A 256,042-nucleotide genomic window follows, 5' to 3' on the forward strand; every position below is an offset into this window, starting at 1 on the left:
AACAACAATTCTCTATGGTTACAACTGTATTATTTACAAAATAACTGTATAAAATCATAAAATATGAAATAATAAAACATATGATAATAATTGTACCCATTTTAAATGTAAAAAAAAATAGTTACCTAAGAAAGAGAGAGACAGGGGGATGGAGAGAGAGAGAGACACAGAGAATAAGTAGGCCTCAAAGAGCCTGGGACTAGTAAAGCCAGAGAAGAGCAGGAGAGAAGCACACCAAGAAAAGAGCCAGAGTAAAGTTTACCACCTATTTTGTCTCTTTCTTGACCATGTGACCAAAGCACAGATACTAACACATTCAAACTGAAGTTCACACACCAGGGGCCTCATGTACGAAGACTTGCGTTGAATTCCTACTAAAACATTGAGCTTTAGTAGGCACAGCACAAAGTGTAAATGTGCGTATGCAGTAAAAAATTCAGATGTATAAAACACATCGTATGCAGAATCCTACGCATATTCTCATTGCACATCCAACTTAACCTGAAACTGAGCGCACGAGTACGAGCGCAAAACCTCTCCCTGCCTCCTCCCCCCAATAAATACGGTAATGAATAAATCTGGCAAAACCAAACGAAAAAGCAATGGCAAAAGAAAGCAAAAAAAGAATCTTTGAACAGAATGTGAATTGGAAGTGCTCCTTTCGAAGGTAGACTGGAGAAAAATGCTGTTATTTGCAAGTTTGTCCTTTCGGATTTAATAACAAAAGAAAAAAAATAGTGGGAGAGCTGACGTGGTGGACAACCGACAACCGTGACGTGGACAACCGAAACAAACAAATGACACGTTACTGTACAGCAGTACATCATATGTCTATACGCACAGACCAATGTATTTACATTCATTACATTTGTTTACTCGCCGACCGACTATTGGCATTGTGCATCGAGCGCTCTCGCCACTAAGGAAGGGACCCATCACAGTGAGCGCACACATCCATAATATAAAGCCACAGAAATTCTCCTTTATATCTCAATATGGCATGTATTTTCAAGCTTTTTTCAAGCTTTTCATTTAAAGTTTCATTTATAAATTCAACCACATCATATAAAAACATAAACACTTGTTTGAGGATATAGAACATATTTTGTGTTTGGACTTTCCCCCAATGCGTTTAAAGCTGCGCTGCGCAGGACTGGGTGACAGAAAAAAGGTAGGCAAGATTCTGCTTTCACTCACCCAAATAATTCTCTGTTTGCGCGATTTGATTAATATCATCGCATCCAAATACTTTATAAATAATATTTCAAACCTTTTCCGGTTTTTATTGTTTTTAGAAAATATCTAAAATCTTTTTTTTTCAGAGAGGTCTTTGTAAAATGAAAGTTAGGCTATATGTGGCTTTAAAACGATTTGATTTATGTATTGTATATAGGCTACCTACATTTTTATAGCTAGCTTTTATTTTATATTGGTTTATTTATTTAATGCTATTTTATATATATCCGATATTTTTAATTCTTTAAATTATATTTCAATATAGCTTAGGCTATTTTATCAAGATATGACACTATATTGTTTAAAGTCTACGAAAGTGGGCACGTAATTTGAAAAAAGTTTTATGTCTTCCTGTTGTATTTATATTGTGTATTAGCTCCAAAATAAATAAAGAAAAAAGCCGCTCGCTGCATCAACAGAGCTGTGAAGGAGCGCTCTTGCCCGGTCTCACACACACATACAGGCATTTAAACGCGCACAAACACCTTTTAAACTTGACAATAACTCTCGAAAACCTTTATTGTCTGCTGTGTCTTTAATATGGTGTAAAGATTATTATGCGTTATTGAAACATAAAGGAGGACGCAGCAAAGAACGCCACTATAAATTAAATCTACTTTATTATTTTATGCAGCAGCCTTACATTTAAAAGGGAAACATAAGGGCGATCATACGCAAAAAGACCCCAGACTATAAAGCTAGATGATTTTTTTTCCCTTATTTATTTATTTATTTGTTTGGTGCATGTACTCATGTGCGATCAGAAAACTGCCCGCCTCTCCTTTCACTCCGCCCCGAAGCCCCAGCTTGGCTGAATTAGGTGACAGTGGAAATGCCACTGGCCTTGGCTCGCCCTGGCTCGCTTGCTTTAGGCGCGATAGTGGAAACGCGGCTATTGATATAATCAGGGCCAAGGAATTTGTGTGAGCCTTCTTTGGTGAAAAAGACATATAAACAAATGCATATGATAATTTTTATTCCTACACAGCTGTGTTTTATTTTCATTATATTATATTATATTATATTATATTATATTATATTATATTATATTATATTATATTATATTATATTATTCATTCATTTTCTTGTCGGCTTAGTCCCTTTATTAATCCGGGGTCGTCACAGCAGAATAAACCGCCAACTTATCCAGCAAGTTTTTACGCAGCAGATGCTCTTCAAGCCGCAACCAATCTCTGGGAAACATTCACACACACACTCAATTTAGCCAACCCAATTCACCTGTACCACATGTCTTTGGACTGTGGAGGAAACCAGAGCACCCGGAGGAAACCCACGCGAAGGCAGGGAGAACACTCCACATAGAAACACCAACTGAGCCGAGGTTCAAACCAGCGACCTTCTTGCTGTGAGGCGACAGCACTACTACTGTGCCACTGCCTCGCCCTATATTATATTGTATTATATTATATTATATTAAATTATATTATATTGTATTATATTATATTATATTATATTATATTATATTATATTTTACATTTTAAAATATAATATAATATAATTTTACTCACCACTGAACCAAAATTGCATGTGTATGCATGCTTGTAATTATTTGTTTATATATTATGTAGATTTTTTTCAATTACCTTTCATTCATCACTGGCCTTTTTTTTTTTTTTTTTTTTTTTTTGATCAAGCATAATTATTCTCACGCCTGGGTGTCATAATTAGATTTTGGTGCCCAATAATTATGTAAATGCTGTTTACATAACTGAGATCATTCATGCATTTCTTTAGTCTCTCTCTATCTCACATTATGATTCTTAATATGAATGATTGCATTTTAATTTGCGAAAAAAATAATCCAAGCATACTCTGTGAAACTCAGGGTCTCCTGGAATATAAATAAATTAACCAGGTCCCATAACATTTCATGAGAAACACATACATGCAGTATTTAGCTGAAAATGTCTTAATTTGATTAATCTGCATTGTTTTCTTTTATAATTGTTATTGACTTTATAATATTGCACTTTTGCATTTATGTAAGTGTTTTCCTGACTAATGGATTATCGGGAGTCTTCTGTTCGACAAGTTGCATTCTGGTAGCTGTGAGTGTCAATGAGTATTGATTAAGGAGAGCAGCATGAAATGACATCTTATTTTGTTGTCCGTATCAAATAAAATTTTTGAAATGTTGATTTATAATGTCTCTGAGTAATTAACAAATGATAATAAAAATGTAAAATAAATATGAGTGAAATAACGTTCATCATTCAGTGAAACAAATACATTTAAGAAAAAAGTAAACACACGTACAAAATATACTGGCCTGTGTCAGGGTTCTGCCACTTTGGTCTTGTAAATTCTTGTTTTGGTGGCAGAGCTCTGACACTACTCCACGTCTGGTCCTGTTTCTGTCTCTGTGTGCGCGCGCGCGCCGTCGTGGGTGTACGCAGAGTGTGCGCGCTGCCACTTGATGTGGCCGCGCACGCTCTGCGTCCCTCAGACGCGCGCGCTCTTGTACTAGTGTTTGTGTTTGTTCTGTCAGCAGCGCGCTGCTTTATTCTCGGCGCCTCCGTCTAGTTGGTTTCAGTTTTGGTTGGCGCTGAGATGAAGCATGCGCGTTGCTTATGTGTGAGCGCACGGTAAGGTATTTATCTATCGTGTGCTCGTGTCTTGCGTCTCTTGTCAAAGCACGTGGCTTGGTGTTTACATTGTGGTCACGTGCTTTTGTCGTGTGCTTCAGTGTTGCGTTATGTGAGCGCATGGCTTGTATTGTCTCTCTGTGTCATGCGCTCTCCCGTCTATTGTCTAGTCCCACCCTCCTTGTTAACCCATATTTAGTTAATTGTGTTCACCTGTGTTTCAATTTACTTTTTGGCTTTATAATCCCCCTCATGTTTTCAGTCCTTTTTCAGTTCGTCGTCAATATTACCCTGTCGTGTTGTCTCTAGTCCTGTTTTGTCCTGCCAGCCCTGTCAAGTTTGTTTTTGCCTTTTTATTAATGTTTTCCCCTTCGGGGTAGTTTTGTTTTGCCTTTTATTTTTATTTGTAGTTTATAATAAATATTCCTTCATTTTTCTGCAATTGGGTCTGCACTCCTTTTTTTCCCTCATCGACCGTGACAGGCCTGTGCCTAATTTAATATTAAAAGAATAAATTTCTTTGCAAGATTTGATTATATTTGAAATTATTAAAAACTAGTGGCAGATAGTGAAGTGATAGTGGCATAGTATAAGGAAGATTTGAAATGACAATTAATTTTTATTTTAGGTCTGCATCATGATCCTTAATTATTATTATTATTATTATTATTATTATTATTATTATTATTAATATTATTATTTATATTATTATTATTATTATTATTATTATTATTATTTTACCTAATATTAGATTGTTGCTATAATTTAATCTCCTTTCATGACTTATTTATTTAATTTATTATTATTATTATTATTATTATTTGCAATTGTGACTATACTGTATGTCTCAAGTTGATTTTATGTATCAGAAACTTCACTGTGGCTTTTATTTTGTGTTAATTTCTCAGAATAACTTCACATTTCAGAATGCGAATACATATCACATAACTTAACTCAAAGTGCATTATTCATCAATATATTAATATTAATATAAATATATACTACCTGAAAAAATTTTTTGATGTTGATCCTAGTTGTAAGAGCAACAAGTGATAATGACTTCTAGTTGATCATTTGGAAAAGTGGCAAAAGGTTGATTTTTCTGATGAATCATCTGTTGAACTGCATCCCAATCATCACAAATACTGTAGAATACCTATTGGAACTGGCATGAACCCAAGATTCTTACTGAAATCAGTCAAGCTTGTTGAAGGAAAAATCATGGTATGGGGTTACATTTAGTATGGGTGCATGCGAGAGTTCTGCAAAGTGGATGGCAACATCAACAACCTAAGATATCAAGACATTTGTGCTGCCCATTACATTACAAACCAGAGGAGGGAAAATTCTTCAGCAGGATAGCACTCCTTCTCATTCTTTAGCCTCCACATCAAAGTCAAAATGCTCCAGGATTGGCCAGCCTAGTCGACAGACATGAACATTATTGAGCATGTCTGGGATAAGATGGAGGCATTGAAGATGAATCCAAAGATTCTTGATGAACTCTAGACGTTTTGCAATAACGCTTTCTTTGCCATTCCAGATGACTTTATTAATGATTTATTTGAGTCATTGCTGAGATGTATGGATGCAGTTGTCTAAGCTTATGAGAGTCATATACAATATTAATTATTTTTCCACTGCACTATGACTTTATATTCCATACTGTACATTATTTCTGCTAGGTGACAAGACTTTTATCTGAGCAAAGTCACATGCTGATGAAATCACTGTCCTAATTAAATAATTAAAAATCAAGGCACGATCATGTTTTATTTTGGTAGGCGTAATCGAGAGGCATTTGCCTTTCATTTAAGCCACTTCTGATACCAAATTCTCCTCTAGAAGTCAAGTTATTATTAGTTATTCCAGTATAGACGACAAGACTTTTGTCAAGTACAATTCTAATTCTTATTATAATTTTCTTAATATATAATTTGGTCTACTTAAAATGCAATGTAAAAAATTCAACACTTATTCTGGCCTGTGGTTTTTAAAATATTTTAATGCAAGTATGCAGATATACATTTACAACCTCACATATCAGAATGTGACTTTATCTGTATTTTATCTCACAATGAATGCACCAACAAATGCCTCACAATTCAACAAATATAGTGACATTTGGCATAAACTCATTTAGTTGATTGAATTGAAATGTAATTGAATCAAACTGCATTGGATTGTCAGTTTTTATTATTGCTATTGACATTTTACTGTAGTGTTGCCCTTCCACATTTAAGCAAGTGTTTTGATCCCTAATGAATTGCTGGCACTCTTCCGTTCAGCGAGCTGCGTCCTGGTAGGTGTTAGTATCACTGAGCGCTGCATATTGATGAAAGCGAGCGACCTGAAATGACAGTCTCTCCATGGCGTCCCCGGCAGGACTCAGAGAGAAGCTAATGGCCATGCAATGCCTGTCATAGTTTCAAAAGCACTGCCTTTGTTCCAGCACCGCTTGGCTCTGCACCTCCCCATAGGATCGGCTCCTTGCTAAAAATGTCAGCGAATATTGATTTGGTGGGAAGCAACAAAGACTTCACTAAATGATAGCTCCCTTTGTGCTGCGGCGATGAAAGGGCTAGACCTTTCTCCAGTGCTTCCATCATGCTTAGCGCATCAATATTTCATATCCGTCTTTCACTACAAAGCGAAAACAAATTGACAGAAAAAGGCTTTAATAAATATAAGAAAATTTTTATTTTGGGATGACATTATACTTTCAATAAATTTGATGAGTGGTTGTTGATATTGTTTTGTTTGTTTTGTTGTTGTTTCATATTTTTAGCTTACTTGCTAAGTGCATTAACACCTACATGGTAAACCACAATAAATCTTAGCTAATGTTAAAAGCAGGTGTATAGAGGCTTCCACATGCTCTATAGGTTTTTTTTTTCCAGACTTCAAAGGCACAGATGCAGGGTTATTGGGGGTTGGGTTGGGTTGGGTTGGATTGTGTGGGGGGATCCATCTGTAAAAATGCTAATGAAATATCTTCAATTCCCACCCGCGGGTTCTATATGTTTGTAGATTTGACTTTAGTGTTTGAGGTTTGATTTTAAAGTTTGAGGTTTAAATTTAATTATATTAAACAACATTGAAATTAATCTTATTATATCATATAGTAATTATGTCTTGTTGCATGAGGTGCTAATTTATTATGCAACAAGAGGAAACAAAGTGTTTGGATGTAATTAGATCAGTAACATAATAATAATAATAATAATAATAATAATAATAATAATAATAATAATAATAATAATAATAATAATAATAATAATAATAATATCTAATAAAATACTTGACAAAATAGCAATATCTGATATATATATATATATATATATATATATATATATATATATATATATATATATATATATATATATATATATATATATATATATATATATATATATATATATTGTAAGGTGAAGTATTAAATAAAGCTGAAACTTTTTTTAAATAAATAAATAAAACAAACAAAGAAATGCTAATATTCAAACCCTGTATTTTAAACATTTCCCTACCTCTATTTACATCTAAAGTAATGCTTGAATTTTTGCAGTGTATGTGTACCTACAAACTGTTGTGTAGTTGGTAAAAAGAACCAGTAAAAAGAAAGGTTCAAGTGACCTTCAGTGACTTGGCATTAAAACAATAAAGCAGTGATTGTCTTGAAGCTTGAAGTAACATGTCAGAAATCTTCCTTTGCGATGTCCTGCATGAGCAGCTTTCAATTACACATCTGTTTGAGAATGGCATAAAAGCCATTAGAGATCAACTGGGTGAAAAAGATGCTATCATATTAATGGAACAATCCAGAAAGAGCTTGTCCTATTCACAAGCTTTAAATCTAAAATAAAATGTTACTTTTAATAACTTGGTTTCTTTATCGGGCAACACTTTATTTCTCTGAAGGTCAGCCAAAAGATTATAATAAATGGACATGTCATAAAAGACTTTAAATGCAAGTGCTTACTTTCTTAAATACTAGTATTAATCAATTACTTAATACATATATTTGAAAGACCAGACGTTTATTTCATCCTAAAAGAAATCATCGTCAATTAAAGCAAAGCAGTCAATGGTCTTACCCACACAAAAATTTATTTCTCTTTAAATATGGGTACATTAATTATATATATATATATATATATATATATATATATATATATATATATATATATATATATATATATATATATATATATATATATATATATATATATATATATTTTTTTTTTTTTTTTTTTTTCAATGGGTTATTTTCACTATTTATGATGGCATAGCAGTCAAAATAGGGCAAATGAGCTCATGTTTGGGATAAATTCAGGACCTTTTTACCGGGTAGAAAGCTAAAAAGAGGGAACACTTCTGGGAGTCAGGATTCAGGTAATGAACTGAGACAAGTCAAACAGCAGCAATCTGTTTTGGTTTAACAAGATGCATTGTGGAGGCTGCATCAATGAGCAAACTGCCTCACGTAAAGAGCTCGACATGCAAACCGAAGCAACAAAGCACTTAAATTGTGGTTTGAAGAAACTATCTAGAGTGCTTTTGTGGGATTTAGTGACTTTTCCATCATATATCAGGTTCTAAAATAAAGAGGATGGATGGATATATCAAACAAATAACCACAACCTCACTGATCCTTTCTTCCACTTCAGATCCTAAAACCTGATTTATTTTGATAGCTAGCAAATGCACCAGATAACAGCTTCCTTCAGCTCCAGTTACGGTGGCCTTTAACCCATTGTTTAGATGTATTGGTAACACTTTGCAAAGACCACTATTATTTGTTAATTCCTGCTTTTACTAATGCTTTACACACAAACACACATAAGGTTTCCATGCGACAAATAAATGTTGCTAGAGCAGCTGACTATAGTATTGGTACTGTAAAAAAACATTCTAGAGGCTTATAATTTTACAAAAAAAAAAAATGATGTGGTCATTAAAAATAATGTGCATATTTTCTTTAAAAAAAAAAAAAAAAAAGAATATTCTGAATTTATTATAAAATATTGCAAAGATTTTGCTCATAAAATCAAGAGATAAATTTTACTTATTTTTAAGCAAACCAGTGCAATAATTAAGCTTAAATTGAAAAACCAATTAAGCCATTAAAATTGAGGAAAGATGGATTCACCTTTATTTTAAGAAAATTGACTCAATTATGTGGATTTGATTGAGATGTTTGCATTTGAACCTCAACAACGGCAGTGATTAGACAACATTTTGAAGGAGCAGATCAACTGTGAGCAAGTTAAGATGTAAGCATTAACAGTTTATCATTTTTATTGTCCTAAATATGCTCTTTCAGGAAAGACACATGCTGTTCAAGCTTGTTTGGAAGTGTTTGCCATATGATGTATATAGGGATACACAATTTTTTTTAACTACCCATTCCTATTTGAAATTGTTTTGCTTCAATGTTCTTTCTGAATTATATATTAAAATTAAACAAATTATGTGCATTGTAATATTTAAAAGCAGTGATCAGGCAACATTTAAGCAGGGTGGATTTTACAGAAAATATCCTTAAATTTTTTACAGTAATTTTTTGTCATTTCACATTATATTCAAAACTTAGTAAAATGACAACCAGTCTCTCTAAATTAACTGTTTGACTTTCATTTTAGGTACTTTATTATTAAAGACAAATTACCGACATGTATTTTTTCTGTTATTTTAAATTATATTCAAAAGTTCGTAAAAATTACAAACATTATCTGTAAATTAACGGCTTGACTGTTATTTTATGTACTATATAAGTATTGACAAATTACAGCAATTTGTCTGTTTTTTACAAAAAAAAAATGTATATTATTTAAATATTATTTACAGTGTTTTTTCCTGTTTTTTTAAGTACATTTAAAATTACGTAAAATTAAAGTAATAAATAGTAATTACTTGCTCTGTAAAAAAAAAAAAATGTAAAAAAAGGTCAAATAACTGGAAGCTACGGCTGCCAAACAAAAACCATAAAGTTAAGGTAAAATGTCTTTGTTGAAAAAAAGTGCAAAAATAAAAATAATACTACAGATATTTTCATTAAAATGTTTACAGAGAAACACTGTTTTTTTACAGACTTTTCCTAGATTATTACTATCACACTAAGAGTGCTCACATAGACCTTTTTCAGATTCCGCTGATTGCACACACACAGTCGGAGGATCGTTATGAACTGATTACATGCACTTTAAAAGCAGCACAGCCGCACACACCAATTGCTTAGTCTTGTTATACTGTTACTGTAAACATGACACGGTTCTCTTCTTTTGCCTTGCTTTGTTTGTTAATTGTTTACATTGTTTGCTGCCGGGACTGACCATTTGCCTGTTATTTGACCATGACTCTGGATTCCATGCAAAATGTTACATCTGTTTGCCCCTGTGTTGACTGTTGCTTGCCTTTGGAACTGCACTCATTTGTCAGCGTCCCCTTCATGTTACAGTTCCATTTCATTTAAGATCTGTAACTGAATCATTCCATATAACTTAAACCTCTACATGTTTTACATAAACACTATTCAGTAAAATGTAACAACTGTAATTTTAATCAGTTGTATCTCGTTTGTTGTTTTTTCCAAAAATTTTTGATCCAAAATAAAACTTTTAAATTACGATCATGAGCATGTCTTGGCATGTTATTAAAGGTGTTTAATCGTAATGATTTAGAGAAAATTCTTTTAAATAACATTGTTTTCTCTTGAACTTTTAGTGCAGTCACTTTATTGATGATGTTTGATCATAATATTCTAGGAAAAGTCTGTATAATAACAGTGTTTCTTTGTAAACATTTTTATGAAAATATCTGTAGATTTGTTAATTTTTGCACTTTATTTCAACAAAGACATTTTACCGTAATTTTATGGTTTTTGTTTGGCAGCCGTAGCTGCCAGTCAATTGATCTTTTTTTTGCGATTTTTTTTCTTACAGTGTATCACTCAAAAAAAAGTTATTTTCACATAATTCATTCAAGTGGTTTTTGCTAAAAAATAAATATGAGTAAATGGTGGTGGATTTGCTTAAATTATAAAAGCACATTCCACTAATAACGTCAAAATCCTCATCTATCACTCAAAAAATGTATTATTTTCACATGATTCATTTAAGTGGTTTTTGCTTAAAAAATCAAGTCTTGAAAACTACTTAAAAATAGTATGTGCAATTTAATTTGGCAAAAGCGTTTCCATCACTTATTGTACACAGGGTGCGGATTGTAAATTGGCAATCGGGGTGGAGAGGGGGGTTGGTGTGGTCTGGTCAAGTCTTTTGATCATGTTTAGTAATACTCCTCAGTGAACCACTTTTATATATTTAATTCAATTACATCTAATTTATTATTTAATTGTGTTATGTTTTCAGTGTTTTGAGGGATATTAAGTGGTTCTCAGTGACATTTGTGATATTAAATAAACCTATTAATGGAGGACCATGAAATACTGCTAATACTTTTTTTTTTACTGTTTAACTTCTATGTGTGTGCATGTGCGCATAATAAAATACAAGCTATGCATCTATATGAACACCTATAGTACAAACGCCTATTTTACAAGAAACATGTTTTGTAAACACTTACGCTGTCTGTTGTTGGTGCTCTAGATTTGCTGGTTTCAAACTGCTGAATTAATATTTTTTTTGGTGCAAACATGCAATCAGAATGGTATGGAGCATTACAGGGGTGGTCACATGTATATATAAGTTTGTTTTTGATTTTTTTTTTCCAGTGATGGGTTGCAGCTGGAAGGGCATCCGCTTCGTAAAAACATGAATTGGTGGTTCATTCCGCTGTGGCGATCCCTGATTAATAAAGGGACTGAGCTGAAAAGAAAATGAATGAATTTTTTTTCCATTATTTTAATTACTAATATTCTTTAAGAGTGATAAACTAGTCATAAATAAACATACTGTTAGTATATTTCCTCTATATTGGGGGAGATACATTACATTTTAAGAACTTTCTGTCTATATTTTATTGCAGTGTTCAGATCCACTTGCAGAAGCAAAAATCACTGAATTATCTTGACTAACAATCAATTAGGGAAAATCCTGTAAAGGTCAAAATAAACAGCCTCAACAAAAATCAAAACACAATTCAATATGCAAATAGATTCAGGCTAAAAGATCAATCACAATTCAGTATGCAGATAGGTGTGATGTTGTTAATGCTGTTGATTAGATTTGAATAGCAAAAGTAAATTTAAATAGAAAATGCAGATGTATTAAATGCTTTCTTAAATTACTCAAAAAAATAAAATAAATAATAATAATTAGTAAATAGCAAGAAGGTCGCTGTGAGTTTGCATGTTTTCCCCTTGCATGGGTTTCTTATGGGTGCTCCAGTTTCCCCCACAGTCCAAAGACGTGCTATAGGTGAATTGAACAGACTAAATTGATTGTATGAGTGCATGTGTGAATGAGTTTGTATGTGTGTTTCCCAGCAATGGGTTGCTGCTGGAAGGGAATCTGCTGTGTAAAACATAAGCTGGAATAGTTGGTAGTAATTCAGTTGTGGCGACCTCTGAAATAGAGAATAAGCCACCAGAAAATGAATGAATGAATTGAAATAACATAAAATTGATCTTTTGTGGAACTGCTGAATTGAACCGATAACTGTTATTGATATTTAATATACTATTTTGCCTGATTATCCATGTAAAGCTATATAACTTGTATAAAAATCTGTATAAATAAAGAAATACAAATGTCTTAATGTATTTGTTTTTTTTTTTTTTTTTGTTGATTATTATTGGGAAACACATCTTTAAGATGTAGTAAGAATTATAAATGTAAGACCTTAGTTTTCAAAGAGCAAAAAAAAAAGTCACAATATCTCCAGCTTAAACATAATGTTTGTTCTAGTGAAGTGGAATCATCTGTATCAATTTCCTCTTTTCTGACGGTTCACCATTTTTTCTCCCCTCAAAATGAGCAAAGCTTATTGTTATTCACAATATCAGGTTTCATCCAAACATATCCAATCAAACTCAATTTGACGGTAGATGTTTTCCCCCTCACAAGTTGATTGTTAATCTAATTTTCTTGCATTATGCAGCAAAGTGTCTCCAGGGTATTCACACACACACACACACACACACACACACACACACACACACACACACACACACACACACACACACACATAGATATATAGACATTTATAGACATTCGGTAGCATTATCGAGCATTTGGGGATGAACTAAATAATAACATCAAATCAAATTCAAATTTTCAAAATTTTAAACCATGGTTTGTTAATGAAAACTATTTTTATTCAGTGTCCCCTTACACAGTGTAGCTAGTAAGTAAGTAATTTTCTTTTTATAAAGCACATTTAACTTCAGGTTGCCGCTGACCAAAGTGCTGAACAAAACCAAAAGGCACATTCTAATGCCGAGTTCAGACTGCATCATTTTCAAAGTAGTCGTGTCACAGATGTTTTCACACTGCATGGCAATCTGGGGTAGCATTCGGTTGCTGCTGTGCTTTCACTGTAGGATGGGTCGGTGACAGGGGGTTTCACACTGCATGACTTTAAATTAGGAAAAATACCAGACATTTTTGTCCATACTACGTCTCACAACCAAACACACGCAGGAAGTGACATGGAAACAATGGTCAAGTAATATATCTTTCGTTATTATAATGAAAAAAGGAAGGCTTTAGTAAGGTAGAAAATTGACTTATTTTGCTCACCTGGCTTTGAAGGGAATTAGCAATTTCTCCTCAACTTTTTTTTAATTTTTCGACCAGGCTGTGGTATTGCTCAGATGAATGTCAAACAGACACAGGTGCTCCTGCCAAATTTACACTAGTTTTTCCTCCAAATCTTGGGTCCAAATAAACTAGAAATGAGCTCTTTAACTTCTCCTCCAACCTCCCACTGGCCTGCAGATATCCACACTAGTGGATGCTGCTCTCTCATTGGCTGTAGGAAATCGCAGAAGTTATTTTCAATCAGAACACATTTCACACAGCATGATTTGAATCGCCGACAGGCCCAGATATTTAGCACACTAAATATGTCACGGGCTTAAGCGACTCATCTACAATTCTCCCAGATCATATCCTTGATAGTTCATACTGTGTGATTGTCACTCAAGTGAATGAGCACCGATTTGCCTGTGGTTTCAGGCATTTGTAATGTAATGTAATGTGTATTTATATAGCGCATTTATTGTGTATGGCCATACACCCAAAGCGCTTCACAATCATGAGGGGGGTCTCTCCACACCACCACCAGTGTGCAGCATCCACTTGGATGATGCGACGGCAGCCACAGGACAACGGCGCCAATGCGCTCACCACACACCAGCTATTGGTGGAGTGGAGAGACAGTGTTAGAGCCAATTCGGTGGAAGGGGATGATTGGGAAGCCATGATCTTAAGGGCCGATAGAGGGACTTTGGCCAGGACACCGGGGTTACACCCCTGCTCTTTCACGAGAAGTGCCATGGGATTTTTAATGACCACAGAGAGTCAGGAAAGACGGCGCCCAGTGACAGTATAGTGTCCCCTTCACTTTTACTGGGGCATTAGGACTCACGCAGACCACAGGTTGAGCGCCCCCTGCTGGCCTCACTAACACCACTTCCAACAGCAACCTAGTGTTCCCATGTGGTCTCCCATCCAGGTACTGACCAGGCTCAGCCCTGCTTAGCATCAGTGAGTAACCGGTCTTGGGCTGCAGGGTGACATGGCTGTGGCGATTTGTCTGTGATTTCTTAAAACTTGTTGGCGAGTCAAAATCTGGCTAAATCAATCAGTCTGAACTCAGCATAAAACAGAGTAAAATAACAATGAAAGTAACAAAAGAATAATAGTATGACAACAACAACAATGCAAAGCCTGGGAAGGTAATAGAATAAACATGTGTCTTAAGTCTGAACTCAGAAGAAGCACTCATAATGTCTGGTGGCAACTGGTTTCACAAACATGGAGCAGTGGCTGCAAAAGTTTTATCCAAGTGGCAACCTTCATCGAAATTCCGCTAGTCCTAGCTGGCTAAATAATAGAGCAATTTTCTATTTCTGAATTTCTAAAATGGCCAACTTTACAGCAGAAAAAAAAGGTGTTTACAGCTTGATACAAAGAACCCTTTGGTACCCTTCATGACAACTGTAAGGAGGGTGAATTTTTTTTTTTATTACTCATCCGTTTCATTTATATGAAGTTATGTTAAGTCTGCATAATTAAGGCCATGACCACTTGAGTGACAGTTAGGTCTCGCTGGTTGCCATCATTTCACCTCAGCTGAATCCGGCCGATTAGCCGCCGAACTTGACATATAATTTTCTTTTTTCTTTTTTCTTTTCTGTTTTTTATGTGGCTTTACACAGTCAGTTGCTTTTTGAAATTATTTCTTACAATTATCAGATGATATGGCATTCTGAGCACTTAACTGTGTTCACAAACTATTCGTGTGGCCTCCATTCCACAGGTGAGTGAAATTATATACTTCTATACCATCTCTATAAATGTATTTGTTTTATTTAAGACCATTTATCATTTATATTTTTCTTTAGAACTTAAATGCACTCCAGAATCTGAAACTTTGATTAGCTGTAGGTTATAGAACAGTCATCTGAACCGTCATTATGCCTGAATTTCATAAATAGCTTTGCATTTACTAACACAGATTATATTTGAAGTGTTTTGAAGTTATTTGCGTCACCACAGCAGAATAAACTGCCAACTACACCAGCATAAGTTTTCATATCACAGCGGATGCCCTTCCAGCTGTAACCCAGTTCTGAGAAACACCAATACACACAAATTTTCACACACACTCATACACTTCGGCCAATTTAGTTTATTCAGTTTAATTATAGTGCATGTCTGTAGACTGTGGGGGAAACCGGAGCACCCACGCGAACACAGGGAGAACATGCAAACTCCACCAGAAATGCCAACTGGCCCAGTCTGAACTCAACCCAGTAACCTTCTTGCTGTGAGGCGACATTGTTAACCACTAAGCCACTGTGCCACCAGTAAAATAAATGATTAAATAGTTAGTTCCCACAAAAGTATTCTACAGCAATGATTTTAAAAGGGTGGTCCACTATGATATCATATTTTAAGCTTTAGTTGATGTGTAATGTAGCTGTGTGAACATAACTTATCTGAATGTAAAAAGCAAAAAGTTCAATTCAAAGGGAGACCTTGGTTTTTACAGAGTTAGCTTAGCAAAGCCTACAATGAAAGAGTTTTGGGGACAACAAAAAATACTTCCGGCCCTTGTGTGATTACAAACGCACTTTTACCGAGCACACATACTGCGCAGCTAAGGGCCGTGGCCAGAGGCGCTGTAACGTTATAGCAGAGAGAGCTAAAGTGCGTCTAAACGCTGCTATTTCCACAGAGTTTCGTCTGTTTCTGTATTTGGGCGTCCAAAGGACATGACACAAAGACAGAAGTGCTCACAGTTCAATATTAATTATGTTCCAGAGAATTATAAAACACATAGCAAGCATGATTTGACAAAACAGCTTCCAGAATATCTTCCAGTTCAGTGCTTGATTCGGCTAAAATCTCCTCTAAGCAGAAGCTGTGAACTACAACCTGTAAGTGTTTTTATTCGTTAAAATCGATCATGACATGTACAGTGTCTAGCGTTAACAGTATGCTGTAGCAACGATGTAAACAATGGGAAATGCTGTTTTGCACCGCAAACGATTTAGCTACAAATTCAAATTTTTATCAGTAAAACTGCTGTAAACACACACACACTCTTCACCAGCACGTTTGTGTCTCTCTATGTGTGTGCGCAACGTTGCATTGATTCTCTTTAGGCAGCTTTTCCATGCGTTTTACATCCCAGATAATAGTCACAAAAGATATGTGGATGATTTGTATTACTTACACCTGCATATTCAGATATACGTGAAAGATGTCATGTAACGCATTGAGCTAAAAAAAAAAAAAATACAGGATAGCTCATCTCACTAGTGTAGCAGCAGAAAAATAAATCAAGGCTCACACATGTTGCATCCCACATCTTGTGCTTTATTCTTCTGTCACGATATATTACAGAAAAATAACTTAATCTGAGCATCAGAGAAAAACAAAAAGAAAGTCTGGCGCACGTGAGCTTGTTACAGAAAGCTCACACATTCACACACACACACAAAAGTGATGTCTCTTAAAGGAGCCGCACCCCATTTTCACTCGTTACAGACACTTGTCAGATTTTATTTTAGAGAGCAGGCAGGAGGTTGACTGACTGTTTACACAGCAGAAAAGTGTGTGCTTGAACGGGTGTGAAGTGAAGCCGATCTGCGAATCACAGCACATTATGATGATGACCTATCAGTGTCACTTTAGGGTGGGCCTTTCAGAGGAACTAGGAAATATGTCAGTTGTTTTCATATTAGCTAGGTAGCTGTGTTTAATCAAAGTGAGATTTATGAAAAAATAACATGATTTCCTTCAAGTGAAACATGGGCACACATTGCTTTGCATCTTATAAACACAACCAAGCCTTAAAATTACTTTCTGGACCAACACCATTAAACTGTGCACCAAATCCGAGCACCTGAATGAGACTCTAAAGTATCCACTTGCAAATGTACCACTGGAGACTAAAGTAATTATGCTGAAAATTCTGCTGTGCCATAACATGATTAAATTATATTTTTAAAACATATTTAGATGGAAAACAGTTCATTGTAATGTAACTGTCAAGCTGGGTTGCAGTATAAAGCACATGACGAAAAAGTAGAAAATAAAACAGTCTTTTAATGAAAAAGGCACAAGGAAAATCATACACACACACACACACACACACACACAAAATAGAAGCAGGAGATCTCAAACAAAAACCTAGCGCAACCACTTAACATAAGACAAAAGAAATGAATAATTACTGTAACTAAAGAGTAACCAAAGAATTTAACTAAGAAATTAAACAGGCAAAAGGTAACTAGAAAAATAGAGCAAAAAGCTAAAACAAAACCGAATATACATATAAAAATTTAATTCAATTAAATAATTATTCCAAACTTCTGACTGCCATTGTTTGTGCTCTACTGTATGTATTTGGTTGAAGTTGGAGAGCTCTCAGGGACGGGTATGCAAAAAGGACATGTGAATCCTGTGTCAGATTAAGAATTGGGTTGATCACCAGGGTGTCGTTCCACTAGAGAGACATGCCAGAACTGATTGCATCTCATTACAGAGTTCAGTAGAAGCCTTTCCATCATTAATCTATTATTTATTTAGGTTTTATATAATGCATAATAAGCTCTTTCATTGAATCACAATGTGGAAGTAATTTTTGACAATTGTTGGGTTTTTTGATTCATAGTTAATGATTTTACATGTTAACTATTAGTTTTTTGCTCCTTAATGTATGGAAACATTTAACTATTTGAAATTTCAATCTAACCTATTGATTTTAAAGCATAGTTAAAACAAAATGAAAACGTTCTTACCATTTACTCACCCTCCGGTGGTCCCAAATATTTATAAATACCCTCCTTATTACAAATGTAGATGTTTTTAAGAATGTTGATATCAAGTAGCCAGTGGTGTGAATAGAAGGCAATGGCTACTTGCTTCCAGCATTATTCAAAACATCTACGTTTGTGACAAATGGATGGCTTGGAACAATTAGATGGTAAATAAATTATGATAATTTTCTTTTTCTGGTGAACAGTCCCTAACCCCAAAGCACTTGACAAGGGAGGACTTTATGTGTCTCCTTAAGTTAGACATACAATTAAACAAAATTAGATATAAAATCAAAGGGTCTACAAGGACTTTTTTAAAACACATTTGGCAAACTTTCTAGCAGCAGATACCATAGCAATGTAAAGGAAAGAATTTGCTCACTTTTTCTTCATGCTATCTATTTTTTTATGTTCTGGCATTTGGGTATGCATAAAATAGCTGGGCCCTATTATACACCTGGCACAATCTGACACCAGGTGCCAGTGTTTTTTTTTTTTTTTTTGTTGTTGTTGTTTTTTTTTTTTGCTAGTTTCCTTAAAGAATTTTTCATGTCCAGCAGTAAATTGTTTAAATAGCAAATGCACTTGTGCCCATCTGTTTGCCCATGGGCTCCTGGTTTGAAAACAAGGTATATTCAGGCACGTGGCTTTTATTTTTTTATTTTTATTTTTTTTTTATATGACTAGAAACAGTTGTGGCATTGACCAACTGAAACCTGGACTACAGTCAATGGAGCAGTTTTTTTGTTATAATTTTTATTTTACTTATTTTTTTTTTTGTAAGATTCACCTATAGGTAAGTGAGTACACAATGCACATAAAGTCTACTTATTACACACATAGGACACACATCAGCACACAAACTTGACAGTTTACAATGTAAATGATTATTGTGTGTATACAGATAAAAATGTCTTATCATAAAACTCATTGCATGTATCAGAATTACTGGTATAAACTGGCTAAATAATAAACCAATTGTGGCAATATACATGTATGTAAATCAGTTTACTCTCAGGAGAAGCGAGTAATTAGTTTCTTTACTAATTTGTTATTATATTATATATTGTCATAAAGCGATAAGTGCATAAAAAGTACTTAAAATTTTCAAGTTACAGCATGTTTTATCACTTTTTAAGTTCACAACTCAACTTTTATAAATATAATTGATTTAATAATTTAAGTAGTGCTAGGAAAGAAACTACAGTAATTGCGATTGATCACATCCAGAAGTTTGTTTTGACATAATTTACGTGTGTACTGTGTATATTTATTATGTATATATGAATGCACACATGCATGCACATACTTAAGAATTTTATTTGTTTAAATATAAAAGTTTAGATATAAAATATGTATGTATAACAATTATATGATAATAATTATATATCAATTTTAATGTAACAACATTTTTGGTATAGTTTTTTTATAGTTGTAGGTGTCAGTATATATATTATGTCAAAACAAACTTTCATTATAGATCTAAAATAATCTTAAGTCAACAGATTGTCTATCTTCTTTTAAAAAAAGTCAACTAATCATGATTAAAGCAAAGGTTTTACCAGTCTGATCTCATGAGGAAACCTAACTGTTATACATATTGTCAAAGATGTGGCTAATTCTTACAAATACAATTTAATTCATATCAAAACAAAACGTATGATTTTACAAAGAGGCTTGTTCTTAAATCTCAACACTAATCCGACCACACACATCAGGCGATTAGCAAATCATATTGAACTGTACAAAAAACATAATAAAAAGTTATAGTGTTTAACCAAAAAATTTAAAAGCTACAAATTTCCATATTGCCATGATATTGCATTTGGGTTACTCTCTTTTTAGCCAACTAATTATTTTTTTAAGTGCATTCTGTTTTTGAGCATGCAATCCTTGCCAAGTGAATTGAAAATACCATGATTTGTGCACAATTGCCTTTAATAGGGAATGTTGATGAGATTCTAAGTGGTTTATTTCACCTTACCCCCAAAACACAACCATGACTCATTAAGATAATCGGTACAACCATTTTGGACTATGTACCGACCACTTCTTCCAACGATGTACTAGCAAAAGTGGATTTGAACATGCATTGAGTGCACCTGGGCCATGCACTTTAAACTAAGCACTGTCTAATATTGCAAAAATAGGATCCTTTTGTGTCTGGTGTTTGGAAGATGTCAATTTAATTACCAGAGTTTCTATGTTCTGTGTAATGTGACTTTTTTTTTAATTGAACAAAACATAAAAAGACACCTGCCCCTCTGTCTATTTTAACACATTTTTTTCTGTTCTTCGATAGAGCTGTGAAGACTGAGAGTGAGATCCCTTGCTGTCAGAGCAAACAGTTTGAGAGAAGCACACAGCAGAAAGTCTATTGCCAGCATTAGGTTTCAGTCGTCGATGTGCCAGAGACTGTTTTCAGAGCCAGGTGGTACTGAGGGCCTGTGTAGAGGTATATCAGTCGAACACGAGCCTAATGAATCCTTCACTGAGCTGCTAAAATCAATGGTGCACTAAATAAATGGTGTTGTAGCACATTATGTTGCCATTAGTTTTAATTTAATGAGATGGAACAGTTCTGTACCGGTGGAATTGATCTTTTTAATTGCCCTTGAGAAATATGTTGAAAGCGGAGCCTTTGTTGACACCACAAACTTTCGGTATAGATCTGTGAAAACTTTCATTTGATTAAGGAAGACTTTCAAGACATGACCGGGTTGGATTTTTGATCAGGCGGCACTGATAGATAATCCATCTCTATATACTACTCCAAACTGAGCCATTAACTTCCTGTCGCATAACTATCTGACCTTCCCGAGGTTTAATCTTGTACTGTTTTGCATATTAAGACATTTTTAGATGTCTTAATATGTCAGGAGTTTTAATGCTGTCGGTTCATTAGAAATAATGCATAATTGCTGCTGTAAACTTTGATGTAACTTTAACTATCTTTTATGAAGAGTAATGAGGTTAAAAGAGATGAGGTTTTTTCATATATCTATTACAGAAGCTATTTAATTATACACTATGCTGTCATTGCAATGGTACCTTTTCAAAATGTATTTAAAGGTGTCATTTAGGTACTAATATTTTATATTCATTTATTCATTCATTCATTTTCTTTTCGACTTAATCCCTTTATTACTCTGGGGTCGCCACAGCGGAATGAACCACCAAATGATCCAGCATATGTTTTTATGCAGAAGATGCCCTTCCAGCTGCAACCAATCCCTGGGAATAACACATACACCCTTGCACACACTCACATGCAGTATGGCCAATTTAGCTTATTCAATTCACCTTTACCGCATGTCTTTGAACTGTGGGGGAAACCAGAGTACCCGGAGGAAACCCACGGAAACACAGGGAGAACATGTAAACTCCACAAAGAAATGCCAACTGATCCAGCTGAGGCTCAAACCAGCAACCCTCTTGTTGTGAAGCGATCGTGCTACCCGTTGCGCCCCGTGCTTCCCATATTTCATATTATTTACATATATTAAATAATATTTAGGCAATATGTACATCTAAGGTACTGATAATAAACACTAGTATGTGTGCATGCATGTGTGTTTTTTGTGTGTGCATGTGTTCTAAATAATACAAGTATTTTTTTTTAGGTGATAACTGTAGCTATATTAATACATTTATTTTGTTATTTTTATATTTATTTACTTGATGTATATTTCATTAACACTTGGCTGTCTATTATTACTATATTAATATACTGTACAAATACAATTAAAACAAAACAAACAAAAATATATGCTCTTCTATCATCAACACACATACATACATACAGTTGAAGTCAGAATTATTAGCCCCCCTGAATTATTAGACTCGCTGTTTAATTTTCCCCAATTTTTTTTCAACACATTTCTAAACTTAAAAGTTTTAATAACTCATTGTATACAGCTTAAAGTGACATTTAAAGGTTTAACTTGTTTTTATTAGGTTAACTAGGCAGGTTAGGGTAATTAGGCAAGTTATTGTATAATGATGATTTGTTCTGTAGACAGTCTGGGAAAAAATAGCTTAAAGGGGCTAATAATTTTGTCCTTAAAATTGTGTTTTAAAAATTAATAACTGCTTTTATTCTAGCCAAAATAAAACAAATAAGACTTTCAACTGTACATACATACATACATAACCTGACAAAAGTCTTGTCACCTATCACCTATCCAGGTTTTAGGGACAACAAATAATAACTTGACTTCTAGTTGATAATTTGGTACCAGAAGTGGCTTATCTGAAAGGCAAAGGCCTCTAGATTATGCCTATTTTACTAGGATAAAATATGACCATGCCTTGATTTTTAATGATTTAATTAAGACAGTAAGGTCTGACTTTGCTGAGACAAAAGTCTTGTCACTTAAAAAAATAATGTGCAGTGAAGATAAAGTCATGGTGCAGAGGAAAAATAATTAATATTGTGTAATATTGTGCATCCATACATTTCTGCAATTACTTATTAATAAAGTCATCTGGAATGGCAAAGAAAGCATTCTTGCAGTACTCCCAGAGTTCATCAAGATTTTTTGGATTCATCTTCAATGCCTCCTCATCTGACCCTAGACATGCTCAATAATGTTTGTGTCTGGTGACTGGGATGGCCAGTCCTGGAGCACATTGACTTTCTTTGCTTTTAGGAACTTTGATGTGGAGGCTGAAGTATGAGAAGGAGGGCTCTCTTTCTGAAGAATTTGCCCTCTCCTGTGTTTGTAATGTAATGGGCAGCACACATGACTTGATACCTCAGGCTGTTGATGTTGCCATCCACTCTGGAGATCTCTTGCTTGCCCCTATACTGAATGTTACCCCAAATCATGATTTTTCCTTGAGTAAATATTTGTTGCTCTTATAACTGGGCTCGACGACAAGACTTTTTTTTAGGTAGTGTATATACATATGCAAATATACATACATAAACTCTCAGAAGAGCTGTCACTGGGGTGGTACCTTTCCAAAGGATCCACATTGGTACCTTAAAAGTATATATTAGTACCTAAAAATTTTAAGAGGAACACTTTTAGGTACTAATATGTACCCTTGAGGTATTAATATGGACCTTTATGGTACAAAATTGTACCTTTTGAAAAGGTACCACCCCAGTAACAGGTCATGTACCTTTATTTCTAAGAGTGTGCAGACACATTTTGTTTATTTATTTTAGGGAAACATGAGCTACTCCACTGAAATGAGACTTGTTTTGCTTAGTTGTGAGAAATTTAAATCCTTAGCAGATTCTGTTCACACACCGAATGACTAATCAGACCACAGAGATCTATCAATAAATATATAAATAACTATATTTTGATAGACCTCTTGGGTCTGATTATTCATTCTGTGAGCAAACAGCATCTGCTATGGATTTTGAACATTATTTATTATGTGTGTGAGGGTCACAAATTAAACTGTTATCACTTTATAACCCTTTGCTTCCTACAATATTTTCACCCTTTCCTTGAAACTGATCATTTATCAACTGCTGATGCATCATTTCCATTAAATATGCAATAATCAGAAAATTCTGTTGTAGGCTATATTTATCCTTACACACACAAAATTATCACCCTAGATCACCTTCAAGGAAATATGTTGAATTTACATGGCCTTTTGTCCAACCAATCATAATTACTCATGCCAATTACATGCAGCTCCATAATCCTTTTACAAAGACACGTGAGAAGCTCATATTGGCAGATTACTGTCTGACAGTAATGTTGTCTGACAGCCGATCAGACTGCTTTTACTGTAGCCTACCCTGTGTAATTACAGGCCTTTCTCTCAGAGGAATACAAAAGGTGTGCTGACATTGAGGGCTGTGTGTATTTGTGTGGATATGTGAAAACAGTTGATGTGCTTTTCTATCTAGACATGTCAACAGATCACCCTGTGGGATGTGTGTGTGGTGGCAAGCACATGGATCTGCGTTTCTCGTGGGCACCTGGAGATCCAGAGTAAAGCGACATCAGAAGCCTGTGATTTGCTCAGTTTCAGTCTTTTTGAGCCACTTTGAGATTTACAAGGCAGCTCGTGGAGCACAGCGACTGCTTTTGACAGGATTTTTTTTTTTTTATGCTGGTATGTGAAGCTTTCACTGTCAGGACTAAAGTGATGCATTAAAATTGTTATATTCAAATTCAACAGAGCAGCTTCAAACTTGTACTATGATCATTTTTATCATGATTATTTGAATATTTATTTAATTTGTTTTTAAGAGAGGATGCAGAAAGAACTCTGTGCTTTGTTTTATTCTCTTTTGTTGTTCTAATCATGAATAAATGTATCAGTGATCATGCAAATCCTCGTCTACTACTATAGCTGATGCAATGAAGAAACTCAACACTTTTTCATTTCTAGTCCTAAAATAAGATTTTCAGATTTCTAATTTGTCTTTTACTACTGATATCTGAATCTGTGGTGAAAGAAAACAGTTTCTCCCATTAAGATGCAATAGAATCGAAATCTAAACATACCAAGGTACTGTATAGCCGAATAAAATAAAATATGCAGTAAATACCACTGTTTCCTTCTTCTCATGTAAATTTTGTGAGTGTGAAATACTGGTTAAAAAAAAACAGGCCAATCTGAACAAAACACAGACTTTGACCATCCACACAGGATTAATTATGCATGCCACATGCAGCATTTGATTGGCCACAACATTTCATAGTGAGATTACAACAAGCTAAGCTAACATTATACTAACAGTGTATGTGGGATCTTTACTCTGAAACGCAAGCAGCCATGCATGACTATGGAGTGTATCATCTAATCACAACTTGTCAAAATGCAGGATAAGAAATATAAATTAAATGCCACCCCAAAGAGGCAATTTCTAGTTTTGCTAGTTCAATGTGTATTATGAAAAGTGTTGCATATATTTGTAATGATGCAAAAGATATGTATATGTTTGTAATGAGGCAACAAACACATGTACAAAAATTATATTTTAATTGAACACATCACATCACATACAGTAAGCTATGCCTAAAGAACAGTCTGTTTAGCATTGTGAAAAGGCAAAGCTGAATATCTGTGGTTAAAGTGCCACCCAGCGGTCAAATGCTGCTGGCGCATCAAGTACCGCCGTCGTCGCGGTATGAATGGCGGCATAAGGAACACATTGAAGTAGTAACATCTGTAGACTGCTGAGTATAACTTTTTAATGCACCTTTATGCATCATGTCATAACATTCAGCTCTTACTGTTTTTGGAATGTAAGGACAGCAATAAACTTCAAAAACTCATCTGTTTATGCAGAGGTGGATATTAATTCCTGCCTATGTTTTCATTTATATTAAAGGCAGTTATATAAATGAACAGCCAACCATTCCAGCATATGTTTTATGTAGCTGATGCCCTTCCAGCAGCAAACCAGTTATGAAAAACATCCATACACACTCATTCACACACACACTCATACACTACGGCCAATTTAGTTTATTCAATTTACCTATCGAGCAAGTCTTTGGACCGTGGGGAAACTGGAGCTCCCGAAGGAAACTCACACCAACACGAAGAGAACACAAACTCCACACAGAAATGCCAACTGGCTCAGCCAGGACTCGAACCAGTGATCTTCCTGCTGTGAGATGACAGTGCTAACCTATATTTATCTATATTTCATCCACGACACAACTCACAGATTAGGATACTTCGGTGGCATGAAGATCACTCACCCACCTCTAGCTAAAATAAACCTCTCTATCACTTCAGTTGAAAAAGATTGTCATTTAACAATCTATTGAATTCGTCAAAATATTTTCTGACAACTGAAGCATGATTATTTAGCATGTGTGTATTTTAGTAGTCAGGCACTGGAAGTCAGCTACTGGACCATTAGAGCAGCAGTCATTAATATTCATAATCCCTCCAAATATGGTCAAAACCAAGCATATCATATTAGGACCAATTCCTAGGGTGAGGAAATAACCTTTAAAACCATTTCTGTAGATTTTTGGCAATTACTTAAGCCACATACCTTGGGCTCTATTTTGACGGTCCATGCGCAGAGCGCAAAACGCAGGGCGCTAACGCTTTCAGGGCGTGTCTGAACGCGTTTTTGCTAATTTAAGGACGGGAAAACCTGCTTTGCGCCGTGGCGCATGGTCTAAAAGGGTTGAGTTTATTTTCTTAATGAGTTATAGGTGTGTTTTGAGAATAAACCAATTAGAGTCTCATCTCCCATTCCCTTTAAGAGCCAGCTGCGTCGCGCCAAGAGCGCATATGCTATTTACAGGACGTAAAGTAAGTCTAAGTGGAAAAAATGAGCATTTCACAAGCAAACAGTTAACAGTTTTTTTAACAGAAAACTGTTAAACAGAGCATCTACTGCGTGAGAATGAGAGATAATGGAACTACTTTCACATTCACTCTTCGGTAGGGAAACCTTTACGCACAGACATCAATTAGTCAATAAATAAATAATTTTGTTTGTTAAGTGCAAATATTGGTTTCAAAACTATTTCTAAATTCAGTTATAATTTCCAGCAAACGAATAAATGAACAATATTAACAAAATGTGCTCAAAAACCTGAGTTATATCCTAAAACACATGCTGTGCCCCATATGGTCTAAAACCTGACAGGTGGGCAAATCTAAGCTTGTTTTTAATAAAACAAATATAAATATGGATATAATAAATAATACTGCTAATAATAATAACATTATACAAAAGCAAATTGTTATGAATGAAGTGAAAAAGCCTCCCGAGATGAAGAAGACATAAAAGTAGTGATTTTTCATATTTATATAGGCTAGAAAATAATATGTTTTGTAATATTTTAATCCTTTATATTTATATCCAATATCTATTCTTATTATATCCTCTATATCCTTAATATTTACATTTTTTCATATGTAAAGATATTTGCCTATTGCTCTCTTGTGTGTATTAAGCAGTGCGTAAGCGAGGCGCAACCGTAATCATATTTAGATATACGAAAAAAAAAAAAATCTCTGCACGACATATTGCTTTATTGCATTTTATGATATCTTTAAAACATACAATGGTTGTTTCTTTTGTATTTATGTACTTATATCTAACATGTCTATATGCTTGCTATATGAGCACATATTAGCACAGGTGTGAATATAGCTTTTTTTTACCATATATATGAATATGGTGTCATGCTTCAGAATCCATTGAGGGTGGTAATTATCACTGTCTGGGTCTTTTTGAAATCAGAACAAACGTACTGAGGGGCTTGATAATTGCTCTGATTTATCATCAGTCTCTGATGGAGTGAGGAGTCAGTTGGTCAGCAGTCGCACTCCTCCCTCCAACAACTCCAATTACTCGCTTTTCCCAGCCCTTATTGTCTCGCTCGTCTTTACATTTCTGTGCTTTATCTTCTTTCTGTCAAGCCTGTACTTTGTTCACGGAAAAGAAAAGGGATTCTTTTACATCTTTGTATCTCTTTTGTTCTTAGTGTCTCTTGTATGTGAGCTTACCCTCACTGCTCTTGCATTACAATTGCAACACTACAAAAACCACAAGAAACTTTTTTTATTTATTTTTTTTTCTTTCTCGGTAATGAGTTCAATTATGGTGTCTATGGTGTTTATTTGCGAGTTCTAAAAACCAAAAGTTTTTCAACTCTGAATAATTCATTACTGATTATTCACAGTTTAAACGTCTCAAAAGTAATTTAAGTTTTTACCAAGAATTATTTTTAATATTAATATTTTAATAGATCAACCATAGTTTATTTTTCTTTTTTTTTCAAGCTCATTTGTCTGGCTTCTTTAGGAGCCCTGTATGAGTTCAACCTGTCAAATTGGTCCCAGTGTACAGTACGTGGAAAGTTCATTGTGTCTAATGTAGTAACTCTGGGACATGTGATTCCATTCACAGGAGCAAAGATAGACAATGCTCTTATGTTTGCTTCTAACTTAAAGATGCACTATGTTCGGTTAATTAACGTTTTGCTTAAAAAGTGGAAAGAGGTTTTAACAGACACTAAACAGTATATTTTTGCACTCTTATTGTAATGGTGTCAGTCAACCTAGTGCTGATGATATGTTTCCCTTAGTGAAGGTTTTCCCAGATTTAAAGGACTGCAGTGGATTTTTTTTTTTTTTTTTAATGAGGATCCAAATGTGTTTGTGCATGATGCTGACAGAAAATTTGTATACAGACTGCTTGTTAAGATTTTGAATAAAGAGAAACTAAATAAGAAAACTGATACTCCTTGGAGAGCCCACTTAGGTTCAGCTGATGATGTTGGACCTGAAATGGAGAGCACGATACAAACCTCCATTTCTGAAGAAAGTTGCTGATTTAGAGTAGAGGGTTTTTCATTCAGCTGTGGCTGTCAATGCTTTTGTTACTATGTTGAACTCTGATTTAATTCATGATAGTCCTTTTTGTATCCTTCGTGAAACTCTCTTTAATTGTTTCATGGATTTGTCATCTTTTGTCAATGTTTTCATGGTTAGAATGTTTTTTTTTTCTGTTTATTTGGTGTTTTTTTCTAAACATTTGTTCATTTTGTGGTATAGGTATTCACAAAAAAAAGTGAGAACAATGTCAATTGTTCAATTTTATTTTGGGAAGAGCAAAGATACGATACTTTTTATACGAGTAGACAAAACAAGATAAAAGGTTCCTCATATGTTGATATTGTTTGTATTTTTATAAAAATGTTAAAAGCTAGTTTAAAAATAGATTGTAACTATTACAGTTTAGTGCGTGATCTTGAGAAATGTTCCAATATATGGTGCTATAAATGGCCCATTTTCACTGACTGGTACAGTGTGGGTCAGTACGTGCGTTTCCACTGCCTAAGGAGTACCAAGGGTACCCTTTTAGTGGGCCTGGTGTATGACAGAAAGTTTCAGTCAACGTCATTCTTGCTTGAGGAAATTAAAGCTGTACTGGTCATTCACATCTCATATGAGAAGCACTTGAACATGAACATGATTTGATTATAACTGCAGATCAATGACAGTGCGAAATGGCCTACTGTAATGGCTGCAATTATATAAATAAATAAATAAATAAATAAATAAATAAATGCAATATATATATATATATATATATATATATATATATATATATATATATATATATATGCAAAAGATGCTTACAGTCTTGATATGTTACCATTGACGGAGAAACTACACACAGCATACATTTAGTCCTTATTTGGGTTCAAAAACACGCACCACATAGCCCACAGTCAGTGCAAACCTCTCATTTGCATCTTTAATCCTTACCAGCACTTGTAAGCTAATGTTAGAAAATAATTCCGTCATTCTGAGTTCATAATAGTCCAAAAGGTGATGATAAACATGGCAGTTTGTGCAAGGTTTAGGTTGGTGAAAGAATCATTTGCTCCTTTGTTTTTTCGGCTTTCTCCTTTGTTTTTGCTTTTTTCACTTTACTCTTGCATTTGTCCATTTCTGACAGGATCTGATGTCAGAAGCACTTCAATAATCTCATGCACATTACTATCATCAGATGAAGAAGTTTGCTATTTTAAATATAGATGCACACATAAGTGATCGCAAGCTCACTGGAGAAAGTGAAACTGCTCGCCTCTACCCTTTGCAAAGGGAACCCAAAAAGTAATATGGTACAGTTTGCTTTTTGGTACCTTTTGACAGTGGAAACAGCCGTAAAAGCGTACCGTACCATACTTTACCACTCAATAGAAATGGGCCAAAAGATGTGCTTTATTCTGTTAAAAAATATATTTTAATTTTCAACAATTTGTTGTTTTAAGATGGGATTTTTATTTTTTATTTTTTAGTTAAATATGTAATTGCATCATTGTAAAAATGTATGCTAAAAATCTCTTCTTTCTTTCTTTCTTTCTTTCTTTCTTTCTTTCTTTCTTTCTTTCTTTCTTTCTTTCTTTCTTTCAATCTTTCTTTCTTTCTTTTTCATGTTAAGCTTTTTAAGTGCTTAAAAATCCCCTATGTCTGTGCCTAACAGTGTTTTGCTCCCTTTTTGTGTGGCTTTTGTTTGTCTGTGAAAAGAGGCTGCTTACGAAGAAGTAATTAGGTGTATTATGTCCACAGACCTGGGCATTTGCAATCGTCCTCGAGTAGAGTTCCCACCATTATTGTTGAATCTTTGTTGAACGTAGTGCTTTAATAGTAAATCACATTAGAAGCTCAGCATTACACATCTGTGTTTGCAGTAAATGGAAGAACACGATTGTTAATAGAAACCAACATAGTTTGTAAAGTATTAGTCTCATGTAACATTGCTGTGTTCTGCCGTGTCTAGACAAGACATGATCTGCCAGCGGTGGCAGACTAGGTTATTAGACTCAAAGCTTCCCAAATGCTCCTGAAATTGTCTTGTCAGAGTAACAAATTACTCTGGTCAAAATACTGAATAGCCTTTCCTAATATCCGAGGCCTTCTTGATTCTTTTAAGTTACTTTTAAGTCTATTTAAATGTCTTCCTTTCCCATTGAGGAACAGTGTCATGAAAAAGCACCCTCCAATTTGATGAGGGATTAGAGAAACTGTGTGTATGTTTGTTTGGCTCATCAGACCTCACAGACACTGGCTTTCAGAGATTCCACAAGTCTTCTATGTCACTCTTTGATGATTACATCACATGAAATCTGACATGACAGCAGAGTAATCATGCATAATATTGAAGACAGAATACTGTGAAAGCATTGTTTTTTGCTGGTTTTATGTATTTATTAGTGCTGTCAATCGATTAAATAAAATTAATTAATCAATCACACTTTTATGATAATTAATCACATTTAAAAGACTGTAAGTTGTAATTTTGGCTATTCAAATGTAAAATTATTGTAAACACGAGACAAAAACTATTTAAATTCAAAATAGAATTATTTATTAGAATTTTTGTTCAACTTGTAACACAAATTTATTTATGTAAACAACACACCCACAGTAAACCAATAAGATTCTGGCTTTACAGCCATATTTATTACAGAAATAAAAAACACAGGCATGTTGGTGCCATTTGAATTTCAAAACAATCAATGCCAATAAAAAAAAAAATTAAAAAGTTATTTCCAAGTTGGATTCTAAGTGGGCTGCAAAAAGTGCGAAAATACAGGCATTGCAAAATTGGAAAAATGGAAAATTATAATAACAATAAAGTATTAAATACAAACAATTGTACTCATTTTAAAGTTGTATTGCTGTGAGTTGAGAACATTAATTATAAAGTAGAAACAATTTTGCTTAGTCCTCCTTTACATTTAGCCAGTTGCTAAAACAGTCCAGTCTGTTGAAATTATCGGGGGACAATGTGAACCTTTTCTTATGAATGATGTGAGCTCAGAATGCAATGCAATCTTATGACAATTCATAACTTTTTGATTTAGTGGCTACGGACAACGATGTTTAGGCAGGTTTAGGCTCAAGGATTCTGAAACACCAACGCAAAGCAGACGATTAACAAAAGTTGCATTTAATGGGGAAACAGTTCAAACTTACTGAAACATTGGAGGACTCATGCTGAAAGGCAGAGTAATGCACTGTCTCTGACAGCTTGTGATTTCATGTATTCATTTACATGGACACCAATACTCCGATTTTAATATGATTAAGATAATACTCTTATTAAGACTCTACCACGTAAGCAGCGATTTTTGATTACCTTAAAGGACCACTGAGTCATAAAATGCTTTAAAATGTTTTTCTTTCCGTTCGCCATGCAATATCAAATTTTATTAAAACAAGTGAAAAGTTAAAAATGAAACTGCATGAAAAACTGCCAAAATTGCATGAAACTCTAGAGGAAAGTCTGTATAGACTGGTAATGTGCCATTAAATTGTTTTATACTGAAACTTGCCTTTAAAAAGTGCTTCCTTGCTCTTATCCATTTTCTTTGCATGGGAAACACACGTCGGCCATGACAGGAAATAAAAAAAAAAAAAAAACCTGCAACTGCGTAATTGCGTAAATTTTTTAACACGGTAAATATTTCTTAGTAATCGCATGCGTTAACGCACTAAGTTTGCATTAAATAAGCATTAGTATTTATAAGTTGTATCTATTATATATATTTAAATTTATTTTTAATTGTATCTTTTTTAAATCAACATTACCATTAATTATAATCGCACATCCAGCTGTTACCAGTTTGTCCAGTTAGCTCACCATGTACGTCGGTGGACTTGAGACGCAGAGGAGTTGACCATGATAAAAGGGTTTGAGTATGGAGAGAAACAGTTTTAGAAAGCAGGTAAGACAGAAAGAGAAGCCAATAATAATAATAATAATAAAATAAAAAAGTAAATAACAGGGTAAAATCTAAAAATGTGGTAAAAAAAATAATAAGTTGAGGGCTTTTCTTTTTCTGGATTGCTTTTCAAAACACTGAGGTTGGGTTTAGGGAAGGGGGTGGATAGAATGGGTTGATCACTGCTTTTGAAAATATTATTGATTGGGTTTAAGGAAGGAGGAATCGACAGGGACCTCTGGTGGAGGCCCGATGGCACTTGTGAGAAAAATTTGAGATCTCAAAAAAAACATACACAGTGGCCTCTGATGGATTCGCAAAAACAAAAACTGCAAAAAAGTTGCTCCTGGGATGTATTTGGCACACTGCAGAAACATACAAAGAGGTACGTTTTCAGAATGAGCCTGGGTTGGCAGTAATAGACAAACCAGTGGGCCTAATATATTGTAAAACATCTGAAATGTCATTCAAAATATCTTATCAGTATTATTATTATTATTATTATTATTATTACCTCAACTGTCTTAAGTGTCTGTGCTTCAAGACTCACATCTCCAAATGCCACCACCCATGTCAGTATTGTCTTCTGAGGCACAAGTAATTTATTAAATAAGGAAAAAACTCACACAGCTTCTAATTCCACAGTGAATTGGGTTTTTCTATTTGATATTTGCCTCCAGATTATCAGGAAGTGGCAATTTTGTTCACTTTTACTCATTGGATTGAAATGCTGCTTTATCCGCAAATGTTTTATGCAATATTCCGGTTTTGTGTAAAAAAATTATCTGCACCTTTGGAGGGAATCATAGGTAACATCTGTTGGTTTGTTTTTGTATATGTTATTAATGGGAGCATCACTGTGGCACAGTGGGTAGCACAATCACCTCACTGCAAGAAGGTTGCTGGTTCGAGCCTCAGCTGGGTCAGTTGGTATTTCTGTGTGGAGTATGCATGTTCTCCCCATATTCGCGTGGGTTTCCTTCGGGTGCTCCGGTTTCCGGTATTGACCCCTGATTAATTATAAAGGGACTAATCCGAAAAGAAAATGAATGAATGACTGTTATTAATGATAATGTTGACAAAAAAGCTGCAATAAAAAAAAGTATATATATATATATATATATATATATATATATATATATATATATATATATATATATATATATAGGCCTACAGGGCCGGTGCTTCCATAGAGGTGACCAAGGCGGCAGAATAGAGAGGGCGGCGTCCCCGAAACTACCCTCGCCATCCGCGTCTAGGGTGGCAGAATAGAGAGAGCGGCGTCCCCGAAACTATTCTCGCCACCCGCGCCCACAATTATATCCGCGTCAAGGGTGGCAAAATATAGAGAGCGGCGTCCCCGAAACTACCCTCGCCACCCGCGCCTCAGTTATATCCGCGTGTAGCGCGGCAGAATAGAGAGGGTGGCGTCCCCTAAACTACCCTCGCCACCCGCACCTCAGTTATATCCACGTCTATGGTGGCAGAATAGAGAGGGCGGCGTCCACCGAAGTACCCTCGCCACCCGCACCTCAGTTATAGCCGCGTCTAGGGCGGCAGAATAGACCCCCCCGGTTTCACTTTAGGTTTGAGGGCGGCGTGACCGTCCTTTGCCTAGAGCGGCAGTTCAGCTTGTCTAATCTAGCTGTGTGTCTTTTGAAAGTAACCACTTTTTTAATAACAATAAATTAATCTTTTGGAGGCACTGTGGCTCAGTGGTTAGAACTGTTGCCTCACAGCAAGAGGGTCGTGGTTTGAGTCCAGGCTGGGTCAGTTGGCATTTCTGTGTGAAGTTTGCATGTTCTTCCTATGCTTGTGTGGGTTTCCCCTGAGTGCTCCGGTTTCACCCACAGTCCAAAGACATGCGCAATAAGTGAACTGAATAAACTAAATTGTCTGTAGTGTATGAGTGCATGTGTTAACGAGAGTGTATGGGTGTTTCACAGTACTAAGTTGCGGCTAGAAGGGTATCCACAGCGTATAACATATGCTGGTTAATAGTTGGTGGTTCATTCTGCTGTGGAAAATTAAAGCTGATGGAAAATGGGTAAATAAATCAATTAGATTAATCTTTTTCATGAATCATCAGTCAATATTTTCATTCGTTCAAATATTTAAGACCAGATTTTTTATTTTTGTTTTTTAGTTCATTGTTTGGTTGGTACATTTTTTTCATGTTTATGATATTAATGTTTTATTTTTGTGTTGACATTAAATTGATTAAAATTATTTTATAATAATTTAATAAATTTTTAAATGAATGACAACTGGAATTGTCAATGCAATCTCTCTGCAATTTGTTACTTTTTGATTTAGTGGCTAGTTCGTATAAATCAGTACAATCTAATTTGTACAATTCAGTACGATTTGCTCATCACCACATGGTGGTTGGGTTTACGCCTCCTTTTTAAAATTGTACATTTTCGTTCAACTGAACTTGTACGAATTCATAAGAATTAGCCACTAAACTGGCAAAACATAAAATACTTACGTTTCCTAGTGTGATCAGGCTGGAATTGTGGATGATTTTGCAATGTTGTTGTTTCATAGTTTTTCTGTTTGTTTGTTTGTTTGTTTGTTTGTTTGTTTGTTTGTTTGTTTGTCTGTTTGTTTGTTTTTTGTTGGCAGAAAAAGTAAAGAAAAAAAACTACAATGATAACAAGAACACATTTAAAATAAATAAATAAAAAACAGAGTCCATAGCACAACTATGCAACAAGGAATTTAGCTTTTTTTGTAATTACAATAAAAACACTCATAAAAAGCACAACCTAGGGACTTTTAAGAGCTTGCAAATTTCGAGATTCAGACAGTAATACGGTCCATTGGTTTGGACACTAATATATTTATTGTTTTAACTAGTGGTGTGGGTGTTTACAGCATGAAGCTTTCAACCACACAGCTCTGATCATGCATGATTTAGACCGTCTTGCATGGATCTCTCTAAAACACAGTAGTCTTTAACAGTCCCAGTGGGCTGCTATCATAACATGTCTGTTATTGGTTATTGTTGAGCCGTGGTGCCCTTCACTGGGGCCTCTTCACTCTGGAAATAAAAGACAGTGAGAGTGACCCTGTGTGCCTGTTTGTTCCCCAATTTGTTTTGCAGGATATCTGGCTCCTGCAAGGTGCCTTTGACCAGAGCCAGCATGGCGGCGACCTACGCCTGCTTAACTGACTGAAAAATGAAGATTTATCTGCACATCTGCGAAGCGCTCCAAAGACTCAACCAAGAGTGTGTCTTAATTGACGGTGGGAGGATAAGGGATTGGAAAGACTGAGACTGTGCAGTGCACACCACTAACATTGACACTCTTAGTAAACATGAGCAAAATATATTTTTTTAAATCTTTCTTTTTGTTGAAAATATTAACAAAAGTACTCATTTGTCACTGAAAACAATTACACTTCTTTACACATACCTGATGTCAAAATTATTAACACTGATGTGAATTTCTTTTTCTTTTTCGAATATTTCTCAAATGATTTTTAATAGAGCAATTAATTTTCACAGTATTTCCTATAATATTTTTTCTTCTGTAGAAAGTCTTATTTGTTTTATTTCGGCTAGAATAAAAGCAGTTTTATTTTTTTTATTTAAAAAATGCAATGTTGTTCTTTGATCGTCTACAAAACAAAGCATCATTAGTTCAATGATTTGCCTAATTACCCTAATTGCCGCTTGCAGTAATTAACCTATTTAAACTAGTTAAGCCTTTAAATTACACTTGAAGCTGAATACTAGCATCTTAAAAAAATATAGAGTAAAATATTAATTACTGTCATTATGGCAAAAAATAAAATAAATCAGTTATTAAAACTTAGTTATTAAAACTATTATATTTAGAAATGCATTGAAAAATCTTCTTTCTGTTAAACAGAAATTTAGGAAAAAATATACAGAGGGCTAATAATTATGGAGGGCTAATTATTCTGACTTCAATTGTATTCACACACTGTAAACATGTGCAACAATTAGCAACCCTTTATGAATTCAAAAAACATTTTAATTGAGTTTACTTCCATTGATATTTCACATATGTGGCACACCTGGCTCCCTTTTCACAGGATTGTATAAAATGAGATTTAAAAAGGCGTCAAACTCTCTTATTAATTCGTCATAATGGGTATAACCTAAGAATTAAGCTGTGAGTTCTTGAGCTCTAAAACAGGAGAAGTTGCTGTAAAAAAAAACAATAAAAACATTGAACATTGCAGTTTCCACCATCAGGCCAAAAATTAGGAAATTATTTTCAACTGTAAGTGTTATTATTAATCAGCCTGAAAGAGGACATGTGTCTGTCTTTCTCATTGCAGGAATGGTTCAAATAATTGAAAAAAATTCCAAGAAATACAGCTGAAGAATTGCCGACATCTTTGGATGAGAAAGTCTTCAGAACTATAATCCAACATCACTGACAGCACTGCAAGTTGCTTGGAAAGGTATCAAGTTTTTTTTTTTAAAGCATCTACTGTCATCCAAAAACAAACATCTATTTTTATGCAAAAATTTCAAAAGTTTAAACAGCAAAGACATTTTTCACAACTTTTTAGAGTTTCCTTCACTAAGAAGTGGAGATGACTGTGACTCTTTTGGCTACAATGACAGAATATATACAACAAACAATACTGTGAGCCTCATTTGCCTGTTTATTCTGTTGGCGGCAGCATTCATTAGTCAACGAGGCCAAACCACCTCCATTTCCGTCCTATTTTGCCCCGTCTTGCCCTACTGTGACCCCTCACACACTGAACCCTATGAATGGACAATGCAAGCCTTCAGGACATGGGACTGCAGCTGGGACACTTGCCCTGCCTTGAGGGCACAGTTAAAGGGGATCTCCTACATTCTGCTGGACCACACAGATGTGGAAGCTTTCTAAAAGCAAACCTCTCATCTTTCTCATGTAAAGTCCTGGGGCATACGAATGTAATATGTAAGCAGGCATCGCAAAGAGTTTAGATGTACACAGTAAGACTAATGATTTGTCTTAATGATAAGTCAATGTTAGCATTGTAGATTATAGTCACAGAACATTCAAACTGGCTTTAATTTAATATTTACCTATATATATCTGTTTGATTATATTTTATAATATAATGTAATATTAGAGTAAACAAATTTTGCTAATATAATACAATTATTATTGTTGTTGTTACAGTTGTTATTAATCATAGTGTTATTGTTGTTGCTATTAATATTGTTGTTGTCGTCGTCGTGTTGCGTCGTCGTCGTTGTTGTTATAGTTGTTATTATTTTTTTTATATTATTATTTTTTATTATTTCATAATAATAATAATAATAATAATAATAATAATGTTGTTAATGTTGTTGTTATTACCAATATTATTATTATTATTATTAGTAGTAGTAGTAGTAGTAGTATTATTATTGTTGTTGTTGTACTATAACAATTTGGTTTATTTTTTGTACAAGTGATTACTCATCTTTACAAACAACAACAACTTAAAAAATGTGTTTAATAAATAAATAAATAAATAAATAGATCAATAAATAAATAAATAAATAAATAGGTAGTAGTAGTTCATTCGTTAATTTTCTTTTTGGCTTATTCCCATTATTATTCTGGGATCACCACAGCGAAATGAAACGCCAATTTATCCAGCATATGTTTAATGCAGTGGATGCCCTTCCAGCTGCAACCCCTCACTGGGAAACACCCATACACTGTCATTCAGACACATACACCAAGGACAATTTGGCTTACCTAATTCACTTACAGCACATGACTTTGGAAACCCACGCGAAACACGGGGAGAACATGCAAACTCCTCACAGAATGCCAACTGACCCAGCCGAGGCTCAAACCAGCAACCTTCTTGCCGTGAGGCAACAGTGCCAAATAAAACACTAATTAAAATCCTTATCACCCATAGGCTGTTTTTATCAGACAATTATATTTTTAAAATATCATCTAAATTAGCACTGGCCATAAAAGCAATCTCCAGACCACATAGGAACTATTTGCTATTCTCCCTCTGTCCTCTAAAGCAACTTGATGGATTGCATACGCAAACAAGATAATGGATTTCCTAATTGAGTGATACTCTGCTTTATGTTGGTATCAGAGGGTAATATTTTGTCATTCTTCTTCTGTATGCACAGAGTCTGACTCAGTGTGTAAAGAAGCCATCAGTGTTTGAGAAATCCCCTCCACAGCTCTCTTTGTTGCACTGTGTGTGCAGTTTGAGTCCCCGGAAGGTAAACTGTTCCAGACTTGTAGAAAAAGTAAATATAAAAAAAAGAGATATGCGTGTCAAATTGTACGGCACACAATCTGCAAGATACACTAAAAATAACTAAAATATTCAAGGACATTTTATCGAATTTACTTTTTTTTTATGTAAGTGGTTGAAAACAATTTATTTGGGCTGAATTTAAACAAACAAATTAAGCTGAACATTATTAATATTTTTAATATTATTTTTATTCAGCCTATTTTTGCAGAAGTCTTTATTCTGTGGACAGTGCTCCACTACTATTGGCACCTTTGATAAATATGAGCAAATAATTATGTGATTAAAAATCAAAAATAAGAGCTAACTATGGTGTCCCGGTAGCACACAACACAACACATTTTAAAAAGCAAACAAGAGTTCACAACACAACATGATCCAGATCACTAGGACGCTGGGAAGCTGCACTGCATAAAATGCTGGGTCCCATCGAATCTCTTCATCTGGTCTTAATGCAAATCAAGTTAATTTAATGGTTTTTAAAATTTGGAGTTGATGGAGCAGAAACCAATTCAGTTGTCCCTTAAAACATTACAGATGAAGTCAGAATTATTAGCAGCCCTTTGATTTTTTTATTTTTTTTATATTTCCCAAATTATGTTTAACAGAGCAACAAAATTACATAGTATGTCTGATTATATTTTTTTCTTCTGGAGAAAATCTTATATGTTTATTTCAGCTAGAATAAAAGCAGTTTTTTTTTTTTTAAAGCATTTTAAGGTCAAAATTATTATCCCCTTTAAGCTGTGTTTTTTTTCCAATAGTCTACAGAACAAACCATCGTTGTAAAATAATTGCTTAATTAACCTAACCTGCCTAGTTAACCTAATTAACTTAGTTAAGCCTTTAAATGTCACTTTAAACTTTATAGAAGTGTCTTGAATATATATAGTCAAATATTATTCACTGTCATCATGGCAAACATAAAATAAATCAGTTATTTGAAATGAGTTATTAAAACTATTATGTTTAGAAATGTGCTGAAAAAAATTTTCTTTGTTAGAAATTGGGGCATAAAATAAACAGGGGGCTAATAATTCAGGAGGGCTAATATTTCTGAATTCAACTGTATTTACTAAGAAACAGTAAAGGTGTCAGACATCCCAGTAAAACACATGAAAGAAATGACTTGTTTTTGCAGACCAACAACAAATTTGTTGTGTTTGGCTTGATTTTGTTGTGCTGTGAAACCTACATTTATATTTTAAAATGCATTGTGTTTCAATTGTTTTGGTTGTGTTCAAGCTTACTGTACTTCCCATGTGTTGAGTACTACATGTGCCACATAATTAACATATCGAGGATTGAGTTCAATTCAGTCAAGCTTGTTTCAGCTAAAGGTCTGCAGTTTATGACATATACCAATCCAGTTCTGACAACTATTACTTCATCTATTTGAATCAATGCATCTGGTCTCTCTTCAGTGCTTGGCTGAACACCAATTATAAACTCTCGACCTTTCCTAACTCCTCCTAGCTCATATCTGATATTGGTTCAAGGTATTAAGCACAAGTAAATTATAGTCCTCCTCATGTTGCTATTGATTGCTATTTCTGCATGATCTCTGGATCTGTTCTGTTAGCCCTGTGGGGGGGTTGACTAGATGCTGCTCTCCATGCTCTGTGTATGTGGACAGGCATATGGAGTGTTGCCCAGAACCGAACAATCCCATCAACACTAACTGTATGCTTAATATATCAATATATATTTATTGAAACTGATCCTGACTGAAACAAGGTAACACAAAGAAACGATCTGTTATTTGTGGCAAAAGGTTGTTGAGTTTGGGTACTAATATACAGTATTAGGAGACTGATGTGGCTGCTTTTAGTTAGATACTGCCCGAATGACTGGCCTTATTTCTGAGAATGTAGAGTATATATGTCATAACATGTAGTATAATATAACCACTTTTGGATTGCTTTAAAGATTTGGGGATTTATTTTTTTATTTATTTATTTATTTAATTTTTTTTGGATACTGACATATCAGTAGTGACTACTACATGTTAATCAATTGATGGAAACAATCAGACTTGGGTGTAATGCGTTCCACAGTAACATGTTACTGTATTCTAATTACATTTTAGAGGAACCTAGTAATGTAACGAATTACATTTTAAATTTGTGTAAAATGATTACAGTTACTAATGTCACTGTAATTGCGTTACTTACAAACGAAAAGAAAAAAATGCTTTCTTTTAAATCATGTTTTCCACTGCAACGTCAGTTATTAAGCATGCGCTTTTAAAAAGCTGGAGAATGCAAGTTGAAATAACTCCTGTCAAGAGTGATTGCTTCTTCAAATGGAAATACAGGCATTACTTTGATTACTCTGAGAATAAAAACAAAATATTGCTGTGAAATGCATTCTAAGGAACTTTTGACTGCTTTTAACTCGACCAGCAACTTGTTCAAGCCCTTGAATAGAAAGCATTCAACGACAATACTCATCACCAATGAAAACACTGGCACCCAAAAACACAGCAACCCCAAAAAGGCTAAATTTAAAAAAATGTGCAGGATCCTGAGGGTAGGTATCTTCTGAATGTGAAAAGAAACGTAGCTGCTGATGTGGCCGTTTACATATTGCGTCTTTTGCGTGCGCACATACTGTACATTGGAATCACATTTTGCACTCGCATATATTGGGAGCACATTTTGCACACGCTCACATTTCCCAGGTCCTCTCAGTTAAAAACCGCCAGTCACGTGACAAGAACTAACCAATCAGCTCCATACTTTGGAATAATTACCTTAGACAAACACAGAACACCAAAATGGTTACTGGTATGCAGTTGTTTTTTCCTATGTATTAAAAAAAACTGCATTATTTTTTTTTATTTTATGTTATACATGTTTTAAAAGTAACATTAAAAGTAAAGTAATTGGTAATCTGATAACTTTTTACATAAAGTAATTAGTAATGAAATCAGATTACAGTTTTCCAGTAGTTGTCAGTATTTTGTAATCTATTACTTTTTTAAAGTAACTTACCCAACACTAGAAACAATCTATGAAAATTCATCACAATATCTTACTTTATATTCTAAAACGAAATAAAGCTATGAAGATAAGCAAACAGAACAAATTGAGCTTCTTCTTTACTGGCGAGCTGCTTTTTAAGGCACAGATGGCCAATGGTCCTAACATTACAGATGATCTTTGAAGTTAATGATCCTATAACGCTCTGACTGCCTATATACTCTTTTCACAAACATTCCTTCCCTTATGTCAATGTAAACTTCAGGCACTGAGCCAGACACACACCCTAACCTCTGGCTGTCCTTGGGACAGCAAGTGCTGCAAAGTGCATTCATCATTCTCTCATCCAATGAATTTTAACAACATTTTTCTTTTCTTATTTTTTTTTCTTTTTTTCCATTTCCATCCCCCCTGCCTGTGGTCTCTTTTGCTGCGGTTTGACGGTGCTGGATTCATCTCGTTATTATCTTTCAGAACTCCAATTACTGTATGTCCTGTGGAGAAACAAAGCTTCAGCACACTGAAAGAAGAGCTGAAAAGTACAATGCATGACAATATCCCCCGGATTGCTCAGAGCACATAGACGACTGGCGGCTCGGCAGAATTAGTTCTCTGACAAATGAGCATAAGACGCCTAAGCTTCAGGGCTGCTTCTAGCTCAGAGGGACAGGAGACTGAACATTGTACTAAAGACACTTAAAGGGACAGTTCACCTAAACATGATAAATGTGGTCAAAAATAACAAAAGTGGCCCGCAAGTGGTGTTTTCTAGAGTCAAACATTTTCGATAAATTAAGCAATCATATGATTGATCAGTGATTAATCACAAATAAAAGCATGTATATTTTATAAATATACTGTATATAAAAGAAATCAATTTAGTGGTTCAGTTGGTTTAATGGGCTATATGCACAGCTAGTGTTTTTCAGCCAATGATCAACCAATGATAAACTTCCAGTGAAGGTTATTTTTTAAATAACAAGATTGCTTTTACAGCATCAATGTTGTAATTACAATACATTCAGGCCCAGTTTACACTAATAAGCTACAGTTTTAAAACACATAAGTCTTGCTATGCTTATGCCATCCATCCATCTACACTATGCCGGAGTTTTTCGACCACCAAAAACTGAACTTTTTTAAAACACTGAAGAAGCTATTTTCATTTTAAAATGCTGCTGCTCCATGTTAGGGATTGGGAAAAACGGAGACATCTGAAAACGGAGGCGTGGCTGCAGACATTCGCCTCTCTGGCTGGGGCTTTTTCCTCAAAATTAAGTAGCTTACACAAAGTTCAGTCTTGCATCTTCTCCTTGTAAGTTCAGACTTTGCAAGTTTGATATGGAAAACAAACTCCCTAGGATACATCAGGTAAATCTTCAAAGGGAACATTGTACTTTATAACCTCATTCACATCATCCTGGCTACCATTTCAGTTTCTTAATGATAAAAAGAAAACATGATATATGGAACTGCCTATATTCATTTTGATATTAACAACAGTTAAATTGAGGCATCCTGCAGCTACATATTTATGTGACCGTCATCTTCACTGTATGCATATTTATAACAAAACAGAGCCCATAACATTGCTGCCTCCTTTCATTTTCATTGAAAATATGAAACATACCCTCTCTTTTGCTGAATATCAGTTTTAATAATCAATAATGGCTATTATAAAAGAAAAACGTACAATAATTGTATACATTATAGGAAATAAGGGCTAGCAATCTTTAAAAACAGCCAAAACACGTTACCTGAGAACAGGTGATAGATTCAAAAGACCAAAGTCAGGAAATATGATGTTAGACAGACAACAAGATAAATTAAATATAACGTTTAACAAATATAGTGAGATTAGATTCAGCGGTGGATCCTTGATAAACAGTCCGACATGCACAGCTCTCATCTGGTTAAATTTACTCAAAGCACTGCTGACTGCCTGGAGCTGCAGGCTCACGGATATGCTGCAGTGCATGCCAGAATGTGTGTGGTCACATGATGTGCGTTTTCAGTGGTACAGTGTGGACAGAGTTGTTTAGAAATGCTAGATAAAATGCCATTGTGGAAGAAATGCCATTCTTAACCACTGTTTAAAACAAAAACAGATTAGTTCTAATGGGGTCTCAGTTAAACAGACTTTACCGTTCATTTAGTTGTTCAAAATTAAAACGAGATGAAAGACCGTGTAACTGCTAGCACCGTCAGGATCAGCAGGCAAGCATAGAAATTGAAAATACTGGGTTAAAATTAACTGTCATATTTTAAAGATATTGCAGGGAAAATTGAATTTAATGCACCACTAATGCAAATGGCAGTTTATTTTACCCCAGTATTTTCAGTTCCTATGCTCGCCTACTAATCCTGACGGCGCTAGCCCACTTCATATCGTATATATCTATCAGGCTATGAATATCACAGATTTTTAAAGAAATCAGATCTTAAACGTGGCAATTTTGTCATGGAAAGACACTTTCACAGCTTTCACTGAAAGCCCTGGCAATGGCTGGCTGAAAACTTCAAGTCTGTGTGCATATACCCCATTCACACAACAAATATGAATGATTTTTTGTGTTTTGTTATTTGTGTTTGCTCTATAATAATCATATTTCAAATCAGGAAAGTAGTTGAAAGTAGACAAGACTAAGGATTAAATCTCCAGTTATAAACAAAACTGTGTTTCATTCGTCTGCTTGTGATCAGATAGAGCAAAACACATTTGAATGTCAAGTAAACAGGCTTTTTAGGTACCAATATGCATGCTTTAAGGGTGAAAAGTCACCAAAAGTGACTCATTTTCTATCATTTTTAAAAACAAATGCATTATCTCTCCCATGTTCCACATGAAAATCTGAAATCGATGTATAACAGCCACATTGTCTGACCCATTGACAAGGCATCATAATCACCCTTTAATAGCATACAACAAGCAGGGGCGGTTATTGCCAACACTAGAAAGTAAAAGAGCGCTGTAGAACAGGCCGATGGACAAATGAGATTGAAAAATTCCATTAGCTCAGGTCAAAAGTGTGACCAGTCCTGGAATTAAAGGTTGTATGCAAATCAGCATTCAGGCAGAAAGATAATATGACAGCCTACATTGCACGTTTGAGGAATGTCAGAATCTATTAGAAGCAGGGAAGCTAATTACCACAGACTCTGGGGTTGATTAAAAGAAATCACTAAGCAGCAGCATAGCGCATTATGCTAATGATCACTCATTTAGAGGTGTCATGGTCTGCAGCTCCTAAGAGGATTTGAGTAAGTGTGCTCCAGTCTAACGTCATGTGAATTCTGTTTAGAGGCTTATCATTATGGCCAAATGTTCAAGATGATCATTGTGTATTATTGAGTTGATCCTCTTCATACACTGATACTAGCAGCAATAATGAGAAAGATTGCCTTATTCTTCAGTACTATGTAATAATACACACATAAATATGTTATTACTAGTTGCATATTTATACTACAGGCTGTTGGTTGCTTGGTCCTGATTAGCTGACATATGGTCTAAGGTGTGAACAGTTTAACTTACTTAGTTTTATTTTAAAATGATCTTGCATAGTTGCAAGTTACGAATCACATTGGGTTATTTGGAAAGATGGGCCTTCACAGACTGGTTCTGAACTTCGATCTTTATTTCAGTAGACAAGGAAAGACAACCACAAAAAGAAAGGAGACCAAGATGGGGAAGACAGTCACCCAGTTTTCCAAAAATACACAGTTTTATGCAAACATTTGGGCATAATTATGTGCTCTTTCTTTATAAAAGATCACAGTGAAATGCCATTGGGTTTCTAGAGAAGCTGGATAATGTCATGTTTTTCAGACAGAAATATAGTGTAGCAGTATTGAGAAGCGTAAAATTAAACTCAAACTGAAAAATAGGTTATGCAAAAGTTTGGGCACCCTCTCTTTTGTGTGGATATTAAAATTTGTAGTCGCTTAATACTTTTTTGCAGCCTGTCCAGTAAGCAAAAGCAAACTAAACACAAGCGATTCACATGTTAAGTAAATGCAAAGATGCGATTAGACATCCTGTGGCACGAATTGGATGTTTGGTGCGTTTGACGCATTTTAGACTGCAAAAAACATTAGCATTGCATTATGCAACCTTCCTTTGGCTTATATAATTTTATATTTATTTTTAAAATCTCAAAATTGTCCACACATTTCTGAAAACTACTACCACCACGTCATTTTTATCACCAAAAAAAAAATGTTAAAAACTAGCGAGTCTGAATATATCAGCTTGACCCGACTGAGTGTTTAAAAGCAAACTACAATAGAAAAGCCATCAGGCTGCGTACTTCAACTACGATCTTACACTGCTTTTATGAGTTTCATTTTATTTGGTTTTCAGAATTGTCCTTTGCTGGACTCTGCATGTCCCAAGTCTGATGCTGTTTGTGCTGATCTACCAAGCAAATCATTCACGCCAGAAAAGTCATACCACCCCATAGCATTTTTTTTACATACAAAATGCAGCCATATATACCAGCGAGCACATTTTTATCGGTTCTCAAAAACGTAACCCTGGGCACATTTTCCCAATGAGCCTGTGTTTTCCTGTGTTCATTGTTTATCAGAACAAACCCCACCAGTTGACCTTCACTTAGAAAACATGGTCCTACTTAGTTGAGTAGAATATCATGTTCAGATTGCGTTTGTAATATTCATCTGTTATGAAGGCAATAAATCATCCCTGCAATAAAAACAACAATCTTTTCATCAGAGTACACTTGCTTATTTTAGGATCATGCATCACCACGTGCGCCATGAATGCCTGGAAAGGATCTTTCAGAGTCATAGAAACATTCTGACATGATCTTACTAGATGAACTGCCAGAATGTTCGGCATTAAAGAAGCTAAATTAGCCTTGAAATATTCCAACTCAAATAAAGCCAATCACCTACGACTTTGACATTTACACAAAAAGAAAGACAGAAAGAAATCAGCACCATTCAAGTTTTGCCCTAAAGGCATCGCAAATCACACAATGGGGGAAAAGTAAAAGACTGGCCAGTTTACAATCCATTGGGTTTTCAAACAGAAGTGAACAAGTAAACTTTAAATAGTGCTACTTATATGGTGTGTGTGTGTGTGTGTGTGTGTGTGTGTGTGTGTGTGTGTGTGTGTGTGTGTGTGTGTGTGTGTGTGTGTGTGTGTGTGTGTGTGTGTACATACACAGTACATCATCCAGTAAGCGAGAATTGTTCTAATTAGCTTACATTTGAAATTACAATCTGCCTTAAAGATACAGCTCTATAATGAGTCAAACAATTATTATTAAAGCAAAGTGGAGTGTTTCAAAATCATACAAAAGGCATGTAAATTGACGTTCAAAAATTAGCAGTCAGTCATTTTAAGAATAATCAATTTAAAAAATATTTAGAATTTTTAATTGGCCTTTCAAATAGGATTTAAGTACTTTTTAAGTACATCAAATAATTTTATATCATATTATTAATTTATTTTAATAGATTTTTATAATTTATTTTTATTATTTATATTTGTATCTTTTATCTTTTAAAAAGTTGTTAATATTTGCTTGAATTGTTTTTATTTTATTTTATTTTAGCAGCCAAGGTGAACTTAATGTTTAAAAAAATCATGCTGGTTCCTAACTTTTAATTGAAATAAAATATCTTAATATCTAACAATGGTCAGTCAGTATATTCAGCTATTGCTATTCAGCTACATTTGGGGCTTTTTCAGCATTTTTACATAGTAATGTAAATGGGATGTAAAACATGCAATCTCGCATTTAATATAAGGTCTAAGTCTTCACACATAATAATAAAGATGCTAAATAGTGTTTTAAATAGTTTTAAATTTAAGGTGACGTATGCATATTTGACAGCCAGTGGTTGAACTAGGTATTACATTCCTGCATCAAAACAAACGCAAGTGTATGTTGCCAGATTGAGGAGCGAGTCTGACGATCAAGCCTAAAGGCTGATTTACTGTAAGTCGTGTTCTAAACAAAAGCATCGACATGCGAGTGGAAATATTTTTCATATTAAAACGAGTTTTTGTTTAACCAACACCTCAAATTGATATATTAGAAGTGGCAACTATTGGACCTGAACAACACAATAAATTGTGATCACCTCAGCTACACCTCATGTGCGTTATTCAGTGTTAAATGCTAACAATATGAGTTTGAATGCGATTTTACATGACATTTATTGCCATACTACTGAAAGCAGCAGCAGATAGTTCATCTCTGATCTTGAAAATAAAATAAATCGTTTGAAATTGAACTTCAGAACTGTGAAATAATGCAAACCAACACATATTAGAGATTCAGCATGTACATTTAATAATGTTAAAGAGGTTTAATATGTATTAAATAAACCTTACCATTTTGTGATTGAGCGCCTATTCTGTGCTTCTGAATGGCTGTATTTAAATTTCTGTCACTTTTCATCTGGTGCAAACAGCCAAATTGCTTATCACTGCAAATCTCGTCATGTAGCATAATTTTTATGCTTGTAAGATTTATGTATTCGCTAATTAATAACCACCTCATGTGGAACTCTGAATCTGTGTCTCATTTTGGAGTCCACTGAAGGCCACATTTCCTGGGCACGAACGCATGCTTTGAGAGCCATTCTGAATGAATGAAGGAAATCCATGATGTGCTAATTGGCTAATTGGCTAAACTGGCAGTGGGCAAGTTAAATAAAACCAAAACGGAGACAGCGTTCCAGCACATGAAAACATGAAAACACATTTTAAAGCAAAATACCTGACTTCAGCATTGTTTTTCAGATAAACAAGAACGTTCATTTGGCATGTTTCTAAAATATCTACAAACGTATTATGGTATTTTTATGCTTTAGAAGATCTTACATACAGCACCTTCAAATAAACCGCTTGATCTACATTAAAAATATTTTATTTCTTCATCTCAACATTAAAAAATACCTCATACATTAGGAATATAATTATTTAAACGTTAAAGCAACGCATCATGGTGTATAAGATTGTAATGTAACATAACACTTATAGAGCCCCGAAGAAAGTAAACAGTGAGTAATTCAGAGGAAGTCATGAACTGAGAGCCTCTCAAACACACACACACACACACACACACACACACACACACACACACACACACACACACACACACACACACGGATACAATCAGCCAGCTATCAGCAATCCGGAACACACATTGTATGCACTTCACACCCATTGTGTTTACTCTGGTTGGTCAATAACGAATGAAAAATAGCCGAGCTTTCCCCTTCATTTGATAATCCAAATAAATACGACTATTCCAGTTCCATATAAAAAAATTAAAAAAACTGCACACATGTTTTCACATGGCAAAGCAGCACAAACATTTATACTGTATGCAAAGCGCAATACAATGATCGAGAACAAACATGCACTTGAATAAATAAAACAGAAATAATTTGTGTGTATTTGAAGCACGTTGAACGTTTGGATGTGGACTTCCTCTGTATAGAGTTCTGACTTTGGGAACTTTGTTTAGGTTTTTCATCCCTGTAGAGGTTAATCCACTGACTGAAAAGAATCACTTACCACTCGCCTGCTTCCTTGGCCTTTCGGGATGCCCTTGCGGTAATCCCATAATACCCTGCTTTTCATCACCAGTCCTGTAGTGTGTGTTATCTCAAAGAAAGGGATGAGAAAGAGGAAGAGAAAGCAAAATATATCTTCAAGAGGTAGTGCGTTGGGAAATTTGACATGCATACCCCCTTCTTTTTTATAGATATCTGCTTATTCCACAAGGCTGGAACCTTTTTGCCTCAAGGTGGTGTGGGCTGCGTTTTTACTAGTGTGTTTTTTTGTTTTGAAACAGCAATCTTTAAATTGAAAACACTCCTCATTCATATTGACAAATTTACTGCGTTTCAGAAAAAAACTATTTTCGTCCATACTAAAGCACATAAAAAAAAATTTGAAGACACTGAGTTGGATGAGTTTGGATGAAAGTAGAGCCTTTTTTATTTTTTAAACCCTATTAATTTGTGATGTACAGTAGGTGTTGTTGGATTGTAGTTTTGGAAACGTTCTGATTCTCAAGACCCAATAAATTTCCTTCGTTCTCCAGCTGGGATTCTTCGAAATTTTTTGGCCACTCAGACCATCCTTCTAATAGTGAAATGAGACAGTATAAACACACGTCCTCTTTCAGACTGATTCATAACTTTTCCATTCGACTGGAGTTTCTTAATCATTGCCTTCAAAGTGGAAATTGGCATTTTCAGGGTTTTTGCTATTTTCTTATGCAGTATATTAGCAATAAAACACTATTGTGAAGAAAGGACCACCCATGCACAGTGGAGTGCATTCAAATCATTTAATACACAGCTAGCTATTGGTTATCACATTTATACCACAACAATTTGCCTGTATTGACAAGTGAAAGCTTCTAATATGCTTACAAACCAATACTTTACCGTGAAAGCATAAAATGATGCTTTTTTAGCATTTGTGGCCCATTAGATCTAGCAATCTTTACATGAGATTCTTTATGTAAGCATTTATTTTAATTTGTTACTGTATCGAGATGAAAGTTGCATGATTTATGTTCCTCTCTTCTTCTGTCTCAGCAAACAGTGCAGTGAAGCTGTGAGTTTATTTACTTTAAACAGTTATTTTACCACTTCATTGCTGATAACTATGAGGTAATGATTTAGCATTGAAAATTTTATTTTTAATGTCACAGGGGAGCATTGACAAGTTTTTCTTATCCTGAATTAATAGGTGCGTTGGACTTCATGCAGCGTGACTGTCACATGTGGATCCGAGATCAGACGACTGATTCAGACCGTCCAGCAGTACACCGCATGATAACAACCACGTGTGTTTTGTTTTATATCTATAGATGTGAATGAATGTAAACCCCTTTTTAGCATATTCAAACATGAAGTATTAGCCTACAGTGATGTTTAAACTCCTAGGATTAGTGCTTACTGCTTTGTATTTAATAGGCCTGTTCGTTTTTATGAGTATTACCCTCTCGTTTCTCCTTATTTCTCTCATGTGTTTGTTATATTTCATTCACAATTCTTTTGTTTAAAAATTAACTCGTTTGTAGAGACTGTATTCAGTTTTGTTTGTAAATCTTTTGTTGTTATAAATAAATAAATAAAATTATTTAAAAAATGATGATGCCATGTGATTGGTGATCATGACTGCATAACTTTGCATTTGGTTTTCAACTTCTCATTAACAGTGTTTTGATGCTCTGATGCATTACGGAACATGTATAATTTTCTTTTCGCTATTATTCAAATTGAACTGCAATGACATTACAAATTGCTGCTGCAGACATGTAAGATTATTGGCAACCCTAGTGCATTTACATTAATGCATTTAACAGATACTTTTTATCCAATGGAAATGTGCAACGTTAAGTAACAATACTCACCATCAGTGGCTTATTTCCTGTATATTATTAAGCTATTAGGACTTAAAGTATTTTAAGTATTATGCATGATCTTAATCCTTAAACCTGCCTAATACTTACCTAACTATACCTTAGCAACTATTTATAAGCAGGAAATTACGAATTTGAGGCAAAAATAAAAAAATTGTGACAAATGTGTAAACATTTTTATTCATTTAAGAATATGAACGTTTGATGGCAATCAAATCCACAATTTTAAAGGGGTAGTTAGTTGCTGGTAATTTAAGCACCCTCAGGCAATCCAAGATGTACAGTAGATGACTGTTTGTTTTCAGAAGAACATTAAATAAGATTTTTCTCTGAGAAGATTATTTTTGGTGATAAAGAAAAATCAACTTAACTGCTACCAGTACCGACCAATGACACTACTTGACAGAAATGAATATCAGATGCGAGTTAGTTTAAAAGAGAGGAATGCCTAATATGTTTTATTGTAGATAAAAATTTGACCTGTGCTCATCCTAAATGCTACAACGTGTGTCATCTTATACGTTAGGCTACATCTACACTAACCTGAAAGAATTTGAAAATGGTGTTTTTGCCAAAACCACTTCATGTCCACAGTATCATTTTCATTTCTTTCTGTTAAGCCATGGTCAGATCACACGATTTTTATTGTAGGTCATGAAAGTCACCATGTCAGATTATGCGATTTATTTTATTTTTTGTTCTTAATAAAATCTTGACTTGTCGTGGGTAACAAATGTGCCAGACTAAATGTTCCTTTATGATCTGTCATCCCATGACGTCTATGATAAGCGGTATTCCCACAGCAGACACAAGCTTTGCTACAAAGATATTTCATATCTTAATTTAATCTTTTTTTTTTTTTTTTTTTTATTTCAATCTCAAACACTGATGCTTGGCAAAAATTAGCTATAGTATTTAAGGGCATTTGTTACGACAATCAAACTATCCTGAATCAAACTAATTAGTTATTTTCCTGCCATGGCTTTATTAAAACACACCCTCACCTGAACTTGCCACGAGTAATACAGAGAAAATGAAAGCACATTAGCAGCAGCAAGGAGAAATCCGATGCTTAGGACATAATTTTTAAAATAATGACATTTAAAAAAAAAAAAAAAAAAAAAAGTAGCAAATATGAAAGATTTGTAATGCAACAAATCACAATGAAATATTCATTACATACTTATTTCCTCGGAGCAAAAACAAATCATACAGCCATATAGTTAAGTGGACAGGCACAAACAAAAATATAATTCATATATTTTTCTTGGGAAAAAAAATGTTTGAAACAAATTTCATTTGTAATAATTTTATCTTAAATTTTAATATATTTAATATATTTTATTATATATTTTTTTGGTCAGTTATCTATAAACAAGAATAACATTAGAGGTGATGCACTATAAAACATGTCTGGTACATGTACCAAAACACAAATTGCCATGAGATTGTGTTGCTTTGTTTAAAAAAATAATAATAATCTAGCCTAAATAAAATTGTCAAATATTTAGTTTCAGAAAAGCTTATATTAGACTGTTTTCACTATTAAGGACAAATTTGAATAAGCAGAAAATGCCTTTGCAATGTTTTCACAGTACTAAACATGTTTCCAGGTTACCTCGGAAGAACAAACTCTGATGGAATGAAACTCAGTCTGTCAGAAATCATGCTACATAAAAACACTGGATGTCATGTGACTTAACCAAAGCACATCATTGGCTACTCTAGGGTCTTCTCTTTTTGACAAAAAAAATAATATGTTGGTCTTAAAGAAACAGTGGCAGGGAAATGAACATGAGTATCATGCTACCTCATGTTACCATATGGTTACGCTGTGCAGTAGAGGGTTAAAAATTAATTATAGTTTGTTGAGACTGTATTCTGTTTTATGTGTACAGTAAATCTTTTATTTCTTTTAAATGTAAAAAAAAAATTATGATGACGCAGTGTGATCGGTCATCATGACTGCCGCAACTTTAAGCCCTGAAGTATCCGGCTGTCCGGCATGATGGCTCCGTTTTCAACTCCGCCCCCGCATGTGTTCGGCTAATCTCGTTGATTGCTGACTGCAGCCGTGCTTCATGTCAAACGCACCGAAACACACATGGAAGACAGGACAGCCACATTGCACAAGAAAAAAAAGATCTTGTGTGATGACGCCTATTTGTCATTTACGAATACCTATGGCACCCTGCATCAAGGAAATCGTGCCAAAATCGTGTGATCATACTGGGGCTTTATCCACACTAACAACTGAAAATGCTTTCATTCAGTATTGCGCATGTGCACAGATTTAAGATGCTTTTACCAATGTCATACCCACCTGGCATTTATTTATTTTCCTGCTGCGTCTGAAATCGCAAACTTCTATACTATATTGTAATTTAAAAAACAGTATGCAAGCTGAGTAGTATGTCCAAATTTATACAGTAGTATTTGAAAAAGAGTATCCAAAGAGTACCCAGATGACCTACTACTTTCAGCAGGATTTTAAAGTGCAAATCCGATAAATGCAACAATTCACTACATATCCCATGAAGCAATGCAAGGAAATTCATGAAAGTGAGTAAAGCGATGCAACTGACAGGGATATGTCACATGTTAATGATAAATGGTGGATGTAGTACGTCCGAGTCCAAGTTCTATTCATATTACTCACATTCTGCTGTATAGAACATACTTTTCTAACAGTCATAATATAGGCGGTTTCTGACACAGCCTTCATCTCTTCCAAAAATGTAAAAAATGACTTCTGCTTCTGTTGCTGAACAATAGCTTCCAGTTAATATTCTGTGGATTTTGAAAAGAGTCTATATAGAGCATGTAAAAACACATTCATATTTAAAGTTGTCAAAACAAATAGCATCAAAACATCTGCTTCACAATATCATCCACCATATTGGTTAAATTGGTCACAAGACTGCATCACATACTGTAACTAAAACCCATAATCGTTACAAAAGCCTCTGTTTTCAGTGTTTTTTCAGTGAAAAACAGTGTTTTCGAATGCATTGACTTTGGACAGCATTTTTTTTCTTTTTAAATACAATTTTGCTTCTTTAAAATGCAGTCTTAGTGTAGAAGGAAGGCCAAATTGAAGAGAAAAATAATGCGTTTTTACATGAAAAATGAATTAGTATGGACATTAGTGGATCCATTAGTCGATCCATAGTTTATCCATATAAGTCAGGAAGCTTATCCTTTATGTTAAATACAATTAAAGTGTAGAGTAAATAGTGGAACTATTCCTTTAAATCTCTATCTATCATGTGTGAAAGTGAGTGCAGTTCTGACCTTTGCTGCTGGCGCATTGTTTTACAGCAACTGGAAGGTCGTGAGTGTTTATCAACGAGAGCGCTTGTTTAATCCTAACCTATCCCAAATTATGATGGATGAGGCCGGTGTTGTGAGAAAAACAGCAAGGCTTGGCATTTGCTCTGGGCTTCCGATAAAACAGATGAGCGGCCAGTTTGCAAATCACTTGCAGTTTAATTATGAAGTGACCGGAGCAGTGCTGTGAAAAGGTCAAATATTCACTCCAGACAAATACAAATGTTTTCGTCTCACATTGCTGTTCTCCGAGCCTTCACACACTCATACACACCGAAATGGTCTATTCTTAAGACACGTTCACATCAACAATATAGGTTTAAATATAATTGTAATGATTTACATCCACACAGTGCATATTATTGTCATTATTATTATTATTATTATTATTATTATTATTATTATTATTATTATTATTATTATTATGGTGGCGTTCAAGCAGGATGGATTCTATTGAATTATCTTTAAAATATAGACAGATTTCCTGAGTAAAATGCCTACAGGTAGTTTGAATGAAATGTGAATAAAATTTAATCTGTTATGATCTGAATACATTCAAAACTGTAATATTTACATTTATTTATTTATATATTTTTTGACAATTTGTTCAAGAACATATACTAGGGTTTCCGCTACATTCATTCTTCCATGGTGGAGCGCCACTCCAACATGCATTCCCGCCACGGCTACATCACAGCTTGTCATTTAAAACCTTAAGTTGTTGCTGAGTTTTTTTCATATAGCAGGTTATAATCACACCAAAACTTATTAAAATGTAAATTAATTATTACAGACCAAACTTTTATGTAATCATAGTGCTGTGCGTTATTTGTTTAACCCTTTAAGGTAGTCACAAACTCAATTTCTGTAGGGCCACAGCTTATAGTTTATGTCCAACCACCTCCAACTCACACCTGCTTAATAGTGTCTAGTAGTCTTGGACACCTTGATTAGTTAGATCAGCGGTGTTTGATTAGGGTTGGAGCAAAACAATGCAGAGTTGGAAACCCACGTGAACAAGGGGTATATCATTAATTTATTCATTCATTCATTTTCTTTTCAGCTTAGTCCCTTTATTAATCCGGGGTCACCACAGCAGAATGAACCCCCAATTTATCCAGCACATTTTTTTATGCAGCGGATGCCCTTCCAGCTGTAACCCATCACTGGGAAACATTCATACACCAACAATTTTAGCTAACCCAATTCACCAATACCACATGTTTTTGGACTATCGGGAACGGGGAAAACATGCAAACTCCACACAGAGATGCCAACTGACCCAGCTCTAATCAGCGCCCTTCTTGCTGTGATGTGAGCATGGTACCCACTGTGCAACAATGCGGACCCCGGGCTATGACAAATTAGATTAATTTATTAATTATTAGTAGTGCATGCACAGCCACCTAACCACCCACACACACATGCACACTGATACATGCTTGCATAAACACACTTCCCCCGAGGATATGTGACTTGTGGTGCGTGTGCGTGCGTGTGTGTGTGTGTGTGTGTGTGTGTGTGTGTGTGTGTGTGTGTGTGTGTGTGTGTCAGCAATGCCTCTCCCTGCAGCTGTGCACCTGGAGAAGCTTCCATTCCTACACACAAGTGAACCCAGACACCTGTTCACACCTCCACACACTCCTCAGAACACAAACACACAACCACGGTAACAGACATATTACCTCCACACACTCTTTACCACAAAGATAGCAACAGGCAAATTTAAACAACAGGTTCAAACAGCGCAACACTTTAAGCTTCACTTGCATTTTTAAGGAACAAGAAAGTCAGTTAATGGATTTAGATTACACACAGTGGCCATATGGTAAATGTCTGATAACACACACATGCACAACAGGCAGATTTTTATTCAGTGTCATGCAGTACAAATATACAAACTGATTTAAAATGTGATACTTGATAGCTGAGAGGGCAAAATTAAATAAAAAACTTTAGTCAGAACAAAACTTTTTTCAACCTGAGTGTATATTCAGTTTTTTATTTTGATTATGTTGCCTATAGGCGAGGCAGTGGCGCAGTAGGTAGTGCTGTCGCCTCACAGCAAGAAGGTCTCTGGGTCACTGGTTTGAATCTCGGCTCAGTTGGCGTTTCTGAGTGGACTTTGCATGTTCTTCCTGCCTTCGTGTGGGTTTCCTCCGGGTGCTCCGGTTTCCCCCACAGTCCAAAGACATGCGGTACAGGTGAATTGGGTAGGCTAAATTGTCAATAGTGTATGAGTGTGTGTGTGTGTGAATGTGTGTGTGTGGATGTTTCCCAGAGATGGGTCGCAGCTGGAAGGGCATCCGCTGTGTAAAAACTTGCTGGATAAGTTGGCGGTTCATTCCACTGTGGCGACCCCGGATTAATAAAGGGACTAAGCCGACAAGAAAATGAATGAATGAAAGAATGTTGCCTACAACAAATGAAAAACACCAATACAGTCTTTGCAAGCGCAATAGGTGTTTCAGATCATTTTAATCTTTTTATATGATAAACATGACAATACAAGTGATTTAATTTCTTTTATTACCATATATATATGTATACATATATATGGTAATATTTAATTTATTAATTATATATATATATATATATATATATATATATATATATATATATATATATATATATATATATATATATATATATATATATATATATATGTGTGTGTGTGTGATAAGATACTCCTTGAGACAAGACACGAGACTGGGTTCACGAAAACGAGATGAGATTTTTACCCTATTTTAAATAAATCTTTAATGATGAATATATGAATGAAAAATTATATTTTATTTAACTAAGTAATAATAATAAATAAATAAATAAATAAATAAATTATTAAAGTTATTTAATAATTTTTATTAAATAATTAAAGTTATTTTTACTTTTATGTTAATGAATTATATGTAGTAAAGGACATGCAAACACTGCAAAATATTTTGCTAATATATAAGTAAAAAATAATGTTTATATATAATTTTAAATATTATTGAAAAAAAAATTATTCAACTAGGGGGAAAGTGAAAAAAATCACAAAATGCAAAACAATTTAGGTTTGTTTTGTGTTCACCTCATAGTTAAAGTTGCTGCACGTCCGCCAGTTCCTGCCTCAAAATGAGTAAGTTTGAGCCACTTGTACATTCAGGAAGTGTTCAGGAAAAGCAAAACACCAGCGAAGAAACTCGACACAGAGGAACATCTACACCTCACTGCCAACTAGTGTTTCGGAAGTGTTAATGCAGACCAACAGAGACAGAGAAGTATAAATGCACAGCTACGTGCGCGTGCATGCGCCGTTGGTTACGCCGGTTACTTGACGCAGAAGTATAAACCAGGCTTAAAGCTATATATTTTTTCACTTGTCCACAGAACAAACCATCGTTACACAATGACTAGCCTAATTACCCTAACCTAACCTAATTAACCTTGTTAAGCCTTTAAATGTCACTTTAAGCTGTATAGAAGTGCTGGATTTTTTTTTTTTAACTTACACTTAAATGTATGTAATTAGTTTTATTATTTATTTTAAAGTTTTTTACTAATGTTTACTTTTTTGTATGACAATTTTGTTAAATAAGTATTATATTTAATAATATACATTAAACCTTACTTGGCATACAGTGTGGTGTGCAAAGCAAAGTAAGAATGTCATTGTACAGGGAACCTCTGTCTTACTGTGCATAAGACAATAAAAATTTGAATCCCTTGAATCCTTGAATGTATGCAATTGTTACAAAATTCACTCGTTTTTGTGCTATTTGGAAACTATTGTTAATCTCATGCACAGTCAGTCTACATAAACTTTCCATAAGATCAGTATAAATATACTGAAAAGTGTTTTCACAGACTAATTCTCCCTTGAGAAGCGCATCTGTCTCACAGATGCACATTGCCAGCTCACACTCATTTGGCCTCAATGTTTTTTTAACAGCAGTTGCCACATAGTAAAGCCCATCACCTGCCATGCAATGCCTTTTGTGTGACAACGGTTTACCACATACCACATACTGGTCATATGTAGTCAGACAACAGGCTGTTGTATCTCACAACAGGACGCAGTAGTACATTTATTTACATTGCTGACTTTATTAAAGGCTTTTAGATACCTTTTACATATTTTTTCATTACTGGTCATTTTGAGATTTTGATGGATGGAAGGCTTTTTTCATCCAAATTTACATTTAAGAATTTATTTTGTCGAACTTAATCTGGGTCTATAGATTTCAATTAAAGTACATCTTTATATATGAGTTATAGATAGTTGAGAGAAGTTACTTTAGAAAGTAATGCATTATATTGAGTTGCTCCCCCAAAAAAGTAACTGTGTTACTTTTTATGTTAAGTAAAGTGTTACAATTACTTTGAGTTACTTTTGCATTACTTTTCTTTGTTGACTGAGGATCTGCAATTACCAATGCGTATAATCTAAATTTACTGTACCTTTGAAGAAAAAAAAAAAAAAACACCTGAAATATAATAATTTATAGGATAATGTTATCTTCTGAAAACTTCCTAATACCAGGTATGCATGGATGGCATATATACAGATCATTTTATTTTTAATTTTTTTGTCATATTAGTCCATTGAGACAATCCCCCTTTCCTTCTTTGATGCATTCAAAATAATGTATGCATTCTCTCATTGAGTGCATTATTTAATGTGACTACTTTAATTTCATTCATTCATTCTTTTTCTTTCGGCTTAGTACCTTTATTCATATGGGGTCACCAGAGTGGAATGAACCAAACAACTTTTCCAGAAAACGTTTTACCTAGTGGACGCCCTTCCAGCTGCAACCCAATACTGGGAAGCATCCATACACATTTATTCACACACATATACTACTGCCAATTTAGATTATTCAATTTAATAATTTAATTCAGGACTTAAACCAGTGACCTCACATAATAATAGTAACTCACATAATTAAAAAAAATATTAACTATATTATTATTACTTACTTAATTTTTAAGTAATGCAGTATTTTACTTGTCATTAAGTAAAGTCTTGTCACTTGTAATGCGTTTCCCCCAACACTTTATATAAATTTAGACACACCCGACATTTTATTTACAGTTGAAGTCAGAATTATTAGCCCCTTCTTTGAATTTTTTTTCTTTTTTAAATGTTTGCCAAATTATGTTTAACAGAGCAAGGAAGTTTTCACAGTATGTCTGATAATATTTTTTCTTCTGGAGAAAGTCTTATTTGTTTTATTTCGGCAAGAATAAAAGCAGTGTTTAATTTTTTTAAAAATCATTTTAAGGTCAAATTTATTAGCCCCTTTAAGCTATATATATTTTTTGATAGTCTACAGAACAAACCATCGTAATACAATAACTTGCCTAATTACCCTAACCTGCCTAGTTTACCTAATTATGCCTTTAAATGTTACTTTAAGCTGTATACATGTGTTTTGAAAATTATCTAGTCAAATATTATTTACTGTCATCATGGCAAAGATAAAAGAAATCAGTTACTAGAAATGAGTTATTAAAACTATTATGTTTAGAAATATGCTGAAAAAATCTCTCCGTTAAACAGAAAATGGGGGAAAAATAAACAGGGGGCCTAATAATTCCAGCGGGCTATTAATTCTGAATTATGTATTCTGAAGGAGGGCTTTTTAAGTAGATAATATTATACAATATGCCTGTTTATCTTCAATCTTCTCTTCTACAAAAAAAGTGACAATTATCAATACACTATGAATTTGTGAGTGATAAAAATATATAGTTGACTAATATGTAAAAAAGCCATCTTTCAGTTTTGTGTCTTTGTCTCCATCTCTGTTTGAAACCTGCAGTTGCAGTGGGACAACCATCTTTATGTGAGTTTATTTGTGTTGTTCTTTGTTTGTTCATCTCCAAAGACATATAAAAACCGTTCTCCGCTGATCACACTTTCATCCAAACTTGTGTCCACATAAATTACAAAAAACTTCAAAACTAAATTAACTGTTTGATGTGACCTGACCAAATACCTCTCTGCTTTAACACCGCACACAAAAAACAGGAGGTCTGTTTTGTTTGTCGCCCTATTCTGGCCCTCACAGGGGTGCTAAAGCTGCTGACAGGATCTGGTCTCACTGTGCCATATGTTTGTCCATACCTCAACTCAAGATTAACACTAAAGACTAATGGATCCACCATAACACAGAGACAGACACATCTATGAGGGATCAATCAGAGACACGGACAACAACTATACAGTATATTTGGATTCAGCTGGCGAAGCTCAGATCTTCTTTTAAATCAGTTCTTTAGTGAGACTATTTGTAATTTTTACACAGAGAGTACATTTTTGGCAAAATTTAGAACTGCATGCTCAGAGCAAGTATTTATTTCTTTAATGTCAAATCAAGCCAAGGGAGAACATCTTTTAAATGTGATTTTAAAAAAGAAATAAATAAAAAAGGAAGGTTAAAGTGTCAAATCTATTTAAATAAATACCAAAAAAAAAAAAACTTTAATTAATTGTATTTTCATGGCAACATGGTGGCTCATTGGCTAGCACACTGTAAAACCCAACAGTCAACTTTATCAAATGAAATGAGTGTAGTTAACTCAAAATTTACTTAAAGTTAATTCTACTCATTTGAAAAGAGTTTTTAATTCCGTGTTGAAGGTAATGAGATAATTAAACACTTCATTACTTCAACATAAATGGAGTAAGTTCACAGTACTCATAGATTAGTTTAACTCAAATGGTTTGTAGCAATCGGTTTGAGTTGCCTTAACTTATTGAGTTTTACAGTACTCAATAGGTTTGAGTTCTCTTCATTTATTGTGTTTTACTGTGCTCAGATTGCTTCATTTACTCAAGAGGATTAAGATCACAGTACTCATTAGGATTAGTTTTTGAACTTAAATGGTTTGTTGCAATCAAATGGGTTGAGTTACCTTACCTTTTGGGGTTTTGCAGTGCATGTAACGGTTATATTTCTGTGTGGAGTTTGTATGTTCTTCCCTGTTTCTCTGGGTTTCCTCTGGGTGCTCCTGTGTCCTGACATTTTATCTTAACCATCAGATTATGCTACCAACAATGAATGGATCTGAGGTTAGGGTTAGGGACTAGGTTGGGGCAATATTACAGCTTCACATCACACTACTCCACAATAAAATTTATACTGGTAGCAAAATCTTATAGGTAGCATATTGTGTCATCAACATGTGCGACCTACTTTTTGAATGGGAGGTAGGACAATCTGACAAGGTAGAAGAAATCGACAGAACACCGGTTTACCCCATATTCCATAGACATGTGGTATAGATGAAATGGGTAAACAAAAATAGCCTCACTGAATTAATGTGTATGAGAAAGCGTGTGAGTGTTTTCCAATGATGAGCTGAGGCTGGAAGGGCACTTACTGCATAAAACATGTGCCAGAGTAATTGGCGGTTCATTCTGAAGTGACAACCCCTGATAAACCATGAACTAAGCTGAAGTGGAGTGAGTGAGTAAGTGTATTTTAGTCTAAACGGGGGCACAAACAAAAATTTTGACTCGCTCAAAACAGGTTTAAGTTTTTGGTTTTCTTCTGTTGAACACAAAAGAAGATATTTTGAAGAATGATGGAAACCAGTTACAGTATTGTCCTCCATAGAAGAAAAACAAATACTCTGGAAATTAATAGCTACAAATTTCCAACATTCTTCAGAATACCTTCTTTTATCTTCAACAGAATAAAATAAATAAATAAACTCAAACTGGTTTGGAACAAGTCAAAGGTGTGTAAATGATGGCAGAATTTTTCATTTTTGAGTGAACTATCCCTTTAAAGTATATTGAGGGTTTTAAGATTATGCTTTTATAAAGATTTTAGAAAGCATAAAGCTTGAAAAAGATTGAGAACTATAAACATAGTAAATTATATCAAGAATCTTCATGTAGATTATATTTTTATAATGCTTTTAGTAATGCAAATATTTTACAACAACTGGAAATTATCAAGGGATTCAAATGATGATGCCAAAAGAAACAAACAACTCAATAAATGAATGAATGAATGAATGAATGATTGAATGAATGAATGAATGAATAAATGAATGAATGAATGAATGAATGAATGAATGAATGAATGAATGAATGAATGAATGAATGAATGAATGAATGAATGAATGAATAAATGAATGAATGAAGAAAGAAATGAAGAAAGGAAAGAAGAAATGAAGGAATAATTGAAGGGCCTGATGTTTCACTGCCATTTGTTGCTCCTCAAAGAAGGAATGTGCAGAATGAGCACAAGAGCTCTTTACATCTCTAAGACTTTCCGAGTAAAACAGTTCCTCACACTTGACTGGTCATGTGTACACAGAGCTGCTCATAAGCCTTGCCCACCAGTATTGGGAGACCAATTAGAGGCCTATTGTCACAGTCTGGGATTCAAGGCCTGCTTCCGTTCTTATGTTTTGGGCTTGCTAGTTGCCTAGCGCTGCCGTATTCAACATGCTCATTAGCAGCTCTCTGGCATCTCAGCTCTCCTTACAATTTTAATTCCTTTTACTCCTCTTTGAATTGATGGCGAGGTCATCCGGGGAACAATTGATGATTGGCGCTAGATCGAGCCTCTCGGTTTCTCTCTAAGACCCAGGTGCTGTGGGACGGAGGGCTCTTAGGCACAACCGCCACATCAAAGCTAAATCAACCAGTACCTAATTGGCAGGCTGATTTATTTGGGCCCTCTTCTGCCCTCCCGTCAGCGAATCTACCGTTTTCCTCCCCGTGGTTCCGTCGACTATGTGACTGCGCATCCACCTTCACATATTAACAGCCTAGACACAAATCTCTCAGTGCACCGCTGTAAATAAGAAGCACATCTGCTCATTAAGGCTTTTCAAAGCCCAAGTTTCTTCTTCCAAGAGTTATGGGTGAATCCATCTCAATGTCCCACAGTAACTGTTACTTTGCCTTTTATTAAATGGCAAGTGTTCCCTTGATGCACACTACTGCTGTGTGCCAATTCATCTGCTTATGCTACGTCATAAAAGTACTGTTTTGGTGAAGAAAAAGTACATACTTTTGAGTGTGTATCATAAGAGAATGAAACCTTTGGGACATATTACACTGTAACAGCTGATGGGTTTCACACAATTGGTTTGTGTTGGGATAAGATCAATGAATTAAGTTAAAGGGCACCTATTTTACCCCTTTTACAAGATGTAAGATAAGCCTTTGGTGTTTCCAGAATGTGTCTGTAAAGTTTCAGCTCAAAATACCTATCAGATAATTTATTATAACCTTAAAATATATATACATATAAATATATTCGAGGCAGTGGCGCAGAAGGTATTGCTGTCGCCTCACAGCAAAAAGGTCGCTGGGTCACTGGTTCGAACCTCGGCTCAGTTGGCGTTTCTGTGTGGAGTTTGCATGTTCTCCCTGCCTTCGCGTGGGTTTCCTTCGGGTGCTCTGGTTTCCCCCACAGTCCAAAGACATGCGGTACAGGTGAATTGGGTAGGCTAAATTGTCCGTAGTGTATGAGTGTTTGTGTGAATGTGTGTGTGGATGTTTCCCAGAGATGGGTTGCGGCTGGAAGGGCATCCGCTGCGTAAAAACTTGCTGGATAAGTTGGCAGTTTATTCCGCTGTGGCAACCCCGGATTAATAAAGGGACTAAGTCGACAAGAAAATAAATGAATGAATGAAAATGCCAGGGATGAAACAGATCTGATACAAAGGGGCAGAGCATTCCACAACCTAGGACCAGCTACTACAAAGGTACTACCCTCGACTTAGGGATGCATATCAGTCTATGGTTAGATGAACAAAAAGACCAACCAGGCTGATGCTTAATTAAAATGTCTGACAGATAAGAAGGTGCCAGGCCATATAGAGAATTTAAAAAAACAAGAGAAGCGTTTTAAAAGTGCCTCGATAGTGCACAGACAGCCAGTGCAAAGAGCGTAAAACTGGTGTAATGTGGTCATGTGTCTTGGTACCTGTTAAAAGCGTTTTAAACTAATTTTAACCAGGATAAGGTGTTCTGACAAATCCCGAAGTATAATGAGTTACAAGAGTCCATTCTAGTGGTAATAAAAGCATGGATTATTTTTTCAACTTTTTTTTCAGATAAAATAGATTTGACTGTCTTTTTTTTTTTTTTCAAAGATGAAGCTGAAAGAAGCAGGGTTTGACCAGTGCATTTGAGCAGGCTTTGACACTGCAAATGAGCTGCTTCTCCCCGCCCACTATTCCCATGTGCGTTTCTGCTGCTCATCATGCATTTCATCAAATTAACAGCATTCAGTGATATAGAGACAGACTCAGATGAAGCTGAAATACAGCCCATTAGTCAAAAATACCAAGCAAGTTTATTTGATATTTGCAGTGGAGTTTATACAAACCTTTCTGAAATGATGAGTCTCACACAAATGCAGTTTGCTGGGACTTGGGTACTATTTTAACGTCAGGAAATAAAAAAAATACTTATTGTCTTTATATCACTCCTATATGACAATCAACACCTACATATACCTACATACAGTTCTGTCCAAACAGTTTACAAAACTTGATTTCATCAGAAGTGCCTTTTAACTTTTTTTTTTTTTTTTTACAAATTTAACATAAAACAATTTAGTTGTCCGCCCCAAATAAACTCAAGAATTGTGTTATTTCGGCTCAATTTAAATAAGCAGTTTGAACAAACAGCAAATGTCATTTTTTTTTACTTTCTCATTAATAAATGGTTATGGTATAGTTACATGTCTCGTCAATCATCTTGACACATCCACATTCATTTAATATTTAATTTCTTAAACAGCAGCAGGTTAATCTGACATTTATGAGTCTTCTCAGGTGTTTGAATAATTATGCATTCAGAAGTTAATGGTCAAACAACTATTTATAACATTTCTAATTGTTGTTGCAGATTAAATACAATGCATAAAACTTTTTACAGTAGGTTAGGTATTAATTAACAATCAATCAAACATCTTTACCAAAGCCTGTTCACTTAACGGTTGGCCTTACATAACCACAATGTTTGTAGATTGTTAACAATTTTCACACATAACTGTAGTTCCCCTTCGGTTGGGGAACTTCAGTGCCATAAGTGGATGAAATCCACGATGGGAGGATTCGGATCAGAAGCCGCTTGTCTGGAGAGTATTGAACGGGCCAATGAATGAAATTAATTGGCAGCGTAAGCTTGCGCAGATGTGCGGCATCTGCAATTATCTCAGCATATAAGCACACCTGAAGCTAGCAAACGCATCCTTTTCGCTTCAGATCCTTTCTGAGTGAGTCGATGAGGGTTCCTCTTGCTGTTCAGCACTTCAGAGCGAACGAGTGTGTCTCCCGGTCCAGAGTGGGTCTTCGCGGTGGCAGACGGTCGAGCTGGGTTTCTCCCTTGCCTGCGGTTCTTTGGGTCCGGTCCTCCAGAGCGGTGCGTATTGTTGCAAACTTTCCTAAAAGAGCAACACAGTCGTGCAGCACGTCCTTTTCAGGATGGCGCTCCGACTGTGCGTTTCTGGATGCGGGGGTTTCCTGGCTCCGGATGATGGACACGATCACTGCATTGCATGTTTGGGGGTCCAGCATGTTAATGCGGTGCTCGCGGGCGGTTCATGTCGTCATTGCAATGCCATGACCGTTGCACAGCTAAGATCGCGGCTAACTTTCGCAAGAGAGCGAGCCACCCCAGTTGCCTCCTGTTCTAAAAAAGCAGCGGGCGCTCGGGCAGATCTGAGGGTTTCAGCGGGAGATAATCCGCCGCCCACGGGATAATCCTCTCGCTCCTCACGGCGCTCCATCCAAGCTTCGTGTAGTGGGAGTGATCCATCTAACCAGATGGTAGCTCTCACACTCGCTGACACCGGAGATCAGATGTCCTCCGCGGCATCGGAGGGTGGGCTTTCACTGTCCGACGAGGATCCGGACCCGCTCGCCCCCTCCGGGCAGGTGAGCGCTGTCAAATCGGATCCTGAAGCGGACATGTTAGCCGTGCTTTCCCGGGCTTCTTTGGCCGTGGGGTTGGAGATGGTTTATCCCCCAGCTCCGCGGCCGGACCGACTAGATGGGTGCTACGTAGAGGACCAGAAGGCGAAGCCTTCGAAGCCTCTCGTCCCCTTCTTCCCGGAAGTGCACAGTAGGCTCACGCAGTCTTGGAGGGCACCTTTCTCTGCCCGTGCTGCGTGTACCTCCGCCCTCACCGCCCTTGACGGCGGAGCTGCCAGGGGGTATGAGGCGATCCCGTCAGTGGAGCGCGCTATCGCGGCCAATCTTTGTCCGCGCGGCGCCTCTACGTGGCGCCTCTACGTTTGCCCTGCCTCCCGTCCAAAGCCTGTAGGTTGTCTGCCTCCCTCGGAGCCAGAGCTTATAAGGCTGTGGGCCAGGCTGCTTCTGCTTTGCACGCGATGGCCACCTACCAGCGCTACCAAGCGCAGGCGCTGGCCGAGCTGCACGAGGGCGGGTCCAACCCAAGCTTATTACATGAGCTGCGCACCGCGACCGACTATGCTCTTCGGACTACTAAGTCCGCCGCGTGTGCGCTGGGGAGGACGATGTCCACACTTGTGGTTCAGGAACGCCACCTCTGGCTAAACCTGGCCGATAAGCGCGATGTTGACAAAGTTCGCTTTCTTGACTCGCCCATATCCCAGGCTGGCCTGTTTGGCCACACCGTCGGTGAATTCACCCAGGAATTCAAGGCGGTGAAAGAGCAGTCGGATGCGATGGGCAATGTCATCTATTGGCGTGGCCGTAAGCCCGCTCTGCCCGCCGAGCCATCCACCTCCGCTGTTCCTCGCCGAGGCGCGGCGTACACCTCGAAAGCAGGCAGCCCCTCCTGCCCAGGGCGCCGTTAAGTCCGGTAAATGGACCGCGAAGCGTCCCTGAGACAGGCCATCCGGAGAAGAGGGAACTTGCTCTTTCCCCGCTGGAGGGCGGGGCCCCGATAACAACGGAACTTTTCAGTGCCACCAAAACATCAGTAAAAGAGCACTTTTTCCCTTTCCCCGGATGTGACTGCACGAGTTCTGCCAGTCCGGGACGCGCTGCCTTCCGGCTCGCAGACTCTACGTGCTTCGCCAGTGGCTCACGAGCGCTGGGGGGACGGTCTCCCTTCCCTCAGCCCTCCAGCCCCCTCTCCGGAGTCAGGGTGTTGAGCCAGAGCGAATCGCTCTCCTCCAGCTCTTCCGCGGGACCCTCGTGCTTCCCGGATCAGCACACCCACTCCGCGCTGCCCCACCGCTGGTACGTCAGCGATTGTAGCGATGACTCCATTAGTGAGGGCTCTGCCTGCCTGGTTAGCGCGGGCCAGCCCCTCGCGGTGGCTTATATGCACAATCAGACTCAGTTACGCGATTCAGTTCGCGAAACGGCCCCCCAAGTTTACGGGTGTGTATTTCTCCAGGGTCAACCCCCTGTCCGCCCCTGTCTTGCGAGAGGAGATTGCTGCCCTCCTGGCGAAGGGTGCAATCGAGCCGGTTCCTCCAGCCGAGATGGAGAGTGGATTTTATAGCCCATACTTCATCGTACCCAAAAAGAGCGGTGGGTCACGGCCAATCCTAGATCTGCGCGTTTTGAACCGCTGTCTGCACAGGCTGCCGTTCAGAATGCTCACGCAGAGGCGCATTCTCCAATGCGTTCGTCCTCAGGATTGGTTTGCAGCCATAGACCTGAAGGACGCGTATTTCCATGTCTCCATTCTTCCACGCCACCGCCAATTTCTGCGGTTTGCGTTCGAGGGTCGAGCGTGGCAGTACAAGGTCCTCCCCTTCGGGCTCTCTCTGTCTCCGCGGGTCTTCACCAAACTCGCGGAGGGTGCCCTAGCGCCCCTTCGGCTCGCGGGCATTCGCATACTCAATTATCTCGACGACTGGCTGATTTTAGCCCACTCGCGGGAGCAATTGATTATGCACAGGGACAAGGTGCTTCGGCATCTCCGCCTACTGGGCTTCAGGTCAACCGAGAAAAGAGCAAACTCGCCCCCGTGCAGAGGATTTCTTTTCTCGGGATGGAGCTGGACTCGATCACCATGGTAGCGCACCTCTCCGAGGAACGCGCTCGCCTGTTGCTGAACTGTCTGAGGGAGCTTGACAGCAAACTAGTGGTCCCACTGAAGTTCTTTCAGAGGCTCCTGGGGCATATGGCATCCGCAGCCGCCGTCATGCCGCTCGGGTTGCTCCATATGAGACCACTTCAGCAGTGGCTTCACGATCGGGTCCCCAGACGCGCATGGCACGCGGGCACACACCGGGTCTCGGTTACTGCGCTGTGTCGCCGCGCCCTCAGCCCTTGGAACGACCCCTCGTTCCTACAGGCCGGTGTGCCTCTAGGACAGGCGTCCAGCCATGTTGTTGTTTCAACAGATGCTTCCAACACGGGTTGGGGGGCCGTGTGTCGCGGGCATGCGGCTGCGGGCCTGTGGAAGGGTGCCCAGCTGCATTGGCATATCAATCGCCTAGAGCTGTTGGCAGTGTTCCTCGCTCTCCACCGCTTTTTACCGGTGCTGGAGCGGCAACACGTGCTGGTCAGGACGGACAGTATGGCGGCGGCGGCGTATATCAACCGCATGGGGGGTATGCGCTCTCGCCGCATGTCTCAGCTCGCCCGCCGTCTGCTCCTCTGGAGTCACCCGCGGCTGAAATCGCTGCGCGCCATTCACGTTCCAGGCACGCTCAATCGTGCAGCCGATGCGCTCTCACGACAGCTGTTACGCCCTGGAGAATGGAGACTCCACCCCGAGTCTGTTCAGCTAATATGGGCGCGATTCGGGGAGGCCCAGATCGATCTGTTTGCTTCCCCCCAGAACGCTCACTGCCAGTTGTTTTTTTCCCTGACCGAGGGCTCTCTTGGCACGGATGCACTGGCCCACAGCTGGCCTCGGGGCATGCGCAAGTATGCGTTTCCCCCAGTGAGCCTGCTCGCGCAGTTTCTGTGCAAGGTCAGGGAGGACGAGGAACAGGTTCTGCTAGTTGCGCCCCTTTGGCCCAACCGGACCTGGATATCAGAGCTCTCACTCCTCGCGACGGCCCTCCCCTGGCGGATCCCTTTGAGAGAGGACCTACTCTCTCAGGGACAGGGCACCATCTGGCACCCTCGCCCCGATCTTTGGAACCTCCACGTGTGGTCCCTAGACGCGAGGAAGACTTAGGTAACCTACCGACTGCGGTGGTTAATACCATCACTCAGGCTAGAGCCCCCTCCACGAGGCGTGCCTACTGTTCACTGAATGGTGCGTCTCTCGCAGAGAAGACCCCCGAAATTGCCAGATTAGTGTTGTGCTCTCTTTCCTTCAAGAGAAGTTGAACAGCAGGCTGTTGCCCTCCACTCTCAAGGTTTACGTGGCCGCCATCTCCGCTTATCATAGCGCGGTAGCTGGCGGCACCGTGGGAAAGCATAACCTTGTCATCCAGTTCCTTAGGGGTGCTAGGCGAATTAATCCATCTCGCCCCCCTCTCATGCCCTCTTGGGATCTCGCCCTCGTTCTCACGAGTCTGCGATCGGATCCCTTTGAGCCACTCGAATCAGTATCTCTAAGATTTCTGTCCCTGAAGACAGCTCTGCTGGTTGCGTTGGCCTCCATCAAGAGGGTCGGGGACCTGGAGGCATTTTCGGTCAGTGACTCGTGCCTGGAATTCGGGCCGGATTACTCTCACGTCATCCTGAGACCCTGCCCCGGTTATGTGCCCAAGGTTCCTACCACCCCCTTTAGAGATCAGGTAGTGAACCTGCAAGCGCTGCCCCAGGAGGAGGCAGACCCAGCCCTTTCTTTACTTTGTCCAGTTCGCGCTCTGCGCAATTATGTGGACCGTACTCAGAATTTTAGATCATCTGAGCAGCTCTTTGTCTGTTATGGCGGTCGGCAGCAGGGAAGTGCCGTATCGAAACAAAGATTATCCCACTGGATTGTGGATGCCATTTCACTCGCTTATTCGAGTCGAGGTCAGCCGTGTCCCCCAGGAGTACGTGCACACTCCACTCGGAGCGTTGCATCCTCTTGGGCGCGTGCACGCCCTATGGTGATTGAGGAGACAACTCGGTAGGGTGTTGAAACACGCTTGCTGCGCCATTCTCCCTAACACGGAGGTACATGCGCCTTTTTATCTGTCAGTAAAGTTCCCCGTCAGGTGAGCCCTGCAGATTCCTCCGTGGCCCCCAGCACTGACTCAGCGGAGGAGTCACTTGCTGGCCCACTACGTTGTAGGTCTGCCCGCTGGTCAGCCCGCGTTTTGGGTATAGGTGCCTGCTATGTGTGATCCCCACTAGGCAATCCCATATGCTTATTCCGCCACGGTTAAGTCCCCCCCCTGGGCGGACCCGTGTCTTCCCTCTCCGCTAACCACTCTTTTGCTATGAGTACTCCCCCTTTTTAGGGCTAGTCCATATGTAAATTCTGCCATCTATCCCCCCCTTGGGTAACAGATGGCCTCCGCAGCGTCCTCCCTATCGGGATTGCACGCTTCCCAACGTACTGTCGTATTTCCTAGAATTATCTAGATGCTCACGACTTCCCAAAAAAAATATATCTAAATCCGTAAAACTTCTGTTGAAGTAGGATAAATTAGGGCCAGGGACACGTTGGAGGACCGCGCCTCCCATGATGTGGGTGCGTCACGCTTGCTTGACTATCTCCTCATCGAGGGCGTTGGTAAGGTGCAGTCATTATGGCGCTTTCCATACTTCTCCCATCGTGGATTTCATCCACTTATGGCACTGAAGTTCCCCAACCGAAGGGGAACGTTCGAGGTTACAGAAGTAACCCTTCGTTCCCCGAGGAGGGGAACGGAAGTGCCATACTCCATCGCCATAATGACTGTCCCTTAGCTGTTTGAAAGTCTCTTCAGCTTAAAAGGATGGCATTTGCTAGCTTCAGGTGTGCTTATATGCTGAGATAATTGCAGATGCCGCACACCTGCGCAAGCTTACGCTGCCAATTAATTTCATTCATTGGCCCGTTCAATACTCTCCAGACAAGCGGCTTCTGATCCGAATCCTCCCATCGTGGATTTCATCCACTTATGGCACTTCCGTTCCCCTCCTCGGGGAACGAAGGGTTACTTCTGTAACCTCGAACGTTCTAATGGAATTCACAATCTGTTCATTATTAGGCCACGTTTTTCTAATATGTTTTAGTTTTAAAACGCAAAAGTTTTTGCTTTGGTTAAACCTTCTGTCCACACTACCCTGGAGTTTTTGTGCCCCAAAAACTGAGCTTTTTTAGAAATGCTGAAGAGGCCAATTTGGTTTTAAAGCACTGCTGCTGCTCTGTGTCAGTGTGAATGGGAGAAAATGGATACATCTAAAAACGGAAGCGTGGCTGCAGACATCTGATTGAAGCTTTTTATCAATACTAAATGCACAAAGTTCAGTCCTGCATTCATCCTTATGTTCAGACTTTGCAAGTCTTTAAAGGGAACAGTGTACTTTATAACCTCTTTCACATACTATGGCTACATTGTTTCACTATCTTTACAACAAAATGATAACATGATTTAAGGAACTGCCTATTTTTATTTTGATATTAGCAACTTAAGAAGACACCAAAAATGTTGAGGTGTCCTGAAGCTACATGTTTACATGACCGTCATCTTCACTGTATGCATATTTAAAACAAAACAAAGCCTATACCATAACTGCCTCCTTTCATTTTCATTGAAACATACCCTCTCTTTTGCTGAATATCAGTTTTAATAATTAATAAATAAAGGCAAGGAATCAGTTAAATTTACAGAATCAATGTATGTAGTTACATAAATATATATGAACTTATCTTTGCGCTCAGCCAAAATGTTACTTAAGAACAAGTAATAGATTCAAAAGACCAAAGAGTCGTTAGATAGAGACCAGATAAATTAAACATTACGTTGAACAACTATAATGAGATAAGATTTGGCAGTAAACCCTTGATGAACTGTCCGCTGACTGTATAGAGCTCAGACGGCTCATACGCTGCAGTGCATGCCAGAGTATGTGTGTGGTCACGCGATGTGCTTTTTCAGTGGTGTAGTGTGGACAGAGATCTTTTCAGAAACACAGGTGAAACATCAGTGTGGCTGGGATAGTTTTCGTTGTAAAACGCTGTTTTAAAACTAAAACATATTATTGTAAATAGGGCCTAAGCACTTCAAAATTTAACCAGAAATAATAGACCAACCTGGTATCTTTGGTATACTCCTTTCACATATTATGATTTGGAAAATACCAATTCCCCAAACTATTTAGGATGCATAGTATGTGAATTGGGATGCAGCACGTTTCACTCCCTCAAATATTTATTGTGAAAAGCATTTCATGTTGCAGTTTCACTGTGATCTTTGGTGAGAATGAAACATCTGGATTTAGTAAATGGATGAGGTGATCTTGAAAAAGATAGGGTGGAATAAAAGTGCTAACCTTTATTAGATAGCTGTCTAATAATGGCACTGTGGAATGGGAAAAAAACAAGGGGTGAAGGGAGCGTGGGGGAGGCCACATGAAAGCAGAGAGAATAAAGGGAATGTTTAATGTGAGGCTGAATGTACAGCTCGCTCTGACCTCATTGTAGCTCAGGAAACCAAATTTTTTTCAGTGTATGTCAGTCATTTTTCTGTCTTGCCTCTCACATTCACTATTTTTTGCAGCAAAATGGCACACTGTTCTGTTTTTAACAGCAAGAACTGCCCAACAAGCCCAAATATGCAGATAATAATGATCTGAATGGCGTCAGGGCAATGCGGTGGTCCAGTAGGTAGCACGTTCACCTCACAGCAAGAAGGTCGCTGGTTTGAGCCTCAGCTGGGTCAGTTGGCATTTCTGTGCAGAGTTTGCATGTTCTTCCTGTGTTCACGTTGGTTTTCTCCTGGTGCTCTGGTGTACCCCACAAGTTCAAAGACGTGGTACAGGTGAATTGGGTATGCTAAAATTGACCGTAGCATATGAGTGTGTGTGTGTGTGTGTGTGTGTGTGTGTGTGAACAAGTTTATTCTGCTGAGAACATTCTGCTGTGGCAACCCCAGATTAATAAAGGGACTAAGCCAAAAAGAAAATGAATGAATGAATGACTTTAGGACAGTAGTTTTTCAATAAGTTCTTCATTAAATTTAAGACCTGGTAATAAAAGAAGTAACGTTTAGCCATTCAAAAAGTAGTTACTCAATGGTAATCTAAAAAGAGAAAAGCTTTAGTTTAACATAAAAAGTGACACACAGCATATGTCCCAAAATCAGGTAAATGAAGATGCATGTGCATCGAGAAACTGTGATGGTTTGAATTTCCATTCCATTTTAAATGTCAATCTTTGCATTTTGTGAAGTACAACGTACTGTATGAAGAGTTATTGCAGATGCCCATATAAACAGAGCTTGAGTGAGATAAACACATACAAACACACGCACATACGTACAAGCACACACAAACAGTCTTATACTATACACACACACAGTTTGCAGTTTAACGGTCATGTGTTTGTCCTCTTATATTGTGGAAAACCAATTGTTTTTTGGAGGGGTTTTTTTCTGGCCTCTTTCCACTTGGGATTATTTTCCACATTTTCAACATCTGCTTAACAGTCATGTCAGCTGGAAAAGTGAAGTATCTGTAAATCCACCAGCGTCCGTGCATAATTTGAACTTTAAGCTAATTCGCATTTTGGATGAAACTGACATTGATGGAAGGAGAGAGGAGGCAAAGGAAATGGAAATCCAGCTGAAAGTGTGTCAGGATATAACAGACCTAAACACCATAAATCTGCACTACATTAATCTGGCCAAGAATCGCCCAATTAGACAGAAGGAGACCACTTGTATGTCATTTTTTGCAGTTGAAGGTAGTGAAATTTTACACATGTATATACACATACATACATACATACATACATACATACATACATACATACTAGGGATGCAACAATACAGTTAGCCCACAGTTCAAAACATACAGTAACAGTAAGAGTTTAAGGAACATTAAGAGGATAAGGAGAAAATAAATAAAAATTATTTATTGCAATACTCATTTTGTTTTACTTAAAAGCCAAGAAAAGTACACTAGTTCCTAGTGTATTGTATAAAAAAAATTAACACTGAAATTTCACAGCTGCTGGTAGCCCATGTACAAACTGGGGAACACATAAAATCCTACACTTTGAAAATAAACATAGATGTGAAGTTAATAAAGATAAATTGGCTATTTCAAATAAACATATTTGTACTTAAGTAAACATAAATAAACCATCTTAATTATCTCGGTACTGAAAAAAATGCGAGACTGTAGTCTGTAACGCAAATCGAGTGCTTTTATAAAATGACAAAAGCCCACATCTCCAATCACCGAAAACAGCTGCAAATCTTTAGCAATACACACCCGCACTGTCTTTGATATTTTGATGTGTCTTTCGGAACCAGTTGGGTATGTTTGCTTGAAAGATTCAGCAAGGGATTGTTGCTGTTTAGAGGACTTTATTACCTTCTCTGCTATGCCTTCAGACAGTGATATTGCTGGGTGATGGCGCTGCAGATGTGCAGTCGTGGTTATGCGTGTAAAACACTGCTTGCACAGTTATTTTTTGTTCACTGTTTTTTCTTTTATTGGCATTATACTTACCGGCTAAACCGAAATGTCCTCAAATCGCAGATTTGAAAGACGCCGGCGCTTTCTCGTACTGTTGCCTCACTTTACAGGTGCTTCCTTGTACTGTTGCCTCAACTAGAGATCTGCGCGGTACTAAATTTTGAATCCCACTCCCGCAAGGTTTTAGCCCGAACCTTACCGCTCCAGCTTATATTCAGCCCGCCGCGCCCGATCCCGCTAAATAGCGGGGGAGAACAAAACCGAAAACCACCCAGTTATACAGAGTCGAGAGCCTATAACAAGCTGTCTGTATAAACACACACACACACCTCATTTGCGCGCGCGCACGCATGCAAAAACACACATACACACACACACACACACACACAGCAACAAACAAGCTAAACACAGCATCACGCTTTCTCTTCACACATCTACATACGCGTGCTCACTTGCTTGTGAGTCGGAAGCGATATTGCTAGACGGCCCGCTCCCGTCCAAAATTAAACCAGTTTCCGACTGCTCCTGCACTTTATTCAAAAATGTATTCCCGCGCCACAGAAATCTGGTCGGGTCTCACAGGAATGCAGACCTCTAGCCTCAGCCTCACTTCACCGCCGGTCGCATCGTTAAAGTGTTGAATGATGGTCAAGCGCCCCCTAACTTTAGAGCATAGTGATGGGATGTTTACTCACAGGGAGGAGTTTCCTCATCTCGTTTTATGAATTTCGAGGCACACACAGTCCATTCGGGGAGATATAAAAAGCACATAAATTATTTAAACGCAAAACCAAGAAAACCGCAATTCACAAACGCGTATTGAACCGTGGATTTTACAGCATAATATAAATGATCCAGCTTTAGAAAGCCTAACAAACTTCATCCCAACCCTAAACTTTAATAAACGAACAACTCTTTAAATATCTACCTTTTTCAACCACACACCTGGAAAACTTTGTAAACCAACACCTAACAATATACTCCCGGAAGTGGCATAATTTTAGCCATTCAAATTAAAGTTCCCAATAATGTGACAGTATTTTTTTGCTTCTTATAAGCAACAAACAAGCAAATTACCATGTTTGTCACCAAACAGACTATATTAAAAAAAAAATCTGCCGTATTTGACAAAACATTTGTCACACCAGGTTCAATACCCAAACCTAAAGAGAAACACATTTATTTGCATTTAATTCAATGTTTAAACTGCTCCCAAAACTAAATATAAATGCAGGAAGGAGGAAAAGCATTTGTTTATGCTGTAACCTGTTTCACAGTGGATGGTTTTGTGTTTACGATGGTTATCATGGATGACAGCTCTTTGTCACGCTCATCTTCATGCTTGGTAATGTCTCCAGCTTGATCCGCCACACAACAAAAGCAGGCAGGTAAAGAAAATGCAGGGCTGGAGTCCTGTGTGCTGTTTTTTTCAATGGTGTTTCTGAATGAAAGAGATTACAATCTGGCGAATCCACATCTTGCTTATCAGGCAGGACTTATACATGTATATATTCGCTTGGCTGCAAAAGAAGAGCAGGGCTTGTGATAAAGCGTTCTTTTTTTTTTTGTCTTTTTGCAGATGAGAGAGAGACGTGTTCAGCTCTAAGCGCTTTTGCAGAAATCTGCTGCTTTTTACAGTAAGGGTTCAGAGGTCATTCTACAGCCCTGTGAATAGATGCTTCTCATCATTTAAATAGATGGCAGATCAAGAGTTTGGAATAATCAAGATTTTAAATGATTTTTTTTTTGTATGTGTCTTATATGCTTTCCAAATCTGCATATATTTAATAATAAAAAAATAGGGGGGGTTTAAAGTGCACACACCTATAAAAAGTACACACACTAATAGTTTTGAAATTTGCATTCTTTAACGCAAGCTACATTTTAACAAAAACGTTGTAATTAGTAATTACACATTTTGTAAATGATGACTACTTTCATTATTTATCATTTACTTTTGACTCTTCTTATTTATTTCACAGATACAGTTGGAACAAATACAGTACAGTTTCATGAATGATTTACAGACCTGTGTATGTTGTAGGTTCAGTTCTAATATGTACTGTAATATTGTTTACAGTTGTGCACAGCTCTACCCAAAGGAAGTTTATGTCTGTTGTAAATAAGAGTGTATTTATTCTTTTGCACAATGCTGTGAATAAATTAAAGTTGCACAGAGCAAATGCAGTAAAAATGTGAAACATAGATATGCAGTCTTGTACTCAGATAGCTCAATCAATGCAGTAATGTCTAATTTTACTGTAGTTGTCAAAGGGCTGTGCAAATAGTCTATAGTGCTGTCTTGGGCATTTTCAGGAAGTGTCACCAAAATCAGACTTTTTTGCATTGGAAAAAAATAACACAGTAAACTGCCATAATGAAAACATGACAAAGCCATTTTACTATCTTGTTCATGAATAATGGTGTCAGGACTTTTCATCTTGATGACACTGACACTGTCATTGACATGAAAACTTGCTTTTGAGGAATGAGCTATCCCTTTTGAGCAAGTGACACACTTTTGCAGGTTATCAACTAGGCTTTGCAGCTTGTACTAATTGTTTTCTAGTACTTTTACTAATAGTGTTATGAGAAATGCACCAAAGCAACATATTGATTTTTCAAATATAATATTACAATAAGCAGCCTATAGATGGATGGATGGATAGATGGATGGATAGATGGGTGGGATTCTCCTTAACATCAGAGCATTTAGAAATATTTTAGAAATTCTAAACAATTTTACGCATAATGTTAAGTATAATCATATATATATATATATATATATATATATATATATATATATATATATATATATATATATATATATATATATATATATATATATATATATTAGTGCTGTCAATCGATTAAAAAAATTTACTAATCATTCACACTTTTTTTGAAAATTAATCACAGACAGACAGACACACACACACACACACACACACACACAAACGCACACACACACACACACACAAACACACACACACACACACACACACACACACACACACACACACAAACACACACACACACAAAGCGCGCAGGACAGGGTAGCCGGAGCGACTCCCTTCAGATTCTACACGCATGATCGCGTTCATCAAATTTGCTTAAACTAAGCGTTCTAAAGTATGGCTGTATTTGACAAGGATTCTGACACAACAACGCCAAGCAGACACTTTTGTTGCATTTAAGGAGGAAACACGTCAAACTTACTGAAACAATGGAGGGCTCATGCAGAAAGGCATTAAAATGCGCTGTCTTTGACAACTTGCCAATACTCCGATGTTAATATGATTAAGAAAATACTCTTATTAAGAGTCTACCATGTAAGGAGCAATTTTTGATTACCGTAAAGGACCACAGAGTCACAAAATGCAGAGGTTTTTCTTTCCATTCACCATGCGGTATCAAATTTCATTAAAATAGAAGTCGAAAGTTAAAAATGAAACCCCCGAAATTGCATGAAACTCCGGAGAGCCTGGTAACGAATTGTTAATTGTTTAATTAATTGTTTAATACTGAAACTTACCTACAAAAAGTGCTTCCTTGGTCTTATCCATATTTCTTTGCATGTTGAACACACGTCCACCACAACAGGAAATAAAAAAAACCTGCAACTGCGTTAATTGCTGTTATTAATTAAGTTATTAATAATTTTTTTAACGCGTTAAATATTTCAAATTAATCGCATGTGTTAACGTACTAATTTTGACAGCACTATATATATATATATATAAATATATATATATATATATATATATATATATATATATATATATATATATATATATATATATAAGTGCTGTCAAAATTAGTACGTTAACACATGCGATTAATTTAAAATATTTAACGTTTATATATATATATATATATATATATATATATATATATATATATATATATATATATATATATATATATATAATTTCAATTTAAAATTACAATAACATTTCCTTGAGTTTCAGTTATACAGTATCTTAAAAGTAGAAACAGTATTCTAAATTATAATAATATTTTATGCAATACAATTCTTATTTACTTGCACCCTTTTATTCTAACCAGTTAATCAGCAAAGTACAACACCAATTATAACTTCAATAAGACACCATGTCTTATTCTCTCTTTCTCCTTTCACTTTCACAGCACTACATTCCTCCCCGGGCCTCTGTAGTACCCCTCAGCCTTGCATGAATGAGAAATCAGCATCTCCATAAAATGAGTGACCCGCTCCTCCCCCAAAAAGCGCAATCCCAATAACCCTCTCTCTGAAGTTGGGAATCCGTAGGAGGTTTATTTCAGATGCAGCACTAAGCGTGAGAACGACTGGGTTGGGAAAATCCATCCGGCCGCACTGAATGGACAGCATAGAAGTGTCCCGTCATTCTTGAATTCAGACATCTCTGGGTTCTTTTCTTACACGCTCTCAACACAACTGGCTTTGCTCTAACAAAACCAGCTGCCTCCCATTCAAAACCACCATTGGCGCAACGTTGCTCTCCCTGATTGAGCCTTTTTTGTGGTGTCACCAGAGGTCCTTTGTCAACATTAGTTGTTTGTACTTGTTTCATGATTTGAATATATTATGTGCGACGGTTTTGTGTGTGATTGACAGAAGCTGGAGCTGGCATTGGAAATGGGACGCGGGGCTCAAATCGGATGCTTTCTGCGTGGTTCGGAGGATCTTGGTTACTGTGCTCTTGGAATGAAAACGGGAGATGCTCTTACAATGAGACCCAGCAGTTTCATTCAGTTCTGCCTTCATTTGGATTCCCAAACATGAACGCAGTGTCTGTGTGAAACACATTCTGAATACCATTAGAGAAACGAGCAAAAAATAGCAGGGAGGACAAAGTTGTTGTTGTTGTTTTTCCAGAACAAAGCTCTGTGCCCTACAATGAAGTCCAATTTAGCTATCACGTGAATGAATAATGCATTGTGGGTTTTATTTATTAAGTCAGTTTGTTGCAGTGTTTTTGTGAGCTTTAATTATTCATGTATTTAAATTTTATACGATCAAGGCACCATTGGGTAGCTACGGAAATTGTGTTATTAGCGTCAAACGCACTTTTTGACCTTTTCCTTCATCTGACTGTTTGATTAGACCTGCAAGTCAATTTGACTAGAGCTGAAGTGCATGTAATAACATATCCAATGGTTCTGCAATTCATAAAGTATGTTTTGAACTCAATGCTTGGGCCTTTTCCAAGCAGACTATTTTTTTGCTGGGAAAGCATTTTTTACCACTGAATGGGAGCAGAGCATCTCAACAGCAGCACATTTACTTAATTCTGAGGCTACAAAAAGGTCTAGATTGACGGCTAGCATGATCTGTCAGTCTGAGTCCAATCAGTCCAGATCAGTCCAATCAAAACACCCCTGCTCCAAAATAGTCACTGGTTGGTCTTTACTCATTGTCCCACTATACATACCCACCCAACATACCTGAGATCCAGTTTCTACAAGTTGAACTTTGAAGGTATCATTACAAATTACTCTAATTTATATGAAATAATTCTGCAAAAAAAAAAAAAAAAAATTGCTAAAGTTTAAAATGTCAAACTAAAATAAAAAAACTATTGCTGTTATGCAGTTAAAACATACTTTTCTTTTAACAGTAAGTTTTAAATTTTAAAGATTATGAGGACTGATGTTGATAGGTTTCCATTGCTGCCACTGCACAAGGCCTTATTTTAATAAAAGTAGATGTAGGCATGTTACCCATACATTATTACATGCCTCTCCAAAATGCTTGATTCTGATTGGTCAATCACAAATTCCATGGAATGTTATTCCCAGATGACAACCGGTAAAACTAATAATAAAATGAATGCTAATAAAAATAGATGTAATATAAACAACCAGCTACTAACCATTCATTTACTCATTCAGTCATTTATTTTCCTTCAGCTTAGTGATTTTCTTTATCAAGGGTCGCCAGAGAGGAATGAACCACCAACTTCCAACTATCCAGCATATGTTTTACACAACGGATGTCCTTCCAGCTGCAACTCAGTACTGGGAAACACCCATACACACATTCACACACATTCACCACAACCAATTTAGTTTATTCAGTTCACCTATAGCCATTGTCTTTGGACTATGGGGTAAACGGGAGCACCTGGAGGAAACCCTTGCGAACATGGGGGGAAACATGCAAACTCCACACAGAAATGCCAACTGACCCAGCCAGGACTCGAACCAGCAACCTTCTTGCTGTGAAGCAACAGTGCTAACCACTGCATAAATTTCAACAAATTCAATTACACAGATTACCATGCAAATGAATATGTAATTTATCTTTTCAAGTAAATCAAAGTTGTCAATTCATTTAGAATTCAGAGTTTAAGCAATTGAGTCCACTTAATATGAACCTTATTGCTCTATTAATTAGGCTACACAGTGGACATTTAAATCATGAATAATTAATATGCAAGCAGCTCAATTGCCTCAGTTAAATATTATTTAACATGCATATTGTTTGATAGCTATGCGGTTTCCTTTTATATTCGGCGTCTCTTTGTTCTTTTATTTTCCATCTTCTTTCATGTTTTTATGCATTTGATCTTTATTTCCACTAATTGTTTGCTAAATTCTGCATGGCATTGTTCTGTTCTGTCTTTTTCAAGAATAGCAGTATGGCTAAACAGATGTTTAGAGTACTGAATATGATTTTTAATATAAGCCTTGCTTAAATGAATGAATGAATGAATGAATGAATGAATGAATGAATGAATGAAGGAAGGAAGGAAGGAAGGAAGGAAGGAAGGAAGGAAGGAATGAATGAATGAATGAATGAATTATGCTTGTCTTTTGTCTTTTGTGTCCCATAACGTCACTCACTTCGTGAAGTTTATTTATAAACAAATTTCGAGAGGATCACGTGCTTATGATTGTTCACAGCTGTTCCAACTTTAGCTAACGACTGATTATCCTATCAGATGATCCTTAACTCACTAAAAATAACCAGACTTTTTCTCATCTCAATATCTTCGTTATCTTCGAGTTCACCTTTCAGCATCCATATCTGACACTTAGCTACAACAAGCAAGAGGGGGAGTCATCGAGATCTACCTGAGCTCAAACTCCCCTCTCGCCTTGCAACGAGAGGGAGCCCAGGGCTCGAGGATCTTATAAGCTCAGGGCTCTCTCCGAGGACAGCATGCCAAACTAGCTTTATTATCAATCATCAGCTAAGTGTGGACTCTTGAATTGTTCCTTTGAGAGTTACAAGTCTGCAACGAGTTGAGTGATGTCACAAATTGTCTATAAGAATGGACTAAATCAGAGTAGAAAACAGAGACTGACCACTAGTCGTCAAGTTCTTCTTTTGAGCCTTATTATTATTATTGGTGGCACAGTGGCTCAGTGGTTAGCACTGTTGATTCACAGCAAGAAAGATGCCAGTTTGAGTCCTGGCCAGATGGTATTTCTGTGTGGAGTTTGCATGTTTTCCCCGTGTTGGCGTGGGTTTTCTCTGGGTGCTCCGGTTTCCCCCACAATCCAAAGACATGCGATTTTGTGAATTAAATAAACTAAATTGGCCGTAGTGTATAAGTGTGTGTGGATGGGTGTTTCCCAATAGGGAAATGGCAGAAGGGTTAAAACATATACTGCATAAAACATATTCTGGAATAGTTGGCAGTTCATTCTGCTGTGGAGACCTCTGAAATAGAGACTAAGCTGAAGAAAAATTAATTATTATTATTATAGGACAAAAAAGAGAAAACATATTTCTCCCATTCAGGCCTCTATTCATGGGCTCACTGTGAAACACAGAATTGATTTTAAAATTTAACATATGTATTTAAAGCACTACATGAACTTGCACCAGCCTTTATATCTGAACTCTTAAGTTTGTATTCTCCCCAAAGATCCCTGCGGTCCTCTGCTCAGCTCCTGCTAATTGTTCCTAAATCCCACTTGAAAACAAAAGGAGACAGAGCCTTCTCAGTCTATGCTCCAAAAGTTTGGAACACATTACCTCTAGAAATTAGAGCTTCATCTACATTAAGTTTTTTTTTTGTTAAATCAGTCAAAAACTATTCTCTCTGGCCTGTTGATATTTTTTCTCTCTCGTTTTTTAGGACTTGAATATGCAGATTTTTTTTTTTGTAGCATATATTGTCCTGTCTTTCTAACTGCTTATTATTGTTGCTATGTTTGTAAAGCACTTTAGTTAACATTCATGTTGTTTTAAGATGTTATATAAAAAAGTGGCGCAGTGGGTAGCATCGCCTCACAGCAAGAAGGTCGCTGGTTCAAGCCTCGGCTGGGTCAGTTGGCGTTTCTGTGTGGAGTTTCCATGTTCTACCCGTGTGCGCGTGGGTTTCCTCCAGGTGCTCTGGTTTCACCCACAGTCCAAAGACATGCGCTATAGGTGAATTGGGTTAGCTAAATTGCCCATAGTATATGTGTGTGAATGATTGTGTATGGATGTTTCCCAGTGATGGATTGCTGCTGGAAGGGCAGCCGCTGTGAAAAACATATGCTGGATAAGTTGGCGGTTCATTCCGCTGTGGCGACCCCAGATTAATAAAGGGACTAAGCCAAAAAGTAAATAAAAGAATGAAATGATAAATAAAATTAACCTTGATCTTGACCTATTATTAAATTAATTCTATATTTTTCTGCCTTAATAGATCGCTTAAAAGAACATTTATACGGATTACAATCCTGTCTCAATATGAACTACAAGTCCTGTCCTGTCCTGCTCTTCATTGATTACAAGTACCGATTACACACACATATAGAGTTTACGGCTCACGGTTTCTTTGCCTTGCCTTCCGTGTTTGAAGCTTGCTTTGTTTTGTTTGTTTATTCCTGTCTGCTGCCTGCCTTTGAACATCTGCCTGTTTATCGACCATGACTCTGGATTGCCCTTATACATCTGTTTGCTCCTGTGTTGACTGTTGCTTGCCTGACCATTTTCTGTTCAACAAACCTGCATTTAAATTCACACTCCATTGTCAGCGTCTCCATTGTTACATAGCTCTCTGGCTTCATTAGTCTTAATTTAATGTTGGTTATTCATTGGAGAATGTGTCTTTTGATTGTTTATTTCATTCTTATTTATGACACAAGTGTTTTTTTTTTGTTTTTTTTTTTGGATTGTTGCATTCCCAAATCTGAGTTTAAAAAGAATTCATAATATGAATGTGAATGTATGAATGAATGAGTGAAGCGTCAGATTCAAAGCTGTTTGACTGCATTAAACCCCATCTCCTGCACGTTTCTTTTGAGATGAGATGACTCTAGACGTTTACCGGAACATTGTGTCAGAAAGATTTATAGCATTCCTTCCCCTTACAGACACAACTCATCCTTGAGCAATGCCCCAGTCTTTCTCACATGCCCATCCATTTCAGCTCTCATGGCCAATATTTCCCCCTTAAGGACAGTTTTGTGAACGAAGCAGCCTATAGCGTGGATGGCTTGCATTTTATGTACTTGAGATATACATTAAAATTGATATGACAGTAATCCTCTCAACAATGTACTGTCTTATACCCCACTCCCCAATGCATTTTTTTTTCTGGAGAATGTGCTCAGACATGCCAGTCAGATGGCAGACTTGTGGAAAATGTGGAAAAGCAACTCCCATACGTACTGTCCCACTTCTCCCTGCATAACTCTTGATCCTTCATTAAACATTTCATGGCTGACAGAGAGTAAAGCTCTAGCCTTTTCACTGCCATGGTGTCAGAGCAAAACTACAGTCAAGTGCTCTTTATGCTGTTGTAGTAACTTTGTGTCATGCTAGGATGGGAATTTTCTGTTTACGAGATGTATCCTTTTAGATGCATCAACAGTACAGAGTGTGAACTGAACACATTTCTGACTGCAAAAGTTGTGGAGTGTTACATTGTTAGCAAGAGTATTAATAACATGTTTCAGGGATTTAAAAAAAAGCTTTAAAATTTCTCATTTAATTTAGTGTATTTCTTGCGATTTGTTGATGAAATTGACTAGGACTTTTTGAGCAAACATTGTTTCTGCAACGAAAAGTGGTCACTACAACCTGACCTCACAATAAATATTTTTACACATTAGGTTTCCAATCAAATTTTACTTATACATACATTTAACTGTATGTAACTATACAGGTGATATTACTTCATGTTAATACAGTATATTGTGTCATGTTTCAACTGATTATTTTAAGATTACTTTAGTTTATTACTGGAAGCCACTGCCTTTCTATATATAGATAAATAAAATACTTGGGATCACTTTATTTTGATGGTCCCATTTTGCTGACTATGGCTTCACTTTAGCTTGAAGGCGTAGGCCTAAGGGGAAGGGCTAGATACCCCTTGACACAGAGCTTTTTCAGGACTCTACTCAAACTAGGGGGTACACATTTCTTTTTAGAATACACCAGCTACAATGAAAGCATGGCTGCATATGGAAGTCAGGATATGCACAAATGATTATTTTTGTCATTATTACAAATTTTTACAACAAATAAGCACATGTTTTAAATGTATTTCTAACCGTGTTCATGTTTTTTCATCATGCTTAAAAAAACAATAAAAAAACGTAAAATTGCTATCTATAATGTATGATAATAAATCTTGTATAGTAGTCCCACAACATAGTTTCACATCTGTCACTTGATGACACTCGAAGAGAGGGGTCTGGATGCAGACCCGGTGCCGATGCAGTCTGAGCTGCATGCAATACTTTTTAATGGGCTCACCTAACCACACCCTTATCCCTACTCCTCACAGAGACGTTGTCACATCCCCGGCTTGTTCCTGCTGCTACAATCACCATTCTCCCTCACCATCTCATTCCTGCAGCTCCAATCATCGCTCTCCCTCACCAGCCTCCTCTCACCACCAGTTCTAATTACACTCACTTGCACCATCAATCACAGTTCATTATATAGACTTACCTTTTTCAGTCGATCATCAGATGGAAGCAAAGTCAGATGGTTCACCTCACCTTCTCCCACACTCGCTTTCTTCAGTGGATGTCTCCCAATCTCAGCTTGCATCATAAAGGCTGCATCCATATTGAACTCAAAGACCCTGTAAGAAAAATCTAAAGTTAATGGCTGGGAATGAGCTTTTCACAGCGTCTGGTACAACGTTAATGTTGTTTTTGTGTGTTTATATGATATTGCCACATTGTATCATTATGAAAACATGATATCATTGCCTACAGGGATTTTCTGAAGATAAATACCAAAAATATAACACAACTGGAATAATTACAGGAGTCGCCATTGTCAATCTCATATGAAGTAAGAGCTTGTGATGGCATATGATGATGCGTTGGTAATAAAGCCATTGCCATTCACACTGTTTCAAGGGCCAAAGGGAATAGAATTGAGGTTGGGCCTATAAATTACATTGCAAATACATGCCAACTTATTCGCATTAGAGTACTAGTAGAATGTCTATTTATTATCTGCTAATACTGATCCACCAGCAGACATTCTTCTGACTAAAAGAAACTTTACATGTACATGCCAATTAACACTGAAATCCAAAACCTAATCTTACATTTTACTAAAATTGGCATGTACTTGACATTTAATGTACAAATCACCAAAATTTGTTAAAAGTGACCATTAAAATAAACTGATACCGCATTATTTTCTCAAACTGTTTTAGCAGGATATTTGCAAACGAGGTATTAAAAGGTAAATATTGTGCAAAATAGGTATTTAAGGTTTAATATCAGGCAAAAGAGGTATTTAAGGTTTAATATTGTGCAATAGAGGTATTTAAGGTTTAATATTGAGCAAAAGAGGTATTTAAGGACTAATATTGTGCAAAATAGATATTTAGGTTGAAGCAAGCAGCGCAACATGATTTTAGTACATTTATAGTAAACATTGTTTTCCTCTGTGTATAATGGAGCTTAAATAAAGTGCCATGTGCATAAAAGAGTGTTTCTACAATGCTTTTACAGGTGGTTTGTCATACCTACGCACCTGTACACTGAAAAAAAATGATTCAAAGATGATTCCTTGGATTTACTCAATTTTTTATGTTAGGAGGTTGTAAACTATTTATTTGGGCTGAATTTAAACAAACAAATTAAGTTGAACATTACTAAACTTAATTTGTTTGTTTAAATTCAACACATATAAATTGTTTCCAACAGTTTGCATGCAACACTCACAATTTAAAATGCAAAATGTTATCAAAGGACATGGAGTGATTAAGAAAGTGTCTATCGTGCAAATATTCAACCTGGAGCAAGAGTCAGAGAGATGAGAGGGTGTCTTTTATACAAGTGGTTTGTTAAGCGAACGAATGGTTTGTTAACCCAACGAATGCTTGGGGAGGTGGTGGATGAGTTATCAAAGGGGGTGAATTGACTAGACTCTAACAGCCTGTGCGATTTAAATGTATTTATTTATTTAAAGAGCACATCTATAAATTGATAGTTGCTTCATTTTAATTAAGGGTATACACAGTTATTTCAGATGTAATGAGTCATGCTGGTAGACAAGGATGGTTATCTTTTAAGGGTTTTATTCTAAACAAGTCACTGAATCAAAGTGAGGAGGCAGGAGAGTGGTGTAACGGCTGTTAGCAATCTCATCAACAGCTCACAAGGTATACATGTGATGTTAACAATCTCACACACAGTTCGTTCTTGGGAACATCAGAAGGTGAGTATATAAGCACACAGTTCATCAGGTAAATGGTAGATCTGCAGGGAAACAGTGTAATAGTTTATTCACTTCCCTTATTCAGTTGTTTGGGGATCTGAAGGCTCAGGAGACTACCATGGATAAAGAGGAGTAGACAAATAAGCGAAGGTAAAGCGAACCATCCAACTTTGATATTGGCCCATGAACAGGAGAATAAGGTAGGTCTTTATAGTATCGATTGATTGAGGTAACAGGTGCAGGTGATTAGAAGGCTGGTGATGGTTCGCGCGATTGGTGAGAGGTGGTTTGTGAGGGAGAGCGGTGATTGGAGAAGCAGGAATGAACCAAGGGTGTGACATAATGTATGACTTGCATTTTAAAATGAAATTTTGAACAGGAGATCTTAGTTTAATGAACGAAGCATCTTTGATTTATGTGTATCCAATCATTTTTAAAAAGTGTTAAGAGTTTTGTTAAATTTGCAATTTTGACGATGGTTGTGAATTTTGCGTCTAGCTTTTTAAGAAATTATATTAGAGTGCTGAAATTCATAACAAAATGATTTTAAAAAACGAATAGAAATTTTGATTTAATATAAATTTGTGTAAATTCAAAGGTCCAACCTGCATACAAACAACATGACAAATTCACCATTATTTTTGCAAAAAAAAAGGTATATAACTGCTATGCATTGTTGTGTATACAATGAGTGCCTGCATTTAATTTAAAAAAAGAACAGACAGTGCTTATTATTTCACAAACAGACTGGATTGTCCATCTTTTCTGAGCCAGAAAATAGCAAACTGCAGCTGTCATGCTTTTGTAATCACTGCTATAATGAACATTATTATGCAGACCGAACCTTCAGTAGTCACGTGTCCCTCACTGATCCTGCAATGCACACCAGACATGAATACCATTTGGCTAAAACACATTTTAATCCGTCAGAGGAGATTCTCTGTGTGAAAACGATGTTCTTCCGCCATGTCTGAAAACAAACATGTTGCCAAAATGAACACTCATGATGTGTGCCAAAGTAGATCTTTTTCATCCACCTAATTCCATTTTCAGCCAAGTAGGCATGGATTTCCCTTAAATTATAGTGAGTGTGTGCAAAAGGCTCATTCTGATTAAAACTGAAGGTGAGTTTGATGGAAATGAGACAGCAGGAGGGCGATTACCAGTGTTGTAAAGGGCAGAAATGAGATTTGGCAAAGGTTAAACAGATGTGTTCATGACATGAGAAATAGAGCTTACAGGTAACTGATCTGAGAACAGCTGTGATCAGGATCCAGGCTTTTAATGACCACCATTTGAATTTATGATGCACAAAAAACTAAACCCTTCATTTAAGGCATCCAATATCATATTGAAGTGTATAGGACTGCTGTGAAACACAAGTAATCCTAAACATAGACAGATCATTATCGGTCGACTGCAGTTTCTGATGCTACCTGAGATGTAAATATGTCACTTGCAGGTCCATGCAAAATTCTCCACACCATCTGCTGTGTGTGTTTCTCTAGTAAATGTTTTACATTTATTTGGTTATAAGGTTATAAGATCCTGTCAGTTTATTAAAAGTCAGAGAATAGGAAGTTCAGATGTCATCCAATTTTAGTGATCATCAGTCTTCATGTGCTGCATATTTGAATCTATTACAATCAAATCAATAATTTAGTTATTATTTATTTTTTAATATTGTGCCGGTGTTTAGCCTGTATCAGACTAAACTTACTTTATTTTACTTCCTATTGCGCTGGGTTAAACCCATTGTGGAGTAGGAGCTAATTTAATTCCTTTTTTTATTACAGCTAATAACATTGGGCCTCAATTATCAATATCTTTTTAAAGTTGGCATGAAATGAAAGTTATAATTGTTATTTTTCCCTTAGCATGATGTACATCCAATTGATACAGTCCTAGAAAAAAATGTAAGATAATGCATGAACCAATTGGAATTAATTGGATTGAAAGATGGGTTTTGCTAACAAAATAGAAAAAGAAAAAGGCATCCCATGCTACTAGAATTAAGTCATTTTAAAGGGACAGGGAAGCTTTTTTGATTAAAAAAAGAAAGTTATTTGTTATGGAAAATAATTTTTTACAAAATAATGAAGTACACAGATACATCATTTATAACAAGGACTATATACACAGATTTCATGCCCATTTTTTTGGTGAACTTATTAAAAACAACTTTTTTATTGTATGCTGGAATCATGACATGTTCTTAAGCAGCACTGTTCTCACATGCATTTCTAAGAATGGTGAATCCTAAATTATTAACTTAGAACATGACAGTTTTTTATTCAAAATTAGCATATCAACAAAAAATACATTCATTCATTCATTTTCTTTTTGGCTTAGTGCCTTAATAATCTGGGGTTTGCCACAGCGGAATGAACCGCCAACTTAACCACTTTGCATTTATGCAGCAGATGCCCTTCTAGCCACAACCCATCTCTGGGAAACATCCACACACTCTCATTCTCACACACACACACACACACACACACACATACACTACAGACAATTTAGTCTACCCAATTAACCTGTACTGCATGTTTTTAAACTGAGGGGGAAACCAGAGCACCCGGAGGAATCCCAAGCGAACGCAGGGAGAACATGCAAACTCCACACAGAAACGCTGAGGCTCGAATCAGCGACCCAGCAACCTTCTTGCTGTGCGGTGACAGCACTACCTACTGCGCCACTGCGTCACCACAGAAATATATCTTAGGGCCATGTGCAAAGAAATGTTGGCTTATCGAAGTCCAACACAGAAACGCCAACTGACCCAGCCGAGGCTCAAACCGGTGACCCAGTGACCTTCTTGATGTGAGGCGGCAGCACTACCTACTCCGCCACTGCGTCGCCATGAATTAAAACAGTGTATTTCAAATAAATGCATGAAGTAACCACGCAGAAATACACACAGAGCCCCTAAGAGAGTGCATTTGGCAAGTTCTTGACATCCTGTACAATACCTTTAAATATTCAAATTTTATCAAGCTATTATGAACAAAACTGCTATAACTATTTGGAACAAACTATCATCACTTAACTGGACTAATACAGAGTGGTTGTTGATTTTGCTCTTAGTTATGAACAAATTTTTAATAGGAAATATTACCCTGCAGGCACAGGATGTCAACATGACATCATATTGATGTTGTACCCTAACGTCATGAGGTTGTTGGATTTTGTTTGGAAATAAAAATAAAGTTGACATCAAAACCCAACATCAGGCCGACATCACTGTCCAATGTCCATCCTAAAATTAACCAAATATCAACGAATCATGTTACACCTTGACGTTGTGTGGACATTACCACTATGAAACCTATCAGACATTGGATTTTGTTTACTTTCCAACACTACTTAAAATCCACCAAATATCAATGTAATTTGACGTCGTTATTGAACGTCAAAATAACGTTGTTCTTAGACACTGGCTAGACATTGAATTTTGGTCACCTGACGTCATGCCTTATATCTAATCTAATGTCAACGTCTTATGTTGTGGGCCTGCTGTGTAGTGAATGTCAAATGTTTGTGAAAAGTGCATTAAGAACTAATTTGTTTGTAAGAATGGTAGAAGCTTATTCTTCCTAGTTCATGCCAAAACTGGTTCTACCAAGGTTATAAGAATTATCAAAATATTCCCTATAAAGAGAGAAATGAGCATTGGATCATTAGTATTCAGAGCTTAAGTCACCTCTTTTCTCTTACCGTCTCATTGAGAAGTGCTTGCAGCGTACAAAATAAAAAATATACTAATAATATTTTATGTTCCTAGAGTTTTTACCCTCCACAGCTGTCCAATATAATGTATAACCTTTTTCAATAATAAATGCACTGTCGAGGGCTGTACACTCACTTCAATTTAATAAATGTTTCCACGTTTACATTAATTTAGCAGATTTTTTCCACAAAACCGCAATGCTAAAATGCTAATTCTGACTGGACTTGGTCATTCGTCAGTATGAATGAATCTATATGCCTTACCAGTCCAGCCAGATTATATATTACAAACACAATTTCACAACTTCCTCGAACACGGAGGATCATATTTCATAAGACAGAGGCTGTCGAAAGGATGACTTGCCTCTTGACACATCATAACTTTGAGAAAGTATATGGTGAATGTTCATTGTGTGAGACATTACGATATTTATTTGATTCTTACAGACGAAGCTCCTCTCTTCGACTTTCCATATGACTAGCTATTTTTGTCTGGGTGGGTGTGTGTGAACAGCTAGGTCAATGTTTGCATGTGAATATATACGTGTGTGTGTGTGCGAGCTTGAAAATGTGTAAGACCTTGTCTCTTCTCATTAACTGGATCCATAACCTGCGCTAGTGGAACAAATGGGGTTGTAGTTTCAACTTGCCCCGTTTTGACAAATGACTTATTCTCCCCATCCACTGCCTCCTGCCTGCCTAAGGTGCTGAAGTGACAATGATGCAGGTATTCTGTGTCTCAGCCAGAAGAGCTTTGAGGTTTTTAGAAGGTTTGCAAGCATGGACACCCCCAGGTGCATTTATGTCTACACACACACACAAAATAAACACACAAAGTCAAGGCTACAGAGTGATATCGTCTGTTAACAGCTGCACTGCTGTAACACCTCGCTCTGGTTCATAGACCCCAAGAGTAACAAATAAACACACATGTGCGTGTACACAAAGCGCGCATACTTAACATATCCGATTGCAATCCAGATCCATTTAGTCGTCAGATATTCACTTGACAATAAGTATGAAAGGAAACCGCAAAGAGTGTGAAATAATGTTGTGTTTTGGAGAATTTCCTAAATCTCTGAGGAGTTTTGTGTTTGTTCTCCGACCTCTGGCCCTTAATCTCCCTCTCGTCAACCCAGATTTGCTGCTTTTGACACTTCGCTTTGCCGTGGCACAAATTCAACAGACAAGCTGACAAACCAGGTCAAGGTGTAAAGCGAGCTTGCACCTGTGGCTCTTTTGTTCTTTCAACACTTGCTTTAGCATACGAAAGTAGCTTTGTCATACTGAGAGCACCTGTGAAAACGTGAAAATATTTGATTTGAAAATCACTTGTGCTGATACGTGCTGCAACGTGTGTTCTGTAATTCAGTATTTTTGCATTATTTCTTATATAGCACACTTCAGTTGTAGCTCTGTTTGTTATCCAAACAGAGTGTATGTAGCAAATGTACATAGCTTGATTTTTGAAACCATGTACAGTTGAAGTCTGAATTATTAAAGCCCCTGAATTATTAGCCCCCTGTATATTTTCCTCCAATTTCTGTTTAACGGGGAGAAAACTACTTCAACACATTTATAACATTATAGTTTTAATAACACATTTCTAATAACTGATTAATTTTATCTTTGCCAAGATGACAGTAAAACATATTTTTCAAGACACTTTTATACAGCTGAAAGTGACATTTAAAGGCTTAACTATAGGTTAATTAGGTTAACTAGGCAGGTTAGGGTAATTAAGCAAGTTATTGTATATGGTTTGTTCTGTAGAGTATCGGAAAAACATATAGCTTAAAGGGGCTAATAATTCTGACCTTAAAATGGTTTAAAAATAAAAATAAAAAATGCTTTTATTAGCCAAAATAAAACAAATAAGACTTTCTCTAGAAGAAAAAAATACTATCAGACATACTGTTCCTTTCTCTGTTAAATACCATTTGGGAAATATTTAAAAAAGTAGAAAAAAACAATAATTCTGATTTCAACTGTATGTGTGTAGCTTCCACATTCACTTTGAATTGTTTCCATTAGTTTTTACTTAGAGTTGTAAATTGCTGTTTTACAGTCGTAAAGTAAATAGAGACAATAATAAAGTACAAAATCTGTTAAATCTACAAAAGATGCCTATATTGCTAAAGATTATGAGCAAAAAAAGGACCACTATTTTTTGAAAAAAAAAATATGCTCATTACTTTTAGAAAGAAAAAACACTGCAAACTTCCATGGCCTCTATGTTATCAAAATCCCATAACTATGCTGCAAATCCAACATAAACTTTTATACAGTATGTTTGATTTTTAAAATGAATAAAACATGTCTCTGTGTAGTAAAATGTCCACATTTGCATTATGGCTTTTTTATCTTTAAAAAAAAAAACTTTCAGTATTTCAAGATGAATACTTCTTTTTATATATATATATATATATATATATATATATATATATATATATATATATATATATATATATATATATATATATATATATATATAAATTAAATAATAACCCTTATTAAAAGGATTACTATAATAGGATTAATTAGGATTTATATATATTAAAATAAATTAAATGAATTAATAATAAAAAAATAAAGAAATCTAAACAAGCAGCAATTTACATTCTACAACTTTAGACTTTTAAAGCTTCTTCAATATCTCCATTTTTCAGTTTGAATACTTCTATTTTACGAAAGCAATTTTATTGACCATATTTTCATTTTCCACAAAAATCTAAATGTTCATTATAGGTTAATGCAAATACTTATGTATCATTTAATTTTAAACCTACAAAGCTTTGATCATAAGCATTTAAATATAATCTTTCTAAAACAACATTAGGAGATATAGAACAACTTTATGACAAGTGTAATTTAAAATGATAATAATAACAAAAGGTAATAATCCAGCCAAGTTTGACTTGTCAATATTTGACCTACATTTAGATTGACATTTTTGTCATATTATATCTTGTGTCTAAGCCATGCAAATGATTCATTGGATTTACTCAATTTTGTTAAGGTAAGTAGTTGCAAACAATTTAAATAGGCTGAATTTAAACAAAAAAATTAAGTTGAACATTACTAAACTGAATTTGTTTATTTAAATAAATGATTTGCAACCACTTACCTTACAAATATAGTCAATCCAATATTTTTTTTCAGTGTATGCTTTCAACTCTTTATTTGAAAAAAGGCAAAAATACTTTCACAGAGGTATGGATCACATTGTTGCAGTCCTCCACATCCACCTTCCGGCCCACCTCACCCCACCCAATACCCTCAGCACCTCCATGTTGTCAGAAGATCTCCCCACTGTAACCTAAGATTCCCTACCTGCCACAGTGTTACAAAGAAAAAAAAAGAGAAAAAAGAAAATACACGCCAAGGCTTGTTCTGCAAGCCTGCTATTCTGACACACACAAAGACAGCACTCATCCAGGCTTTGTGTTAAGGATTACTAAAGCAGATATGATAAATCCAACCAAACTGAGATTAGACCTTCTGTCTTTCCCAAACCCATCGGCCCGTTTACAGGTATTGCCATGTCATTGTTTTATCTTAACCTTTTGAAAAGTGACTAGAGTCATTTCTCTCTGAGGACAATCATGAAAAGGATGTGAACGTTAAATCATTTTTATGAGGTAGCAAAGGGTTCGACTGATGACATAGTTGGTGGGAGGGGCCGAGGAAATACATAAAGCACAACTACTGACTTGCCATATTAGTTTCTTTTGAATGATTGTGTCTTGTTCAAATAGAAACGGCCTCTCCCTGGTTGCCCTTTGGAAAGATGAGTTTATGTTATAGTAAAAAAAAAAAACATGCAGTTTACAACCCTTGAGGATTTAGGTGAACGCTGTATTTATTTCAAACCAGTATCAATGAAATGCTCCGTAAATGTAACATCAGTAATACGTTAAAACTCAATGCTCAGTGTAGTCATATCAGGTATGTGTAAACACTATTCACCCACCTTCATCAGTTTCAATAGCAGTCAACCTATTTTGGAGGAAAAATGTGTTATGTAGGTCAGTTATGTAAAAAATAAGGTCTTAAAGACATAGTAAATGAATTAAAAAATTCTCTTATTATTTATTTATCTTAGTGAAAGTGGAAAGAAAATCATACTGAAGGTCGCAGGTCCGAGCCCCACCTGTTTGGAATTTGCATGTTCCCCCCGTGTTCACGTGTGTTTCCTCCGGATGCTCCGGTTTCCCCCACAGTCCAAAGACACGCTGTATAGGTGAATTAAATAAATTAAATTGGTCCTAGTGTATGTGTTTGAATGTGAGAGTGAATGGTTGTATCCCAGTACTGGGATGCGACTGGAAGGGTATCTACTGTCTAAAAACATTTGTTGGATATGTTGGCAGTTCATTCCACTGTGGCGACCCCTGATAAAATAAAGAGACTTAGTCAAAGGAAAATGGAATGAAAATATTCTTTTTAAGTAATGTAATTTGGAATAAATCAAATATTAAAAATTTAGAATGCTAAAAGATGTCTTTAGGTCTGAGATTTCAAAATAGTTTGTTTTAACTAAAGTTCTTAACCATTTCACTGCTGCTTTACCAATTGGTTAACCATGTCTTTACTGTTTTAAATAATAGCTGTTAAAGTAATTAAAAAATGACTGTTTTAAATAATGGTTTACACACACATCATTGTTGGTTTACAAGAAAATTAAGCAAACAATGCTTTTGCACTACTACACTTGATTTTGGTTTTATTATAAAAAAAAACAAGAATACATGTTAAATGAGATTCGGAAATATTTTATGGCCTACTTCAAAAAATAAAGATGATTTAGTATTCAAAAATGTTTTATTTTGAATAATCTTTAAATAAATTTCTCTTACACTTCATATTTTCATTTTTTCATAGTTTATGTATTAAATCCGGTATTGTACCGGATACTTTTACCATAAAGTTTTTACCATACTTTCATCATTTGGTAGAGGTTGATATATTTAAAATTACGGGATGTGTTGATGAAAATTGCATTGAGTGTGTTAACTAGCAATATTAAGAGTTAAAAAAGCAATCCAAACATTTTTTTTTCCTTGGTGGGCCAGTTAAAGAAAGGAATACTTTCCTGTCAATATTTCAGAGCATATTAAAACAATTAAGCCCGAAATGATTTATACCAAAATATATATTTTTTTCCCACAGTTATGCCTCTTGCACATTATATTATCTTTTTGGAGAAGCCTGTGTCATTTTTTGGTAAAAAAAAATTTTATAAAAATTTATAAATAAATAAATAAATAAAAACAGCTTGCTGGTTGAATAACAGGAACTATAAGTCAGAATTTGCCAGGGGTATAAATCATTTCAGGCTTGCCTGTATTTGTGTTTTTTAAAATTCCTAATATTTGTCAAAATGAATCGAAGTCGAAATTAACATTTTACTCAAATAACATACACATTTATTTAATACACATAAGTGAATCTGAGGAATCTTTCTTTTCCAAAATGTTCTTTACAGGGAAAAATACACAGAAAAATATTATCATCTTTAACCAAATGAAAACATGGTACTTTCTAAGAACTGTTTACTGGAAAGTTTTTAGGGGGAAAATGGTCTATTGCATCACTGCAAAAAAGTGTGTATTTATCTAGTGATTTTGATCAACTATGTGATTAGTATAAGATTTTGAGGGTATGATAACCTTGGATAAAAAATATCAAGGTTTCACGTTTTTACGGTATTGTGATGACTGCTCTAAAATTTATTACTTTTAAATGTCTGGATAAAAAACAAAAACTTTTTTCCCCTTTTGAACAAAACATATTTTATTTTGAGAAAATACTCATTTAAATATTCAAAATACTTCGGATGTCCTTGACTGCTTCACTACTTTTAAATTTGAGAAATAAAATTTGTTTAAAACGAAATTTTTTGGATAGCTTTTCTGCTAGAGATACTGTTGTCCTAGAAACCTTTAAAAATAATTAAATAATAATAATAAATTAAAAAAAAAAATCTTACACATACCGTAGGGTCGGTATAGCAGAAAATGTTGGTGGATTTTAAAACCTTAACCTTTCCAAACTGCGGTATCCCATGTTATTGTCCTATGTGATCACTGGAGATTTTTTTCCAAACAATAAATATTGCATCAAACTCTTACAGACCTAAAACGCAACTCTGCCACACTAACAGCACCATTTTAAAGGGAAATGCTTATCTGCTAGTGCATTCAGTAAGGAGAAAGCGCTGAAGTCGTTATCTGCCTACAAATGTCAGAACTGTCAAATGTGACGTTAGAATTTTTTCTCCCTCTCAAGTATCCCCAGGGGACCTTCTGTTGCTTTACAGCACTGTGGAGAAGGGTCTAATAGTGTTTTCTGTGTTTATCAATGCAATATTTTTACATGATTGCTAAACTTCTTACAGAGTTTACCCACAAAATTTTGCCATCCACCGCTTTATCTCTCCCACATCCTTGGAGCTTCATTGTAGGAGCTTTCTACAAATTCAAGCTTAATTTAGCTTAACACAATAGTCAGTTCAACTGTAGTAAAATTCCAGGTGTCACCTCGTCTTTGTTCACACCACACGGACTATCATTTCAAATTAGACTTGCTGCACAATCTGGATAATAGAGGCGATTATCAGATAAAGGGCTACGGAGCTCACCATCTTATTGCTGTGCAGGGTTCATTTCCTTAAAGGCGCTTCTTTCAGACACATGGTGCTTTCATTTGCAGAGCTAGAGTCATGTGCCAGGTGTCTGACAAAGCACATCATGCCATTTTTCCAATGTACAGTCTATGGACTGAGCGTGAATGAAATAAATTACCATTACAATTACAGTTAGGGCCTACAATTACAAACTTAGTAACAACTTAAAGAATGAATACTAGGAAAGAGAGATTTCACAGAAACATTTTGAGTTTCCATTCAGGTTGCTTTTGAGTATAAACACTCATAAGGTTGAATGTGTTTGAATAGCCAAATAAATACCACCTCTTTCAGCAGAGAGGCATATAATGTACACATGAGCATTGCATTGTGAGAAAAGATGCCAAAGCATGATATTTATAATTTACTGTATTGTACAATTGAAATTGCTGTTGCCATATTCATAGTTCCCCTTCGGTTGGGGAACTTCAGTGCCATGAATGGGAGGATTCGGATCAGAAGCCGCTTATCTGGAGAGTATTGAACGGGCCAATGAATGAAATTAATTGGCAGCGTAAGCTTGCGCAGGTGTGCGACATCTGCAATTATCTCAGCATATAAGCACACCTGAAGCCAGCAGACGCCATCCTTTTCGCTTCAGATCCTTTCTGAGTGAGTCGATGAGGGTTCCTCTTGCTGATCAGCACTTCAGAGCGAACGAGTGTGTCTCCCGGTCCAGAGTGGGTCTTCGCGGTGGCAGACGGTCGAGCTGGGTTACTCCCTTGCCTGCGGTTCTTTGGGTCCGGTCCTCCAGAGCGGTGCGTATAGTTGCAACTTTCCTAAAAGAGCAACACAGTCGTGCAGCACGTCCTTTTCAGGATGGCGCTCCGACTGTGCGTTTCTGGATGCGGGGGTTTCCTGTCTCCGGATGATGGACACGATCACTGCATTGCATGTTTGGGGGTCCAGCATGTTAATGCGGTGCTTGCGGGCGGTTCATGTCGTCATTGCGATGCCATGACCGTTGCACAGCTAAGATCGCGGCTAACTTTCGCAAGAGAGCGAGCCACCCCAGTTGCCTCCTGCTCTAAAAAAGCAGCGGGCGCTCGGGCAGATCTGAGGGTTTCAGCGGGAGCTAATCCGCCGCCCACGGGCTCGCGGACCTCTCGCTCCTCACGCAATCCATCCAAGCTTCGGGTGGTGAGAGTGATCCGTCTAACCAGATGGTAGCTCTCACACTCGCTGACACCGGAGATCAGATGTCCTCCGCGGCATCGGAGGGTGGGCTTTCACTGTCCGACGAAGATCCGGACCCGCTCGCCCCCTCCGGGCAGGTGAGCGCTGTCAAATCGGATCCTGAAGCGGACATGTTAGCCGTGCTTTCCCGGGCTGCTTCGGCCGTGGGGTTGGAGATGGTTTATCCCCCAGCTCCGCGGCCGGACCGACTAGATGGGTGCTAAGTAGAGGACCAGAAGGCGAAGCCTTCGAAGCCTCTCGTCCCCTTCTTCTCGGAAGTGCACAGTAGGCTCACGCAGTCCTGGAGGGCACCTTTCTCTGCCCGTGCTGCGAGTGCCTCCGCCCTCACCGCCCTTGATGGCGGAGCTGCCAGGGGGTATGAGGCGATCCCGTCAGTGGAGCGCGCTATCGCGGTCAATCTTTGTCCGCGCGGCGCCTCTACGTGGCGGGGTTTGCCCCGCCTCCCGTCCAAAGCCTGTAGGTTGTCTGCCTCCCTCGGAGCCAGAGCTTATAAGGCTGCGGGCCAGGCTGCTTCTGCTTTGCACGCGATGGCCACCTACCAGCGCTACCAAGCGCAGGCGCTGGCCGAGCTGCACGAGGGCGGGTCCAACCCAAGCTTATTACATGAGCTGCGCACCGCGACCGACTATGCTCTTCGGACTACTAAGTCCGCCGCGTGTGCGCTGGGGAGGACGATGTCCACACTTGTGGTTCAGGAACGCCACCTCTGGCTAAACCTGGCCGATATGCGCGACGTTGACAAAGTTCGCTTTCTTGACTCGCCCATATCCCAGGCTGGCCTGTTCGGCGACACCGTCGGTGAATTCACCCAGGAATTCAAGGCGGTGAAAGAGCAGTCGGATGCGATGGGCAATGTCATCTATCGGCGTGGCCGTAAGCCCGCTCCGCCCGCCGAGCCATCCACCTCCGCTGTTCCTCGCCGAGGGCGCCCGCCAACGAGTGCTGCCCCGCCCCCGCCTGCGCCTCCGGCCAAGCGGGCGCGGCGTTCACCTCGAAAGCAGGCAGCCCCTCCTGCCCAGGGCGCCGTTAAGTCCGGTAAACGGACCGCGAAGCGTCCCTGAGACAGGCCATCCGGAGAAGAGGAAACTTGCTCTTTCCCCGCTGGAGGGCGGGGCCCCGATAACAACGGTACTTTTCAGTGCCACCAAAACATCAGTAAAAGAGCACTTTTTCCCTTCCCCGGATATGACGGCACGAGTTCTGCCAGTCCGGGACGCGCTGCCTTCCGGCTCGCAGACTCTACGTGCTTCGCCAGTGGCTCACGAGCGCTGGGGGGACGGTCTCCCTTTCCTCAGCCCTCCAGCCCCCTCTCCGGAGTCAGGGTGCGGAGCCAGAGCGAATCGCTCTCCTCCAGCTCTTCCGCGGGACCCTCGTGCTTCCCGGATCAGCACACCCACTCCGCGCTGCCCCACCGCTGGTACGTCAGCGATTGTAGCGATGACTCCATTAGCGAGGGCTCTGCCTGCCTGGTTAGCGCGGGCCAGCCCCTCGCGGTGGCTCATACGCACAATCAGACTCGGTTACGCGATTCAGTTCGCGAAACGGCCCCCCAAGTTTACGGGCGTGTATTTCTCCAGGGTCAACCCCCTGTCCGCCCCTGTCTTGCGAGAGGAGGTTGCTGCCCTCCTGGCGAAGGGTGCAATCGAGCCGGTTCCTCCAGCCGAGATGGAGAGTGGGTTTTACAGCCCATACTTCATCGTACCCAAAAAGAGCGGTGGGTCACGGCCAATCCTAGATCTGCGCGTTTTGAACCGCTGTCTGCACAAGCTGCCGTTCAGAATGCTCACGCAGAGGCGCATTCTCCAATGCGTTCGTCCTCGGGATTGGTTTGCAGCCATAGACCTGAAGGACGCGTATTTCCATGTCTCCATTCTTCCACGCCACCGCCAATTTCTGCGGTTTGCGTTCGAGGGTCGAGCGTGGCAGTACAAGGTCCTCCCCTTCGGGCTCTCTCTGTCTCCGCGGGTCTTCACCAAACTCGCGGAGGGTGCCCTAGTGCCCCTTCGGCTCGCGGGCATTCGCATACTCAATTATCTCGACGACTGGCTGATTTTAGCCCACTCGTGGGAGCAATTGATTATGCACAGGGACAAGGTGCTTCGGCATCTCCGCCTACTGGGGCTTCAGGTCAACCGAGAAAAGAGCAACTCGCCCCCGTGCAGAGGATTTCTTTTCTCGGGATGGAGCTGGACTCGATCACCATGGTAGCGCACCTCTCCGAGGAACGCGCTCGCCTGTTGCTGAACTGTCTGAGGGAGCTCGACAGCAAACTAGTGGTCCCACTGAAGTTCTTTCAGAGGCTCCTGGGGCATATGGCATCCGCAGCCGCCGTCACGCTGCTCGGGTTGCTCCATATGAGACCACTTCAGCACTGGCTTCACGATCGGGTCCCCAGACGCGCATGGCACGCGGGCACACACCGGGTCTCGGTTACTGAGCTGTGTCGCCGCGCCCTCAGCCCTTGGAACGACCCCTCGTTCCTACAGGCCGGTGTGCCTCTAGGACAGGCGTCCAGCCATGTTGTTGTTTCAACAGACGCTTCCAACACGGGTTGGGGGGCCGTGTGTCGCGGGCATGCGGCTGCGGGCCTCTGGAAGGGTGCCCAGCTGCATTGGCATATCAATCGCCTAGAGCTGTTGGCAGTGTTCCTCGCTCTCCACCGCTTTTTACCGGTGCTGGAGCGGCAACACGTGCTGGTCAGGACGGACAGTATGGCGGCGGCGGCGTATATCAACCGCATGAGGGGTATGCGCTCTCGCCGCATGTCTCAGCTCGCCCGCCGTCTGCTCCTCTGGAGTCACCCGCGGCTGAAATCGCTGCGCGCCATTCACGTCCCAGGCACGCTCAATCATGCAGCCGATGCGCTCTCACGACAGCTGTTACGCCCTGGAGAATGGAGACTCCACCCCGAGTCTGTTCAGCTGATATGGGCGCGATTCGGGGAGGCCCAGATCGATCTGTTTGCTTCCCCCGAGAACGCTCACTGCCAGTTGTTTTTTTCCCTGACCGAGGGCTCTCTCGGCACGGATGCACTGGCCCACAGCTGGCCTCGGGGCATGCGCAAGTATGCGTTTCCCCCAGTGAGCCTGCTCGCGCAGTTTCTGTGCAAGGTCAGGGAGGACGAGGAACAGGTTCTGCTAGTTGCGCCCCTTTGGCCCAACCGGACCTGGATATCAGAGCTCTCACTCCTCGCGACGGCCCTCCCCTGGCGGATCCCTTTGAGAGAGGACCTACTCTCTCAGGGACAGGGCACCATCTGGCACCCTCGCCCCGATCTTTGGAACCTCCACGTGTGGTCCCTAGACGCGAGGAAGACTTAGGTAACCTACCGACTGCGGTGGTTAATACCATCACTCAGGCTAGAGCCCCCTCCACGAGGCGCGCCTACGCCCTGAAGTGGAGTCTATTCACTGAATGGTGCGTCTCTCGCAGAGAAGACCCCCGAAATTGCCAGATTAGTGTTGTGCTCTCTTTCCTTCAAGAGAAGTTGGACAGCAGGCTGTCGCCCTCCACTCTCAAGGTTTACGTGGCCGCCATCTCCGCTTATCATAGCGCGGTAGCTGGCGGCACCGTGGGAAAGCATAACCTGGTCATCCAGTTCCTTAGGGGTGCTAGGCGAATTAATCCATCTCGCCCCCCTCTCATGCCCTCTTGGGATCTCGCCCTCGTTCTCACGAGTCTGCGATCCGATCCCTTTGAGCCACTCGAATCAGTATCTCTAAGATTTCTGTCCCTGAAGACAGCTCTGCTGGTTGCGTTGGCCTCCATCAAGAGGGTCGGGGACCTGGAGGCATTTTCGGTCAGTGACTCGTGCCTGGAATTCGGGCCGGATTACTCTCACGTCATCCTGAGACCCCGCCCCGGTTATGTGCCCAAGGTTCCTACCACCCCCTTTAGAGATCAGGTAGTGAACCTGCAAGCGCTGCCCCCGGAGGAGGCAGACCCAGCCCTTTCTTTAATTTGTCCAGTTCGCGCTCTGCGCATTTATGTGGACCGTACTCAGAATTTTAGATCATCTGAGCAGCTCTTTGTCTGTTATGGCGGTCGGCAGCAGGGAAGTGCCGTATCAAAACAAAGATTATCCCACTGGATTGTGGATGCCATTTCACTCGCTTATTCGAGTCGAGGTCAGCCGTGTCCCCCGGGAGTTCGTGCACACTCCACTCGGAGCGTTGCATCCTCTTGGGCGCGTGCACGCGGCGCCTCTCTAACAGACATCTGTAGAGCTGTAGGCTGGGCGACACCCAACACATTTGCAAGGTTTTACAATCTGCGAGTGGAGCCGGTTTCCTCAAGGGTATTAGGTAACCCTTTGGTGATTGAGGAGACAACTCGGTAGGGTGTTGAAACACGCTTGCGGCGCCATTCTCCCTAACACGGAGGTACGTGCGCCTTTTTTATCTGTCAGTAAAGTTCCCCGTCAGGTGAGCCCTGCAGATTCCTCCGTGGCCCCCAGCACTGACTCAGCGGAGGAGTCACTTGCTGGCCCACTACGTTGTAGGTCTGCCCGCTGGTCAGCCCGCGTTTTGGGTATAGGTGCCTGCTATGCGTGATCCCCACTAGGCGATCCCATATGCTTATTCCGCCACGGTTAAGTCCCCCCCCTGGGTGGACCCGTGTCTTCCCTCTCCGCTAACCACTCTTTTGCTATGCGTACTCCCCCTTTTTAGGGCTAGTCCATAGGTCAATTCTGCCATCTATCCCCCCCTTGGGTAACGGATGGCCTCCGCAGCGTCCTCCCTATCGGGATTGCACGCTTCCCAACGTACTGTCGTATTTCCTAGAATTATCTAGATGCTCACGACTTCCCAAAAAATATATCTAATCCGTAAAACTTCTGTTAAAGTAGGATAAATTAGGGCCAGGGACACGTTGGAGGACCGCGCCCCCCATGATGTGGGTGCGTCACGCTTGCTTGACTATCTCCTCATCGGGGGTGTTGGTAAGGTGCAGTCATTATGGCGCTTTCCATATTCTCCCATTCATGGCACTGAAGTTCCCCAACCGAAGGGGAACGTTCGAGGTTACAGAAGTAACCCTTCGTTCCCCGAGGAGGGGAACGGAAGTGCCATATTCCGTCGCCATAATGACTGTCCCTTAGCTGTTTGAAAGTCTCTTCAGCTTAAAAGGATGGCGTCTGCTGGCTTCAGGTGTGCTTATATGCTGAGATAATTGCAGATGTCGCACACCTGCGCAAGCTTACGCTGCCAATTAATTTCATTCATTGGCCCGTTCAATACTCTCCAGATAAGCGGCTTCTGATCCGAATCCTCCCATTCATGGCACTTCCGTTCCCCTCCTCGGGGAACGAAGGGTTACTTCTGTAACCTCGAACGTTTTCAGTTGCCTGCTTTGTGTATCGGACCTAGGGTCTCTACAAAAGCAAAGCAGAAGTAACACAAAAAATAAGAAAAAATCGGACAAAAATTGAACATTGATAATATGCAACAAATAATGGGCAACCTAAACTAGAAACTATTAAGTATCAAAATAATTATTTGCTTGCATAAAGTGTTTTTTCAAAAGGAAATATTTTCCAAAACTGCAATAAAAACATTCACATTTACAGGTGACCTGGCATACATAGAAGTCATATGATCTTAATACAAGAGGCCAGTTGCATTGAATTGAACTATAGAAATATTGACCTGTTTATCCAAAAATGTTGAATCCACAGTTCCTCTGTGAAATAACATACTATAACCTTTCAGAAACCCCTCAAACATGGCCACTGTGCATGTGTCAAAAAATCATCTGCTGTTGAATTTACTTCAACAGCTGTGCAGGTTTAAGGCCTTTAGGATAAAGTTAGGATTAGGTTTAGGGTTTGTAGATTCAACATGACGTCAGATTGAGACTGTACCCCAACACCGTGGGAATGTTGCATTTTGTTTGGAAAAAAATCAGGTTGACATCATAACCCAACGTCAATGTCGACAATGTCAATGTCCAATGTCCAACCTAAAATCAACCAAATATCAACATCTAATGGCAGCTTGACATTGTGTGGATGTTACCACAATGGCACCTATCAGACATTGGATTTTGGTTGTCATACCTGTCAAATAAATGGCAGTATTTGACGTCAATACGATGTTGGTTTAAGATGTTGGCTCGATGTTGGATTTTGGTCACTTTCCAACACAAATATCAACATCATTTGACATTGGTGTTGGACGTCAAAATAACATTATCCTTAGATGCTTCATAGATATTGAATTTTGGTCATCTGATGTCATAACCTAAATCTAACCTATTATTAACATCTTGTGACGTTGTGTGCCTGCTGTGATAACTTAACATGTATTTCAAAATTACTTTCAAACATTTTTTAACTTTTAACAAAGTCTAAATGGAACCATCAAAATAAGCTGCTACTAAGGTTCCTGCTACTAAAATTACTTTTTAAAACTATTGCCAAAAATTATTCTTAGGGTTCGCAAAGCAGGAAGGGAACAATTTTGATTTAGGAACATTGTGAAAAACAGATTTACATCCAATTTCAGAAGAGGTATATAGTATGCAGTCAGTAAAATGCTTCTGAGGGAATTTAGTTCTTGGGCAAAAGACCAGGTGACATTTTTTTTTTTTTTTGGCTGAGGTCCTGTAACAACCTGCTGTGAATGTCCCTATTGTCATTAAGCACATTTATTTCTATGAGTATAGTAGAGTACATTTAGTTGCTGACTCAGAACTGTATACAAAACTTGATTTTCAGGTTCAGCCCTATGTGTTAATTCCCTTAACAATAGTAGAAAGCATTAAATGATCCACTTTTGTTTAGTGCATGATAATTTTGAATGCAATCATTGTTCAACTGATAATAAAGAAAACTTTACATATTTTATGCACCAAGAGTTCAACCCCATTCCAAGTCAGGTGGGCTTGATAAAGCAAACAGTTCATGAGGCTGATTTAATCTATTAGATTTATTCAAGGCATGAAACCACAGTTGAGAGCTTGTGAAGAGGAGAGTAAGCTTAACTGAACACATAACTGTCATTTTAATGAATGTAGCTGCGACTCAGATGAACTTTGAGAAGTCACATTTTCTTTGTTTGGTGAAATATTGTGTTTGGTGAAGGCTGGTGAGTGGGATGAGTTGCTTTAGGCATGGCCTGCCCGTGTTCAGCTCTCAATCACACACTTACTCTCTCACATACTCTCTCGCCTCCTTTTTGTCTCTCTTTAGAGCTCTTTCCTTCTATGGTTCCACTGGATGCCTTTAAAGAATCTTATTTTCTTCTCTTTTTTGTGTGGGAGCCTCATTGGCTGTCAGTTGCCTCAATGAGATTGAAGGCTTCACCTCTTTGTCAGTCAGCTGCATTGTGTCAAAGGATTTGCAGGTGCAAAAGAACGCCTTTATAAATGAAGTAGCAGAGATGGGGGTGTATGTGTGTGTGTGTGTGTCTGTATGTGTCCAAATAAACATTGTACTTAAGGTCAGAGTCAATTTCGAAACAAGTCACATGCAAGTCATTGCAGAATTTTTCCAAGCAATAAAAAGTCAATGAAACGTTTTTTTTAAATATTTCCCAAATAATGTTTTACAGAGCAAGGAAAATTTTTCATTTTTAAAAACCGTTATGCAATATCGTTTTGGTTATACAATAACCTGCCTAATTACCCTGTCCAGCCTAGTTAACCTAATTAACCTAGTTAAGTCTTTAAATGTCACTTTAAGCTGTATAGAAGTGTCTTGAAAAATATCAATTCAAATATTATTTACCGTCATCATGGCAAAGATAAAATAAATCAGTTATTAGAAATCAGTTAATAAAACTATTGTTTAGTAATGTGTTGAAAAAATGTTCTCTCCGTCAAACAGAAATTGGGGGGAAAATTAACATGGGAGGCTAATAAATTAGGGGGGCTAATAATTCTAACTTTAACACTTTCAAAAATGAATGAATACACTGAATAACTCAAGATACCTCAAGTAAAACAATAAAAATATACACTGTACAATCTAAATTAACTAACATTTTAGTTGACTTCATGTCCATCACTTTGACAAACTCAAATGTAAAAACAAACAGAAATGAAGTTGACCTGACAAAACATGAACTCTTTTGTGTTCATTTTGTTTGCAATGAAATAAAAGTCAGAGTAAATTTAGAAATCACTACATTTTTTTTTTCCGTTATCCATAATGTCCCAACTTTTTCTGATTCAGGGGTTGTATAAAAATGCTGCTATATCACATTACTGTTATACCATTGTGACATACATAATACTCTTACTACATTTATTTACGTAAATTAGCACATCACTGTCAAATTCATCAATAAAAAAGGTTTGTTGCCTGTGCCTTAAAACAAACAGAAATTTTGGTCTTCCTAGACAGTAACATGACTGAAATCTACAGTTAAAGTCTGAATTATAAGCCCCTCTTTTATTTTATTTATTTATTTTTTTAAACATTTCCCAAATTATGTTTAACAGAGCAAAGAAATTTTCACAGTATGTCTGATAATATTTTTTCTTTGGAAAAAAGAGTCTTATTTGTTTTATTTCGGCAAGAATAAAGTTTTTAATTTTTTTAATCCATTTTTAGGTCAAAATTATTACCCCTTTAAGCTATTTTTCTGATAGTCTACAGAACAAACCATCATTATACAATAACTTGCCTATTTACTCTAACCTGTCTAGTTGACCTAATTAATCTAGTTAAGCCTTTAAATGTCACTTTAAGCTGTATAGAAGTGTCTTGAAAAACATCTTGTAAAATATTATTTGCTGTCATCATGGCAAAGATAAAATAAATCAGTTAAATTACTAATTTCTAAACTATCGTTAAGAAATGTGTTGAAGAAGTCCTCTCTCCGTTAAACAGATATTAGGGAAATAATAAGCAGGTGGTCTAATAATTCTAACTTCCAATGTCTATGAATGTGTGCACAGTAATACACTCCGATGAATGAACAGTGCAATATATTCATTCATTCATTCATTCATTCATTCATTCATTCATTCATTCATTCATGCATTCATTCATTCATTCATTCATTCATTCTCCTTCAGCTTAGTCCATTTTTTATTAGGGGTCACCACAGCGGAATGAACCACCAACTATTCTGGCATATGTTTTACAAAGCGAATGCCTTTCCATCTGCAACCCAGTACTGTGAAACACCTATACACACTCATTCACACACACTCATACACTAAATGGACAAATGTGTTTTCCAATTCACCTATTGCACGTCTTTGGACTATGGGGTAAAACGTTCGAGGTTACAGAAGTAACCCTTCGTTCCCCGAGGAGGGGAACGGAAGTGCCATGAATGGGAGGATTCGGATCAGAAGCCGCTTATCTGGAGAGTATTGAACGGGCCAATGAATGAAATTAATTGGCAGCATAAGCTTGCGCAGGTGTGCGACATCTGCAATTATCTCAGCATATAAGCACACCTGAAGCCAGCAGACGCCATCCTTTTAAGCTGAAGAGACTTTCAAACAGCTAAGGGACAGTCATTATGGCGACGGAATATGGCACTTCCGTTCCCCTCCTCGGGGAACGAAGGGTTACTTCTGTAACCTCGAACGTTCCCCTTCGGTTGGGGAACTTCAGTGCCATGAATGGGAGAATATGGAAAGCGCCATAATGACTGCACCTTACCAACACCCCCGATGAGGAGATAGTCAAGCAAGCGTGACGCACCCACATCATGGGGGGCGCGGTCCTCCAACGTGTCCCTGGCCCTAATTTATCCTACTTCAACAGAAGTTTTACGGATTTAGATATATTTTTTGGGAAGTCGTGAGCATCTAGATAATTCTAGGAAATACGACAGTACGTTGGGAAGCGTGCAATCCCGATAGGGAGGACGCTGCGGAGGCCATCCGTTACCCAAGGGGGGGATAGATGGCAGAATTTACCTATGGACTAGCCCTAAAAAGGGGGAGTACGCATAGCAAAGAGTGGTTAGCGGAGAGGGAAGACACGGGTCCGCCCAGGGGGGGGACTTAACCGTGGCGGAATAAGCATATGGGATCGCCTAGTGGGGATCACGCATAGCAGGCACCTATACCCAAAACGCGGGCTGACCAGCGGGCAGACCTACAACGTAGTGGGCCAGCAAGTGACTCCTCCGCTGAGTCAGTGCTGGGGGCCACGGAGGAATCTGCAGGGCTCACCTGACGGGGAACTTTACTGACAGATAAAAAAGGCGCACGTACCTCCGTGTTAGGGAGAATGGCGCAGCAAGCGTGTTTCAACACCCTACCGAGTTGTCTCCTCAATCACCAAAGGGTTACCTAATACCCTTGAGGAAACCGGCTCCACTCGCAGATTGTAAAACCTTGCAAATGTGTTGGGTGTCACCCAGCCCGCAGCTCTACAGATGTCTGTTAGAGAGGCGCCGCGTGCACGCGCCCAAGAGGATGCAACGCTCCGAGTGGAGTGTGCACGTACTCCCGGGGGACACGGCTGACCTCGACTCGAATAAGCGAGTGAAATGGCATCCACAATCCAGTGGGATAATCTTTGTTTCGATACGGCACTTCCCTGCTGCCGACCGCCATAACAGACAAAGAGCTGCTCAGATGATCTAAAATTCTGAGTACGGTCCACATAAATGCGCAGAGCGCGAACTGGACAAAGTAAAGAAAGGGCTGGGTCTGCCTCCTCCGGGGGCAGCGCTTGCAGGTTCACTACCTGATCTCTAAAGGGGGTGGTAGGAACCTTGGGCACATAACCGGGGCGGGGTCTCCGGATAACGTGAGAGTAATCCGGCCCGAATTCCAGGCACGAGTCACTGACCGAAAATGCCTCCAGGTCCCCGACCCTCTTGATGGAGGCCAACGCAACCAGCAGAGCTGTCTTCAGGGACAGAAATCTTAGAGATACTGATTCGAGTGGCTCAAAGGGATCGGATCGCAGACTCGTGAGAACGAGGGCGAGATCCCAAGAGGGCATGAGAGGGGGGCGAGATGGATTAATTCGCCTAGCACCCCTAAGGAACTGGATGACCAGGTTATGCTTTCCCACGGTGCCGCCAGCTACCGCGCTATGATAAGCGGAGATGGCGGCCGCGTAAACCTTGAGAGTGGAGGGCGACAGCCTGCTGTCCAACTTCTCTTGAAGGAAAGAGAGCACAACACTAATCTGGCAATTTCGGGGGTCTTCTCTGCGAGAGACGCACCATTCAGTGAATAGACTCCACTTCAGGGCGTAGGCGCGCCTCGTGGAGGGGGCTCTAGCCTGAGTGATGGTATTAACCACCGCAGTCGGTAGGTTACCTAAGTCTTCCTCGCGTCTAGGGACCACACGTGGAGGTTCCAAAGATCGGGGCGAGGGTGCCAGATGGTGCCCTGTCCCTGAGAGAGTAGGTCCTCTCTCAAAGGGATCCGCCAGGGGAGGGCCGTCGCGAGGAGTGAGAGCTCTGATATCCAGGTCCGGTTGGGCCAAAGGGGCGCAACTAGCAGAACCTTTTCCTCGTCCTCCCTGACCTTGCACAGAAACTGCGCGAGCAGGCTCACTGGGGGAAACGCATACTTGCGCATGCCCCGAGGCCAGCTGTGGGCCAGTGCATCCGTGCCGAGAGAGCCCTCGGTCAAGGAAAAAAACAACTGGCAGTGAGCGTTCTCGGGGGAAGCAAACAGATCGATCTGGGCCTCCCCGAATCGCGCCCATATCAGCTGAACAGACTCGGGGTGGAGTCTCCATTCTCCAGGGCGTAACAGCTGTCGTGAGAGCGCATCGGCTGCACGATTGAGCGTGCCTGGGACGTGAATGGCGCGCAGCAATTTCAGCCGCGGGTGACTCCAGAGGAGCAGACGGCGGGCGAGCTGAGACATGCGGCGAGAGCGCATACCCCCCATGCGGTTGATATACGCCGCCGCCGCCGTACTGTCCGTCCTGACCAGCACGTGTTGCCGCTCCAGCACCGGTAAAAAGCGGTGGAGAGCGAGGAACACTGCCAACAGCTCTAGGCGATTGATATGCCAATGCAGCTGGGCACCCTTCCAGAGGCCCGCAGCCGCATGCCCGCGACACACGGCCCCCCAACCCGTGTTGGAAGCGTCTGTTGAAACAACAACATGGCTGGACGCCTGTCCTAGAGGCACACCGGCCTGTAGGAACGAGGGGTCGTTCCAAGGGCTGAGGGCGCGGCGACACAGCGCAGTAACCGAGACCCGGTGTGTGCCCGCGTGCCATGCGCGTCTGGGGACCCGATCGTGAAGCCAGTGCTGAAGTGGTCTCATATGGAGCAACCCGAGCGGCGTGACGGCGGCTGCGGATGCCATATGCCCCAGGAGCCTCTGAAAGAACTTCAGTGGGACCACTAGTTTGCTGTCGAGCTCCCTCAGACAGTTCAGCAACAGGCGAGCGCGTTCCTCGGAGAGGTGCGCTACCATGGTGATCGAGTCCAGCTCCATCCCGAGAAAAGAAATCCTCTGCACGGGGGCGAGTTTGCTCTTTTCTCGGTTGACCTGAAGCCCCAGTAGGCGGAGATGCCGAAGCACCTCGTCCCTGTGCATAATCAATTGCTCCCGCGAGTGGGCTAAAATCAGCCAGTCGTCGAGATAACTGAGTATGCGAATGCCCGCGAGCCGAAGGGGCGCTAGGGCACCCTCCGCGAGTTTGGTGAAGACCCGCGGAGACAGAGAGAGCCCGAAGGGGAGGACCTTGTACTGCCACGCTCGACCCTCGAACGCAAACCGCAGAAATTGGCGGTGGCGTGGAAGAATGGAGACATGGAAATACGCGTCCTTCAGGTCTATGGCTGCAAACCAATCCCGAGGACGAACGCATTGGAGAATGCGCCTCTGCGTGAGCATTCTGAACGGCAGCTTGTGCAGACAGCGGTTCAAAACGTGCAGATCTAGGATTGGCCGTGACCCACCGCTCTTTTTGGGTACGATGAAGTATGGGCTGTAAAACCCACTCTCCATCTCGGCTGGAGGAACCGGCTCGATTGCACCCTTCGCCAGGAGGGCAGCAATCTCCTCTCGCAAGACAGGGGCGGACAGGGGGTTGACCCTGGAGAAATACACGCCCGTAAACTTGGGGGGCCGTTTCGCGAACTGAATCGCGTAACCGAGTCTGATTGTGCGTATGAGCCACCGCGGGGGGCTGGCCCGCGCTAACCAGGCAGGCAGAGCCCCCGCTAATGGAGTCATCGCTACAATCGCTGACGTACCAGCGGTGGGGCAGCGCGGAGTGGGTGTGCTGATCCGGGAAGCACGAGGGTCCCGCGGAAAAGCTGGAGGAGAGCGATTCGCTCTGGCTCCGCACCCTGACTCCAGAGAGGGGGCTGGAGGGCTGAGGGAAGGGAGACCGTCCCCCCCAGCGCTCGTGAGCCACTGGCGAAGCACGTAGAGTCTGCGAGCCGGAAGGCAGCGCGTCCCGGACTGGCAGAACTCGTGCAGTCACATCCGGGGAAGGGAAAAAGTGCTCTTTTACTGATGTTTTGGTGGCACTGAAAAGTACTGTTGTTATCGGGGCCCCGCCCTCCAGCGGGGAAAGAGCAAGTTTCCTCTTCTCCGGATGGCCTGTCTCAGGGACGCTTCGCGGTCCGTTTACCGGACTTAACGGCGCCCTGGGCAGGAGGGGCTGCCTGCTTTCGAGGTGAACGCCGCGCCCGCTTGGCCGGAGGCGCAGGCGGGGGCGGGGCAGCACTCGTTGGCGGGCGCCCTCGGCGAGGAACAGCGGAGGTGGATGGCTCGGCGAGCGGAGCGGGCTTACGGCCACGCCGATAGATGACATTGCCCATCGCATCCGACTGCTCTTTCACCGCCTTGAATTCCTGGGTGAATTCACCGACGGTGTCGCCGAACAGGCCAGCCTGGGATATGGGCGAGTCAAGAAAGCGAACTTTGTCAACGTCGCGCATATCGGCCAGGTTTAGCCAGAGGTGGCGTTCCTGAACCACAAGTGTGGACATCGTCCTCCCCAGCGCACACGCGGCGGACTTAGTAGTCCGAAGAGCATAGTCGGTCGCGGTGCGCAGCTCATGTAATAAGCTTGGGTTGGACCCGCCCTCGTGCAGCTCGGCCAGCGCCTGCGCTTGGTAGCGCTGGTAGGTGGCCATCGCGTGCAAAGCAGAAGCAGCCTGGCCCGCAGCCTTATAAGCTCTGGCTCCGAGGGAGGCAGACAACCTACAGGCTTTGGACGGGAGGCGGGGCAAACCCCGCCACGTAGAGGCGCCGCGCGGACAAAGATTGACCGCGATAGCGCGCTCCACTGACGGGATCGCCTCATACCCCCTGGCAGCTCCGCCGTCAAGGGCGGTGAGGGCGGAGGCACTCGCAGCACGGGCAGAGAAAGGTGCCCTCCAGGACTGCGTGAGCCTACTGTGCACTTCCGGGAAGAAGGGGACGAGAGGCTTCGAAGGCTTCGCCTTCTGGTCCTCTACGTAGCACCCATCTAGTCGGTCCGGCCGCGGAGCTGGGGGATAAACCATCTCCAACCCCACGGCCGAAGCAGCCCGGGAAAGCACGGCTAACATGTCCGCTTCAGGATCCGATTTGACAGCGCTCACCTGCCCGGAGGGGGAAAGCGGGTCCGGATCTTCGTCGGACAGTGAAAGCCCACCCTCCGATGCCGCGGAGGACATCTGATCTCCGGTGTCAGCGAGTGTGAGAGCTACCATCTGGTTAGACGGATCACTCTCACCACCCGAAGCTTGGATGGAGCGCCGTGAGGAGCGAGAGGTCCGCGAGCCCGTGGGCGGCGGATTAGCTCCCGCTGAAACCCTCAGATCTGCCCGAGCGCCCGCTGCTTTTTTAGAACAGGAGGCAACTGGGGTGGCTCGCTCTCTTGCGAAAGTTAGCCGCGATCTTAGCTGTGCAACGGTCATGGCATCGCAATGACGACATGAACCGCCCGCGAGCACCGCATTAACATGCTGGACCCCCAAACATGCAATGCAGTGATCGTGTCCATCATCCGGAGACAGGAAACCCCCGCATCCAGAAACGCACAGTCGGAGCGCCATCCTGAAAAGGACGTGCTGCACGACTGTGTTGCTCTTTTAGGAAAGTTGCAACTATACGCACCGCTCTGGAGGACCGGACCCAAAGAACCGCAGGCAAGGGAGTAACCCAGCTTGACCGTCTGCCACCGCGAAGACCCACTCTGGACCGGGAGACACACTCGTTCGCTCTGAAGTGCTGATCAGCAAGAGGAACCCTCATCGACTCACTCAGAAAGGATCTGAAGCGAAAAGGATGGCGTCTGCTGGCTTCAGGTGTGCTTATATGCTGAGATAATTGCAGATGTCGCACACCTGCGCAAGCTTATGCTGCCAATTAATTTCATTCATTGGCCCGTTCAATACTCTCCAGATAAGCGGCTTCTGATCCGAATCCTCCCATTCATGGCACTGAAGTTCCCCAACCGAAGGGGAACAAAGCATTCGGAGGAAACCCACGGCAAAATGGGGAGAACATGCAAACTCCAAACAGAAATGCTTACTGGCACAGCCAGGACTCGAATTAGCAACCTTCTTGCTGTGAGTTTTTTTTTCTTTTCGGCTTAGTCCCTTTATTAACCGGCAACTTATCCAGCACAAATTTTCACAGCGGATACCCTTCCAGCTGCAACCTATCACTGGGAAACATCCATACACTCTCATTCACACACATACACTATGGATAATTTAGTAATTTCACATATACCATAATGTCTTTGAACTTGTGGGGGAAACTGGAGCACCCGGAGGAAATCCGTGCAAACACAAGGAGAGCATGCAAACTCCACACAGAAATATTTTATGGAGTTACACTACATGACACAATATTGCAACCCAAACTGAAATGTCCTTAAAATAAAAAGGTCAATATAGCTGAAATTTAAGAACACTAATAAAATTTCTTGTTTTGATGTTCACAAACTTCAGTTTGGCCACATGTGCTTTTCTTTTCTTTTCTGATAACACTATTAGTACAGTTGACATATTTTGAGTTTGTGTTCTTCAAAATAATATATATTAAATTGTCATTCTATGTATGAATTACATGACTACACTAATATATGCTAACAAAATACTGTAACTAATTACTTTTACATCAAGTACATAGACAAGCTGACATGATCATCTGTTGAAAGACCTGTCCTGCTGAATTAATCTCATTTCTATCATACAGTACACCAAAAGTCAGTGAGGCTTCAGCCATTTACTTTGTATCTCTCAAACTTAATACTACAAAAACAGCCAACACCTTCCTACAATATTGATATAGATGCAACAAAGAGGCAAGTATGGACAGCATCTGCAGCCCGGGCAGTTTTTGGCTGACGTATCTGGCAGGAATCGAGCCTGTGTGACTTTCTTATCTAAAACTGCTGTGTGATTTCAGATTTCCTCTGTGTGGGCTGAGACAGCTGAAAGCCTAGGATTTATTTTCAGAGCTCCATACTGACAGATATTGGCAGGAATGCCAATGTGTCACAAGAGCAGCTGTTTACACACACACACACAGACACTCACAGACACACACATGTGCTCATACTATATACACACTCAAATCAATGGCCTTCAATCGATAGCGTATTTAGCCAAAAAAAATGGTTTGCAGTTGTTAGGATTAACCTGACACACATTTTCACCTCTCCTCCAACTCGTTTCCAATGCTTTACTACCCAGCACTGTGGGGGTGTATTGCAGCCTTCCTTCTTTTGTGGTTAGCGAGTGTGTGTATGCATAAAAGCCTTTGCCAAATGGAATAAAGGTGGTTCTTCGTTCAGACTGGTGGAGTTTAGATCAAGACACTGCACTGCTAAAACAAATTCCAGACTTCATGTTTAGAGATTTGTTGAACTTAAATGTAACAGTCTAATAATCTCTATTACCTATGTAGTAAACCTTACTAAGGATAAATTAATTGGCAATGCGTACACTGTAAAAAAAATCCTGGTTGCCTTAAATTTTTTAAGCTTAATCAAATAATCCTTATGAGTTCATTGATCTTATATTATGTTATCTTAAAATGACTTAAAATAGCTTGTGTAATATAAAATTAAGTTAAAATGTGGGATGACCAGATCTGATCAAATGATCGGAAATCGGGGCCCTATTGGTTAAATGCCGGCAAAGTAGAACACGGAAGCAGCTTGAATCGGAAAGCTTGAGTATGTCTGGTCTGGAGTAATTATAAAGTATTATCAAGACAAAATTGCCATAGTAAACTCTAAGATATGTAAACTTGGGATTGCCTATGAGGTATTTTAATTTTAGGTGCTATTTGTTTTTATATTAGTTTTTTTTTTTACATTTACTGTTGCAGTACTGTCCAAAAGGGAAAAATGTATATAATTTATTACTTGATTGTTCAAGCTACCTCACATAAGTGCTCTGTTTCTTAACAGACTTGTTAAATGTTAAAATAAGGTGAATTATTTAATTTTTTTTTTTTTAAGGATCATCCTGGATCTGTTTCTTCGCTCTTCTTTATTCTTTTATTATGTATTAAAGAAGTATCGGATCAGGTTTCGGCATCGGTAGATACTCAAAATCAAATGACTCAGATTCAGATTCGAGGGCAAAAAACCTGATCAGGACATCCCAAGTTAAAATATAATTAACTTTGATTAATAAGTTGTAATGACCTAAAAACATATGCTGTCAGGACTAATTAACCATATAATTCTATTTACAGTGTACTATAACTCCTGCTTTTTGGAGAAGACAACTTAATTGTTTTATGTTCAAGCCACATAAATTTGTAAAAAAAAACAATTATGTTAACTTAGTTGATTTGTGTTGAGACAATATGAAGCAATAGTTTGGGTGTTTCACAGTAACGTGTTACTGTATTCTAATTAAATTTTTGAGGAACGCAGTGATGTAACGAATTCGATTTTAAATTTGTGTCATTTGATTATAATTACTAACTGCGTTGCATTACAATTATAGTTTTTAGAAGCAAAAATGCTTTGTTTAAATCACATTTTCTGCTGCAATGTCAGTTAATAAGCATGTGCTTTTAAATTGCTGGAGAACTCTAGCTGAAATGGCTGCTGTTGAGAGTGGTTGCTTCTTTAAGTGGAAATATAGAAAATACTTCATTAAGCGTTAAAAACTAAAATATTGTTTTGAAAATCAATCTTTGTCCAGTCTATAAAGAACTTTAAACTGTTTTTAACTCCACCAGCAACTTGTTCAAGCACTTGAACAGAAAGCATTCTACAACAATTCTCGTCACCAAGGAGGACACCGGCACCCAAAAACATGGCGACCCAACTCAGCCTAAACAGGGAGCACATATTGCACGTGCTCGCATTTCCAAGGCGCACCAGTCACCTGGTGCAATCAACCACAAATCACTTGACAAAAACTGGCCGATCAGCTTCATACTTTGGAGTATGCATATTTTGGTAGACTAATTAACTCAGACAAACACAGAACACCCAAACACTGCAGTGCTTTTTCATACTATGGATGTTAATAGTTACAGGCATCCAGCTTTCTTCAAAATGTCTTCTTTTGTGTTAAAAAAAAATTAAAAAAATATTAAAACGGTTTGGAACAAGTGAATGATGAGAGCATTTTAATTTTGGGTGAACTATTTACTGTAAGTCTTTTGAATATGTCAAGCTGCTGTTATCAACCCATTTTAATGTTTTTTGTTGAATATTAAATTACTGAAAGAGCTGCAGTTTATTTGGTATGTTTTATATGTTTTAACTTCAAAGAAAAGTAATTAGTAAATGATAACTTTTTGCATCAAATAATTAGTAATGTAATCAGATTACAATTACCGGATAGTTATCAGTAATTTGTAATTGATTACTTTTCAAAAGTAACTCACCCAAAAATAAAACAATAAAAACTGTGAATTTTAATTTCACACAAACTTTAACCATTTGCCCTCCTTTTATGTTTCTTTTTAGTTTTACTTTTTATTTTTTTAATTAAATAGCAAATATAGCTGATTATTTTAGAGAACATCACATAAATTGGCTTCGTAAAGTGATGTTTTGTTATTATTCAGAGGAACTTTTTATATACCTTCCTATCAGTGAATTGGTGTTACAATATAACTTTGCCAAACAGAGACATAGCCAAGACTGCTGATGTAGATCACCTTTCTATTGAAAAAAAATGGGGAGAGAGTGACAGCAACAGGAAAGAACATGTGTTAGCCATCTGGATGCGCAGTAGATGCAGTGCATCCTGCCGTATGCTCACACAAAGGATTCATTTTACTGTTTGCAGAGTCTAACTTTTGCATTCTGCTCTTTCAAAACTGCTGCCGTCTGTTTTGGTTGACGCGAACAGACTGGAACGGACTGTGGTTACATGACATCATCTATCCTGCTTTCGCTCAACTCTACAAGGCCTAAGTGCTGAGAATATTACTGCAGCGCCGCTGTGTTTAAATTGGCATTCTTCTCGAGAAAGCCGATGGCCAGTCTTGGCACTACAATACCCAAACACTTGTTTTAAAACGTGTAGTGTGTTGCCTGAATACCAATTTAGGAGAGTTTATGTTGGCCAGCAGGTCGAGGCGCCCACATTTTACTTGGTTTGGACAACAGAGCAGTTTTCATGGGATTTGCCAGGTATTGTTTGAGCGAGGCAGATTTTTGCATTAGCATTTGTAGATGCCTCTCCCACACTGCACGTATAAAACAGCTTTTTTCCCACTCTGGGAGGGGAAAGCCTGCAGACATCTGCTGAAGTCACTCCAGGCCTTTTTCATTGGAGATGTTTAACCCTTAACCATGCATGCTTACTTTGCCTATAGTTGCTAGGTCAAGAAAATGACACAGGCTTTTAATAATGAAAAATAGTATATATTATATATAATGAGCCATTCTATGATGAGTAATAACATCCTTGGATGACTTGATATATAGTTTAAGTCCGATTTATTGGCCCCCCTGAATTATAAGCCCCCCTGTTTATTTTTTCCCCCAATTTCTGTTTAACGGAGAGACGATTTCTTCAACACATTTTTAAACATAATTGTTTTAATAACTCATTTCTAATAACTAATTTATTTTATATTTGCCATGATGACAGAAAAAAAATAGTTTACTAGATACTTTTCAAGACACTTCTATTCAGCTTAAGTGATATTTGGATAATTAGGCACGTTATTGTATTACGATGGTTTGAAAAAATATCGAAAAAATATATAGCTTAAGGGGTTAATAATTTTAAAAATAACTAAAATGTTTTTTTAATAAATTTAAAACTGCTTTTATTCCAGCCAAATTAAAACAAATAAGACTTTCTTCAGAAGACAAAATATCATACTTTGAAAATTTCTTTGCTCTGTTAAACATCTAATAATTCTGACTTTAACTGTATATAAACAAAAAAAAAGGTGTGCCCCGAATCGCATACTTATGCACCACTCTACACCATTTTGTAGAATAAATAGTGCAAGTAGTGCGTTCTGAAAACTCTAAAAATAATAAGTGCCCTATAATTACCTGGATGATGCACTTATTGGTAAAATGAAGTGTGTAACGTTGCTCACTTTACACAGTCAACGACTGCAGCTTTGATCATGCGGCGGAAGGGGCGGAGTTATCGGGCACACATGTTGGAATACTTTATTTTTTTTAAATTGTGAAAGCTAATTTCTCCTATGAGAGTGTTTACACCACCTTCCGATGGTGAATATAGATGGTTATACTCATGGCAGGAATTATTTGGTAGTTTGGTCATTTATTTCATTAATTTGGCAACTGTCAAACGCATCAGGGAAACGGTTTGAATTTCCACTTGGTAAAAAAACCTTATTGTTCCATTTGGCATGACACTACATACATATACTATGCTGTTCAGTGTGTAAGTGCATAAGTACATTGCATAAGTGCATAGTGTATAATATGCATATCTGTCACTGTGCTGTTCCTCCTTGTTTTGCACTATTCTGTGATAACAACCAACTAAATGTACATTAGTATTAATTAAAACGGTACTAAAACATTTTGCATTTAACATTTTTAAATTCTTTAAAAATATTGTTTATATTACCAAAACAAACCTTAAAATTCTTTAATCCAATTCCTCTTTTCCCAACCACAAACCCTATTCATCATTAACCCTCTCGACACAGTTAAATGATATGTATATGTTTGACAGATGACTTCAAACTCTTTGAACAATATCACAACTTTCACTTCTACAATGCAAGATAGTGGTGATAGTGTTGTCTCTAAATATAGTGTGTTTAATTAAAGTTCATGGCTAGACTGCGTGTTGAAACAGAGAAGAGAATGGCAGCATGGCTTCAAGGCAACTATGAGTCACTGGTATTATTTTGGCAGTTGTGTTGGGCCTCAGCCTTTTTCTGTTTAAGCAACTTTTGACCTGAGCCAGTTTCTGTTTCTCAGGGCTTTTCTCTGCCCTGCCCTCATAAATAAATATACACATGGCACAAAACAAAACAAAGCAGTGCAGCTAATGCAACTACATACCGAAAACCCAATAATTAGATATCATAATCAAATCTTACCACAACTATAAGTAACTTATAATTTAGATAACTATATTGCCATATGATACTTGTTATTAGAACCCAATAGTAGCTGCCATTTAACTTATAGCATCAGGTTTGTCTGGTTTAACGCCATACTATAATGTCAACAGATGTCAATAATGTCAAAAGGCGGTTTACACAACTTAGTTGGCCTTATTATATGATCAATATGGATTCCTCACGACACAAACATTATTTTTAATAGTCACTGTACATTTTTAATAGACAATGTAAAAACAAAACAAAAAGATTACACTTTTATTTTGATAGTTTGTTGAATTTAAGTTACATTGCATCGACATGCCAACTATTCTCATTAAATTATAAGACTGTTAGGTTGGGGTTAGGGTTAGTGTAAGTTGACATGTACTTGTAATTTTTTTATAGTCAGTTAAATGTCTGTTAAAGAAGTAGTATCAGCAGACTCAGATGGACCATCAAAATGAAGTATTACCAAAAAAAAGGTTGACTAAACTTTAAATTGTAAGGCAACTTGCTATGCAGCTTTTTTTTTTAGTTGACTTGACTTTTAACCAACTCAATATTGAGTTAATTAACTTTATTTTTAAAGTTTAGTAAGCAATGTACTTTGTAAAAAAAGTGATTCCATATTCATATTTATAGATGTTTTTGTACTTTCAAAATGCATTAGCTTTATCTCTGATTTGACTTGTTTGACTTGTGATGTTAAAAAGTTGTAACAAACTGATGCTCTGATCAGGATTTATGCAGCTGATATCGAGTAACGATTCCTTGTCATGGTGATCGGCCGATACTGCGTACCGATTCTAATGCTTCGAGCTTTATAATGCATAAAGCACATTTGCCATCTAAGTATGATAACATCTTGCCTTACCTAAGAGAATAACTAAAGAATGCTGCATATAATCCCTTAAATATCAACTAACTCTTATACTAGCTCTTAAATTAACATAACTCTTATAACCATTTACTGTAGTAAATAAATGTCATGGTCAGAAGGAAAAAAATTGATAAAACTGACTAAAACAAATTGGTAGGAAAAACTATTGACAATGCAATTTAGAAACATTACAAATGATGGAAGAAATATTCAACATGTCTCACTGAAGAAAAGTTTGAAGTGCATATTTGATGCATAAGAAGTTAAAATACACACCTATAAATATATTGCCTCTTTACTAAAAGGAAAAAGGAAGGCCCTACAAACTACTATTCATTTCAATCAGTATATTACAAAAGTTAAATTATTAAATATTCAAGTTAACATTTGTGTCACAAAAGCTCAAAACACTGAATATAAATGGTTGCAATGAAGAATCAATCGTAAACGCCTGCGATCAATTCATGAGATCGGCCAGAGGTGATGAAGTTTTCGCAAAAGTTTGCAAGTTTTGTTGTTACAAACATAGTTTATTGATTTGGCATTTCCCAAATCTATCATTTCAAAGAGCATTCGCAAACTGCATCGCAAATTTGTACGCTTACAACTAGACCTCTAGAGCTGTAGTTAGAAACATAGTTCCTCATTGTGTTCTATTACCTGTTATCCCCCCTATGCCCTATTAATTTAGAACGTTCCACATTTAAACTTGGAATGATTAAAGTATTTTTACAGTTCAGTTTTAGCGATCTTCATACTGACAATTGCGATCCCGTCCCAGTGCACTCTGAAAACATTTATGTCATTTTGAACACAGCCGTGGCTCATGACGAAAGCTATAGGTGACATATTATGGATCTAAGTGAAATTTAGGCTATGTTACGTCTAAAAGCTTGTGAAAACAAACCTATAAAACAAATTTATAGGTTATTTATTGAGAAATGTATCTCCATATGATATGGGCCTATTGGTTTGAGCATTTCTGCAGTGGTTTGAATGTGTCAAAATGTATAAGTAGACTTTACAAAATAAAAATAAATAAACAAAATGAATAAAAAATATCCTACATAATCATAATAATAACAATAATAATTATTAATATTATTAGTAGTAGTAGTAGCATAATTATTATTATTATTATTATTATTATTATTATTATTAGTAGTAGTAGTAGTAGTAGAAGTAGTAGTAGTAGTAGTAGTAGTAGTAGTAGTAGTAGTAGTAGTAAAATAATAGTTATTATTATTAGTAGTAGTAATAGTAGTGGTAGTAGCAATAATAGTAGTGGTGGTAGTAGTAGTAGTAGTATTCGAGTCATTACATGTGATTATCGGCCGATACCGATTTATGGATGATCGATCTAAGCATCTCTAGTAAAGGTTATAAAATATTGCTAAAAAAGGTTTAATATTTATAATTCTTTAAACGGCTACAAAAATGGCTACAAGTTTCCAATATTATACAAAATTTTCTTTTTTCTTTTTTTTTTTTTTTGGAGTTCAAAGATGAAAAAAAGAAATTCATTCAGCTTTGGTTGTTTTTAACGATACGCAAATGTTCCATTTCTTTTTCTTTTTTTTTTTGGGGGGGGGGGGGTGAACTATCCTTTTAAAGGTTTTTGTTTTTTAAAGTGTGATTTTGACAAAATGCACTAAAGCACTAAATTTGTTTTTGCTTAATTTTGCTAAAAAATTTTAATCAGAATTGCAGCATTAAGGATTTTAAACTGCCTAAATCTCTAAACTGCCCTGAATGCTACATTTAGAAGCATCTCAGCAGGGAGCTAACTGTCCAACAAATTACTTTCACATGTCTATAATTAAGTGCCAGAGTAGATTTTACATTGTTTGTAGAATTTACCCCATCTTTAACAGTTTCATCGTAATAGGCAAGCCGGAGCAATTACAGCCTAATTTTACTGCAAGCAATCAATAAGAGTGTAATTTAGCTCATCGGAACTTTCCGTTTGATTCTCAACAGCCGGTAGGATATCTGTAAATCATTTTCCTGCAATCGGCTGTCTGTGGTTTTTAATTAATCTGGACCTCCGCAGTGACATTTATTCAGCTCATTAATGAGTGCAGCGAATGGAAACCAGTTCAACGTTGCTCACTAAACTCTCTCCAGCACAGAAAACCATCACATGTAAATCTTAGCATAAAGATAGCATTGTTCTGTTTCTTGACCAGTGATTACCAGCTTGATAAATGTCATGTTTTAAGAACTGCACAATGTATAATAATGAATAATTCAGACGTGCAACAATTAATTATTGAGTTAATTAATTAACTTATTTTTCTTGATCACTTTAAAGCCTGTGGAATATTAGCTATTATCGAGTCATGAATTAATTAACTTATTTTTCTCGATCACTTGAAGGCTTGTGAAATATTAGCTGGTATTCAATATAATGTTTGGGGTGAAATTAAAATTTAGAAAAGCCTAATGAATAAAAATAGAAAAGTTGCCATTTTATTCAGGATCAACAATCATATTTAAAAGATGTAATTATGTTGCTTAAAAAGAAAAAGAAAATTAGAAAATTATGATAGAATATGGGTTATATTTTAATGCAACTACAACATTAACTCTTAAGTACTTGGATATCTTCAAATTCCATACTGCACATGATTTATCCAGGGTAAACCATTTAAACCTAGGTATCCATATATAGATTTTCAACACTGTACACTCCTAAATCCCAGGTTTACATTCTTGTTTGTATGTCTGGTGGTGCCAGTTTTACTGATTTCACTGTCCACATAAAGGCTTTAACATTGCATATCACTATATTATATACTGCTTTTAATATTGTAACATACGAATGAAATGTTCTGCACTCCTATCGCCTACATTATTAGATGTTTTTCTTGGACATTGAGATCAGTTTATACAGTACAATATGTTTTCAGAATTGTCCAAAGCACATAAATATAAGTCTGCCTGTCAGTTGCTAACCATCTATCCGTAACACTCTAACATTGCCTCATTTCACACTAGCACATGTTTGGCACTAAATTTTTTGTAAAAATGCTGCAAAAAACCTTCAAGGAAACACCCCAGGTAAACAGAGGTGAAACTTTGAATTCAAAAGCCATGTTTAGAAGAGACAATAGAGTTTTGTGAAGCTTCAAAACACAAACCTTGTAAAACATTTTGAAAAATTTCAATACGATGCTCAGATACTGAGTACTGATTCTGATGCTTCAACGTTTATAAGGTGTAAAGCACATTTTCCCTCTAAGTATGATGCTTAAGTGGACATCTCTCCTTACCTAAGAGAATAAATGAAGGATGCTGCATATAATTTCTTAAGCATGTGTCTTTTAAACATTTAGGTGTGAACATGTCATGGTCAGAAACAGCTTTACAGAACATAGCACAGATTTCAAAATTTGGTAACGCTCTATTTTGATGGTGCATTTGAGTATTAGTAGACTGCCTGCTTAATATCTGTTGATACTGCTCCTTCAACATACATTTAACTGACTATAAGAAACTTTGCAAGTACATAACATCTTACACTAACCCCAACCCAACCCTATCCCCAACCGAACAGTCCACTTATAATCTAATGAGAATTAGTTGGCGTGTAGATGCAATGTAACCTAAAGAGGTAATATTTTGGTTTTAAGGGTCTCCAATAACAAGCTGATATGCATGCAAGGTCAAAAAATACTTTCATTGTCTTATAATATGCATTTATTTATACCTGATTATCCCAGTGACTCCCATATGATTCGCTCAGCGATTCATTTGTTCCTGACCCCTCCTTAGCGCGAAGCTAATCTGCACTGATTGGACCGATGACAGTCTGTTTTGATTGGTAAACAGCATTCAGCGTGAGACAGATTGAAATGGCCACCACGGCTTATCAACAATATTTAAGAAGTCAGAGTGCACAGTGTATGTGTAAGTGTACCTGCCAACACAGTCTCCCGTATTTCAGAGCCATCTCCCGCCACCCTCCCGTTTTGTTATTTATCTTATTTAGCAGAATTTCACAAATGCATTTAAATCTGTAAACAAAGCAGGCATGTGTTGCGTTTTCAACGTGGCTTTAGACATGATATGAGAATATAAAGAGTTAACAAGATACCGTACATATTACAAGTAACAAAACACAATTAAATACATAATTTTTAAGCTAGAGAAAATAAGGAGGCAACCATTTTAATTGTACACACTTACACTTGTGAAATGGAGAAAGAAACTGATCCTTGAACTGTGTAAGTTACTGTTGAGCTCTGACAAAGTCCCACATATCAATAGTCTTTTCTGATCCTTCGTTTAACAAATGGCCGACAAATCTCCTGTTGTAAGCGTGTAGATTCCAGAAGCACTCATCAGAAAAATGATGGCTATAATGTTGAGGTGTTTTTGCAAAAATAAAACTAAACCACTGACTCTTCACAGTTTCATCTTTGGGTAGAGAAAATAACACTAACTTTCCCCTCACACTACCAATAATGTCCAGCTGAGCACAGTGTCTTCATGACTTGATTCAACCGAGATCTGCTACAGTGATTGTCTGTTTGTGGGCGGGACTGCAGGTTTCAATCTTCCTGGGTTTGTGCACACAATAACTGGGCGGGGCTTAGGTTTCATATCGACGTCAAGCCAAAACAGCTAAAGACTCGTTATCAAGACAATTCATTTGAAGCACTATAAGTTAACTCTTTTTTTTAATAAATTAATCAGTAGTTCTAAAAACACTATCCACTTTTAGATTTAAGCCTTAGCTAGATATTTCACTTCACTTGGAGCTGTGTTACACACTACATGAGGTCAGTATCAAAAACCCATAATAGAAGCTCTTTATGTAGGAACTCTCAGTAATGAGAGAAGCTCATGCAGTAGCTGCTGTATGTATATCCCAGGTGCACATGTGCGTTATTATCTGCTTGTAAACACAATAACAAACATTTGCAATCAGTTTATAAGATCGGCCAGATTACCATGTACCAATTGAGTCATTAAATGTGATTATCGGCCGATACCGATCTACGGCTGATCGATCATAGCATCCATAATTGTTACTATAAACATATATGCACTCAAAAAAAATTTAATTGGCATACTAACTGCAAGAATGTTTAATAGAGGTATTGTCCATGAATTAAATGCCATTTCTATACCATAAGCCTTCTCCAAATGCATTTTGGTAATACTTCCAACCAGCCTCACGACCATAGACCACACATAACCACATCAGCCCAGGACTTCCACATCCAGTATCTTCACCTCCAAGATCATCTTAGACAACTGATGCAACAATCCGTTAACACAACTAAAGACTTTCTGCCTAAACTGTCAGAAACCGTCTCATTGAAGCTCATCATCCTCATCAAGGTCTCTACCAGACCTCACTTTGTCATCGCAACCAGCGTCAGTGAGCAAATTCTCAGATCCGATGGTGTATAGCACTTTGGAGAGGTGTTCTCTTCACGGATTAATCCCGGTTTACAGGATACAGGGAAAATGGCAGACAGTGTGTAAGGCTTCATGTGAAAGATTGGTTTGCTGATGTCAACTTTAAATCGAGTGGCCAATGGTGGCAGTGGGGTTATGATATGGGCAAGCATATGTTATGAACAACTAAAACAACAGTATGCTTATTGGTGGCATTTTGAATGCACATAGATACCATGATGAAATCCTGGATATTTTGACCCAAGGTGTGCCATTCATCCACTAACATCATCGACATCATTCATCCACCTCAAGTTGCAAGAATCTGTACATAATTCCTGGAAGCTGAAAATATCCCAGTTCTTGCATACTCAACCGACATGTCATCCATTGAAAATGTGTACGATGCTCTGGTTTGGTGTATAAAACAGTGTGTTCCAGTATCTGCCAATATTTTCCATGCCCAATGAAAAAGGATGGACCAACATTCCACAGGCTACAATCTACAACCTAATCAACTCTATGTGATGAAGATGTGTAGCACTATGTGAGGCAAATAGTGGTTGCACCTGATACTGATTGGCTTTCTGACTGGTTCTGTCTATAACATACTCTCAATATATTCAATCTATTGTAACTGCGTTGGTCTGCTATTAATGGCTCATGCGTCCATTAGGTGTAAAAAATCACATTTTGGAATTAGCCATGGAGTGATGCATTAGTTTGGATTGAGAGAGATGAGAGATGCATTAGTCTTATACACAGGAGTTGTTTGAGAACAAAAACCCAATAAATGTCTTGAAATGCAACCGATAAACAAGGTCTTTAGGTGTGGTGACCATTGTCTAAGAAAATATTGACTCTGGTTAAGTATATATACATGAACTAAAATAGACTGCCCAATTAACCAGCAGAAAACAGGTCTAAAATCCAGCGCAGAACGCATTAGTTGTGTGCCTTAAAAGCGTACACATTGCTTAACACACACAAGATGTACAGCAATACGCAGACATCTTTACATATGAAAAAAAATGTAAATTTAAATTACATCCCTTGAGCACATGCATTGAGCAGCACAAGTTGCATGCTATTAAAACATGATTAAACTACTTAATAATTTAAAATAAACACTAAATAATAAAAAATAACAATCACGTCCCATGCTGCAAAAGTCAATTTACATTATTTTACTGCAGTCGGGCTTTGAGAAGGTGTGTGATGTTTTATCCCGATTATTGTTTTTCATAATCATGGAAGCCAAAAACAAAACTGAATTTAAATTAATTGCACTGCCTTAGTATCACGGTGAACTAGTAGCAAACTTGACTTGGTACATGTGTAGGTTAGGAGTTGACAGAGCATTATCTTATTTTGAAGTAGATTAAATTATTGGTAGGAGCATTTCAGTAACTGGTGGAAATTGGTGGGCACATGTCCCCTCAGTTCTATGTTAAATTCTATGCCGCTGCCTCCATGCCTTCTTAATCTCATGACAACTTGCTTTTGTATAATGTTATTATTATTCATTCATTCATTCATTTTCGGCTTAGTCCCTTTGTTAATCTTGGGTCGCCACAGCAGAATGAACCACCAACTTATCGAGCATATGTTTTACACAGCGAATGCCCTTCCAGCTGCAACCCATCTCTGGGAAACATCCATACACTCTTTCGCACTCATACACTACGGACAATTTAGCCCTACCCAATTTACCTGTACCACATGTTTTTGGACTGTGGGGGAAACCGGAGCACCCGAAAGAAGATCACGCGAACGCAGGGAGAACATGCAAACTCCACACAGAAACGCCAATTGACCCAGCCAAGGCTCGAACCAGCGACCTTCTTGCTGTGAGGCGACAGCTCTTCCTACTGTGCCACTGCTTCACATAAATTATGTTATAATATCTAAATATAAATAAAATTATTATTATTACTGTTATTATTATTATTATTATTATTTATATACATATTTCTATTTGTTTTAATAAAAACATGCCTAGATTTGTCGGATTTTGGCCATATGGGGCATAGGAAGTGTGCTTGGATAAGGTTTTTTTGATCACACTTCGTTCTTATTGTTCATTTATTCATTTGCTGGAATTAGAACTGAATTTAGAAATAGTTTTGAAACAAATCTTTGCACTTAACAAACAAAATTAAATATGTAGATGAATGGATGTCTTCAGTGGAGTGAATACAACACCGTTTCCTTATCCAAGAAAGTAAAGGAGTAAAGAGTAGAAGTAAAGTAAAGAGAAAGTAAAGAGGTCAAATAGAGGTCTTGTGCTGCAGGGGGTTTGTTTAACTCTTTTCTCACTCGTGAAGCATTCAGTTTTTTCACTTACAAAGTCAATAAATGGCAAATGCGCCATAGCGTGACACAACTGACTCTGAAAGGGAATGTGAGATGAGACTATTGTCTTAGTGAAGTTTATTCATAAACTAATTTCGAGAGGAGCACGTGATTATGATTGAACACGGCTGGTTCTGCATTAGCATGCTTGATCCACCAATCAGGCCATTCCTAACCACTATAAAGAGCCAGGGTTTTCTCACTAAAGTCATCTTCGATTTGAAGAATACACTGCTCTGCATCAGCTGCTACTGCTACTGCTACATCAACTTCTCCAGCTACATCAACTTCTCCAACAACAACAACAACAACAACAACTTCTCCAACAACAACAACTTCTCCAACAACAACAACAACAACTTCTCCAACAACAACAACAACAACAACAACTTCTCCAACAACAACAACTTCTCCAACAACAACAACTTCTCCAACAACAACAACAACAACAACTTCTCCAACAACAACAACTTCTCCAACAACAACAACAACTTCTCCAGCTACATCAACTTCTCCAACAACAACAACAACAACTTCTTCAACAACTTATCCAACTACAACTTCTCAACCTTCTACTTCAAATTGCCTCACACAATGCAATCTCTGTGTCTTCAACCCAATTCTCCAACAAGATCACAGTAAAAAACTCGATCACCATCCATGAACTTTGCCTAAACTCTCGATGCCTGCGATCCAAGCTGAACTCTCTTCTAGGGGTGCACCAGCGGTAACATACATGACACTTTTTAGGGGGAAGCCTCACAAACTACAACTAAGATTAAACATCCATCTTTAAAGGATGATTCTAGCGTGAATAGAATGACTCACCTCTCAATCAAGGTTCTAGATAATCCAATCCTTAAAACATCAGTCCACAACTTATGCATACATTGATAAACATCCATGTTAATCCTCCAAACTAGTCGCTGTGGTGCATTCAATAGAGTAGCGTCTCCAATCATAACACTAGAGCTGCGTCCCAAATCGGATACTTATGCACTATTCTACGCCATTTTGTAGTATAAATAGTGTAAGTAGTGCGTTCACACTGAAAACTCTAAAAATAATAAGTGCACTTTAATTACCCGGATGATGCACTCATTCAGCCGCTAAAATGAAGTGTGTAATGTTGGACACTTCACGCACTCAACGACGGCAGGTTTGCTTACGTAGCGGAAGAGGCGGAGCTATCGGACGCACATGTTGAATAACTTTATTTAATTTGGATGGTGAAAGCAAAATTCTTTTACGAGAGTGATTATAGCGCCTCCCGATAGTGATTGCGGCAACACTCACGGCAGGTATTATTTGATAATTCGCCCGTTTACTTCAATGATTTGGCGACCGTCAAACGTCATCAGGAAAACGGTTTGAATTTCCGCTTAGTAAAAAAAACATTAGTGTGCCATTTGGGACGACACTACATACATATACTACCCTGTTGAGTGTGTAAGTGCATAAGTACATAGTGCATGAGTGCATAGTGTATAGTGTGCCATTTGGGACGCAGCTTAGTTCTCTGGCAAACAAAATGGCCGCCAGCCTTTTTCTGCAACTTTGATTGACACTCCTTCGAGCCAATAGCTGAAAGGAGAAGCGTCACCATCCAATGAACTCTCAAAATTTTAGATGGTCCCACCCTCTCTCTTGACAAGCTCATGAATGATTATCATTACATTTACACAATTACTACTAAATGGTGACATTAATTTTAAGTTCAGGGTTTGATGTTGGCAGATGATTAATAAATACATACATAATGAATGAATAAATAAATAAATAATAAAGAAAATAAATAATTATAAAATGTATAAATCAAGAAAATAAATAAAATAAAAAATAAAAAAATAAAAAAATACTGCCACATCTGTTAGCAGTTTAACTTCTAAAAAGTTTACTCTGCTACTGAAAAACATTCAACGCATTAGGCATAGAAGTCCAATCGTAATATGCCCCAGTGACTCATGTCCATACACTTATAAGCTATAAGCTTATAATGGCAAGTTGGTTAGATGTGAAAACGGCAAAGAAACAAACTTCCCGCTTTGACTTCCACGAATGAGAGGAGGACATTTCTGACATGTCTGATGTTTCATCAATTGACTCTGCGTTAGATACAAACCAAGGGGTTTAAACTCCACTATAATTCCACCTACCCTGTCTTCAAGAGGTACATCAGGACCACTAGACGAGCAGATTTCCCATTTAATCTGCCATCCTTAGGAGGGACAAATGCCTACCTCTACTATCTTTGCACGTTGCGACAATGAGGCTTCGTACCATGCATTAACAAAGGCACTTCCACACTTAGTTGCCCATGCTCTTAAGACGCCCCGCATGGTTATCAGCTAAAATAATTTATTGTGTTTGCCTTACAGGTACCATGTTGTAATGTCATTTCTGATTCTCTCTTGTTTTTCTCATTTCAGAGATCATGTCAGCTGGTTGCAGAAGCTGACCCTCATTCAACCTATTACACTCCACATACATTTCTAAATACATTTACACTCTTTGCAAATGACACTTTTCCACTCACATAGCCCACACCCTCGATGCCATATTCACACTAGCCTTTTTAATTTAAGTCTTCTGAACTAAGTATGACATTTCAATCCAACAATACACCTAACCATATCTGATCTATCTTCGCAGGATGAAGGGATGCAGGATGATATCCGTTCCCCCACACACCCGTTCTAAACAGGCCCGGATTGGCTAATCGGGAGGACCGGGAGAATTCCCGGTGAGCCGGTCCTTTTTTTTGGCCACGAGGGCCGGTGCCCCTAGCTCCAGAATCTGTTGCTCTCAGCAGTGACACCTTTTTAATTTATTTACTTGACCACAGCCTTTTTATTCATTATTTTACCGCAACTTTTCTGTTTTGTTGTTGTTGTGGTCAAGTGGTTAGCACGTTAGGTTAAGACACCACGGACCCGGGTTTGATCCTTGCTAGAGTAATTTAGTGTTTTCATTTTTATTGATAAGACATATAATACTGTTAGGGTTGTAGAACATTTGAAGTTCTAAAGCAGCTGTTTTCTCAAAAAAAAAAAAAAAAAGACATGATAGTGCCATTAGAAACTGATTTGGAAATATTTATTTACTTATTTTAATATAGTCAGTCGTGAATTGAGGTGGGCTGGTCTGAGGCTTGAAACTCCAGAGCTGAAAAGGTGTCCCACTCCGGCCCTGGTTCTAAACCTCTTAGCATTTTTACACCACAGAAGAGCAATACCACCTCGGGGAAGCCCAGCCGATCCACTCCAGCCAACTTCCACCATCATGCATTATTGGGTATGAAGTATGACTCTGTCATTTCCTTCCTATGTCCCTTCCTATTTAACATAGGAGCTCCTTCACTACCCTTCCCCGTTTTTCTAGCTTTAACTTTTTCTCTCCAAATGTAAACTATCCTATACTTCTATTCACTTTTATTCACCACAGCTCCGACCAATTCAGGGGTTGAATTGCTGCAACAGGAACGTTCTAAATGAGCTTGCATACACTTACAAATTTTCTAAATACCACTATCGTTGCACTCCCCGCACTAATACAGCAGTAAATACTTCTGCGGGAGCACAAGTTGCCTCCATACTGGCCCACTACACCGCTGCAGCCGCAGAAATGTTCAGCAGAGTTGCACACCCAAAGCACCACTGCTACCGCAGTGACCCTCTAGCATATGCCTTATTCACCTTCATCTTTACATATCACTAAAGGCAGTATTTAACGTCCCTGCGGGAGCACTCAAAACTTACTAATATCAACTGTTTAGGTTCTCCACTTAACTATACACCCCATTAACATCACTGCAACTGCAGTGACGCTCTAGCTGAGCCCCTTTTTCACTTTCATCTCTAAATATCACTGCTAATAGTACTTAGTATTTCCGTGTGAGGCTCTAATACTGAGTACCACTGCACCTCTGCTACTGCAGAGACGCTTTGCCGAGCCTTATTCTCCCTCTGCACCACTGCTGCAACAGTTAAGCTTTGTCTGAGCTGCAACTGCAGAGACGGCTGTTTAGCCTTAATTCTCTGCACCACTGATTTTATTGCACTTCTGTAACTGCAGAGAAGCTCTGCTGAGATTATTTTTTCCCCTGCACCAATGCTGCAGCAGTGACGCCCTGCCTAGTTTCCAAGCAGCACGACTCTGTCTGTTCTTCCTACTTTCTGTCTTAGTTGCATAGGACTCATTTTTACTAAACTTCCCTTTTTATTTTATTAAACTTCCCTTCTCTTCCTCTTCATAATTTTTCAATTTCACTTGCACTCATTCTCCGCAGCTCGGACTCCCACAGGGGTAGCCCCAAGCTCCCACTGCCACAGCAGAGAAGCTCTTTAAGAGCTCACATGTACACTTTTCAAAAATTTAACCATTATCACACTCCGCCGCAATAATACAGCCGTAAAGGCGTAGCGGGAACTCGTATTGCTTCCATACTGACTACAATCACACCTCTACAGCAGCTCCACTTAATTACATTGCATTGTAGCATCAATTTATTCTCCATCACCACACTCCCCGCAACAATACAGCCATAAAGGCTTAGCGGGAACTCGTATTGCTTACATACTGACCACCATCACACCTTTACAGCAGCTCCACTTAATTACATTGAATTGTAGTATCAATTTATTTTCCATCACCACACTCCCCGCAATAATACAGCTGTAAAGGCTTAGCGGGAACATGTATTGCTTTCACACATATAATGCACCAGACTCTGAATACCTATGCACCCCTGCAGCCACAGAGTCGCTCTACTGTGCCTGATTCCTATCTGCTACACAGCTGTTAATCAGCTCTCCAAAGCGCACTTCCCTTTAGATACTGACTTCCACCGCACCTCTGCAGCCGCAGAGACGCTCAGCCGAGCATCACTCCCCTCTACATCACTGCCGCAGCAGTGACGCTCAGCGAGCGCATATACACTTCCACCTAGCAATCCACTACTGATACACTCTCCAGCACTGCCAAAGCAGTTAAACGTCTCTGCGGAGGCGTATTTCCCTTCCAGATACTGACTTCCATTGCACCTCTGCAGCAGCAGAGACTCTCAGCTGAGCATTATTTACATCCCCTTCACCACTGCTGCAGCAGTGACGCTCTGCTGGAGCTCATGCACACTTCCATTACACTTATACCACTTCTGTCACTCCCAGCACTGCTAAAGCAGTTAAAACGCTGCTGCAGAAGCGTATTCTTCCCCTTAGTACTGACTACCACCGCACCTCTGCAGTCGCAGAGACGCTCAGCCGAGCATCACTCCCCTCCACATCACTGCCGCAGCAGTGACGCTCAGTGAGCGCATATACAATTTCATTTAGCAACCCAATACTGATACACTCTCCAGCACTGCTAAAGCAGTTAAACGTCCCTGCGGAGGCGTATTTCCCTTACAAATACTGACTTCCATTGCACCTCTGCAGCAGCAGAGACGCTCAGCCGAGCATCATTTACATCCCCTTCACCACTGCTGCAGCAGTGACGCTCTGCTGGAGCTCATGCACTCTTCCATTACACTTATACCACTTCTGTCACTCCCAGCACTGCTAAAGCAGTTAAAACGCTGCTGCAGAAGCGTATTCTTCCCCTTAGTACTGACTACCAACGCACCTCTGCAGTCGCAGAGACGCTCAGCCGAGCTTCATCCCCCCTGCACCACTGCTACAGCAGTGTCGCTCCAACGGAGCTCATGCACACTACCATTTATCCATACCACTACTGACACCGCCCCCATTGAACTGCCAAAGCGGTTAATCAGTTAACCGCTTCTCATCTGCAGCTACAGCTCCGCAGAACCTTACAGCTTCATTTTCCATCACTACTATACTAAACCTTTACGAAACTCACCACATATGTTTTAAACCTTTACACTTACCCCACTCACTCTCCCGCTGGTACTTACAATTAACAGGCCCCGGGGGCACACATAGTCATACATAAGCACTTTCAGTTAATTTTTACACCCACACCAGTCTCTGTTGCTCCTCCAAGCTATTTCTGTATCACTTTCAGCAGCCGGATATGGCATTAATCTTCTGTGCCTTTTGGGGGGTTCTTCAAATACGCGGCTGCTGTCCCGAGCGGAGCATTTTGGGGAGTTGTCGAGATCTACCTGAGCTCGAGGCTCCACTCTCTTCCTCCAAACGGGAGGGAGCCCAGGGCTCAAGAACCTTCGAGCTCAGGGCTCTCTCCCGGGACAGCATGCCAAACTTGCTTATAATCAATCATCAGCTAAATGTGAACTCTTGAAGTGAAGTTTATTCATAAACTAATTTCGAGAGGAGCACGTGATTATGATTGAACACGGCTGGTTCTGCATTAGCATGCTTGATCCACCAATCAGGCCATTCCTAACCACTATAAAGAGCCAGGGTTTTCTCACTACAGTCATCTTCGATTTGAAGAATCCCCCCTTCCACCCCTACCTTTTCACCTTTCCCTCCATAGGGCAGCACGGTGGCTCAGTGACTAGCACTGTCGCCTCACAGCAAGAACGTCACCGGTTCTAGTTCCTTAACAGGCCGGTGGTCGTTTCTGTGTGAAGTTTGCATGTTCTTCCCGTGCTTGCGTGGGTTTTCCCCGGGTTCTCCGGTTTCCTCCCACATTCCAAAAACATGTACAACAAGTTAATCATTAAATCTAAATTTCAATACAGGTAATCTAATAATGCAGCATATCTTTTAATAGCCTTCAATCTTTTTGTCGAGATCTACCTGAGCTCGAGGCTCCCCTCTCTTCCTCCAAACAGGAGGGAGCCCAGGGCTCAAGAACCTTCGAGCTCAGGGCTCTCTCCCGGGACAGCATGCCAAACTTGCTTATAATCAATCATCAGCTAAGTGTGAACTCTTGAAATACACCGTATTTTCAAAAGACACCCATCACTCATTAAGAGAATAAGCACAAGCCTGTTAGACCATGTGCCACGGCACAAACCATACTTTTCTGTCCTTAAAATAGCAAAAGTGGATTCAGACACAGCCTTAATGCTTTTGCACCATGCTCTTTAGATTTTGCGCCTAGACCATTAAAATAGAGCCCAAAGTGTTAACAATATATATATATATATATATATATATATATATATATATATATATATATATATATATATATATATATATATATATATATACATACATGTTCTAAAATAATAACATCAAACATTATTATTATAGCTTTAATTTTACAATTAATACAGACAATATAAACAACAATAGTTACTAAACAAAACTAACACAACACTATAATGAATATCATTCTTTAGGAAGCATTTACTAAACTCAACTGCATGTAAATACAGCTTTTCAGATCATTACATCACCTCCCTTTCATGTACCATCCTTGTATCCTCATATGGATACCAAACAAATGCAAAAGATGTACTTTTTAGCAGTGACATGATGACATGAGCTGAAAGACTAGATTCAAATGCACACAGAGGGTTGGTAAGTGATAGCATTTTTAAAATAATTAAGACAAAAATATATTACATATCTATGCCCTGCTTGAAAGTGTATTTACAGTAAACACACAAGCCTTTCGCTTATGTGACAACTGTCAATGATTATAATCCCCATGTCATAAAATGTGAAACACAGACAAGTAAAAAAAATGCTTGCAATATAAACAATTAAAGCCAAATATTTAAATTAACGAAACTAAATGGCAGACAACTCATAATAATCCATATCAAGCATGACATAAGAGCAATCTATCAAACAACCCTATTTTCTTTCACAGCTTTTGGCAAAAGCATCCGAGTTCTCCCGTCAAATTATGTATTTGGGCAACTTGTAGTCTGTTTTTATGCCTTTCCTTGCCTAATTAAAAGTGATTTTTGTCTAAAGTGTTTCGAGGACTCCTGCCAACTCATAAAATTGCTTTGAAATCACATCTGCAGTTTTACATACACAGTCTTGCCGCACTAAACACCTGAGCCACTGAAGAGCATTATGAAGTGCATTAGCAGGGTTCTATGAGATAAGAGTTTTATTATTGAACCTGCATTCTCCAAGCAAAAGGATCCAGGGCTGAAATTTGTATTTATTTATTTATTTTTGTGCCATCGAAGCTCTTAGAGCAGCTGCCATCTTCCATCTGCCAAACAGAAAAGCTGTGAAGAATTGCGAAGGGTCGATAATTGGCTTGCAGCTGCAGTAATTTTAGCTCTGGCCTTGGCGACTGGACAGTACAAAAGAAAGAAAAGACGTATTTCTACAGCTGTGCATACAAGACTGCTCCGCACAACCCTCCTCCAAATTAACAACACAGCCATTAGACACTGGGAGAGACTGACACGTCCATGACATGAATCACCACCGAGCCGCTTGGTGATTCTTATCTCTGCTGCTCACGTTGGTAAGATTGATATGATTTTCATGCTAATGAGAGTAATACAATTGTGCGTGATGTTCTTGACACATGCACTGATGTGTGTTACCATACATATATCTTGCTTATTAGATTATATTTATAGATTTTAAGTTGAATTAATAAAATATTGTAACCAAAACGTTTCATTACACTGGCTTAAAATATCAAGTTACATAACAATTAAGCCAAATTGATATTTTAATAAAGTAATAAAAATATGTGACTATTTGACCAGTCAGTGCATACCATCATTTGTATTCAGTATTAATGTTACTGTAGTATATCAAAATAGCACAAAATAAATCAATAAATACACAAAATAATGTAGTTTAGTGTATATAATGTAATATTTGATATTCTAAAAAACTTTCAGTAATATTTAAAACAATTCTCAATTGACATTCATTCATTTATTTCCTTTTTGGCTTAGACCCCTTTTTAATTCAGGTAGTGCCTCTGTCCTGCTGCACTTCAGCAAAATTCAGCATCACAAGGAAAATGAGCACCCAATCTGCCTGATCAATCGGTCAAGGAAGAATTTCAACAGCAACCAATCATGGTGAACCGTTTAAAGAACGTAAAACATTAAGTTCAGAGAACTTAAAATATTAATAAAGTTGTTTGCTGCCTAATGAGTAAGTTAAACACACCTGTTTAAATTTTGATGTCAAAAGTTTTGATGCCAATAGCAACAGCAGGGTTTACTAAACAAATTTAAGGATTACCGTACCATAAAATGCTAATTAACTGTAATTTAAAACCTTTTTGCTTTGCAAATATTCCTCAAATAACTCAACAATTCTTCTGAAAGCTAAATCTAAAATAACAAATGTATAATATAAATGTTCACCTTTGTGAATTTAATTTGAAGCTGAAACCAAAACTACATCTTATCTTGTCCATATTCATTTTAAACCAGATTCTAATAGCATATATAAGTGCACACCAAGGGTAAATGTATCCTGGTTAAAATAACCCAGGCTTCATAAAAGGAGCTTTATTTTATAGGAAAAAAACTGGCTTTTGCCATTAGTGGTTTCTATGGCAACTAAGATGATAGCAGCCACAGAGTCATTTTGAGGACTCCTTTTGAAAAGTTATCATTCCATCAATGAAAAAGAAAATATCTTTTGCTCTACACGGCTACCGAGATAACACTCATAACCACCAGCTGGGCAGCAAATAATGTCTGGCCTAATAACTCTTCGGCTGAGAAAGTAGAAATCTTTACATTATAGCTCTGGAGAGTTTTGCCCCATTAAAAGACCTATATCTCAGCTATTTCATTCCCTTAAAGCAAAAAACTCCTAAAATGACATTTCTGTTATTCAGATCTCATCTTTTTTGTCCTCTAACTCACTGAAAAGAAAACTTAATGCCCATGCGGCTCTTTTCCCTACAGTGAAAATTCATATATTTTCCTTTGGCTTAGTCACTTTATTTAACAGAGGTCGCCACAACGGAATGAACTGCCAACTTATCCAGCATCTGTTTTACACAGCGGATTCCCTTCCAGCTGCAACCCAGTACTGGGAAACATTCACAAACACACACTCATACACTATGGCCCACACTAAAACGGGGAGGACATGCAAACTCCACACAAAAATGCCAGTTGACCCAGCTGGGACTCAAACCAATGACCTTTTTGCTGTGAGGCAACAGTGCTAAGCACTGAGCCACAGTCTCACCCTACTTGTCAAAATTTTGAAGGTTTTTATTTTCTGTTATTCTCAATGCAATGGTAAAGTTACATTCAGGAGGTGTGCAACAGTTTTCATTTCCTCACTGCAACTTATATAGGCAGCTGACATTAACAGGTGAAGTTTAGCGAAATTCGTCACTTGTCAATCATTCTCCAGTTATCCATTGGCCGCACCACATCCATACATACTCTTTTTCTACAAATTTTCTGCACAATAATAAAAGCATAAGACTTTGTGTTCTGTGGTCAGTTTTAACACCTTTCTGCTGACATGAAGTTTCTGCAAAGCTTCATGAAGTTCATTTTTGATCAGTATTTATCTACTTCTGCAAAAATGTTTCATTAATATGCAAAACATATCAGACTCGAGAATTCTTTTTTTTTTTAAATTACAATTTTATTCTTTGTAAATAAATATATTCCTTTTTCCCAACAATATCAGTAAAATCCTAAATATCAAACATAAATATCAGTTAATTAAAAAATTACATGTATTTTTATTACCACATTTAAATTTAATTAGGTATTGGTCAAATTTGATTTATTTTGGAATATTATAGCATTATTTTGCCGACGCTGTGGCTCAGTAGGTAGTGCTGTCACCTCACTGCAAGAAGGTTGCTGGTTTGAGCCTCCGCTGGGTCAGTTGACGTTTCTGTGTGGAGTTTGCATGTTCTCCCTGCATTAGCATGGGTTTTCTCCGGGTGCTCCGGTTTCCCCTACAGTCCAAAGACATGTGGTATAGGTAATTTGGGTAGGTTAAATTGTCCAAAGTGTATGAGTGTGAATGAGTGTGTATGGATGTTTCCCAGCGATGGGTTGCAGCTGGAAGGGCATTCCGTGTGTAAAACGTGTGCTGGATAAGTTGGCGGTTCATTCCGCTGTGGCAACCCCAGATTAATAAAGGAACTAGGCCGAAAAGAAAATGAATGAATGAATGAATAACATAATTTTCATTATTTTAATCATTAATCAATTGCTTATACATCAAATGTTGTTTGATGTTTTGTTTGTTTGATGATGGAAAGCTTAATCTTACAGTTGCCTAATTGCCATGTACAACACTGTAAAAAATTATATGACAAAAAAAGATAAATATTGTATGTTACTTTAACTGATTTGAATCAGTTAATCAGGTTTCCACATAAGTTATACAAAGTTTAACTGAATATCTTTAGTCAGTTTGATTGATGGAACTCGAGATGACCAGAAAAGTTCATTTGATTTAACTAAAGAATGTAAGGCAGCATTTCTTTACAAAGAAGCAGGTAATTTAATAATTATCTTTGCCCTTGTGCAAACTTGTTTACTAAGTTGCTAAATTGGTTGGTGCATGTCGCAATATTACATTTCATATTTCAAAGATAAAGTACTCGGATTAAGGTTAATACTTATTATAAATTATTTATATTATTATGGAAGGGTGGCACATTGGCTCAGTGGTTAGCACTGTCGCCTCACAGTAAGAAGATTGCCTGGCTAGGTTTGCCATACTGGGTTTTTCCCCAGAGTCCAAAAACATGCACAAAAGGTGATTAGGTAGGCTTAATTGTCCGTAGTGTATGAGTGTGAATTACAGTGTATGGGTGTTTTCCAGTGATGGGTTGCAGCTGGAAGGGTATCCGCTTTGTAAAACATATGCTTTATAAAGCCTGGTTTATACTTCTGCGTCAAGTGACCGGCGTAACCCATGGCGCATGCAACGGGCGTAACTGTGCATTTATACTTCTGCGCGATGTCTCTGTTGGTCTGCATTAACACTTCCGAAACACTAGTTGGCAGTGAGGTGTAAATGTTCCTCTGTGTCGAGTTTCTTCACTGCTGTTTTGCTTTTCCTGAACACTTCTGGGATGTACAAGTGGCTCAAACTCGCTCATTTTGAGGCAGGAACCGGCGGATGTGCAACAACTTTAACTATGAGATAAACACAAAACAAAACTTTCCATCCAGAGCTCCTTCTTGGGACTCCACACTTGTAAACAATCGCTCCATCAGGCTCGCACCATTCATGCGGCTCTTGGTCCCGCCCAGACTCGTCACCGCTACCAAGCCAACCAATCACAGAGCTTGCGCTATGCATCGTTGCGACGTGTAGTTACATTTTTTGAGAGGTGCACGTCAGTGACGCCGACGGCCACGGCAAAGGGCTATGCGTCAGCGACGTAGCATATGCAACACTAAAAAGTCAAAACAACTCTTTTTTCACATCTAAATGTGAATAGCAATGCATTTTGCATACACTGCATAGGCCTTTTTGTTAAATGCAGTACACTACCTGCAACTTTTGTGAGTTAACTTTGTTTGTTGAATGATGACATAAATACGTCACATCTGTAAACTACAGAACGTTCAGTCCAGGAGCCAAAACATTTCCTTACCACCAAACTGCCTATGTGGTCGAGGGTTTCATTTTGATCTTCTCCAGTTTGCCTCAGAAATAATTATAATTGCAGACCATGCTCCTCTAAGTGCTAAGTGGGAATTAAAAGCATGTAGAGCTCTTGACAGACTGATATGTCGAAGACACATCTAACAGCGCCAGCTTATAAAAGTCAGAATGTGTTTACATAATGAAGCTATAAACATTCAGCTCCATTCTTCAACCTAAAAGGTGTTGGCTTATATAATACTTCACTGGGATACACATCGATGCCGTGTGGGTCTGATAAAGTGAGGCTAATGATGCCTCCTAGCACTCAACATCAGTGGTTTGTGCTGTGCCGAGCGCTTTAGACGAACCCTCAATCATAAAGACAGAACAACATTTTAAGTCTGGCACTGTCCTGTGTGTTGTGGGCAGCTCCCTCCTAGTGCCACTTGTCTGCGTTTATATCTGCTCTCATCTATTTCGTTTTCATTTGCTCTCAGGGCCACACATTTAATATTGTGTTTCATCAGGGAGGAAATTACACGCCTGTGAGAATAAGCTAAGGTGATGTAAGTGCACTGAGACGCAGCACACTGCCGATTCCTTGGCTTTTTAATTCAGCGAGCGTTCCTGATGCATAATGCATGTCTAGGCAGTCATCATGGGGTCTCTGCACACAAGCTCTATGTATTGTCTGCATGCGCATGTGTGTGCATAATATACTGGGATTAGAAAAAAAAGCCAATAACATTCTATGGTTATTTGGGCCAGGAGAAACAAACAAGAAATCAATGCTATAATGCAATGCAAATAGCTTAACAGTGATTTAGAATAGGCATTACATAAAGCATCGGCTTTTCACAAATTGCTTCACTTAAGAGATGTAGGTGCAATTTCCATGAATTAAGTCAAAATTGCTAGGTTAGTGCTAAAACACTTTACTTAAGAAATGAATGTGTGTCGATTGTAAAGGAACTTTGGCAGAGGCGTTCATTAATGTTGTCATGCATATGTGCTGTTGCATTAACCTGTTTGTACCTGTTGGTTAAAGTGCGTTCTCACTAAATTCTTCAATATATATGACAAGGCTCTGCACAAGGTGAGCAGTCACCATTAAAGGTGCAGTAGGTGATTGTCTTCAGAAACATTTTAGGTAACACTTTAGGTTAACTATTCATTATAACTAGTTAACAGATCTTTAACAAAACTGTTAGTTAATGGGATATAAATGACTTGTTAAACAAAAATTAATAGTTTGCTAATTATTTATACCTATCTGTTATAACTAGTTAATAGTCCATTAATAAACTGTTAGTTAATGAGTTATAAATGATTTGTTTAATAAAAGTTAATAGTTTGTTAATAGTTTATAACTGTGCCTTGTAGATAGGCAGTAGATAACTTACAAGCCGTCAGTTAACAAGTTATAGATGACTTGTTAACTGTATTTTAAGGATTCATAACTATCCCTAAAAATCATGAACAAGCTGTTAGTAAATTACTTACTAAAATCTTGTTAAGTATAAGTTAATAGTTTATTTGGGTTATTGGGACATTATTCTAAAGTTGCAACTATTCTTCATTTATTAACTGTTAGCAAATGAAGAATAGTTGCAACTTTAGATTAACGTCCTAATAACATACATAAGCTGCTAACACTTAACTATCAACTCACACTTTACCAATCAGTTGTTCATAGTTTTCTGTGCTATCAACTGGTGAATGACATGATCTAGCCGGATCTGTAGACTGGCTGCATCATGTTTCAGTATTTATTCAGCCATAAAATTTCAATTGAATAAATAAAAAATATTCTTGAAAAACTCCAGAAACAAAATGTGATCATAGATATACATAGATAAAGTTGTGATGATATTAAGGTACAATCCAAGGATACAAGTGTGATATTGCAGTTAAATGGCACAAATATGTAAACTAAAAAGATAATATATACTAGCTTAAAAACTAGGGCTGCATGATATTAGAAAAATCTGATTGGGAAAATTGTGATATTTTATTTTTCTGCGATAAATATTGCGATATGAATACAGCTTTTCAAGATACTTTGACTAGCAGCATTTGATGATTTTCTAACAGTATTCAGGCAGGGCTTAATTTGTGCCGGAACATGCTGCATCCCGATCGGGACACTCATTTTATTGATCCCCCTCCTCATCCACCCTTCTCCCCCATCTGCTGTTCACTTTCACTTTCTTCCGCGACTCCCCACCCCCTCTGCTATCCAACGCCCAGCTACCACAAGCCACCCCCCCCCCCCCCCCACTTTCGTGCGTGACACCTATACATCCTCTGGTAGCATGCCGGATCTGTTACCCCAAACTGTTCCGTGACTTCACGATTCACAAATTAGGCACTGTATTCAGGTATTGCAATTTAATTATAACAATGAAAAACAAAAATTCTTACTTTTTTGTCTTGTTTCTTGCCCAAATATCAAAAAATTCTTAGAGCAAGTAAAATGTTGTATTGTTTTTACAGTCAGAAAAAAAACAAGCAACAATATCTGCCAGTGGGGTACATGAAATAATTTTTTTGCTTTAAAATGTAGATATTTGGAGTAGAAACAAAACAAAAATTCTAAGTGTCTTTTTTTGCATAAAGCATATCAGTTTTATATAAATACAGTGAATGAATACAGTTCTGGAGCTACTTGTCAACTATAATTCAGACTCAACATTGCATATCCTTGAGATGTGACTATTGCAGATGCACACGTGTGATATCGAGGTTGAAACAATATATTGTGTAGCCCTATTAAAAATCCTTTAGTCTGAGGAAATATTTCCTTCCTACGCACATTTCATTCAAAATTGACAACAGAGCAAAAGCTCAATAAATAAATGAAAAACATAACTTTAAAACTAATGAAGAAATTTATTTCCTCCAATGTATTTTAATAATGACAAAGCAGAAAATCTTGCTCACAGATACAATTATTTTTGTATATTTCACAAGTTTACACTTACAGATGTCTAAAATAATTTAAAAAAGTATGTGGTGTGCTGTCCAGGGAGATGGCTCTCAGCTTTAAAAAGACACCCCAACTCGTGTTATTCGTCTTGTCCACCTCTACTAGCATGTGCTGTGCCTCTGTTGTGTAAATACTGTCAGTGTAGCTGTTAGTCGTATCAGTTTAAGACTGAATCTGGCAGAAAATGAAGAGGACACAGCTGAGCCTTATGCCTGCTTTCTAAAAGAAAATCTGACAAGTGTCTTTTACATATATTCGGAATAAGCATGTGTAAGCAATATTAAACGTTCACATATCTTTTACGATTTCGTTATTTGTAATGTAGAATGCAGGAAAAGCAGCCACATAGAGAGAAACTACAACACTGGTGAAGACTATGAGTGTTTACAGTGGTTTGATGGATAAATATCTATTTGTAGCTAAAATATTTTATGGTGCCAAACAGAATTTCCTGTTGTTTACATCCTTGCTACAACATACTGTTATCTCTATAAACTATGCATGTAATAGATCAATTTTAATAAATAAAAACATCTACAGGTTGTAGCTCACAATACACAACTTCGTCTCTATTATGGTTGGAGCTGCTCCTTCTTTGAGGAGTTTTAAGCCAAATCCAGTGCTGAACTGGGAGAGATTCTGGAAGCTGTCCTTTGTCAAATGCTAGCTATATATATATATATTTTTTTTAAATAATTTTCTGGAATACAATTAACATTAAACTGTAATCACATTTCTCTTTGTGTCATGTCCTTTGGAAGCCCAAATACAATAACAGCGTTTGGACGTCATTTTAGCTTTCTCTGCTATGACATTACAGCGCCTCTGGCCACTTCCCTTTGCTGTGCGGGGTGTGTGCGTGAGGAGAATGAGCGTAACCTGAAGCCTTCGTGATCTCACCAGCCAGGACGTTTTTTTTTTGTTTTTTTTTTGTAGTTCCCAAACTTTATTAGCTGTAGACTTTGTAGACTTTGCTAAGCATATTACATTCAGAGATGTTGTTTATGTTCACACAGCTACATTACACATCAACTAAAGTTTAAAATATATTATCAAATTGGACCTCTCCTTTAAGTAGAGAGGTGCCGTGGTGGTGGAGGGATGCTAAAATAGTGGGATCATAGCGGTAGGACGGGTTTGGTATTTATGGGGGTGTGATCTAATGTTGATTGGACAATATATGGTTGTCAATGATGTATTAGCATTGTTTAATTATCTGCACATGCTTTTTACAAAATTTGTTTATAAAACATCATTTAGAAACAAGCATGTTCTAAAATACACAAGGCATCTTTCAAATTCAAGTTTTCAATATCAGCATGTCTGAGAAAAGTCCCTTTAAGGCAAGTCATTTCACTTGGTGGCCATCTTTGAAACGCCTCTCGGGCAGTATGCTCGGGCATTCTGTCTGAATGGGGATACATCAAATTCTTCAAAATTGTTTGCCAAGCTTACGACTGAATTTCATATTAGGAATCTCCAATTAAATTGAACAACTATCTCTTTAGTTTAATTTCTAAACGTCCAAATGACACGAAATCTGCAGAAACTCACGACTAGTCCAAGCCCCTCCCCCAGAGTATAGTCAGTTTATAGCAATCAATGATTGGCTCCTTTACTAGTAGGCAGGGCTTTTTTCATCATATTGACAGATACACTTTTCTTAGTAAATACTTAAATTGTTAGCTCATCTGTCCCATTAAGGCCCAATCCCAATTCTACCCCTTAGCCCTTCCCCTTACCCCTACCCCTCGTTTTACGCATGCCCATGAAGGGGTAGTGGTGTTCCAATTATCTTTAGCTTGAAGGCGTAAGGCTAAGGGCAAGCCCTATACACCCCTTCAAACGAAGATTTTTCAGGACCACACTTGAAACCAAGGGGTCGGAAAAAAATTCCATAAATACACTAGCTCCAGCTGCACCCGGAAGTAAGGGGATCCACTGATTAGTATTTTTTGTCATTATTTTCAATTTTTACAACAAACAAACACATGTTTTAAAATATTCATAACCGCGTTCATGTTTTACCGTCATGCTTTTAAAAAAAATCCTAAAATAATAACCGCTAAATTTCACAATCTATAATCCCTATTAATAACTCCTGTACAGCAGTCCCACAACATTCTGATACTCGATGACTTTGGAATACCATGTCAGAAAAGTCTAGTGGCTGGGAATGGGCTTTTTACAATGTCTGCTATAATGTTAATGTTGTTTTTTTGTGTGTTAACATTAATGAATATGGCCACTGTGTAAATGCATAATACTGTTACGATCTTATTGCCACATTAGATCGTTATGATAACATAACATATGGCTTCAGTCAAGATAAATACCAAAAAATAACATGACTGGCATCTCTACAGTAGTCGCCATCATCTGAACTCATATAAAGCAAGAGATCGCGAGGACATATGATGACGTGTGCAGGTGATGTAGTGCTGTCCCAATTCTTAAGGGGTAATATTTTAAGCCCTTCCCCTTAACCCTCGGTTGCAAGGGCTAAGGGGTAGGGGTACAAAAAAATAGAACTGGGATTGGGCCTAAGTCTCAACTATCTTGACCTAAATATCAGTTATCCTATGAACATGGCATTAATGAAGCTGAGGAGAGTCAAAGATAACATAAAATCTTTATCTCTTTCTTTCTAAATTGATCATGTTATCGCTTACAATTTTATCAATTCGCCATAGATAACAAAGATTTATATAAGAAGTAGATAATTAACAGCCATTAGCTTAAAATGTGTAAAATAAAAATGGAATTTATAATGATCATCTGGGATAACTGAAGCACTGTATTGTTTGATGCAGTCTTACCTGAGTAATTATAATCACCTGCCACCCATTCTTGTGGATTAGGTTGTTGCATTATGCATGAAGTCTAGAGAAGAGGGATTATCCTGATATGCGCTGTGGGAGAAAGAGATAAATGAAGGTAGTTATTTCAGTTGGCACAGCAATCACAGACGGGGGTGTTCCTACCAGGCAGTTCTGACATATTTGTTTGGAGTTTGTCTACTATAGCACACAATGCCTTCATGTCTCATTAGATATTGCTGAATCATTGATTTATTTTATCAACAAGGAACGACTGATGACAGGGTCAGTGGAGCCAATCTATTTGAGAGTCGTTTCAAAGTATCAGAATCATATTTTGTGACAGCAATGGTTGATAAGGAAAGTGAAAATGTATATTTAGATACTTTGCAGGTGTAACATAAAAATATATATGAATATTTATGCATTTATATCTCAATGACACTGGCCAAGAACTACTTTCACACTGTTTAATTGTTACCATCAGCCTGAACTGCTGATACATGACAGGATGTATGCATGCTTTCACATTGTTACTTCACTCATTAGGTCAAGCAATATTTTCCTGATCTTCTAGTGTACAATTGTTTTGTTATTTGCTAACAGCAGTGTCACCAGTGCTCTTCATCTGCTGCTGTAACTCATCTGATACAAAGTTTGATGTGTTGTGCATTCTAAAGTACTCTTCTGCAGACCGCATTTGTTTATTTAATTAGTTGCATTTCTATGTGCTCAAAGCTCTTTTTTTTTTTTGGTTTTTTTAACTTTGCATTGTGAACTATAGAGAGGGTTTTGTGTGAAAATCCAAGTATAGACCAGCAGTTTCTGAAATACTCTGACAAGCACATTTGACACCAACAACAATACAACGTTCAAAATCTTAAACTTAAGTCACTTTCTTCCCCATTCTGATGCTCAGTTTAAACTTCAGTAGCAATTATTCTATGCCTAAATTCATAGATTTCTGCCACAGATATCAGCAACAAGGAATTCTGGAAAAAGAAGCAATATACCGTTATTGATCACTAAATTTACAAACATTTAATTTTTAAGAAAGACCTGGGACGTTGGTTTTTATACTTTTGCCATAATGTAAGTGTGCTTAATTTTAAGTAAATATTTTAAATTCATAAGATCTGATTTGTTTTATTCAGTGCTACTTTCTGCAAACACTAACAACAAGGTACAGTTGAAATCACAATTATTAAACCCCCTTTGAAATATATATATTTAGATTTTCTTTTATTATTTCCCAAATAATGTTTAACAGAGTAAAGACATTTTCACAGTATGTCTGATAATATTTTTCTTCTGGAGAAAGTCTTATTTGTTTTATTTTGGCAAGAATAAAAGCACTTTTTTTTAAAAAACCATTTTAACGTCTAAATTATTAGCCTCTTTAAGCTATATAGCAAATATTATTTACTGTTATCATTGGCAAAGATAAAATAAATCAGTTATTAGAAATGAGTTATGAAAACTATTATGATTAGAAATGTGTTGAAGAAACCTCTCCGAAATTGAGGGCTAATAATTCAGGGGCGTTTATTAATTCTGACTTCAACTGTATATACGTAAATGTTAGTATTTGGGATACTGTTACTCTTCATACAAAAGAAGCTTTGATGTTTTTGTTCGTGTTGAAGAATAGATTTGATTTAAATGTAATCCAAAAGTAATCTGATTACATTACAATGTGTAAACTAAGAGATTATATTACTATGTACTACATATTTAGCATTATAATTTACAATCATTGCAATTAATAAGTAATCTATCAATTAATCAACCCAGCTCTGTAAATGACTTATTTCAAAAACATTTTGCAGGTAATGAATTAAAAATGAACTGAATTATCATGATAGCAGAGTCGACAAATAACTAATCTACTGTAAGTGAAATAACAAATAATACAGAAAATAGATCACTCAAAAAACGCAAATGTTTTTTACTTAAATTTGTAAAAACATGAAGAAAATGTGTGGAACCCAGCATTTTTTTACAGTGATGTTTCATTCAACTGTTTATATAACCAGAGTAAACAGACAAAAATGATTCAAATTATACTTAATTATTTAATGATAATTGTAGATGAATGTATGAATCAGGAGGTAAAGACAATCAAAAATAGACATGGGAGTCCTTAAGTTAATATTTTCAAAACAAAATGTCCCTGAAAACACACATATTATACATATAAATATACATTTATATATATATATATATATATTTATATATATATATATATGTTTAGAGATAACTCACTATAACTTGTATACTTTGATTATTATTCAAAACTGTTTCATGAAAGTTTTTGTTGTTATTGTATTTAAAAATAAAGAAAGAAATGAAATGTGCCCAATTCTAGAATCCCCCATAAATTATATGTTTGTACATACGTATATGCATACACACACAAAAACACACCATGTTCTTGATTTAAAGCACTATGTTAGCTTGAGATCGAGTCACAAATGATTGCTCTCTGCTGTTGTGTGTGTCAGATAATGGGACAGTTGATGAATGTGTCAAATCTATTTGCTTAACAGTTTGGTACAACAAATCACTTATAGGAATGTCCCTGCAGGTAGAACAAAGCTGACTGAGAATGTAAACAAACCTGAATCTATCAGTTCTATCATAGACAGAATTTATGAGAACCAATAAAACTCCACAGATGTTTATGAATTCACTTTTATGTTCCTTATCGTGAAAAACCCTGTTTACAAATATCGTGCGACTCCTATCGTACAACTGCATCTTTCATTTTGAAAAATTCAACAGTCTTTCCCTTCATGTGGCATTGGTATTCATTAGATGCAGACTGAGGTCAACATAATTAACCTTAAATTGCTTTGTTGTGTGAATATTTAAATATGGAACTGGTCCCACATGCGCATCTGCATATATCTCTACATGCATTGAACATGACGGGTTTGAAAGCATATTTTTGTTGGCTCACTTTCAAGCTCGCATCACTTGCACATAAAGCAAGCTAAACTTAAAAGCAGAACGCATACTTCATTATTTCTGTGTTGAGCTGTGAAGAAGATAACACGGCGACAGCTCTGTTTAAGCTGCTGTTTAGAAAGCTTAGTGCGGATATTCACTAGCCCACATATATGCTGATAAAGCCTGCCTGTAACAAAGGGGAAAATGGCAGGCCAGCCATTCTTTAAACCTATCTACCTAATTACACACAACACAATAGAAATGAGATAAACCATTCCTTTGATCATGCTTTCGCCATTGTTGTACGCATTCATCTAAAATGTGTGACCATGCTCCAGATTACAGCGTTCCTACAGAGGACTCTTCCACAAACCTCCATAAAATAAACACCGGCTAGATTCACTGTGCCCAATCCGCTACCTTTTCATGAGACAAATTGGAAAATTAATGGTTTTCACCCAGATCAGGATCCACGGTCTCTTTCCATAATTACTGGCCGCAATGCCTGACTCTCTGGCAAGTCCCATCCTCACCTCACGTCCTGTTATAGTGGCCAAGGCTTTAAGACGTGTCTGAAAACTGACAAGAGTGTCTATTATGGATTACATGAAACATAATGAGATTGGCGCTGTCAGTATTCAGTCACGAAGCAAATGAAAGGAAATCATGAGGAGCAAAAAGGATTGCTCTCATTGATTTTTCTTCATTTCTTCTAGTAATAACTGCAACTGATTGCATCTGATTGTGTGTCTGAGTGAGGGATGACCAATTTATATTATTTTATTTTATTTAGCGGTCTCAGAGTGGTATATTGGGTAGCATGATCGCCTCACAGCAAGAAGGTCGCTGGTTCGAGCCCCAACTGTGTCAGTTGACATTTCTGTGTGGAGTTTGCATGTTCTTCCCGTGTTCGCATGGATTTCCTCAAGGTGCTCTGGTTTCCCCCACAGTCCAAAGACATGTGCTATGGGTAAAGTGAATAAGCGAAATTGTCTGTAGTTTATGTGTGTGAAAGAGTGTGTATGAGTGTTTCCCAGTGTTGGGTTGCAGCTGGAAGGGCATCCGCTGTGTAAAAGTTATGCAGGATCAGTTGGCGGTTCATTCCGCTCTGGCAAGCCCTGATTAATAAAGGGACTAAGCCAAAAAGAAAATGAAGAAATTAATATTTTATTTTATTTTATTTTCAGTGCATATGTGGCATCCAGTAGTTATAAATGCATAATAGATACAAATTACACATTTTCAGTTCGCAGGTCATTTTGATCCCAGGGTCTATTCTTTGACCGTGGATTACTCAGCTGGATTTGGATATTGACAATTTACACAATCCAAAAAGGATGAATTTTGAACAATGAAACTATTTTGGATCATAATAAAATTGTAGTAGGTTTATTTTGAATGGATGTACTAGCTGCTGATCTTAAATTAAAATAAAAATGTGTAAAAAAAAATATTAATATCATTTGACATTTATTTCATAGGACAGTATGACCGGAAGTAATATGGGAGAGAGAGGGGGACATGAACGGGAAAGGTCCACAAGCTGGGATTGGAACTGGAGTGCTGTTGCAATATGTTGGCACACTGGGCTATCCAGCCTGATCTCAAGAGAAAATGTAAGTATTTTGCGTTTTGTCAGTTTAGTGGCTAATTCGTACAAATATGAATTCAGTTGTATGAAAATGTACGATTTGAAAAAGCAAAAAAAAAAAAAAAACAACAAACAAATGTCAAATATATTTATGTATTTTTTTCAAATGTAATCTACACTCAGAATAAAAAAGTGTCATGGGGATAGTACATTTTCAAAGAGATTTCTTTTTTTGTATTTGTTTTGTGACTGATACAGCAGTGTTTCTCAACCACGTTCCTGGAGAACCACCAGCTCTGCATGTGTTTCCTTAACCAAACACACCTAATTCAGATCATCAGCTCATTTGCCGAGACTGAAAGACCTGTAATGGTTGTGACAGACAAAGGACATGTCCAAAACATGCAGTGTTGGTCCTCCAGGAACATGGTTGAGAAACACTTTGAAACAGCATGTACACTTTAGGTGCTAATATATTTTAGCATGCCAATTTGGACCCATTAAATACAAACATACTTTTGTATTTGAAAAACCAGCCCAGCTGTAGAACAGTTTTTGAGTTATAATAGACGGCCAATATTGTTACTGAGACTTTTTGACTTTTTTCACATAGAAAATCTCCTCTAAATGTTAAACTAAATGAATTGCTAAATACTATACTCTTGACACATGAAAGTATAAATCCTGCAGACTACAATAAGTGTGGAAAATTATTGCGTATTCTTTAACAAATCGTTTAATTTACTTCAAATTTGATGTCATTGTGGACTCGGAATACAAAAGTAGTATACAGATTTTAAATCCATTAGAAAGGATTTAACACCTTGTTGCCTACTGACACCCTTACTAATGCTTATGATAGATATTTAATTGCTATTCTTGACATAAGGTGCATTCTTCACAACTGCTAGGTTTATTGCTCAGATGTCAGCCAAACGTGTGTCAGCTGAGCACATAGCTTTAGCAAGCCATGTCTGTTTGCACCCCCACTCTTTCTTGTCCTCCGCCAGCTGTGTTTGAGGTGGAGGTCCAGCATCCGGCTGTTCTAAAGCCATTCTCTTCACACCAGGATGAAGCCTTTCCTTAGGAAACTAGCAGATTAATGCAAAAGTGATATGCCTCTAACATCTGCCATGGCCATAGCAGACAAAGCAGTGACAATACGTTACCATTTAATTATATTGTCAAAGTGCATTTTAGGTTGTCAAACATTGAGTTGTTTATTTATGATTAACAACAATCAGTCACAAAGGCTCATCCTCATGTTCTCAGCAGCCTGTTGTTGACTATGTTTTTGCTTGTTTTTTTGTTTTTTTTCATGCAAAGCACCATGCTTTTCTTCCCTTCTTATGTGTTCACTCCAGCAGTTTTAATTGAAATCCAACTAGATTGATTTGATATGCAATAACTGTAGTGTGAGACTCCAATCTACACCCCAAGCAAGCAATGGTTCAAAGAAGACAGTTATTATGATTTTAATGATTTCCCATTACTTTTTTTATGTAAACTTGCAACACTGGCATCTTTGACTGCTTGTGTCTTTTCCATATTGTGCATGATGCAAAATGCACTCCATGTGAACTATGATATCTGACATGAATGTTTTAAAACAAAATGTGCTGTTAGAAATATTAAAGACTCTCAGCTCTGATGAATCAAACAATGATAAATATTTCTCACTCGTAAGCATCAGGCTAATAAATGCACAAATTATCTATACATGGGTGTATGAACATTTCCAACAAAATGTGGCCTGACTTATTTTAAATAAATCAAAATGACAGTTGAGCGACACAGTGGCTCAATGGTAAGCACTTTCGCCTCACTGCAAGAAGGTTGCTGCTTTGAGTCCTGGCTGGACCAGTTGGCATTTATGTGTGGAGTTTGCATGTTCTCCCCATGTTGGCATGGGTTTCCCCAAGGTGCTCCGGTTTCCCCCACAGTCCAAAGACCTGCACTACAGGTGAATTGAATAAGCAAAATTGGCTGTGTGTGTGCGTGCACGCGTGCGTGCATGTGTGCATTCCCAGTACTGGGTTGCAGCTAAAACGGCATTCGCTGTGTAAAACATATGCTGGATAAGTTAGCGGTTCATTCCGCTGTGGCGACCCATGATGGATAAAGATACTAAGCCAAAGGAAAATGACTAAATTAATGAAAATGATGGTTTGACAGACAAACAAAAATGCATAAATTTATTTTGTTATCCATACAAAATGGGTACTTTGTCAATTTAAAAAAATAGCCAATATTTGTTTTGACAGTATGTAAAATTGTTATTTCCTCATGATGTTGGGCTGAAATGAGTCAAAAACTCTTAATTTTGTCATTGTTTATGTTTTATTATTTATATTCCCTAATACCCATTTCAAACCATTTCGAACCAGTTGTGTAAGCTTAGCCCTTGTGTTAAGAACTTGGACCAAATAGCAATTAGTCACAGACTAACCAGTCTTAATTTTTTTATTTCATAACAGAGCTATCAATCTTTTTTGTAATTGACTTAAAAAGGCTTTGACAAGATTGAAGAAAAAATGCCTCACTTATACATAGGGACTAGTCAAAGCATTTTATGTGACTGCACTGCTATAACATAGTTAGGTCATACAGTGGCAGTCTCCAGTCACACCTCTGCTCTGCAGTTACCAGAAAATGACTCAGAGTAGCAAGTCTTGTTTCTAGCACTTGAGTTACTTTTTGGATCTGTGCCATTTACATTTAGACTGTCTAATTATATTATTTGTACCTTGACTGCTTTTAGTTAAAGATCGCTTGTAATTACACCCAACAATAAACAATCATTCTAGCTGATACATTGTGTTTGTATGGAATTTTTTTTTTTTTTTTAGTTTCTTAAATAAATACACTGTTGCAACTTAAATAATCATGAGAATTGATGTGAAAATTGGATATAATCTAAAGTATTTTGATAGTATATTTTATATAAATGTAGAGGGATTGGGAGCTTGGTCCCAAATGAGGCAACATGTGCTAAGCACGTGCACAGCTCATTGCTTCACAGCTCTGACTAAAACTTTTTTCTTTACGTCCAAGTGTCAGTTTTAACACTTTCACTCCTAATGGTGTTTCATGGAAAATGGTAAGTGGAAAACCTGAACTGGAGTACTGTAATTACTGTGTTGAGAGGGGGAGGGGAAAATACGCTTCACACTCCACATATATGCTACTCCAGACCAGCTTCCAGGCTCTCTGTTCCTTGATACTGCACAAATGTTGATGCTATGTCTATTTTCAGACTGTTTTGTTAGCTGCAGAACCAAAATATCTAACTGGTCAGTTGTTTTATGTTACTGAAATATTGTAATCCAGATGTCTTGTTTATTTCCCTAAACAGTCATGTATTTTAGCTCTACGTTTAGTGTCCTGACTAATTGAAATACAAAAAAAGTTTTGTCCTGTATTTCAATATTCCTGAGTGCTAGAAGAAGTCTTGTGTCATGTAAATCATTGGTAGACAGTCATGTCATTAGGGCTGCACACTATATCGTTTTAGCATCAATATCGCATTGTGATCAGTCACATCGCAGGATTTGCAATGTTAATTTTGTATTATAATTTTTTTTATTTACATATGTATTTGAGGCCTGTGGCTGTATAAAGGTTTTAAAAAACATCCAGACATAAGAATTGTACCATTTGTAACTTTAATAATGATTAATTTGACTGTATTGTTTATGTTATACAGTACCTGAATACAGTTAGACTCGAAAAACAACGAATCATTGTTTAGTTTAACTGTATCTGTTTCTTTATTGTATTTATAGAAATTGTTTATCACATTTTTGATAAATGTGATATCGCTCAGCTGCAAAATCTTCCCAATTAATCTAAAATGATCAATTCTTTCTTAATATAGATATTGAAGTCATCTGGTGGAATTGTATTCACATCGCAAAATTCAAAATATTGCAATGTTAGATATTTCAATATCGTGCAGCCATACATGTCACTGTAATGGTTTTCTTCAAAATATAGTTTCCAATTTCTAAATCAATCAAGTCGCAGTTAGTGGAGGTGAGCCTTGCACCATCTGATGTCAGACCGATTCCAGTGCCAGTGATTGAGAGAGCACAGATTGAGAGCAAATTTGATTTATACTGCAGAATGATGTCAATAAAGCATCTTATAGAATTGTTTGTTTTATAAAAATTATAGTAAATTTGTAGTAACGTTTTTGCCATATGGATTACACTCTATAAAATCTAGTCACTCCTGATTTATTTGTTTAACTCTCCCGCTGCTTTGATTATTTTGAATGTGTACATCTGATAACCACATTAAATTCATAAAAATAATTTAAAATATGTGTGTTCAGTTATAGTCCATTCATTAAGAATATATTGTAACAATAGCACATGCTATAGTTTCCATGACATAATCTAGCAGATTGTTAGGTTTTAGCAGACAGATACAGGAACATTAGATAGATAGATAGATAGATAGATAGATAGATAGATGGATGGATGGATGGATGGATGGATGGATGGATGGATGGATGGATGGATGGATGGATGGATGGATGGATGGATGGATGGATGGATGGATGGATGGATGGATGGATGGATGGATGGATAGATAGATAGATAGATAGATAGATAGATAGATAGATAGATAGATAGATAGATAGATAGATAGATAGATAGATAGATAGATAGATAGATAGATAGATAGATAGATAGGGTGGAAAACACACATCCAAACACTAAATTAGAGCATGCAGACAGTGTGTGAACAAAATGTCTTTTTAATGCATTTATTTTGTAATCGTGATCGTGCATATAATTAATTAGTGCTAATATAATAACCTGGAAGAATTTCAATAACCGTCAGGGTCGAAATAGGTTTGGTTTAGCAGGCATAACCCTGAATTGACTGTGACAGTGTGGGGAGTTGGAGTCTGCAGCGCTGATCATTGCGCCTCACACACTTTCAAACTCGTCATTTCACAACACCGAGGCGAGGAAACGAGCCAGCGCTATCAACACTGCTGCCCCGAGGGCTCTTCCTACTCGGTCCTGAGAGCCACAGACGAATCTGGGAATATCACGGCTAAACCAATAGCACTGTTGATTCGAAAACATGCTCGAGGTTTTCTGTTTTATCGTGTGTGTCTCGACAAACTGGCTGACGGATCATACTTTCATTTCCAGATCACGACACCGATGAAAATAACATCAGACACCGCAAGTAGAGTAGTAGCATTGAGATAAAGACTAATCTTTACAATTATCGGAACAAGGGACAAGATGCAGACACGAAAGCAACGGTTGATATAGCTTTACAGCGATGTATAGACTTAAATTAATATTCTCGGATTACTGATACAAAGCACGCGCTTCGACCCACAATCTTCATCCCGGTTCCGCAAAGAAACTCAACCCAAAAGTGTTGAAGAGCTCCATGCATTCAAAAAGGTGGGTGATTTCGTTACAAATAACTTTCATTCTTTTGCAAATTTAAGGCTAAATTATGCAGAGACTTCCTCTCATGTGTGCTTTACATCTCTTGCAAGATTATAGAAGATTTTTGAGTCTGCAATATATTGTATGCAGCCCAGTGTATGCTTCATTAGGGGTAATAATGGTAATAATGGTCTTGATTGTATTTGATTTTAATAATAAATTTATATATTAGAAAAGGAAAATTTACATTTTACACGTTTTCCCTCTGTAGCTAATCACCAAAGATGTTTCTCTACTTTTAAATTGTAAAAAAAATAGCTTTGCCGAGCTGAAAATCATGCACACGCTTTGATGATTAATAAACTCCCAAATATAATTGGGATAACAAATCCTTAATAGGCTATCAGAACGAGAATCGTCATTATGACAAGGGGATGTCATGTCATGTTCTGGATTTTAGGACCTTCATTCAAATTAAATCAATAGAAAAAGAAGACATCCAATTCAACTGTAAATAAAATAGCATGGTTCTTTCAAACGTTCTTGAGGACGCATCTCTGGAGATATCATTCATTCTCAACCACTGTGCAAGCGCCATCTGTTGGACTGCAACAGCTGACCACTAAAAACAAAACATAAATAACATATCCACCTTTCCCTCCTCCTCTTTCAGAACTTTCAATTACCTTGACCTGTCAAGGGTTGGACAGGACTTTATTAATATTTTAATTAATAGCTTTGCATTGCAGATGAACAACATCCTTTCATATTCCTTTTCATCTGAAAAGCTCAGAAAAACTTTTTAAAAATGTAATGTAAACACTAGTAAGATCTGAAGTATATTTTGCGTCCTGTGTAACATATGGGAAAGCAATGTGTCAGGGAGATTGATTTAAGAAAGTGTAGTGAGATAAAGCTTGTTAGACCTCTTAATCTGTGTCACATCCCATATTGGCTATATAAACCCAATGCATTGATGACAGCGGAATGGTTAAACGCATTTATGTTGACATGCTGTATGTATCAAGTGATCATAATTATATTATTGTGAATTTAGTTTAACGTATTGGCTTTTTCTTCAAAATAATCTACTCGTTTTGTTTAGCCTGCAGTAGTGTACAAATAAAGAATTAGTTTCCAATGTAATTTAAATCAGAAATCGATTCTCTCTTACATTTAAATGGGCCTTTAACCCAGAGGTGTCTAATCCTGCTCATGGGAGGGCCACTGTTTTGCAGAGTTTAGTGCCAACCTTAATTAAACACTGCAGCCAAGGTAATCAAGGTTTTTAGGATTACAACATTATTTGGAGAAGTTGGAGCTTTCTGCTAAACTCTGCTAAAAACTAAACTCTTCAATAATCATGAAAATAAAATAAATATATATGTTAATATATTATATCATAATATTATATATTAAATATTATGTTAATTATGTAAACAATATTGCACCCATCATGTAAAAAACACAATTATATATATATATATATATATATATATATATATATATATATATATATATATATATATATATATATATATATATATATATATATATATATAAATTTACTTAATTATCATGCATTTGCTTATTGTGCTAATACACTTGTAAAAATAGAGATTCCAAAATGTTTGTCTATTTGTAATAGGATTCCCACAGAAGAATACTTTTAGGTTCTTCAAAGAATCAATAAGCATTTCTTAAAGGGAAATAAACATTTAAACTTCTCCCCTTTCTAAACCTTTTTTGTGGAATTCATTGTCTTTATCTTTAAAAGTATAAAGGTTTCTTGAATCAAACGTAGTTCCACTCTTGTTATGATTCTGTCCTAAATGAAAATCCAGCGGCTACACCCCGAACAGTAAAGTATTATTTACACTTGATGTAGCCTGTTAAAAGAGTAATGCGCTCACTTTCGTGTTCGTAGCCTACATTGCAAGCGGGTGAAGTACTTTTCAAAGCCCAGGCGTAATCTGAAACTAGTGAGGGGTTGGTGGTGAAACAGTGACTCCTTATTGGTGCTCTTCGCGGTGTAGGCTGCACCCTCTTGACACTAGCGAACTGGAAGATCGATGGCACTTTTCTAGTGAGGGTTGGGAATGTGTGAACACGCAGAGTACCTGACAAAAGCCGTGATATTTGTACGACGGAAGGGTGGACGGCATGAATTCTGAGTGTGGCGGTTTTTCGACAACTTCAAGTGGAAAGTCGCAGCATTTCTTTAATTCGCATTTCTTCACATTGCTGGTGTAAATAGGGAGAGGAGAGGAGCGCTGTCCCGTGCTGGATGGATGGTTATGGGGAAAGGAGCAGGACCATCGGCGCTACAAGTCTGCCAGTTCCTTGCACTGTTTCTCAGTCTGTTTCCAGCAGGTAAGAAACAAAACCTTTCCCCTAACATTTCTAAGTTGAGGTTTGGCATAAGGAATGTGGAGTCGCGTTGTGTTTCTTTGTATTTAATTGTCGAATAAATGATGTAACATAATCGCTACAAAACAGCTACAAACACCCAGGGCATGTTGAAATAACGCACACTTTGTTACTTAGCAGCAAATTAAATGCAGTTGGGTGTAATTTGTTGAGTCATGACCCAGTTATGTCTGCTAAAAGATATTTATCATATAAAACATTTCAGTGTGCGTTCCTTAGTAATGTAATTGTTTATAACTTTTTAAGTTTTTGCTAAATAGCGTTTAAAGTTGACGGTGCTGGACTCTTTTTGCATTCGAGTACAGCCAGTGCTATAATGCGGATTTTAGTCGTTTAGATTCCTTGCTTAAACAGCAAGATTAAAGCGCAATGGTCCGAAGACTCGGTTCGATCCTGCTGGCTGCACTAGCGCAGTGTTTCCCACAGCTCTGCCGGAGACGTGCTGTTGTGTTTGGGGGAGGGGAAGCGAACCCTCCACATCTAGCATGCCTTTGCTGGACTTTTGGGGGAAAAATATACAAAAGATAAAGAGCGTATTCTCTATGGTAAAACAATGTTCCTGAACGAAGCCAAACATATTACTTAACATTTTTAGAAGTTGACTATAGATATATTTGTATGCATGTAATGTATACAAATATATAAGGATGAATTCCCACAAAGCGATGTACTGCATACCTTGACTTCACAGTATGAAAATAAAGTTGTAGTGCTGTGTTGTAGAAGTGCATACATTTTCCTACAGTTTTGTTTGCACATTAACTGTAATATTTTATTGTTGACACATTCCCAGCATATCAACTGAATGCAGTTGTTTAGGGTCATTTTGTAAATGTTTTACCTTTGTTAATATTTTTATAATTTAAGTGTTGATGTCAGTCACAGCTGATAAAATCCTAAAAGATCAAAACCCTCTCAGGTCACCCTTCCCATAATTGTTTATGGGTCAACTGTGAAAATAAAATACCAAAATCATGAGAGAAACAATGTGGAAATAATTTAATAATTTCGATTTCTACATATGAAAATACATTTTATTTTGTAAAAAATTGTTGTAATCAACTCTGCTGTCAAATAGAAAAAATAGTGTTTTAAAGGATAGTTGCAAAATATGAAGTTTTAATTTTCAGTTCATTTGTGGAGGCTGCATTTTATTTCTTAAATATATATATTTTTTTAATATAAGCTAACAAACTATTGTTAAATGACACTGTCGAATGACATTTCAGTGTGTTCTGTAAATAATAGCAAAAACTTATGCATGTATTAAACCAAACACTTCAAAATAAATAAAACAAAAAACGTTATTACATCTTTCTACAAATGCAAGTTGTTATTCACACTAAAATTCATATGTGTTTTGTAAGAAATTTCTTTTAAAACTTGTTCAATTCATAAAGTGTACAGTGCTCAGCATGTATAAGTACACCCCTCAAAAATCTGTTTTAAATTCATATTTTTAATAGGAAGCTATACAATATTATTTTTGTGCATATACATTAAATTAGTCAGTACTGAAACCAAATCTGGAGCTTATCTAACGAAATAACTTACGAGAATGGTCCAAAAACTAGGACACTCAAATTTATGTTAGAGAAAAATATTTAATACAAACAAAAAAAAGAGGAAAAATCCAGAGAAGCAAAAAAAAAAGTAAATTATCTGTTAAAATGTTGTTGGTTGTACTTTTGTTTTGCAATATTTTGCTTAAATGTAATTGTTTTATCTTTCAATTTCTAGAGATGTTTGGTGGCTAAAATATTATTTTAATAAATATATCTGTTTAATAAATCTGTTTTGTTTAAATGCACCAAAATACAATGTCTATATTAACTGAGAAACAGATAAAAATATTTATTTTCAAAATGGGGTGCACTCAATCATGCTGAGTACTGTATATTAGAAGAAGAAGAAGAGTGTAATCTGTGATGTGTTGAAGAACGTAGGCACATTCACATGACTGTGATAATTAATTGTTGTGTATCTTAATATAATAACGTTACTTACAAGTATTGTTTTGAACTGTCAAGATTCTGGTCAGTTGTATGTAGCGTTTAGTTTGATTTCACACCCAGTGCTCTGTCCGTATTCCAAGTTATTTAATGCCAAACAAAAAGCAATCATGCATGCTCTAGTCATTGACATCTTAAATTAGCCTATTGTCTCTTATCAGATGGATGATAAATGCTCTTTGTAGCAGGTAGGTGGAAGATGTATGTGACTGAGAACTAAAAAAGATAGATGTGTGATCATTTGAAAACAAAGTCGGCAGTTGTGTCTAGGTTTGGCATGTCCTGATTTTATCAAACGAAAGAGATCATCTTTAAATAAAGAAAACCACATGATTCAAAAGCCTTTGCATTGCAATTCAGCGCTTGTAATCCGAGGAAGGGGAATGTGCTTGAAATTGCTTTTGCCTTTGATTACGGCCTTTTGCTCTGGACAGGTGGCTATCTCATATCCAGTTTGACCTGTGGAATGGTGAGACCTACTCTATGTTCCGCCCACTGGTCCTGGAGCCAGTTTCTCTCCAGAGATCCTGTTTCTTTAAGGCTGTCCTCATCCCCCCCTTCCCTCCTGCCCTGCGTGGCTGATGAAACTCTACCTAATCCCTTTACACAGGGCTAATTTATGACTCTGCTGGTTTCTTCTCAATGGCAAATTGCATTGTCTTCATTCAGAGTCCTAGGACTACACCCTCCCACACACACACACACACACATACACACAAACAGCTACCCCCTTCTGTTTAAACCCTAAGTGATTTTTTTTCAGATGTGCATTTGCCCTCGGTCACTGACACCCACGGTGCTTTACTCAAAAGCACCCCCACTATCTGCTTAGCAATGCAAAGAGACAGCACAAGGTGTGAATGAGTGTGAATTTGATATGAGATGATTAGCACTTTTAAATTGTAGACTTTTGTTGGTGCGAATATCAGTTTGAAAGCTTCCTTCCCATTTGTCTTAATGCTATTAATTTGTGTTACACCTTAAACAGTGTGTAATTGCCAGATATCCAACTGGGATCTTGGAATTTTTCGATACAGCATACAGCCTTTTACTAATATAAAGTGATGTCATTTACGGTGAGGTAATGAAGTTAGATAAGCCTGTCGAGAGTTCATTACTTTGTAATGATGTCTATTTAGATGCTTATTGCTTTACGTTTTGTATAACAATAGCTCTTAGGTCTTGAGCTTTTCTCTCCTGTGATATAAATATAATCACAATATTCCATTAATATTTAAATTTTACATAAAACCAATTAATTGTCGCTGATTAGCTTACAATGTTGATTGGTCTACTTCATTTTATATAAAATTTTAAAGGCGACAAAACAACAATAGCCTTGCTGTGTACTACATTTAGAGAGCACTTGGCAAAATGCAGAAACTTGGAACATGGTTGGAATGTTGTTTTTATTACTGATGAAATTAAAGCCTCACTTTGTCCAGATGTAGAGAGAATTCATGTGTTGTTATGAAGGCCTTGAGCAACTGCCATTCTTGAACATAACATTCTAAAAACCTGGAGTTTTAAAGGGATAGTTCACCCAAAAGGAAAATGTTACTATTATCCACTCGCCCATGACCAATTAGATTTTTTTTCTGTTGAACACAAAAGAAGAAGTCAACAAAACAAACAAAAATTAATAAACCCAAACTGTGGGGAATAGTCTAGGGTGAGTAAATCATGGTATCATTTTCATTTTTGGGTGAACTAACTTTTTAAGTTTTAAGTTCAATAATAAATAATAATTAAAAAGTGTTGCTAAATATTTTTATAATGTTATGTTTAAGTATGCCAGTTTCTTAATGTATTCATAACAACTCACAAATTCTCTCCTCAATACTGTCTTAAATATTCATTTTTAAATTGCAACTTTTTAACAACAAACAAATCAGTTTTGTTTATAACTCAGGTTAATGCTTATTTCATCTCTGTTTCATGTTAATTTGGATATAACCTCTCTATGCCCTTGGGTTTATGCTTTCTTTTCTTTTGCTTTACAGCCACTCTGCAGTGTAAGATCCTCAAGTGTAACTCAGAGTTCTGGGCCTCCACCTCCAGTTCTGGCCCAGAAGAGGAGTTTTGCACTGCTCTGCGAGCATACAACAGTTGTGTACGTCGCACCGCTCGTACATGCCGGGGTGACCTGGCCTACCATTCAGCCCAACATGGTATAGAGGATCTTATGAGCCAACACAACTGCTCCAAAGAAGGGCCCACTACCCAGCCTCGTGCCCGCACAGTCCCACCCCCAGTCTTGTCACCACCCCAAACAGACATTCATATTCCCTCTGACGAGCCAGAGGTATGCCATTACGAGCGGAGTCTACCACATAATGCTGCACCTCCCAATTACACCCATTGTGGCTTTTTTGGGGATCCACATCTTCGCACATTCAACGATGACTTTCAAACCTGTAAAGTTGAGGGAGCCTGGCCACTTATCCACAATAAGTACCTGTCTGTCCAAGTTACAAACACTCCAGTTGTTGTTGGATCTTCAGCTACAGCTACTAGCAAGGTAAAGACACTTTATGCCTCACATAAAAAAGCAAAAATCATTCCTGCATCAGTGTGTGGTCTTATTTCACAAGTACTTTTTGGCCAACTCAACTTATAAGAAACTTGTTTCAGCAAGGAACTAGTTAATGGTGAAAGTGGTTTTGCCAGTGGGAAGAGAAAGCAGACTAAGTGCAGACTCTAGTTAGCATTTGGATCTGTTCCACGACAGATAAAGACGTGATAAGAGGAGCAATTGATGAAAGCCTGATACTTTTTGTATCAGGAATGCCATAAACAAATGGGAGGTGATAACTTACAATTCTACAAGGCTAAAGCACTTATTTTTATTTAGAAAGTTCAAATGTATGTTGCTATATCAGTCTTTGCTATTGTTTGTGTGATTTAAAAGTCTTGTTGTTTTAACTAAGTGCTCAGTCCATACAGGAAACTGCCGATATTTTTTCTGAATTAGTTGGCCCTCATACCTCATAAATTATCATTGTTTTGCTTTACGGCCCATTGGACAAACTAGGGAGCTGCCTCAGAATTGGCCAGCTGTAGAGCCTAAGGTGAAAGCACAGGACTACAAATTTATGTGTCTGATTGCTGAATGCTAATTTTACTATGTCTGTTGTCCTTTTGGCTGCTGTAATTGTGTGACCAGGGTTGAGTTTTTCCTCGTGGCAGAAAAACACAAGAACTTTGTACTTATTCACATTAAGAAACAGGGCAATTTTCCGCCATCAGAAACCTCTAATGATTCCCCATTAAGTAGACGGACGCTCAGTTCTTTCTTGCAGGAGGGAAAAGGATCACAATATTTTTTTTAGGTTGGCTGTTTCTTGAAATAAATGACAGTGACTTAGAGGTCATTCGACTTGGACAAAAGCAAAAACAGGTCTGCGGGCAGATGGCACCTGTGCAAACAAGACACCCCTTGTTTATTGATACTCCCTTTTTACTTAAAACAAGCTCTCAGTGTCCTGTGAAAGTTAGCCTTGGGTGGGTGGTGCTAACAGGGGCCAGATCACTGTGTCATTAGTGATTATGGGTTGGTTTGGGCTAAGTTTTCCCCCACATAACTTGGACGTAGACACACACTCTTATGCATCATTTGCAAGATCAGAGCAGCCTGGACATCTCGAGGTCACTTATGTGTCAGCAGTCCATTGGCCTCCTAATGGCAGCTTGCTGGAGGAGTCAGAGGTAGGAGCAGCCTTCTCTAATTAGCCCCTGCGCAGGCTGTGCTCTCTAGCTGGCGCGAGTCCACTCCCTGGAGCTGAATCCGGGGTTCACAGGCAGGCTCTGAGCAGCATGAATGGATTGCCTTTGTGTCTGCATACTGAGGCCTGCTGTAACATAGACTGGACCTGTGTTTCTGCAGAGTGCGTTTACATTGGCCCCCTGTATCTTGAGCTGCTGCTGCTGAAATGTGACATTACGAAAGCTTCTGGGCATAGAGGGTCTGCACTACACAGTCTGGTTTTATGAAGACAAGGCTCAGTTATGCAGAATGAAGTACTTAGTCAACATATTTTGCCATATGCAGTGGTGCATTAAACCGTTTACTTCTATGGCTGCTGATTGTTAGCTTTGTTTTGATTGAAATGCTATACCTTTTTAAACATGGTCCGTTTGCTTTTTTTTTGTTTGTTATTTTTTGCCTTAAATCTGATTCATTAATTATGGTGTTAACTAGCACAGTTCAGTGAGCCTACTTTATCTCTTTTGTTCCTAATGTCTTAATGTCCAAACTAATAATTGTTATTGTAGATGAGATACAGCACATCTTTTAAAAGATTTGTTCTCACTTGTTACCCCCTTTCTTGTTTTACCACAGCTAACAATCATCTTCAACAGCTTTCAAGAATGCGTAGACCAGAAGACGTACCGTGCAGAGACCGAAGATCTTCCTGCTGCATTCATTGATGGTTCGAAGAATGGAGGTGAGGGCCATGGGGCCAACACCCTACGTGTGGTAGAGAAGGTACCTGGACAACATGTAGAGATCCAGGCACGTTATATTGGCACAACAATTGTAGTTCGGAAAGTTGGCCACTACCTTACCTTTGCTGTGCGGATGCCAGAGGAGGTGGTAAATTCAGTGGAAGACCAGGATAATCAGGATCTTTACCTCTGCCTTCATGGTTGCCCTGCCAACCAGCGAATAGACTTCAGGACCTTTAAGGCACGAGCAGCAGAGAGCCATGGTGTAGGCCGGGGACGTCCAGGGAACCCTTCCCATGGCTTCACGTACCAGTCAGCCATGGCCAAGTGCAAAGAACGTCTACCTGTTGAGGATTTGTACTTTCAATCGTGTGTTTTTGACCTGCTATCTTCCGGGGATATCAACTTCACTCTGGCGGCCTACTACGCCTTTGAGGATGTTAAAATGCTCCACTCCAACAAAAACAAGTACCATCTCTTTGAAAAGGATACAATATTTAACTCTGCCTCCAGAAAATTGGCATTTAGTGTTCTAATCTTCATCAGCTTTGTCATTGTGCAGTTATGGACTGACTCGTGTTTCATTTGTCTGTAGTTCCCATTGGACATCTGTGTTAAATGGATGTAAGATGCTGTATGCATGTGAAGTGCTGCTCTCACCGTGTTGTATTCCATCTACCAGAGGCTGGGCTTCTCAGCTAGAGCATGAGCTTCTGCCGAGGGCTTTCACACTTGTGTGTCTTGTGTCACGCCATGGACTCATCTCTCGTGTTCATCGTGTATGTTCATTCATCGGGCCGGAGCAGAAGCGTTCCTGGAGATCCATTCTGCAGTCACCCTGCTGATCTCATAACTGCTTAATGACAGAAAAAGGCAGTGCTTAGAGGTCCTGATACTCGGATCAGATTAAACCATCCTCGTTTCAACCAGGGTGATGTGCCACTGACAGAAGTGAGAGGGGGATGATCCTTCGCAGAAAGAAGAGTTTGGAGATGTTCTTCAGTACACTTGATGCCAAGTGAGAGCTGAAGCATGTCTCCCAGAGACAGGTTGGAGGACATGACAAGAGCCTTTATTAATGTCTTCAAATGATGGAAGGGCGGCAGGAGTTCTCTCTTTGAAGAAGCTCCAGCTTTGGAAAAATGTTAGCTTTCTAAAGAAAGCCCCCTGGCCAAGGCCATGTCAGACTAGTAAGTCATGTTATCTACAGAGGAGATTAATAGGCCATAACATCAGGCATTTTGTATAGTTAGTTTATGTGTGAAAGATGAGTGTTACTGTGTGGGTGATCGTATGAATGGTTGTGTATGTGAGTGAAGTGTTTCATAATAGCTGTATATTGCACCCAGGGTCCCAATGTAGCTCTGGTGTGGTGGTTCATGGGTCAGTAAGAAGTTTTACGGCCTGCCAAGAGCTCTTTCCTACATTTTATATAAAAAGGGTGTCAACCTTAGTGTCAGTCAGAGTTTAAGTTACACCTATACTGCTTAAAATATTTACTGAATTCTCTCCATTGTCAAATTGGGCATTCAGCCGGAACAAATTTTCAGGCACATAGAGAATTACTTTCTTTACTTTGTTCAGTCAAGTCGAAAGACAAACAATGCAAGCCATACTATGGTGTGGCCCATGACAGAGTTGTCAACTTGCTTCAGATAAACATGTTATGGAAAAAAAATGAATCATGTCAGTTTGCAGTAGGTAACACAACAATCAACGTACATATCCAGGAGAGAGCCAAGTTTCTCCATACAATGTGTGCAGTTTGAGATGGGACCCACAAGGCAGATCCATCAATCATCCTTACTGCTTCTTAAAAAGCAACGCCTTGCTCTCCATTTCAAAAGGGTGTCGACGTGGCTGTGCTGTAGGCCTCGTTTAACTCACGACTCTGTAGATCTGTGAATTTATGGCAGAGGCGTTTTGCCAAAGAACAAGCCATGGTGCCAACAATTTCCCAAACAGCTGAATTCTCTCTCTCTCTCTCTCTCTCTCTCTCTCTCTCATGGGGCCTTTGTGGTTCACTTAAGTATTTGGGCTCAAACCAGATGTCCTGATTGTGTTTAATATTGGAAGGTGCTGCTAACCTACAGTATGGTAGATGGACCAGTGCAGGAGCTATTGAGAACATCTGCCATGCATTTCTCGTGATATTTGAAATGGGGGCATTCGCTCTTCAGCCATTAGCAGGCTCAGGATTACTGGCACTCAGTGTTGTATATAGCAGTAATAGTATTGGCGAGCTAGTCACACGTTACATAGCACCACTATTTTGAAGAGTGAAACTGCACCCTTGGTAGAACAATAGTTTTGTAGGCCATGTCTAAAGACTGTTGGAAAGGTCTCTGTTGAAGATAAAGCCCACGCAGCCTAATTTCCATGTCTCATTTCTTCTAAGAACATCTGTCACAGCTGTCTCTTATCAGTGTTTCTTTTCTGTTAGTAAAAACTATGAAACTATGGTTTAGATATTAATTATACTTACAACGCTTTCACAATGACTTCATGGTAATTTATTCTTACACTGTAAAGTTTTGCGAGCCTTACTACTGCTAAGAAAGCTTTGTGTTGGTGCAGTTAATGGCTTTAAAGAAACATTTGAAAGCATACAAAATGATTGTAATGACCTTTGTGTTTAAGTGTGATTGTGTTGTCAGTGCTTTTTGAATTTATGTGTAATGTGACAGGTTTGTGTGATATGGCAAATAATATTTTGTGCAGATTTTATTTGGTACATCAGAGGGTGTGGTAAAATCTACCTTTAAATTTAAAGGGAGTTTGTGTACACAAATGCCACAAAACATAAGATAAGGGATTTATTCAGATTTAATTTAAAACAGGAGTAAAAAGCTGACATTGTGTCCTAAATGCTAAGTAGGAAACTTGTGACTTGCGGTGTTTATGTGTTGTTTATTACAAAAGCACTTTATGTTTTTATTCTCTTAACCTAGCTCTTACTTGGTTTTAACTTGATGGTGAACGAGGTTATCATCAGAACTGTTACACTAAAGGATACAAGTGAAAGATAATGTTTTCAAATGTATTAACATTGAATGGGAGTTACCAGACAGCTTAGTCTGTTTTTGTATGTAGGACTAAAGCGGTGCCACACACCACCTGTAAATACTGTAAATTATTTATTGAAGAAAAAAAAATAAAGTGTCATATTGAATTGTTTTTGATGTGTTCGTTTTTGTTTGAAAATCGAAGTGGCTCCACCACATCAGGTAGCATTTTCAGTACACATCGGTGCAGATACATTGAGGCAAGACTGACACCTAAAGGGTGGATTTGGTAAACTCAGGTTACTGAACATAGCCTTTCAAAGAAAGAACAAGTTATGTCTGTTAAAAGATAACACCTAAAGTAACAAGCTCAAAAGACTGAGCAGACGGATTTACCAAAGTTTTTTTTTTAATTAATACGTAGTACGTGTAGATTTACATAGATAAAGAAAACACTACCTAAGGAAAAAAAAACGTAATATTTTGTTGATTTTTTTTCGATTTAACTTACTTAGAACTTACTTTAATCTGTTAATGTTAAAACGTGTTGGAAAATTATATAAAATGTGTGATTTGTCTATGAAATAAGCTACTCACCTCGGCAATTCACGCCATTCTCCTAAAGACTTCCTTGATGCCGTGCACGTGCAAAATGAAGCGCGCGAAAATCTGGCACACTACAGCCTTGGTAAAGTCATTTTTAATTTATTTGCATTTATTTAGCATTTAGATCACTGCTTTTAAACATTTTTGACTTTTGAAAAATTAGCCTACATTAATCTGTGAAGAACATTATACGTAATGAAGTGAATTAAAATAGTATTTAAACAACAGCATATATTTATTTTTAGCTTTTGGGTTTCAACATTTTTTGAGTCCCCCATTGTCCACACAATTAATTAACTTGGACTTATATTACTATATATACATAAACAATTGTTAAAATATAGTTTAAATGTCGATTGTAGTGACTATTTAACTTTAATATTAACCATATAGCTGTTTCAAAAGAAATGTTTTTGGTCTACTTAACACGTCTTAATTTACCATTAGCTCCAAGTTTTTATTTTTTTTTAATCAAATTAAAGCAAATGTATTGGTTTGATTGTTGCAGTGGCGCAGTGGGTAGCGCTGTCATCTCACAGCAAGGTCACTTATTCGAGCCTCGGCTGGGTCAGTAGGCATTTCTGGGTGAAGTTTGTATGTTCTCCCTGTGTTTGCATGCGTTTTCCCCCACAGTCCAGACATGCGCTATAGGTGAATTGGGTAAGCTAAATGTGTGTGAATGAGTGTATGGGTGTTTCCCAGTGATAGGTTGCAGCTGAAATGGCATCCACTGCGTAAAACATATGCTGGATAAGTTGTTGGCTCATTCCGCTGTGCCGACTCTGATTAATAATTATGGGAATAAGCCAAAAATGAATGGATTAATGAATGAATGAACATATTGGTTTATGTTATAGCTTTCTTTAATGGATCTTTTGTCCTTTGAGGAAAAGAACAAAAAGAAAAAGTCAGCTTGAAAATTTGAACTGACATGCTAGATTATTTATGTTCATATTAAACAAAAAACAAAACCAGCAGTCCATGACGTAGGAAAGTTTAATACATATAGGTCTATAAACATATATACAGTACAATTAGTCTGAACAGTGGCTTTTCACAAATATAAATTACTTTAAATTGGCTTGTTTCAAAGCTTAACACGTCCATGGAGTGTGAGCAGAAGCTCGGTGGGCAAGAAGAAACCCATCTTCAGCATCTCATAGCAGACATGTCCACTTTTCACCAGCTCGTCTGCTCCCCAAGTCCTGTCACCGTGATGATCTTTTTTGGAATTGAGCACACCACATTGTTCCCCATTCACCAGAACTGGCTTACCATGCACCTAGTTAAAATTCCATCCTGGCAAATGTTTTGAAATTGTACACAACAGCATAATACTGCACTGTTTCTCACGTCCTTATACCAATTCGGTGTATGGATCTACACAAGAATAAGGCACAGATGGACAAACACAATGAATGAATGGTATCAACCAACATGCCAGTCTGTGAATGTTTTGGCACAAAATCTGCTTCACCAAAAATAGCTTGTGACAACTGCGCTCTCCCTGAACACGCATGTGTCCGTTCATACAGTACTCACATTTCCACTTAAAGGTCAACGGTTTCAGCATACTCGCACTGAGAACACAACTCAACAAAACATGAAATCAGATTAGAGTAATGTCTACCATTACTACATTCTCAAAAACAAGCATTTACTGTCCTTTAGTGCAATAAAAAGATGCAACAGTACAAGCACTGACCATAAAGTGGACTTTATGTGGTACCAAGTGTTACAGTTGCAGGAAAACAAAGACAAAGATAGCTTAGGTGTTATGATTATCTAGTGTTCTGACAAGGTCTACATGGACCCTGAATACTGTTCAGCTTTTTTTTAAACTGTCTTAAATAAGGCTGCTGTCCTGAAACAAGGCATCTAAGCATTGCAATATTAACAAATGCCGGGGTCTGCGATAGCCAAGATGCATTTAGCGGATTCTGTAAATCAAGAAAGCCTTTGAGTAACTGGTGCAGTTGTTGCTCTTCAAAAATATTTGTGACTCCTGTATGATAATAACAACATTCAAAGACAAAAACAAATGTACACAGTTTTTTTTTCCTCAAAATGTCTTATGGTCACAAGAGTTTGGGCATTTCAGAGAGCAAAATCAACATCTGAAGGTGCAATTAAAATGATTCCTTTTTTTCATCTCCCACAAACAAAGGCTACTTTCATCAAATAATCCTTTTTTTCACACAACCAAAACAACACAAAACAAAAAGACACGAACATCAAAGTAAAGTTCGCTTTGGGGATATTCCCTTTCTGCTAATGACTCAACAAAGACCAAATACATGAGGCACTTTCTAACTTAGGCATACTTCAACACTTTATTAAAGTTCATTCATAGTCCATAGGACTAACCATACCTTGTTCTATCTCCTCGTTCCAAAATGGCAGACTTAGCCTGGGTTAAGAAACCTAGAAGAGAGTAGAGGACGCAGTGGCGATAGAGAGGAGTTTGGTGGTGGCTGGTTACGTCTCCTCTATTTATTGCCTGTATGGCCTTTTTGCCACATCCTCTGGCAGTACAGACGGCCTCTGCACTGTCTACATATTCACCTCACGTCTTCCTGTTGTTCCAGTTAAAGTCTGTCGCAGATTTCTGCTCTGCACTTCTGTCCATACCAGGTGAGATCGGCTCAAGAGGCGATTTCTGAGACTGCGGAGAACGTGGGTCAATCAGAGGCGGGGGTTTGTCTGGGTGAAAGGGCCGGTAGTGATCCGGCCCCATGGGGCCATGGTTTCCAGGAGGTCCCCTGTGGTCAGGCATTCTTCTAAAGTCCTGCGGATGCCCTCCTCCTCCTCCTCCTCCTCCTCCTCCTCCTCCTCCTTGGTGGTAGTTTGGAGAGCGATATTCATCCGAGCGCCTTCTCTTTGGGTCCGGATGTCTAAAAACAAAAGTCTAAATTTTAGTGCTCCAGCTTTAACATAACATTGGTGTGTAACGAGAAGTGTTTTCAGGGTGCATTTTGGTTCATCAGATCATAAGTTGACAAATCCTTCCCTTTTGTCCCCATTCAACCACTTAATTGACTGTTTCAGAGTGTTATGGTATGGTACACTTTTACGGCCATTTCCACTATCTAAAGGTATCTAAAAGCGAACAGTACCATACCATTTTTGGGTACCCTTTCCAAAAGGTACCTAGCACAACAAAAGGGTACCAAAAGATGGAGCTAGATGCACAGCTGAACAGCTGAAAATGAAAACAGCCTAGCAGAGGGGTCACCAAGCCTGTTTCTGGAGAGCTACCTTCCTGCAGAATTTAGCTCCAACCCTTATCAAACACACCTGAACCAATTAAGTAGGACCTGAAGCAGCACTTGATAATTACAGACAGGTGTGTCTGGTCAGGGTTGCAACTGAAATCTGCAGAAAGGTAGCTCTCCAGGAACAGGGTTGGTGACCCCCGTACACCATAATAATATATGCATATAATAATGAGCCATGGTCGACCTTGCCTTCATCCTGATGAACAGCCACAAAGGCAAGAAGGTAAACCTGTTGTACTTTTGTTGTTTATGAGGACGTCTAAACAGCTAGCGGTTTCACTTTCTCCAGAGAGCTTGTGATCGATTGCTGCGCTTCGATTTTTGAAATAACGAACCTTTTAAGCTGATGAAAATAATGTGTGCATGATTATTGAAGCGCTTCAGACTTCCGATCCTTTCAGAAACGGACAAACTTTCAAAGAGTAAAGCACGAAAAAACAAAGCAGAAGCTGGAAAAACAAAGGAGCAAATGATTCTTTCAGCAACCTAAAACATGAACAAACTGCCATGTTTAGCTACTGTATCATATTCACCCTTTGGACTATTATGAACTCAGAATGACGGAATTACTTTCTAACAAGCTTACTTGTGCTGTTGAAGATTAAAGATACAGATGAGAGGTTTGCACTAACTGTACGCTATAAGTGTTGTTTTTGAACCCAAATAAAAACTAATTGTAAGTTTTTCTGTAATTTGGTAACATAGTAGGTGAGGGGCTGTATGTTTTCATATCTGTTGCATTTATTTATTTATTTATTTTTTAATTAAATATAAATTATAGAAATTATAATTATTAATTCCAGACGTTACAGTAGGCAGTTATAATTTGCAGTTGTAATCAAATCATGTTCATAGAAAAATTTGTGATGAACATTTCTACACAAGTATTTATGTGTATAAAGCATCTGTTTCACGAGTTCACACTTACAGATGTTTAAGAATAAAGCGTTTTTGGCGTGCTGTCTAGGGAGAGGGCTCTGAGCTCGGGGAAGACACCTGAACTCGTGTTATTCCCCTTATCGGCGGAAAATAGAGAAGTTGGGGTTCGAGCGAGAGTCTAGCCTGGCCGCAGAATGCTTGAACGCTTGTGAGGTGTCTGGGTGGTAGAGGTATGCTAAGGCAGTGAGATAATGCAGGTAGGAGAGCTTTGGTATTTATAGGGGTTGGGTCTAATACTGATTGGATAATAGAATGATTGTCAATGACGTATTGGATTGCTGAAACATCTGCGCATGCTCCTCCTGAAATTTGTTTATAAAACATTACTTTGTGAGAAGTGCTTCTCATACTTCTGTCGTCCACCACGTCCACCATTGGTACCCTTATGGCAGTGGAAATGCAAGCCTTCTTTAGGTGACCCATACAGTACCACTAAGTGGAAATGGGCCAAAAAGAACAGGTGCATGTACAGGCTTCTTCTGATCTTTTATTGTTGATTAAATTTCCATAATTTGCCTATGAATGTCCAAAGAGAAATTTATCCTCATGGCTGCAAAACTATGATGAACACTGAAGATTGTTTTAGAACTAGAAGTGATAAAAACAACAGACATCAGCAAGGATATATATATAAGATCTTGTGTTATACTGTAACTTCAGTATCGGTGAAAGACTGTCCAAGCAAACTCACAAGCAAAAAAATGAATTTGGTTCATTTGCTCCAGACCAATGGCAACGAATAATACATTGCAGCATTTTTGTAGGCTTTGGTTTCTTTTCACACCACATTGATTGCTCGGGTTCTAACCAATTGAAAGAAACTAAAATGCAGTCATGTGGCAACATTGGCCAGATATTAATGTACTAAGTACTTTTTGACAGGTCAGAATGAATAAATATTCCTAACATTACTCCTGAATGTAAACCAAGAGGAGGGAAAGACAACAATGGAGAGATGATTGCACATGATGACTGTATCCCTGGTCATAGTATATTAAATAATTTGTGTACATTATTTTATACAAACTCTGTATGTTTGTTTTGCACAATTTTGTGTGCACTCGTTTGCAATCACTGCACTCATACTTGCCAAAGATGAACCCTAGTGCGATTCAACCAAACTAAATGAGGCAGGCATTAAAGAACCCTAAAATAGTTGGATTTTTAAATATTTCCACAAGTGTTTTGGCTCCTTCACCACAGTATGCTACCATGACAAATGACGTAAGAGAACTGTCAGTACATCATAACCAGTTATGGGCTGTAACTAAACCAACATTGAAAACGATTAATTCTGACACCCTATTCAATAGCTCATCTCATAATGTTGAGGAATTGGGTCAGTAGAAAGAGATGTAGTGGTCCTCAGTGGCTGTTTAAATTTTTTAAGCACATAAGCATTTACAATACACATGCAAACCAGTTAAATACACTTTCAACTGCATCTGGAAGTGGTCGTAAAAGTTTCAGAAGCTGTTTACTCCTGTATTTAGCATGGTCTACTTCTAATTGGATCAACAAAAGTTTATCTTAAAAGGATAAAAATAAAAATTATCACATGATTTATTCTCCCTTATGTTATTTGAAAGATTTATGAGTTTCTTTCGTCTGTTAAACACACTAGAAGCCATTTTGAAGAATGCTGTTCTTCTATCAATTTATCAAACTATCAATTCTATCAAACTATCAATTTCTATAATAGGAAAAAATAAATATGGAAGTTAATGGAACCCAGCAGCTAGCATCTTTCAAAATCTTCAACAGAAGAAAGAAACTGAAGTGAAAGTGAACTATCCCTTGAAAGCCAGGCATAAACAGGGCTTAGTATTTTTATTTATGTATTTCTCATTTACCTTCATTCAAACTGCCTTTAACATATACAATCCTATCAGTTTCCACATTCGCTTGTAATCAAACCCATCACCTTGGTGTTGATACAGGAATTCAATGCAAATGTAATAAAATGCTCCTTTTGCTCACCTGTCATAATAGTCTCGATGACCCCGATGATCTCTATCGTTGCCATACTGGTCATAGGGCCGTTTGCGAGGGGAGCCACTGTTACGGTATCCTCCAGAGCTGCGGTAGTCACCATGAGGACGACGGTCACTGTAGTGATGATCCTTGTACCTGTGAGGCTCATAAGGGTGATGACGGTCTCCTTGCCAGGGCTGATTGCTGTTACCTGGGTAGCCATATTTGCGGTCCCTTTGCCAATCTCCCCTGTCTGTTAAAATACATAGAAGATTCTATATGAGATGCTTGATCATAACAATGACACATGTAATCAAATATCAATCATTTATACCAATGATTTTTAGACTTCAAATCTTATAACTTCCACTGCAACTGTTTTTATGTTGTGTCATTATGATCAGTGTTGGGGGTAACACATTACAAGTCACGTGAGTGAGTAAAAAGTAAAATAACGCATTTTAAAAATGAATGAATAGTGTTTGAGTTATTTTTTTTTAAAAATGTAACTTCAGTTACTTAAAAAATGAATTAAAAATAAAAAAGTCAGAATAAATCCCGCAGTCAATGAGAGAATGTGTTCATTATTTTAAACGCATCGAAGGAAAAGTGGATTGTCTCAGGGGACAGTGATTTTACTTGAGACAAATAGTACAAAAGTAGCAAAAAACATATTGCTTTAAACTTTCAATAATCTGCATATATGTCATATATAGCTCTGGGCTAAGGAAGTTCTCAGATAACATTATCCTAAAATATATATATATATATATATATCTTTTATGTGTTGTTTTTACTAAAGTAAGTAGGTGTAGGTTATAACAGGCATTGTTAATTGCAGTGGTCCTATATTAAAAAAAAGCTAAGTTCTGAAAGAGATAAAGCCTCAGCCAGGTAGTAAAGAGTAATGCAAAAGTAACTCAAAAGTAACATAATGCATTACTAACCATAAAAAAGTAATGCAACTAGTTACTTTTTTGGAGTAACTCGATATTGTAATGCATTACTTTCAAAAGTAACTTTCCCCAGCACTGATTATGATAGCGGTATCTAAATCTACAGATGTAAGTGAGAATATCAGCTCAAAAGCAGTTTGGTGGGCAATATTAATTTATGGTTCAAAAAGTAAAATAGATATTGATACTGTATATTCTTCTCTATTCAGTAATCTCTTTATCTTTTTCCAGAGAATATATAGATCACAATATCCTGAATTTGAATAATTCCCACCCATGAGGATGATCCTGAATGGGTTTAGTTGAAGTGTGTTGTGGCCTTGAACAAGAAATGCAGTCTCATTGACATAATATTCTGACATATGACTTCTTCGCCCACTATTCACATTCGCATGTATAATTATTTAAATGAACATGTGTTTTTTGAGTTTTAATATATCCTTTTCTGTGTACAATTTGTCTATTGACATTACATCCTGAAAGTATTCTATATGTGTAGAAAAAGTACATACTTATATGTGTGTATCCAAAAAGGCACAGCCCTCTTCTTGAAGAAGGTCAGAGATGCAAAGTTTATCTTAATTATAATCTTATATTAAAAGAAAGTTTTGCTTACACCCAAATAGAGCTATCAGTAAGTATTTACTGCTGTAACTTTGAACACATCTGAGAGCACCAGAGGGTTATAATATAGTGGCAGAGTGTCCCTTTTACTACTCAAATACCTTTGTTGCTTGTGTTTGGACATGAATCAAATGCAATGTAGTATCTCTTACCATCATTAGGAAAATGCCTCTTATTATGCTGGTTGTACTGTTCTCTATGGTGTGGAGGATGAGGAGGTCCAGATTGATGGCTGACAGGGGGATGGGGTTTGGTTGTAGGCTGGGCACCCGTTGAATCCCTGCTAGATCCAGACGGTTCAGGCCTAAAGGGCTTTTTCTTAATAGGATCGTCTTTTTTCTTATGCTCTTTCTATAGAAAAAATGAGAAACTGGTGAATAAGTACACAAGGAAAACAATGACAATAGCTTTGTTTCCATCCACATATTTTTATGCGCATTTTGCAATATTGCATTAAAATTGCACTGAATAAATGGAGCAAAAATGTATTGGAAAAAAAAAACTTATGCGCACAACTGGGTAAGAACAAACTTTTTATCAGACAGGAAAAAAATGAACTTTTACACTTTTACCTAATAAACTCCACTATGCACATAAAAACAAGTAGAGGTGTGAACCTACATTGGTCTCATGGTTCGGTTACGATTATCATGACATAGATTCAGGTCAATTAGATATCTTGGTGCATTGATAATGCTTTTCATATATAATTAGATTTTTTCTTCACAACAACAAAATTTTTATTAAAATCTATAAATATATTAATATTTATATATTATTTGTAATACACTTTTGTCCTTTAAAACAAGCAGTTACATACATGAACTGTATCTTTAATTTTACCTGCTCAAAGAAAACACTAAGAATGTTTTAAACAAAACTCAAATACAAAAGAAAACATAAGCATTTATAGCAAATAATACTAATGTAAATATTATCCCGCTTGCTTTTGAGTGCTGTCAAGCGAGTTCTTACACGTTTTTTTTTTTTTTTTTTTTTGCAATTTTGTATTAAGAGAGCAAGTGATAATAAAAATGGGTGTGACAGGATGGCATTAATCAGGCAAATGATCAGCCAAGGACAAAAATGAAGAAAGACGAGCCCTTTCTTCAATATATATTATTGTGCGTTTTTAAATAATAATAATTATTATTATTCTAAAAAAAAATAATAATAATAATATTCTTTATATAAATATTTGTTATTGGTCACAAAATTTAAGTAAAATTTTTGTTTTATCAGTTTAAATATTTAACAGTTTAATAGTCACTTAAGTAATATTTAGGTTTATACATTGTACCTCAATGTCGGAATAGATCCACACACCGTTGCTAGATAGCACCACTAACTCGGTTAGTTCTCGTTTCCACAGAATATAACTTTCCCTGTAATTTAGTCGACCCTTTATTCCAATATGATAAATAAACTACTAGTCATTCAACAACTCAAACTGTAAAAATATTAAGTCCAGTTGAAACGAGTAGCCTAATATACTTTAACATTCCACCAAAACAAAAACAAAAAAAGCATACATTGTAAAGAGTTGATCACTTTCACATTCTTTCGGTCCCTGGTTTTATTAGCCTGGCTTTAATTAATTATAAACTATATATTTTATAAATTTGTAGTATTATCTAAACTTGTGACACAACTTGGGTATTAAATTTGAGGTGCTAGGCTGTAGCACTGAATTAATGAAGACAAAGACAGATGACTTGCAGAAAATATTAACAAATGTGCGTCCTGCAGCTGTATTTATAATGTACATAGAGCGCACTTGGTCATGACATGCAAATACGAGCATGGAAAAAATGCACAGCTGCACACACGATTTCATAATCTTGCATATTTTCAGTGGATTCATAACATTATAGGACTACACAATATCATTATGTTACATACACAAAAGTCTAGGTCTACAATTACATCACTGAAAGACGTCAGGAGTGAAGCGGGTCGTCTGCTTTTGCCCCTCAAAAAAATATTTAAAAAGTTCAGATTTACGCAAATTACAGGAGTCGCCCCATTGGGCGAAAATACGTATTATACAGAAGAATCCCATCCCTGATTAATGAAAAAATGTCATCTGAAGATATTGTACAACATCTGAAATGTTGTTTTGGTCATTCTGAAATGCCTTAGCCAATGTAAATAAATTGGTTTAGTATTATTTATAGGTGGGCATAGATTAATTTTTTAAATCTTGGAATTAATCTTGATCAAAATGGCTCATTTGAATTCTGCCGAAGGCATTTAGAATATGTGTGCTACCCAAATAATAAGTCTTTGAGAATGGGTTTTTCAAGCCAGGTAGCGCATTAGACCAGGGGCTCATCTCTGGTTTCCAAAAGGCTTCACAAACTGCTTGAGAAACTATTCTACTATGATAATTGGTGATGAAAGTAAATGTTCAATAAGATGTACTTGTGTTTACTAATTATTTATTCAGTTAAACATGAGTTTTGAACTGTAGGCCTACATAAGCTCCATACAGCAATTTTTATCACCTTAATCCGAATAAAGTCGAAACTAAACTAAACAGAAATGGAATTAAGACATGTAGTGTATGCAGACATTAGTGGCATTATTGAAGTAAACACCGCAGTCTTTAGGACCTTCAGCCATATTTTTCAGCAAGATCCACACGCGTCTGTCAGTAAAGGACCGCGTGCGCGCACGCACACACGCACGCGCACACACACACACACGCACACACACACGCACACGCACACACACACACACACACACACACACACACACACACACACAATCGCGAAATGCACAAGTTTTTTTTCTTTTCATTTGGCGTACGTTATTAAATTTCATAACACTCTCACCAGTCCTTACTCCTTATTTGCATCTAATACCCCAAATTGTCACGAGTAATAAATGAAATGTTCGTGAGTTAAAGTGAAACTGCCGAACTGCAGTTAAAGTCAGACATCCTGCTGATTTGATTCAGAAGGGCAATCTTTTGTCAAACGGCTCAACGGTCAGGTATACATCCGCGCTAATATATAAAGGGGAAAGTCCTCATAGCCTGCGCAAAATAGACCCGACTTTGGGTATAGATTAACAGTAATTTTTTTCATCGCGTGATAAGAGTCTTGCATTAACGGCCCACCACTAGTATTATTATAACTTTATAACTTATGTCTCAAAAGCCACAGCTCATTCTTTGCGCATTGGCATTGTCCTCTGAAGTGCAAGTCATTTATTATATAAGAAAAAGACTCATGCAGTTTCTCCTACTGAAGCAAATTCTGTTCTTTTTGATATTTGCTGCCAGTTTTTATTGGAAAGTGCCAATTTTGTTCTCTTTGACTCATTGGATTAAAGCGCTGTTTTATTCGCAAATCTTTTAAGCAACATTACAGCTTGTGCATGAAATTTAATTTACATCTTTCCAAGGAAACATAGCTAATGAGAACTGTGGATTTAAGAAAAGCTTACCTCTCCCTCCTGGGAGCGCTTCTTCTGAGCCTTCTTATATAGCCTATGCAGCTTCTGCGCACCAAACTCAGTAAATTTGGACACAAATATCCAGAGGTTTCTGAAAAACAAAGGTGGGATTGAATGTAAAGCTCAGGTGTAATGCTAACTCCTGGATTTGACTGTGTAAATGTGCACCTGCGCCAGATCTTGATGTGCTCGGGGTCACTATATGACTTAAGGCACTCTGTAATGCGGTCTCCGATCTTCAGCAGACAGGTACGTGTGTGCTGCAGCTGGTCCTGCACCGACAGCCCCTCGTCTGGCTTATCCAACTGCTTAAGAGCTTTCTTCACTGGCCGCATCCGCTCCTTACACTGAAGACATAATAAATCACAGTTCAGTGTTTTTAAACCCCTAGAGAATACTGACATGATTTAAAAAAATAATAAATGAAAACATATTCACAACAGAAAACAAATGCAACCTCATACTTACACATAAACAAATTTAACACACAGCACCATGCTGAGTTTAAAAAATAAATATTTTTTATTGTTATAATATTCTTGTCTACGGAGACCCGGAAGGAACGTGATGGTGGGAAAAAAATAGGTGAAAGAAAAAAAATCGGGTGGAAAAAAAAAAGAGTGATAGGAAAATATATATTTTAAAGTTTTTGGGATTTTGCGCAAACCACAAACACTTCTTGTTCACTTCACATTTCAACCCTCCCGTTTTTGCCGGGATTCTCCCATATTTTCCCGTTCTATCCCACAATCATTCTATCATTAAGTATTTTCCTATATTTCTGATATGTTTTTAACCTTGAAAGCACACTGAAATTAATATAAAAAATGTCTGCAATTACCTTTTTTCCATTAAAGCTGTGTGTCGATCATCCACCTACGTATGCAACCTCTGAATCATCAAAGGCATGATTAAGCGCTGATTGACGGACATGCTCCGTATAATAAATTGATCCCAGATCAGCTTTTGTACACGCCATTTAAAGTGACACCGCTGTTATCAAACAAGTGAAGAGCAGCAAATGAATCTCTCGTTTTGTTTTGTTTGATAACAGAGATGTCACTGTAAGAATGCACAGATCTATAATGAAAGCATTCCATTACTTTAGTAACTGTTTGAGCTCATTAAAGAGAAAATTAAATGTGTTTAAAATAAAACTCGCAGGACGAACATATATATATATATATATATATATATATATATATATATATATATATATATATATATATATATATATATATATATATATATACACACATATTATAAAGAGTATTATACTGTTTAAACACACACCCGAATCCCAAAGTGTCATGCACTTTAGCTCCTCTTTAAATGACGTGTATAAAAGCTGATCTGGGATTAGTTTATCATACAGAGCGCATCCGTCAGTCAGCGCTTACGCAACCTCTGAATCAGCGAATCCATGTATATGAAGGGCAATGATCGACGCACAGCTTGGATGGAAAGAAAGTGAATGCAGGCATTTTGATATTATTTCAGCGTCCTTTCAAGATTAAACATATATCAGAAAAATGGGAAAATACTTAATGATAGGATGACAGTAGGGTAGAATGGTAAAATAGCGGAGAATCCTGGCAAAAACGGGAGGGTTGACATGTGAAGTGTACAGGAAGTGTTTGTGGAAAAACTTTAACATATATATATTCCTATAACTCTTGTTTTTTTTCTCCCACCCAGTTTTTTTCCCCCGTCAACGCATCCCTTCCGTGTCTTTGTACATTTCAAAATGAATTTAAATGAAAAAATAAAATGATTATCTATATGAAAATGGCAAATGAGTGGTTGACTGCAGCCAACTAATGTTTTATTTATTCTTTCTAGAGGTTGCACCGACTATTCGACTAACCGACTATTTGACAGAATTTTAACTCACAATGCTAAATGTTTCCTGGTCCAGCTCATCATCTTCCTCTCCAATTGGTATAGGTTCACTTCCTTGAGTGATGTGCACAGGGCCCTGGGCTTTCTTCCCTTTTCCTGCTGGTTTGGCCTGAAAATGTGAGAAGTTCAACTTATAAGAGAGACAGTCATTTTATTTTATTTTGTATTTTTATTCTTTTATTTTGGTCCAAAATTAATTTAAAGAAGATAAAAAATATTAATAAAACTATTATATTTACAGTGCTCAGCATAACTGTGTACACCCCATCTTGAAAATGAATATTTTTTTATCCATTTCTAAGTGAAAATAGGCAATGTATTTTAGTCACCAAAGATATTAAGAAATTGAACGATTAAAATTAAATTAAGCAAAATATTGCAAAACAACCTACAAAATTTCAACAGATTATTTTTTAATTCTCTTGATTTTTCCTTTTTTTTTAATTTGTATTTAATATTTTTCTATAACATAAATTTGGGTGTACTAATTTGGATCATTTTCGCAAGTTATTTTGTTAGATTAGCTCCAGATTTGGCTTCAGTACTGAGTAATGTACATGCACAAATGTAATATTGTACAGCTTCCTATAAAAAATATGAATTTCAAAGATTTATGAGGGGTGTACTTCTATATGCTGAGCACTGTAAATTCTGAAAAGACATACTATTCTGAAAAACATAGTCATTTTATTTTGTTTTGTCCAACATGGATTTAATGAAAAAGAGATAAAATACTCAATAATTCTTAACAAAAGTATTATATTTATAATATTATATGCATAATCCACAAAATTTTATTTCTAAAAAATATAAATAATTAAATATGAGTTTAAGACATTTGTTGATCCAAATACAACCACTGTGCTTTGGACGACAGTGGAATAGTATTCTTAAATTCAAGTTTCAAAAAGAAATATTCTCATGAAGAAACCCAACACAGACGCCAACATAAAAAAAAATACCTTTTCTTTTTTGGGCTTGGAACGCTTTTTGTCTTTGTCCCCCTCCTTCTCTTTTTTAGGAGTCCCTGTTTTTTCTTTGTTCTCTTTGTTGTCCTTTTTCTGTTTCTTCTTTGTGGGTGTTTTTTCAGCTCCATCATCCTGGAAAATGAGAGAATTGTAAAAATGCAGTTTAACTATTAAGCATTGTTGATTCTATGTTTGTAGATCCCAGTTTATATAGGTAATAAGATGCATTTAAAGTAACATACCTTTACCTCTCCCTCTTCTGATGGGTTGTCGGATAGACGAGGAGAAGCGATTTCATTGACCAGTTCATTGCTAGGGGCCTTCTTCTTCATCCGAGGTTTTCTCTTTTTAATTTTGGGCTGGGAGGTTGGAAGATTTATAAATTGTCATAAAACATACTAAACTGATGTTTAATATATTCAGTTATTTCCATTTGCTGTGCCTTTGCTAACAGATGCTTTGTTTAATTTGTGTGTGTGCAAAACTAGTTCTGGTTTCCCTTTGTGGAATGACAATACAGGCTACTGCATTGCGCAGGTAATGAAAGATACATATTGGGCCTGTGTCAGAAAAAATGTATGTTGTCATTTCTGTAGACTGTCATTTATTTGATATGTTCACGCTTAGGATCTTGGCCAGGTTGAGACTATACACAGGCAATGTGTGGTGACAACACAGTCTGTTTTCATCAATGCTAATTCTTTGACTTCAGCTTGGTGTGTCTCAAAGTTTAAAACGCTCATGATCTCTCACCTCATCTCCTGCTTTAATGGCATCTTGGCTTTCCAGGTCTTTCTTCAGCATCTTCAGCAAGTAGTCTGTTCGCATCTGTAACTGCTTTCCTTGAGGTTTCTTTTCAGGGTCATCAAGAAGAATCTACAAAAAAGACATTTGAGGTCAAGTAACAAGCGACATGAATTTTGGAGCAAGCAATCATTTAATTAGATGTACCTTCTCTGAAAGTTTGAGGTCAGGATCAGTCTTGATCAAGTCCCAGTTGCCGTAGCCGTGCTCATATATTCCCAATAACAACTGTGTGTCATCGTGAATATCCCAGTCCACATCAAAGTGAGGAGTTTTCACCCGGCAGGTCAACTGAAATCTGGCAAACAAAGAAAGAAAACATTATTGAGCTAATCCTATGTCATTTTGTGCCTTATTTTTGAATAGGATCAGAATTGGAAAAATGGAAATGTGACAGGGACGAGAACTCAACATTTACAAATTAGAAGAATTACATTAGTCCAGTATGCCATGAATTAATTTAGATTTTAATTTAAATTTTGAAGTGTCTTTCTCTTTTCACAATTTTTTTTTACTATAATTGTTTACCATTCATTCAAACCATTCATATACACTACCTGACAAAAGTCTTTTCGGCTCTCCAAGGTTTAGAAACAACAAATAATAACTCTATTTCTAGTTGATTTTTGGTATCAGAAGTGGCATATATGAAAGGCAAATACCTCAAGATAAATACAATATGATAATGCCTTGATTTTTAATTCACTTAACAGAAATAATGTTTCAAGAGTTCACACTTAGCTGATGATTGATTATAAGCAAGTTTGGCATGCTGTCCCGGGAGAGAGCCCTGAGCTCGAAGGTTCTTGAGCCCTGGGCTCCCTCCCGTTTGGAGGAAGAGAGGGGAGCCTTGAGCTCAGGTGGATCTTGACAACTCCCCCTTAATAAGAGCTGATGACTAAAAATTGAATGCTATTAAAAGATATGCTGCATTATGAGATTACCTGTATTGCAAATTTAGATTTATCAATTTACTTGTTTTGCATGTTTTTGGAATGTGGGAGGAAAACGGAGGACCCGGGGAAAACCCACGCAAGCACGGGAAGAACATGCAAACTACACACAGAAACGACCACCAGCCTGTTAAAGGACTAGAACCGGTGACGTTCTTGCTGTGAGACGACTGGGCCATTGTGCTGCCCTATGGAGGGAAAGGTGAAAAGGTAGGGGTGGAAGGGGGGATTCTTTAAATCGAAGATGACTGTAGTGAAAAAACCCTGGCTCTTTATAGTGGGTTAGGAATGGCCTGATTGGTGGATCATGCATGCTAATGCAGAACCAGCCATGTTCAATAATAATCACGTGCTCCTCTCGAAATTAGTTTATGAATAAACTTCACAAAGTATACAATATAAAGTCATGGTGCAGTGGAAAAATAATTAATATTGTGTATGACTTCCATGCACTTGGACGATTGCATCCATACTTCTCTGCAATGACTCAAATAACGTAATAATAAAGTCATCTGGAATTGCAAAGTAAGTGTTCTTGCAGGACTCCCAGAATTCATCAAGATTCTTTGGATTCATCTTAAATGCCTTCTGCTTCATCTTACCTCATACATACTTAATAATTACTGGTGACTGGGCTGGCCAATCCTGGAGCACCTTGTCCTTCTTTACTTTCAGGAACTTTGATGTGGAGGCTGAAGTATGAGGAGCGCTATCCTGCTGAAGAATTTGCCCTCTCCAGTGATTTTTAATGTAATGGGCAGCATAAATGTCTTGATACCTCAGGCTGTTGAAGTTGCCATCCACTCTGCAGATCTCTCGCACGCCCCCATACTGAATGCAACCTCAAACCATGATTTTTCCTTTACCAAATTTGACTGATTTCTGTGAGAATCTTGGGTCCATGCAGGTTCCAATAGATCTTCAGCAGTATTTGTGATGATGCAGTTCAACAGATGATTCATCAGAAAAACATTCTGCTACTTTCCCAAATGATCAACTAGAAGTTAAGCTATTATTTATTGCTCTGACAACTGGGATCGACAATAAGACTTTTGTCAGGTAGTGTATATAAACATTAATAAAAGACAACAATTAATAAAGAGACATTAAAAGCAGGCCAATACGAATACTAATTAATTGTCACTATCCTTCAAACCACAATGTCCTTTTTTTCCCTTGTTGCTATATAATAATATAATAGCTATATAATAATATTTACTATATGTTTTTATAAATAAATATATAATATAATTATATAAAAATATGTATAAATATATTTTAGTATAATGACTTATTTTCCATATTTTAATAAGTATACATCACACTAAGAATATTGTATAATGTTTAATAAAGTATATCTTCTGCACAGAATGACAGACAATAGAATTTTTTTTAAATATTTTTAATAATTTTCATAGATGTTATTTAAAACATTACTTTTTAATATTATTTCTATGCATATAAAATATATTTTTGTTAAAAAGAAAAAAGTTACTGGACACAAAAATGGGACATCTCATCTGTGACCCAATACTGAGATATAAAAAGTTTCAAATATTTGTATCTAGTGCAGTTATCTAATTTTTTTTTTTTCTGGTCAGATTCTGTTTGTGACCCTAATTCAGAAGCTTATTGTGCATTGGAAATTCCCTAATCAATCATGAAATTTATATTTGTTTCCCCAAGTTCCTCAAAAAAACATTTTGACCCATTTAGATGGGCTTGATTAAATCTCCACCCACAAAGTGCTTGAATTGATTATACACTATTCAGTTTGTGTCTGTTGCAACTGAACTATTTAATAGATCACGGAAAAAAGCTTTAATTTGGACTCACTTGTTCCTTTCAGCAGGATTTGAAGGCACAGCTTTATGCAGGGGCTCAAACTCCTCTTCATGCTGGATAATTGATTTAGCATTGACCTGAACTCCAGAGATTTTTATGTTAATGCCTCGTCTTTTCCCTGGGCCTTTAGCTGCAATGAAGACATTAAACAAATGAAAGACAATACAAAAATGAGAAAAAACATTTTAATAATTCACTATGTTGAATCAGCACTGCTCTGACAACATTCACACACCTTCCACAGGGTTTTCCTTCAAGTGCTCTTCGTGCTCCTGTACTGCAGTCACGCAGCTGTTGTGCACCAGCTCCCCTAGTCGCTTCAGGTCTGCAATGGACTTCTCCACCAGCTCAGAGTCACGGGCAATCGCCTCCAATCTAAGAAAACACAAAAAACATGTTCAGTTCTTATCCTAACTGAGAGACATTACAGTGTCACCACATTAAAACTGCAGGAAAAGTCTATGAATGGGATCAGAAACAAAATGAATTAAGTAAGTAGTTTCTTAAGTAATCATTCAGTGTTTCAACCATTAAACAAATTCTTTTTTTTTTACCTTATAAAATGATTCAACTAATGTTACTTGAAGAGCACAAAACTGATACAGCAGAACCCACGAGCCCCTATTTCACTGCTGTGGAGATCAAATAAATGCTGTAAACTCCATCCCTGCTCTGCTTCTCTCTCTCTCTGTGTATGGGCTTTTGACCTGGTTGTTTGAGCTAACATTACCTCTCCTCTCTCAGCTGTTACATAGTGTTGCTCTGCAGCATGAGTTTTCTTCACTGCGTCTATTTGCTACCCATATTGACCCGCGCATTATAGACTGTAAATGCGGCTGTTTATCCATATCAGTCACTCATCGGTGAATAACCCCAGAGCCATGCTAACCCTTAGAGCCAATCGCAGCTCTTTCTGTCGAGTGAGGAAACACAATGACGAATCACAGGTGTTTAAGAACTTAATCGACACTGCTCAAAACGCAAGCGGGATAATATTTACATTTGTTTATTTGCTATAAATTCTCATGTTGTTCTGTGCATGTATTGGAGTTTTCTTTGAGCAGGTAAAATTCTTGTGCAGTGAAATAAAATGTGTATGCAAAGCATTGTCAATGCACAGTGAATGTCAAGAAATCAATATGAAAAATGTAAAACAATCTAAATGTACAGGTTTTATTTCTATATATCTATATACTTTATATATAATTTATTAAATTGAATTTAAAATACTGTAGTTACTTTCTTAATTTGTCATAACATCTGACAACTTTCTTTGGGAAAAAATGGTTTTAAATAAATAGAAGCATAGTGTAGCGTACATTGTGATTATGCTTGGTCTTTCTTTGGTGCTGTTAAAACCATGACATCAAACGTGTAGCTCTTTTATGAAATTATAGTAAATCATATTTTAAACCGCAAATCACAATTTTGATTAGATAAAACTCAATTAGATTTTTTCTCCTAACCAAATAAGACTTCGAAACTGAGAAAGGTTTTTTTTTTCTTTAGGGTTATACATCTATATTAACTATTAGTTATCAAAGAATTAACAGAAACTACAAGGCAATACAAAATCTGAAAACATGAAGATAAAAGCCAACTAAAAATATTAATAATTACTATGAGTATAAAAATAATATTGCAGTAGAATACAGTTAATTCACACACTATTATTTTTATTTTATGATTCTGATTTTTATTAATAAAACTAATTACTGGATAAAATATTTCCTTGAACATAATGTAAAAATCTGAATTGTCGTGATTAATTTTAAATGTCTTGGTTTATTTCTCACCTCTCAAGTGGAGCTCCAAATTTCTTGTATGCTTTTATAAACCTAAAATAAAGACAATTACGTAAATGCAATGTTCAGAGCAAAGCCTCACTTAAATGAGTAAATAAATGTTTAGTTTATTCACCTGCGGATCTCAGCATCAGTAAATCCCTCCACGTTGTTTTTGCGGGCTCTTGGCCTTCCTCGCCTCTTAGGCCGCTTGTCATCCTCGCTGTCATCGGTTTCACTGTCTGAACCTGAGGATCTGTGCTTTAGTTTGGATCCCACATCACTGTCGCTGTCATTGGCTTGTGCCTAAAAACATCACAATACAGTAGGCATCCCCGTTATTGATCTTTGTATGAATTAACAATCAATTAATTAACATATCAATAACTGTAATATGTCCAATTCAGAGGCACTATTTCACTGATAATGGCAATGACAATTAAAAAGCAAACATCCTCAACCTAAAGTAAAATGCCGTAAAGAACTACTTAAAGAATTAAATATTAATACATTGCAGATGATTGCTATGTAATAAAACTGCTGCATGTGTACATACATGAGCAAATAGTTTTGTTACTAGACGGATGTTATTATCTTGCTAAATGTGCATAGAAAAGTGTATACATTTAAGAAATACTCAATTTTTTTTAAAATGGCGTTTTTTTGTAAGTAAGCTTGAGTTAAACAGTTGAATTTGACCATTTTTAAACCATTCAGCTGATTTTCAGGTCTGGCCGAAGAACGTTTAGCTTAGCTTAGCATAAATCATTGAATTGGATTAGACCATTAGCATTTCAACCCAAAAATTTTAATTTTTCTGTTTAAAGATTGAAGATTACCAAGATAGATGGAGGCATCAAGCGAAATATTGGCATAATATTCTGCTGAAGCCATGGTAAGAGAGCAAAGATTATTATGCCAGATTGAGAGTATAGTTCCTAGCCATATCAGCCTTGAAAATAACAAATAGCAACATTTTAATTTCCCATATGTCTTAGTACACAATGTAACTACAGAAAAGGCAAGCTTAAAATCTGTAAATAATTGAAAATCTTTTTTGAATATTTTAAATGAAATGCTGATGATTTAATTCAATTCAATGATTTATGCTAAGCTAACGTAAATGTTCTCCAGCCAGACGCGGATATCGACTGAATGGATTCATAAATGATCATTTTCAACTGTTTAACTATAGGTTACTTGTAAATATAACCTCACGTGGATAAAAATGTCTACATCAGTGTTTCTCAACCACGTTTCTGGAGGACCACCAGCTCTGCACATTTTCAATGTTTCCTTAACCAAACACACGCGACTCAGATCGTCAGCTCATTAGGACAGACTGAAAGACCAGAAATATGTGTGACAGATGAAGGAGACATCCAAAACATGCAGTGCTGTTGGTCCTTCAGGAACATGGTTGAGAAGCACTGGTCTATATGAATATGTCCATGAGCTAACTGCACCAGTTGAGAGAATTGACGTCATTAGATTGTACATTAAAAGTTTTTACATAGCCAACATATTATCATGGCATTCATTTTCTACTGTTCTTGCCGACACATAAATTTACATACAGTTAAAATACAAAATTATTAAACTCCTGTTGAAATTTTTTTTCTTTTTTAAATATTTCCCAAATTATGTTTACCAGCGCAAGGAAATTTTCAGTGTCTAATAACTTTTTTTTTTTTCTCTGGAGAAAGCCTTATTTGTTTTATTTCGGCTATTAAAATAGTTTTTAATAAAAATAAATAAATAAATAAAAAAAAACATTTTAAGGTCAAAATTATTAGCCCCTTTAAGCTATAAATCGATAGTCTACAGAACAAACCATTGTTATACAATAACTTGCCTAATTACCCTAACCTGCCCAGTTAACCTAATTAACCTAGTTAAGCCTTTAAACGTCACTTTAAGCTGTATAGAAGAGTCTTAAAAAAATATCTAGTCAAATATTATTTACTGTCATGGCAAAGATAAAATAAATCTGTTATTAGAATAATAACTAATAATTCAGGGGCTTTAATAATTCTGACTTCAACTGTATTACTTATGATATAAAAAAAAAAAACAATGCATATCTAATTTCCAGTCTTCAATGGTAAAGCTAAAATACATATTTTAATTAAAACTTTTATTTAATATTAATTTAGAATATTTTGGATAAATAAATAAATACAATATTTTTTTATATTACACTTAAATTAAATATATTTAGTTAACTAAATGAAGAGTAGATTTAGTCAACTAAATATGACTAAAATATGATTAAATCTGAAATGAAATTTTAGTCAAAACACTAAGATTAAACGAAAATTGGCTGTCGAAATTAACACTGGTCTGCATTCATATATGACTTTTTACACAATGCTCTATGGTGCATCCTAGCATCTAGCATCTAGTCTCTTAATGCAAAGTCAGTTTTAGCAGTATTAAAATAGTGGTTTCTCTGAATTCTTTCTGTGGATGTTTCTGTTCTGTTTTGGATTAAATCATCTCTCGTGTAAAGCAAGAGTAATGAGCATGTGGCTGCAAACACACACGGTCTTATCGCCGGGGAGTCCAGTATGCAGTAAAACTTAATGACTCATTTCCAAAAGCTACAATGCCGCATACTTCAACATGTGCTGCCATCACTTGGGAATCCCGCGAGTGGCTATAAAATCTAATGAGTCATTACAGTCTGTGCAAGATATTACAGATCCAGCTCTCACGAGAGGATAAAAGCAGTGAAAAGCCACAGGGAGCACGTCACACGACCGTCAGGTCTATAATCTATCATGTTCATATAAATACGCACTGATATAATTAAGTGTAGTATATGGATTCCTTTGCAAACTGATTATCAAATGAAAAGTATTTTTGATAACTTTGTCATACAGACAAAAAAAGTTGTCCTGCAATGTATTAAAGTTGGTTGCCAGAAGGTAAATTATACTGCTTATTATAGTGCCTTTTGGCCAATTTCCACAGAAAAATGGTACACATACCCAATTGTTTACCATGTTCTACAGGTATGTCTATCCACTGCAAATGAAGGCAATTATCAGATCACATTATTTTTATTGTCGGTTATGAAAGTCACTATGTCAGATTATGGGATTTTTTCTTGATAAAATCTTGACATGGGTAACAAATGTGCCAGACTACACAATCCTTCACGATCAGTCATTCCGTGACGTCTACGTTAAGTGTTATTTCCCAAAGCAGTCACAAGTGTTGCTATAATGATATTTCTTATCTTAAATAAAAATGTTTTCATCTTATTTCAATTATCTTATTTCTCAATAAACATTGATGCTTGCTGACAATAACTTTATTATTTAAGGGCATTCGTTATGACACGTATAGGATCAAGCTTATAATTCCTAATACTAAATTTATGTTTTTTGCCAGGGTTGATTATTAAACACTCCATCACCTGAACTTGCTGCGAGTGAGACAGAGAAAATGAAAGCACATCAGCAGCAGCAAGGAAAAATCAGATGCTTAAGACATAAAATAATGACATATTAAACATTTTGCAAATATATAACTGAGGTTTGTGATACAACAATCACAGTGAAGCATTTATGAGCTCCTTATTTTCCTCAGAGAAAAACAAATCATCCACCCGTACAGTTGAGTAGTGGACGGGCACAAACAAAAATATAATTTGTATATTTTCCTTGAAAAAAAACATATCTTTTTTAAATGGAGTTCATTTGCTATAATTTTTATCTTAATTTTAATGTATATTTTGTTGGTCAGTTATCTATAAACAAGAATAACGAATAACATTTAAGGTGAAGTGCTTCAAAACGAATCTGCTATATGAACCAAAACATGAATTTCCTTGGGATTGTGTTGTTTTGTTAAATAAAATAATAATTTAGCCTAAATAAAATTAAAGTGAAATATTTCAGAGAAGCCTATATTAAACAGTTTTTAGTTTTTTTTCTAATGACAAATTTGAATAAGCAGGAAATGCTTTTACAATGTATTCGCAGCACTGAAGATGTTCCCAGTTTACCTCAGAAGAACAAACTCTGTTGGAAGGATGAGCGAACTCAGAAACTTGTTGTGAGAATGGAGATGTCTGCATGTTTGTGCAAGTATGTCAGATAAAATTGCTTTAAACACCTTGATATTTTAGAAAAGATAGTTAAAGTTTGCATAACCAACGATTAAACGGTTAACGGCAGCACCCACTGAGATAACCGAGAAGTTATGTGCTCCTATTGCACAGTGTCACCCACATGACAAAACTCGTTGTGTAGAACGTGTAATAAATTAAACATGCTAGATTTTCTTCAAGGGTGTCGTGAGGCCTCGCAGGCATGGAATCGGTTGTCGTGAACTATGCTGCATTATACAAAAAAAAATGATTGAATCTGGTGTCATGATGCCCAACTGTCATTTACAAATCCCTACGACACACTACATCAGGGAAATCATGCCCAAATCGTCATGATCTGACCGGGGCTTAAGAGTAATGTTATTACCTGCTAAAATCTAATTTGCTGCTGGAAGCATTTTTTAGCAAGTATCAAGTCATATTAGCAATTAGCAAGTATCAAAGTCATATTAGAAGATATGCATTCATGTCCATTAAAGATAATGCATATCTACTTTCGACTACATGGATCATACAATTCCAGAGTTATAGTGTTTTTTACAACTGTAGAATTTTACAATGCTTTCTGAGTATTCCCAGAATTTCCTGTTATGTGTGTGTCTCATATTTTGTTAGGTCTGGGCACTGTAATCAAAAAGGTCAACTAAACACATATCACATTAAGGTCAACCAGAATAGATGAATAGATACACATATATATATATATATATATATATATATATATATATATATATATATATATATATATATATATATATATATATATATATATATATATATACACACACACACACATATATATATATATATATATATATACACATATATATATATATATATATATATACACACCATGTTTCATGTTAAACAACATAGAAATAAAGAGTAGATTTAAAAAAACAAGGAAAAAAAACTGTTGCAGAAAATAAACTGACAGAAACAGATGTACCATTACTTTTGTGCTATATGTACTAAAATGTACTAAAAACACTATTAGGACAAATATATTTTACTAAAAAGTGAAAATTGGTTGTTTTTGCGTTATTTTGAGCAAATTCGTACTTTCGGTTTAAAACGAATTTTTGAAGCTGCGTCACGGCCATGAGATCTTAGCGTGTATTCCAGCGTGTAGACTGGACGTCTGTGCCAAAAGAAAAGAATACGAATTGTATGAAGATACGGGTCGCCAGTGTTGCTTTCATAATGTAAAGCTTTGTTTCTCATGGCAGAAGTGACTCATGGCAGAAATGTGTTTGGAACTTTTTTTACTCGAGAGCATTTCTCTTCTATGGTGAGATCCGGATTTGCTGCTCGTCTCCTTTAAAAAAAGACGCAGCTCCAGTATGTGTTGATTATCCTGTCTACAGATTCGGTAAGTGTATGCGATCAGCGCCCTTTCTTTGTTCATTCAGATGGCAAAGTTATGGTTGGTATGGTCAGCTGTACTCTTTTTAGTGTTTAAAGACAGATCTTAATCAAAATGATTTTTTAAGTTACTTAGTTTACAGTACGTTAATATCACTACAATATTAAAAAGATCCGCTGTAAATGCTGCTCTCTGTATGTACACACTTGAACACTGTAAGCAAACTTTTGCCAACCGTCGTGTTGAATATTTGCCGCATTTTGTGACAGGATAGTCTATACACACAGCTTTCTGACCTACTGAGTGCATCTGAGTTACAGACAAAATGCAGAGGCTTTTTTTTCTCCTATACGTCGTGCGGTATCAAACATTTCACCGTCATTAAACACACTGCCTTTCTCCCCTGCGTGTGTGTGTGTGTGTTTGTTTTTCATCTGTCCTCAGCGCGTGCCAAAATGGCAACTCCCATTTTTATTCAAACCCTGCCCATTTTCCCTCCCCCGACACTCCCACCCAAACAGAGCTAGACACACTTTCCTGACTTTTTCCAAACTAGAGGTGTGAAAACATCCTGCTGAAATGGGGGTTTCATGGCCCTTTAATATATTACATTATAACTTTGTCAAATATTGTTAACATTGTCTGTTAGATTTACTTATATATCACCCATATACTGCATTCCCAAACATTTGATCTGACTTAACTCTAACTACTCATGAAAATAAAGTCTATCTCTAACTCAAAGTCTAACTCAAATATTCTACAAGCACCTACTTACCTTCTTGTTGGAGCTTCTGCTTCTTGGCAGCATGTAGATATCCTCCATCTCCTTCTGCTTCTGCTCTTCCTCCACCTTCCGCCGCTGCTCTTCTGGAATTATTTCATCCCAGTCCCGGCCAGGTTTTTCATCAAGATCTGGTGTGCTTTCATCCATGGTGAAGTTAGCCACCTGCCAGAATACACACAGTTAATGCTTGTTCCAACTTTAAGGGGCAATATGTACTATAAAAATTACAAAGATTTAATGGAGTACCTTAAACTGAGACAGAAGCTCATCGGTAGCACTGGATCCCTGATCGCTCTCTCTGGTTTCAGCAAGCCGCAATATCTCATCGATGTCCATTTCCTGCGGTTCTGATTCCTCCCCCTCAGCTTCCTTAAACAGATCCTCTGCTCCAAACTTCAAGATCGCTGACAGTTCTTCCTTATTGAAGGGATTTGAACTACAAATGACAAAACACACAGATATTTAGTGAAAACAGAAAAAAAATTAGCAAAGAAATCAGATTTTTATTTCCATTTCATTTCAAGGTTCTTACTTTGAATTTGCTGAACTGTTATCCAGTACGGTTCGACCAGTGGTGTCCATTCTCTGAATGACAAGATGGTCTAGAACCATCTTCTTTTTAGCTCTTTCAATAATGTCCTCCTCCACAGTCCCTTTTGTGACCAGACGATAGATATTCACCTATGCAAAGAATCCACAAAATAAATAAATCTAGATACTGTGGCATTTTTGTTGATCCATTCACAATATTATATTGAAAGACTAAAAAAATCATGGATACACCCATATACCGTCCCCTCAAAGGAACAATTCAAGATAGTAGACAATTTCAGACCAAATTGTATATATTTAAGCTAAATTTGAGATTAAAATCGATTATAACATCTGTAAACAGGACCTTTAAAAGTTCATCAAACAGTTTGTGTGATTATACAATAATATTTAAGCTCTACGTACTTGCTTTTTCTGGCCAATCCTGTGGGCTCTGGCCTGAGCTTGAAGATCATTCTGTGGGTTCCAGTCAGAGTCAAAGATCACCACTGTGTCAGCAGAGGCCAAGTTAATCCCAAGCCCTCCGGCTCGGGTGGACAGCAGGAAACAGAAGTCCTGGTCAAGACACGAATGGACAATGAGAACAACAGCTAAACACATCAGTGTATCCATTAACTGACACATAAATCTCCTATCCCAGGGTAAATTACTTCACAGCCGGCGATTGATCATATTATAATTTTCACTTGATAAAAACTATGACACATAATTAAAAAAGATGCGTTATAATGAACCTACTCAGTATTTTACATAAAATAGTCATATTAATGAGTTACATTACAACATGATGTATAATGTTATGAATGAAAATGTTTATCATTTATATAATAAAATAAATGAATAAAAAAATAAAAAAGAGTAACTGAATAAAATTGATGTAATTGTTTGGGATTTTTGTCACCAAAAGTAATTGGCCGAAAATGTTTTGTCCAAAAGAGAAAATCGGTCAAACTATGCGCCAAAAAAAGAATGTGGACTAGTTTTACTCTTCCTCCAGACATTGTCACTGAGTAGAGTGGAACAGCATTCACACCAGACACGGAAAGCACTTCGCTAAACCCATTCATTTCTATTACTTGCTGTGTGCAAAAGAGATGCAGGAGATGCTGCAGAGCAGCTATTAGTTTTAAAATAGCTCATTCTGCTCTGTGGATATTCTGTTCATGTACTCCTGTACCTTTTTTTTTTTTTTTTTTTTTTTTACATCAACCACACATTGTTACCAGAAAAGCAAAGTTCAAACAAATAACATGCCGTCATGACATTCTTATATTTGTGTGTACTTGTTCCTGCTGCTTGCAGTAGCGCTACCGTGCTGTCATGGCAACACTGGTAAAATGACACCTGGTTAACTATTAATTAAATTTTACTACCAATAAAATGTGGTAATTGAATACACTTTTAAAAAGTCTTACACAATTACTTTATAATAATAATTAAATAAAAATATCATTACAAAGCATTTTCAATTTTGAAATGCATCTAGAACTTTTGGTTTCAGCTCAGAAGTTGATATTTGATAGTTGATGTTTCACTGAACATAATTTACATCTGCATCCTGTTAGGGATGTCAGATGGAAAAACTCTTTACTGACTTTATATAATTTGTTAAAAAATGCAGTGACACAAAATTCACATCTCTGTTCTGCTGTATATTTAATATTTAAATCTTAACATTATATAAATTTTAACATTGATTATTTTCAACACACATGTAGGCCTTTCAGTCCAAATCAAACTAAATCCTTTTGCTCATGAATTACATCCTCAAATCTCCAGATAATTAAATAAAGCCCGTTTTTATTTCCCATGGATCAAGAATTCCCAAAACCGGTACCAGTGCTGTCAACTGAGCTCTGACGCAAAGCGCTGCCTGAAACATCACAACCATAGCAAACATCTGCAGACAGCGAAACTCTGCCCAAACAAAACAAACATGCATGGCACAGTCTGGCTTCTTACCTCAGAGCCTTCTGCATTAAAGTGGTCCAATGCTTGTTTTCGGAGCTCACCCTTGATGGATCCGTCCAAACGCTGATCGTAAGAGAAAACACAGATACGGTTAAGCAATGTCAAGCATGACACTATGACCAAACTAGGGAAGCTCAGATTGATAGGCTCCTATTAAAATCCCGAAACATCCAAAGTTACCACAGAATTATGAGGACACTGAAGATATTTTGCCAGACCAAAACAACATTGAGACGCAAGCTGTGCTAATGCTCAAAGCCACACCGATCAAAAATAACGGTGGATAAAAATAGGCTCAGGGAACTTGCTGTCAGAGCAGACATACTGCGACCCTGACACATGATTCTCTACATCACCAGAGCCAAGTTTATGCACAACTACATCTGAACCTCTCCACAGACAAAACAGAGATTCAGATTTAGAAGATCAACAACTGTATGAGGACACTGCAGAAAGGCATTCATGTAACTTCTAAATATACACTCTGTAACATGCACACAGAGCAAAACAAATATCTTACTTTACAGAAAAATACTTCATACCTAACCTGACACTATTCATATGAGAAAAAACGCTTCTCTTTCACAATGGATTCGAATGTGTGCACACATTGCATGTTTCACCAGTTGCATTATTTAAGTAACCTTCAAATGTAAGTTACAGATTATTCAAGAGGATAAAGAAATCATATAAAAAATTACAATGATTTATGTATTCCAGAAAATATACAATACCATGGAAATTATGGAAATTGGAAATTTGTTTAGAAATAGCTTTGCACAGATAAGTGCTATTAAAATTTAGAATTATAAACCTTTTTCTTTCAGAACTACTTTGTTTCTGTCATTATCTTTTATTTCAAATAGTTTATTTATGAAATAAGTGGTGAAAGTAGATACTGATAAGCAACTTGTACCCAAGTTGTAGAGCTTTTTCTCATCATCATTATTCAGATCTGATCATAACATTATTTTGAAATATTGCCAAAATTTGGATGCGTCTTAAAGCATACAAAACAAAAATTACATTCAATACTTCCATATTTATTGTTGGGCTTTTTTAGTCTATTGTATGAAGAATGTATGAGCATAATATGCCACAGTTTACTTTAGTTTGCTAAAGTATCCTAACACAGGGTTTCACATGAACACTTTCATGAACAGCAGATTCAATGACTTTTTAAAGGTTTAAGACACCCTGGAGTACTTTTTTGTAATTTGAATAGATTTGTGTGTTGAGCATCAGTTAGCACCTGTCAGCTTTAATTGTGGGAAAAACTGGAAAGCTTGGAGCTTTCGTCAGCTGATTTTATCTTCTAGGTTTAAAAAGATATTTAGAACGGGACCAAAATCAGTGACGTAGCGTGAATCTGTTAGTGGAGTGATGACGTGTTGGTTTCTCATTATTATTCATAGCTTTCTGAAGGCAAGGCAGATCCGCCAAGCTCTGAGACCCAATGATTGGGTGATACCATAACTGCGCACCGCAAGCAGTATTTAGCCGTTCATGAAGGGTTGTATGTGTTTGTTTCTATGATTCACAGGGTTTGTTGCATGTTTTTTTTCCCATTGTGCTGTCAGGGCCGATACAGCAAAGCTGTAGGTTTGCAACAAGCATATTTGTCGGGAGAGCTGTAAGAGAATGTCTTTTATCAGTTTTATCAGAGTTTGTTACCATTCAGACACATTGCCTATATCCGTGCTGCTGTGTTCGCATATTCTTAAAATTGGAACAGACAAGAAAAGACCTGTTACACTGCTCCATATGCATTTAAACCTGGTGATTAAAAAGTCCTCCTCATTTAGTATTTACATGATTATCTTTATAATGATATAACAAATTGTGGTTATGTATGTATAAAATTACGAATAACAAATATTCCAGGGCATCAAATTACTGTTTATTTTTTGCATTTTAACTTTGTAAACTATAAAATCATGAGTCTCCTCAGGTTTGTGTCTCATTTTGTGAGCAAACTGCCTCTGCTCGCAGCTCTCCACGCCCATCATGAAGCATTTTTTTTTTAAATTTGGAGGTAGACTTGAACCGAAAAAGGCGGTTTCATGGCCCTTTAAAGCACTATTCATTTTTAATCAAGCAACTTTGTAATTCATACCCCAGCATATGTAGGGCCATGTCCGTACTGTACTAAACATTTAACTTGCACTTAATATTTACACTAAAAAGTCAGAGTGATTTAAAACAAATTTGACTATTTAAAAAAAGAAAGAAAAGTTATTTTAAAAGAACTTTAATAAAATTTGTTATTTTTGAAAATTTTCAAAAAAATGTGCAATATTTGTCAGTAGCTATGTTTCCATCCAACTATTTTTATGCACATTTTAGATATGCGCATAAATTTTTTGGATGAAAACACCAAGGTACCGAGTAGGATAAACTTTTTATTCGATAGGATGCGCATGAATGCAATGGAAACACTTTTATTGAACAAATTCCAGTATGTGCATTAAAAAAGTCAGGTGTTTTTGTTAGAAAAGATCATGTGATGATCAAAATGTGTGAATAAACAAACCAGCAGGCTGGGCACACTGTAATGTTGTTTTGGTCATTCAACGCCTAACCATTTCAGTATAAGTGTTTTTATATAATCAATTACCTCCAGAACACTCACAAGCATCTGTGCTCTGCATCTCACGCCTTCAAACACCACCACACCATTATATGTCAGCATTTGTCTTCTGAGACCCAAGTAATTTATAAAGTAGAGAAGAGATTCACGCAGCCTCTCCTACCGCAGCAAATACCATCTTTACTATTGATATTTGGCACCAGTTAATCAGGGCGTGATGATTATGTTCTCTTTGACCCATCGGATGGAAACGCTGCTTAATTCGTATCTTTGGATGGAAACATAGCTAGTGTTACTGTACTAGATTTTAAATTAAAGATTTTTCGTTCTGTTTTTGGCCATTAAGTACAATTGTTGAATTAAACAATTTTAATTTCAAATTTAATTTAAGCACTTTTAAGGACCTGTATTTGTTTTTAAGTACTTTCCACTTTGAATCCATTTGTCTGAAACATCAGTACTTTTAGGTCCTTTCAAGAAGTGTGGAAAGCCTACTAAAATATTAAATCCAGTGTCCTGCACCCATTAGTAAAAATACATTTAAATGATATATTGTATCAGAGTAATTTTAATTTTGACTAAATAGCTTAAATTTCTGCAGTGTCACTCGCTGCATTCAGTTATCCCAGTGAGATTTAAGTGCACTATTTAGTAGCTAAATTTATTTCACTTACATTTATGCCAGTCAAAGGCTCACCGGAAAATCCATACGCTAACAGCTTACATAATGTTTTACTACTTCGGCAGTAGACAACCATGTCATTAATTTGAAGATCAACAAGAAAATTATTCAACACTTTGCAGTACTGCTGAGATCATACCTGGAATTGATATCGTTTCATAGACAAGTAATCAGCAAGAATGTCCAACATGCGGACCATCTGAGAGAAGATAAGCACACGGTTGCCTCTGTCCTTCAGTCGTGTGAGAAGCTTGTCTAGGAGAACCAGTTTCCCTCCACCACGCACCAAACTCTGAATCAAATAAATAAAACAAAAACATCAAGAAACACCCTGAAAATGACACGCAATGAACTAATTCAACAAATCTAGAACTGTCATACCTGTAGATGCTCTTGTGGAGCATCATTTTCTCCATCTTCTGGTTGTTTGATGAGGAAAGCGTGGTTACAACACTTCTTCAGCTCCATGACAATGTTCAGAAAGCCAGAAGAGCTGCCTCTAGTGCCTTTAGACAAGGCCTTGAAGTTTCTTGTTAGGATCCATCTGAAAAAATAAATTGTTACATTAAGACTACACTTTAAAAAAAGGTGAGATGGGCAGATGTTCTTTAAACACTAAAAAATGTAACTTTATGTAAAATGTAAAAGATGTAACTTTATGCAAAATTAGGCTAAAACAAAGTTTGTTTCAAATGCTTGAAAAAAACTTTGGAAAAGTACTTTTAAATTAAGTACTACTATTGGTCCATGATGATTATGGCAGGTGTCTCTCCGAGGAACCCTTCTATTCAAAATGAACTGAAGTTGTAATTTTCAGCAAAACATATGCTGTATTTTCATTTTAAATACTGTAAAGCTGTTTTAATTAAACATGTTACAGAATAAATTCACTACAACACAATACATTACTCTGTTCTTTAAATGTGATTCAAATGTTAAAAATATATATTAATTATTTTGCATAAATCAGTTCTTTCACCTTGTTTTTCACCATAGTTGTCTTACACCATAGTTCTTACAGTTCTTGTTTCTTACCAGTCTTTTTTTAACACTTTAAGAACTTTACAGGTGCATTTTCAAACATTTCAAGCACTTTAGAAGTGTGGCAAATTACATATTTACATATATATGCAGTACATACACATTATACCAAATGCTAACAGTTATAGTATTCTATAGTATTTTAGAGTATTTTATAAATATAATATATTTTAGTACTTTTTAGTATTGTATAGTAATTTTGATGGCTTGTTTGTCCCAAGGCCAAAATTGAATTGCTGTCAATTTAGTCTCTTAAATATAATTTTAAATTTAATCTTATATTTAAAATGTAATCTTACTTTTTTTTTTTAACTGTAGGTACATGTGCAGAATCCAGAGTATTCAACTTATGCAAAAGCAAAAAGATTTGTTTATTTTATATAGTTGTTATATCATAATAATAAAACTTATTATGAAAGCAACTCAATTACATTTTTATGCAGTTTCAAGCACCAAGATCTGAGCTCTTTTTAAACCTAGAAACACTAAACTTAAAATGCCAGTGTTTTCAAAAGGTGTCAAACCTTAATATACTAAATTACTTCAGTTTCAAACATAGTTTTTTTTTACTTTTACTGTACAATGCAAACAAGCTATTCCTTAGTAAAATCAATGCAGATATTTTTGATTCAAGATTTATTTACCCAATCATTGGCCTATACTTTCTTAACTGCTATTTTCTCACCATCATTTTATGTGTGATTTATTTGGTTATTGAAAGAAAAGAGTGCACGTTTCATCAGCATAAGCCGTACCATGGCACTAACAAACAGAAGATGTCTGATTATGCACTTCAAACTTCTTTTTTAAATTCTTAGTCGATGATTAAAAAAAAGTACATCAGGAATGTCGTGTATCAAAATTTGGCAAAGCGTAAAAATAATTACTCAATTTAGAGCTGCACTGAAGTTTCAAAGCACACATGCCTGGAAAGAGGCATGAAAAGGGCTAAAATGGTGCTTACTTGTAGAACTGTTTTTGCTGGGCTGACATGTCGACTCTGAGGATTTGCTCCACTTTAGCCGGCAGGGATTTCTCCACATCTTTCTTGACACGACGTAGCAGGAAAGGCTCTAGAACTTTGTGCAAACTCTGATAACCATTATCCCTGCCTTTACCATGCTCATCCTCAAAATCCTCCCAGGACTCAAACCTAAAGGGAGGCAAATTGCAAAGTATGGGTTTGACTTTTTTGTTGCAAGAACCCCCCAAAGTACGCTGACCTCATTCCTAGCAACTACATACATTTCTGTTTAAAGACCCATTTAAACCCTTCATTATGATGGTTCCCTTTAGATTTCTTCTGTGCACTCAATACCTGCTAATAATTTTTTGATTGTTTCCAAAAGACAATCAACTGTTTACTGTTTAAGTAAACAACAAAAAGACACTGGCTGTTTCTCAATTCCAAGAATGCAGAGAACGGACTCTTACCAGGTTACCTCGGAAGAATGAACTCAGGAGACTGTGAGAACACAGAACGCGTCCTGTAAGAAATGAGATGCTGCGTTCTTCCTGAAGGTCACATGACCTTCACGAATTTTACAAAGATTTATTGTTTTTCCTCTTTGTAATATATATAACATGCACAAAAGCCTTAAAAATATACTTTACACAATACAAAAAAAAACCCACAAATTTAAATATGAATTTAAGAAAATAAACCCCCTTTAATGTGTTTATGTATATATAAAGACTTTTATGTTAATGTTTGCTTTTACTATTTCATTTAGGGAAACTCCTGAGATAAATAAGTAATATCTCTGAACTTTAATAATTATATCTATAATAATCTATATAAAATTCTGTTTTTGATGATGACGTTACATGAGAACACGAAGACGCAAGATCGCTGAAGAACGCATATTAAAAAACTGTAATCTATTATTCTAAAGTTCTAATTGATGTTTAACTAACTATGAATAAATAAATAAAGTGAAATTAAGCTAAAAAAAAATCAGAAATTTCAGTTGTTTTTTGAAAAAGTCTCATATTCATAAAGGCTGCATTTATTTAATACAAAGCACAGTAAAAACTGCATTAATATGAAACAATAATATAAAGTAGCCAGCTTTCTTTTGTTTTTGTTACTTTTTTAACTGTTAATGTTAAATGATTACCCAAAATAAACATACACATTATTATTTGTACAGCACAATGTAAAATTACATAAGTAATGTAAATACTAAATAATTATTTAAAATAGGTATGCACTGATATCAGTTCAATACCACATATTTTTACTGGATCGGGTATCGGCCAGCTGGTACCGATTCAAATTCGATCTAGCGCATGAGCTATAATTGATGTGGTGTAATTCATAAGCCAACAAAAGCCATGAAGGTGGCCTACTATAAGGGCCTAGAAAGTTGTCATGTGGGCCTACAATATCCCAAATACTTTGAATCCATTCTAAAGTTTAATGTGAAGCACAAAGTGGTTAAATTATGTTCAGTTCAGTTCTTCCTGCCACAACTAAAAAAACTCTCCAAGACTATTTGTTCCTGTTAATATAAGTAATCAATGGTGAAATGCATTTAGTTTTGCACTAAATGGCTTCATTTTGGCTTCATTTTGACCTGCAACATTGCTGTTTCAAATTATGTTGCGCTGTGTCTGTTAGATCAGCAGATCGCATTCTCAACACTGGGGTAGAGACAGTTATTACCTGCTCTTCACAAACAAAGTAGGGCTGCCTGAAATTTTAAATTAGAAAAGGCTCAATAATACATTGGACAAATCCTCAACGCACTGATTTCTCCCCTTTGTGCTGCTAAGTTTTAAAAGTGTTCGCAGATACTGGAAGTTGTGTGCTGTTTAAGTGATGCATCAAGTGTTTCATTCACGCACCGCCTGCACAGACAAGATGTGCGCCGCTCTGTAACATTATTATGTAATATTGAAAGTTTCTGTTCTCTCATCTCTCCGAATGAGTTCATTCTTCCGAGGGGAATGCTATCAGTGCTACAAATAGTTTGTAAAGCCTGGCTCAATGTGGTCAAAGTAGTTGATTCAATTAATAAAAGTAAAACTGATTGGCGCAATATGGATTGTCATTAACAGAAAATTATTTAGCCTAATATAGGCTACTATGAAACTGTGAATATTTGACTGTAATTTTATTGATATTAATAATTTATTTAACAGTTTGTGTTTTGATTAGGGTTTCAAAGGAAACATAAGCTGGACCACAACAGATCAATATCATAACAAATGCTCAAATAATGTAGCCTAGCTAACAGCACACATCATGTTTAAGCTAGATTGTAGGTCGGTTACTTTTGCTAAAGAAGATATATTATGATATAGATATATTATTACCAGAACTATAAAAAACTGTATTATGCTTTAAAAAGCATTAAAAAAAAACAGCACAGTATAGGAATCGGATCCGTGTCGGTTGATACACACAATTTTGGTATCAGGATCAAACCCAAAAAAATGGTATCGGTGCATCCCTAATTTAGAATTAATACTTTGAGGCCATTTAGAAAATGGTCTTTCTCTTTATTTTCCACTCCTTATGAATCTATATTTGCATCTAAAGACGTAACCCTAACTATGAGTACCTACTTGTCAGACATCAGAAAGTGCAGAAGGGACCACAGCTCTTTGAGGGAGTTTTGCAGAGGAGTCCCGGTAATAAGCAGCCTGTGATTGGATCGAAAGTCGATCAGAGTTTTATACAGCAGCGAGTCGTCATTCTTAAGCCGGTGAGCTTCATCTACTCCAAGGAAAGCCCAGTTTATATTCCCCAGCACTCCCTGAACACACACAACAAGACTCAACTCAATAATGTCCGATTATTGAAAAATGACAACAAACGATTAAATCAAAGATGTGGTTCTCATACCTTGTCCTTCAGTAGAATTTCATATGTGGTCAAAAGTGCATTAAACTTGATCCTTTTTGTCTGTGGATTGATCCATTCATAGTCTCGGATCTGTAATGATAAGAAATTGTAATCCACCTTCCTACATACCATGGTGATTTAAGTGAATCATGAGAGCAACTTCCTTTAAAGTGACCTTATTACGCTTGTTCATTTTTTAAATGGTCAGTGTGCAGTACATGTTCGGGCATAATTACAAATCTCATAGTCAACTCCAAAGGGAAATATTTAGTTTTTAAAAAAAAAAATCATGTATGGAATGTCAAAGTCTCTATTCTATAGTATAACACAACTTTTGCAATACAGCATGGATGCCCACAGATCACACCAGTTGTCCGGGATCGCTAGTTTTATCATTATTTTATTTTTAGATTGTCTTACTGTCTTTCTACTTGTGACATCTCCCAGATACACCACCACATTCATGTCCGGGGCCCAAGTGTCAAACTCCCTCTGCCAGGACGTGAGGGTCGACAGGGGCACCACCACGATGAAGGGGCCGTAAAGTTGGTGCTGATGAAAAAGGTAGGAGAGGAAGGAGATCGTCTGAATGGTCTTTCCTAAACCCATTTCATCAGCCAAGATAACACTGTTACACCTGTACAACAAACCAGAGAGTTGATGAAGAGAGATCAGTTACTTCAATATTATTATGAGCAGACAAAACGTAGACTTAAGTCATCTTAGTCAAGAACATGAAAATACAACATTTTTCATTTTAAAAACTAACTACTGATCGCTTTTTTGCCATAAATGACAGTACATAATATTTTACTAGTTATTTTGCAGTCCACTAGTATTCTGCTTAAAGTGCAATTTAAAGATTAGGTTAATTAGGCATGTCATTGGACAACAGTAGTTTGTTCTTTAGCCAATAAAAAAAATAAATAAATACATTTTAGGGGGCTAATATCATTGTCAAAAGCTATTTTATTTTATTTTATTATATTTAATCCAGCCAAAATGAAAGAAATGAGACTTTCTCCATTGATGAAATATAATAAGACACACCTTGAAAAATGTTCTTGCTCTGTTAAACATCACTTTATTTGAAATATTTTTGAAAGAAGGCTAATATTTTTGTTTATAAACGTACACTACAATTTTTTGTATACAAATGTTGGGATAAGGTTGTCGTGATTGTTTTCTCTTTTTTAATAATGAACCTTATTTTAATTAAATAATAATAATAATAATAATAATAATTATTATTATTATTATTATTATTATTATTATTATTAATATTATTATTAGTATTATTATTATTGTTATTATAACATATAATTAGATTAAACAATTATATTTAATCATGCATCCAGATAGCATTGTATATTAGGACAGTTATTATTTTTATGTCAATATTGTTGATTATTTAATAATTTAATTATTAATAAGGCTTTAATTAAATGAAGTCCAAATGCAAAGAAAGTCTAGGGGGCTCGATTTCAACAATCTAGGCTCAAAGTCTAAAACGCATGGCGCAAAAGCATTAAAGGCGTGTTCAGATCCACTTTTGCTATTTTAAGGACAGAAAAACATGCTTTCTATTTCAGAGGTCACCAAAGCGGAATGGACCGTCAACTATTCCAGCATATGTTTTACGCAGCAGATGTCCTTCCAGCTGCAACTATTGGGAAACACCCAAACACACTCATTTAGACACACTCACACTCATAACACCTCTGGTGCGTTACATACCTGCACCAGGAGTGTGCCAGCCAGTTCACTCCATCTAGCTGGTAATCTCTGAGTTCAAGATTCTCATCTCCAATGTACGATGGCTGCTTCTTTAAGGGCACAAATCTTGGCCTCTGCTTCAACACCTTCCATTTAAACAGAAAAAGATAACAGGGCTTACATAACATACCAGAGCAGTGCTTCAACACCCTTTCCCAAAACATAACAGTGATAAGAAGAAATCAAAGCTCCATCTGCGCAGACTCACCTTACAGTCTTTGGAAGGGACAGTCTTGGAGCTGTTTCTGTTGTGGAAACTGTCAATGCAGGCCTGAAATTTCTTTTTGATTAAAGCGCTGTCCTCCCATGTGCACTCAGCGTACGGCAGACCCATCCATTTACACAGGTACTCGGGCTCACCAGAGCTGCTTTTATGAGCTGTTGAAACATATCAGCCGATGATTAAAGTAGTAAACATCCCTACCGAAAAAGTAGATCTGAAATCTACTTCTGAGATTTCAAAAAACAAGGAAACTTATGAAACTTACAAGGAGTGTCTGAAGTTGCTTGTGATTTGCCTGTTCTTGTTGCTGATTGAGACAAAAAAGAATAATTAACAACAGACCTTAATAAAACATTCAAAGGATACCTTCCAAAATATTAAAAATGAAATATTAAGTAAAAATGACAGGTTTATATTGTATTAAAATGTAATATTGACTCTATTTCACTCATTCAATTGATTCATTCAAAACTTCTGACTCTTTTCCAGTCTTTTTGAATGGATCACTAATATACTAATTATTTTTCTACTGACTTCAATCTCTCCTTTAAAAAGGAGTATATATATTACACTTGTGATTGTTTTTATACAAAGACATTCAAGAAAAAGGCGCTATATTTAATGCCTATTGCTTTAATAACATATGAAATTAGAAATTATAGGTTAATTCTTACTTCATTGCGTAGTAAATGTTTTTGGGTCCTAAAGATTTGGTTTTGTGTTATTAAAACAACAAATATGAAATAATATATAATAAATATTAGGGGTGTGAACCTACACTGGTCTCATGGTTCGGTTACGATTATTATGCCATCGATTCGGTTCAATTCGATATCTCAGAGTATTTGACAGTGCATTGACGATGCTTTCTATACAAAATTTGATTTTTTCTTCACAACACAAGATTTTTTTTTTATTAAAATCTATAAATATATTAATATTTATATACTATTTGTAATACAATTTTGCCCTTTAATCCAAGCAGTAAGATATATGAACTGCACCTCTGACCTAATCAAAGAAAACATTTTTTTTGTATGTATCAAACTAAACTCCGCTTGCTTTGAGCAGTCAAAGGAGGTCTAACAACCCTATGATTGGTTATTGTCTTCACTCGCTCAACATAAAGGGCCGCGATTGGCTTTTGAAATAAAATCGATGTTCACGAATGAGTGACACGGGAAGAACAGCCGCGGTTACATTTTTTTATGTGCATAATACGCGGTTATCACAGGTAATCCATAATAGACACATTGGAGAAAACATCTTAGGCACACTCGTGTCTGGATACACAAGTATCGATTTAACAGCCAAGAGGAAAAGAAAAGACTGCCTTCTACAGTGTCAATAAAAGACTTTGCAGCAAACTCACAAGCAGTTGAACTGTGCATAATTATTTACCTTTTAAAGTAGTAGGAGCATTTTATTTACTCGCCCTCGCCTCCTTCGACATAGTATTCTACTGCGACATCCCGCATAGAAGATAAATGACGCCAGTACGTAATAACCGGTTAGGAATATTACTGAACCAATATCGAATTGTCCCCGTCTGCATCACGGTGCACCAAAAAACAATTAATTTTGACACCCTAATAAATATATTATGTCATAAGTCTGAATATGAATTTATATTTCATTTATATACATAAAAGCCTTGGTGAACTTTTCTCCATAGTCCACCCAAAAATGTAACTTTGCTCTATTTCCTCACCCTTCAGTGGTTCTAAACTTTTATAAGAGTTGAATTCTTGTGTTAAAAAGATGCGGAAACTTCTAACTACGTATTTCCATAGTAGGACAAATACTGTGAAAGTCAATGATTACAGATATCTAACTTTATTCAAAATCTCTTATTTTGATTTCAACGCAAGAAAGAAAGCAAATCAGGTTTGGAACTAGTAAGGTTGAGTAAATGATGACAGAATTTTCAGTTTAAGGTGACCTATCCTTTTAATGTTGGGTTCACACCAAATGCAAAAAAACATGAGCATTGCGCCATTTGCTCTAGATTACTCATGGAATGTTTTTCACATTATGCAAACATTTAACCTGAGTTTAATTTTTATAACTAGCATAAAATATTCAATTGAGGGAAATTCTGCATGTTTGTGACAAACGGATCACGTGTTCCACATCATTCTTGCTATCCAATGGGCATTCGTCTCTTTTCACATGTTTGCGTATTTATAATCTACTCTTGCAAATACGTGAATTCACATTTGGCGTGAACATCGTTAAGGGACTTCTTTTTGAAAAACACAGCTTTCAGAAGTGTAGTTTTTTTTAAGAATAAGAGTTAAGATAAGACTTACCAATCACCCTCTCTATTATCTGGAACTGCTTGCTCAGGTCGTTTGTGAGCTCTTGCTGACAGTTGTAATATTCTAAATCCTCAGGGGATGCTTTTTTCAACCTTTGAAAAAAATGTTAAATTAATTTATGCATGCTTGAAGTCAGTGTTTAGACGTTAAAAATGAGGATTGCATAAAAAATATACTGTTCACACTTTACAGTAAGGTTTTATTAGTTCATATGCCTAACAAACAATGAACAATATTTGTTCCATATTGTATAATCGGTCAACAGTAGGTCATTCCCTAATGCATTATTAACATCTAAATTTATGCTTGTTAACATTAGTTAATGCACCGTGAGCTAACATGAACGAACAGTGAACAACTTTATTTTCATTCATTAACATTAAACATGAATGAAAATCATAATTAATGTATTGTTCATTGTCAAGTTCGTTACTAAATTAACAGGCATTAACTAATAGAACCTTATTGTAAAGTATTACCAAAATAATACTTCAACATAAATCTTGCATCAATTCAACAAAACTACATTGATTCAGGGTTATGGTTAATACTGTTGAAATCATAATTGAATAGAAACAATATATATATATATATATATATATATATATATATATATATATATATATATATATATATATATATATATATATATATATATATATATATATATATTGATAATTATATAAATATATAATTTAATCCACAAAAAAAGCCAAAATACCAGGTCCAAGTAAAAATGGCATTCTTGATTGAATGATGATAGAAAATGCCAAATTCTAAAAGTATGTCTTGTGTACACTAACCAGGCATTAAGCTCTTCATTTTTCTTCTTGAAGTTTTCCAGCTTCTTCATGCCTTTGACTTTCTGCTGAGTGAGGGAATCCACACTCTCCCAGGTGTTGTGGATGTAGGACCAGCCTTTCCACTTGATGAGGAACTGAGTTTCTCCTTCCTCTTTCTCCGGGTCAAAGTCTGCTCCAGGGTCCCCGTTTTCCTCAATGGCATAGAGAGTTGTGGAAGCTCCAGTAGCTGTTATATCAAAGATTAGAAAAAAAAGGAATGGCTTTAATAAGAACAGTAGCAGGAGTTTATTACTGAATATTAACATGAATAGAACATCCTAAGGGTTTTACCTCCTTTCTTGCCAGTCCTAGTGTCAACAACCTTCTCAATGGTCTCACTGTCATCATCTTGCTGCTCCTCTGCCCCTTCTGCCATTTCAATAAGGTCATCAGAGTCCGTCTCAAAATCATTCTGGTCCTCTTTGTAACTATAACACATACAGTATTGTTGCTATATTTTATAACTCAATCACAAATAAGAACGTTCATGATAAACAAAAATAAATATCCAGACATAAAAAGGATAAATATTTATATTAGGTCACTTTATTAGGTACACCTGTCCAATCAGCCAATCACATGGCAGCAACTCAATGCATTTAGGCATGTAGACATGGGCAAGATTATCTGCTGCAGTTCAAACAGAACATTAGAATAGGGAAGACAGGGGATATACAGGACTTTGAATGTGGCATGGTTGTTGGCGCCAGACGGGCTGGTCTGAGCATTTCAGAAATTGCGGATCGACTGGTATTTTCACGCACAACCATCTCTAGGGTTTACAGAGAATGGTCCAAAAAAGAAAAAATATCCATCGAGCAGCAGTTCTGTGGGCGCAAATGCCTTGTTAATGCCTTGTTAATGCCAGGTAAGAGGAGAATGACCAGACTTGTTTGAGCTGATAGAAAAGCAACAGTAACTCAAATAACCACTCGTTACAACCAAGGTATGCAGAAAAGCCTCTCTGAACACATCGAACCTTGAGGCACATGGGCTACAGCAGCAGAAGACCACACCGGGTGCCAGTCCTGTCAGCTAAGAACAGTAAACTGAGACTACAATTCACACAGGCTCACCAAAATTGAACAATATAAGATTGAAAAAAATGGTGGTGTAATGGTGTGGTGATATTTTCTTGGCACACTTTAGGCCCATTAGTACCGACTGAACATCGTGTCAACACCACAACCTACCCAAGTATTGTGGCCGACCATGTCCATCTCTTTATGACCACAGTCTTCTGATGGCTACTTCCAGCAGAATAACGCACCATGTCATAAAGCACAAATCATCACAAACTGGTTTCTTGAACATGTCAATGAGTTCACTGTACTAAAATGGCCTCCACAGTGTCAACAGATCTCAATCCAATACAGCACCTTTGGGATGTGGTGGAACAGGAGATTTGCATCATGGATGTGCAGCTGACAAATCTGCAGCAACTGCGTGACGCATGCTATCATGTCAATATGGGCCAAAATCTCTGAGGAAAATATTTCCAGTACCTTGTTGAATCTTTGCCATGAAGGATTAAAGCAGTGGTCTAACCCGGTACTAGAAAGGTATACCCAAAAAAGTGGCAAGTAAGTGTATAAAGAAAATATCTGGATATATGCTTTCATTTGTTATATATATATATATATATATATATATATATATATATATATATATATATATATATATATATATATATATATATATATATATATATATATATATATATATATGAGCAATCCCAGCGTTATGGATGTGACATTTGTAGTAAAAACTCAAAACATAAATTCGCATAGAAAGCATATATTAACAATACATTGAAACTTTTGCTTATATTTTCCAAAAACTGACCGCAGAGTTAAGGGACCAGAAAAATATCAATCTGCAAACATTTTTTATATTTTAAATGAGGAAAATAAACATGCGTTATGGATGTGACAAAAAAAGTCTGCAAGATTACAGTATACAGCATACTTTGTAGAATTTCTGTGAATTAAACTGCACAACCCAAAAGAAACAATGCTAATCAAAAGGATAAGAGTTGTCTCTCTATAGAACAAAAAATATTGGTTTTATTTTATTTAATATTTTTAAATTTATGAGGAAAAAGTGTCGTTATGGATGTGACATTTTTCCATTATGGATGTGACAGCTGTGAAATTGCCACTTGTGTTATTTTGGCAAATTAAAAAGAATAGTTTAAAACATTGACAGAGACATTTATGAGTATTTTTAAAATACTTGCTTACAGAAACAGTTTCTCCAAAAATGCCATGTGGTGTAAAACTTAAACATGTGAAGCCTTATAGTCAGAGAACAGTTTATTGAAGTGTTTTTAGTATTGAATATTGTGCTTATCAAATATCAGTGTGTAAAGTTTATACTGTATACTATGGAGATTACGAAACATAATTATCATAATTGTGGGAGCAAAAGAAACATCTCAGGCAACCTATGAGGCCTAAATTAAAAAAAAATGCAATAAATGCATAGTCTGAGACACCATATGTGATACTCAAATTTAAAAATTAATTTAACAAAAATATTTTGTTCACTAATGAAATATGGAAAAAATTTTGCTTGCAATTTTTTAAGACACGAGGATCCTGAGACAAATGTCATCTCATGGAATATTAAATATTGACTAGGTTAAAATCTAGTAAAAATAAAAAACCCTCAAAAGATATATATATACCGTAGTAAGGGATTCAGTAGTTTGCACAATCTACACACAAATCTTTATAAAAACAATCCACACCTGACTTTAGTAGCAGCCCGCCGCCGTGTTTGTCTTTTTGGAGTGTCCTCCTCGTCATCATCATCATCGTCATCATCTTCATCTGAGGACTCCTGCTTTCTCTGTTTTCGTCCCTTTTGTGACTGTTTACTAGCAGATGATTTGGTCTGTGGTCTAAGATAAACACAAACAAATATATACACACACTCTTTCAATCTGCTAGCCTTGCCGCTCTTTGCTCCATGTCCCGGATACGTTTACTAGTGTAGCGATTGATTTTGCCGCCTATCAGCCTTACTCATGAGCCAATAGCCTTGAGACAGCTGTCAGACATTTAAAGCCAATCTAATAGTCCATGTATTAAACGCATTAATCAATGTTTGACTTAAAATATACACAGTTGAAGTCAGAATTATTAGCCTTTCTGTATATTTATTTCCCCAATTTGTGTTAAACAGAAAGAAGATTTTTTTCAACATATTTCTAAACACAATAGTTTTAATAATTTCCAATAACTGATTTATTTTATTTTGTCATGATGAAAGTAGGGGTGACACAGTGGTGCAGTAGATAGTGCTGTCACCTCACAGCAAGGTCGCTGGTTCGAGCCTCAGCTCGGTTGGCGTTTCTGTGTGGAGTTTGCATGTTCTCCCTGCGTTTGCGTGGGTTTCCTCCGGTTGCTCCGGTTTCCCCCACAGTCCAAGACATGCGGTACAGGTGAAGTGGGTAGGCTGAATTATCCGTAGTGTATTAGTGTGTGTGGGTGTGAATGAGTGTGTGTGAATGTTTCCCAGAGATGGGTTGCGGCTGGAAGAGCATCCGCTGCGTAAAAACATGCTGGATAAGTTGGTGGTTCATTCTGCAGTGACGACCCCGGATTAATAAAGGGACTAAGCCGAAAAGAAAAGGAATGAATGAATGAATGAATGATGACAGTACATAATAATTTACCATAGATATTTACATTAGATGTCGCCTATAGCTATTGTTGGAAGGAATAAGTCAATAGAGCAGCCATTTTAGTACAAGGTAGCGCTCCTTTGAAATTAACGTGGGACCAAGGCACATATACCTATGAGTTTTCCCGGTGGTCAAATTATGATTTTACATCACTTTTCTACCTTGATGGATAAGTGATCGTATGGGCATTGTCGACAAAGAGCGTGTGTTTATGTGCACTAAAAATGTATTATCCTCCCTCCCTGTTAAATTTGATTTAATCCATGCCCTAAAGCACACCCTGAAGCTTCCACTTCTCATTTTAACAGAGGGAGCATTTCGTTTGTGAATGAATCCCACTTATGAACAACTTGTTCACTTAGCCGACAATAGTAAAAGTTTCAAGCACCGCAGCGTCTTGTTGTCATATTTAATTTACATTGTTTGCTCATTTTATTCAACAAAACTAGCATAAGCCAAGTATTAAATGTGACTTGGTGCTACTTCGCCTTATCGTTAGTGCAGTAAGTGACTCCATTATCATCAATAACGTTACCTGTTTAACACGAAAGTTCGTAACATAAAAAGCATCAAAAAATGAAATCTTACCTACAGTATGAACTGTTCTGCCTTTGTGCTTTGTTTTCTTTGTTTGCTCGTTATTACACCCGCACACAGCGCTAAAGTCCAGCATCTTCACATTGACTTTAGTCTTGACTAAGTGTGGCTGAATGACTTTTGTCCTGGGAGCACTGTACAAATATGGCAGCGCTACTGACGTACGCTCAGGGTCTTTATGCGATATCTAGTGTATACATCTACAATAGTTTACTAGATATTCTTCAAAATACTAGTATTCAGCTTAAAGTGACAGTAAAAAGCTTAACTAGGTTAGTGTAATCAGGCATTTGGGTAATTAGGCAAGTGATTGTATAAGTATTGTTTGACCTGTAGATAATCGAAAAATATATATAAAGGGGCTATAATTTTCTCCTTAATATAGCTTTTGAAAAAAAATTAAAAACTGCTTTTATTGTAGCTGAAATAAAAAAAAAATACAATTTCTCTAGAAGAGAAAATATTTGAGGAATACTGTGAAATTTTCCTTGCTCTGTTAAATATTATTTGGAAAATATTTGAAAGATTCACAGGAGGGCTTATAATTTTGACTCCAACCAAAAATCATTATGCCAGAAACAGAATATATGCCTTATCAATTTAGAATCCATGCGATAATTTATGAGAGAGCCAAAAAATAATAAATATTACCACCATTTATTTAGCCAAGCATTTTAATTAAAAAGAGCCCATGATTTGCTCATCATTTTGCGTTTATTAAGACAGCCTCCTATTTTTCAAGATGTGCTGTCTGAAGGCCAGGCATCGCTACACTCTTACCTTCTAGCAGGAAGTCGTCTGGATCTAACTTTTTTCTCTTCCTGCTCACTCTCTGAACTGCTGGTCTCTTCCTCAACATCCTCTTCGTCATTTGAGTCATCATCTTTCCAGGTATTTCTTTCAACACAGAAATACCACAGGTTCATCTACTGGACGTCTAATAGCTTTAACTGCTGACCAAACGTGAAGCTGAAAGTCTGTCCGTTTCATTTTTTGCTCCGCACACATTTATACTAGCATTTAAAAAGGTTTGGGTTTTACCAAGACTGTTTTTTTTTTAATTAGAAATACAGTAAGTGTAATACTGTGAATTTATTTTACAAAGTAACTCTGATGGTTAATTTTTTTTTTTTTACAATTCTTTTAGTGTCATATGATCCTTCAGAAATCTAATATTGGTGTCTATCCTAATAATAATTATTAATGATAATTACTATTAAAATTATTTAGAATAATTATTAATTATTGCATTTATTTACAAAATTGTTACATTCTAAATACCCTCACTGTCACTTTTGATCAATTTAATGCACCGCTGTTAAACAGAAGTTTACATTTTACAAAAAAAAAAAACATACAGATCTTAAACTATTGATGGAAAGTTTACTCAAAACTGATGTACTACATTTTAAAAATATATGTTTCATCACCATACAGTGTAACAGATATAATTGTTATAACCTGTACATATTAAAATGATAAAACAAAATGTAAATAAAGGAAAGTGATTTTCGAAACGACTAAATACTTTTTTATGAGAAATGCATTAATATAGTTGTTTGACGCAAAATATAAAAATTTCAAAATGACAAATGGACCTTTTGCACACATCCAAGTTTGTCAGAAGCAGAAGTCATAATAGTTGGCTAAACTTAGGAACAGTGTTTCCAGATATAGCAGACTTTTTCCAGCCCAAAAGCTGTCCAAAACCAGCCCAAACGCACAAAAAAAACCCCACAAAAATATTAGATAACTATATATATTTTTTTTATTTAAATCGAAATTAACCTAGTTACTTTAACCCTCATAACTGTTAACCATGCAACCAACACCAACAGTCACAGAACCACAACAGCCCTCCTCTAACCCACACACTGCACCACCTATTAGAGTGTTTTACTTTCAAAATAGGGTATAAATTCATCCCATTTGGCGTTTTTAAATCTTTTGAACATTAAAAGCTGCTGCTTGTCAATCAGACAATGCTTCTGTTTGTTCTTGCTGACATAAAAGTGTGATAATAAACCGCTGTGAGTTTAACTATGGGTGCTGCGCGATGCGTGTGCAAATGTGTCACTGCGCTCTAAGTTTATCCAACTGAATTTTCAGAAATTTTGAAAACGAACCCAGAAGGGTCTATTGGAAAGTACAACATTTTTGGCATCCCCATTGCTCAAATAGCAAAATGAGAATAGTCATGTGTTTTTATGACACTCAAAAATGGGAATAAAAAGAAGAGTCTGATAAAGGTGCTATAATACAAAGCATAGATCACAGGTGTCTAAACTCAATCCTGGAGAGTCGGTGCCCTGCACAGTTGGACATTTCTAGTACACCTGGAAAGAGGTTGATTAGCTGGTTTAGGTGTGTTTAATTTGGGTTGGAGCTAAAACATGCAGGTACAAGTTTGGACACTCTTGGTATAGATGTATACATGTACAATTACGTTTACTAATCATACAAATAGAAAACTAATAAAATGTATCGCCACATTCTTGTTAAAAACATCCATAAACGAGTATTTGAGCTGCACTGTCATCCTTTAATAGACCCTTTTAATGTCACATATCACATTTTCCTTGTTATAAATATGCCTAACAAGATATTTTGGTATATAGTCTAAACTACTGTTACACTGAATGGCATTTACTGGATGTTTTCCGTATTTAATGTTCAAAATAACAATGATAAAAACAGCAAAGACATTTGACACATGCAAAAACATAAATGATGAATACAAATGTATGTTTTATAAATACTGACATTCATGAAGACTAAAAGGAAATCATAAGCACAACAAATCTATACATACACATGGAAAAAGTTGGACGAGAGACCTGTTTGTAGACTTCCATTACACTTACTCTTTCTTTTTCTGCCGAGAGCTTTTTCGTTTGGAACTTTCTCCCTCTGAATCACTGCTGCCCTAAAAATTAAAACCCATGAAAATCCATTTAGAATACAAGGAACAAGCTAGATCAAACAGCATGAGAGCATAATGTTTTAGATTACTCAAGAAAACAAAGCTTTCAGCACACAGGGTTATGTTTACACAAGTCAAGACTGCAAAGCCTGATCACTTCCGAATCCAAACATAGAGTGTTTATGCTCCACTAATTAACCATGACTGTAATAATTCCTTCAGAAGCAGAACCCGCTGATCGTCAACTCTTCCGACGAGTGTGAAATGAGGATGTGAAAGACTGAAAGCAACCACTAGAGGTCAGGGTTGAATTATTATTTACCTCAGCTCCAATATTAAGGCGTGCAGGCTCTTGTCTACTGCGACTGGATCTTCTCACACCATAAACATCAGGATGTTCTTCCCACATCTACGGTAAGCAGGGAGAAATTCTTTTTAAAAGCTTGCAACCAATTAACTGTCACCTGTCAGACATTTGCACTTACATATTTTAAACCATAATATTATGACAATAATAGCAAGCAAGCTATCTATTTTGATACTATCAAATAATTTATTGCAATCACATCCAAAATAAAAGTTTGCATTTTAATAATATGTGTGCTTAATATATTATGCAGATATACAGTGCTCAGCATATATAAGTACATCCCTCACAAATGTATCTTTTAAATTCATATTTTTAATAGGAAGCTACACTCTCAGAAATAAAGGTAAAAAAGGAAAGGAAAAGGAAAGGTAAAGGAAAGCTGTCACTGGGGTGGTACCTTTTCAAAAGATACAAATCTGTACCTAAAAAGTTCATATTAATACCTCAAGAGTGCATATTGGTACCTAAAAAGAACAAAAGTGTCCCTCATAAAATGTTTAGGTATTAATATATGTTTGAGGTACCAATATGGACCCTTTAAGTACAAATTTGTACCTTTTGAAAAGGTAACACCCCGGCGACAACATGCGTACCTTCATTTCTGTGTGTATACATTATTATATTTGTTCATATACAAAAGATTAGTCAGTACTGAAGCCAAATCTGGAGTTTATTTAACAAAATAACTTACAATAACGGTCAAAAAACTAGTACACCCAAATTTATGTTCTAGAAGAATATTTAAATAGTAAAAAAAAAAAAAGGAAATATCAAGGGAAGCAAAAAAATTGAAAAAATGTAGTTTTGTAGGTTGAAATTGTTTTATGCAATATTTTGATTAATTTTCACTGTATAATCTTTCAATTTATTAATATGTTTGGTGACTAAAATATTATTTTAATAAATATATATTTTTAATAAATTGTTTTGTGTAAATGCACCAAAATACATTATACCTATACATTACTTTATATCATACCTATATTCACTGAGAAATGGAGAAAAATATTCATTTTCAAAATGGCTGTACTCAATTATGCTGAACACTGTATATAGACACCAAATAATATTTTCATATCTATATGTTTTTTACTATTATTTGTATCTCATACACATTTAATTTTGGATTATTAATTTGTAAATGTATTTATTTGCTAAATAACTACAAAAGTATAACAAACGCAGGCTATTACTCTGCAGCAGCAATCTACATGCAAAAAAATAAATGAGTAAAAAAAAAATCTGCAGAAACAGCCAGGGGTGCGTTTCTGAAAACCATCGTTAGCCACAAAGTCACAAGTTGGGTCGTAACAAACATAGTTCGTTGATTTGACATTTCCCAAATCCATTGTTCAAATGAAGATTTGCAAACTGCATCGCAAACTTGTATGCTCTAGAGCTGTAATTAGCTGTGTTCTATTTCCTGTTATCCCCGCTATTCCCTATTCATTTACAACATTCTAATATTTAAACTCGGAATTATGTTTACATAATCATGTTTCATTGTTTACAATTGTGCTCCCGTCGCAGTGCACCTTGAAAACATTGATGTCATTTTGAACACAGCCAGGGCTCCTGGCAAAAGCTACAGGTGACCTATTATTTAAAAGCGGAATTTATGTTATGTCTCCAAAGCTTGTGAAAACAAAAAACAAAGCATACATTAATGCTTTTAATTCATAGTAGGTTATTTATTAAGTATCTGTACTGTATATGACATGGGCCTGTTGGAAAGAACATTTCTTCAGTGGTTTGCATGTCAAACTGTAAAAGTAAACTTTTCAAAAAATAAACAATATCCCACATAATAATAATATTAATAATTAAAGTATTAAAGTTTTTTTCATTTCCTAATAATACATTTTATTTCTTAACAGCCTCATTATTTATTTATTCATATGATTTATATATAGTATTAGAATATGTGTTAGCTTTAGTAAGTGATTTTATGTTTAGAATAGAATATGTAACGTTCTCAATAATATTTGTAAAGGAAACACAGGCCCTATATGTGCCATTTACATTAATTTTAAATATCATTAAAAAGAGTGCATGTTTTTACCAAAACTAATATTGGATTTTTTTAATGCCTGTGAAACAATATAATTTGCACAAAGAAATGATGGGGTTCTTCTCTAAAGAAGTAGTTGCTCCACCCTGTTTAGAGCATCATTATGGCACTTTACGTTATAACTAATGTGGTTCAAGCAATGGATCTGCGACAGAGAAACTATGGTTTTGGGGAAACACTCATCACTACATCGTTCTTTTCCCAACTGATACATCATACTATGATAGTTCAGCCTCGAGTTTGAGAAACGCACCCCAGATAAACTGTCTTCATTGAAAAAAAGAGACCAACATTGTGCTCCAGAGTGTTGAAGATCTGCCATTTAAAGGTTTAGCTTACTTGCAGAATTAAAATTTCCTGATAATTTACTCACAGCCTTGTAATTCAACCTGGTCATTTTTTTATCTATTGAGGAAAACACTAAAGGATTTTTCGCCATATAGTTGGCTTTCATGATGCTCAGCGCTCTGAACTTCATGAAAAGCTTCACTGAAATTTATATAATTCCTCTTTAGCAGGGGTGTCCAAACTTGGTCTTGGAGGGCCGGTGTCCTGCAGATTTTTGCTCCAGCTTGCATCAACACACCTGAATGGATGTTTTTAGAGCTTGATTAGCGAACTCGGGTGTGTCTAACTGGGGTTGGAACTAACATTTGCAGGACAACGATCCTCCAGGGCCAAGTTTGGGCACCCCTGCTCTACAGGTAGAAAAATCCTGAAATGTTTTGTCAAAAACCTTAATTTTAACTAAAGAAACAAATTAATTAACATCTTGAATGACATGGGCATCAGTAAACTATATCAGGGAATATTTATTAAACTAAATCTTCAAATAGTTTTCACTTCTAGGTCAAAAAAAAAAGAGTGTGATAGTTCAGGGGTTAATATCAATGATCAGACTGGCCTTTTTGTGTACCTTCTTCACATCCGCCAGGTTGTCTTTCTTCCTGACAGGTTTGTCTTTGACCTGCGCTGAGCTCTGATGAGATTTGGACCCATTGGATTCGCTGCCTGACTCAGAGTGGCTCTCAGAATCAGACGTGCTGTTGGATTCAGAATGCCGGGATTGTGCTTTTTCACTGCCCTGCTCGCTCTCCGACTGACTTCCAGACTCCGACCCAGAGCGGTTGGATTCCTCGGATGCTGAGTTGCTATAACATTAAAGACGGGCATTTTGAGAAACCAGTAAAATCACAATAATTGGTTCTAAAATTAAAGATTCATTAAAATCTCATTCATTAAGGTTTATTCAAACAAGACAAGAATTTGTACTATTCCTTTTGATCAAACTGAAAAAAGTTCTTAATATTCCCAAACAAGTTTTTAAATATCACTTTTAAAATATGAAGAGGTTTGGGAAACACATTTAGTCTTACTTTATGTCTTGTACTTTGACCCAAATGAAGTGAGTTCATAATTAAAACCAACAAATATCTCCCAATGGTCTTCAGAAGAAAAAATTATAAAGGCTTTATGGAATATATATTTTATTTCAGTAAAGACTCTTTAAATCAGTGTTTATAGGTTTTTTTTCCATTTAAATATCCCCTTTTCACAGTTAGTTGGCTAATTTTAAATTGACAGGTCCTTCTTTTAGGTAAAATCTAATTATCTTAGTCGGTCAAACAATGAAATGTAGACTGAAAGCATGCTGAGACTTTGTCCTTTTCTAAAAAACAGCATTCCAATGATTTAGGGATGGGGGTGAGAATTCCAATACAAACATTGCCTGAAAAACCTGAGTGCACTGAACTGTAAATAACAGCCCTTGTTTAAAATAAATAGCAAACAGACACGAACAACACCTGCAAATTGAAATGACCTTTAATTTACAGAACAGTACAAATAAATTCACACAAATATATATACTCTTAAACAAAACTTCTGTATTGCCAACTTAGCTTTAAGCGCAAAACAAGAAGGGTCAAAATACCTAAAACATGGATACTTTTTTTTTTTTTTAACTTCTGATTATTTTACTTTTTATTTTTTGTTTTGTAGTTTCAATTTAGAAAAACTGTCAATTTTTAAGGAGGAATGCACTAAATTATATTTTAATTAAAACTTTTGTTTTAGCAATTAACATTAAATTAATCCAGTAAATCCAGGAGAAAAAAAACGACAACTTTCTCTTTTTTCCCATATTTGTATATCATGTTTTATTCAATGTTTGGTAGTATTATATTTTGTTTTACATTCAGACTGAGCAGCTGAAACGAAGTAAATACAAACATCTTTACGTTTGGACGTCATGATATAGTTTTACACAAAAAAAAAATGTTTCCAAAATCATACAGCAATTATATTGCATCATCTTGAAGTTGGCATTTTGTGTCAGACCACTTCTGCTGTCCTTTGCCCTTTAGGCCTAAAATTAAATGCAAGGACTTCTTCCTAAACAAGCCCAGCCCCTCTTACTATAAATGAAACAAAATCATCTTCCTTATATGGTTAAAAAAATAGAGCAAAGACGACGCTATAAAATCTACTAGATACTCCGTTGCATCATCACTAATTCACACAAAAAAACAGGCTTTCTAAAACCTCGTGTATTGTTCATATAATTCGATCAGATGACACGCATGGAAGCCATAATGCAACCTGAAAGCGAGCAGAGTACAGAAATTAGCAGCCGTCATGTGTCCACCGAGCCAAACAGCTGCTGACAAAGCAGCCAGACTGTCCATATATGGGTGCTGACATCACGAATGGGCGGATCTATCCCCTCAGATAAAATCTCATTGGCTGCTTATTGCTAGGCCGGAAAAGAGCCAATGAGAATTCACTGAGACCACGTGACCCCCAGAAGACTTTCCGTTTCCGGTTCCTGTAGTTCCAAGAAGCTTTTATGTAATGCAGCAACTAATACAAGCTATGCAGCACAAAGCAAGAGCCATTTTGTGCCTTTGAGGACTTTCAGCCATTTAATGAAATCACTCTTGTACAATAATGAAACAAATAAGTGCTCTGTATGTAATATAAAGCATTTGAGAACCTCTGATAAAGTGTATTGGCAAGAAAAATCTCACATCTAGCATGTTTGCAGCTCTTGTTTCTTTTAGGAGCACACATAAAATGGCTGCCACAGTTAAACATCAGTAAAAATGTGCTTTTGAGGGTACAGGACTGATTTAGAATTTCTAGAAGACATTGTAAACAAACTGGATGAATGTAATCTTGTGTGCTGTAAATTCATGATTGCTTATACATTGTCACATTAGCAATGTGTGCAACATTGAATGATAAATCACCTTCAAAATTTTTTTCAATTAGACTCCGTGTCAGAGCAGGAACTGAAGTGGAAGTTACAAGGAAATTCTTACCCACACAACCATGAAATAAATGAAAAATGGCCATGTCATATGAAGTACATACATTAAAACATCATGTGCAACTTTTTAAGATTAACCTTTATTGATGAGGTCTTGGTAAAAAAGTATAAACAAATTAGAGAAAAGGCAGTGTGAAGGTTAAAAAGTCAACTTCAAATAATCCATGATTAAAACATCACTTATATTGCTTTTTGTATAACTTATGTTGTTATCCTAAATTATGACTAGCAAAGGTTACTATAAAGCCCAAAACAATACTGACTACTCAAATAGTTTCAAGTATTTATTTATTTATTTTAACAATTTAACAGTAAAGTTGTAGTTGTGTTTTGTATAACAGACTGACAAAGCTTTTTAAAACTTTTTTTTTTTTTTGCTGGAAATTATACTTATTAAAATGTATATCTGCATTAGAGAAAGCTTTTTATTTTACTTTAGTATCATTAGTGGTAATGTACAAGATAAGTTAACATTTTAAAGTGGTCTTAAGTTCTGAAGTTCAAATATATGTTTTTTTAAATATCACTGAAAATTATTAAAATGACAATTTTAACAAAAGTCAATAAGTACATATGAATAAAACTAATAAATTAAAATGAATTCTTAAATATACTTATTTTACACAGTTCTGTAGTTTAAAAAATCTTTGTAAAAATGCATTTCTTAAAAATGATAAATTATAATTTTAACAATTAAAGGCCTCTTAAAAAGTAAATATGAATAAAACTATAATTTATATTATTTATAAAATATAATTAGTTTTTTACACTGTGCTCTAACAGTCAATCATTCCAATAGGTTTGATTATTGGAACACCTGAATGAGTACTGGGATAGTATTGCATTAATTTGGTTATGAGGTAGCATACCCCTGCCATTAAGGGTCTCATAAAAGTTCAGCCCATAAAGTCTTTAAAGAATGACTACAACTATTTAATGTCACATATGTGACCTTTAAATCAAATACTAAAGGATTTTTTTACCTTTAATAAAACACTTAAAAACAAGTTTTTTAAAACTATGCAATATGCAACAGCTTGTCAGTATTAACAAAAAGTTAAATATTTCTCATTTGTCAACAAATAATTAAAAATAAATTGACATGTTAAACATTCAAATGTGCCAATGCAAAAACAAAATTTCACTATAAATGAAACAACTTGCTATAAACATTTTATTCATGTGAAATGGATTCCATTCAAATATCTCAGGAAATTAGACCAAACAGGTAATGTGTATAAAACAAACATCAATTTACAACATTCAAATTCTAAACTCTGATTTTATGTCAAAATGTTTAAAATATCATTAACCCTAAACAGTGGTGCAATGCAGCACATGCTAATCAAACAAGGTCATTTCATGCATGACTTTATATGAAAAATATTACAGCAGTATAAAGATTTCAAATCTGTATAAAACACTGTGCATCTCTTGTATAAACTGGAGAAAAAGGCCTATAGGCCTTGTATACACTTTTTAGAAAATCAAACAAAATCAGGGTGTGGCTATACATCTATCCCAAGGTCAACTGTATGAAACTCATCTAAATTTACAGACATTGTGGTTTAAACTTCTGCACAGGTGATCAACCATGCTTGTAAATGTAAACAATCAAGACAAGTTTTAAAAAGAGAAGAAAAAAAGGAAACATCGTACCTGGAAGCATTGCTTTGAGTCGAGCCTTCGTCTTCTTGCTTTTTACTCTTATTCTTCATCATGTTGTTGTTCTGGTATTTATTAAAGATGATCTTTAGTCCAGGTATTAACTGTCAAAAGTTCAAAGTGGGACGAACCATAAAAAACAAGTCATGCCGTAGCAATAGGCGGAGAAGGCTCAACTAAATTCGGATAATTCGACAATAAATAAATATTTCCAATACTCCTGAAGTTAAAAGCATCGGAATCGTAATGACACCTGCTCGACTGTACTCGATGTCAAATATCCATGTGTCGATGGCATTTCAAGGCAATACATTCACAGAGCCACATGCATAAATTCTTACTGCGTCATCAGACAAAGGACGATTAAAACATAACGATGAAAGCAAGGAAAATCGACAAAACAATGTAAACATACCTATTGCATTGACATGAGGAGGACTGCAGTAGTACATTCACATCTGACAAAATATCCGATTTGTTACTTTGGCCATAAAGAACAAAAAAAAAAGAAAAATATTCCAGGATTGTGATTAAAACAACAATCGGAATAATATTCGAAACGAAAAATAATATTGGTAATCCAGCAATGGCTATTTGAATGAAGAGAGAGAGTGAGAGAGAGAGTATATGAGCCCAGCAGAGCGCACTAAAAATGGAGGACCGCCATGGCTGCCAGCGCAAGGCAGGGAAAACAACGACTGGCCACTCTACGCACACAGCACGGCGTTTTTCGACGAAAAGAAGTCACTAAACGTACGCTTTAACGTCTTTACAGTCCTAAACTACACAAAACGAACAAATTCGCGCGTTTAAGGGGCCCCGAGAGGCACTGAAAGTTCGACAAAGTTGAGATAGAAGTGCTATCGAGAGCCCTGCGAGGCTCAACGCTCTCCCCTTCCCAAGGTTCATCCGCCATCTAAAGCTCCTTCCCAGCACTGAGAGCTTAGCCTTTGATTGACGTTCTCTCCATTTACCCAGAGCTCAGGTGATGCACGAAGACCCACCCCTTTTATTTTCAATAAAAACTAGTTGTTTCATTGACAAGTTATCGGCTTAAGTAAGTCCTGCTTTGCTAGTGTAGTGATTGAATAACTTGGTGTTTAAATAGGCAGTTCCTTTCTTTATGTTAATAAAAAAAATATTATTTTAGCCTTCACTTCCTGCATAGACAGGAAATGATACAACAGACTGCCATTTTGCAGTGGGTTCTGGACTACACTGGACACCATTTTAGACAATTAAATTAACTCATTTACATGTAATTTGAAAAAAAAAATTATGCTTAATGCAGCAACACTTTAAAGTTGGATCTTGCAAATGGTTGATTTTTATTTAGCATGAAATTTGTTGGTCTGTTCTTGAATAGATTAAATTAAAAAATAATTAGCGAAACCCTCGTAATTCTGAAATAAAAAAAAAGCAAAGACAATTATTTAAAAACCAGTGGGGTGAGATCAGAATTCGAAAACATCACCCATGACAGTTATTAGTGCAGTTGCAGGTAATTTTGAGGTTAACCAGTTGTTGTTGTTTTTTTTTTTTTTTTTGTTTTTTAGGGAAAAAGTTTGATCTTGAAGAGTCGTGTTGGACGCTTGGATGTAAACCGCAAAGTGAATATTTTGCAGAAATTCATTTTTATATCTTCCATCCAATAAGGGCAACTCATTGTTCAAACACGAACTTTTATTTTTCGTTTCAAAAGACAAAAAGAAGCATTTAAAGTTTTAAAATACAGGCATTTCATTGAAACAAATACAGTGCAGTAAAACATGAAATACATACAACTGTTGAAGCACATTAGCGAACGATTTCAAACATCATAGCAAAATACAAAATGTCTTTCTTTCAAATCCAAAAGCAAAATATGAGCCGCCATCTTCCTCATTAAGCAGTAGTCTCCACTTGACTGTCCAGAATTGGTTCTTAAATGAAATCAAAAAGGAGAAGGAAACATGTAAACCCCAAATGTATTCTTAAGATGCGATGACAGCTTTTCATAAAAATGCTAACGTACTAATATAATACAGCTACAGACAAAACTAAATTGTTTTACAAATCCAAACTACATCCAAATTCTTTTGCATCGTTCTCCAATTAGCGATTACAGAGTTGGAGACAATACTGCAAGGTACCTTTCATATAGTAAATCTGAAGAACAACTTCATTAATATGCACATCTTGCCAATAAAATAGTCGTGTAACAAAGTGATCAACAAAATCCACTATTATCCATATTAAGGCTAAAATGCTAACACAAGAATGCTACACAGTTACTGCATGTTTGTTTTTTTTGCATGACTAAATTCAACTACATTCTATTCACACAATTTCAGAAGCACAATCTCAATTATCAAAGCTACCAAACCTTGAGTTTTTGATAAGTAAAAATATAGTGGTTGGATTTGGTTCACTTTTAAGTTTACTCTTTACACTGCAACTCTAACTATAATGATAGGCCCCACAATTTATTTTAATTCCAGCAAGCCTAAAAATTAATATGTATATGTAAAGCATTTTAATAGTCCATTCTACATATGTCTGTCATTAGCTATTATTTCTCTGAATGTGCTTCATAAAAAAAATACTTTCTTACAATTTTTGCATTTTAATACGTTCTCATAACCATACATTCATTGACCTATTACAATAGGCCTTTTTTTCTCCCCAGAGTCATACAGTCACAAGTTTTGTAATAACCCCTAGAACCACTAGGTTTTTGTTTCTGATAAGTATAATCAATAAGTGCCCTATATAGGGTTAATACTTAATTACCAAAGAACAAAGTTGTATCCCAGTGACGTCAACAAAAAACATTAAAATAAATGAAAACGTCAATTACTTTTGTTTGTTTGTCCTTACTATGTTATAAAGTTGTTATTACAATGTGAGACTTGAGTTGAACTTAAAAATGCAAAGGAAATGATCCGGTAAAATTGTTGCAAATGTTTAAGGATGCTGACATTGGATTTTTTTTTTTTTTACTAAAACAAGAACAAAAAGGTGGCTTAATAACCACCAAAATGAGAAGTGACACAATGAAATACCATGAAATTCGAATACTAGAATGAAGGGATTTTACTAAAAACAAGCCAGAAATTTGATAAAGAAAAACTTATTCCCTAAAGACAGAGGGGGAAAGCAGAAAGCATGAAGTAGATTTCAGAGAAAATGATGAAGAGGACATGAAGTTACATCTTTTTCAATGAATGCATTGCATTTGCTTACTGAAAATGCCAGCAGCCTTATAAAGAAGTTAAGATCATTTCCTTCCAAATTCTTTGAAGCTTTTTCCATCGAGTGTTTCATTACAATAGTTAAGTGGTAGCTCAAATTAAACAATGACTTAATTTGAGGGGAAACTCCTCATGCACTGATGTGCAAATGATTCCTCATGCACTGATGTGTCTGGGCATTTCACAGAATCAAAAGCAGAAAAAGTATCAGCCATCACTCCTTGTCACATAGAAAAAGCAGAAATGCTGTGATGTATTCCAGTTTAAATGTGGCTCAAGTGGAATCTTTAATGCATAATGAAGTATGCAATAGCCAGTGAAAACAAAAGGAGGCCAATTGTGGCACAGAATCAAGAAAGATGTGTAAAACAAGTTACACAAAAGCAGAACAGACTCCACAAGAAAGGAGCCATGGATCTCAAGAAAGGTTTCCACTAAAAACAAGATCCAGTGAACGGAGAACACAAGCATGCTCAGATATTGAAGACAGGTAAATGAAATATGGCTATAACAACTCACAATGAAAAGGCTAAACATTTGCACATTTCCAAGCTGTAATAGGAAGCCCTTTCCCAAGATGCACACTCTTAAATAAAGGTTGCCATTGATGAATCCATGAAGAACCATTTCACAAAAGCTTCTTTATAGTAAACATTTTTCTATACATGGTTCTTTAGAGACCCCAAAACAAATAGGTTCTTCCATGGAATTACTATGAAATTCCCATTTCGATTCTTCCTGGCACCTTTGCTTAAGAATCCACTATGAGCACTATTTTTTAAGTTTACTTTTTTTTTCTTTGTCTTTTGTAATTACTTGCACAAAACTAAACCAATTCTAGGAATCCATATTTTACTATGCATTATACTATACTATACATTTTTTAAAGCAAAAACACTTAAAAAAGCTATGGAGTTTAAAAATGGCTAACATGACAGACATATGTAGTACTATCCTAATAATACAAAAAACACTGTATAGACTTACAGAGCAGTCTTCTTTTTCTTGAACTTTGGTGAAGGTCCTCTACAAGCCAACTTCATCTGCTGGTAGAAATAAAATCAATTAGATCAGAGGTATACAAAAAAAAAAAAAAAAAAAAAACTAAACTTAAAAAATTATAATAATTCCCCACTGCCTATGTTTAAAGACAAAATATCTTTTAAGCGGAAAGAATGAAGTCTTAACCTTTTAGTGGTTTTCCTTGCATCTTCTAAATAGCATTGCCAACCCCCACCCCCTTTTTTACCTTCAAGGTCTAATATTCTCCATATCAAATTTCTGAGTTTGAACATTTTGAAAGATATAACAACTTCATGTTCTTGCCTAAAGCACAAATTGAGCAGGGCGAGTTGCTTACTAAGCTGTAATATTTACGAGTAATTATATGTCATTTGGCAATAATAAACAAGTTATTACTAATTTCCCACAAGCTGTAGTGCTAACTGAAAATTAAAGTAAGAATTGCAGTGTTGCGAAGTTACTCCTGCTTGTCAGTTTAATTCCAAGGTGATTGATGTGTGAGATAACTTATGAAATGATAACTGTTGATAAACTGAACTTGTGTTTTCTTTTGCTAGAAGTAAACAATCTTTTACTGTATTTAAAGACTGTGTGAACTTGAAGTTGTATAAACTTATTTTTAGTATGTTGGTGTACTTCCAACTAAAACAAAATATTGCGTAAGGGCGGGGCATTTTTTTTGCGCATCATTCCCTCAGAGCAAACTAACGGTAAGAAAGGCATGGTTAAGAATATTGTAGCTGAAGCCGTCAAACTGACATCAGAGAAAAACTGCTGTTCCAACCGCAGAGGCAAATGGTTAGATTTTGATTAAAGATTACCAAAACAAACTTTTTTCATTGGATCAACTTGCATGATTTGTTTTCCTAAAAAATAACAATGTGCCCAAGCAAAATAAACAATAAATTTTGCTTTCAAATAGTCTTGAATGAAGACTTAATGTTAGTGAACATAAAATAATGGGTGGGAGATAAACAGTAGTAAACTAAATGTTGAACAACTTTTTCAAAAGAAAAAAATGTTGATGTCTTTTAGTAGAAAAAAACAAACTAAAACCTTATTTACTGCATGTGATTGAATGATTGGCTGAGTAGAAAAATCAGTCCTGTTCTAAATGCGCCAAGTTATGTGCAAAATTTTTCGAAATGTTTTTTACGTACAAATGCTTTTTTAATAAGTGATGTTAGTATCATCTGTTTTTTCTAGAATTAGTTGGAAGTGAATGTTTTTTGTTAAAGATTTGTATTTGCTTCATAAGTAAATTTGTTGTGAGAGAACAAGTATGATACAATGTTTAATTTGTTACTTAAAGTGAAGTATTATCCATGTTCACAAGCAACAAAACGAGAAAATAGTTTTGAAATGTGAAATTAAAAATATAAATACAATTATATTAAAAAAACTGAAATGCCTTTATACTTATCCTTCCTTTTGTTATATTACATAATGACACTAAATAGCATTTTTCCAACACTACTCCAATATACTTCTGTAATATCACCTTAATTTTCTTTTTTATCAAAAACTGCAAATTGTCAAATTTTTGAAGGGTATGTTTAAAGTTATTATTAATAATAATTATATTTTTTATACTTCATTATACTTTTCTATTCAAAGCTTCCAACACCAATTGTAATGTTTGTTTAAAAATATATATTTGTGGTTGGCACAGCAAATTCAGGTTCTTTATATTCTCTGATGAAAATAACTGCGACTTTATTTGAATTTATTGAACATTACTATGTAAACAGAAAATTATATAGATGAAATGATTATGATTGCGTAAAAATCCTTAATAATACTTGAGGCTAAATGAAAGTAACTAATGAAAAAAACGTTTTTACAAAAAGTCAGGAAATTGTTTATGGCGCAGTTATTTCTATAAGGTTCCCTTAAATGAAATACTTACATCAAAATCCATTGTCCTCATTTCTCTCAGACATCTCGAAGATTAGGAACCTTGACAACAAAAGGTTCTTCGTTAGAATGATAATACAGTCTACAATTCAATTTAAAGCACACCCTAGTGGTGGTCAATGATAAGGTAAATTATTGCTAAATGTGAATGCAAGATGTTTACAGTAAATTATTGCTAAATGTGAATGCAAGATGTTTACAGTAAAATTTAAGTAAAGTAATGACACTTACATGTCATAAAAACTGAACGAAACTCCTTCATCCTTCATCCAGTTTTCTTGACTTCTGTACACAAAAACATACGTTTTCGACAATTAGTATTGTAAGAACTTTGCATTGTAACATTTACTGAAGCTTCAAAATGTTTTGTCATTTGGTTTGTTCACATTAAATATGATTTCTGTAGCTAAAGCCAAGGTAAATTCCATGTATTTGTGCTGAAAATTATTCAAAGTACATAATATATCACACCATAAACTAAAGAACATACATAAATATGAAACCTATTTTATTTAAAATCATCAGTGGGTGTTGGATTTATTTTTATTATTTTTTTAAACGCAACATTTGTTCTTGCAAAGTGAACAATTGATTTCATACATGTTTATAACAAAGACCCACAATATTTCAAAGTTAATGTTTCCCCACTTTAAAACAAACTAAACAGTATTGCTTTTTATGTTGAGTCTTATCCAAGTTATAGTAGTAACCAGTACAAAAACTAAATAAAAGTCCAGGTTTAATCTGACCTTTTCATATATTTATTAAAAATTGTGCACAAATTTCAGACATTTAATGATAAAAAACTCTTCTGTTGAGATAAAAATGAACTTAAAACAAATCTCTGAGCAAAACGGAAAAACAGAAATAAAGAAACAAATTTTTACACATTTTTAAAGAACAAAGTCTTCTTGTGGGCCACAATGGGTTAAAAGCCAACACCCTGTTATTTAACATCGAAAAATACAGCATAAACATTTTACAAAACACAAGAAATACAAGTGGATGTGTTTATTTAGGTTCATTCTCAAGTGTAAAAAAAACCATAAATGAATAAACATGTAACTACTACATTTAATCCAAATAACAAAATCTAAAAATAAACTAAAACATCAAAATTATGTATTAAATCCTATGGCAAGTTGACATATTCACAATGTTCTTTGAATAAGTTCAAATCAAATGTACACCCGAGAATAAAAGAAAACATTTTTCAGTAATTAACAGACAATAAATGCATTTAAATGTTTAATAAAATTGTTTATTCAAATAAAATATCAGAAATCCACAAAAGACACTCAAAATGTCGAGACTGGAAATGGAGCGTCAAAAACACAATGTTACAGCAATATTTCGGTTTTAAATATTTTTTCGTTGTCGAATGTTACAAGGACATTTTGTCCTCTCAAGGACAAAGCGAATTTAAAATGCGTAGACAGTTAAATCCTCGGATCTCTTCGTTGCTGTCAGTTGAAATCTTCACAGTTTTCCTGCAACATATCAATGCACTGTTTTCCGAACGATTTCACGATGTTTTTACATCAAAATCGTCGATTAAACCGAAGAAAAGCCAATTTTCAGTACTTGGCAATGGCCCCATCATGGCCATTTTACAACACCTCGTCGAAGGCTCTCCTTTTCCACCATATTGGTGCGCCTGTTCCCGCGCTCAAACAAGATTATAAGTTCAAACCTATAAAGAAATCTTACCATATCGCCACCGCTGCGATCTGTTCTTTCTTCTTGAGCTGTCGACGCCATTGCATCGGTGAGATTTGTCGGTTTTAGGGTGTTGTTGCTCAGCTCCGCCGCTCCACATCACCGTGTCCGCCTTGAGCTCGTCTCTCCTCCGCTGTGCGCGATCTCTCTCTCCGCCTGTGCTGTTATACTGATCCTGAGCTCAGCCCTGAGCCTCAGCGTCACACACACTACTTCCTCTCCCCGCAGCATTCTGGGTAGAAGAAACACAGCATCCATGATTGAGGATTTATAATAATGTTTCATTTCAGTAAGGGTAAAAGCGGATTTTTATACTAGAATATTGAAAATTCCATGCCAAAATACCAATGATATAACAACAAAGCATTCACGTTTTATACAAATACAAAACCTGTCCAAGTGTTCAAATTATTAGGCTATAGTTATGCTATATGAAGGAATGATAGGCTATTTAGAAAACAGTGCAACATGTAGAGCTCTTCAATTCTGTTTGGTTATAACCAAGAAGAAAGTTTAATTTATATAGTCTACTGGAATATTTTTTATACTTACTTTGCAGATTATAGCCTGCATTCAGGAATAACATTCATTTTAAAAAGAAAGTAAATAGCTTAGATTAGCTATAATAACCAAGAAGAGAACACATATTTATACAGAATATTGAAACTAATATTAATACTAATATAACAAATGCAAAAAAATATATATATTTTTTTTCATATGAACCGATAAAATAAATGTTCTACTGTTCATGGTTTGGGATGACATAAAGTCAAAAAATTGAGTAATGTTGCTAAAGCAAAGCGGGATTATTTTAGTTCTAAACAAGAAGAAAAAGAGTTGGCATTAAAGTGGATTTTACACTGATACTAATATTTCAATAAAGGGTAAAATATTCTTCCTTTACTGTACAAATTATTTATTTTATTAGGCGATTTCACTAACTTACATGGAGTTATAGTCATAAAACAAAGTAAAACAGGAAATCTGTTTAGTTTTATAGCCTTATCAGGAAGTAAATCTGCATTAATGTTCAAACCTAAAATATTGACACTATACAGTAAATACTGACATTTCAACTTAAAAGACTACATATTTCATTATAACTCATCAAATAACTATTTTGCTTATATTTTTTTACTATAACTTATAAGAAGGAATGACATTCATAAAAACCAAAAGTTATATTAAAGAAAATGTAAACAGATCAGACACCATTTTAAAAATAAAAACGTTAAATAATAATATTAATAATAACAATTAAAAATAATAATAATAATATATATTATTATTATTTATTGCTGAAATGTGTCAGTTGTTAAGGATCAAATAGAGAATCTTAAAAAGTGATAACCATGGGTCATATTCAATATTTTTATTTATTTTAGTCATTTGTTTATTTGATATGTACATCACAATAACACGGGACAAACCAAATACATTTGTTCAAGTGTTTTACAAGACTTGCTAATTCTTAACACTTGTCCAAGGGAGGCTTAACATTCATTCATTTATTTTCTTGTCGTCTTAGTCCCTTTATTAATCCAGGGTCGCCACTGCAGAATGAACCGCCAACTTATCCAGCAAGTTTTTACGCAGCGGATGCCCTTCCAGCCACAACCCATCTCTGGGAAACATCCACACACACATTCACACACACACTCATAAACTACGGATAATTTTAGCTTACCTAATTCACCTGTACCACATGTCTTTGGACTGTGGGGGAAACCGGAGCACCCGGAGGAAACCCACGCGAATGCAGGGAGAACATGCAAACTCCACACAGAAACGCCAACTGAGCCGAGGTTCGAACCAGCGACCTTCTTGCTGTGAGGCGACAGCACTACCTACTGCGCTACTGCCTCGCCCAGGCTTAACATTTAAAAGTAAAATAAAAATAAATAGATATACAGAGCATTATACTTTTTAACATACAACAGCTTTAAGGCAAAGGCAACATGATCAAACAAACTAATTATAGACTATTATTTATAAATACTACTGTTTGCTGAATATTTCTAGAACTGTGGTTCTTAGAAGTACCTAACCTGAAAAAAAAGACTTAATATCTCAGACCCCAAACCAGCACAAATGTTCATTTTTGCGGCACAAATCAGCACAAACGAACAGCATAGTTTTGGGGATTATTTTGTTTTTATGGGGTGCCAACTTCACAGAGGTGCTGTGACTGTGTTATGTGCAATAGCCTATTTAGTTAACAAGCATTGTAATCACCTGGTCGACATTTCATCTATAGGCTATCATTATTATTTTATTCACTTATTACTATTTATTAGAGTTGTGTCAGTATATTTATCCAATGCAAGCGTGGGACAATTTTTATTTTTTCAAGGAGTGCACCTTAAAAGGTTAATGTCTATTTATTTATGGAGATTTATTTTATTTAGTTATGGTGTATACATTCATGTGTTAATGTTTTTGAATGAAAAATACTGATATATTTTCATTGAAAATATGCATTTAACCAACAGTTGTTGATGTTATCCCAACTTAAATATGGACAAATATATTAATATGCCTATACACACATTATAAAATACATTTGAAAATTTCTTTAAATAGGATTTTAATCATTTGAATAATTGTCAACTAAATTTTGAGACAGTTTAAAGCAGAAAGGCTTCTGTTATTCATGTCAATAACATAATACATCTATTAAAATTTTTTAATATTTATCAAAACAATGTATGAATTATTCTATTTAAAATATATTAATATTCCACAACTTGTTGTTGAGAAAAGTGTCTGCTAAATAATTAATGTAAACATGTTTTTTTTTTTTTTTTTTTTTTAGCAAATGTTTTTGTTTATTCACCTTAAAACATTGGCTGCTGCATTATACACATTGTCTAAATAAATTACATGAATTATCCACCAGCTAAATTTTTATAGAGTTCAACCTAACAATATAGAGCTCTTTTTAAACCAGACATTACGCAAAAAAGAAAAAGGTTTCAACGGTCCAAATTAAATATCCACACTTCACATCAGAAGCATCAGACCAATACCCTTACATTATAAATAATATATTAATGTAACGTATCTGCATGAATTGTTCTAATATTTATACTTTCATTTAAAAAGAATGGCACTGTGTTTCAGCAAATGGCTGTGTACAGTACAGCAGAAGGGCTCATTTCTGTCCTGGTAGGCTCAGCATACCACAGTCTGTTTCTTAGCAACTGTAATTGGATCAGGCCTGCATGGCACCTCCCCCTTCTCTAAAGTCATGCCACGTACACACTGGCAAATATGCCATGCAGGACTATTCATGGAAGTGGCCTCAAGCTAAACTCTATTGATTATTTGTTTGTACAAGGAAGATAAAAAAAAGGAAAAAAAAACTGGCAAATATAATTAGAAAGAGGCATCAAAGGTCTGAAATTATGTCTCTATTTTGTTTTTCTCTTTTTTTCCTGAACTACAAAAACATGTTGGTATTATAGTATGGCATTATGAGTCTTTATGTCAAAACACAAATCTGCAAACACAGTTTTGTAGTGTAGTAATAAACACAACAACAGTGTGATGGTAACAGCTAAGTGTTGAGGTGAAATATGGAGATATCTAGGAGCCCTCTTGTGGCCTGCTCTGAAATATGTACTGTGAATGCCAATGAAATGCTTTTCATGTGATATATCAAATCACCAGAATCTAATACATATTTCATTTGGGTATATGCATAATTGTGCTTTAATAAAGGTCTGAACCTAAAAAAAATTATTCTACCACCACCACTGCTAATAATAATATTAATAACAATAAATATTAAATAATATTTGCATTTGTCTAAATCTTTATATGATTGAGGTATTATTCAGTTCAAATAATTTAAATAAATATAGAATACTTTTATAGTCTTAATTTTTTGGTTTAGTGTCCAAAATGAGGAGGTTTGCATTCAGGTATGTAAATAAATAAATAAAATCGTAGTTATATTTTTCCTCAGTCGCTTTGTTGCATTTCTCACAACACTATTTACATTTGCACAACAGTTAATGCATTTCTCAAAAAAAAATTGTGCAAACTTCAAAACGTAGATGATAACCTGCAAAAGTGTGTCACATGCTCAAAATGGATAGCTCATTCCTCAAAAGCAAGTATTCATGTCAATGAAAGTGTCAGTGTCATAATGATGAAAAGTCCTGACACCATTGTTTATGAACAAAGTCAAATGGCTGTCATGTTTTCATTATGTCAGTTTACTCTACATTTTTTTCCAATGCAAAAAAAAGTCAGATTTTGGTGACACTTGCTCAAAATGCTCAAGACAACACTATGTACTGTTTGCACAGCCATTTGAAAACTACAGTAAAGTTAAACATCACTGAGTACAAGGCACTGAATATGTGTGTTTCACATTTTTCATGCGTATGGTCTGCGTAATTTGAATTTATTCACAGCATTGTGCAAAAGAATAAATACACCCTGATCCACTACAAGCATGAACACCCTTTGGGTAGAACTGTGCACAATTGTAAACAATATTGCAGTACATACTGGAACTGAACCTACAACATACACAGGTCTGTAAATCATTCATGAAATTGTTCAATTTGGAAGATATTTTTAGAAAAAAAAAAAGATTACATTTTTTTCTAAAATTTGCTTGACAGATTTTGACACCTAGTTCAGTATTTTTGTATGTAATGACAGTAATGAAATGAGGACTATTAGTTTAATATGGAATGACTATTCAGCATTCCCAAGTTTAGTTACTTTTGAATTACATGACATTCAAATAATAATGTTATAAAACTGCAGAGAGTTGTATGAAAGCAATTGATGCATGTCCAAAAGCATTTGCAATTTATTGGAAGGAATGAGAAACTGCTACTATGATGTGCACAAATGACTAATTGTTTTGAGAAATACATTTACTGTTGTGCAAATATAAGTAGTGTTATGATAAATCCACCGAAGTCACTGAGAAAAACTAACAACAATAATAACAATAATATTATTATTAATTATTAGTTAAGTTACAGTAGTTACAGTTCTAAATTCGACAAGGCCTATTTCCATTTTCCTGTTTGTAGTCAAAAAAGAACTGTCTCTGTGTAGATTGCGCCATCACGTGGCAACTACAAGTATATGCACTTTAATCATCTCAACTGTTTCTGTCTTTAGATTTGTTAAACATTGAGAATGATTCAATAGCTTATCCCAAAATCCATGTTCTTGGTTGTTGAAGTTTATAGCTTAACGTGTGATGCACAAAAGGATATGTTTATCTTTTATTTTAATATTTTTTTGTGTTAAAATGATTTTTAAAACACATACTATGGGTATTTCGGCTAAGTAGACCATGCAGTGGGACTTCCCTGTTTAATATGTTAAATAACAGGATGGGACGCAGGAAGGCCAAAGCTTAATCCTGCAATAACCCATTTCCTTCTCTTGTGACCTTAAGGGGTCAAATCGTGCATTTATACTGCCCTGAAGTCCACTTATAATGTAAGAACAGTTTATTGTGATATAAACAGCTAAATATTTTTCACAGCTTTTTTTTCTGATGTAAAATTATGCAGCATGTTGGGTAAACAGAACTTTCACATACTGTAGTTTAAATGTTTTATGTGGCTGTTAATCAGTTTTCTACTGACACAACAGTTTCACCTTGAACATGCTACATCAAACTGATTCAGAAAAGGATATGCACAAATTAATCCAGAAATAATCTGGGAATAGATTGGCAAAAACATCAACAATCATAATCAGGGACTGGATTGAAAAACCGATAAATAGATAGACACATTAGACAACAGACATATCAGACAGAGAGACAGACATATAAGAAAGAAAGATAAATAGATAGGCAAACTGATGATTTTATTTCAGATAGATAGATAGAGAGAGAGAGAGAGAGAGAGAGAGAGACAGACAGACAGACAGACAGACAGTTGAAGTCAGAATTATTAGCCCCCCCTGTTTATTTCCCCCCCAATTTCTGTTTAACAGAGAATTTTTTAGCACAATTCTAATAGTTTTAATAACTCATTTCTAATGATGTATTTTATCTTTGCAATGATGACAGTAATTAATATTTTACTAGATATTTTTCAAGACACTTCTATACAGCTTGAAGTGACATTTAAAGGCTTAACTAGATTAATTAGGTTAACTAGGTAGGTTAGGGTAATTATAGGCAAGTTATTGTATAATGATGGCTTTTTCTGTAGATAATAATTGTAAATAATTGATAATAATTGTAATAATTTTGGCCTTAAACAGGTTTTAAAAAAAATTAAAAACTGTTTTTACTCCAGCTGAAATAAAACAAATAAGACTTTCTCCATAAGAAAAATTATCAGACATAATGTGAAAATGTGGTGGTTCATTCCGCTGTGGTGACCCCAGATTAATAAAGAGACAAAAACGACAAGAAAATGAATGAATGAATGAACTGGTAAAATGTACTTGCTCTGTTAAACATCCTTTAGAAAAAGATGATAGACAGACAGACAGACAGACAGACAGACAGACAGACAGACAGACAGACAGACAGACAGACAGACAGACAGACAGACAGATAGATAGATAGATAGATAGATAGATAGATAGATAGATAGATAGATAGATAGATAGATAGATAGATAGATAGATAGATAGATAATCTAATTTATTATCTATAGGATAATCTTTCGCAAAAATAAAACAAAAACAAAACCATCCTTATTCATGTGCTCTTCCTCCATAACAGCGCGCTGCTGCCAAACAAACTCTGCACATTGGTCCTCGTCTGGACCCTCCCGGAGCTCTTCCGGGTGTGGATAACCCACATTTCCTCCTGCCGACACGCATTCCCAAGAAAACATCCTGGATAACGGACCGAGCAGCGTGTGAGTGGAAACCAAAGAATAAAACCGAGCCCTCGAGGTGGAAAACAAATAGCAGATACTTGAGATACTGGACATGATTGGCGAGCGAGCTGTGGACTATTTGAGATGTCAGAGCATCATTTACACACATCATTCGTCAGACAGCTGTTCTTCGCGTTTCGAGTTGTAGCGCTCAGACCTTCTCTGCACTGACTCAATTCAAATACACGAGACATTGAGAAGAAAGAGGTTTAAATCGGGAAACAACATGTGGCTATATACTTTTGCTGTAGCGCTTATTGTCATTGCGCAGGAGATAAACGGAGAGCCACATACGCGTCCATCCTCCGCAACGCCGCTGAATGCAACATTACCGCCTCAAGAAGAAGGTTCAGCACAAAATACAACAGATGCTGCGGTTGGATCCCGCCTTTCTACAATATTGAGGGATCTTCCTACCATCAAAAACATTTCGATTTTCATCTGCGTGCTAACAACCTTACTTATCACGTGCCTTGTCATAAAAATATGCAGGTAACATCTATTCTGGTTTATATTTAATACATTATTTTGTGTTCTTTGATTTGTATTTACAATCTGTTTTGTTGTTACAAAAAATGCCACCTTACTAAAAACATGGCATCACGACTCATTGGTAAATTTATGGCACTATTTATAAATTGTTATATAAATTGATGTGTAATCCAGTTTTATTAAATTTTTTTGTTTATTGTTTGTATACTATATATATGGAACATTCTTGAATCTTTAGTAACGTTGACTCGTTATCCCTGATTTAATCCTCCGCGTCTTTGGTAACAGATGGTTCTGTAAGGTTGGATTCTAAGAACCGATTCTTATTCGTAGCGGAAAGCCTTTTTAAAAACACCGCATTCGAATGATTTTCACGACGTTCAGAATTGGAACGTGAATTTCTCTGATAAAGTGAATGAAGCTAAAATACTGAAATGAGCTGACACTGCTTCTACCTCACTTTTATTAGCACAGCACGACCAGTCCGACCCCATGACAAATGACTCGTTTGATTCGGTTCTTTTCATTAATGCAAGCTGAAAGAACTGTTTTACTGCGTTTAAAAATGATTTAAATTAGTAATTTACTTGTCCGTATGACACCATAATTGAATATTTGTAGAACTGTTGTTACATTTTATAAAAATGAATACATGATGTTACCATATGTTAACATATGTTGTATTTTGTGCATTATTAGTCATAACACATGACTAGGAGGATCAGTTAATGGATCACATTTCTGTTACCTTTAAAAGTGGTTTGCAGTGGTGGAAAGAGTACTGAAAATCATACTTAAGTAAAAGTACCATTACTTGCCTAAAAACGTAGTACGAAGTGAAAGTATCTGTTGTAAATATTACTTGGCAGAGTATGAGTAATATTTTGCCAACATGTAGTTTAAAATAACCCAGAATTTTTAGAGCTAACCCCAGGGTTAACATTTTTTATTTGGTGGTTTCAATGTTGTTAGGTTGTTTAAAAGCTATCTTAAAGGAATATTTCACCTAAAAGTGAAAATTTACCCACCCTCAGTTGGTTGTGATAGGATGTATTTTGTGCAATATTGTATAACATATACCAGTTAATGGATCACATTTCTGTTACCTTTAAAAGTGGTTTGCAGTGGTGGAAAACGTACTGAAAAATCAACTTGAGTAAAATTACCATTAGTTGCCCAAAAAACGTAGTGCAAGTAGACTGAAATATTACTCAGTGTATGAGTAAAAAAAGTACTCAAGAGTAGTGAGTATTAAACTGTGAAAGGTTGAAGTGTTTACATGTAATTTGTGCATGTGTATGAAAACGTTACATTCTCTAGTTTTTTAGTTATTGTTTAAGGCTGTTTGGCGATATCAGTCATCATACAGAAGACATCCTCATCTTCTCACCAGTGACATGCAGTCTAAACAGTCTCTGGTCATTGCATGTAAAGATTTAGGACATCTTCTTGGACACTTTTAATGCTTCCAATCAGTTAGCTGCATTTATAAAATGTCCATGTGTTAATGTTGTTCAGTATGATGCGATTTACTGTCTTATGTGTGATTTGATTGGCCAGGAATCTCACAGCTGATTTTTCTACTTAGCCAATAAAACCATAAACAAGAAAATGTAAAGTAGTGACTGCAGTTTGAAGGAAAATTGTGCAGAAAAATGACTAATTCTGCACTACAAATCTACACAAGGGGAAGTAAAAGTACACATTTTAAAGCTACTTTGTAAATTCCTGAAAAAAACTACTTAATTGCTATCATTTGAGTATTTATTATTTGTTAAAGTTTTTCACATCTGAATTCCTGCTTCACATTGTACACTGTTCATACCTAACCCTGGGTTCAAAATGAATCTAAAGTTACTCTAAAAATACTGGATTAATTTAACCCAGTGGTTGGGCTTGTCCATATTTGACCAAAATTTAGTTTGAAATAACCAAGCATTTTTTTTGGTAAACTCTGGGTTAACTTTCTTATTTGGTGGTTTCAGTGTTCTTGTTAGGTTGTTTAAAAGCTCTACTTGGAGTAGGCATGGGACGGTATGAGATTCTGACATATGATAACCTTGGATAGAAATATCACGGTATCCCGGTATCACGGTATTGTGCTCACTGCTTTTTTGTTTTATTTAAAAATGTATTGTTTTTAAATGCTAGTGTAAATAAAACAAAAACTTTTTTTCCCCTTTAAACACAATATATTTATTTTTTTTGAAAGCAGGCTATTTTGGAGCAGTAAACATGTCAGGCTAAATAATTCATAAGATTAAATGACTTCTGCTGTTTTTATATGTTTTAAAAACAAACATCTTTGGATGTTTTTTTTTCTGCTGGAGATACTGTTGTCCTGAAATACAAAATACAAAAATGTAAAAAAAAATCTTACACATACCTCAGGAACGGTATTACAGTATTACTTTTCCAAATCGCGGTATAACTTGAAATCGGTTATCGTCCCATGCCTAACTAGAAGATCTTCATCTTAAAGGCATAGTTCACCCCAAAAGTTTAAATTTACTCACTTTCAAGTGGTTCCAAACATTTACAAGTTCCCTTTTTCTGCAGACACAAAATCAGCTGTTTTAAGAAATGTTAGAAACAAATTAAGGGTTCCGATGCAATAACCCCCAAGTGCAGTCTGAAGTATCCATTAAAAATGAGCATTATTTTCAGCCTCATTTGTTTATGGTGAGTTATTTCACTTTGAAGACCATGAAAAAAACTTATTTTTTGCCATAAAAGAGAAATTACTGAACCTACACACAGGAGCCTGGTAAAAATGAAAATTTTAGAAGAAAATTTCAGACAGCATTTAGAGGTTTTTGCATTTGAACTTTTCAAATACTATGAAAGTTAATGGTTACAGCTTTCCAACATTTTGTGTTCAGCAGAAAAAAGAAACTTGAATTGGTTTGTGACAAGTCACAACCTCACCTGTTCTTTCTGTCCCTGGTTTGAATAGATCAGCAAGGAAGATCAGAAAAACAAGAAAATATGACATCATCACAACTCCAGCAGAGCGGGTAGAGATGGCTCCTTTAAATGAAGAAAACGACGAAGAGGACGATTCCACTCTATTTGATGTCAAATACAGGTGCATTACCACAACACGATTTATGTGTAAATAACCTAAATAATCAAATATTGCTTGTATTAAATTGACTTTTTGTAGAGATTTGCTTGCATTTGCTCGCTTGTCAGTGAATTTGACATTTAAAAAACAACTTGGATGGAGGAATTGTGGCATGTGGCTTTGGGTCAATTCTGATTTTTTTTCACATCTGCGCATTAAACACCTTCGACCTTGACAAGAAAACAAGATTCTGTTTCTTCCCACATTCTTTGGGGGAAATGCAGTCTGCAGCTACATGTTAAGCTACATGTTTTTTTTTGTTTTTTCCAGCAAACACTAAATTTTTTAAAGGTTTTGATGAATGGAGTAGGAGTGCAGTGGGAGTGACAGGGAGCTGTTGCTGAAAAATAGAACCAAGGCTGAGTTCTCGAACAACTTTTGTCTCATTAAAATGAAGTATTCATGGAAAATGGCTCAATGAATTTTTTAACATCCTGCTAAGGAAATATTTTTTGAATATTTTTCGGATACTTCTTGCCGCTAATAAAATTATAGTGTTGCATTTTTTTTGCTTTTATTTTGATTCTATTTTTACATTTCGTCACCTTAGAATTAGAAGGTTCTATCTGACATTTTTGTCACAATTGAGTTATTGACATATTCTTATTAAATAACAGCTTAATTACAGTATTTAGTTTTAGTTTGTTTCATTAAAGTCTTTTTTAAATTTGACTTTTCTGTTTTGTTTTTATAAAGTATAGTTAGTTTTAGTCATTCTAGTTTTACAGAGTTAACAGAACACTTGCAGGGTGGACCAAAGCAAAATATAGATTTTGCACAGTTTACATGAACTCTTGTCCAGTAAAAATAATTAAAATATCTTAATAATAAATATAATTGTTTTAGCAAACACTTAACCCCAACGTATAAAAGAAAAAATATGAAGAATTAAAACAAAGTTTTTTATATTAAAGAAAATGTATGTAGTTAAAAAAAATCATGTCTCATTAATATTTTTGTTAACTGAAGAAATTTTTATGTTTATATTGAAAAGATATTTCTGTGTAATCTCACGCACAGGCCTGTAGCCAGGGGGGCCCTCACTGACAAAGGTCTAGATTTTTTTTCCTTATATGAGCTCATTTGTTCTATTTTGACCCATCAAATTCTAATTAATTTAAATATAATTTTTGTTATGCATGAAATTATAAATGTACTTTTTTTTTACAAGAGAGGCTACAAAAATTGTGAAGCTCTACATTATTATTATTATTATTTTTAAAATTATTATTATTATTATTACTATTATTAATATTATTATTCAAATGGCCAAAATCTGACTCAGGGAAATTTGAATGTGCTGGCCAGTTTATTTATAATTTGCCTAATAAATGACAATAAGCTTGTTTTTAAAAAGATAAAAAGATATATGATGTAATAAATTTTTATTTTAGAAATACATGTTTTTTCATATTTCTATATTCTAAATCTAGTAAATATTTTTCGTACATCAAAAAGTGGGTTTATGATGACCATCCGACAAGCTATTCCAGCTAAAAATAGTGCTTAAAATGTATTTAAATTTCATAATCAAATAGAAAATGAGGTGTATAACTGCCACTTTTTGAGAAAAAAACCCACCCCTTTCACCAAGCTGGCTACGGGCCTGACGCTTAACTGATGGGTGTTTGGTTGTAAAAGCTCCATCCACATGTAGTTCCGTAAAAGTCGCAACAGGTTAGATTTTCCACCAGTACTGAATCACAATTATTTTTTGATAATTATTTCATTTCAGTTTCATTCAGCTGTAGTTTTTTTTTTTAATTCAGTTAATGAAAATGTTTTTTGACCTTAGTTTTTGTTTACTAAAATACCTTTGTGTGCTCATGCTGTTAAAAGTAAACATTTATTGTTAAACTCCTAGCATCGTAGCTGGCTATGAACTCATCAAATAAGAGGCGTGCGTTAGTTGTTTATTGCCTGAATGTTCCTGGCGAGTGACCTCAAGGGTCACAATGGAAATAGTTGTGTTATTTGGAGGGTTAGCGAGCGTCAAGAGTCGACTTCTCCCTTCCGTCCAATTGTTCTTTGACAGAGAACCTGTTTCCTCTTTGCTGGGCAAGGCTCCCTGTTTATCAGCTCTTTATTGGCAATGTGGCTGTTTGATAGTGAAGCAAACCAGTTCAGACCAGTTTGACAACTTTTTCTTCACATTTGAAACTTGAGATTTTAGTTTTTTTCAATTTGCTTAATCCTCTTATTTAAATGCTTTGCTCTCTCCTAGGTGAACGGTATAGCACTCTCGGAGTCATTGTTGAAGGTCTTGTAAAACCCCCTGGATTCCTGCATGAACACTTCTATACAGGGAATGAGCTCCTGCACCTTCGATCCATTTCTCCAAAGCCGTGGAACATCAGTGGAACCGGTCAGGAAATTTTATCCGATGTTTCCTGGTGTGTGCATTTGTTCTGACATTCCAGACCAACGAAGCACAGAATCTTAATCAAATATTGATGAAAAACCTTTTCTTTGTTGCAGGGAAAAGAAATATTAAGCTTAATCCTCCAAAAATACGTTATTGCACAACCTTTTGCTGTTGTTTTTTCCAACAAAACATTCCATTTGTTAATTAAATAAATATGCATAATTGCCCTTGAATGTATTTGGCAGCTTGAATATTTCAGTTACATTATATCACATTGAGGCTATTATATGTCATATTTAAAAAAAAAAAAGTTTATACAATATTTGATGATTGATTTTAAAAAGTTATACAGTCACATTGGTTTTAGCTGTGCTTGAATCAGCCCAAAGTTTCAAATCAAAAGAATAAGATATATTTGTTATATTATAGTGATATTTGCTTATCGACGATGTTAAAAGGATGTTTATGGTCCAATACTGAGAACTATTCTATATTGTTGTCTGTATATATTGTATGCAAATTATTCCTCTGAAATAGTTTATTTTTTAGAGAAAAAAAATACATATTTTGATTTAATAAGTGTAATATGTTTCAAACATCCCTATATTTTGAAAATTATTAATGTACTAACCACTAATCGTGCATATTTACTGTTTAAGGGTTGAATGTATGTGTGAGAGAGGATGTGTGTGGAGTTGGGAGAATATTGTTTCCATATTGCTGCTCTCGAAAGTTGTTTTATTTTTTCGTCGCGTATGCACACCTCCTTTTTTAATTACCGTACAATTTACAGTGGAACTTTGCAGTGCCACACATCATGAAGGGTTTCAGCACATATTTTATTATTGTTTAATATATTTTAAATTAGAACAGCAATGAAAGAGTATCTTTTAAATATCTTAAATCTACAGTGATATGTTGATGACATTTTGTATTATGTCTTTTCCTTAACTTCAGTGTGACTTTCTAAGCATCAATGTGAAGGACTTGTGTCCAACATCTAAAGGCCAATAAGAATGTTTATTGAGCTATAAAGTGTTTATGGCATAGCTATTCTTGTCTGACTATAAAGTAGGATTCTCTTTCCATCTTCATGTCTTTTTTCTCTCTCGGTTCCCAGATGTATTTCATAAAATGTAATTTTGCAGTCAAGGACAGAATTAGGAAGTTAAAATGGATATTAAATGCGAATGATTACTGCTTGAAGTGTTATTATTTGCATTGTCAGTGCTGTTTTTTTCTTTAGTATCCTGCGATAATCAAACATGTCTTAAACTACATGCTTTCCCCTGGTTTGTCTGTTTTGTTAGTCTAAACACTGGACAAGATTAATGTTTTATTATCGACAGCCGCATTTCTTTCCCAACTCTGTGTCCCAGTGTCTAAGCTAACTGTTAACCTGTTTTTCGAAAAGTACCCAATCATAAATGTACGTTTCTTGGTTATTGATTAACAAAAGTACATTTTGAAATGCAATAAAAAATATCTTCATCTTAAATTTGTATAAGAATGATTTAAACAAGGTTTTTGAAGTGTATTGTTTAAAACTAGGTTTGATCATGTGTGCCAGTCGGCATGTTTTAGATCTGCCACAATCTATGGTTCAAGCACAGAGTCAAACTCAAGTCAAACATTTTTTTGCATATCCTTATAGCTCAGTATTTAGTTTGGATAAAACTATTTTAATCTCTTTAGTATATCTACAATTTGATTACCCTCCTAATATTACTTCAAATTCTTAGAAAACTGATATTGTTTATTTAATAAAGTATGATTGGTGATGTGTAGCCATTCCACTTTTATTTACAGACCATACCCAGAAAGTGTGCATGTGTGTACTGGTTTTGGTGGTTTATAAAGGCACATTTGTATAATGACATGGGTATGACCTAGGGATTACTATGTTGCTGTGGTTTATAAGGACAAGCCATGTGTCCTCGTAATTCAAAAAGCTTAACAGGGTCTTTTGACATTTAAAATTTTGCCACAGGTTTCCTGTGGGGGTTAGGGTAAGGGGTAGAGGAAGGTCATATAATAAGCCATTTTTACAGTATAAAATTCATTACGCCAGTAGAGTCTTCATAAACCACCCAGTGTGTGCTAGCTACAATGTGTAAAAGAGTGGGGAGGAAATATAGTTTTCTTTTTTAGGTATAGTACTATATTTTCATCGTTTAGGACTGCTTTGAAAACAGTATGTTATATAACCTACATACTTAATGTAATACAACAGCATAATACACAATTTTCAAACAAGATCACTTTTTCTTGCATAAACATTTAATTTATGATGGAGAAAAATTTATTTGTCTTCTTGTAAACTACTTATATTGTACACTAACTGGCCACTTTATTAGGTACACCTTATCAGTACCGGGTTGGACACCCTTTTGCCTTCAGAAGTGCCTTAATCCATCATGGAAATATTCCTCAGAGATTTTTGTTTATGTTGACAAGATTTGTCAGCTGCGCATCCATGATGCGAATCTCTCTTTCCACCACATTCCAAAGGTGCTCTATTGGATTGAGGTCTGGTGATTGTGGAGGCCATTTGAGTTGGTAGTAATGGGCCAAAAGTGTGCCAAGAAAATATCCCCCATACCATTACACCACCACCCCCAGCCTGAACCATTGTTACAAAGCAGGATGGATTCATGCTTTCATGTTGTTGACACCAAATTCTGACCCTACCGAATGTCGCAGCAGAAATCGAGACTCATCAGACCAGGCAACATATTTTCAATCTTCTATTGTTCAATTTTGGTGAGCATGTACAAATTGTATTTTCAGTTTCCTGTTCTTAGCTGACTGGAGTGGCACCCGGTTTGGTCTTCTGCTGCTGTAGCCCATCCGCCTCAAGGTTGGATGTGTTGTGTATTCAGAGATGCTCTTCTGCCTTGGTTGTAACAAGTTGTTATTTGAGTTACTGTTGCCTTTCCATTAGCTCGAACCAGTCTTAATATTCTCCTCTCACCTCTGGCATCAACAAGGCATTGGCATCCACTGAACTGCCGCTCACTGGATATTTTCTCTTTTCAGACCATTCTCTGTAAACCCTAGAAATGGTTGTGCATAAAAATCCCAGTAGATCAGCAGTTTCTGAAATACGCAGACCAGTCAGTCTGGCACCAACAACCATGCCAAGTTTAAAGTCACTTAAATCCCCTTTCTTCCCCATTCTAATGCTCGGTTTGAACCGCAGCAGATCGTGTTGAGCATGTCTACATGCCTAATGGCTTTCAGTTGCTGCGATATGATTGGCTGATTAGAAATTTGCGCCAACAAGCAGTTGGACAGGTGTACCTAATAAAGTGGCAAGTGAGTGTAAGTGGGTCTTACACGGATATTGGGGAAAAGGGTAAATATATTTTACAAAATGATTGTTTTAAATAATATTTTACAAAGGTATACATATACAAGTCCAAAATCATCTGAACCTGATTTAAATTTGAATGGTTCAATTGTGAAAATATGAAACGGTGTTAGTCACTGCTGCATTCACAGCACTTCATACAGCAATGCACCATCAAAAACAATGGTGCAACGATTTACAAAACGATGTTGTCAGTTTCTCTGAAAATGTAAGACTCGCTATATCATGTGAAAACTGCCATGTCACTTCATTACTTGCAGAAGGCAGACACATTTTTTTCCACACAACACAGTTCTGGCTTTGAAAATTCATTTGAAGCTTTATGTGGAACTTTGGTGTTAAATGAGCCCTCCATCCTTCGTGGCTGCTTTCCTCTCACTTGTGAAGCACCACATATATGGTAAATTCCCTTTCTGCCTCACTTCAAGGGCTTTAATGAAACTATTATTCTTGTTTTTCAAAGCTGAATCATTGTACAGATACAGCTTCTTCTCACACTGGTTACCCACAAGCCCCTAAAACACACCACATTTCCAGAAATTACTCTGAAAACACACCACTTCACATATTTCTCCAAAAATATCAGCTAAAATGTGGCTCACTTTTTTTTCTTCTTCAGACTGGGCATGTTTTATTGCATCCTGTGCTGAAATGTTTTTCTCCTATTTTCTATTAAAGAATAGAGATAAGCCTACAGTTTCATTGAGAAATCAGCATTTGAGAGGACACAACTAAACGTCAAGAAAAGATTCTATGTGCTAAGTTTCTGAAGATGTGAACGAATTCAAGTATCTTGGCATAACTCTCGACGTGAATTTAAAATTTGATAGTCATGTTAAAAATATGTGTAAGGAGGTCAAACCAAGTGGAAATTGTTTTCATTATATTTGAATATTTTTAACATATCAAACTGCAAAATTATACATGCATGCATGATATTCTCACACTTGTGATATTGCATTACATCATGGTTACAAGCCTCTTTAACCACATTGAAGCCTATTGATATGATATTATGGTTTTTAAATGTTTTAATAATCATGTTCCAATGCTGTTTTCAGATCTAATAAGTAGGCATCAAACCTCTCACAGAGTCACTGCAAATGGTAACTATCTAATGCCAAAGTGTAAGACCTCTTTTGGTCAATCTGTTTTCTCTGTTAAGGGAACCAAATTGTGGAATGATTTACCTGTTAGCCTAAAATTAGAAAGTAATGTAAATGTTTTTAGTAGTGTACTTAAGAAGTAGCTAAACACAAAATACTAGTGCTTATGTTTACTATTAGTTTATTTGATCATGTTGCTTTTGCCTTAATGTTTGTAATAGTGTATATGTATCTATTTTATTTTCATTTTATGTCAAGCCTCTTGTGGACATGTGTTGAGAATAAGCAAGTCTGCTAAAACACTTAAACAAATGCCCATGTCAAAATAAAGAAACAAATTGAAACATATCCATAAATGAACAGTTTTCTATATTTTTAGATTCATATTTGTTTATTCTTCTTTCAGATTATGAAACCATGATTGTTTTCCTTCAAGTTTTGGTGTTGAAAAAAAGGACTTCTATTGACGTTTGATATAGTTTGAAATGGTATTGTCTGGGTTGTTGTTACCCAGTAATTAACTGCCAGTATTTTTTTGTTATTTTATGGACTTAATCATCTACATATAAATTCTACAATGTATTTTTGTCACACTACCAAAACGTCTAAAAAAGCCACTTTGTAATTCTACACAGTTGCAATTTTAAAATGTGCATTTTTATCAAACGTCAACAGATAAGAGACAAAGGTCCCATAATGCAATTTATAAACATAAATAAACAGGGGCAAAAACAGTAAATCAGGAAAAAACAGAAGCTCTTATTAGATTTTTTACAGTGTGGATATCACCAAACTACTGTTGATCTGTCACTTTGAGGTGATTTCCTTGATTATCTGGCAACTTGCAGCCAAACTTTCCAATTTTCAGTTACAGAAACTCTCCAACAGCAGGTCGACCAAGTGAAGACCAAAGGGGTGAGGTCCTTCATCCATAGCAAGAGAAGTTGTGCCAGATCTATGATTTCTAGAATATTACATCTTTACAATGTCATCAGCTTATTCAAATCCACCAAAAACTCTGGTCATCCACTAAAGACAAATGCATGAAAAGACTGGATAATGTGAAAAAACATCACATTCTTTAAAACTAGATATACACACCAATTCAGCTCTGAACATGGTAGGCATCTGCTCTCAGCCTACAACGTTTTTGACAAGAATGTGAACTGAAATGGGACCAAGAACTGCTCCAAAATACAGTTTAGTGATGAAAGTGAACTTGATTTGTTTTGGTCTGATGAAAAAACATTGTTCATCATTACACTGGGTAAAGGCTGAACTCAAAGAGTGTAAATAAGTCAGTAAATTTAGAAGAAGTGTCATGGCAGTGTTTTCTGCTGCATGAGTTTGGCCTCTAATATATATGCCAGAGTGAATTGTGAAAGGTTATCAGAGGGTCCATCAGCAACATGTAGGTTTTTTTTTCTGCATTCATTTAACAATCAACAACTAATTTCCCTGCAAGACAATGAGCCTGGTCACACCGTAAAACAAGTAAAAAAAAAAAAAAGCTCCTTGAAGGTAAATACATTGAACTAATGAAATGGCAGCCCAGAATCCTGATCTAAACTTGGCAGGAAATATCTGTTATGTTGACAGAAGTGGTGGCCGTCCACACCAATGATGATAATAATAACTATATTTGTGTCCACATCAGCAAATAATAACGATCTATTTATTCCTGTTTATGCTTTTTTGCATTACCACATAATGCACAATTAAATAGTTAATTACAATTTTTATTTAATTTTTTCTAACCTAATTAACCAGCAGTTATTCTCAGTGAGCCAAGTCTCTAGGGCAAATGACCAGTGTATCCAGCTCGTATAATCAAACAGTGATTCAGTAATCGCAGTCAGTGTTGTGGAATATTAAATAGTTTCCCCCCAGCACTTTCAAAGAGGGCAACACCAAGATACAGAAACTATACTGGATCACTGAGGTATTTTTATTTTTATACTTCAATTTGATAGCTCGCTTCCAATTTGTATATTTTTTTCTAAAGCACAACCAAATGTTTTCAAGATAGTTATTATCTTTAACTAATCTTCTAAAAAAGAGCTTAAAGTAATGGTTCACCCAAAAATGAAAATGACCCCATCATTTGATGTCACATGAACACAGTTAGAGAAGTAAAGATTTTGATCCTGGCTCTTCCAAGCTGTTTAAACATGTTCAATAGTGGATTGTATTGAAGCTTCCAAAAGCTCATACATTTTTTTTTACTAAACTAATCCAGGGGGTTAAAGCATATCTTTACATTTTTTTTTTTTTTTTGTAACAAAAATATTTGTAATTTTTAATTTATAATCTCTAGTCATTGACTTTTAGCTGCACACAAATGCAAATGTTATGTGCAATTAATGTCAACAACATATGAAGTATTTGCAGCTGAAGCTCCAGCTATCAGGCCCGTAGCCCCACCCTTCATTGACAAAGGTCCGGTATTTGTCCCATATATTTGATCGTTTTTGACTGTTATTACAACATAAATATTGAAAATAATTAATCGAAAACCCATCAAATTCAAATTAATTTAAGTACAATTGTTGTTATCCAGAATTTCGCAAATGTACCTATTTTTTACAAGAGAGGCTAGAAAAATTGTAAAGCTCTACATTATTATTATTATTATTATTTTTCTTATATAAATGGACAAAGTTGAATGTGCAGACCAGTTTTTTTATTTATAATTTGCCTAATAAAGGACAATAGGCTTTTTATTTAAAAGGATTTTTTTCTAATGATATATGATGTAACAAATTTGTATTTTAAAAATAAGTATTTTTCATATTTCTTTATTCTAAATCTAGGAAATATTTTTTGTACATCAAAAAGTGTGGTTATGATGACTATCCGATAAACTAACCCAGCTAAAATTAGTGCTTAAAATGTATTCAAATGCCATAATTAAATAGAAAAGGTCTGCAAAAAGGTTTACTTTCTGAGAAATAAAAAGAAGCACACAATTTCACCAAGCTGGCTAGAGGCCTGGATATAGACATGTCTCACTGGAGCCACTTATCATAAGAATCTGTTTACTACAGAAGATGACAACAAAACCCAAAACTTGTTTGCTTGGCGTTACTGTGTAATGTTATATACAGTACAATGCTGAAAACCTGTAACTATGCAAGTTGATGTTTACAGGTTTTGGCTACTACTTTTTTACAACATGGTTACATTTGGACTTCAAAATAACATTTGTGTCTAGGAATCTCACTATAGTCAGCAAACTGACTGTAAAGGCCTTTTTACACCACACAAACAAACGTCAACAATCAAATCTGTCTGAGTTTGTTGGATGAGTGTGTTGGTAAGAAGTTGTTTTCATCTGACTAAACAGATGATGGATGATGGATTGTCTGAGCAATGTGATCTGATTTTCCAACAAACTCTGACTAATCTTACCAATAAAGCTTCCCGTAAAATATCTTTTTAGCCCTGAGATGGATTAAGTTATTAATTATTGTCATGAACATCACTGTTATGTTTCACAACATTATAAATCCAATGGCCAACTTCTTTGTTGGTGTTTCCCTGTGTGGTGTGAATCTGCTATATGCACACAGACTTTACATTTTCAGCCAGGCAGCCCAAGGGCTTCTGGTAAACTGTCTTTTCATTACAAAATTACCAGGTTTGAGATCTGATTTCTTTAAAAACCAGCAACCTTCTCTGCTTGTCAGATATACAATATAAAGGGGGTCTCAGATCAGACAAGAAGCACTGCGTTAAATTCTATTTCCCCCCACCGAGTCTTTAAAATATGAGGTTATTGTACCCCAGTTTTTTTCAAAGGAATTTCTGTGAAGTTGGTACTGATGGCGCAATTGGCTACAATAGACTTTTATCTCGTTTTACACTTGAACAACTAAATGAATGCTTAAGTCTACAGTTGAAGTCAGAATCATCATTATTATTATCATCATCATCATTATAATTATTATTACTATTATTATTATTATTATTATTTCCTTTATTTAGCCATGAGATCACATTGAGACAGTACTGTCTCTTCTTCCAGTGAGACCTGGTCAAGATGGCAGGCAGCACAAAGTTTCACATAAAAATCACAAAAAACAATACCACAAAATTACAAAATCCCCATTCATAAACCCATCAGATCATAAAAAAACAATTTCAAGTATCCTTTAAGATGTTTTACAAAAGGTGTTTAAAAGTACTCAGGGTCGGAAGTGTGTAAAGATTGAGCCCATTTTGCAGGTCATACCAAGCCCTGGGAGCATAAAAGGAAAAAGCACGTTTGTCAATATCCTTGGGACTGTTAGACGAATACATGAACCAGATCTAGTGTGTTGGTTATTTACGTGAAATGTTAACATATTAGAAAGTTGGGAATTTACCTAAGAGAGCCTTTAAAATAAATAAGTACAGGTGTAATTTTCTCCTTTGATATACAGATAACCAGTCTAAGGAATCATACAAAATACAATGATGTGTCCGTGAGTCTGCACCTGTGATGAATCGTATTG

At 36.7% G+C, this 256,042-nt stretch overlaps 3 protein-coding genes and 1 long non-coding RNA gene across 10 annotated transcripts; 2 read left to right on the forward strand and 2 right to left on the reverse strand.

Annotated features, from left to right (window-relative positions):
- Positions 1 to 84,086: 84,086 nt before the first annotated feature.
- On the reverse strand, positions 84,087 to 166,846 carry LOC141378835 (uncharacterized). Its single transcript, XR_012394328.1, has 4 exons — positions 166,553 to 166,846; positions 166,377 to 166,476; positions 147,576 to 147,668; positions 84,087 to 86,021 (listed from the first exon to the last, which is right to left on the reverse strand). It is a non-coding gene; the product is annotated as an uncharacterized lncRNA (long non-coding RNA).
- rgma (repulsive guidance molecule BMP co-receptor a) lies at positions 157,106 to 169,609 on the forward strand. Of its 2 annotated transcripts, none has more exons than NM_001045011.1 (4): positions 157,106 to 157,553; positions 159,799 to 159,914; positions 163,987 to 164,504; positions 166,326 to 169,609. In NM_001045011.1, the coding sequence occupies exons 1-4, from the start codon at positions 157,540 to 157,542 to the stop codon at positions 167,025 to 167,027; spliced, it is 1,350 nt and encodes a 449-aa protein (NP_001038476.1). In that variant the 5' UTR covers positions 157,106 to 157,539; the 3' UTR covers positions 167,028 to 169,609. The 2 variants fall into 2 exon arrangements, with proteins under 2 accessions (NP_001038476.1, XP_073785115.1); XM_073929014.1 differs by lacking the exon at positions 157,106 to 157,553 and adding an exon at positions 159,619 to 159,695.
- A 1,412-nt stretch (positions 169,610 to 171,021) lies between these two features.
- On the reverse strand, positions 171,022 to 234,335 carry chd2 (chromodomain helicase DNA binding protein 2). Of its 5 annotated transcripts, XM_009293623.5 has the most exons (42): positions 234,188 to 234,335; positions 232,709 to 232,762; positions 232,470 to 232,519; positions 230,525 to 230,583; positions 226,720 to 228,226; positions 226,299 to 226,408; positions 222,225 to 222,459; positions 219,190 to 219,276; positions 218,809 to 218,870; positions 216,725 to 216,841; positions 214,409 to 214,561; positions 211,948 to 212,084; positions 211,618 to 211,843; positions 210,806 to 210,906; positions 208,759 to 208,800; positions 208,479 to 208,648; positions 208,232 to 208,356; positions 206,915 to 207,131; positions 206,495 to 206,584; positions 206,215 to 206,405; positions 203,606 to 203,794; positions 201,982 to 202,144; positions 201,740 to 201,892; positions 198,320 to 198,391; positions 196,763 to 196,912; positions 196,338 to 196,486; positions 196,052 to 196,241; positions 195,797 to 195,967; positions 189,669 to 189,838; positions 189,545 to 189,586; positions 187,984 to 188,123; positions 187,740 to 187,878; positions 185,098 to 185,248; positions 184,900 to 185,022; positions 184,389 to 184,505; positions 184,141 to 184,278; positions 183,171 to 183,287; positions 181,445 to 181,623; positions 181,268 to 181,367; positions 177,967 to 178,165; positions 176,241 to 176,487; positions 171,022 to 172,937 (listed from the first exon to the last, which is right to left on the reverse strand). In XM_009293623.5, exons 6-42 carry the CDS (start codon positions 226,358 to 226,360, stop codon positions 172,610 to 172,612), a joined length of 5,442 nt encoding a protein of 1,813 aa, XP_009291898.1. In that variant the 5' UTR covers positions 226,361 to 226,408; positions 226,720 to 228,226; positions 230,525 to 230,583; positions 232,470 to 232,519; positions 232,709 to 232,762; positions 234,188 to 234,335; the 3' UTR covers positions 171,022 to 172,609. The 5 variants fall into 5 exon arrangements, with proteins under 5 accessions (XP_009291898.1, XP_073785567.1, XP_021323365.1 ...); XM_073929466.1 differs by lacking the exon at positions 216,725 to 216,841; XM_021467690.2 differs by lacking the exons at positions 230,525 to 230,583; positions 232,470 to 232,519; positions 232,709 to 232,762; positions 234,188 to 234,335 and having other exon boundaries at positions 222,213 to 222,459; positions 226,720 to 227,241.
- Positions 234,336 to 240,905: 6,570 nt separating this feature from the next.
- fam174b (family with sequence similarity 174 member B) lies at positions 240,906 to 247,377 on the forward strand. Of its 2 annotated transcripts, NM_001103135.1 has the most exon segments (3): positions 240,906 to 241,575; positions 244,532 to 244,663; positions 246,927 to 247,377. In NM_001103135.1, coding segments are annotated over 3 exon segments (402 nt in total). In that variant the 5' UTR covers positions 240,906 to 241,309; the 3' UTR covers positions 246,931 to 247,377.
- The last annotated feature ends 8,665 nt before the right edge of the window (positions 247,378 to 256,042 follow it).

The sequence above is a fragment of the Danio rerio genome, chromosome 18 (genome assembly GCF_049306965.1).
Source record: "Danio rerio strain Tuebingen ecotype United States chromosome 18, GRCz12tu, whole genome shotgun sequence".
NCBI lineage: Eukaryota > Metazoa > Chordata > Actinopteri > Cypriniformes > Danionidae > Danio > Danio rerio.

What these genes read in the sequence shown, in the direction of transcription:
- rgma (NM_001045011.1), top strand. An exon ending in TCTCAGTCTGTTTCCAGCAG is followed by an intron (nt 159,915 to 163,986) that starts GTAAGAAACAAA and finishes TTTGCTTTACAG; the next exon opens with CCACTCTGCAGTGTAAGATC. An exon ending in CAGCTACAGCTACTAGCAAG is followed by an intron (nt 164,505 to 166,325) that starts GTAAAGACACTT and finishes GTTTTACCACAG; the next exon opens with CTAACAATCATCTTCAACAG.
- chd2 (XM_021467690.2), bottom strand. Translation starts at nt 226,360, where the DNA reads ATGATGAAGAATAAGAGTAAAAAGCAAGAAGACGAAGGCTCGACTCAA. An exon ending in GCCTTAATATTGGAGCTGAG is followed by an intron (nt 218,871 to 219,189) that starts GTAAATAATAAT and finishes TTTAATTTTTAG; the next exon opens with GGCAGCAGTGATTCAGAGGG. An exon ending in GGATTGGCCAGAAAAAGCAA is followed by an intron (nt 196,487 to 196,762) that starts GTACGTAGAGCT and finishes TTCTTTGCATAG; the next exon opens with GTGAATATCTATCGTCTGGT.
- fam174b (NM_001083096.1), top strand. Translation starts at nt 241,310, where the DNA reads ATGTGGCTATATACTTTTGCTGTAGCGCTTATTGTCATTGCGCAGGAG. An exon ending in CTTGTCATAAAAATATGCAG is followed by an intron (nt 241,576 to 244,531) that starts GTAACATCTATT and finishes TGGTTTGAATAG; the next exon opens with ATCAGCAAGGAAGATCAGAA.